The sequence below is a fragment of the Dermochelys coriacea genome, chromosome 21, assembly GCF_009764565.3.
Source record: "Dermochelys coriacea isolate rDerCor1 chromosome 21, rDerCor1.pri.v4, whole genome shotgun sequence".
Taxonomy (NCBI): domain Eukaryota; kingdom Metazoa; phylum Chordata; order Testudines; family Dermochelyidae; genus Dermochelys; species Dermochelys coriacea.
In genome coordinates this window covers 435,175-693,078 of record NC_050088.1, presented here as the reverse complement: position 1 = coordinate 693,078, position 257,904 = coordinate 435,175, and the positions used below count along the sequence as shown (strand labels likewise).

The 257,904-nt window shown below is 43.2% G+C and overlaps 6 protein-coding genes and 1 pseudogene across 23 annotated transcripts; 3 read left to right on the top strand and 4 right to left on the bottom strand.

Annotated features, from left to right (window-relative positions):
- Window positions 1–2,336: 2,336 nt before the first annotated feature.
- SIKE1 (suppressor of IKBKE 1) lies at window positions 2,337–11,554 on the bottom strand. 12 transcript variants are annotated; one of them, XM_043500299.1, is made up of 7 exons: window positions 11,548–11,554; window positions 6,800–6,966; window positions 6,609–6,714; window positions 5,683–5,825; window positions 5,158–5,271; window positions 4,970–5,031; window positions 2,337–4,479 (listed from the first exon to the last, which is right to left on the bottom strand). In XM_043500299.1, coding segments are annotated over exons 1-7 (672 nt in total). In that variant the 5' UTR covers window positions 11,549–11,554; the 3' UTR covers window positions 2,337–4,400. The 12 variants fall into 12 exon arrangements, with proteins under 12 accessions (XP_043356234.1, XP_043356237.1, XP_038236180.1 ...); XM_043500302.1 differs by having other exon boundaries at window positions 2,337–4,458; XM_038380252.2 differs by lacking the exon at window positions 11,548–11,554 and adding an exon at window positions 7,721–7,876.
- An 11,734-nt stretch (window positions 11,555–23,288) lies between these two features.
- On the top strand, window positions 23,289–50,661 carry LOC119846376 (bile acid receptor-like). 3 transcript variants are annotated; one of them, XM_043500379.1, is made up of 14 exons: window positions 23,289–23,353; window positions 23,888–25,966; window positions 27,277–27,480; window positions 34,547–34,673; window positions 39,433–39,795; window positions 43,619–43,759; window positions 44,430–44,569; window positions 44,685–44,789; window positions 44,915–45,014; window positions 46,342–46,470; window positions 47,130–47,249; window positions 47,402–47,515; window positions 47,867–47,923; window positions 50,018–50,661. In XM_043500379.1, exons 4-14 carry the CDS (start codon window positions 34,583–34,585, stop codon window positions 50,149–50,151), a joined length of 1,494 nt encoding a protein of 497 aa, XP_043356314.1. In that variant the 5' UTR covers window positions 23,289–23,353; window positions 23,888–25,966; window positions 27,277–27,480; window positions 34,547–34,582; the 3' UTR covers window positions 50,152–50,661. The 3 variants fall into 3 exon arrangements, with proteins under 3 accessions (XP_043356314.1, XP_043356312.1, XP_043356313.1); XM_043500377.1 differs by lacking the exon at window positions 50,018–50,661 and adding an exon at window positions 33,451–33,583 and having other exon boundaries at window positions 47,867–48,732; XM_043500378.1 differs by lacking the exons at window positions 23,289–23,353; window positions 23,888–25,966; window positions 27,277–27,480; window positions 50,018–50,661 and adding an exon at window positions 31,770–31,885 and having other exon boundaries at window positions 47,867–48,732.
- Window positions 50,662–52,055: 1,394 nt separating this feature from the next.
- On the top strand, window positions 52,056–115,526 carry SYCP1 (synaptonemal complex protein 1). Its single transcript, XM_043500380.1, has 32 exons — window positions 52,056–52,517; window positions 55,064–55,148; window positions 55,342–55,388; window positions 56,648–56,812; window positions 57,384–57,451; window positions 57,665–57,738; window positions 59,855–59,913; window positions 62,331–62,400; window positions 64,232–64,305; window positions 65,314–65,422; window positions 67,348–67,442; window positions 68,746–68,930; window positions 71,509–71,576; window positions 72,846–72,907; window positions 75,231–75,347; window positions 77,103–77,207; window positions 85,011–85,114; window positions 88,754–88,871; window positions 89,141–89,207; window positions 91,212–91,297; window positions 93,388–93,450; window positions 94,152–94,214; window positions 95,321–95,383; window positions 97,692–97,808; window positions 100,064–100,174; window positions 101,563–101,655; window positions 102,612–102,686; window positions 104,269–104,328; window positions 104,486–104,665; window positions 113,997–114,140; window positions 114,556–114,642; window positions 114,732–115,526. The coding sequence occupies exons 1-32, from the start codon at window positions 52,407–52,409 to the stop codon at window positions 114,873–114,875; spliced, it is 3,069 nt and encodes a 1,022-aa protein (XP_043356315.1). The 5' UTR covers window positions 52,056–52,406; the 3' UTR covers window positions 114,876–115,526.
- A 3,761-nt stretch (window positions 115,527–119,287) lies between these two features.
- On the bottom strand, window positions 119,288–128,989 carry LOC122457142. Of its 3 annotated transcripts, none has more exons than XM_043500594.1 (4): window positions 128,803–128,989; window positions 124,257–124,829; window positions 122,684–122,845; window positions 119,288–119,712 (listed from the first exon to the last, which is right to left on the bottom strand). In XM_043500594.1, exons 2-4 carry the CDS (start codon window positions 124,783–124,785, stop codon window positions 119,480–119,482), a joined length of 924 nt encoding a protein of 307 aa, XP_043356529.1. In that variant the 5' UTR covers window positions 124,786–124,829; window positions 128,803–128,989; the 3' UTR covers window positions 119,288–119,479. The 3 variants fall into 3 exon arrangements, with proteins under 3 accessions (XP_043356529.1, XP_043356528.1, XP_043356530.1); XM_043500593.1 differs by lacking the exon at window positions 128,803–128,989 and adding an exon at window positions 125,816–126,365; XM_043500595.1 differs by lacking the exons at window positions 122,684–122,845; window positions 128,803–128,989 and adding an exon at window positions 125,816–126,371.
- Window positions 128,990–145,102: 16,113 nt separating this feature from the next.
- TSHB (thyroid stimulating hormone subunit beta) lies at window positions 145,103–147,578 on the top strand. The gene is made up of 3 exons (XM_038379739.2): window positions 145,103–145,385; window positions 146,259–146,421; window positions 147,250–147,578. The coding sequence occupies exons 1-3, from the start codon at window positions 145,339–145,341 to the stop codon at window positions 147,490–147,492; spliced, it is 453 nt and encodes a 150-aa protein (XP_038235667.1). The 5' UTR covers window positions 145,103–145,338; the 3' UTR covers window positions 147,493–147,578.
- A 1,322-nt stretch (window positions 147,579–148,900) lies between these two features.
- LOC119846305 lies at window positions 148,901–173,465 on the bottom strand (annotated as a pseudogene).
- A 10,246-nt stretch (window positions 173,466–183,711) lies between these two features.
- On the bottom strand, window positions 183,712–231,386 carry TSPAN2 (tetraspanin 2). Of its 3 annotated transcripts, none has more exons than XM_043500253.1 (8): window positions 230,788–231,386; window positions 220,264–220,366; window positions 195,262–195,359; window positions 194,693–194,767; window positions 193,868–193,966; window positions 191,554–191,625; window positions 190,459–190,542; window positions 183,712–188,315 (listed from the first exon to the last, which is right to left on the bottom strand). In XM_043500253.1, exons 1-8 carry the CDS (start codon window positions 230,833–230,835, stop codon window positions 188,250–188,252), a joined length of 645 nt encoding a protein of 214 aa, XP_043356188.1. In that variant the 5' UTR covers window positions 230,836–231,386; the 3' UTR covers window positions 183,712–188,249. The 3 variants fall into 3 exon arrangements, with proteins under 3 accessions (XP_043356188.1, XP_043356187.1, XP_043356185.1); XM_043500252.1 differs by having other exon boundaries at window positions 231,152–231,385; XM_043500250.1 differs by having other exon boundaries at window positions 230,419–231,013.
- Between the last annotated feature and the right edge of the window lie 26,518 nt (window positions 231,387–257,904).

The window sequence follows — 257,904 nt, the reverse complement described above, 5'->3', positions numbered from 1 at the left end:
CGGGCCAGCCTGCATGGCGAGAAGCGGCGACGGGGGACTCGGGCACGGCAAAACAACCCGGGTTTCCACGTGCGGGGCGTGTCTCGGCCGAGGGCCAGGCGCACTGCCGGCATGGGCACGCCGGTCGTGCTGCGTCGGGGCGGCAAACCCCTCGCGCGCATCCCGCGCCGAGCGCCTGCTGCGCTGCGGCCCTTCAGCAACAACCCCCCCAGCACAAGCCCCCAGGCTCGCTGCACGCATGGGCAGACGGGGCTGGTGTGTTTTACACTAGCTCAAGACTCGCTCCAACAGGCTTAAACGACAGTGCTTAAAAGCATTAGCAAAAAGAAAAGGAGGACTTGTGGCACCTTAGAGACTAACATTTATTACATCATAAGCTTTCGTGAGCTACAGCTCACTTCATCGGATGCTGTAGCTCACGAAAGCTTATGCTCTAATAAATCTGTTAGTCTCTAAGGTGCCACAAGTACTCCTTTTCTTTTTTCTAAAAGCATTAGCTATCTTGATTCGGGCTTCCAATGAAGCAGTGAAGTTAATCAATCTAGCCAACAGTAAGAAATCCTTACGAAGTTTTGCTATTCTAGAAGAGGCAGCTGCAGTTGTGTAACATCTACATTTGAAAGCATTCAGTTCTAAGCATTTGAAAATTATTTACAATAACTTACAAAGCTACAGCGTGCTCTCCTATCCAGAATGACAGGTTTCAGAGTAGCAGCGTGTTAGTCTGTATTCGCAAAAAGAAAAGGAGTACTTGTTCTTTCATAGAATATCAGGGTTGGAAGGGACCTCAGGAGGCCATCTAGTCCAACCCCCTGCTCAAAGCAGAACCAATCCCCAATTTTTACCCCAGATCCCCAAATGGCCCTGTCAAAGATTGAACTCGCAACCCTGGGTTTAGCAGACCAATGCCCAAACCACTGAGCTATCCCTCCCAGAGACTAACAAGTTTATTTGAGCATAAGCTTTCATGAGCTACAGCTCACTTCATCGAAAGTACTATTTCAAAATAGCTTTTCAGTGTCAGTCACGTTTCAAAGTAGCAGCCGTCTTAGTCTGTATTCGCAAAAAGAAAAGGAGTACTTGTGACACCTTAGAGACTAACAAATTTATTAGAGCATAAACTTTCGTGAGTCATAGCTCACTTCTGAAGTGAGCTGTAACTCATGAAAGCTTATGCTCTAATAAATTTGTGTCAGTCATGAGACCCTAAAGTGCACATCGTGCCCCACGCAATAGATCTATTCCTGGAAATTTCCCTATTATGTTACAGACAGCTGTTCTACTTTTTTGGATTGTTAACAAGGACGTGAGAAGCAGCACTACAAGTAAAATGCAGAATTCCTTTGCTCGCAGAAAATAACTGTGAAATACTGAAATAACTAAGTGAGCTGTAGCTCACAAAAGCTTATGCTCAAATAAATTTTTTAGTCTCTAAGGTGCTACAAGTACTCCTTTTCTTTAAAGAAACCAAAGATACTTTTGCTGCATGGATTTGTCCTGTTACTCTCTTAAGGGTCAGAAATGTTCAGACTTGAGAGTGAAAAAAACCTAAACAAAATTATTAGGAATAGAAATAAAGATTTACGATCGCTGTTCTCTACAAGTTTTTTCTATTGGGCCCCACTTTGTCTAAAGAGACATTTCACAGTTTTGGGAGAAGGGGTTGTATCCTTTCTCTCCATGGATTAAAGTGCTAAGTAGAAAGCAACAGGAAGAACAAAGTGGTCTTTCAGATGTGGATAGCCCATTTAAACTTGTGTTGATAGGAAAGGGGAGCAGGGCTTTTCCATTGTTGGCCGCCAGTTACACAACTTCCAGAGTTAATGGCGATAAGAGCACTTCACTCTTACAGCAGAGCTACAGTAGGGGAGTATATGGTTTCACACAATATAAACATATGTAATTTTACCAATTCACAGCCCTGGTATTACAGTAAAACCTATCATATGCTAGAGGGTATGTGGACATATAAGAATACAATCCTGTACCCCAGAGAGCATGCAATGTAAAAGCATTGTATGAGCATGTTCCTCACTCAAAATTCCTCATGTCAGAGCATGTTCCTCAGTCAAATCTGACAGACGGCTGGAATTTCTCAGGAGACACTGCTGCAGAGATATGTCACCCTCTCATAGAAATCGAAGCCCACATTAGTAGAACTAACTTTTTCCTCTTTCAAGGCTGACTTTTCTTATGCAAACTGAATATCTGTGCACAGAGCACTCATTTTTGTTTTGCCTCTCTTGTAACGTCTAAAGAATTAGTCAAAGTAATTACATTGTATGGGGTTACAAGTGGTAGTAGATATCCATCTGTATGAAGTATTACCATGGGACTGTGCTTTAAGAGATTTATTTCAAGAAAAATAAGAAGCCAGTATACATAAATGATAAATCTGAGATGTAAAGAAAACTGTTTCAAGTTGGCTGGCTGATTAGAGCAGGCAAATGAGAGAAAGAATTATCGTAGCACACCACAGTAACGGTAATTTATTTATAGTATCTCCTCCCTTAGAATATTTACAGTGTAAATCAGAATCAAACAGACTGAGCACGTATCTGCTCGTTATAAGAACTCATTTGACACTGAAAGTGGCACCGATGGCATATTTAAAGGCATAAAGCTACAACTGGTGCTAAGGAACAGCTGAACCAGTTTCTACTAATTAGTCTATGTTCGTCTAGCACAGAGTAGCAGCAATTTTCCTGTCAATTCCAAGTTCTGCACTCAGGATCCCAGGTCCTGGTGGCTGCAGTATGGTCATATAGGAGGTGGAGTCTGAGAAAGTTGTCAACTTATTCCTCAGCACTTCCACTGAGGAAGATAAATTGTGGGAAATGAAACGACAGGGAGGTATTTTGCTCTTGGACCTAAGTTCAGGTGCTGTGATGAAAGGCTGGATTTTCAACAGCTAGGCACCTAACTCAGTGACTTCAATGAGAGTTAAGCACCCTTATGCTCTTCTGGAAATCCCTCCAATAGCATTAAGTCACAAACAACAATACATTTAGGGTCACAAATTCTACAGTGAACATTTACGTTTAGAAAGGTGGAATAGCAGAAGTACTCATTAAAACAGCACCCTCTTGACCCCTCTTCCTAGTAAGGATTTCAGTGATGATTGAAAAGGCAACTGCTGCTCAGCTTCCAATTTCTTAAACTCCACATCTTAATCAAGCTGCTGTACAACCCAGTGTAGTGTCATGAGGGTGGAATGCATTTACGTCAATCTCACATCACACGTTACCATAAGAGCAAAATCCATAATAAATAATAATTCTGTTTGCATCTCTATCCTGAAGTGCTATGGTAAAAATGACCTTGAAGTCTCCCAGATATGAGAGGAATACAGAAAAATTCTGTCTGGTCTCAAAGCACTGAGTTATTCAGAAAAATAGCGTACTAGGTTATTTCATTTATTCTTCAACTGAGATAGAAGAAAGGAGAAGAGAGAATTTTTCTCCCATTATTGTCCTTTCCAGAAATCCCTCGTCTCTACCCAACTCACACTTGCCAAAGATGTCCTTGGGTGAGGGAAGAAATTCTCTCCCAATCAAAAACATAAGGCCTACATCCCTGTCCAACAAAAACCTCACTCTCAGAAGAGGATGAAGTAAAAACTACACTCTTGCTAGAACTGAGACGTTTAGTATTAATTCATGAAAATAAATCTTCTTAATACTTGCTAACAGGGATAGAAAGCTTGCATTTAAAAAAATTATCGTTTCTGGATTAAGAGTGATGCTTTTAAACATTACCTAGTTTTTGGGGCTTTGGGTGTGTTCACTCCTTCCAACACAAGAGCTAGAAAACATGCAAAATTACAACTCTGCCATTCTCTGGGTCTGTTTACAATAAAACGCAGAGAGTCTGTAGCTAAGTGACATTGTTAATCCAGCCAAATGCTGCATGGAGAGTTATTTAAAGCAAAATTAGATGTGTGATGTTTAACATTTACAAGAAAACTTCTCCAATAAATGCTTTCACTCATATCTATAAGAAAAAAAAATCACAACTTGTAAAATGCTCAATAACCACTGATGAAGTGAGAATGGTAAAGTTAATTTGAATTGCTTTGCACAGAGTTAGATGTCTCCCATTGGGGCTGATCCAGAAACACTCTTCATGAGAGGAAACAAACAATTGCAAGGAGTATAGCTGCATAAATACCTCATTGTTAAGCTGCTGTATTCTGTTAAGACTGAGCAGCAATGCAAACCATTGCCATCAGAGGGTGACATGAGACAGGGATATCAGGAAACACATGAAGTAATAAAACAGAACTAAGAAAATGTTTTCCTATACGGTGGTTGGTTTCCATAGAGAGTTTTGAAAGTCAAGAGTTTGGAGAGAGAGTTATTGTGTGGCTTGAGATGCAATGTCAGGCAACTCCTCTCGCCTCACCTCGATAGTTTCTTTGCTGATGGATAACAGCTCCCGCAGCTCTTTATTTTCAAGCTGCAAAAATCGATATTTTGGCTAAAACAGAAATGAACTAATTCATAATTAAAATGACAGTACTAAAGAGCTCTACCATACTGAAATTGTACAGTGGGGAACATCTCTGCACTGGCAGAGAGGGGAACTAAATAACCCAAGATGTCTTTTCTCTCTCTTAATTCTACACATACAGACACCCCCCCACGCACCACAGAAGAACCTTGGGTGAATGGAGCGGCATAGGGGCTGTGCTCTTTATTTCACTTTTAAATGTTTTAATTTGGTGCCCAATACACAAAAATAGTGAGCACAGATGGGATATCCCTCCGTCTCTTATTTTCTGCTCTCCATAAATAGAGAAAGCATTTCAGAACAGGATTAGTGCATCTTATACAAAACAGCAGCCTCTATGAAGTAAAATCCTAGTTGCTGACTGCTACAGAAATATTAAATATAGAAAGATGCGTCTTTCTAAAGTTGTTTGCTATTTGGTGAGGTTTTTTTTTTTTTTTAAATAACATTTACTTACTGTATGCAAAATTTAAAGAGATAGTTAGGATTTCCCTTTAAAAAGCCAGTCTGGGTCACATCCTGTATGAAGCAGAAAGGATTTCTCTGAATCAGTCAATATCCCAAAACTTAGATTTACCCTTAGTGAGTATGAGTAGGCAACAGATTCATCCCACAATCAACTTCACCGCCAGACCAAGATCTTACCTCCAACTGGGCTAGTTTTTCCTGAATTTTACAGAATTGATCATCATCCATCTGAACAGCTTTTCTCATCACTTCCCCCATCTCACAGATTCTGTCTACGTGACTCTCAATTTCCTGCAAATACATTGAGCAGGACAATACTATGCTCAGTTGACAACGGTACTGTTTTACATCTTCCAAATACTTTTCCAAGAGCTACAAGTAGTCCTACTTGTCCCTTCTTGAATGAAGTTTACGTATTTTATTAGTTCCTTTTTAAAATGTAGATTTTAATTAAGCTGAAGTTGGCATGGAACTCTGGGTTACTGTTGCAGTGTTTATAGGAAGGAACGGAAGGTGCAGGAAGTCCCATGGCTTAGGGAATCAGGAAGGGTATTTCAGATCAGAGTTGTTTGTGGGAAAGGATACAAAGTAAGCATAAAGGTAAATGATAGTGGCAGAGCACAGGGTTTTTAAAGTACAGACTTTATTCCCAACACTTGGCAGGAATAGGTAAAATAACGATTACCGCCCTCCCCAACTTACCACAGAATGAGCAACATGCACTTTTAGGACAGGCTCAGCATCCACATCTTTTCTTCCCATTATTAAATGCAACATCTGCTTCCTGTACTTGCTCATGATAAGTTCCAAAGCATCTTGATGTTCCTCCAAGGAGATCCACAACTCTACAACATACAATACAATCATCATGAAACAACAATTTTGAAAGGCACCTTCCGCACTACAGTTATATGAGGTTACCTTCCATTATACACACAGACTTAATAAAGGCAAGTTCCTAGCAGGTGGACAAAATCTCCACACTTCCTGTTCAATTAAGTTACTTTAAAAAGAACATACTATAAAGTTTTCAAGCAACCCAATTTCCCTCCACCTAGAATTGCTCATTTAATTACAATCTAGAGAGAAATAAACCAATACATTGCACTACAATGGAAAAGTTACTGGCCTCAGGACCCTGAACTTTTATTTATACAGCAAACATTTTATTCAATATAATAGGCTCTAGAGAAGCAATAGCCTTTTCATAGGAGATGAATGCCTTTATTTTAATTGTTCCTCAAGTCATTACAGGTGCTTCCAAAATGCATGTTTCTAAGCTCCCACCTTTAACACACTTTCTTCACAATAAAACCCCATCAAGAAACTCCACTGAAGGGACTCTTTCTTCTGAGACCTTAGTCACAGGGTTAAGAAAGTTCCAAATCATAATGACTTTCCCTCAGTTATACCACTTAAGAATTGTAAGAAGCCACTAGGTAAAATGTAAAGTCATATTTGTTGGCAATGCCTTACCTTTGCACATACAGTTAAGCACAAGATGCTAGGTATTTTAGCGCATCTGCATTCCCTTTCAAGTTATGCTGTTTATAGGTATATAATTTACTATTCTAAAGATTCTAGACATTAAAGTGTGAAGAGCAATCATGTAGATCTAGACTACTAACCTCTGTTTTCCTGTTGCAAGTCTCTGATCTGTGTGTTTTCTTGTGATAGCAAGATGTGAGGTTTGTATTTAGATGTGTCCTTCAGATCAGTTGCATCTTCTTGGTACTTGAAAAACAAAGGGACACTTTTACCAAGGATAAAACATTTGTATAACTCTTTTGCATAGAAGAATGGTGTTTCCTGCACTAACCTTTTCTGACAGTGACGTTCCAATCTCCTTCATGGCTGCCACCCGTTTATGGAGAACAGTAGACTGATCAATGAGAGACTCTGCTGCATTATCATGGTCTTTCAGCCTTTCAAGCAAGGTCTTGGCATCTGTTAAGATCTTCTCTATTGTGCAGGTCATAGTGAGCACTGAGAACAAACAGCGGTAGTAGGTACATATCAGGCACCTGCTTCCCGTGTAGGAAATGGGCCCTCCTGAGTCAGGCGAATTAACAGGAGATTGGCCTGGGACATGTTTGGGGAGGCCCGGAATGCCGAGGACACTACGCTGGGGGTGTCTGCCCCCGGCCTGCTGGCTTGCCCCTCGCCCCTGCAGCACATGTGGGGAACTGCCATAGCGCTGCTACCCCGGGGGTTGCCAACTTCTACTGGATGAATTCCTAGAGGAATCATCACATGATATTATCTTTAATTAAAGGTTAATCTTTTAATTCCTGGAGACTCCAGGACAATCCCAGAGGATTAGGAACCTACCCACCTCTCCCGCTATCCCCAGCACAGCCACCCTCCCCCACATCCCCCAACATCCCCCCCCAGCACAGCCACCCCCCAACACCCCCCCCAGCACAGCCACCCCCCTCCCCACACACACACACCCCCCAACACACACCCCCCCTCAGCACAGCCACCCCCCAACACACACACACCCCCGCAGCGCGGCTACACCTGCCCCCAGGCCGAGCGGGACGAGATCCAATCCCGGCCGGAGGGTGCTGAGGCGGCGCCAGAGCCTGCGGCCGCGCCCTCACAGTCGCTTCCCCGCGAGGGACCGGGGAAGGGCTCGGGCGGCTGCCCGAGGCCGTGGTGACGGGCGCCGCTTAGGCCCCTCCCACAGCCGTAGGGCGGCCTGGCGATGGGGGCGGGGCAGCCCTTGGACACTCACCTCCTCAGCCGTCGCTTCCGCGTCCCCACCCGGTCCCGGGGGACAGCGCATGCGTGATATCTCCCCAGGACGGGTCTCGGCACCCCCGCGCTCCGGGCATCTGCGCATGCGTAGCATCCTCCCTGGCTTGAGCGCAAGAGCGCGCGGGCAGATCTCTCCCGAGCCTTCGCTCGGGGTCACGCCGCAGTCATTGGTGCAGCGGAGGGTCCGTGTGGGCGGGGACCCCCATGGTAACCCCCGACCTCTGACCCCGCTCCCCCCCGTGACCCCAGCCTGCGCGGGCCTGGGCCTCGGTCCCCAGCCCGTCAGTCCTGGGGCCAGGTGCTTTTATTAATGTAGCGTGTGCAGAGTTGTCTAGCCAAGCGATGGCATCAGCAGTGGCGTGATGCAGGTCTTCAGGCCCCCGCTGGACCCAGTCAGCAGGAATTCATCGACAACGTGCAGCATCGCCTGGGTCACGCCGCAGCCGCACAAAGGGCTGTCACGAGGGCCCAGCAACTCTGGTTGGCTGTACAGAGGCCCTACCTGGTCTGGAACCTGTTCAACAGGGACCATTGGCGACGGGGCAGGTCAAAACCCGGCGGGCAGATTGTGGGGTTGGCGATGAGGGACCGGTTGGAGATTATAATAGATATCCATTCCTCTCACCAGAATGCATCTGCCCTAACATCCTGACGTGGCGGATGAGACCATAATGGGTGATATGACACCAAACGTGCACTAGTGGCTTAAAATGGTCATTGTGCAGTGGCAGGCTTGAGCTGGCGTGTACTTTTCCCAGTAACTTGAACCTCTCGTCTGATATGAGGAGGAGCAATATTGCTCAGAACTGGAAGCCATGGGAGTGGGGTCGGACGCAGGGTGCCGGAGATGATGTGCACAGCAGCATGTAACTGCGTATCCACCAGTTGGGTGTGTGATGGTCAACTCCCAACTGGTGCGCAGTACTCCACCACCAAATACAAGGTGGCAAGAGCTGATGTTCGCAAAGTCAGAGCACGAGCACCCCGTGACGAACCTGCCAGTTTGCTAAGAATATTGTTGTGCATCTTAACTTTAGCTGCTGTGTTCTTCAGGTGGGCATGGTAACCCGGTGTGCGGTCTAAGGTCACACTTAGATAGACCGGTTCTACTTCATGCTTCACTTTCTGACCAGGCACTGAGCCTGGGCAGCTGGGAGCCGGCAGCTGCTGCTGCAGCAACTCATCGCAGGTGGCTCGTTGTTACAGGCCAAAGCGAGCAACACAAACGAATTGTCATTGCTGAGCGTGCTAGCGATCGCCAAGGCCATGTGTCTGGCAGGGCACGTCCAGGAGGCAGCCCTGTAATCTCCGTCTTTGCGGGGGTCGCTAGCCGGGTCAGCATGCAGACAGGCTAAACGTTTTCCTGTGGTTTTGTTTTATTTCCTTCATTCCGCTTCCTTGCATGTAGCATTTCCCAGGTGCGATAAGGCTGTTAACCAGATGCTGTGCCTTGATAGCCCATGAGATTACTGGTCCTTCTGGATGGGAGGGGGACCATTCCTGTGCCTGTGATCACAAGTTCAGAAGAAACATTTTCAAAGTTATAAAAGCCAAATGTACATATTTTCCTAAAGCATGGAATGCTGCCATTGCAAGTGAGATTAATGCATGCAGCAGCTTACAAGTGTTTCACAGAGTCTAAACACTAGATACGTTCTTATCAGACTAACAGCTGTTTTGAGGAAAACTAACATACAGATGATTGGGTCTGGACTCCAGCTATGAGTCTGTCAGTTCTTAACGAATGCCTGTAGCCTGGGCAAGAGTTGGCATCTGGCCTGCCAGCATCACAATATCATCGTGCCTTTGTGTGATGTCATCCCATCTCTAGGTGTAGCTCAATCACTCCAGATGTGCCCTAATCAGATGTGTTGCTAACGACTATATGTGGTGCGCTCCTGACACCCCCTTTGGCACTGCGGCCAGCTAGAAGATGTAGGCCACATACTTGCAAACTGGGCTCATCAGCAAGGGCTGCCTGGTTCACTTTTGGACTGGCACAGTGTCCTTGCCTCAGCTGTTGACTTGTTAAGACACTGAGACTGACACCTTGACTTGACCATCTATGTATAGTAGAACCTCAGAGTTATGAATACCTCAGCAATGGAGGTTGTTCATAACTCCAAAATGTTCGTAACTGAACAAAATGTTATGATCTTTCAAAAGTTTACTACTGAACATTGATTTAATACAGCTTTGAAACTACTATGCAGAAATAAAATATTGCTTTTAACCATTTTAATTTAAATGAAACAAGCACAGAAACAGTTTACTTACCATGGCAAATCTTTTTTAAACTTTCCCTTTACTTTTTTAGTAGTTTACGTGTAACACAGTACTGTACTGTATTTGCTTCTTTTTTTTTTTGTCCCTGCTGCTGCCTGATTGCGTACTTCTGATTCCACGTGAAGTGTGTGGGTTCACCTGTCAGTTTGTAACTGGTTTTCGTAACTCTGAGGTGCTATTGTAAATACAATTGCAAAACATGAGTGACAATATTGTATCACAATGATGTGCAATAAGTGTCATAACATGAAGAGTAGACCGCTCAAGTACTGGAGCCTGGGTGGATCTGGTGTGCATCTTCTGAGACATACAACTCAATGTGAGGCAGCTGTACCCCTACTTATATACATGATGGTACAGGCTTTCTGGATATTTCATCATCATGAGTTTGGGAGAGTTTGTCATTCACAAGTGACCTGGTCACACATTTAGTTATGCAGCACACCCCAAACCAGTGCTGATAAACTCTATGTAAGATGCATATATTTTTTATCGTATCAATATATAATTATATATGTGACCAATGTTTATCACGGTGCAGCTCTGAATCCTGATTGTGGCCTCTAGGTGCTTGTATATGAGCATGTTTGAAATGTAGGATCTTTTGCATGCTATGAAGTTACACTCCATTAGAATTTGTACAGAACTGACATCCTACTCAGTGCTGTTCAAAACGGGGACACAGTCTCTTTCCCCAGGAGTTTACCATTTTGAGGCCCAATTTTTAAAGTCTTTCATGATTTCAGTGGGAATTGCACGTGCAGATGGTTTGGATGATCAGGCCTGCCATGTACTTCTGTACCAGATATGGGCTGGTCACTGGAGCTTCCTTATACATACCAGATGCATTCATCATAAGATCCTTTAATGCTCTTCCAGGCATGGTTGAGGTTAAATAAGGTATTTCACACACTTCCACCTAGTGGCTGAACAATATAATACATTTCCCCCTTTAAGTTTCACATTCCTACCATTTATAATATTTACACTATCACATGGTTTTTGAAGTTCAGTACATATCACTCTGTTAAGTCTGAATCTTACTGGTTTTCTAATTACATGACCTGAACATGTAGCATCTTGGTCATCTGGCTGTCAATTAGTTGCAATGACGGGCTGTGGTCAATCTGGAATCCTCGAGTTTTCTTGTTCTCCCTCTACCGTCCACAGAGTTTACTTTGCTGATTGTTCTTTTTGAGGAATAAACTGTAGATGTGGATGGTTTCTACTGAACTCCATTGTTGGTCTCGGTTACATATGATCTGGGGGCTGACTTCTTTTTCATCACGACAGCTAGAGTTGTCCATCCTTTTTCTCCATCCAGTTCTCTGAGTGACATCAGTTGTAAAAGTGTTCATAAACTCTTTTAGCCTTTTTATCTGATTTGGCCACTCTTCATGTCTGGCCATGTTGAAGATGGATTCTTTTCCAAAGTTGGAAAAGCGGTTCTGATTTGTCTTCCCATCAGGAACTGTGCTGGACTATATCCAGTAGCTGCTATTGGGATTGATCTGTAACTCAGAAGAGCACAGAATGGATATTCCTGCTGTAGGGTTTTCTTAGCTATCTATACAGCTCTCTCAGCCTCTCCATTCACTTGGTGGTAAAGTGCTTCGCTGATAATATGATCAAAATCATTTTAGTTTGGAATGACTTAAATTCTGCTGCAGTGAATTGTGGTCCATTATCCACCACTAGTTGTTCCGGAAGACCAAAGTGAGAAAAAGTGCACTTCAGTTTCTCAGTAACACTGCAACATCTTATGTCTTTAATTACATTATTTCTATATACCTGGGGAAATAGTCCAGTACAACCAAATAATGATGTCCTCTGATTTTGCATAAATGTGCAGCTAGTCTCTCCCAAGGTCTGTTTGATAGGGGTGGTTGTAAACTGTATGGTTCAACATTGTCTCTTAAGTTGATTTATACTGGATCTCCTTTCAAAAGTCCAATGTCATCAAATCTTCCAAGTTCTTCCACCTGTTTCAATAGGCCCATCAGGGCGCCACACTGCATCTGAGAAGGTTGGTGGTCTTTGATCCTTTAATCACATGCACTCTGAATGCAAAGCTTTTGTACTTGTATATTATTTCTGTGGTGAACTGAACCCTGCAGTTCAGAATACCTCCAGGACTAAGTCAGAGCTCTTTCAGGTGACTTAAACTATGGGAGGGTTGAAAGTGATTGTAAAGCCCTTCTGAGATAAGAACATAAGAACAGCCATACTGGGTCAGACCAAAGTCCATCTAGCCCAATATCCTGTCTTCCGACAGTGGCCAATGCCAGGTGCCCCAGAGGGAATGAACAGAACAGGTAATCATCAAGTGATCCATTCCCTGACACCCATTTCCCGCTTCTGGCTAACAGAGGCTAGGGATACCATCGTGACTAATAGCCATTGATGGACCTGTCGTCCATGAATTTATCTAGTTCTTTTTTTGAACCCTGTTTGAACCACTGATGACTGTGAAGTCAGCTCCTGAGTAAATTTTAAAGTCAATAGTCTTGCCCTGAATATTCAGTTTCCTTCTCCAGGCAGGCTGAATGCCATCACACATCATAGATCCCAGAAACAATGGCTGTTAATTGTCTGTAATATAAGTCAACTTCTTAACTGCTTTGGTGTGGCAAACTGATGCAAAATGTTCATATTTCATGCATATGTCATACTGGCTAGACATGCATCATCTCTTGCATGTAGGCTGGAATTTGTCCCTCTTAGCCTGGGAGTTTTCTCTCTTTGCTTCAGGCTGTTTACGATCCTGACTTTTAACACTCAAATGTCTGTATACAGTCTAAGATAGTTTCAGGTTTTTCAAATTTGTCAGGTTGCTCTAGTTTTTGCTGTCTCATCAGCTCAGAATACATTGCTCTCAATATAGCTGTGGATAGACTTAAATCCCTCTTGAACTGTAGCTACTGTGAAAGATTTTTATCTGATAATCCAATAATCAACCTGTCTCTGATATTTTCATGTTTTGCATTCCCAAAATCACTGTTTTCAGCCAATGTATGCATAGCTCTTATAAAACATTCAACATTTTCCCCTCATTCTTGAATTTATTGGGGAAAACATGCTCTTTCATAAACCACATTTCTCTGGGGTATAAAGTATGCAACAAACATAGCCAGAAACCTTTCATAGTCACCTTTGTGACTGTCTTTAGTAAAGTCAAAGGATTGAAATATATGTTCTGCTTGCTTCCCACTACCATAAATTAGATATCTGTATATCTCCAAAAAGAAAAGGAGTACTTGTGGCACCTTAGAGACTAACAAATTTATTTGAGCATAAGCTTTCGTGAGCTACAGCTCACTTCATCGGATGCCTACGCTACCAGCACTCCCAGCTAGCTTCGAGACATCACTGACTTCCTGAGGAAACTACAATCCATCGGTGATCTTCCTGAAAACACCCTCCTGGCCATTATGGATGTAGAAGCCTCTACACCAACATTCCACACAAAGATGGACTACAAGCCGTCAGGAACAGTATCCCCGATAATGTCACAGCTAACCTGGTGGCTGAACTTTGTGACTTTGTCCTCACCCATAACTGTTTCACATTTGGGGACAATGTATACCTTCAAATCAGCGGCACTGCTATGGGTACCCGCATGGCCCCACAGTATGCCAACATTTTTATGGCTGACTTAGAACAACGCTTCCTCAGCTCTCGTCCCCTACTGCCCCTACTCTACTTGCGCTACATTGATGACATCTTCATCATCTTGGACCCAGGGAAAAGGAGCCCTTGAGGAATTCCACCATGATTTCAACAATTTCCATCCCACCATCAACCTCAGCCTGGACTAGTCCACACAAGAGATCCACGTCTTGAACACTAAGGTGCTAATAAGCAATGGTCACATAAACACCACCCTATACCGGAAACCTACTGACCATTATTCCTACCTACATGCCTCCAGCTTTCATCCAGACCACACCACGCGATCCATTGTCTACAGCCAAGCTCTACGATACAACCGCATTTGCTCCAACCCCTCAGACAGAGACAAGCACCTACAAGATGTCTATCATGCATTCTTACAACTACAGTACCCACCTGCTGAAGTGAAGAAACAGACTGACAGAGCCAGAAAAGTACCCAGAAGTCACCTACTACAGGACAGGCCCAACAAAGAAAATAACAGAACGCCACTAGCCATCACTTTCCCGCCCCCAACTAAAACCTCTCGAACGCATCATCAAGGAACTACAACCTATCCTGAAGGACGACCCATCACTCTCTCAGATCTTGGGAGACAGGCCAGTCCTTGCTTACAGACAGCCCCCCAACCTGAAGCAAATACTCACCAGCAACCACACACCACACAACAGAACCACTAACCCAGGAACCTATCCTTGCAACAAAGCCCGTTGCCAACTCTGTCCACATATCTATTCAGGGGACACCATCATAGGGCCTAATCACATGAGCCACACTATCAGAGGCTCGTTCACCTGCGCATCTACCAATGTGATATATGCCATCATGTGCCAGCAATGCCCCTCTGCCATGTACATTGGCCAAACTGGACAGTCTCTACGTAAAAGAATAAATGGACACAAATCAGACGTCAAGAATTATAATATTCAAAAACCAGTCGGAGAACACTTTAGTCTCTCTGGTCACTTGATTACAGATCTAAAAGTGACAATACTTCAACAAAAAAACTTCAGAAACAGACTCCAACGAGAGATTGCTGAATTGGAATTAATTTGCAAACTGCATACAGTTAATTTAGGCTTGTATAGAGACTAGGAGTGGATGGGTCATTACACAAAGTAAAACTATTTCCCCACATTTATCCCCCACCCCACCCTACCCCCCACTGATCCTCAGACGTTCTTGTCAACTGTTGGAAATGGCCCACCTTGATTATCACTACAAAAGGTTCTCCCCCCCTCCCCCTTCTTTCCTGCTGGTAATAGCTCACCTTAAGTGATCACTCTGATTACAGTGTGTGTGGTCACAGCCATTATTTCATGTTCTCTATGTATATAAATCTCCCCACTGTATTTTCCACTGAATGCATCCAATGAAGTGAGCTGTAGCTCACGAAAGCTTATGCTCAAATAAATTTGTTAGTCTCTAAGGTGCCACAAGTACTCCTTTTCTTTTTGCGAATACAGACTAACACGGCTGCTACTCTGAAACCTGTCAATATAATACAATTTAGCATTCCATTACAACAGGGGTGGGCAAACTACGGCCTGCCGGCCCTTGTAATCCAACCCTCGAGCTTCCGCTGGAGAGCAGAGTCTGGGCTTGCCCCACTCCGGCGCTCCAGCTGGGGAGCAGGGTCTGGGGCTTGCCCCGCGTGGCTCCTGGAAGCAGAGGCATGTCCCCCCTCTGGCTCCTACGTGTAGGGACAGCCCGAGGGCTCCACTTTGCCCTCACTGCCCCCTCCTTTACCCTGAACTCCTCATTTCTGTCCCTACCCCGAAGCCTGCACTCCCAGTCAGAGCCCTTTTCCCCTCCCACACCCCAACCCCAATTTTGTGAGCACTCATGGCCCACCATACAATTTTATACACAGATTTGGCTCTCGGGCCAAAAATTTTGCCCACCCCTGCATTACAAGGTCCAGGAAGCCATTATTGACAGAACAGAACTGACAGCCCACGAAGTCAGCCCCACACAAGGCTGTAAAAACTCCACAAGGCTCAGTTGGGAAAGTTCAGTGATTGTATACGAAGTCCTGTAGTCCTGCCCTACCTCACCCCCAATTTGTGCTTTGTTCAGCATTTTGTCTGTTTTAAATTATAACAAAAGTCCTTGCAATAAACTGGAGGGTGATGAATCACTGGAATGTATAATGGTTCGGGCAAGGGACTGGGAATCAGAACTCCTGGATTTCATTCCTAGCTATGGGAGAGGAGTGTGATCTAGTGGTTTGGAGCCGTGAATCACAAATACTGTGTTCTGTTGAAGATATGCCAGTCACTTGCTATGTGATGTTTGGCAAGTCACTTCACCTCTTTCCGTCTATGATTACGCATCTGTGAAATGGAGATGATTAAACCTTCTTATTTCACATGGTGTAGTGTGGGCTAATTAGTGAATTTTTGTCATGCTTTGAGCTCCTTGGTCAAGAAGAGGTAAGTAAGTGCAAAGTATTATTATATTATTATTTATTTAATATGTTCACATAATGACAATGTTTTCATCTCTGTGATCTGCCCATGGAAAGAAAGAACTCACTGAGGTATGGGATGATGCCTTTGAACCATTATCAAGACAGAAGTCTAGAATTTTAGTAAGTAAAAGCAATTGCTATACACACAGATTTACAAACTTATCCCATTCTTCAGAGTTGCATAGGTATAACTCCCAGTAGCACTGTGAAAATTATGTGGTGATGTCCTTGCATAAAGATAACCCTAAAATTTCTCTGGTTTAGTTCACTTAATACGTTGCGTATAAATACATATATGTTTGTGATTGAGTTCCTTGAACTAGAAAATGTATTTTCTAAACAAATTCAGACTTCTCAGAAAATAGTTCCTTAGGGTTGTTTCCCTCCCCCGCCCCATCCCCACATAGGCACGCACTGCAGACATAGCCTTGAAAAGAAGAATAAAAACAAATTAGACTATTAAGTCTTTTTAACAAGTTTTTGTCTAGAAAAAATAAAGCTTAGTGAAAATGACCACAATACACATTTTCCCTAATTAAGAACATTAGACTATAAGCATTTTTAAAAGACTGTGGGGTTTTTTAAACATAATAAATCAAATTAATCCCTAATGTAACACTCAATTAATGGAATTCTACTGGGATGATTTTGACTCAGTATTTACTACTTGTGTTGGTATATAATGAATGTCAGTGCCATGCAGCATTGTATATTTGCAGCAGGGCACGCATCCTTGACCCAAAGGGGTTCTGGTTACCTGTTTAAATACACCCTTAAACACTGTTTGATAAATTCTGGGCTGAGTTCTGTTGATTTATCATCTTATCTAATATTCTTGTTTGTTCCTTTTCACAGTAAACATCCTCCACTCAAGTTAAAATAACAGAATTTCTGTTATGCTGATTTGGTTCTTTGTTACTTATTTGCTAAGTGAAGTGACTGTTAGTGACATTTATTGTCCTTAATGCTTAATGTACCTTTTACTATGGGGCTTTTAGCTTTCTATTATTATTATTATTATTATTACCAAAAATATTAAATTTTTCAAAGCATAAGGCAGGGTTTTAGCCACAGGATTCCCATTGACTGTAGTGAGCTAAATCTTCAATACTTAAATCATTTACTCCTTAATGTTTCAAAACCTGTCAATAGAGAGACAGAATAATAATTTCAGAGGCTTTTTACTGGATAAAAGCTTCTTTATTATCACAGGTTTCAGAGTAGCAGCCGTGTTAGTCTGTATTCGCAAAAAGAAAAGGAGTACTAGTGGCACCTTAGAGACTAACAAATTTATTTGAGCATAAGCTTTCGTGAGCTACAGCTCACTTCATGCAAATGCATCCGATGAAGTGAGCTGTAGCTCACAAAAGCTTATGCTCAAATAAATAAATTTGTTAGTCTCTAAGGTGCCACAAGTACTCCTTTTCTTTTTATTATCACAGAGACAAATATTCCAAAGGGCCTAGTCAAGAATTGCTGAATGAGACAATTTCAGATCAACAAGTGAATTTTAAGATTTTATTACGAGTCAGTTAGGTATAGTTCAAGCAGCCATATTTGGAACACTTACACATCATTTAAATAATTAGTAACATATTAGAGTGACTCATTTGGCAATCCTGGAAAATGTAATGTCACTTTGACTATGGTAGGTCTTTTATGGAAGTAGAAACTGGCCTGAGTTTTGTAGCATAGTTTTCTGTTACTTTCTGGGCACTTTTCTTAGTTGTCTTCTCACTGCGGAATGTTAAGCTTGGAATATTTTTAGTATCTGTTTTCCTTTTTCATATTGGGTGAATAAAGTACATTCCTGAATGCTCACACATGCTACAGTGATACTGTAGGTGCTTTATAATTACAGAAAGAGGGAAGGTAAAAGACTGATGGCACTGGTCTGAGATGGGCATAGTGCCCGTCAGTCCTACTTAAAACACACCCCTACTGTTCCAGGCCTACAGCTCTATCAATGCATCTTAATCCTGACCTACTGTACACAGGGCTAGGCCAGAGCTAGGCTTCCAACTAACTCTCTCAATTAATTTCTGTCTTGTCCCACAGCACCTCCTGCTGTTCCAGTCCTAACGCAATCTCAACTCTGCTGCCGCTGAGGCATCTCAGATCTGACCTGTAGCAGGCTCTGCTATATTAGTGGGTGTCCTACAGCTCTGTCAATGCATCTAATTACAAATGGGCAGAGCTCCTGAACTGTTATACAGAGTACATCTGATATGGTTCTGTGGGGGCAATGGTACATGTGTACAAAAAACAGTACTCTGCCTATTTGCCCAGCATAAGGAAGAGTTCATCCTTGAACTCAAAGAATGTAGAATACATGGGGTTCATAGGAGTTCAGTCCCACAGTCAGGAGACAGTCTGCAATGAGCCAATCCTACATATAGTGCATACAACTTTAAGAACCATTCAGAACTTCAGTGCCAAGAACTCTAGTCTGACTGAGTCTGCTAAAGGAACAACTTCGCTAGAGCAGCTAGCAGACCATCAGCAGGTCCATTATATTGCAGCAAAGGGCATAGCACCTCTGCTGCAATATAATTACATAGTTCTATGTAATAGTCTTTGTCTCTGGCCTGTCCCATCCCAGGCATCAACAATACCTGGCTTCAAGCCATTTGTCTTTCTGTTGGGCTTTAATGATTATTTATTATTAATTTTTCTGACTTTAAAGAAGATTCAAGGCCTGTCACTCCTGGAGAAGGAGAAAACCAAGAAGAGGGGTAAAATGGAGCGTATCACTGTTTTAGGGTTCCATTTCAGGAAGTAAGGCCTCCCTGCTTAAGATTCTCACTGGCTGGGATAAAAGAGCCAAGCAAAGAGGAGGCAGAAGCAGCAAGTGCCTTACAGAGGCCAATCTGCATTCTCAAGGCAAGAATTGTCTCTTTGGGCCTAATTCTTTTCTCACTTCCATTGGTGTAAATGCAGAGTAACTCCACTTAATCTAATGGATTTTTCAGCTAGCGGGGATGTGAGGAGAAACACTTCCAGCCAGGGACAGAGCCCATTTCTGCTGGCAGTACTTTATGGGAGCTAAACCAGCAGGGAATTTGGCCCATAGTCTCTTGTACCATGCTGATCCCACCACTAATAGTGATTATTGGTGCCAGTCTAACGCTGTTTTTGACTAAATGCAAGAATCTCCTGAGGTGAGGAGGCCAGTTCCTTTAGTCATCCTCAGCTACTATCCACATCTCTGATATTGTCTCTTCCTTCTCCTGACACTCACTATACAAAGAAGGAACATTTGCTTTATTATTTATTCTCCCAGTTCCAGCATTTTGGCTGCCAGTGGGGCACCATGGATGAGGAGAAGCACAGATGGTGGCACTGTTTTAAGGCCCCTAGGACCAGTTCTTGAAGTTGCCCCTGGTTTTACGGACATTGTTTTGCACTCAGAACTCTCTAAAACCCCTCAGTTCTGCCCAGTGCTGAGGAATGCTGTCTTTGTCAGCACTGCACTCTCTCAAGTGCAAGTCTGACCAAAAAAAAAATCCCTTCCTTCCTGGTTTAGGCTGTGAGCTAAACCCCTGTAAAGCACTTTACGTTAATTTCCAGTGCAGAAATACTATTGTGCAACTTTTCAAGATGGCCTAGAAGCATTTTGCATTGTAGCACTTTTGTTCTTTTTGGAAGCATCATTTCCTATCTAGCACATGCTTTTCATGGTAGGACCCATGTTCTATTTGACAAAATACAGCCATGTGGTTAAGAGTTATTAAAAGCATTAAAGCATTAACCTCTTGTAACCTCATTTTTCACTTTGTACACATACATAAGTGTTTAATCGAACTGAAGTTAAACACTGAAAAGTTTGAGAGGCCAACTTTATACATTCTCTTCAGTTTATACAGAGTCAATGTGATAAGAAGCCAAAGGAATTAGAAAGAAGACTCCACAGTACAGACAATGCTCATCACTTGATTTGTAGTATAAGCTTTGCTGCTGCAGTTTTAAGAGGACTGCTCCATTTGTGGTGTTAGGAAAACCTCAACTGATGAGAATTTCCAGTGTTCAAATGAGTTCTGTATTTCTAGGACATGGATCCCTGCTCCTATGCTGCACTAGATCACTCAATTGTTCTTTTTTCATTTAACAAATTATTTTTGTCAAACTATTCTATTGGGGGAGTGGAGAGCTTACAGGCTGGATATCTCTGCTTACAATTTAGACATTGTACTTAAAATATAATTATATAATTATTATATAAATGTAATTTGCAATTTTTAGATGGCTCACTTAAAAAAGCTATTGATTATGGTATTAATGTGAAGGGCAGGTAACGTTGTGATTTAATTGCTACTCGCCTTGACAAAAACTGGAGCAATTAGCAGGATCCGTAGAATCCCCACAACTCCCCACTTTGTTGACTAAATCCTGTCTACCCATTTCCTATTCTTATATTCTAATGTGTAGCATTTCTGTGCAAAACAGAAATTTGGTGACAAAGGAGTACATATTGCAGGAAATGGATTTAAACATTACTAAGAAATGCAGCCCCATTGTTAATCTTAATTACCCAGTTTTGACAAATCTGGAAGAATCACCAATAACACTATGTAGTTTAAGTTGATGAGTCTAATATTCTTTATAGAATTAAAACAAAATTCCATAAGATGGAATCCAGGCTGGAAGAAAAGAAAAACATTATCATTGATAAATGGATGAAATATACATCCAGCTATTTTAGTCTCCCTGCAGCTACACTCCATTCCTGATAAAATGCTGATGGATGCATTCCATAATAATTATTTTACAGTGCTTAATACAGAGTGTCAAGATACTCTGCCTTATGGAAAGCAAGTCTGAAGTCTGGGATCTCATTGATATACTTACAAAAACATAGTTTGGTATTGTAAGGAGCTGAATATTTCAAATCTTACCCTATTAATTCATTTAAATTCACCAGCATCACAAGAATTTGTGATCTAGCATTGATTAGCAGCTGTAAATTGGCCACTTGCTTTAATATGTAGGTGCTTTAATATTTCATACGTAAATCCCCAAATATCTGTGCACTGTAATATTACAGGAACAAACCTGGGTTACTGTGCTAAGATCAAGTATATGAGTGTGGCACAGGATGTTCCATGGCATAAGGGGAAGCAAGCCTGCCATTTTGTTAGCATTACTATCCACAGCCACTACTGGAGCCTCAATGCTGAAGTAGGCTCTGGAGCTGTTGTCCCACCAGCCAGGTGGGATAGTGGGGAGGTTTGCCCAAAGGATCCGTATTATCATGGAAGCCAGCTCCCCATCCCATCCTATCACGGTGCTTCAAAATGACCCCCACGGAACAGCAACGTTCAGCATAGCTCTGTGAGGTGAAGGGGTGTAGACACCCTATGCAACCTCTCTGTTTCCTATCCTATCCATGCACGTTGGGATTGCGCCAGTTCTGCTGCCTACTCAATTTCTGAACAACCACATCTTTGTAGATGGAATAATGCCATTTCCAAAGCTGACTGAGACCTAGGATAGGATTTTCAAAAGAGCCTAAAGCAGTTAGGCACTCAAATCACATTGAAAGGTAGCAGGAGTTGGGTGCCTAACTATCTTAGATATCTATGAAACACCCAGTCCTAATTCCTGACAGTATAATGAATGAATAGTGAGAATAAGAACAAAACTTTGCTTTTCATGATTCCAAGAGAACATAATGCAGTGTTTAAAGAATAAATAATTCAAGCCCATCTTTCTCCCTGGACTGAGGTATTTTCCCACCACTTTATTCTAGGAAAGCATTCGAGAACTTAATGAGAATTTATATCTTCCATTGATATTATTTCTCTATTAATTTTACTAGGAAGATTTCTCTGATGTCTTTGACATTAAACAGAAGAGTCTTCATATTATCTAACACCAAGCCAACTGGACTAAGCTCCAGAGAAGAATGAAAACCCTCTAATGCTAAACAGGAGCTGTTCACTGGATCTCAGAGCTTTTTCTCCCTGGGTCATAGCTGAGTAATGGAATTTTTGAAATCTGTGTAAATCCTAGTTGAAAGGTGCTGCCTGTTGAAATGTCCATGGCTGGAGCTCAATCTCTGGTTTTCACCTGCTTGCTATAACATAGAATTCTGCCTTCTGAAGACTATTCTTCTTTTTGATTTAACTGCATTGTACAAAAAACTACATAAAGGGAAGGCTAAGACTGCACAAGTAAGTGCTCAAAAGTCAGGAAATGCCAAACAAATCTTGTTGCCAGAGCTACAGAAGTGAGCACAAGCCTGACAGTTGACAAAGAAGAAAACCACAGGATAAACTTGTATTGCAAACAAAACTATTCCCTCATCCAGATCTCAGGGCTTTAGATTATTATTATTTTTTTATATGTACAAGAGCAGGGTCTAGAAACCCCAATCAGGTTGCTAGGTAAAACCCATATTGCTAGGTAGCGTATTGTAGACCTATAGTGAAGATAGACCCTGGCCCACAGAGCAGGCATTCTTAGATTAAGACAAGATGCAACAGGTTAGTGAAATAAAAACAGGGTGATCAGGTGGCAGGGAGAAGGGATGGGGTAACAGAAACATTTCTCACAGACTAGCTGTATGCACCTAACCTTCCTAGATCCTTTAACAAGGAACAGGAACAAATGTGATAGACCCAGGTCAGTTGGGTACAACAGAGTAGTCTTATTGGGATCCGGGAAGTGGGCGGGCGAAGCCCGTCCACTGCTAAAGGATCCCCCCCAGCCTAAAAGGGGGATCCACAGGACCTAGATGCCCAAAAAATTCCGGGGGACAACTAATAAAATAACAGGGACAGGAGTGCAGTCAAAGGGTCAAAAGAAGAGAACCGGACGGGGACACCGAGCAGAGAACCCCGGACAGCGCCCACTGCTCCTCAAAGGCGTCAAGGGAGTCAGAGGACGCGGCCCAGAGGAACTACAACAGAGTAGTCGAAGGCAGATATACTGGCCCCTGGATTAGCAGTTTGCTGTTTCCTGACTGACCAGAGCAGGGGCTGCTCCAGGCTAATGAGCACCTCACTCCAATTAACCTGCAAAGAGTCAAGTGAGGCCATTAAGTTAATGTGAACACCTGACTCTAATTAAGGCCCTTCTGATACTATAAAAGGGCTCACTCCAGCCAGGCTGAGGGGAGCAAGCGTGGCTGAAGGGTGGAATAATGAAGACACTCTCAAGCCATTAGGGAGCCCTAAGGTAAGGGTGAAGGAGAGCGAGAGCGAGAGCGAGCGCGAGCGGTGGGGAAATAGCCCAGAGAAATGTAGCAACTCTGGCAGTGAAAGGTTGGCTGCCAACAGCTGCTGCTGTTACGGTCCCTGGGCTGGAACCCTGAGTAGAGGGTGAGCCTGGGTTCCCCGCAACCCATCGCTACAGAAACACTTCCTGGGAGGGGAAGATAGGCCCCTGTCAGGACAGGAGACTAAACTATTATAGAATAAGCCTGTAGGGGCAACAGAGACTAGGGAGTTCTCTCACCAACCTTCTTGCTGGCTTATGACAAAAACGGCTCAGTAGACTGTAACCGTGGCTGGAGAGAGGAGAGAAAGGCTATGTGGAGGATTGCAGTGAGCTTCTGAGGCTAGTATAAACTGCCTGGAAGCGTCGGACCCATGGGGGCAAGGTGGGAGCTCTGCTACAAAAGAATTAAGATTCCTTTGACTATTCCTCTCTTTTTTTTCATAACAATAAAGCATGTGGTTAGAATCCTTTTTCTGGTTCTTTCCTCCCCAGCCTCTTCATAATCGTTATCTTTATATGAGTAAGTGACATCATTACAAAAGCCACCTTCATCTATTCAACAATTCCTAGTGCATAAGCCTGCACCCACTGACATCAGTGGTGAAGGACTGGGCCTCTAGTCACCATCAGTGATTGTACTGCATCATGAAAGGTACCATAAAGTGAAGAGTAAGCAGTTGAGAGCTTGTATTTCTTCAGAGATCCTACTGTTCTGTTATCTCCCCATGCAGGCCATGAAACCCCTAATGTGTGGGGCAGGCAATTATTTTCCATTCATATGCACTGCCATTTACATTAGCAGCTGCAGAGAATTCCAGAATATGCTGAAGGACAATTTCCATTTTGGCAGATATTGGCTCTGATATTGTTATCTTGGTACATGTGAACCAATCATTACAACTGCAATGCCAGCAAAAATGGATCCAATGAGGATGAAACTGACTGTCATGCAGAGAGCCAGCAGAAGTGCTTGGCACCACTTACATCCAGAGATCTTAAGTGGAATGTAAATAGTGGATAGGCTTTTGGGCTGATCTGTACGGGGTGAATTTCACCTCTAGTTCATAGAATTTTGTACACTAGCTACTTTCTATGTATACTTTCTTTGTATACTTTCTACACGACTGGAAAAATATACCCATATCAGAAACACTGCAAAGACATCTGTATCTTTATCACCTTAATATATTAATGGGGAGAATTATTCATCCATGAAACGGGTGAGCAGAAAACTTGCAGATTTCACAGTTTCCCCAAGAAATGGTGCATTTACATAATTCTCAGAACACAGTATATTTGGCATTTATTATTTTTTCATTATACCTTTATTCCTGTAAAATTGAAAATGCATACAGCCAAAAGTAGACTATTTTTGAAGAACAAGTATTACGTTCATTTTTAACTACTCTCTTTTCCAGTTTTGAACATCTTGCTTCCATCAGTTAGGCTTCTTTTGCATGGCATATACGAAAAAAGCTTTAATAGTATAATCAATCATCTTAACATATTCTCTGTCCCACATACAACAACAGTTATTGTGGTGCAATTAACAATGAGTTTTCCAAGGATTCCTGATTGTTTTGGGTTTGACTTCTTTTATCATGTAGTGATTAACAGTAAAGAGCTGAAACATCAGTATTTTACACTGAAATGGCCAACATTACTATCCAGGCACTGTTGCCCCTATATGACAGATCTCAGATGGACTCTCAGAGAGTTAGCCAAAAGCAATAGATGACTCCATAATTTCTATCTTATTTTTAATGAAAAACAACAAAAAGCGACCACAGTGATTTGCAGTCAGTCTCAGTAGCTTTTAAAGGACTATTACTCCTCTGAGATTCTGCCCTTTGTTTAAATTTTGTTTGACAAGTGCTTTATAAATGAGCAGAAGAGGTGGTTTATGTTTCATTAATGAGGTTGATAGTGGTTAATTACTGACATGGCATAAACAATCCAATGCCAGATCAAGCAGGAAGGGTCAGTTATGCAGAAAAGATCCAGCTGGACAAGATATGATTTCCTTTAACTATCTGAATACCAAACCATTTATAGACAAGATCTCCTGAGAACTCAAACCCATAAGAGTTCTGAATTCTATGGTTCAGATTGATGCTGGGCTTGGAACATAAAACACGATTCAGGAACAGCAGCTTTCTGTATAAGCTGTCTGCGGAGCTCAGACTCCAGAAGACGCTCATCACATTTTTTAGACCATTGACTAGATGGAGACATCCTCACTCATAGGATGGCCTGTAGAGGGGCCCACAATGATGCTAATGAATACAATGAGGCCTCCAAAGTAGTGTGACATGACAAATATCAGAGGCTCTTTCAGGACAGACCCACAGCATTATCACAGCTGATTATTCTTGAATATGAACTTATATGTGCCTTCCATACACTGCACCATGTTATTTCCAGCCTCCAGCTCCTGGCATAACACAACCTGTTCTATCAATCTCTGGAGTCTGAATGTATGAGTCAAATAAAGTAAACCTTCCCAGTCAAGCAAAGCATGCTCACTGAATTGGGTGATTTCCTTTGCCATAATGCTGTTGACCAGATAGGGTAAGTAGTGTTTTCAAACCTGAGCTATGCCTTATTGCTAAACAATTTGTAAATCAGTTTATGCTGATTATTTGCCTCATGATTATTTTGACTTGTTTGTTTGAATTAATTTGCTGTGTTGGGAACTAAGATATGCTATCAAGATTGACTGGTTCTTGTGAACAATCTATAGCAAAAAATGAGAAGTTGTGCCTTTGTCTAGCAAAAAAACAAAAAAAGTATAGTAATGAGCAGCTATTCCTGCAGTAACAACGAAAACTTCTGTTTGTAAATATGAAATGTTACCTGAGTCCAAATTTAAACCATCTGATGCTTACTCAACATCATATCAGGCAGGGAGTAGGCGAATCATGGTGCTTAACGAGAGAAGGCCCTGACCCCAAAAATCTTAAATCGTACCCTAGGAAATCCTGAAAGCCCATTGCTGGAATAGCTAAATCAACAAAAATCTTTCATAATGGAGGAGCTTTGAGTTCTTTCACAAAAGTGAAATTGGTATAAAGAAATATAGCTAGACAGCTGTTCTCTAAGACAGCTCAACTACAATGCAGTATGTTAGAACACAATACAGAACAGCACCATACTACAAAAGTGTGCATATTATAATATAGCACAAATTATTCTGGTTAACTTAAATGAAAAAGTAGCACTAACTACTTCATGGGCAGTTAAGAATGCCAATGGCCAAATTATGCAATGCTTTTATAAATGAAAAGAAACAACAGAAAATCACTCCAAAAGACCCACATACAGAGATTTCCTAAACTTCTCTAGAGTCCATTCTGGAGGTGTGCACATCAGAATTATGTACTGTTGGGATCCTGAGTGATCCTGAGCTGTAGAATTCTAGGTATGTTCAAATTATAAAATACACAGCTATAACAGCTGCCTAAGTGCTGACAAACAAATGGCAAAACTATAGTCAATGTGTAATGGAGACATGGATTAATCTTCCTGTACAATAGAGCAGCACAGTATGTTAAAATTAAAATATGTAGAAAAAGTTTAATGTTTACATAGTTTAGAAATAGTGGCCTCACAAAGTTTCCAAATTCAATTTATTATGGCACATATATATGTTAAAATAATACTATTGCAATGTATGTTATCTATTAATGTGCAGAGATGCCAGTCTTAAGCAATCAAATTAGGAGAATGTCAAATTCTATCAAGAAAGCAAAATATTTAGTAAGCTGCCTAGAGAGAATTCTGGGAAAGTATGACGTGAGAGTCCCAATGGCCTCTGTCCCTGAAGATACAGTTATTATTTGATTTATGTGGACTTGCAGCTGCCCTTGCTTTGACCCTAGGAAAGGCTGTGTGGGAAGTTTGTGTCTCAGATAGGCTGAAGCGTTGGTCTGCAGAGTGTCTGGAGCCGAAGTGTATGCAAAGAAACTGATAAATAGGGAAAAGGCCCAGTTTGCTCCAGCTGGAAATCAGAAAGTTGAAGTAACTGCTGCATCCTCACAGACCCACTCTAGGAAGAGAGGGCATTCTCTCCAGAACTACTGTATGTAAGTATTTTATTTAGTTCTCTAATAGCTTGGAGATTTTACAATATCAGTCTACACACAAATTAACTGTGCGCTATTAAGATATTTGCAGTTTAGAACACTTTCGTCATCTAATTTTTGAAATGCTGATCAAGGAACAATAGAAAAATGTATACCTTTAAAATAAGGTGTTCATTACTGCCAATCATTTTGTTTTGGGAATATTATACATATGTAAATCGCTTTGGTGACCTACAATATACTGGCCATTCAAGAGATGCATTTTCCCCTCCTGACGATAACAAGGAAGTGCAAAATTCAATGCAATATAAATAGAAGTATTTTAGTCATGTAATTATGCAATGGCAGCTTCTGAGCCCCAAGAATTCAACATTCAGGATTAGATTTGGTGGTAAATCTGGTGTCTGAGGTACAAATGTGCCTGTGAACTATGTAAAAATAAATTAAATGTAATTCTTGATATCCTTTCAAACTAACTTTTTTTTTTTAATAGTGGATCCATTTCAGTGTTACCAATTCTCAACAAACCAGACACGCAGACATCAAAGCTGTACAGTGATAAAGGACCCGTCTCCCTTTATTTTTCCAATTTATTTAAATTAGTCCTTTTAAATAATTAGACACATGGCCATTATTTAAAAGATAAGTAGCAGAGATTACAAAATCATCACATACAAAACTGTCCATCAAAGGATAAAGCAATCCCGGTTGCAGAAAGTCCCCAAAAAGGCACCATACAGACCGATAAACAGAGCAAATACTATTTATGGGGTGGGGGTGAAGCTTTCCTCAGAGAGCAGTTTAATTTGGGATTCTTCACATATTAAAAAAACAAAAATCCCCACAAGAGCTCATATTATTAAAAGGCCTGATTTATGCAGCACTATGTTATCTGATTCTATTAGCTTTCTTTGCAAAATGAATCCACTTAGTTTAGTCACAGATGTGGTTAGAGGATCATCTTTTGAATGCAGCCAAATATACTACCTGGGATATCAGAATATAGAAGCCAGTGAGAGTGGCTGGTAACGTCCTGTCAATTCTTGGTTTAATTTTCATAAATTCAGAAAGTACGACTCCCTCTCTGGAGACCAAACAAAGCTGAGATTGAAATCCACTGCCTAATTCATGTGGTTGTTCATTCATGCTTTCTTTCCCAGGATAAGGGGGGCACTAAATAAATCTAAAAGACCTTCAGTCCAAGTTCCTGAAATTCCTTTGGAACAAGAAATTTCCGTTTTGACACAACTGTCAAAATATTTACGATAGATGTTAATGCACTGTCAATTCAGACATTTTGAAGAGCTCCCTGGAGGGTCTCCTTAAAGAAATATGTTCCACATGGTAATAAAATTATGAAAAACAACATAGCATCTTCTGCCATTAATAACATGAAAACAGATGCACGGTATGTCTTTAGTTTGTATACGTGACTTCTGGAAAGTGACTCAGATGGTTTTGTGTCATGAGTTCATACTTTACTTTTTATACATTGATGAGTTTACCATTAAAACATCACTTTCCCTTAACTTTTGATAAAATGAAGATGACTGACAAATCCTTTGATTAGGACTAATAACTGAATATTCCTGAACCTTTGTACGACACGCAAGATTTACAGTGGATGGCTAACCTTGTTTCAGTAGATGGTTTTTTACAGTTTACATTTTGTCACCCGCTGGAGATTTAATACTATCAAAAATAAGGTTAGAAAAGCCAAACAGTATGATTTTTCAGATGTGCCTATGTTACTTAGGCTCCTAAGTGCCATTGACCTTAATATTTGTCAATCAATTAGGCACTTCTGAAAAATTTACGCTAAGTCATTGTGAAAAGGACATTTTATTTTTTATATGCTTCCTAAAAACTAGGAAAAAAGACTTTCCATACAAAAGGCTTAGCAGGAATAACATCAGAAACAGTAAAAAAATGAGCAGGGCATAATGTGTATCCTTATCCAGGAAAAACTCATCTTAAGGCAACCTAACTGAGGGCTAAAGTGTTGGGCCCTAAGTGTGGCACTAATTGTGATCCTAGATAACTGATAGGAAATTTGTTAGTCTCTAAGGTGCCACAAGTACTCCTTTTCTTGATAGGATAGTAATTGCTCTAATTAAGGAGTGCATCACAGTTCCCAGTCTATCACCCTGTTTTCAGTTGCAACTTTCAGAAACTTTTACTTTTTAGGTTAAAATTCCCCAGCTTCATCTCTGTGCAAAGATTATTTTTTTTTTGTCTTTTCTTTTTAAAGTGCAAGTAATGGTCAAAAAAGAGAAGTGTGTGTGTAATCTTTTTCCATTATAAAAAAAAATGGTGGTAACTCTTCTGTTTGGGATAAAACAATAAAATTTGTCAGAAACAGCTGTCATTGAGAAGAAGAGCTTTTGAGTGTTCTGGTGAAATCTGGTTATGATTTGATCAAGTTATGATACTTTGAAAATTGCATGCTGAGCAACTGCATTTTTTTTGTTAAGTTCAGCATGGGCAACTAAGGAAGGCTGTGTTCTGTATGTATGCATGCCTAACTTAGAGTATGTGAAAGGAATACTGCACATAAACATGTGGGCTGAGGAAATACTTCCAAAGAGTTCTTGGTTCAGTTCCTGCAGACTTCGTAAAGTCTAAGAGATTAGAGACAGCTACCTGGCAAGGAGCTAATCACCTGTCTCTGCTGGGATTCTCTGCTGTGAATCCTCTCCTGGAGTTAGGCACCTAAATTGTTGTTTTTTACATGAAATGTTGGGGGGCAGGAGGCAGTAGCAACAGTGGTCCTCTTTTATAATCTTTAGCCCACAATGAGCCGGTGGGAAATCCAGGTTCAATTCCCCCATCTACCTGCTATGGAGAATTAATATGAACTTAGGTCTTCCACTTGTCAGGAGAGTGCCCGAACCACTAGCTGAGTGTCTCTCTCTTGGTTTCCCCTGTTAAAGTTATACCACTTTGTATACATAATTAAATATGTACTGGGTCAGAGAGCATGTCAGGCTGACTCTATAATCCAGTGATGGGGGCTCTCAGCTAACTAGAGGAACACCCCAAGTTTAAATCCCTTCTCCACATCAGGCAGAGGAGGGACATGAGGCTGGGTCTCCCACAGCCTGGGTGAGTTCCTTAATCATTTGGCTAAAGATTATAAGGGAGGCCACCATCTCCTCCCGCAGCCTGGCTGTTTTATGTGGGGTTAGGCATGCTGTGATTACGCATACTGCGTTGCATCCCGCAGGGCAGATAGACAGGAAATGCCTAATTTGAGTATCCCACTGGGGCTTAAGCGCGAGATAGGCATGGTGTGCTTACACTGAGGCAGCTGTGGGTGTGCTCACTGGCAAAAAATGCAGTGACTTGGGAATTTAACAGTGGAAATATAGATATGTAGGAACTTAAGGTGCCTCCAGCGTTAGATGGTAGCAGCTGAGCAAGAATTTTGAGGATCCCCATGGTGCCTAAATGTTGGCACATATCTCCTCTTGTGGAACTGGCCCCATACTGAAATGCATACAACACAAGATGATAGAATTAAAGTTGAATGTTCAATCTTAACTTTGGCATTTCCTAACTTTGGATAGCTTTGCTATGCAACCTTAATATTCTCATGTTATTTTTTGGACGAAATATAGAGCATAATTTAACTTCTGTTTCTCCATGACCTTGAAAGACCATCACAAAGAGCCCAATCCTGAAATCCTTTCTCAAGCAACACTCATTTAAGTCAGTGGAAGCTTCGCCTGAATAAAGACTGGTTCATTACATCAGGATCAATTTAGACATATTACAGATGTGAATGTGGATTTTGTACACTCAATTTACATTTTTTTATAGACTCAATCAGTGTAACTTTATTTTACTTTGGAATACTTTCACATAGAACAACCATCAAAAGGATGTTGGAAACACATACTTCCATCAGTTTAAAAAAAAGCGTATTTACCAAAGGAAAAAATTTAGACTTTGTCCATGCCAAATTGATCTGATTGATAAGGGGCCCCACCATGATTCACTGAGTCACTTCTCTTTCAAACAAATATTTACTAGCAGAGATAACAAAATGGCAGCATTCCAGCCTCACAGCACCTTTTCTCCTTGTGCTGGTGACATGAGGGGAAAGTTTTCTATTCCATGGATATGTCTCTGTTGGGGGAGGGTTTTAATGTATATTTTGGGAGGGGAGGTGTATATACCTTAAGATATGGCTTCAGTTCAGATTCCCTGATGTCATAAAATCATCTTCTCAGGTACATTAAACTATTCCATGTAGCCTGCTGTGACCATCTATCACGTGAGCCCTTAAGATCCAAGCTCTTATCTGCTCTGCAGGAGTCATTACAGATCCCATGACGCCATCATTTTCTTTCAGAGTATGGATATGTCTACATTGCAGAAGAAAGCGTGCCTACCAGTTTGGGTAGGCACATGCTAGCTTCACTCAAGCTAGAGCATTAAAAATAGCAGCATGGATGTTGCAGCATAGGCTACCCATCCGAGTACAAGCCTGCCTGACCCCGTGGATCCAAGCTTAGGTGGCTAGGCCATGCTGCTGCGTAGGCTGCAATGTCTACACTGATGGTTTTAATGTGCTAGTTAGAGCAAAGTTAGTCTCTGTCTCCCTAGGTTGGGAGGAGAGCTCTAAGCTGCAATGTAGACATACCGTAAGAGTTTAATCTAGTATCCTCCCCAAACCATTGTGGAGCATACTATGTGCTTGGTGGCTGCAGTTCAGTCATTTTTGTGTATCAACTGTGAATTTCTTTGGGATAAAGTTCTAGTTGAAATGTAAAATATTGGGTGCATCACCCTTAGGGTTCATCTACATTTCAGCTTGGGGATGTGACTGAGGTAAAGCGAGTTTGAGTACCTCAGTGTGAGCTGGGAATTACATCTCCCAGCTCAAATACAGATGTATCCACAGTGTGAGTATATACTATATTCTTTTTCTGTAGCACATTTCAGCATTTCATACAAGTTTTCAATTACAGCATATGTTTTGTACACACTACATATTTTACATAAAATCTATTTTAGAAATGTTTTAGACAATTTTAATTTTTTTTTTTTACCAGGTATTCCTTGTATCCCTCCTCCTGTGAAGTAAGGTGCCTTACTTATCATAAGAATGGCTAAACTGGGTCAGACCAAAGGTCCATCAAGTCCAGTATCCTGTCCTCTGCCAGTGGCCAATGGCAGGTGCTCCAAAGGGAATGAACAGACAGGTTATCATCAAGTGATCCATGCCCTGTCACCCAATCCCAGTTTCTGGCAAAGAGAGGCTAGGGACACCATTCTGGCCTATCCTGGCTAATAGCTATTGATGGACCTATCTTCCATGACTCTATCTAGCTCCCTTTTGAACCCCGTTATAGTACTGGCCTTCACAACACCCTCTGGCAAGGAGTTCCAGAGGTTGACCGTGCATTACGTGAAAAAACTTTCTGGTGTTTGTTTTAAACCTGCTACCTATTAATTTCATTTAGTGGCCCCTTGTTCTTGTATTATGAGAAGGAATAAATAACACTTCCTTATTTACTTTCTCTATACCACTCATGATTTTATAGACCTCTATCATATGCCCCGTAGTCGCCTCTTTTCCATGAGTCCAACTGTTCAGTACTTAGAGAAAATTATGATGAACTTTAAAAACTTCTAAATATTACCTAAAATAGCTTTACTGTGATGATTTCAATAGTCAGAAATGTGGTATAGTTACAGTATTTTCAGCCCAGTTCAGTAGGTGTTAATCTGAAGGTTCTCTAGCATCCAACATTTTCATAGGTATTAAAGCAACTTCACAGTTAACAGAATGAGCTTTCATTTGTGATATTCTGTGTTGTATAAAATGGCAAAATCAACATCACAATTAGTGCTAATTTGACACCCTCGTCTGCCTCACCCCTCTACTAGTCACAAAGCTCAACAGAGGGGCAAAGAACCGAGTGAGCCATGGAGAGTTAATGTCCCTTCTCATCTCTACAGATGGTTCCTCCAGAGCTGAATTGAAGCATATTGGTTGGGGACAGTGCTGGCCAGAAGTTTGTACTGCCACTGCCCATCTTGTACTTGCTCTGGGGATATGCACAGAACTTCTGAGTCCAAGGCTATCAGACTGGTACTTTTCATCTCTTTGACCCTCTGAACTCACTCCTATCATGCACTTTTTAATTTTTCCCATATGCTTATTTGCCTCCTTCATCCCTCCTCTTTGTTAAAGGAGAGACCATTAATATTTTAGTGGTGAGGCCCCCTGTGGAGCCTGATCTCTTCTGGAGAAGTCAAATCGACTGGTACCTTTAATCAATGCAGTTCCCCTAATCCTTCCCCACTGTGGAGGGAAGAAAAGGACACTAAGGATAGGTGTACACTACGAAATTAGGTCGAATTCATAGAAGTTGTTTTTTTAGAAATCATTTTTATATAGTCAATTGTGTGTGTCCCCACACAAAATGCTCTAAGTGCATTAAGTGCATTAATTCGGCGGAGTGCTTCCACAGTACCGAGGCTAGCATCGACTTCCGGAGCGTTGCACTATGGGTAGCTATCCCAAGTTCCCGCAGTCTCCGCCACCCATTGGAATTCTGGGTTGAGATCCCAATGCCTAATGGGGCAAAAATATCGTTGCGGGTGGTTCTGGGTACATGTCGTCAGGCCCTCCCTCCGTCCGTGAAAGCAATGGCAGACAATCATTTAGCGCCAGACTTTAGGCTGCAGTAGTGGCTTCAGAGCAACTCCACTGCTACTATGAGATTTGTGTTGGGGAATATTAATCCTCGTCTAATTATTTGGGATGGGAACATAGTTTAGAGTTAAATCAACAACATGAGAAGACTTATAAATGAATCCTCAACCCTGTTCATTAGCACCAACAGTCTGAAATGTAGACTCTCAGTGACTTTCTACTTATCTGAATTTCTCTCATAATTCGCAAATGGCCTCATTTTCTGGAGAGGTTTCTTTTTGTTCAGGGCTGTTTAACTTGCCTCCCACAATTCTTTCTGAAGTAATGTTTGTCTTCTTTCTAATGAAAGGCCGAGTCTTGCCTTTTGAAGTAACGGGCAATGTTCTACTTCCTCAGATTTTCTTCTTAAAAGCCCATGATACACCAAAGTGAATGAAACAGTTGGAGCTGGAGCAGAGTATGGCAAATACCTTTGTAACTGTATCTGATGGGTACTGTCTTGCTGAACCCATTCAATATTATGGTGAGTAAAGCAAAATGAAAGTATTATGAAAACTCGCTGTCTGCAGCAGTTACTCTTTTCTTTTGGTTTATTATTACAAAAGGTGCCTACCTTGAAGATCTTGGCACTTATACATTCAAATGGGGAATGATCATCAAGCAAGTATGTTTCTAGTGAGCTCCCACAGGGATAAGCTCTTGGCCCTATGCTATTTAACATTTTTATTAATGACTTCAAAGAAAAGGTAAAGTCATCACTGATACAGTATGAGATGATACAAAAATTGGTGGGAGTGGTAAATAACTAAGAGGACATGTCACAGACATAGAGCAATCTAGATTGCTTGGTAAACTGGGTGCAAGAAAACAATGTGTTGTAATATTGCTAAATGTAACATCTAGGAGCAAAGAATATAGGCCATACTTGCCAGATGTCATGTGGGACTCTATCCAGGGAAGCAGTGACTGAAAAAGATTTGGAGGTCGTAGTGGATAATCACTGAATATGAGCACCCAAAGTGATGCTCTGGCCAAAAGGGCTAATGTGATCTTTGAGTGCATAAAGAGGGGAATCTCAAATAGGAATAGAGAGCTTATTTTACTTTTGTGTTTGGCACTGATGTGACCGACTACTGGAATAGCGTGTCCAGTTCTGATGCCCACAATTCAAGAAGGATGTTGATAAACTGGAGAGGGCTCAGAGAAGAGCCATGAGAATGATTAAAGGATTAGAAAACATGCCTCATAGTGATAGACTCAAGGAGCTCAATCTGCTTATTTTAACAAAGAGAAGGTTAAGGGGTGTCTTGATTACAGTCTATAAGTACTGACATGGGGAACAAATATTGGATAATGGACTAGTCAATCTAGCAGAGACAGGTATAACATGTTCCAATGGCTGGAAGTAGAACTTAGACAAATTCAGGCTGGATACAAGGCATAATTTTTAACGGTGAGGGTAACTAACCACTGGAACAATTTACCAAGGATCTGGATTGTGGATTTTCCATCACTGTACATTTTTAAAATCAAGATTCAATGTTTTTCTAAAAGATATGGAATTTAGGAATTATTTTGGGGAAGCTCCAGGGCCTTTGTTGTACAGGTCAGACTAGATGACTACAGTGGTCCCTCCTGGCCTTGGAATCTATGAAATATCCAGTGAGAGAGATTCAAAATTCATTAAAATAATTCAGATACAAAAATCTGTGCATTCAGTGTGATATGCTGACCATCAGTTTTATCCCAGGGTTGCATGGAGCAGTTTTTTGTCGTCCTCTGGTACACACAGGTTAAAAGTCTAGGTGTCATTAAACTATTCCAGACATACTGTAAAGGCCCTATGACTATTGCTCCCGCTCCAATGTGATTATGTAATTGAAGTTAGTGTCTGGTTCAGGCTGAGTGAACACTGAAGTCCTGATCAAAAGCCCATTTAAGGCAAAAAGTCTTTCAAGATACTTCAGTGCTCTTTGGATCAGACCTGAAAAGTAGACTGAGACATGATACATAATGTACTGAAATATGCATACATTCTTAACAAAAGGAAAGAACAGGTTAAAGAATATTTAGATAAACTAGATGCATTCAAGTCAGCAGGGCCTGACGAAATTCATCCTAGGGTAGTTAAGGAACCAGCTGAAGCAATCTCAGAACCATTAACAGGTTTCAGAGTAGCAGCCGTGTTAGTCTGTATTCGCAAAAAGAAAAGGAGTACTTGTGGCACGTTAGAGAATAACAAATTTATTTGAGCATAAGCTTTCGTGAGCTACAGCTCACTTCATCGGATACATTCAGTGGAAAATACAGTGGGGAGATTTATATAGACAGAGAACATGAAACAATGGGTGTTACCATACACACTGTAAGGAGAGTGATCACTTAAGGTGAGCTATTACTAGCAGGAGAGCGGGGAGGGGGGGTGGGAAAAACCTTTTGTAGTGATAATCAAGGTGGGCCATTTCCAGCAGTTGACAAGAACGTCTGAGGAACAGTGGGGGGTGGGGGTGGGGAATAAACAAGGGGAAATAGTTTTACGTTGTGTAATGACCCATCCACTCCCAGTCTCTATTCAAGCCTAAGTTAATTGTATCCATTTTGCAAATTAATTCCAATTCAGCAGTTTCTTGTTGGAGTCTGTTTTTGAAGTTTTGTTGTTGAAGAATTGCCACTCTTAGGTCTGTAATCGAGTGACCAGAGAGACTGAAGTGTTCTCCAACTGGTTTTTGAAAAAAGAAAAGGAGTACTTGTGGCACCTTAGAGACTAACAAATTTATCTGAGCATAAGCTTTCGTGGCATCCAATGAAGTGAGCTGTAGCTCACGAAAGCTTATGCTTAAATAAATTTGTTAGTCTCTAAGGTACCACAAGTACTCCTTTTCTTTTTGCGAATACAGACTAACACGGCTGCTACTCTGAAACCTGGTTTTTGAAAGTTTTAATTCTTGACGTCTGATTTGTGTCCATTTATTCTTTTACGTAGAGACTGTCCAGTTTGACCAATGTACATGGCATCATAGGGCGTAATCACATCAACCACACTATCAGAGGCTCGTTCACCTGTACAACTACCAATGTGATATGTGCCAGCAGTGCCCCTCTGCCATGTACATTGGCCAAACTGGACAGTCTCTACGTAAAAGAATAAATGGACACAAATCAGATGTCAAGAATTATAACTTTCAAAAGCCAGTCGGAGAACACTTCAATCTCTGTGGTCACTCAATTACAGAGCTAAAAGTGGCAATTCTTCAACAAAAGAACTTCAAAAACAGACTCCAACGAGAGACTGCTGAATTGGAATTAATTTGCAAACTGGATACAATTAACTTAGGCTTGAATCGAGACTGGGAGTGGATGGGTCATTACACAAAGTAAAACTATTTCCCCTTGTTAATTCCCCCCCCCCGCCCCCAACCCACTGTTCCTCAGACATTCTTGTCAACTGCTGGAAATGGCCCACCTTGATTATCACTACAAAAGGTTCCCCCTCCCCCGCTCTCCTGCTGGTAATAGCTCACCTTAAATGATCACTCTCCTTTTCAGTGTGTATGGTAACACCCATTGTTTCATGTTCTCTGTCTATATAAATCTCCCCACTGTATTTTCCACTGAATGCATCCGATGAAGTGAGCTGTAGCTCAAGAAAGCTTATGCTCAAATAAATTTGTTATTCTCTAAGGTGACACAAGTACTCCTTTTCTTTTTGAGAACCATTAACAATTATGTTTGAGAACTCCTGGAGGGCAGGTGAAGTTCCAGAAGACTGGAGAAAGGCAAACATAGTATCTCTCTTTAAAATGGGGAACAAGGAGGACGTTAGGAATTATAAACTAATCAGCCTAACTTTCATACCTGGAAAATATTGGAACAAATTATTAAACAATCAATTTGTAAGCATCTGGAAGATAAGAGGATAAGGAATAGTCAGCATGGAGTTGTCAAGAACAAATCATGCCAAACCTTCTTTGATGGGGTTCCTAACCCAGTGGATAAGGGGGAAGCAATAGATGTGATATATCTTGATTTTAGTAAGACTTTTGACATGGTCCCATGTCACCATCATGAACAAATTAGGGAAATGTGGTCTACATGAAATTACTGTAAGATGGGTGCATAAATGTACGCCAGGAGTAGTTATCAATAGTTCGCTGTCAGACTGGGGTGGGGGGGGCATATCTAGTGGGATCCTGCAGGGGCAGTAATAGCTTCAGTACTATTCAATATTTTTGTTAATGACTTGGATATTGGAGTGGAGGGTATGCTTATAAAATTTGCAGGTGACCGTGCTGGGAAGGGTTAAAAAACTGGGAATGTTTAGTCTTGAGAAAAGACAGAGTGGGCACCTGATAAGCCTTCAAATATGTTAAGGGCTTTCTAATTATACAGGTAGTTAAACACTGAAATGAGCTTTCAAGGGAGGTTGTAGAATCCCCATCATTGGAGGTTTTAAAAACATGTTGGACAAACACCTGTCAGGGACGGTCCAGGCTTACTTTGACCTGCCACAGCACAGAGGGCTGGACTTCATAGCTTCTCAAGGTCCCTTCCAGCCTTACATTTCTGTGATTCTTGTACATTTTGTTTCATTTTTAAATTGACTGCAAACATGATAAATAACTAAAAACAACTCCTGTCACAACACTGTACAAACATATTACTGAAAATGCAAGAATGACTATATGAAATCTGGGTTACATAGAGAAATATTAAATAAAACATGTTCTGGCATTTGTGATCTATTGAATATCAGCTTTGAGATGTGTATGTGATGGTAAAATATGTCACCCTTTGGAATTTCTGAAATGTCCTTCTCTGCTTGTTAATCCTTTTTTCATTTTCATATAGTGTACCTGGAATGTGTTTTAATACAAAACAAAAATGTTTCCCTACTTAAAATGTTTGTTTATTTAGGGGTAAATTTTCTGCTGGACTGACACCCGGTCTCTTTTCTGGAGCTCAACCTTAGTCAGGCAGGCATAAGTCTGAGTACACCAAACTCTCACTACCTAAATTGCCTGCAATTTAACTATCTATGGAAAATTAAATTACTAATCTACAGGATTCCAGTAGCCCACAATATGACACTGACCAAACACATGAAAAGAATTTACTAAGAAAAATTGCAGGCACCAATTTTTAGGTGCAAAAGCGAAGCTACCCTTCTGAAAATTTCTCTTAATATTGACTCATGATAAAAATAATTTAATATTTTCAGGTAAATGAAGTCACAAATTCTTCCACAACCTTTTTGTTTCATTCTCATTTTTTTCATTATCTAGATGTTTTGCCAGAGCACATCAATTATCAGCTGCAAGACTCAGACTTTCAGGCTACTCCTTACTGCCAGTATTCAACTGTTCAGTTTCCTCCAGTGTTACAGTCACAACCTTCCCAGTCACAATACAACACATACAGCCTGGATTCTCAGTACAGTGATGGGCAGTACGTAATCAGTAATTGTGAATTAAACAAGCCCTCCTGCATGGTTGCCCATAATGATGATGATGGATATCATGGACTAAAAAGGCCAAGACTAAGTCATTCCTCCTTGCGAATGAAGGGTCAGGAAGAACTCTGTGTTGTATGCGGGGACAAAGCCTCGGGATACCATTACAACGCGCTCACTTGTGAAGGCTGTAAAGGTAAGGGAGAAATACTTTTATTTTGTGACTTGAAAGAAAACTGCCCCATATTAATCAGTGCAGCATGCTGAAATTCCACATGTGCAATTTTAAATTAACATATTTATGTTTCATAGTAGCAGCCGTGTTAGTCTGTATTCGCAAAAAGAAAAGGAGTACTTGTGGCACCTTAGAGACTAACAAATTTATTAGAGCATAAGCTTTCGTGAGCTACAGCTCATTTCATCGGATGCATTTCACTTCATCGGATGCATTTTTTTTCTTTTTCATTTTTTTTTTCATGAAGTTGACAGATTTCCACTCTATACGGCTAAATTCAGTGCCTTGCATAATGACAGGTTTCATAGTAGCAGCCGTGTTAGTCTGTGTTCGCAAAAAGAAAAGGAGTACTTGTGGCACCTTAGAGACTAACAAATTTATTAGAGCATAAGCTTTTGTGAGCTACAGCTTTATGTTAAATTTATGTTAAAAAAAATTTATGTTAATTTTCAATTGACATTTTGGAGGACAGCTGAAGTCTAGTTGAAGAGTGGAATAACTTATGGGATCCCCTCCTTTGAATCCCACTACTGACTGCTCCTTCTCTGCTACAACAGACTCCTCTTCTTGTCCTTGCTTTCAAGTATCTACATAACTCAACTCCTCTGTACTTTACATGCTACCCTATCCCCTCTGTTCCACCAATGATGCCAGACTCATCCACTCATTTGTCAGGTATGTCAAAAAAAACATCTCCACCCTTCTCCCTCCCTGCTGCTCCCACTGCATACTGAAGTCTTCCTGAGCGTATGTGTAAGACCACTACCCTCACCACATTAAAATCTCTCCTCGAGATCTATTGCTGCTGTGAGAACTATAGGTTCGGAAAATTCTGGAACTCTATCATACAACACACACGCAAAGCTAATATTATTCAAGCAATATATTGCAATGGATAACTACCCCCTTGACCACTTCATCCATATTACTCCTCTTCCTCTATCTTTTATCAGCCTGCCTGTCTTTTAGCTTCTAAGTTGTTCAGGGCAAGGACTGTGCACTCTTTTGCATTTGAAGAGTGCCTAGCACATTGTGGAAGCTATCAGAAACAGATAATACATTATAATACTGGTCCCAGTTTCACATTTTTGTGGAATTTAATTAATATCTATTTTCATAGTAAACATTATGTGAGGTGAAAACTGATTTCACACAGTGCTACACATCGCTCTCGGGCCTGGCTGACTTCAGTAAAGTTGTGTCTTCTTATGCTGGTGGTGACTGGCTCATAATGCCTATGTATTACTGTGTTGATTTTTTTTTTCTTTCTCTGCTGGGCTTGGATCCCTGAGGATCACTGTGATTTTGAATTTATCAAAGTTCCTTTTTCATGGAAACCAACTAATTTCTCAGGAACCAGATAATACAGCTCTGACTATGGCCAAAGCACTCCCTACAAAGTGGTGTGTGGCACTCATAAGAACATAGGGACGGTGATATTGGGTCTGACCAATGATCTGTCTAGCCTGGCATATTGTCCTCCGACAGTGGCCAGTCCAGATGCTTCAGAGGGAATGGACAGAACAGGGCATCTATCAAAGGATCCCTCCCCCATCATCCAGTTGCAGCTTCTGGCAGTCAGAGGTTTTGGGACACCCAGAGCATGGGGCTGCATCCCTGACCATCTTGGCTAATAGCCATTGATGGACCTATCCTCCATGAACTTAGCTAATTCTTTTTTTAAGCCAGTTATGCTTTTGGCTTTCGCAAAATTCCCTGGCAACAAGCTCTACAGGTTGCCTGTGAATTGTGTTAAGAAATACTTCCTTATTTTTGTTTTAAACTTGCTACCTATTATTTCATTGGGTGACCTCTTGTTCATGTGTTATGTGAAAGGATAAAAAACACTTTTTTCATTTTTCTCCACACCATTCATGATTTTATAGACCCCATCATATCTCACCTTAGTCACCTCTTTTCTAAACTAAACAGTCCCCACTTATTTTAATCTCTTCTCAGATGGCAGTTGTTTCATACCCCTAATCACTGCTGTTGCCCTTCTCTGTACTTTCTCCGATTCTAATGTATCTTTTTTGAGAGGGGGCAGTGTCACAGGGTGGTCTACTCATCACCGAGTGGCATCCCCTACTGGCAATTTTGGGAATCACTCCCTTTCTTCTATTCCACTGTTGCAGCTCTTCTCCTGTTGACTGAGTCACAGTATGGCTGCTTTGTGACTTGGCAGTGTGGCCAGGATACACTGTCATTTCCCCTTCCGGGGGTCTGTCAGAGTCCCCCTGCACAAGCAGTGTCAGGCAGTCCTTATGCCCGCTTCCCTGACTATATCATTGCTGCAGTGACTCAGACAGTTTTCCATTCACTGCCCCCTAGTAATACCACTCTGCAGTAGATGGTAGGGGAACCCAGGCTTGCCCTCTACTCTGGGTTCCAGTTCAGTGCCCTATAGTGAGCAGTTAAGGTCTGGGCTTCCCTGGACTACTTCCTACCATGCTTCTTTCAGTTTCTCTTTCATCAGCCTTCTCCTCTCTGTTAAGCCTACTAGATAAACTTTTTCTCAGGGGTTTCTATCTCCCCTTCCTTCTCCTTGCTTCCGGGAGAGAGACTGCATGCTTCCTCCCTGCTGCCTCCCACACTGTTGCTGGCCTCCTGCCTGTTCTCTCTCAGCTTCCTTCTCATTGGCAGCCTCCACACAGTTGCATCTTAATTGATTGGGCCTACCTGGCCTAATTCAACTCTTTCAAGGCTGGAGTGGAGAGTACAGCCCATCACAGGCCATCAGAACTGCACATAGCATTCAAGATGTGCGTGTACCACGGATTTATATAGTGGCATTATGATATTTTCTGTCTTATTATCTATACCTTTCCTACTGGTTCCTACTACCATTCTATTAGCTTATTTGACTGCTGCTGCACACAGAATGGATGTTTTCAGACAATTATCCACAATGACTCCAAGATCTCTTTTTTGAGTTATAATAGATAATTTAGACCCTATTTTGTATGTGTGGTTGGGATTATGATTTCCAGTGTTCATTACTCTGCACTTTTCAACACTGAACTTCATCTGCCATTTTGTTCCTCAGTCATCCAGTTTTGTGAGATCCCTTTTTTTAACTCTTTGAAGTCTGCTTTGGTGGTGAAGCCCTGGAATGGGTTACCTAGGGAGGTGGTAGAATCTCCTTCTTTAGAGGTTTTTAAGGTTTTTTGACAAAGCCCTGGCTCGAATGATTTAGTTGGGGATTGGTCCTGCTTTGAGCAGGGGGTTGGACTAGATGACAATCTGAGGTCCCTTCCAACCCTGATATTCTATAATTCTAAAAATCTTGAGTAATTTTGTATCATCTGCAAACTTTGCCACCTCAGTGTTCGCCCCTCTTCCAAGTCGCTAAACATGTTGCCTTTGCTGTGTTCTCAGCCTCTAACAGGCCTATATTATTTTGCTCATTGCAGTTTTCTTGGAACTACAGTGTCAAGCGTTAGTGTTGTTGGTTAGACCTCCTACTTGGAATACGGTTTGAGCCATTACTTAATGGGGGGGGGGAGAATTATGCTGGATTTCCTGCCTCTCTTAATAGATCCTCTTTTTATAGGTAAGGTGCCTGTCACTAGAAAGGGAGTTACCTTGGTCAAGCACTGGTTAATATTAGGCATAAAACAGCAACAAACGTAATAAATGAGAATTAAAATTTCATCAGTCTAATATCTAACAATCTGATCCTTTCATTGTAGAAACATCATACAGTAACTCTTTAACTTATTGAGAGTGGAATTACAAAGATTTCTTAGATTCCTTCCCATCATCCAAAATATCTTGTTTCTAGGATTCTTTCGACGTAGTATTACCAAAAATGCAATATACAGATGCAAGAATGGTGGCCACTGTGAAATGGACATGTACATGCGGAGGAAGTGTCAGGAGTGTCGCCTGAAGAAGTGTAAGGCTGTGGGAATGTTGGCAGAGTGTAAGTGCTTCACTGCTCCTTACAACTGCAACAAATTCTCTGGCATACTATTTTCCAAAGCCAGTTTCTTTATTTTGCTTTAGGAATAGGTTCAGAGAATATGTGGTATTCCTCTTTCCACCCATATTGGCCATCAGTATTTGGGAAATATCCTCTCTCAAGTGATGCAGACTTACTTATGATCTCGAATTGCTGTGTCGGGCACCTTAACTGAATCACAGAAGGGTCTATGAAATCACTATCTTTAGCTATCTCTTGATGGCAAACTGTGACTGATCTCCATAAGCGTGTTTAATGCTCTTTCATGTTACAAAAAGAGGAAAAAAGAAATTTTGCCCATGCTCATTCTTCATGAGAAACCCTTATGTTCATATGGTACAGAGCCTAGGTTAAGAGAATGTGACATCAGACTGTTTGACCCCTGCCCACATCTAGGCTATTGATAGGAACTGACTGACAAAACTCATTATGTTGCCACCATCATAGCCAGAACCTGGAACTACCTGTTAGCTGAGAACATTCATAGGTAGGAAGTTGCTTTCCATATAGGTGATAAGCTACCAAGATGCCAGACTTATAAAGTCTGCATAATAACATACGGACTTGTTTTGAACAGTACAGGTATTTGAACTTTAATAAGTACTTTGATTTAGAATCATATCTCTTACAGGTTTGCTGACTGAAGTCCAGTGTAAATCAAAACGACTCCGAAAAAATTTCAAGCAGAAGAGCAGTTTCCTTTGTAGCATCAAGGTGGAAGATGAGGGAGTAAACAGCAAGCATGTTTCATCCACAACTAGACCTGGAAAAGTGGGAGATTTTACCTATTTAAAATGTATCTTTTCATTGTTACACATTATTTTTACTTTAACACACATGTATTGTCACTTATCTGATTTTTTTTGATTTTTTTTTTTTTTTAAAGATCCAAGAGAGGATGGAACTTACTCCAGTGGAACATCAACTTATTGATCACATTGTTGCAGCCCATCAAAAACATACAATTCCCCTAGAGGAAGCAAAGAAGTTTGTACGTGTTCAGAATGCACAGGCCACAATACCAAGATATTAATTGCTAGAATATTAAAAAATTAATATAATATTAGTGTATTTTGGCAATACCAAATGTTTATAATCTTTCCTTCTTTTATTCAGCTGCAGGAAACTGCAAACCCTGAAGAGAGTTTTCTGAGGCTCTCAGAGACAGCAGTTGTACATGTGCAAGTACTAGTGGATTTTACAAAGAGACTCCCAGGTAACTTTATAAAATAATTAACAAACTCTTCACCACAAGCAGTATAATTTAGCCTTTCTCTAAAAGAAGGACATTTATTTATGTGGCATGCATACTCTGAGAAAAGATATACAGTTCAGAAACTATTCAATTGATTAATTTTACTTGCAAATGTTAATAATTAGGGACACTCTGGTTATCTTCCCTAGACCTGAGGAAGACCTCTGTGAAGCTCAAAAGCTTGTTCCTTGTTCCTTCCACCAACAGAAGTTAGTCTACTAAAAGATATTACCTCACCCATGTTGTCTCTCTCATATCCTGGGACCAACAAAGCTACAACAACCTTGCAAATGACAATTAGGAAGGCCATTAATTCGCTAGCAGTTCCCTGTTCTTTCTTTCAAGAAGCCAACTCAACATGTACGACACACATTTAGCTTCAATAACAGTACAATTCACAACCTTTTTTCCAAATCAAAAAAATCAGACAATATACAATATGTGAGAACAGAGCCATATTTTCTCAAAAATGTACAATTAGAAATGCTGTCTAATAGAGATAAAATAATGAATGGTGTAGAGAAGACAAATCAGGCACTCCCATTCATTATCTTGTATAATACAAAAACAAGGGAACATTTGATTTAGTTGAAAGGGGATACATTTAAAACCAATAAAAAGAAATACTTTTTTTACACAGTGTACAACTAATTTGTAGAACTCATTATCAAAAGATATTGGGTTTGTCTACAGCAGGAATTTTCACACTAATTATCTAGCACTGGTACAGCTTCACTGGTGGTAGCACTCGTGGAAAAACAGGAATGTTTACCACCACGTTAAGTAAACCTGTGCTGATCAGGATTAAGAAATTCTTGCAATTTAACTGAATGTCCCCTTGCTCTTCTAGGAGACCAAGAGGTGAGTACATATCTGTGGCTAAACAAACCAGCCACAATTACACCAGACAAGATAACAAATGTATAGGAATATAAGCCCTCAGCTGCAGGGCAGGTTATTCCAAAATTCTCTACTGGTTTCTTGCACCTTCCTCTGAAATTTTTAGTATTGGCCACTGTCAGAGACAGAATGGTGGAGTAGATGGATCACTGGTCTGATCCATGATGTCAATTCCTATATAAATGTAAAATATCTACAAAGACCACAAGACTCTGCTAGCTGTGATTGCTCCTTTACCGCTTGGTGCAAGTATCTTGCCTTTGATGCAACTACGGGTCCTACTGTCTCTTAAAGCCAGAGACTAATAATTTTTGGTAACTTGTATTGGTAGCCTGAGGCCAAACAGCAACCCCTAATTTTGAGTCTTATTGAATATTCTTCCCTACAGGATTTGAAAGTTTAGCCAGTGATGACCAGATTGCATTGTTAAAAGGTTCAACAGTGGAAGCAATGTTTTTGCGTTCAGCCCAGATATATAATCAAAGAGTTAATGAATGCCAATCATCAGTGAGTGAAAGTAAGTAAGTTTTTTTTAATGCTAACAGTTGTGTGAATTCAAATAACAGTTTTGTATTTGTTGACTTATTTTTTTCAGCGAGCCTGGCTCCTCTGGACACTGCACCTAAATGGGTTTGTCATTCAAGCATAGAAGGGTGTTTTTTATAATAGCTTTGATGATGTAGTCCACCTACCCTTCACTTTTTTAGAAGACCCCAACAAATAACAATAACATGGATCCTTTCTTGCCTCTCATTAGCTTCAAAGAAGTAGCAGAGCTTCTGGAATGTTTATACAACAGAGTATTGGATGGGTGGGGAGGTATGTGAACTTTAACTGTACTGTGTATCCCCTGTATTGGATTTACAAATAGTGCACCCTTGTCTAGGACTCATTTGCAAAACATTTGCAACCCAATGTTTAAATAGCGTAAAATTAAAAGCAGAAGCGGACTTTTAATATTGGCAAAAAGAAAAGGAGTACTTGTGGCACCTTAGAGACTAACAAATTTATTAGAGCATAAGCTTTCGTGAGCTAAGTGAGCTGTAGCTCACGAAAGCTTATGCTCTAATAAATTTGTTAGTCTCTAAGGTGCCACAAGTACTCCTTTTCTTTTTGCGAATACAGACTAACACGGCTGCTACTCTGAAACTTTTAATATTGTTTCCCTTGCTCTAGGTCATGTAAGATTTTCTGATCATGCTGTGTGTTGTCATGTTCAAGACCTTGATAAAAGTACTATTTATTCCATGGAAATATCTCGCAGTGAAGAGAGTCCAACTTCCACAACTACCACAGGTAGATGAGCCCTCAAATTTGCTAATAATTTTGAGATTAAATAGTTTGAGTATTTTAAAATTACAAGTTTTTTTTTGAGAAAATGAATTGACAATGGCAACACAAGTTTGCTCCTGGATTGATTTTTCAATAGCTTGATTTCATTTCTAAAGGTATCACCGAGGAGTTTATCACTGCACTATTTTACTTCTACAGAAGCATGGGAGAACTTAATGTGACTGAGACGGAATATGCCCTACTTGTAGCAACCACTATATTTTTTTCAGGTAAACTTTCAGATTAATGAAGAAATTGTTACATGTGCAAATTTAAAAAAAAAATTAACTGATCACTTTCAAATCAAATATGCTCAAGCCACTGTCATAAGAAGTGAAAAGTGTGTAATTATGTGGGGTTTTTTTTGTTGTTTGTTTGGTATAATTTTTCCTCAATGTATAATATTTCTTGAGTTCAATTTTGCTAATCATTGTATTTCATTTTATGCCTTTCATTTATGTCAAATCCTGTTTTCATCATTCAAATGAGTAGTTTCGCCAAAATTAATGGGAGTCTCATAGAAAATAAAGTGAGCAAGTTTGGTTCCCAAATTATATTAATATACTATTGTTGTTTTGCAGATCGCCCACTCCTAAAAAACAAACAACATGTGGAAAAACTCCAAGAACCCCTTTTAGGTATTTTGTACAAATATTCAAAAATTTATCATCCAGAAGATCCACAGCATTTTGCACGCCTCATAGGGAGACTTACCGAACTCAGGACCCTCAATCATAACCATTCAGAAGTGCTAGTAATGTGGAGGACAAAAGACCCCAAACTGACCTCTTTACTCTGTGAAATTTGGGATTTGCATTGAACACCTAACCTATATTACTGTTATTACACACATGGCTGATTTTCCTTAAACTTGCAGAAATGCACACTGTTCAGAAACATTTTACTTTTATAAAAACATACTAAAATTTTCTCTTATTTTATATGGCTGCAGCGTCTTAAATACAATATTTTTGTTGATATGTAGTAATCTATATTTTAAACAAAAATTGGATGCAGAAGTCGTGTTCTGTTGAACTGATCCAATATTAAACATATAAAATTTATCTTAAACTTTATTACCACAAATGGGGGGGGGTTAGGATTTAAATCAGTTTCACAGTTTGAACTGAGTCCCCAGAAAAAATACAGTAGCAGATCCTTCACTTAAAAACAAACAAAAAATCTAATCGTCCATTCAAAGTTGTATTCTGCTCTTACTTAGGTACTATGATTCTAATATTGTTGTGCCATTAGACTAAAAAGTTAATTTCCTGGGATCTGTTCAACTTGTGCAACATCTTCCTTGCAAGAATTATGTAACCATGTTGGGAAACTTGACAGATTTATAATCCAGTGGGTCCAAAAGGCCCCAGAAAAAGTAGGAAAAAGGATACTGTGGCTCAAGTGAATACTGCAAGTATGTTATTAAAACTTTTAAAATCTTGAAGGCTGAGTGCATAAATTATTTGTCACCTGAATGTGACCCTGGCAGGATTATTTTTACACATGAATTACTCTGGAATGGTTTCTCCAAAGTAGATAAGCATAATATACTTTTTCAATTTCAGCAATATAGGTCTTTTTTTCCCCTCCCTTCTTCTTACCTACTATGGGTGAAATCCTGTCCCCACTGAAGTCAATACCAAAATGCCAACTGATTCCAGTGGGACCAGGATTTAACTCTGTATTTTTGCCTACCAACCATAGTGCAAGTTTTATGGAGAATGTCATAAGGACTCCCCACTAATGCTTGAATTCTCTGTTACATTTATCATGACTATAATGGGTTAGAAGATTCCTATATGCATTTGAGGATTCTTTTTCAAGACATCAGTCCCAATTAGAGGCACTCAAATTCATTTGTTGTACAACTTCATAAAATAAAATGGAAATACAGTGGAAATTAATGTTACTTTTCTCCAACAATGGTCACATTCTGGACGGGTTGAGATCATTGTTCTACTGCTGGCATGTGCAGTTCCAGAGTCTGCTCCATCTTCTACCATAAGCTGTATAATCCCATTTCCTTAATGTGTGCAAGGACTCCAGGAGCACGGTTTTCCTGCATCAGACATGGCATCATGATAGATTATGTTGGAGGCAGAATACTATGAAGAGTGAAATCAACCATCTCTTACGCAGAAGAGCAGAATCAATAGAATTACTTATGTGAGGCTGTCATGGAGTAGATGTATCCCGTGCTAGGCCAGCAACCAAAGGGTTATTACAAGCATTGCTAGCCACTGCTTATTGGCAGTCTCACAGCAGCTGGGAGGATAAAAGTGTTGGGAAGCAGAAAGGTGAGGTGGCTGTGAGAGGAGTGAGCAGGTTAGAGAAAGCAGCTTCTGCCAGTAAGCTACTAAAGAGCTCCCCAAAGACAACAGCTCAGGAGGGGATGAACTGACCAACAGGTGAGAGAGTCTGCAGAGATCCAGGGAAAGACAGGAAGGAGCTCGGAGCACTGTCGGTTGAAGAATCCTGATCCTGCTTATCTAGCTTGAGGGCTCAGAGCTGGAACCCTGTGGAGTGGGTTCCCCTACTGACAAACTTGTGAGTGAAAAAAGGTTTGGGGGGGAGGGATAGCTCAGTGGTTTGAGCATAGGCCTGCTAAACGCAGGGTTGTGAGTTCAATTCTTGAGGGGGCCATTTAGGGATCTGGGGCAAAAATTGGGGATTGGTCCTGCTTTGAGCAGGGGGTTGGAATAGATGACCTCATGATTCTATGTTTTCAGACTCCTGGGCATCAGGACTGCTAAACTGTAAGCCCCAGTGCTGTGCCATGCTTGACCGGGGGGGAGGAGGGGGTGCAGTTGCACTGATGTACCGCCTCACAGGTGAACAGAATCTAGCCTATAAAGGGGAGTAACTTTTTGAGGCTTTTTTTTTAATAGTTTTAGAAAATTATATGTACCCATTTGAAATGTACATCCAGTCACATAGTGGGCATTGCCCACAACTGTGTGTGGGTAGAATCCCATTCAGTCCATTAGTACCCCCTATCTTTCTAAAAAGAGAGGAATAAAGTTATGATGGGTATATAAAGAAGACTATAATAAATCTTATGTATTTTAAACATTCTACACAGCCATTAAACATTTCTCACCATAGAATGAACTTTTAAATAGTTTTATCTCAGGATTATTAGTTTAAAAAAAACCCAAAACCACCACTAAGGGGTAGGGTGGCTTATTTTTTTTTTTTTTTAAACAATCAAAACATAATAAATGTTAAAGGTGAAAGAGGACCAAGCAGCTGGTGTGCATCTCCTCCCACACTGAGTTGTTATTGCACCTAATCATCTTCTTTACTCCGGTCACTTGTCTACCTTCATTTTGGAATGTCTTTTTTTCAATAAAGCTTCATGATACTTAAGGGACAGCTGACTCACTTTGCTAATGTTTTCAAGGTTATGCTAATATTTTGGCAATGTTAATGAGCACCTATTATATTTTGTCATTAAAATATTTTCATATGGCAGATTAAAAACCATGTATGAATACTTTCAGGTATTAGATACGGTTTGATTCAATCTGTCTCACACCTGTGGATCTTTCCTCACTTTTGAATTATAATGCAAATAGTGAACACAGACCAAAAGTATCTTGTCTTTAATACAAAACTTAAGTTTAAGATATCATCCTGTTTTTCCAGAAATTATACACATTTTTGCCCTATATGCATACTATTCATATTTTTTACTATAGTTTGAGACTTACATTTTGTATGGATTTAGGAAGAGTCAAATGACTACTTTAACCACGTACAGTTGTAAGCTATGTGCATCAAGTATGACTGTACCGTGGCCTACACTCTGTTATACTGACTAAAAGGAGAGGAGAATATATAAAGCTTTACAAGGCACCACAGCCTTAAACTAAAGGAATGAAGGGAACAGGTGAAACAGAACAGACCAAGTGCAGATTATTAGGACAAAAAAGGAAATGGAGATAAAAGAAAATGAGTGAAGGGAGCTGTTCCTTCTAATTTAAGCTTCTTTTCCTCCTTAGCCCAGTTTCCATTTCTTCTTCTCCCTCTCTTGTCTGATAAAATGAGATACCGTAAAGTGAGTACAGAAAAGCTATTTTTAAAGGCAATTTAAAGTGTAGTACTATCTTGAAAAATAGGTCTGTAACAAGCTGGGATGGAGACTTCTATGTTTATCACCTTCAGCGCTGTCCCACTCAAATTTGCTGTTTAGATAAAAGTAAATAGGGGAGATGTACACGTTAGATTTTTTTTTTTGTCATCATATCTCACCTTAAAAATCCACCTGGGCTCTTTCCTCCTTATGCACTATCACAGTAATAGCGCACTGATGAAATTACTCTCTCCATATCACCTGTGCAAAGGCAGTAGTCTTTAAGAAAATACAGAGACCAAGACACTATTTGGCATGGCATGGAAGGCATTAGGTTTACACAAGTACTACCAAGAGCAGAAGTTTGCCTGAAGAATTATTACTGATAATGACAAATGATATCTGAGCAGCACCAAGTAACCCTGAGATCCCCGGGAGAAGGTTTGAGGCTGGCAGGTATTCAAAGTAACCTTTTCCCTGGGGGGAGTTGCTGTGAGGCAGTGAATAGTGGAGCAGAGGAGGCTGATCTATCTCAACAGCTCCTGCCAGAGGAGACTACACCCTTCTCAGGGCAGGCCCCGGGGAAGCACCCAGGCCTCGGGGTCAGTCTGTTTCCAAACAAGGCTGAGCAGTGAAGGGGGCGTCCTTGTTTCTCCTGCCCCACCTGTGTGTCCACCTGAGCCGTCCCCCGCCGGCTGAGCTGCCAGCTCGCGCCACCCAGCACCTGGGCCAGCCACCGCGCGCAGCCACCGCGGCCCGTCCCGGCCCTCTCGGGTGCCCCGCGCAAACAGCGCGCGGCCTGATTTTTCTCCTTCCCCCGCCCGCAAGGCGGCTTTGGCCACCCGCCGCCGCCCGCTGTTAGGCAGGTGCCCTTCGAAACACCTCGCGGGCAGCGCGCGGCCCGCAGGTTTCAGGGCTGGCTCGCGCTTCCCGCCTTTTTCGTCTCCCTCTGGCTCGCGCGGCCGTTGACCGCTGCGCTCGGGGGTGGGGCGCGGTCCCTCTGCCTTTGAGACCCTGGTTCTTACGCTGCTGGGCCTGGGGAAATGGAAAAAGAAAAGCCCTTTACGCTGTTCGTGCCACCCAGGCTGAGCAGCAGCAGCCAAGTGTCTGCTGTTAAACCTCAGGCGAGCGCCAGGGACGCTGGATCCTGTCAGGTAAATATGGCACGAATGAAATGGCTGCTTTTTGGCGCAGCGATAGCAGCCGCATGTCGGTGCGGAGAACATTCAGATGTGAACGAAACGCGAGACCTTTCCATGCCCCCCTTCCTCCTCCTGCTGCGGACAGGGATTGCGTGTTGTGGGGACACAGGGGCGGGCGGGGGGTTGCGATTTAGAATCATAGAAGATCAGGGTTGGAAGGGACCCCAGAAGGTCATCTAGTCCAACCCCCTGCTCAAAGCAGGACCAAGTCCCAGTTAAATCATCCCAGCCAGGGCTTTGTCAAGCCTGACCTTAAAAACCTCTAAGGAAGGAGATTCTACCACCTCCCTAGGTAACGCATTCCAGTGTTTCACCACCCTCTTAGTGAAAAAGTTTTTCCTAATATCCAATCTAAACCTCCCCCATTGCAACTTGAGACCATTACTCCTCGTTCTGTCATCTGCTACCATTGAGAACAGTCTAGAGCCATCCTCTTTGAAACCCCCTTTCAGGTAGTTGAAAGCAGCTATCAAATCCCCCCTCATTCTTCTCTTCTGCAGACTAAACAATCCCAGCTCCCTCAGCCTCTCCTCATAAGTCATGTGCTCTAGACCCCTAATCATTTTTGTTGCCCTTCGTTGTACTCTTTCCAATTTATTTGTGGGGCCATCTCTCACCAGCTGTATTCCCCACACCAGGTTTGTGGGTTAAAGTCCGTGCAGTACGGTCAGAGATCATAGCAGCTTCCAACGGGGCTCTGCCTTTTCGTAGATCAATGTCGCAACGGCCCGCACAGCCCCTCCTGCTCTTGCTCGAAGTCATGTTCTTGGCGATCGGTTCAAGGACCTTGTCGAGAAATATTGTGTCTTACAGTGTAGTGTCATTGCTAAACGGAAGCTCTAGGCCTTCCTAATTGAAGCACTTTTATTACTGTGCTTCTCACCTGGGGTTGCCAGTTCTGGTTGGACATATTCCTGGAGGTTTCATCGCATGACATAATATTTAATTGAATATTAATCTTTACTTCCTGGAGACACCAGGACTATCCTGGAGGGTCGGCAACTCTATCTCAACCAGGAGTCCAGGGCCCCTCATGGGGCTGTGAGCAGGTTTCAGGGCCTCTGCGAAAATAAACCAGAGAGCGGGGCCAGTGTTAGACTCGCTGGAATGGAGGGGAGAAAGCTGAATCCTGAGCTCAGATGCTCCTGGCTGAAGCTGAAGCCCCAGCAACTTAGCTTCCGGGGTCCCCCTGTGGTGTGAAGTCCTGGGCGAGTGCTCTGCTAGCTATACCCTAACACTGGCCCTGGCTATTAAGCTACTGAAAAACCGCTGCAGTGTCACAAGTGGGCCATGGAACTTGCATAGCATGGGAGGAGGGAGAGGAGAGCCTCAGAAAGAAAAAGGTTGAAAACCCATGCATTATTTGGTGTATGTGTATCTGGAAGGTTACACCTGTTGCACTCTGAAAGCTGCAGGGAGAATTATGGTTGTAGCTAGCCTTGACAGAATTTGGTGTTTTGTTTTGTTTTGTTTTTTAATTTTGATGGATAATAATTAATTTTAAGCATTTTTTTTTCAATTTTTATAGATTTAAATTTTCAGAGTTGTGGGAAACTGAAGGGTTAGTAAATATTTAGTCACAGTAGATGTTGAAATTCAAGAAGTTAAAGATTTATAGCCATTAAAACATTATTATCTCATGTAGAAATATACAAAATCCTTAAATCAAACAAATAAGGATCATTTTTCTTACTTTGCCTATTTGTAAATGTTGATTATTATAGGTGGAAATATTTTGAGTTGGTTTGTGTGTGTATGCTGAAATTGATGCTTACTCATAATATCCTTCCAAGCCTAACTATTGCTCCAAAACAACTAAAAATGTTACCAGAATTTCCAAAAATGGTAATATTTGGCCTAAGAACAAGAATGAAAAATTTCATCCCCCCCAAATATTCTGTTTTACAGAAAGCTACAATAATATGCGAACAATGACCAAAAAAACATATAGATATTCAGCCAACGAGAAATAAAAATTGCAAAGCCTATTGCGGATAATTTAGAATACAGAAAATTATCCAGGGATTATAAAATTTTAGGGCATATTCAGATATCCTTATGCACCCTGAATAGTACCTTACTTAACAAATAGTCCCACTGAAAACAATTCGATTATGAACTATTTCATGTTCTGTCAGTCAGTAGTACTAGTTGAGGCCTGCGCACACTTAATTGTCTGTTGCATAAATATACATAGGTTCAACATATTCTTTTTTCTCATTGGGGTCTCTTATTCAAGTACTGATCAGTTCCAGATATGCTCAGTTTTTAAAAGCATATGACATCAAGTATACTCGTATCAGATTTCTATGGTATTTTCTAAAAATGAAAAAATTGATTTCTAAGGTAAGATTTTGGTTGTGAAATTTCATCGCGCATGTTTTCTGAGAATGTTACAGGGAATGGAAAACAAATTTTGAACAGAGCCTTAGCTATAGTATGGTTCTGGGATTGGCACAATCAGATACCTTAACAAACTAATTTTTAAAATTTTCTAGGTTTTTAACAAGTGCACAGAAGATTATTTTAGTTTGCCTTTTGTAATGACAAGTACACCAAGCCATGGTGAAGTCTCAGATCCAGGTAAGGCCAAAAAAGGTATTACATCAGCTTGAACAATGATCTCTTTAAATTTAAGTTTCTAGTTATATGCACTTTTTAATGTCTTCTAAGAAGATACTTCTAAATATTGTAACATTTTGCCTAGTTTTAAGCTATTGTACTATATGTTATACAAATTTATTTAGAAAAATATTTATCAAAATATCTTTTCCAGATCCTGTTTCACAGAAAATAAATTTTTTGCCTGGGGTAGAAGAAGAGGTCAGTTAAGTGTACAGACTGTGAATCTAGTATCTCAGCACTTCACAATCTTTAATGTATTTATCCTCTCAGTGCTCCTGTGAGGTAGGCAAGTAGCGTTTAACACATGAGGAAACAAAGGCACAGACACTGAATGGCAGAGAAGGTCTGTGGCAGAGGAGGGAATTGAACTCTAGTCTCCAAAGTCCTTGGCTAGTATCCTAACCATTAGACAGCCTTCCACTTATACATAGTACAATCTATGGCAACACCAAATAATTTACTAGCATGAACTACTGAAAAGCTGAATTACAGTACTGTACTTTCAGCCCATTTTCCGCAGTGCTGTTTTGCTGCGCTCTATTGCAACCCTCAGCAAAGTTTACAGCAGTTAGCATTCCTGACATGAGAAGCACCCTGACAACAGCCACACCTTTCCAGATCGAATGGGCTTCCTCTTGTGGGTCTCATGGTTTCCATCTCCACTTGGACTGCACTTCTTTAGCCTGAGCAGCTAATAAAGCACAATCGTGCTGTAATAATACCTGGTGAAGCCATAGAAGGAGGATAAAATTTGGTTACCCCTGCGGTTTTTTTTAAAGAGTAGAAAAAATATGACCTGTGTCTGAACCGATTCCCCTTTTCTATGAGCTGCTTAAGACCATTAATCTGCAATTTCTCGTGTGGTGCTCTGCAGTTCTTTTTAGAGCTCTTAATTGACTGATACCATTAACAGCACATAAAGTCCCTCTACTGCAGAAAAAATGTAGGAATTCTTGGTTATGCTCTCTGGAGTCTTACTGATTTCACTCCCAATGTCTGGACTTTTGGGCATTGGAATTTGGTATGGGACACCTAGTGGGTGAAATCCTGGCTCTAATAAAATTAGTAACAAAACTCCCATTTACTTTAGTTGGACCTGGATTTGACCCAGAATAATCATCCATGACTGCCAGGATTTGCCTTCAGCTATGTTAGAAGATCTGAAGATGTTAGGATAACTTTCCCTTATTTTTATTGTGTTGTAATTACGCCTTTTTTGTTGTTGTTCCATGAAACAAATTGGTACACAGTGGTTTTTAATGGCTGCTGTAAGCATTCAGAATAACACATCAATGGTGCTAACATATTTAATCAGTTTAAACTTTGATCCCTAGAGCAGCTTGCTTTGCAATTTATGAAAGAAATACAAATTCTTATGATATTTCCAAGAGACGCGTGTGTAGAATATTTTTAATTAAACAGCATTTCAGATTAAATTGTGAAACCTGTTTCAACAGAATATAGAGACAATGCATGAGCTTTATGCAAAACTCTACAAAGAGGCTGAAAAGATCAAGAGGTGGAAAGTGACAGTAGAATCTGAACTGAAGCAGAGGGAGAAAAAATTGCAAGAAAATAAAAAGATTATTGAAGCACAACGTAAAGCTATTCAAGAGTTACAGGCAAGTTTCTGTCTAGAATACTTCAAAATATATTTTTAAGAATAAAAACTTTCTGAGTAAACAAATATAATTTGGCTTTCTGATGTAATTTAATCAATAATGATTCACAGCTCACAAAAATATTTTAAGCAATTCATCTCATGTGAAAAAAATTTGACCGTCTAATTGATCCAACAGCTTCACATTTTTACAAGCAAAACTTCATTTTTTAAATTTAAAATGTAAAACCTTATCCTCTTAATAATGAATGTTTGTTTTGAAAGAAAAAAGTAAGTTAATATATACAAAAAAATAAGAATGTAATTAACAAATGGAAATGAAGCTTCTCTGTAACTTGTAAAAAGAGTACAGTGAAACTTGATGTTTGTTCCCCCTTCATACAAATTATATCACAAAACATGGTTCAGAGTTAAATATTGCAGTCACAGTGAAATAACAGCACAGAGAAAAATGAAGAGATATAATTAACAGCACATAAAAATGCGTATCGGGTGAGATTTGAAAAGAAATGAAACTAGATAATTGTATTTTGAATAACTAATTTCTTATTTGCATCTCTTATAAAAATTAGTTTGAAAATGAAAAATTAAGTTTGAAATTGGAAGATGAGATATGTGAAAATAAAGATCTTCTACAAGAGTGAGTAATACGAATAAAATATTATAGAATTTTTTTTCATACTGAACACTTCACGTTTTTATTTATAATTTAAAATAGTTAACTGCACTCAAGAAAGACAGTAGATTGCAGAGCTTCTCAAGGCAAGGACCTTGTCATTTTTATATCTGCAAAATACTATGCATCCCTGTAATATTATGTAAATAATAATAAAATAGGTTTTTCTTCTTTCAGAAACAGTGCAACAAGACATTTGTGTAATCTGCTCAAGGAAACCTGTGCTCGATCCACAGAGAAGTCCAACAAATGTAAATAGTATTTAGATATTGTTTTACATTTGTAAATGCACGCTGCTGCATGGGAGAAAAAGCTTTCTTTCTGTAGGCATGGATTCTAGTGTAGTTTGAATAAGTTGTGTGTGGCTCATCTCGCTAAGATGAAGTTTTCTGGAGAAAATAAGCCATAGACCTAATAGCTATTCATTTTGTGTTCTTAATTTCAGAGTTTTTTTTCCCCAAAGGCAACAAGGTTGTTAAAGGGTTATACATTTATGTCTCCCAACCTTTTCTTTGGCATATTCATCGGAAGCAACATTGACCTGTTTGAGGTAGCTTGATTCCTAAACAATGCAGAACAAAATAAGTGCATTGCTCTAGTACTTTTTGCATTACATTGGCTACCCATTTGGACACTGATCCAGGAAGGTATTTAAGCATATGTATAATAGTCCCGTTTAAATTCAATTTAAGTACTTAAAATTATGCATGTGCTTAAGTACTTTCCTGAATTAGGACTTTAGAACTATAATCTTGATTTTTATTTGGATTAATCTTCAGGACCCTCAGTGTTGCTGGACCCATGCTGCTGGAGAGTTGCTCTGTTTCTCTGGCCTCAATCTGGCACATATTTACACATTTAACTTTACTACTGTGAGTAGCCCCATTGTTGACCATTATCTTTCATGACCGCTGTATTCCTGAGGAGCAATGGCATTGTCAGCTACAAGGGTGAAAGTCTTAAGAGCAAGATGCAGATGTTTTTTAACAGTTGTCTCATGGCTTTTCACAAGAGAAGAGAATGACCTGCATCTTGCCTCGTGTAGGACAAAATGCAAGACTAAACCTTGCATCATACCGTTCCCACAATGATAAAAATGTAAAAATATTTTCATCCTTCTACAGTAATGGAAGACAGGGCAGAACCAAAAATCAGTATTTGATTACACTATATGGGGAACCCATGACATTTTTGTAAGGTGCTTAGCTACCACAGCAGTGTGGTTGGTCACACTGGCACATTAACTTTGACTCTCTTATCTCCCTTGTGCTTTCATCTAGGTCACGTACAAATCCTGCTGTATTTTCCTTCATAACATTTCTAAAATATGATATTTTCTTTTTGTTCACATAGCTAAAACATTGACATCATCCCTCTTTAGTCTGTACAAAACGAAGCTGCTAAGATAATCTTCTTTGCCTGTTGCACTATCTATATCACACAAATCTCTTTGCTGACCAAGTTTTATGTTGCATCAAATTCAAATGTTTTGCTCTCACCTTCGAGGCCTTTCACAACTTTACTTCATCTTAGTTATCTGTTCTCGTCGTTTATCACATCAGTCTCATGTTTCCTTGTCTTTACCAACGATGTCACGCTTCATGGTCCATTTGACTGCTTTTCTCACAAGTGTCTTCGCACTTTCTTCTATGCCATCTCTTACATATGGAACACCTTTCCTGAAGTTATCTTTAAAATAACTACCCTCTCAAATCTCTCAAGAGTCATTTCTGCCATGATAGTTATTGGAAATTGGCCAACTAATAATGGTTAGTGGGGGCAATCCATGAAGTAAATAAATATATGTAAATGTTCGATTCAGAAACATCTATTTGTATGTGGCACTAATACTATATGAAATTATGTGACCATATCACTTGACCTCCTTATTCCTCAAGTAGTCTCAATGAAACAGAGTGGATTTCAGTGGGGCTACTCAAGGAATTATCAACTCATCTTTGATACTCCTGCTGTCGCTGTGTATTGATGTGTCCAAATCTGTTATAATAATAAAAAATGATTATACTTTTTGATCCTGGATTTACATCTAGCCTGCCATTCTGTCTGGAAGAAGTGGAATTCAGAATGAAACCATGTAAACTGATCTGGAATGCTACTTAGATGGAGAATACACTATTTCTGCATTGCATAACATTTGCCAACAATATTTTTGCAGAAATTTTGGTAAAATGACGAGAAAAAGCAAGCTCACCGTATCTTGATGCACTGTGTATTGAAATGCTTGGGAAAAACTTTTTTTAAAATCATATTTAGAATCGAATATGCCCTTGTATATTACATTTATTGCTGTATTGTTGTGCATATTTTAAAAGTAAAATTTTGTTCAAAATATTTCTATATTGACAGATGAACACGAAAGAGAAGAAACCAGACATCTATATATGGTACTTAATAATAATATTGAGGTAACTGATTGATTATAAGAGATTTCAAAATACTCTAAATTTAAACAGCTGAATTGACTTGATGTGAATGCTGAGGTTTTCTTAAATACAAAACACATTTGTCATTGATCTACAGGAGGGTCAGTGCCTCTGCTAGGAGCTGGGATGTAGGTGGTCCGGCCTAATAGGAGAGGCTAGGATACATAATTGGGTGTCAGGTCAGAGTCCAGAGCCAGAAAACAAGCTGGGGATCAGAGACAGGATTGATAGGGCTGTTAGTCAGAACAAAGTATAGGGGCAGGAACCAGAGATGAAGCAAGGATCAGGAACAAGGCAGGAACTGAAGAGCGAGGGAAGGAGCAAGATAGGGATCAGGAACAGCACAAGAGCGGAGTAGAACTAGGAACAAGGTTGGATGCAGATTGCAGAAGCCAGATAAGAGTGGGGTCTGTTGCAGCAGCATCAAGGAGTCCGCGCAGCTGCTTGGACAGCCCTGCCTGGGACACTTCCTGGTGTAAGTAGTGGGTGTGAGACAATCGGATACCACTTTGTCTGTCTTCACTGGTGGTGACAAGGGACTGTGACACACCCGCACCCCCAAAACCTGGTTGTAGACCTGCCAAAACTGAGGACTCAAACCCCTGGATCCTCATAGCCCCAGCTTTTATGCAGTCTCTTTGGAGTATTCGTATTTTTTGCCAAGCCCTTTGCTTTTTACAAGGGTGAGACCCACAGTTGTATAACTCCAAGGCTAGGCCTTTAGGCGCCAGCACTCTTGATTTTTCTATGTGTCTCTACAGCAAGTCTGAACAAGTTCAGACTCCTTTTAGAAACTTCCACTACCGTAGGGAGTAATATAACCAGTATTTGCAGTGACAGAGGGTAGCCTTTTCAAAACAAGCCGGCATTTCTTAGTCAGTTGAAATACAGCATTTGAGGGTCCTTAGATCATCATGGAAAACTTAACAGAGTCAGAAAACGACTGTGCACTATTCCATGTCGTCCTTGAATCTATCCTGTTCTCACTCTCTCTGACCCTGTGTCTCTGCTCTGGGCAGCAGCAAGTCTTAAAAACCATTCCAGTTGCACCTTATAGACGCAACCTTCCTTATCTCCCAGACAGCTAAAAGTTTATTTTCAGTCATTGGGTCTCCCATTGTCTCTCAAGGGTGACGTCCACTTGTGTCTCGCTTCTCTGTTCCCTGGGGAGAAGTTAACCTCTTTGTACCTAGTGGGTAACAATGCAAAGTAAAACTGAGTCACATGGATTGTTCATAAAACAAGAAATCCCACAGCATTCCCTGCCATTGTCACATGGGCAGCTACTGGTGCTGAGTGCCCAAGTCTTTATGATGAGCATATAATTATAAGAGTTTGTTCTATCCAGTTGGTGGTGGTGTTTTTTTTAACATAAAGAACTTTTATTTGAAAAATATATACATGTATTAATACAAAACATGCTTACAAACTTAAAGACACATCAATACACAATTGTATCATGACATAAGAATTGAAAATATACACCAGTTTTAAGTACAGTACAGCATAGTAAGTAGAGTGAAAATTTAGTCTTAAGGCTGGTCTACACTACCGCACTATGCACTCCCCTGTCGTCGTAAGTACTCCACCTCAGCGAGAGGTGGAAGCTATGTTGGCAGAAGAGTGTCTCTCACCGATATAGTGCTGTGTAGATGCCACTTTAAGTCGATGTAACTTACGTCGCTCAGGGGGGTTGCTTTTTCATATCCCTGAACGACTAAGTTGCATCAACTTTTAAGTGGTAGTGTAGACAAACCCTTAATATATTTTGTGGAGGAACAGATGAGTAAGTAGGGATAAGAGGGAGGTATTAAGCTCTTTTACACCACTTTTTTGTCTGGACTTTTGTTATTTTAAACAAAGTAATTGTAAAACAATCAGTAGAGTCTTGCAAAGTATATTTGACCTTCAATTTTCTTTCTGAAGTTCAGTGGGGATATAGTGAGAATTTTGAATACTTCTCAATGAGAAGGGAGAGGCATTTTTATCTGGGGTAGAGAATTTGATATTAAAATAGTTAAGTTAAATGTTTGTCTTTTTAACCTTTGACTCTTATTTTTTATTTGTACTGTGATAGCACCTAGGCACCCCATGTTGTATACCAGGGCTCCATTAAGTTAAGCACTGTACAAATAGCTAGAAAAAGATGGTTCCTGCTCTAAAGAGCTTACCATCTAAGTATGGGATTACTTCAATTTCTAATTTTTTTAAATAATTACAGTGTTCTAATAATACTGATTTACATTAATAGTTGTCTGTTTTAACAAAGTACTTTTTAATCTGGAAACATTACCATTGGCTTATAATACTGCATATTTTTAAATGGTATGTACATTCCTTTTTCATTATAGGAAATCATTTGTTTGTGAACATTTATTGCTATGTCTTATTTTTTTTAGAGAATGATATTGGCTTTTGAGGAACTTCATGTGCAAGCAGAGAACTCCAGATTGGAGATGTGTTTTAAATGTAAGAATTCTGCCTAATGTTTACAATACTCATAATATACAGAGTACATGTAACAATCTCTTTGATCTTTGGAGATATCATATCATGCACTTTTGGCAGGAGTGATGGGACTTATTAGAACCAATGAATTATAGGCACACTGTTAAGAATGTTTATAGGACATGCTTATGTGGTAATAAGGGGAGCAGATGCCCTTATTATAGCATAACTTGGTTCCACAATATGGCAACAATTCCTGAGGAAGGTCAACTAGGTTCTAAAAAGGGGCATAAAAGAGATTCTCATCCATTCTTTGTACTCATTTGGTCTAATCTTACTCCCTTTAAAGTCAATGGCAAATCTCCTGTTAATTTAGTGGGAGTAGGTTTGGAACCTGTATATCTGTAATACTCTAGAACAGTGGTTCTCAACCTATTTACCATTGTGGGCCGCATCCAGTAGTACCTCTGTGGCCCTGAGGATGTCGCATGGACCATAGCTCTGTGCTGATTGGGCTGCAAGCGGGCCGCAGGTTGAGAAACACTGCTCTAAAAGCTTGAAAATAACATTTCTTCACCTGAGAGATAGAGTACGTGAGGTAATATCTTTTATTCTGTTGGTGAGAGAGACAAGCTTTCAAGCTGCACAGAGCTCCTCTTCAGGTCTGAGTAGTGTACTCAGAGTCACAGGTTCAGCTAATTACAAGCTGCGACAGATTCTTTAGCATAAGAAGTTAACATACATCTCAAGGGACCATTGAAAGTGAAGTGCCTGTTAATACCACCCCCAGTTATTGGGGGGTAAGTACTTTATAGATTGTTGTGATAAACCATAAATCCAGTGTCTCATCATCTTCAGTCCATGATTTTTAGAATCTAGCAAACTTATGAATTTAAGCTCTCAGGTTCGTTCTTTGAAGGTGTTATGCATGTTTCCAATGAGGATAAGGACTTAAAGGTCAGATGTAAAGTAATCGCTTTGTGAAAGTGTTCACGCACAAGTAACAGGCAAACACCTGTCTGGGATTGTCTAGATAATACTTAGTCCTGCTAGAGTGCAGGGTACTGGACTAGATGACCTCTCGAGATCCCTTCCAGTCCTATGATTCTATGATACCGTGTTTTTTGTCTTTTATCATTTTTCTGTGAGAATTCATTTGAGAGTATGGTGATTGTCTTGTTTCACCCACATAGTTGTTGTTGGGGTATTTAGTGCATTGTCCAAACCTGAAGAGTTCTGTGTAGCTCTAAAAATCTTCTCTCTCTCTCTCTCTCTCTCACCAACAGAAGTTGCTCCAATAAAAGATATTGCCTCACCCACCTTGTCTCTCTAATATCCTGGGACCAACATGGATACAACAACATTGCATACATTTATTTTCCAGTCAGCTTTGTTCTTGTTTTACTTCTGTTTTAGGTTTTTGTATTAGTACCTATCACCATAAGAATTTTGCAGACACTGTTTTTCTTCTTATGGAGCCCAGCCCACAGTGGCACTGCTTGTTTTCTGTAGTTGCCTTCTTGATATATGATGAAGCTGTACTGGTTTATACCAGCAAAAAATTTGGACTCATTATTTGCTTATTTACACTTAAGTGCCCAGCCTTGCATCATTTCTGTACATGAAATTCTCATTGACTTCCCATTTTACATAATATTGGAATAAATATGTGAAGAGACATTGCAAAAAATATTTTCTCTGAATAGTTCATAGCTTCAAACATATCTCGGCAGTAAATCTTTGATGAAAAAGCTATACAAATAAACATATATTTTAAAATGACAGTTATATTTGATTTCTTGAAGTATGTTTAGTTTAAGTACTAAGTATTTACGTTATTTTATTTCTGAAGTAAAAGAAGCAGCAGAAAAAGTAGAACAGCTTGAAAAAGAATACAAAATGGAAATAAATGTCAAGGAAAAGCAGGTTTGTTTAGTGTAAAGTCCAATTTGTATATTTTTATTTGGAAATATAATGTGCATTATATGGAGCAAAAATTTCAACTAATTTTGACTGATTTTATTGTTGTTGACTAATTTAGTTGGAGTGCAGAAAAAAACAAAATAGTTCTTAAAAAGGTGCTTTGTTGTCTGTAAAAGATTTTGTACTTTTGAAGGATGAAAATTATTATACGTGATATTTAAATTGTGTGCTTCTTTCTTTTGTTGTTTGAATTAAAATGTTAATGGGAGTTATATGCCATTATTTTTTTCCCCACAAAGCACCATAAAAGAAATACGGAGTTCTGACAGTCCTCGTATTTGAGCAAGGTTCATTCCACATCTGCTGGTGAAGAAGAGATGGGGGAAAGAGAATGATGTAGAAGCTGGGAGGAAGGATCAGGAAACAGATCAGACCAGCGACTGACTAGAGGAATACTGAGACTAGGAGAGGGAATAGGGTATTGTCATGGTATTGAGGGAGCCAAGAAAGGTGGGCAAGTTGTGGAACCATTTCGTGGTGGTATTAGGAGTGTAATCAATAGTGTGGAAAGAAGGTTTTATTTCTTTAATTTTTTTAATTTGAGAAGGGTGAGAAGATGGGCCTGTTGGTTCATGGGGAGAATGGATCTGAGGAGGTGGCAATCAGTCTGACCAGGCACTGGTGTAAGTGTAGGAAATGACAGCAGGAGACTACTTGAGAGTCTGAATGGATACTCCATTCTCCCTAAATAGAAGTTTCTACACCTCCATCCTGTTGGAACTTACAGTCTAGTTTTGATGGCAGATCTGCTGTCTCCAGACTGCAGCGCCTTTTTTTGTGGACATTTGGTTAATGCCTCCCTATTTTTTCTTGAGCTGTATTCATTTTTCTACAGTTATTCAATGAAATCCTAATCCTGCATATAATGTACAAATGTGAAAATAATATGAAGTTAGTAGTCTTTTCTAGACCTTGTTATTTATATATTGTAATTGCTCTTCACTTCATTAGCTATCAGTTCTGACTGTACAAAGTGGTGAAAAAGACAATAAAATGAGAGACATCACAGTTCAGTTGCAGGAGTCAAGGGATAAGATTATTGATTTAGAAGAAGCAACAAGTAAGAATTTTAATTGCTATAATCCAAATAGCATTATTTGTAATAGTGCAAGAGACAAAAAAGCTAGATATTGTTCATGGTGGTGGTATTCTTTTGCTGAGCACTGGCAGAATTTGGGGACTTGCAGATCACTTTCCTGTTTTGAAGCAGAAATTGGGTGAAATGAAATTGGGTATTTTGTTAGTGTGATTTGTTTATAAAATATACACAAGTGCTGTTTCCTTGAATGGAGTGGGTAACAAACTTCGGATAAGCAGATATCTTTTGTAGAAACCTCAGGTAAGGTGCCCCTGTCCCAGTCTTAAGAAGCAGTTATCTTGCTCTCCTCTCACCCCAGGGAGGGTCTCAAATTGCTAACAAACCCAGCTTCTTTTAAACGCATCCTGTGTCCCTTTTTTCCACCCTCAGGCCCTGCACATTACACCTGTGAAACCCTTAGTCCAAGGCTACTCACTGAGACTACAGGGCCTGGAAAAGTGAGCCTTGGCATTGTTCACCTGCTTCTCAGTACAAAGGAGTCTCAAAGCGGTAACTGCCAGACAGACCAGTGCTTTGATCCACACAATCTCTTTACCCAGTATCTGGGTGCTTATAGATCAGTGACACCCTAATGGACAAACCATTAGCACCTCATGCCAAAACAGTATGTTCAAACTTTTATTTCTAGGGTCTGGTCTACAATTATTTATTATTATTATTGTATTGCCTAAGAGCCCCAGTCATGGACCAGGACCCTATTGTGCCAAGTGCTGTACAAACAAAAGAAAAGATAGTCCCGGCTCCCAAAAGTTAATAATCTAAGTATAAAATGAGACAACAGATGGATGCAGACAGACTGGAGAGAGAGAGAGAGAGAGAGAGAACAAGAAAATTGAGACACTGCGTTGGTCAGCATGGTAGACTGTTTTTGTCTCGATACGCCAGCAGTTTTTTAGCGGTATAATGGACACACAATTTTTGTACCGATGTAAGGATTTGTTTTGGGGGTGTAATTTTTTTTTTTTTTTTTTTTTTTTTACTGCTGCTGTGGACACTGTTACACCAATATAGCTTATTCTCTTGTAAGAATAAGTTGTACTGGTATAACTATGTCCATACTGTGGGAGGAGTTCCATTTTAACTATCCCAATATAGCTAAAAGGGTACAATTTTTGTGTGTAGACCACCCTAGGTCACTGGTTATTGAAAGTTGTTAGTTTCCAGCAGTTGTTCAGCAGCCAATGAAATAAAAAGGGGTTTCACCCTTCTCTATTGGACATGTTTCCACATCTCCAAAAAATATCATTATAGATGGCATTAGAGTTGACATCCTTGTAGGCAGGCAAAAGGCAGAGGATTGAATGGAGTTGGAGTTTGAACTGCTTTTAGAAGGGGCCTTCCATTTCATGGTTGAGATATGTCAATGAGTTTTTTGAGTGAAACTTGCAAAGGGCAAAGAAAGGACTTAGTCTTCTTAACTGTTAATCTGCTGCTTTTAATTAAATTAAATACTTCTTAAAAATAGTGATATGTTTTCAGTGATTTTGAGACATAAAATTATATCATTTTATCTTCTGTTCCCTTTGCTTTGTAAAATTGTGGAGAGAGTCCTAATTCATTGGATAGATGAGGAATAATTATTTATTTTGGAGAGCTGTAAGTTTTTTATATAATATATATTTTATACCATGTTGTGCCTAGGATGGGTACATTTAATTAAATATTATAAATAATATCTATATATTAAGTACTCCCTGTATTTTATATTTACATAATGAAAAGTGATATGTATGCAGTGCTCTCTCATGTCTCTCTGCTAAACCATTGAGAGAGAGAAATTATTTAAGTGGCGTATATTGTACAAATTATTGTTCAAATTTGTTTGGTACATGACATAATGTTTAGAAACATTAGTGTACATCTTATCTGTAACAATTGTCATTTAGAACAACAAAAAGAAATGTTAAAAGAATCACAGAGCAAACAGGAACATTTGATGGGAGAACTGGAAGAAGCCAAAGTTTTACTGCAAAAAACAGAGGTATGACTTGTTCTAACATTTTTTTTTCAAATCAAAATGTAATATAAATGTGTAATTTTGTAGAAGCAATTATCCGTACTTTTCATCTGAACCATGAATTGTAATTGCTTGCTACTACATATTGTGACGAGTTGGACCCCCCTTCTGGGATGCCACCTAATGTACGGGGATTTCACTGAGCCTCTCCTTCTCTACCAGCCTGGCTTCCCACTCCGTTTTGCTGAATTAGGCTCCCTGGCCTCTTGCAGTACACACATACAGGTAGGGCCACACCCATCTGCAGCCAGACTGAAGTCAGCTCTGTGTGAGAGGACTCCCCCAGCACTCACGTCCACACCTCTTTTGGGAGATAAACCCAAAATAACACTGTCTTGCACTGTTTAGAAAAATCTGCACAGCGCAAGCTCATAAAAATCTGCCCTCTTCCTCAATGTGAAGAGAGATGTGCACAACTTCCCCCCCCCCCCCCGCTTAGAAATTACATAAACTGGGTTTAATAATAAACAAAATAAGTTTATTAACTACAAAAGGTAGGTTTTAAGTGGTTAAAGGGATAACAAACGGAACAAAGCAGATTACCTTAGTAAATAAACAAAAGACGCAAACTGAGCTTAACACACTAGATAGGCAGGATACAAATTAGCAAATTCTCACCCTGAGCGCTAAACAGGCTGTGGCAGATTCTTAAGGCACAAGTTGCCTTGGCTTTTCCAGGTTTTCTTACACAAGCTAAAAATCCTTCCAGCCTGGGACCAAAGTTCAGTCTTTGTTTCTCACTTTCCATAGTTCAGTCTTTGTTCCTCAGGTGTTTTCAGGTGTATTGTTGTAGGGAGAGTGAGGCCACTCATGTTGTCATAGAACTTCTTTTACATCTTTCCCCCCCCTCCCCGCCCCACTTACTGGAAAGCTTTTTTGTTGTGACCTGGGTCAAACAGTTCCCATTATGTAGAGCTACCTCTGAGAGGTTTCTGTTGCACACAGTTCCTGGGGTAATCCTTATGATTGTGTGCATTGTCTTCAATAAGCCACTAACGTCATTTGGCCTCATCCAATGTAGCACATTTGAAATACAGAGACATGGTCAATATTCCCACCTTCAGATACAAAAATAATACATGCATACAAATTGGATAAACACATTCAGTAAATCATAACCTTCCCAGTGACACCTTACATGAGCCATCTTGTAAAAAGTACATTTCAGCTATGTCACATCCATATTTCAATTAAGAATATGGGAGGGTAATGTCTTACACATATTTACAACAAATTTTATTTTTTTTTTACACTTCTTTCTATTTAGACTGCTCAGAAGAGTTTAGAAAACGAATTACGGACTGCAATGAAAACCTTAATTGAAGTCACTGTAGAAAAAGAAGCACAAATGGAAGAACTTAAAGAAACTAGGGCTTTGCATGCATCAGTAGTTGAAGAATTTGAAATTGCTGTTTCTAATTTGAAAGAGTTGCTGAAAAGAGAACAAAATAGGTTAAAAAAGTTTTTATATTTAGAGTGAAAGGATGATCTTGCGATTTAAGGCGCTAAACAGTGTTCGGTTCCCAGATCATCCGTAGAGCTTTCTGTGTGACCTTGAGTAAACTACCTAATCTGTAAAAAGAAAAGGAGTACTTGTGGCACCTTAGAGACTAACAAATTTATTAGAGCATAAGCTTTCGTGAGCTACAGCTCACTTCATCGGATGCATTTGGTGGAAAAAACAGAGGAGAGATTTATATACACACACACAGAGAACATGAAACAATGGGTTTATCATACACACTGTAAGGAGAGTGATCACTTAAGATAAGCCATCACCAACAGCAGGGGGTGGAAAGGAGGAAAATCTTTCATGGTGACAAGCAGGTAGGCTAATTCCAGCAGTTAACAAGAATATCAGAGAAACAGTGGGGGGTGGGGTGGGAGGGAGAAATACCATGGGGAAATAGTTTTACTTTGTGTAATGACTCATCCATTCCCAGTCTCTATTCAAGCCTAAATTAATTGTATCCAGTTTGCAAATTAATTCCAATTCAGCAGTCTCTCGTTGGAGTCTGTTTTTGAAGCTTTTTTGTTGAAGTATAGCCACTCTTAGGTCTGTGATCGAGTGACCAGAGAGATTGAAGTGTTCTCCAGCTGGTTTTTGAATGTTATAATTCTTGACGTCTGATTTGTGTCCATTCATTCTTTTACGTAGAGACTGTCCAGTTTGGCCAATGTACATGGCAGAGGGGCATTGCTGGCACATGATGGCATATATCACATTGGTAGATGCGCAGGTGAACGAGCCTCTGATAGTGTGGCTGATGTGATTAGGCCCTATGATGGTATCCCCTGAATAGATATGTGGACAGAGTTGGCAACGGGCTTTGTTGCAAGGATAGGTTCCTGGGTTAGTGGTTCTGTTGTGTGGTGTGTGGTTGCTGGTGAGTATTTGCTTCAGATTGGGGGGCTGTCTGTAAGCAAGGACTGGTCTGTCTCCCAAGATCTGAGAGAGCGATGGCTCGTCCTTCAGGATAGGTTGTAGATCCTTGATGATGCGTTGGAGAGGTTTTAGTTGGGGGCTGAAGGTGATGGCTAGTGGCATTCTGTTGTTTTCTTTGTTGGGCATGTCCTGTAGTAGGTGACTTCTGGATACTCTTCTGGCTCTGTCAATCTGTTTCTTCACTTCAGCAGGTGGGTATTGTAGTTGTAGGAATGCACGATAGAGATCTTGTAGGTGTTTGTCTCTGTCTGAGGGGTTGGAGCAAATGCGGTTATATCGTAGAGCTTGGCTGTAGACAATGGATCGAGTGGTATGATGTGGATGAAAGCTAGAGGCATGTAGGTAGGAATAGCGGTCAGTAGGTTTCCGATATAGGGTGGTGTTTATGTGACCATCGCTTATTAGCACCGTAGTGTCCAGGAAGTGGATCTCTTGTGTGGACTGGTCCAGGCTGAGGTTGATGGTGGGATGGAAATTGTTGAAATCATGGTGGAATTCCTCAAGAGCGTCTTTTCCATGGGTCCAGATGATGAAGATGTCATCAATGTAGCGCAAGTAGAGTAGGGGCATTAGGGGACGAGAGCTGAAGTGAGCTGTAGCTCACGAAAGCTTATGCTCTAATAAATTTGTTAGTCTCTAAGGTGCCACAAGTACTCCTTTTCTTTTTGCGAATACAGACTAACACGGCTGCTACTCTGATACCTAATCTGTGTGCCTCAATTTTCTACCTGTAAAGCATCATCCTTACTTTCTCACATCCTTTGGGTTTTTTTTTCTGAATTGTGAGCTTTTTTGGACCGTTTGTTTTTCTTTCTCTTACTGTGTGTGTGTTGTGTTTAGCACAGTGTGGCCCTAATCTCAGTTGGGACCTGTAGGCAGTACTGTAATAGAAGTATTCAATAATAATAAATGTAGTGATGTGGACATTCAGTGGGTATATAATAGTATTACTATTTAGTGCTACTTAATGTTCTTTCTTTTCATTTGTCATTAAAATGTTTGGGGTTTTTTGCAAGAAGTAATCGATGGTAATCAAAATCTCAGCAAAACTAGAATTTGATCTATAAAGTGGGTATTTTATTCAATTCTTGTAATGGAGTTTTTCAGGAGATAGACTGCATTGCGCTGTAATGTCATGTCACTAGTAGAAGTTATGAGAAATTCAGGGGATGTGAAGCTAAAACTGGCTCTCACATAAATTGGTGTAAATCTGGAGTAACTGCACTGACTTTTTTCTGTGATTACTCCAGATTCATAGTGGTCTAATTAAGGGTAAAATCTGGACATGATGTTTTTGAAAAAATGTAACATTTATTTTAAAAAAAAAATCTAAATTTTGGGAATGTATCTCTTTATCAATTTATTTTTAACTAATTTTATTATGCCTGCTATTCAAGCAACATGTTGATAGAATGTTTGGTACTTAAATTTCTCACAGCTTATTTGCCTATATGCGTAATATATTTACCTATCTGCTTGTTAGCAGGCAGATAGACATATTGTATTTTCAACAGAAATATGACAGACTTTTCTTGTTTAAATCCTACATGGAAAAATATTGTTTTTTATTATGCTTTTAAATAGGTTGAAGAAACTTGAAGAAGAGTCAGAAATACTTGCCTCAGAGCTCCAAAATAAATCTGTTGAACTGGGTAAGATTTGCTGAAAAAGGAATGGAGTACTTGTGGCACCTTAGAGACTAACAAATTTATTAGAGCATAAGCTTTTGTGAGCTAAAAAGGAATAAGTTTTTTTTTTTTGCAAGAGCTGGTTACAGGTAGAAATATCAGTATTAGTTCTTTGAGAAGGTTGTTGTTATCTGTATAATACCCACTCCAGTGTCTTGTATTTTGATTCATAGTGTAGTATGTATATGATCAATGTGGGGAGATCCTCTGGTCATGTAATGTAGATGAGTGCCTGTCTTTTTTTAGACTGCTCTAAATTATACTGAAGATCAGTTCCAGGATTGAGGAAGTAGAAAGATGACAACATAAACTACCTTTTCTCCCTTTTCCCAGATCCCTTGTGAAGCAGAGTTTGAATTGATCAGGAATGCTGGCCCTAAGATGTTCACTACTTTCAGATTCTTATAAATAAATAAATTAAATTAAATATAATTTTTTTCATAATTGCCTTATGCAAAAATACTTCAGCCAAAAGGTATTTTGTGAACTGTTTGTCTTGAATATTAGCAATCATTATTTGTGGTATGTGATTGGTGTCTAAAAAACTGTACTATGGAATTTACTTCCTGATTGCATAGCTGCAACTTTTATTAAACAGGAGGAGGAAAATCAGTGAGATTTCAGGATAGCCATGTAAACACTTGCGGTCCAAATGTTCGTGCAAGCAGACATTTGCATAAGTATTCTAAAACTAGCTTTCTCTATACATTCTTGCAAACAACAATTCACTTACGGATGTGTTTGTGGAAAAGAGAAGAAGGGTTGTGAACACCATTGAAGTGAATGATTTAATTTTTATTGAAATATATGTTCACAAATATTTTTTGAAGGATTTGTCCAGCTCAGCTTTCAATTAAGTCATGTTACCAAGATATAATTTAGAGCAGAATATAGCCTTGAGTCAAGATTTCTGGATTTGGGCCAACATCCTTTTTAACTCCATAGAAAAATATATTCAGTGGAGAAATTTAAATTAATTTTCATTCATGACTTGAAATTAAAAATAAAAAGGCAATATGTTTGGCCCTGATTCAGCAAGATATTTCAGTATATTTTGTAATTTTGAGCACATGCAGTGCCAATGAAGTCAATAAAGCTACTAATTAGTACAAAATTAAGTACTTTACTGAATTGGGCCTAAAAAGCTTTTAAGGGGCAAACAATGTTGATAATATATTAATATATAGAATTGTATCCATTTTGTATTATATCTTTACATTGTATTTGCTGTAGAAGAGATGTCCAAACTAAAAAGTGACAAAGAAACACAACTTGAAGATCTGACAGAATCCTTGGTAAATATAAATTGTCCTAGATGTTAATAGTCTAAAGACATTTATTTTTCATTTGGGGCCAGCGTCCCTTCTAGAGGCTTCCTGGGGATCCATATCAGCCAATCCAATCTATTCAAAAGCTGCCACTAAACTTAACTTTCTAACTGACTTTTTAGTCCAGTGATTCTCAAACTAGGGGCGCTGCTTGTTCAGGGAAAGCCCCTGGCAGGCCGGGCCGGTTTGTTTACCTGCCGCGTCCGCAGATTTCGCTGATCATGGCTCCCACTGGTCGCGGTTTGCCGCCCCATGCCAATGGGGGCTGCAGGAAGGGGGACCAGCACATCCCTTGGCCCGCGCCATTTTCCTCAGCCCCCATTGGCCTGGAGCGGCAAACCGCGGCCAGTGGGAGCCGTGATCGGCCAAATCTGCGGACGGCGGCAGGTAAACAAACCAGCCCGGCCCGCTAGGGGCTTTCCCTGAACAAGCGGCACCCCTAGTTTGAGAACCACTGATTTTGACTATTTCACTCATCTCTTTTGAAGTCTCTGAATACTATTACTGGTTCCCCTTTGCCCAGGCCTTCCTCAGCTCCACCACAGTCTACGTCTTGGACTTCATCTCTTATGTTTGCTTCCTGTGTATGGCTATGAAATGAGCCTTGATGCCCTATTCATTTTCTTTTGCACTTCCATCCTTTTGCATGCCATCTCCTATGGATGGGATGACCTAGTCTTGGTATGCCAAACATTCACCTTGTCTTCATTCAGATACCTTTCTAAATACTAATTTCTTCCATGATGTCTGCAAACTCCTACCCCTGTTGAACTCCTCTGACATTACATTTGAGGCTGAAGTGTGAAATGAGTTCCAATAATAATTAAAAAAATATATTTAATGCCACCTTCTGGGATTCCCACTGTGGTCTGTTTTTTCTGTAACTTTTAGTTTGTAAAACTAGAATGTAAGCTCTTTTAGAGCGACTGTCTATTTTGGTGTTCAGTATGGATTGTTAAACTTCTAACTTTTTTGAGAATGTTATGTTTAACAAAGAGCATGTCTACACTTTGAGCTGGAAGGTATAAATTTCAACTCGAGATATACTCGTGCTTTTTCTGATCAAACTAATGTGATACAAATATAGAATGTAGCTGCAGTGGCATGAGCAGCAGGCGGGGCTAGCCACTCCAACTACTTGACTTTCCAAGAGGCCAGCTATATAGAGGCAACTAGCTGCTTGCACCGCCATGGCTGCCTTCTATTTTTAGCATGTTAGTGTGATCATAGCTAACATGTGTATGTCTCCTCAAGCTGTAATTTACACCTTCCAGCTTGAAGCATAGACCGTCTTTCATCAAAGCGCTCACACTAGGATATCCTATATACTTTTCACATTTTTACAGACATGTTGTGGAGTTGCAGGAAGTGTGTGAGCCTTTTGTGGGTGTTTACAGACACTTTTTAATTTTCCATTGGAAATACTTCAATGGAATTGCATTTTCTCCCTACGAGGCATTATTTTTTCCTGTATGTCAGGCATAACAAGGAATTGCAGTTCTATCAATCTTTTCCCCAGTGAATCATCATGGAATGACATGTACTAGGTATTTCCCTTTAGGGAAGTACTTTCAGGATTAGTGCTGACCTTCTAACAGTATGTCTGTTCTGCAGCACCCCTTGCTTTCCTGGGGTAGCTCTGTAGTACTTTGCCTCTGTTTCCCTCTTCTTCAGAGCCTCTTTAAACTCTACATACACAAGTTGGTGCTGGAGATGTGGCTTGGCCCTCTGGTCAAGTCACAAACAACACCTTCTGGGGTAGTAAAAGTCCTACTAAAAGTCCTACTTGGCCTCTTGCCTTGCCAGCCAGCCCTCGGCTCTTTTGTAAGGCCCATGTGTCCATTAAAGTGTCAGCCAATTCTCTATTACCATCCCCTCAGGCTGGGAAGGAGCTAATTAATTAGGGCATTGGTGGACCTGGCCCCATTCCCTCTTACAAGGGGCCAGTCACCCTGTGACACTGCCAGTATGAATTCCTTAAATCCAGTAGAGTCTTATACTCGTGCCTATCACTGTATTATCTGAGTACTCTTCACTTTTATTAGATTGGCATAGTATGGTTCATAGTGGATTTCATGGTCCCCTTTGCGTTCAGTCATCGGTGGGGTTTACCCAGGCATGGGATGGGAGGCACTTCTAGCATTGACATTGAGTGGGGCAGGATGGTGGAGAGGGAGTAGTATGTATTCTTTGTTGTGTAAAAAATATGACTGAAAATAACCCATGTATTTAATAAATCTTCTCAGCTTACTGTAAGATACATTTTAAAACATTTTCCTTTACTGTTTAGGAGAGGTCAGTAAAACTTCAAAAAGATTTGGAGCAGCAGTTAGTGTGTGAACAATCAGAAAAAATGATATTATTAAAAGAGAGAGAAATTAGGGACTCTGACCACTTAGAGTTTAAGGTTAGACCATGTGGATTTTCTTGTTAATTGTACTTCAAATTTCATTTTATTTGTTACCTCTTGAACTAGCTATTTCAAAAGTTATCGATATTTTTGTGTGTGTGCGTCTCCCCTCCCCCGCACCCCCGGAAGATGTTTTTCTTTGAGAATCTCCGGTACATAAGATTCCCATTTATAGTGATGTGCACGTCCAGCTCGCAGAGGTTGGCAAACTATAGATAGCGGTGCCTGTTGGGGCAGTGCAAGTGCCCCTTTATAGACAAAACCTTCAAGGGTCTGAAGCTATAAAAAGGATTCAGGGCCCCAGTTGCCACAATTCCCTCACTGAAATTGTATCCACATCATTCGATCAGGTGGGGAGCGTTCTTCCCCTTAGAACAGGCCGAGGGGCCAACTAGAGTGACGAGGCTGCCCAATATTATCAGGACCGTCCCAATATTAGGAGTTTTGTCTTGTATATGCTACCCCCCCCCCCACACACACACACCAAGCCCTCCCAAAGTGCCCTGATTTGTCACACTTGCTACCTGGTCACCCTAGGGCCAACTCCAGGCCCTGTGAATCCTAGATTCGGCCAGCACTGACTCCCTCTTTCAGATCTGGTTAAGCTCCCCATGCTAGGCACTTGACACACTGCAGTGAGGGGATGCAAATGCTGAACCCCACATGCCCTTAGCTTGCTGGGGCTGGGTGGTGGTTAGCATTGTCCCTGGCTTTGGGCCTTTAGGCATACACTCCAAGTGCAGATCTTGTGTCTGACAACTCTTGGCAGTGGGGATGCTGTGGTCCAAATGCATATCTCCTGAAACTAGTGCTATCTCCTGCAAGCCTCCCCAGCAGCTCTTGCTTGTTTCCTAGTATTCTATTGAATGTGTTAGCCTTCTGTGTTTAACCCTTCAGGGGCATGTGATAATGAAAGCCATCAAACAGATTTTTTACAGGATTCTACAACGCTTACTCTTTACATAACAGCATATGAGAGAGAGGCAGATTTAGATGAAATAATAAACGCACATATTTGTGTTTTCCTTGCCTCAATTTTGTTACCACTTTGAAGAGTTTTTGGGCTTGGGCAGAGTCCTCTGGGGTGTCTGGGATCCTTCTGTCACTACAGAGCCTTTCTAGGTCCGCTAACTTTCTCTGATCTTGGCTGGTCCCACAGTTAAACTGGACCCTCCCAGCTCCTCCCTCCCCTCCCCCAGTGAAGGCATTTCCATTTCTTCCTCATTGCTGTCAAAGTTTCCTGTTTGTCTCAGTGAGCCTGTCACTCATGTTATACGGGCCACCAACAATATCTGGTTCCTTTGCTACTGGGGATTTTTCACTCCCCCTCTCTCGAGAGATGTAGGGACTAGCTTTCCCCAGCCTCTGCCAACCTGTTGGCCCAAGGTGTTTCCACCTTAATAGGCAACAGTTTTAGGTTTTAATGAATGACTGTTGCTCCTGGTCTGGCAGAAAATGGTGGATGCCACATCCACATTCATGATACAACAGTTTCATAAGAACAACTTTATAATATCAACTAGAATTAATAAATGTACATCGACCGATTCCCCAAATCATTAATGCAGTCTAACTTGGTTGCAATGTATTTATTACACAATGTTACTTATGGTCCTACATTTGGTTGTGTAATTAGAAATTATATTTAAAAATATGCCCACGTATGCCAGGGCTGAATTTAGCCATTTAAGCTTATTCTTTATATGTCCAAGCCCTAATTTTGTAAATTTTGAGCTCAATATTCTTAAACAGGAACAAGTTCAAGTACTTTTATCTGAAAAGAAACATCTTGAGATCACCATTGCAAAATTACAAAAGAGAGAAAAAGAGATGAAGGATAGTCTTCAAATCAGAGAGGTCTGTAGAAAGGGTGACTTTTTTCTTGGAAATATCTTATTGATATAATGCGCTTGAATATCCTGATTAGTGACTTGCGGAAATTACTGTGCATGCAATTAAATTAATAACAGGTTTAAAATAAAAATAAGTAAGTTATTTCTTCACACAATGCACAGTCAACCTGTGGAACTCATTGCTAATGGATTTTGTGAAGGTCAAAAGTATAATCAGGTTCAAAAAAGAATTAGGTAAGTTCATGGAGGATAGGTCCATCAATGGCTATCGGCCAAAATGGTCAGAGATGCAATGCCATGTTCCAGGTGTTGCTAAATCTCTCTCTGACTGCTAGAAGCTGGGACTGGATGACAGGGAATGAATTATTCCATAATTATCCTGCTTTGTTAATTTCTTCTGAAGCATCTGGCACTGGGCAGTGCAAGAAGACAGGATACTGGGCTAGATAGACCATTGGTCTGACCCAGTATCACCATTTTAATGTTCTTATGAGTTTTTACATTGAAAAATCCAGGAGAAGATATGTCCTGTAGGAACTAAGGAGGCTCTCTTCTGCAAGTGCCCTGGCAACCCGGCACATTTCTGATTCCAGCAGGGAGAAGAATTGGAAGAAAGTTGACACTGGCACCGATGGGTACTCCAGTACTGCAAAAGAACAGTTACTCACCTTCTCATAACTGTTGTTCTTTGAGATGTGTTGTTCATGTCAGAGTCTTAATTAGCAGTAAGGCGATAGGGGAAGGGCCTGAAGGGGGCAGGATGTCTGCCATAGAGTCTGCATCATCTGTAACTTCTTCCACCTTAATGCCCAGACCCTGTGCGACCCGGCAGAGTAATTGCTGCAACACCCTGGAGTCTTCCAGGGCTGAGGCAATGGTAGCGCCTGTGAGCGCTTCTTCTGGGGAAGATGAGGAGGAGGTCACTAAGGGAGGTGGTTATTCCCTTCCATCCCTGCCTGAAGGATCATATAAGCCAGTGGGGACATTGATGGTCTGGTCTAGTCTGGTCTTGGTGCTGAGAAGAGCACCAGTGTTGACATTGCCCTCCCACCCCACCCTGGTCAGTGCAGGAGGCACTGTCAAGTAGCGTGTCTGCACCATGGTGGTCATCAACATCGGTGCAGGCAGTGTCGATGACAGCATTGGCGCTTTAGTAGGGCTGGTGCCGTAGCCGGTGCCGCAGTCAGTGCCGAGGACGCTGTTGGCATCATGACCTGAACCACTGGCACATCTGGAAGCGAAGGGGCTGCAGACATCGGCAATGTGATTCAGATGCCGGCATCGATGCCACAGGTAGCTGCTCAGCCGCTGGACATGGTGGGACAAAGGTAGCAGACATGACTGAAGTGGCACGTGAGCGAGAGCCTTGGCTCCAACCCTGGGCTTGTTGGAAAGCCCATGGAGTCCAGAAGGGCAGCTGAGCTGGGTTTTGCCATTGAGAGGCCCACTGCCTCGGTCGGGACCTCCTATGGTGCCTGGAGGATGACTTTCTGCTCCCGCTATAGTCGGAGCGGTACGAGTCCGACTCCAACTTGGAAGCCTCGGAATACAAGGACCGAGGCAGCGCTGCACCTCGAAGCGTCGGGGGTCTGGGGACTGACTTTGCTTCCTGGCATGCATTTCGCTCAGTCCTTGCAGGTCTTGAAACCCGGAAATCACGGCATGTCCTGGGCTGGCAAGGAATGTGGGGAAGCCTGAGGGGAAAAAAACCCATAACGGAACTTGCGACTAATTAACTAGGTAACAAACTAAACAAGAAGAATACAACGAGAGTCGAGCTATTAAGCCAGTTGCCGGAGCAAGAGCCAGGGAAGTTCCAGCTACCATCGCTGGCGGTGAGAAGGAGGGGGTGGCAGGTCAACAGTGCTCTATATTGGGCGCCATGAAGGTGCAACTCTGGGGGCGCCCAGACCGACCCTACAGCAGTTGCTAAGGGAAAAATCTTCTAGCTACTGTGCACGTGCATGCACACACACCTGATTGGAATCGACATGAACAAGCACTCAAAGAAGAACATCAGCACTGACGCTGGAAGAGAGAGACCCAGGACACTTTGAATCCAGCACAGAGCGCTTGAAGCTGCATTTGCAGCAGTGAACATCATGGGCTCCCTGGAAGGAGGACTCTAAGTTCAAAGACATATTACTGAGGCATTCCAGTTCCAGAGACAGTGGCAGGACACCAATATCAAAGAAAGCCAGAGAGTCTTTGGCCCCTATATCTACTTTGGCACCAAGATACCTTCAAGCACCGACCATGACACTGACTAAGAAATCATTTCAGGCAGCAAGATTTGATGAAAAGAAAAGCAGTACTTGTGGCACCTTAGAGACTAACAAATTTATTAGAGCATAAGCTTTCGTGAGCTACAGCTCACATGGTTTCACTTTCACTGTGCCTCCCAACATTGACTCAAGCACCAATCTTGGCACCAGTACTGACACTGGTATTTGTACCATCACCATCCTTGCTGGACCCACGCCTGATGGCACCACCATTCCTGAAGAAGGTTTTCTCCTTTTTCTCTCCTGGCTTCTACAGCAAGTCCTCCTCAGAGAAGGTGGAATGATACCCTAGGAGATACCCAAAGGGCAATCGGTATCTGGCCCTCTGCAAGATGGTAATGAATGAACCACCCACAACTTAGACAGTAGCAATATGAGATGCCACCATGGCTGTATTGCCCATGTTCGGGCCTGCTGTCCCATCAGCCCTGGAGTCACTCCCTGTGGTAAAAGCCTCCACGAGGAGGAGATCCTGCTCTCCGTTTGTCAATGATAGTGAGGGCTTCCTCACTGGAACTGAAAGAGCAGAAGGGAGAGCCAACAGGGCAGGCTAGGGAGATGCTCCAGTTTCCCTCAATGCCCCTCTTCCTTACCTGATGAGGCTATCGATTTGGCCCTGGTGCCAACAGTGGATGACTTTTGGGTATTCCAGGAATTCTTGTCTGAAGTTGCAGATATCTGGGCTGTCAAAATAAACGTAATCCAAAAGCATATCCATAAACTATTTGACATCTTAAGTTATGTACTGTCCACAATAATTGCCTTACCTATTAATGACAGTTTATACTCTGCAAAACACCTTGGAATACCTGAGCCTCACTCCCTCTTACTTCGTAGTAGGTTGAGTACCACTGAAGGGGCTGAAGCAGTTCTGTGCACCCACTATCCGAAGGTCACTCTTACTGGTGTTTACAAGAGAAAATAAGGTCTGCCAAAGGACAAGAATCCAAAGAAACTTTTCAGTTGGAAGGCATACTCTTTGGCTTTCTTGCAGTTCCTCATGGCAAATTACCTACCAGGTGGTGGTCATGAAATACAGCATCTTGGTGTGGGAAAGTGTGACCCCAATTCCTTTCCAAGTTACTGCAGGACTACAGTGGGGAACTGAAGGATGAAGTGAGAGAAGGGCAGATGATAGGCAAAGTGGCATTCCAGGCAGCCATGGATGAGTTGGACACGGCCATCCAGTCCACAGCCATGGCTATTGCAATGTGCTGAGAGTCTTGGGTGCAGGCGTTGTGCATCCCCAAAGAGGTCCAAGCAACCATTGAGGATCTGCCATTTGAGGGGATGGTCCTATTCAGTGCCAGGACAAATTACATAGACCATGGTTGCTAGACATAAGGCCCCTGGACTGGAACCTGGAGTAGTGGGTTGACCCATGTTTCCCTACCAGCTACTGGGGCGGTAGCTCCACTGCCCAGAATATGCTGAAGACTGATTCAGACAGTTAGTCCAGAGGGGCTTTGATACCCTGGAAGAGGAAAACTATAGCTGGAGGGCCAGGTCATAAAGAGGGTGCACCCTGAGCCGTGAAGAAGGAGCAATTGAGTCCAGCGAGAGAGAGCGAGACTGACCATGGTGCAAGCAACTGAGGGAGGTGGTGTCAGACTAGTTGATAGCTAATCCTCAGATAAGCCACAAGGAGGTGCCCCAGCGGTGAGTAGCAAACTCCATGTCAGGACTTCAATATATTAACAGGGTTGATGGGGGGGACCTCTCTGTCTTCCCTTAGCAACCTGTTCCCTATACCACCTACCCGTGAAGATTGCCTTTTTAGTAGCCATTACATTACATCACATCAAAAGATAGGGAAGATTCAGGCCCTCAGGGCACATCCCCTTCTACAGTATTTCATACAGACATGGGTACTCTCAGGTCTTGTCCAAAGTTCCTGCCTAGAGTTGATTCAGAATTCCAGAGGAACCAATTTATCTGACTTTCATTTTTCTTCCACAAGTCTCACTCAGTGCAGATGAAGTTAAACTTTGCACACTTGATGCGGTAACAGCGCTGTCTTTTTACATTGGCAGAATCATTCAGAGAAACACAGATTATTTGTGGCCTTTGCTGATAGAGTAAAGGGGCAAACTCTCTAATCTCTCAGATTGTCTAAAGTGGGTCTCCAGCTGCATAGGGACATGTTACGATTCAACCAGATTAAATGCACCTAGTCTCATTAGAACTCACTCCACTACAGCTCAGACAGTGTCTGCTGTCCCAGTCAGGCAGCCTAGTACAGGCCAGCTGTGCTTGTTAGGTTGACCAAAGACTGTCTCTGCTGCAGACCCAGATTCCTGAGAGTGACCCTTCCTCAAGTCACCTACTTGGGGCCTGTTTTTTTCTGGGTATTTCCGATGAAACTCTCATAAGTCTGGGGTTTGGATGTTCTCTGCCAATTACCAAGACTGCTTGTCCAGCCCTGTAGCCTTTCCAGTCCACCAGGTACTGGAGCCTTTCCTTAACTTGCTGAGAGTTGAGGATTCAATGGTCAAAATACTCCTCTTGTCTGCAGACTGTTATGGGTGGCAGATTAGAGTGGTTTGGGTATGGGTTCCTGGTATAAGGCTTTAAAGGTGAGATGTCAAGGATGAGTCGATCTTCAAGGACTTGGGCAGCTGTCACCTGAAGGTCACTGGGTTCATCGGTTCTGTAATCTTGAAAGACTCCAGATATAGATCAGCTCAATTTAAGTTTCTGGGCAGAGCGCCCAACCTTCTCCCCCTACGTCCAGATTGGCAGCAGCTTGACCGTCTTGGTCTGGGGCGGCTTTAGGAGATTGCAGGTGTTCTTTGAGCTGCAAGTTAGGTGGAGGCCGAATCTGCAGCAGCTGCCATACTGGGAAACTCACAAGTAAATTTGGATGGAAGCAGGGGTGAAAGCCCTAATTTGCGAAGTATGGACTATTTTGCATCAAGAAATATAATGCTTTGTTATGCAAATTTGGCGTAGCACAGCAAGGGAAGCCAGTAACATTAGTGGTAACTCAGGAAGCAGTGAAGATGCTGCTCCAAGATTTGATTGACCCTTTCCATTTGCCCATTAGTCTGGGTGATAGGTAGACCAGGTGAGAGAGTTGATGCCAAGGAGTCTGAGAAATTCCTGATAAAATCAGGAGCTGTACTGGGGACTCTGGTCTGATATTATGCCCATTGGTGACCTGTGATTGCAGAAGATGTTTTCCATGAAGAGCCAAGACATCTCTCATGCAGTTGGAACAGTATAGAACGGGATGAAGAGGTCTATTCTTGCTAGAAGGTCAGTGACAACCGGGATTATTGGGTGTCCCTGGGGAGTGTGGCACTTTTCAGTGAAGTCCATTGATACAATAGACCAAGCCTGCAGAGATGTGGGCAGAGGTTGGAGGAGACCTAAGGATCTTGATCATGGGTTTTTGATATGGGTGCAGAGGTCGCAGGACCTTATATAATTCTTGATGAAAGCTTGTTGTCTTGGCTAGCAGAAGCTTCTTGAAACTGGATCCCAGGTCTTTGAATTGGCTAAAATGACCTGCAGGCAGCAAATTGTGGCATAGTTTCAATACCTGAAGCTTAACTTATCCCTCCAGAACAGAAATACAAGTCTTGTGGTAGAGGAGGCCATTTTGTAGTCAGAACGCTGAGTCAGGTTGGGTACCCACATCGTTCAGATTCTGTTGGATCTGGATTGTGAACATGTTGTTGGAGAACCTCAGACTGCTGTCAGTCATCTTGTTGACAAAGCTGGACATCTTGAGCACGGTGGCAGAGAACTCATCGCCTGCTTTGAGATATTTGTCTTTGTGGGAGAGGGCATCTATCTTTCCGTTTCTTGTCACCAGGTGATAACTTGCAACAGAGGCAAAGTGAGAAAAGAAGAGAGACCAGTGGATCTGGTGATGGTTAAAAAGTCTAGCTATCCATAGGTATTCCAAGTTCTTGTGGTCTGTCAGGACTTTGAGCAGGAACCGGGCTGCTTCTAAAGGTGTCATCATTCCTTGAAAGCTGACTTAATAACCAATAGTCCCTTATCTCAAATATCATAATTTTTTCCCCACCAGGGTTAGCTTCTGAGAATAAAAGGTACAGGGGTGTGGAGTTAGTTGCGGCTGCCCACGTATTGAGACGGTATTGCATCTATGGCAAAATTTGAGGCATCAGCCTCAATCATAAATGGTTTGTAAGATCTGCATGAATCAGTGCTGAGGTGAATGCCAATTTCAGTTGATCAAAAGCCAACTGAGTTTCTATGGACGAGGCAAACCAGGCCACTGTTCGTAGGATCACCGTTATGGGTGCAACCAATGTTAGAGAATCCTTTAATAAATTGCCTGAAGAGATTGGTGAACCCCAGGAGTCATTGCATACGTCCTTGGAAGAGGCCCAGTCAGATATTGCTCCCACCTTATGGGGATCCAATGCGAGTCCCCTGGGTGAGACAATAAATCTCAACAATTCCATTGTATCCTTATCAAACTCACGTCGCTCTTGATTTGCGTAGAGGTCTGGCAGAGTCTCTCCAAGACAATGCACACGTGATGAAAATGAATATACTGACTTTCAGAGAAAATGAGGATGTCATCTAGAAAAATGACAACAAATTGTCCAGCATGTCCCTGAAGATGTCCTTAAAGAAATGCTGGAAGGTTGCTGGGAGTGATGCACAATGCAAAACAGCATGATCAGATGCTTGACATTGCCAGCCCTGGAATGGAATGTAGTCTCCTTCCCAGATCCTTAACAGCATGTAAGCTCTGCAGAGGTCCAACTTTGCAACGACCTTGGCAGAGCAGTCTTTCAAACAGCTCATTTATGAAAGGGGTACCAATTTTCAGTGTGTGATGTTGTTCTGAGCTTGTTAGTCCACACAGTTGGAAGATTCCTGGCGTTATCTAAGTAGGACTCCCATTAGCCTCAACCAAGCAAATGGGTAACTGTTTGAGTGTCACCCAAGAGCAGAATCCATGTGGCCAGTCTCTCAGAGAAGAAAGAATGGTTACTTACCCTATAGTAACTGCATTTCTTTGACATGTATTGTATTGTCCACAAGGATTCCATGACCTGCCCTCCTTTCCAACTATTATGGATTCCTGTTTCTCTGGGATTCTGTATTGGTGATGGAATGGAGGGATGTGTGGGCGTGCTCTGCCCTCCTCCTTTTTGTAGCACATCCTTGCATATACATCCTCTTAACATCTTATGGATTCCTCACTGAAGGCTCTATCCTGAATTCCTTGTATTCCCAAACTTCCACTGGATTTGTGAGGAGTGCATGTGCCCATCTATGCACCCAAACAAAACACTTACAGCCTGGTTACTCTGGCTATGCACTAAGGAGAGGATGTGTCTCGTGTAACTATATGAAATATTTTAATGCAAACATTTAATATCTCATAGTAGTCCATATAATGCTATATAAGTGTAATATGACTAACAGCTATCCATAGGTTGGTTTATGAAGTTTTGGGTTCTCTGTTTCTTTGCAGCAGTATTCAGAAACTATGTATTATAAATGCATAAGCACTTGTGACTTTTTTTCTGCAGAAAGAAGTATGTGATTTGGAAGTACGGTTAACTGGTGCAGTTGAAAATGAACAAAATTGTTTAAAACAGATTGCAGCACTGAATGCAGAGCTTGAAAAAGAGATGTATGACTTTATTTTTAATTACATTACCTTTCAAGTTGTTGCTCCTTTAATGTATATTTAAAATCTGTGATTTGTTTTCTAATGAAAAATGTAAGGTTTATTTTGTTGCATTGTACCCCTTTGCAATTACTGTGTATCTCTCACTTCACACTTGTCTCTGCTGTCTCTCCCTCTTATTGGTACCAGAGCACAAAGGGGGGAAGCTTTACTTATGGAAAGGGGTTGTCTTCAGGAAGAACCATGGAAAACTGCTTAAGCTGTAACAAATGTCAAAAGTTTGTTAAAAAAATAAATAAATAAATAAAAGCAAGGTGCAACTGTTGCTGATACTTCAATTTCCTCCCCTTCTGCTCAGAGTATTTTTCAGTAATGTAAAAGCTGAATGGACTACCACCCTCCTCTTCCCCTCCCCCACAACAGTGTTACTGTATTTATCTGTGCCTTTTAAAATTAGATTAATACTAGTATTAGTATTTACAGCTGGAGACCCACTTTAGATAATCTGAGAGATTATTAGTATAATCACTAAACTGGGAGGAGAGATGCACTGGAAGGTAGGGATAGGATACAGAGGGACTTAGACAAATTAGAGGATTGGGCCAAAATAAATCTGATGAGGTTCAACAAGGACAAATGCGGAGTCCTGCACTTAGGACGCAAGAATCCCATACACCGCTACAGACTAGGGACCGAATGGCTAGACAGCAGTTCTGCAGAAAAGGACCTAGAGGTTACAGTGGATGAGACGCTGGATATGAGTCAATGGTGTGCTCTTGTTGCCAAGAAGGCCAGTGGCATTTTGGGATGTATAAGTATGGGCATTGCCAGCAGATCAAGGGACGTGATCGTTCCCCTCTGTTCGACATTGGTGAGGCCTCATCTGGAGTACTGTGTCCAGTTTTGGGCCCCACACTACAAGAAGGATGTGAAAAAATTGGAAAGCATCCAGCGGAGGGCAACAAATATGATTAGGGGACTGGAACACATGACTTATGAGGAGAGGCTGAGGGAACTGGGATTGTTTAGTCTGCAGAAGAGAAGAATGAGGGGGAATTTGCTAGCTGCTTTCAACTACCTGAAAAGGGGTTCCAAAGAGGATGGATCCAGACTGTTCTCAGTGGTACCAGATGACAGAAGGAGGAGAAATGGTCTCAAGTTGCAGTGGGGTAGGTTTAGGTTGGATATTAGGAAAACCTTTTTCACTAGGAGGGTGGTGAAGCACTGGAATGCGTTACCTAGGGAGGTGGTGGAATCTCCTTCCTTTCAGGTTTTTAAGATCAGGCTTGACAAAGCCCTGTCTGGGATGGTTTAGTTGGGAATTGGTCCCGTTTTGAGCAGGGGGTTGGACTAGATGACCTCCTGAGGTCCCTTCCAACCCTGATATTCTATGATTTGTATTATGGTTGAGGCCCCAGTCAGGATCAGGGCTCCACAAGCTGTGCAGTGTAGAAACATGTAGAAGAATCCATTGCCTGTCACAATGATTTTATATCCTTTTTTCGAATCATAGAAATGGACGATTTGGAAGGGACCTTCATAGATAATCTAGTCCAGTCCACTACATTGAGGCAGGATTAAGTATTTTCTAGACCATCCCTGACAGGTGTTTGTCTAATCTGTTCTTAAAAAACCACCAATGACTGAGATTCCATAACATCCCTACATAATTTGTTCCAATGCTTAACTACCCTTACTATCAGGAAATTTTTCCTAATGTCTAACCTATCAAGCAACCATTTATTTAAATATTTTTGGATGTTTTCTACATTTTCAAATATATTGATTTCACTTACAACACAGAATACAAAGTGTATAGTGCTCACTTTATATTTTTGATTACAAATATTTGCACTGTAAAAATAATAAATAGTATTTTTCAATTCATCTCACACAAGCACTGTAGTACAATCTCTTTATTATGAAAGTGAAACTTACAAATGTAGATATTTTTGTTACATAACTGAACTCAAAAACAATGTAAAACTTAGGAGCCTACAAGTCCACTCAGTCCTACTTTTTGTTCAGCCAGTTGCTAAGACAGACAAGTTTGTTTACATTTACAGGAGATAATGGTGCCCCCTTCTTATTTACAATGTCACCAGAAAGTGAGAATGGGCGTTCACATGGCATTTTGTAGTTGGCATTGCAAGGTATTTACGTGCCAGATATGCTAAGCATTTGGGTATCCTTTCATGCTTTGCCACCATTCCAGAGGACGTGCTGCTGATGCTTGTTAAAAAAATAATGCATTAATTAAATTTGTGACTGAACTCCTTGTGGGATTATTGTATGTCTTCTGCTCTGTTTAACCCACATTCTGCCATATATTTCATGTTATAACAGTCTGGTATGATGACTCAGCACATGTAAGTTTTAAGAAAACTTTCACTGCCGATTTGACAAAAATGCAAAGGAGGTACCAATGTGAGATTACTAAAGATAGCTACAGCACTCGACCCAAGGTTTATGAATCTGAAGTACCTTCCAAAATCTGAGAGGATGAAGTGTGGAGCATGCTTTCAGAAGTCTTAGAAGAGCAACGCTCCAATGTGGAAACTACAGAACCTGAACCACCAAAAAAGAAAATCACCCTTCTGCTGGTGGTATCTGACTCAGATGATGAAAATGAACATGCAGTGGTTTGCACTGCTTTAGATCATTATCGAGCAGAACCTATTATCAGCATGGATGCATGTTCTCTGGAATGGTGATTGAAGTGTGATGGGACATATGAATGGGACATCTGGCACATAAATATCTTGCAATGGTGGCTACAACAGTGCCATGCGAACATCTGTTCTCACTTTCAGGTGATATTTTAAACAAGAAGCAGGCAGGATTATCTCCTGTAAAGGTAAACAAACTTCTTTGTCTGAGCAATTGGCTGAACAAGAAGTTGGGCTGAGTGGAAGTGTGGGTTCTAAAGTTTTACTGTTTTATTTTCAAATGCAATTTTTTTTTGTACATAATTCTGCATTTGTAAGTTCAACTTTCATGATAGAGATTTCACTACAGTACTTGTATCAGGTGAATTGAAAAATAGTATTTTTCTACAGTGTAAATACTTGTAATAAAAAATGTAAAGTGAGCACTGTACACTTTGTATTCTGTGTTACAATTGAAACCAGCATATTTGAAAATGTAGAAAACCTCCAAAAATATTTAAATAAACGGTTGCTTGATATCCCTACTACAAATACATCCCTGAATGATGTTCGCTTTTAAAGATAAGATGTATTAAGTGTATGTAACACATGGTGGGAGGAGGACAAAGATAACAGCAATAAAAACATATGGTTACATAGTCTAGCTGTGTACATAATTTGGTAGTTCAAAGTCGTTGTAAATGTATAGATTACGTAGCAATATCAGCATGCTAAGCAGATAGTAGAAGCAGGGCCTGAGGACATAGAGATTTGCATTCTGTACAGTCACTGAAAAATAATTGTACTCTTAGGCAAATCTGCCACCTCTTAATCCAGCCAGCGTGCAGGGATTTACCTAACCAAAACTAACCGTACAGGGTGAGTCAGCGGTGTTTGTTACCCTGTGTTCAAGAAGCTTTGTCATGATCTGATTTGAAAGGGAATTTGAGAATACAAATAAATTATTCCTCTTATCTCCCAATTATTTTAATAGGATACAGAATGAGGAACTAAATATGAATTGCAGTAAACTTTTATTAGAAAAAGAACAAATATCACAAAAGAAAAGTGATACTGTCACTGAGCTCAAGAAACTACAAGAAGTTCATAAGGCAAGTTGAGAAGTAAACTTACCTTCTTTTGGAAGACACTCAAAATAAAATGTGATTAAAGCATATGGTATATCGAAATATGACACAGAACCATTTTCATGATGTTAGTTAATTTTGAAACACAATTTTTGCATTTTAAAATACGAATGGTGAAATTCACCCTTTGCAGAGGACTAGATGAAAGCATATGTACTTCTTTGTGCTGTCTGTCACTGCACAGATTGAATTTCACTCAAAATAAATAATTGATTGCATGCATCTTTGTTTAGGATAACAGAAAGAAAGAAGAAAAGACTAAGAAGCTAATAGAAAACCTTGAAGAAACAAACGGCCAGCTAAGGGAAGAAAAAACAAAAATATAAGTAGCATATTCTTAGAAAAAGTCTTGATTCATTTATTTACCATTAGTTTTTGGAGTTATCCTTTTTCATTCGTATATGTGTGTGTGTGTGTGTGTTTATCCATTGGCTTCTATGACTTCAGATTAATATATTTGTTTTCAGGCTGTATGTTAATGTAATGGGTTTTGGTGACTCTCAGGTGACTTTTGGGGCACCCAGGACTGAGAGTCACCTTGTTACCCTCCTTCCTGATGAGGAGGAGGTAACAAAGGAGAGTCTTGCCTGTGATGACTGGGTGGCCTGTCAGCCATGCAAGCACCCTTTCTGCAGGCTCTGCCAGGTCCTTTCAGCTGTGTATGAATTCCTCTGGAGCATTTCGCTGTGATAGCCATTCCCTGACTCTGGTTACTCACAGAAATTCCAGATCCTCTGTCCCCAAAGGCAGAGCATACTCCAGTTTACCAGTTTTACCTTAAACCCTCCTCCTCTAGAAGATACAGCTTTGTAATAAAATTAAATAAGGTCTATTTAAGAAAGGATAGCAATTCTACTAGAAATAAGAGTATTGGAATCAGATGGTCACAACTAAATCATAAAACACTAACCTAGGTCTACACTTGTTCATATTTACTTTTCCCATCTAATAAAGTAGGTTTTCCCCGCCAAAGTTCAGTGTGTTGCAGAGCTGGCTGGCTTCAAAGGAACACTGCTCCAATTTTTTTGTGAGATCAAGCACCCTCCTCAAGATGTGTCCTCAGTGAAAGAATACCAAGTGCCTTTCCCCTTCTGTGATATACTGAAACAGTCTTTTGTCTTCATTCGTAGACAGGGTGATTCTCTGTCTGTTAAAAGAAAAGGAGTACTTGTGGCACCTTAGAGACTAACAAATTTATTAGAGCATAAGCTTTCTCTGTCTGTTGTAACGTTCCTTTTTTTACCTCCAAGTGGTTTTGATTGTTTGCGATTGTGTCTGATGGTTTTCCATTGAAAATCTTGGGATGAAGCAAGGCTAGACTATTGAGCCTTGCGTTACGTCGCTGGCTAACCAAGACAGGTTCACAACTCCGACCACCTCAAATGAGCCATTGTGGAGACTTATCCTCTGGTGATGAACTTCTGCTTCAAGTCCATAAAGCATACTTTCCATATAGTTCCTTAACTATTACCCACACATTCATCTTGTAATGCTTATGAGTCTTGAGAGGTCAGGAGCTTTCTATAGATACCTTATGTGTTACTTTTTGGTAAATATCCTGCAAGATGTGCGTTTAGTGTAGTGAGCTTGTCAGGTTTGAGGTGAGAATTGTTTGCAAAGAACAGGGGACCCTTTGCTTCTGGGTCACATTCTCATTTACATTAAGACTATTCTGCACTATTCTGGCAGTGTACAGAGCCATAAAATTGCTGTGACAATAATTTACACCCACTTTATATTTGTTAGTTATGTTCTTTTTTTGTAATTGTTGCACAGTTTATATCAAGAGCTATACTGCATCATTCATTTTCATCTAAGACGTTAGAAGTTTGGGTTTTCAATTTTCTCAGAAAAACCCTTTAATTATAAAGGAAATTTAAAGAAAATAGCATATACAAAGTTATTAGTTAAATGTGGAAAAAATGAGACATAACTATTATGGAGAAAAGGATTCTTATTAAATTTTACCATTTGAAGTGTTGTATATTTTGACAAGTCTCATTGTTAATCTGCCTTCCATAATATGGATTTAGATATTATGGAGATAGATAAACTTATTGTATGCATAGGACTTTCTAGGTCTGTGAAAAATACGTACAGCTCAGAAGTGAAAGTCTGGGCCAGTGCCCTGTACCTTTTAGGGACATCTTCAAAGACTGGCATAAAGCACCCTTAATATTAGCTATAAAGGAAGCTGCCTTTCTAGCTTTGAGCTAAGCTGTGATTTTTAAATTTTTTTTAGCTGCAGTGAAAGAAATCTTCATTTTTAAATTAATTATTTACTAATACTTATTAATTTGGCATTTAGAAATGATTTGGAGTCTCTGAAGGAGAAGATGAAAAGGAAAGATGAAGAGGCTAAAACTAAACTGGATGAAAGTGAAGAAAATGTATGGGATATATACAATGCTACATCTTATTATGAAAAAGCTATAGCAGTAAATGTCTGAGCCAAAAAAGGTATCCTTGGGAAAAAGATGATGGCGAGTAGGAAATAAGAGTTGTTTAGGAACAGGCTGGTTGTGATGCTTTCCATAGTACCCAGGGTTGTGAGGCATCTACCTATCCCTTAGAGTGAGAAAGTACCTGCTGTGGATTAGCTCCCTGACTGCACTGGCCTCTGACAATGCAAACACTACCTTCCAGGACTCCTCAGGCCTTGCACACCCTGTGCAGGTTAGTGATAGGAACACACCAACCCCCAAGTCCTCCGAATGTCTCTCTGGACTGCCCAGCCCTTGTTCCACGTTCACAGAACTCAGCTTTGCTACTCAAAAAGGAATAATACACACCAACTGATAGTTTTAATTCAGGATCACCAGTCCACTTAATATACAGCACTTAGATATATTTATAGTGAAAACAAGAATAAGTTTACTATCAAGCAACAGAGATTTAAATGATACAAAATCAGAATATTGGAAACATGTTTGCAGATAAAACAAAATCATAAAATGCATTCTAGAGCGTACACTTTGTCAGATGTTTGGCTGCATGCATGTGTTCCTGCACGCTGCACTGGCTTTGTCCAGATAGCCAATACAGCAGGCTCTGATCGAACTGACCAATAAACACAAGACTTAGTTTAGTAGCGAAGGCACCCGGCCAGGTTTATTGCCAACAAAGCACGGCGCTAATGCCCTGGCTAAGTGGCTAAGTGGTACACTAACACCTGTATGCCTGTGACAATGGATTTTTCACTGTCCCCTAGGCCAGACAAAGGGTAAAAGCGAGGTATCCCAACATTTATAGACTGAGACAAACAGCCTGGGGTAGACAACTTATCTATCACCTGACGTGTTTCATGACATGTTTGTTATCTCCCCTTGTACTTTTTCCTGATGTTTCAGACAGAACATCACTATTCATTACTTTTGTCAGACCATTTTATCATGTGCTGGATTGGAGTGTTCTTGTACTGGTCTGCTGGAATGTGTTTACATATTCAGTGTGTTTTAGCAATGGTAGCAATATTGGTGCCGAGATTGTGTACCGGACACCGACTTGCAGGCAAGCATATGCTTTTGACAGGGCCTTCCTGTTGCTCATAGCATAACTTTTGCTGACGTTGGTTGAGACCTCAGGCCTTCCACTAGGCCCATGCTTCAGGTTCTCTCTTTCTTAACATTCCTCTGTCTCCTATAGGATAACTTACCTAGAGTCTTTCCCTAGCATTTTCAACCAGGACCTTTCAGAAGATCAAGCCTGCTGGTGCCTTGTCTTCTCAGATTGAAGAATGCCAGAATTTCTCTTTTTTCAGAGTAGCAGCCGTGTTAGTCTGTATTTGCAAAAAGAAAAGGAGTACTTGTGGCACCTAGAGACTAACAAATTTATTAGAGCATAAGCTTTCGTGAGCTGCATCACTAGCTGTACCGGACTATCCCTTTGATCCTCACCTCAAAACAGGGGTGTCCCCTAGCTATTTGTCTTACTGTTCATTTCATTCTGAAGCTCTTTGTTAGCATTTGACTCAGTATACCAATAGACTTGTATTGTAAGACCTGCAATACACAGTGATCCATCAGGGAAAAATGCCTTCCACTTCCTGTCTGTAGAAGTTTGTCTCAAGGCCCTGTACCTTTGAATGACCTGCCTTTAACTACAAGATCTAGAGAATGTAATTTTCATCATGCATAACACCTCCCATGTTTTCCATATGTATTTCTTTGAATGATTATAGTGACCCATGGTTGTCTGCAGGTTAGATGAGATTTTAATACTAGTATGTCTGGTATGGAGGATTTTTATTTTCTTGTGTTTTCTGGTGCATAGAAATATATCTTGGAGCATGCCAAACAGTCTCTTACGAAGTTTTATTGTGAAATTAAATTAGATAAAGACACCCAGAACAAGGGATGGTTGCTTGCTGCTTCTGCAAGTATAAATAAATAGCAGAAGAAAACTAGCTGCATATTTTGTGGCAATTTGTGGTAAAATTTCTAATAATACTTTAGCCAGATTTAAAAATAATGTATTTCAGACTAGAAACATTGGAAGTGAAATTTCAAGAAAGGAAAAGCAACTGAAGATGCTAGAAAATAAGGTATGAGAGTATACTATTATACTATGAACTAGAGAGAACTTCAAAAATTCTTTTCCATTATAAGCATTAGCTGCAGTATTTCATATACAATTTGTGAACAGAAAAGAGGTGATTATGGTTCCCTACTACACATTTTTGCTCTGCTCTAATTACAGCTTTTGATGTAGGATGACCAGACAACAAATGTGAAAAATCGGGACGGGTGGGGGGTAATAGGAGCCTATATAAGAAAAAGACCCCAAAATGGGTACTTTCCCTATAAAATAGGGACATCTGGTCACCCTGTTTTGATGGGCTGTCCTACTACAGTTTTACTTGCTAGCAGTAGACTATCAAAACCATTACAGCTTTAGTGCTCTAAATCCTGATTCAGCAAAACACTTAAGCTTGTAATTTACGTCCCACTGAAATCGGTGGGATTTATGCATGTGATTATAGTTAAACACATGCTTAAATGTTATACTAAATAGATACTTGAGCATGTGCTTAAGTGTTTTTACTGAGTTGGGGCCAAGAATAGTTCCAATGAGCATCAGTGAGGTTAATCACATTACTGAAGTTGAGTATGCTTAAGTGCCTTACTGAATTGGGACCTATGCAAAGACAATTGCAATTGTTCTTAAAATATCAGTCAAATAAATGAACAAATTCTAAAAATAATAATTTTGCAACGATTCATTGTTTGAAATCTCTGTTTTTAGTTTAACAATTTAAAGAAACAGGTTGAAAATAAAACCAAATACAACGAAGAACTGCAGCAAGAGGTATGTAGAATTTTTTAAAGTTATAGGAACATGGAAAACACAGAAATCCAACTGCATTTGTATAGAGCAAAATTGTTGTTCAGTTTCTGGTAGGATTTTAAATAGATGTGGAGTCTTTGCAAATGTCTATGAGATTACATAAGTGGTTCTCTTTTCTATGATAGTCTTAAATCAGGTCAAATCTAAAGAAAGTTTTGTCTTTAAAATGGTTCTTTTTTAATTGTAAAACTTGGCCTACTTTAGTGAACAGTAATTGTAAAAAGTATATATTTATAATGAATTCTGATTATTTTGTATTTGATACACAGTGTCATCAGTATACTTTAAATAAACACTTGAGTTAGTCAATTATCCATCAGGAAAAGCAGAAAAATAAAAATCTGAGCTCAGATTGTCCTCTCTTGTTAAAAGCCATGGTAGTGGACATTTTGTGAGGAAATCTCATTGAAGGCTTTTTCACAGAGTTTCCCCCCATTTCACCCTACAAGGGGGCAGAGTTGTCTCCTTGTAGAAAAGCCATCCAGAAACTTGTGCCGTCTGCTTGGAGCCTCTGTATCACTGCATCAGGACTGGCCCTCTGGAGATTCCTTTGTAGTGCAGCCTGGGCCTGTGTTAATTTTTTCATGGAAGTTCAACAAGCAGGAGGCAGAGATGTTCTGCATCCTGCTTTTTCCTCCTCTCTTCCACCCACGTTGCTCACATGAACCTTGAACCATGTGCAGAGTTTTCCACAGTGTCCACAAAGGGTAAAAAAGAGTTATTGAGGTACTTGAGCTTTCCTTCCACAGGGAGGATTTTTCCATGCACAAATCTTAGGGAGCCTGATATGGGACATGGATTGTTTAAAAATATATATAATTTTTAAGGAGAGAGTACTGGGATCAATCTTTGGTCCCAATTCTGACTGTTGTGTGCTGGTGAGGCAGTACACAGTATGCAGAAAATTGCTGTAAATGGGCAGCTGAAGATAACCTCGCCTCCATTTGCCCTGTGTGTTTTACTAATTTTAGCTACCAATTTTAGCAGCAAAGCAATACTCCAGTATGTTAATAAAATAATGTAAATGTTTAAATGCATACCTTTAGTCTTCATTTTGGTTTTAACAGAATAAAGTGTTGAAAAAAAAAATTGCAGCAGAAAGCAAGCAATCCAGTATTTATGAAGGGAAGGTAAGTGTATACTAAATAAGAAAAGTGGCACCTTAGAGACTAACAAATTTATTAGAGCATAAGCTTTCGTGAGCTACAGCTCACTTCATCGGATGCATGCAAATGAAGTGAGCTGTAGCTCACGAAAGCTTATGCTCTAATAAATTTGTTAGTCTCTAAGGTGCCACAAGTACTCCTTTTCTTTTTGCGAATACAGACTAACACGGCTGCTACTATGAAACCTGTATACTAAATGTTTGTTGTAAAAGTGAAAGACAAGTAGTTGAAGAGCATGAGTCTGTCCTTAAGTCCCACTGAAGTCAATGAGATTACGTCTGTGTTTAAAAATTAAGCAAGTTTAATTGTTTTGCTGGATTGGGGCCAAAAGGTTCATTATCTTCTTGTATCAAGCTATGATATGTTGGAGACTGTCGGCTCCCCATTGAAATCAGTAGGAATTGAAGTTTCTCAGACTCTTACAGGAGATGCTCTGCACCTCACTGAATCAAACATTTAATAAGAAATTTGTGAAATTGTATCCACTGTTTCTAGGACAAGATTTCAAGGGTAGTTAGACTTTCAGTGCTGCAAGCACCCGAGCACGTATTATCTTTTTTGGATCAGTTAATATTTTTAATTAGAAGTTGGCCCAGGTTGCAATATTCAGATGTAGCATTCCAATGCTACAATGTCTGTGACCACATAAGAACCTTTATAGATAGATAAGCACATTTTTATTTAGATTTTAGTTTGGCTCGTTGCAGAGATGCAGGTCAGCAACAAAATTCAAATCCAAATATGAGTTTGGGAGTTCAGAATCTCTCTTTACTTTTAATTCTGTCAGTTTCAGTTTTCCTGGAAAATAAAAAGTTATTCAGGGCTTGCTTCTGTATCATTCAGATCAAGGAAGTTGTCCCATTGACTTGACTCAAGCAGGGTTAAACCACAAATGATTTGTTCATAAATGAGCATTTTATGTGCGCATTGTAGCTGGTCAGGTCAGCCAGACCTGTAGAGGAGCTCTATGTAGCTCAAAAGCTTGTCTCTTTCACCAGCAGAAGTTGGTCCAATAAAAAATGTTACCTCACCCACCTTATCTCTCCAATATCTGGGACCAATATGGCTACAATAACAATTTTAAAAATACATTTACATACTTTGACAGCAATATAACATTCTTTAAATTACTAATATCCTTGTGCTTTACTAAAATGACAAAATAATATAAATGTTTTTTCTCCTTCTGAACTTCTTTTCTCTAGCATCTACTGAAAGTAGCACAAGAAATTTCTCTAGCCTAATTATTCAAATGCATATTAACATATGGTTATATGTAATTTGTGTGATAAGTTGTTTCTGCCATAATATATGAGCTTTTGTTTAAATAGTACTTAATTTTGAATAAACTAATTTTACTAGGGTGTACCCTTTTAATTCATGTCATGGTTTCACTGAAGTCAGTTCTCAGTCAAACATGCAAATTGTTGGCCTCTTCCAGGCATTTTGCTAGCGAAATCAGCAATTTAAAAGAATGTTTTAACAAATACAGTTCCTTTCATAGAGATTACTATTAATAATAATAAAAACCTACTAAGACTAATGGGCCAGGAAAATTCCCAGTTCTTCAATCAATGCTATTCTAAATGGAAATTATAAAATACCACAGGACTAGATCATTGACTGTGGCTGAAGAGTATGCAGTACTGCTCAGGAAGGGGATTGCAAAGGTGGCATGGGAGTCAATGGAGACTCTTTCTTACTCCTTGCAGAGCCCTGCTTTCCATACCTAATCTTCCCCACAAGAACAGGAAGAGTACAGGAATGGAAGACTATTCTGTGGCTGCACAGCTCTGGGAGGAAGTCATACTGCTAGTGGATGAGTTTCCTGGGAATAGCAAGCATGGTCTTATTTTCTTGTGAATTTTAGGACATCATGTACACTTTGGGGGGGACGCTCTCCTTTCAAGTAATCAGAAACCTCCCCCTCTTTAGGTGGTGATGTCTTGGAGACAGTATTAGTTGAAACTCGTTACGTTTCACTTTTCCTTTTTCATATGTTTTTCCATTGGAGGGGGTGATTTAATTGAAATTATTATTGCTATTTTCCCAGTAATTAGGAAAAATTTGAAAGGCCATAGCTCAGATCCTTGTTTAAAAAAAAATTGACTTGAAGGTAAACTGTCCCAGTACAGAAGTTGGTCCAATAAAAGATATTACCTCACTCATCTTGTATCTCCAGTATAGGATAGGTAATAACCGCTTAAATGAATCAACATATATTAAAATTTACTCCTGAATGGTTAATTGAAATGATTTTGTCCTTTAAAAGGTGAATAAATTACAACTGGAGCTCGAAAATGTAAATAGGCAACATAAGGAAACAGTTGACAGCTACCAAAAAGAAATTGAGGCAAAAAACATAACAGAAGAAAAACTTCTTGAAAAGGTAAGAATTACTAAAATGTACTGTTTCTTTGGATTCGTTTGAGTAATTTGATATTTATCCAATGTTTAATGTGTTTTGTAAAGTTATTTAGAGCTGATCCTGAGCTCCATTCACATGTTACAGTCCTGTGGACACCTGTGGCCATATGGGGAAGCTGTCTATATACAATTTATTACTTCTATGTGAAATCATGAATTGTATGTGTAACTCCAACACTCAATTTGAAGTCAGTCAGTAAGTCAAGGGCTGGGAGAAGTTACAGATCAAACAAATTAAGTCATTAATGTGAATGGATCCAATTCAGATGGGACCGTTTTTTGGACAATGTGATGGCTGAAGCCTTGGAGAAACAGTTTTCTCTAACTTCTCTGCAAGTGGGTTTGAAAAATGGAAAATCCCCAAAGAGCAAAACAAAGTACCAAGATGTTCGTGCTAGTTTTTAAAAACACAAAATCTTGGAGGGGAGGGTCACACAGATGAAAAAAGCATGGTGCAGGAGAGAGGAACAAAGACGCATGGTTTTGGAAGGAGAGAGGACTTTTTTGACTTTGGGGGACCAGTCAAGATCAAAGGAAACAGGCATTAGGAAAGAGAGAGAGACTCCATGATTTGGAGGAGAAACTATGGGCAGCGAGGGGCGGGGGGGAAGGGGAGTCGTGTCCTGGACACTCTAGAGGACTCTAACCAAATCCCAGAAAACACTGAGGAGGAAACTGAAACAGGTGAGGAAATTGAGACAGGGAATAGCATATAGATGTTTTATTTTTCATGATCTGAATTTCTTTTGCGCTAATATAAAAAGTAATTACTTTAGCAATCCCTGTTGCAAAGCCTGTGTGTGTTTTGCTTCAACTATCATGAGTCCCTGAAGAGAAATAAAACCAGTGTGCCCACAAGGTTGGAGCTCTGAGAAGGTGTGTGAGTAAGATATTGGGGAATCTAGGGGAGCCAGTGCTAGTTTTCAGGGCCTAGGAAGTTGGACCATGGAGTCTCAGCTTGCCAGATGGGTTGTTTGCAGAGTATTTGTAGCCTGAAAGTGTGCCTAGAGACCCAGAAAGAAAAGGAGTACTTTTCGCTGTAGCTCACGAAAGCTTATGCTCTAATAAATTTGTTAGTCTCTAAGGTGCCACAAGTACTCCTTTTCTTTTTGCGAATACAGACTAACATGGCTGCTACTCTGAAACCTGTCATTATAGAGACCCAGAGTAAGAGACAGGGCATGCATGGGCTTTGTTCAGATTCAGGAAGCATAAGAGCCCATGGATCCAGTGTGGTGAGACCCAAACACAGCACCTGGTGCACGTCTAGTGGGGGGAGTTTGACCAGGGCCATGACAAAGTCAGTGGAACTGCTTGTGTGTGAACTACGAATACTGGTGATTTATAGGCTTTCAGCATTGAGTCCTTAAGTGAAAACGTTCATATTTGGGTCTCTAAAGTTAGGCACCTAAATAAAAGCTAGGATTTAGTGCGTCAATTTAGGTATCCAGGTTTGAAAATGTAGGCCTTGGTTTGTTAAGTTGCCTTTCAACTAATGTGCATTGTAGTACAGGAATTTTTAAAATTTAAAAATACGGTATTTTAAAAACTAATTGCACAGGAATTTTTTGTGCTAGAAAGTACCAGAGAAATACTTTCTCTGAAATAAAATGAGAGTGAAAAAACTAAGATTTTAAAATATCTGTTTTACAGATTTTTGCAAGGCAGCCAGGCATTTTTTAGTCTTCAGTACTGTAGATTATAATATCACAAAGAAGAAAATACTTCAAATCAAGTGGTTCATTCCATCCATATTACTGTAATTGTTAGAATAACTTCAAAATGTACCTTGTGTATTTCATTAAATGAATAGCTGTGATTTCATATTTGAGAAAAATACAAAAATGGTCAGACAAGTCCATTGTGAAAAAAGCATTTCTTTTCGTGTGTGTGTGTGTGTGTGTGTATATATATATATATATAATATACATATAGTATTTTAACTTTTTAAATATATTTTTAGCTTCATTTATTTTATTTTTTTAACTTGATGCCACAAAATTTTGCCTGTCCTACAGTTAAAGATAAACTGTGCAACAATGCAGGCACTGCAAGTGAGCCATATAAAGAACAAAGTGGCTTTTGAGCTAATGGAAACCCAACTAAGTGTTGGACTGTCATAACAAAAACTAAACTATATGTAGTTTTGGGGGTTTCATAAAAATATTGCATTCAATGTTGCTCACAAATTAGAAGAAAATACTGTGTTGTTAACAGGGAGAAAAGATGAGGTTAATAGCTGATGAAGCAGTAATATTGCAGAAAGAAATTGATATTCGATGTCAGCACAAGATAGCCGAAATGGTAGCACTTATGGAAAAACACAAGGTAAAATAATTTTGCTAGTTTTATATGTACAATACATGACATTATGTCTGGAATCAGTAAAATTGCAGAAACCACAAGTATTAGGAACTAGGAAATGGAACTTTATTATAAGGACACTGATCTAGGAAAATTAAGCTGGAGATATGCTCAGTTTCTTCACATCTAACAAGAAATGCATCAATGACAGGAAGCATTTCTTCACTATCTTAACTCCTAAATATGTAGATAAGCAGAAATTATAATACTACTTGTAACTGAAGCATTTGGCAATCCCTAATACTGTAATACTAGTTGTCGCAGAGATGCAGCTCTCCTAGAGCTGCTTTGGGGGTTGCAAATACTGAGATATTACATTTGCATACATTTTTATGGAAGAAGGGAAATACGGACCTTAATGATCATTTAGAATTCTGAATGTTCCTATGCTTGTTCTGTGGGAAGGATTTTCTGGCATTTCAGATTCCTTGTGGTCCCATTCTCCCACCCCAGGTTTTCTTTCGGTGTTAATTTTCGGACCGCATCTTGTAACATATTTTAGTGACTATACTTCAACAAAAAAGCTTCAAAAACAGACTCCAACGAGAGACTGCTGAATTGGAATTAATTTGCAAACTGGATACAATTAACTTAGGCTTGAATAGAGACTGGGAATGGATGAGTCATTACACAAAGTAAAACTATTTCCCCATGGTATTTCTCCCTCCCACTGTTCCTCTGATATTCTTGTTAACTGCTGGAATTAGCCTACCTTGCTTGTCACCATGAAAGGTTTTCCTCCTTTCCCCCCCTGCTGCTGGTGATGGCTTATCTTAAGTGATCACTCTCCTTACAGTGTGTATGATAAACCCATTGTTTCATGTTCTCTGTGTGTGTGTGTGTGTGTATATAAATCTCTCCTCTGCTTTTTCCACCAAATGCATCCGATGAAGTGAGCTGTAGCTCACGAAAGCTTATGCTCTAATAAATTTGTTAGTCTCTAAGGTGCCACGGGTACTCCTTTTCTTTTTGCGAATACAGACTAACACGGCTGCTACTCTGAAACCTGTCATATTTTAGTGAAGCACTCTGTACCACTCTTTTTTTAAATGGATATGTCCATAAATGTTACTTGCTTCAGTATAACCAGCCTTTCCACACAGGTACATTTGATTCCCCACTGAGGTCATAAAATGCTTTTAAATGGCCCCACAGAGTATTATTGTATAGAGAAAAGGTGTGAGTAGCATCTGTAGAAAGAGTTGAGATATGTATCGTTGAAACTTCAAACTAGTTTTATGTCCAACAAAGTTAGTAATCTTTTGTAACTTCTGAATAAAGAATGAATACTAGCTGTTTTTACGTGATGATTTTTATTTATCACACTTATGCACATGACTCTTTTTATGCAGCATCAATATGATAAAATGGTTGAAGAAAAAGATACAGAATTAGAACTCTGTAAGATGAAAGAACAAGAACAAATGGCAGTAAAACAATCCTTGGTAAGAGCTAAACCTTAATAGTGAATAACTACAAGAAAATTAAAAGAAACAGCTGCAGACGAGTGACATAACTAGATAACAATTTTTCCTTTTTTACTGTTTGTTTTTTCTCTATTTTAGATGTGTACTTTATATTCTGGAACTGTACAATGAAGGCTAGCCCCCCAATTTCTGTGTGCCATACTTGCTTATTACTATTTTTGTATGTGTTACAGTATAAAGTATTTTAAATGAAATGTAAGCAAGTGTACTTCCCTGTCTACTTTTCTCCTGATGGCCTCTGAATGTTTTCACCACTCGATCTGATTAAGGAACTTTTGTATCAAACAGTGTGCCATTTTTTCCTGGTAATAATATGCCACAAATAAGAGAAAAACTGCTCGACTTGAATAGTCCTGTCCAAATATTAATAGATACATTTCTCAATAGTACTTGATCTGTTGAAAAAAAATAATAACAACCTCCTAGCCTATGACCGCATTAACTTTTCTGTGCCCCTCCTTTCCCTTGCAAAACCTCACTTTGGCGAAGGTTCTGAGAGTAGTCACCAAGTCATTGAGCAGTCTCTGACAGTGTAGCCTCAGATCCTCATCCCCCTCAAATCCAGTGAAGGGATTCTCATGGAGATTTCCTTCTTACAGGAATTTTTCACACGTATTTCCATGGGAAGGGGTTGATCCAAGTCTACAAATTAACTCATTCATGCTGAACATACCTGTTCCTCAGATAGGAAACTCCCTTATTTCAAAACATCCAACTTAACCATAGGCCTGTAAATGGCTAAGTGTTTGAAGGTACCCACAGTTAACTTTTAGAATTATTTCTGTCATTAAAATAATGTAAAGTTGAACAGTATAGTAGTATATGACAGATACATTTATGTGAGGTTTTTAAAAACTATTTTCTTTTTCAATGTAACAGAAAATTATTAACTCTTATCTGATTGTAATTTTTAGGAAACTGAGCTATCTCATGTAAAAAGTGAACTGTTATCCCTTAAGGAGCAGGTTAAAATAGAGGTTAAAGAGAAGGTATGTCTTGTGGCATTATGTTTAAATTTTTTTGGCTTAGCCCTGTGGCTATATCATTTAGTGCTAGGAAGGAAATTTGGGTTGATTCCTCTCTCTCTCAGGACTTGTGTACACTTAAGAGCCTTTGTGAGTATAGATATTCTGGCAGAGGTATGCCAGCAAAGCCCCCTCTTGGAGACAGGATATGCAGGCAAAAGGAGTCCTGCTGGCATAGCAACACCACCTCCCACAAATAGCATTAACTATGCTGACAAAACCAAGAAGAGTCCAGTGGCACCTTAAAGACTAACAGATTTATTTGGGCATAAGCTTTCATGGGTAAAAAATCACTTCTTCAGATGGTTCTTCATTTACCCACAAAAGCTTATTTCCAAATAAATGTCAGTCTTTAAGATGCCACCGGACTCCTCATTGGTTTTGTGGTAATATGGCTACCTGTCTGATACTATGCTGACAAAGCACTCTTCTGTCAGTATAGTTGTGTCTACACTGGGGCTTTTGCCAGCATAGCTATGTCAGGTAGAGGGGTTCACTTTTTCACACTCCTAGCCCACATAGCATTGCTGGCAAAACTTTGTAGTGAGCCTCACTCTGCTCTCAAGAGCTTGATGTGCTCTGAAGTCAGCATGCCTGGCTGAATTTAAGTCAAATTCCCATTGACCTATATGGGTCCAGGATTTCACCTTTGGCCTCTGAAGTAATCCAGTTGCAACGCTACAGAAGTTTTCTACAAAAGAGTACAGGCATATAAAAAATGAATTTATGTTTTGGACGCAGACATTTTAGCCTTTCCTTATCCAGATACAAACTGTCGGAGGAATGTTTGATGGTCTGAATCTTAGCATACAGATTGCTGAGCTTGTACACTACCTTTTATTGTACACAACCTCAAGCACTCTCATGGAATTTGTTGCTAAATGACTCGTACTAGCACAAGACCAGAACTGGCCAAACAATATGCAACAAATAATCTCATGAATTTAGCCTCATTTTTTAGTTCATGAATTATCTACAAACAGATTGCGATTTTTATTTATTTGCAGTTGTTCAGTAGATTACTTGTGCAAATAAATTCTCTATTCATGTTGTGTAATTGTGAATGGACTGTCTAATGGGTCTGTTCATGAGCCTAAGTGCTTGCAGATTCAAGCCCTTAGTGAATAAAAGGGATCACAAATATTTGACAGAATATTTACCTGACTCTGTAGAGGACCAAACTCCCTATGTGGCAGAACTCCATAAAAGTAAATGAATGAAAGATGGTCTGAAATAAAAAAAGTCTTACTGCATAAATAAAAAACAAACACTAATGAAAACTGGGTATGTAGGGACAGTAAGAGATGTATCCTTTCCCATATATAATTAAGATAAGTGTGTTAATTCTTGTTTCCACTTTTTAAATATCTACTGAAGTCTGAAATTTAATTAAATGCTGCTCGTATATTGTTGTTTGTGTTTATAACTGAATGCTGAACATGTGTACTACTCCATTATCGTACAGAAGATATATTCAGCTAAAATATATTTGCAAATAGAGCATTTGTTACATATTACACTACTCCTTTTTTTTTTTAAAAAACAGGAAACGCTTACAAGAGAAGCAAAAGAAAATGCAGTTTCTGCAAAAGAAAAAAAGCATAAGGTGGCTTTTTACTTTGATTTTTATAAAATGTTATGATTTGTGTTAGCAGGCATGTATAATGAAACTAAGGTTTCATACTAACTGAAAATTTTGGCAAGGTGGCATTTATTAATAAGTTGTTGATTTTTAATATATTTTCATTTATTATTATTTTTAGACAATACAAACATCCTTTACGGAGACTCCTAAAACCAATTTAAAGCTTGCCTCTGCATCAGTTAATTCAAAAAAAAAATTATCCCAGAATTTCACAACTTTTAGAGAGAACAAGTTGGAAAACAAAGAAATGTCTTCTTGGACACCTACTAAAAGTGTCTTGGTCACTCCATCATTAAAGGTCTGTTGCTTATGGGGTAGTATATTATTTCCATGTTTTTATTTTTATTTATTTTTGAAAATACACATTTCACTTTGTTTTAAGGGCCCATGCTGATCTAATTGTCTCCAGAGATACTTTTTCACTTTTGATTAAAGAAAGCATAGGTTAAAAAAATTTAGAGTATTTTTCATGTGCATGTATTGGGGGATATTTAGGGAAAAATAAGTTTTTGAAAAAGGAACAGGGCTCCAAGATTCTATTCCTGACTCTTGCTAGTTGTGTGATCGTGGACAGCTCACTTTCGTGAGCTACAGCTAGCTTATGCTCAAATAAATTTGTTAGTCTCTAAGGTGCCACAAGTACCCCTTTTCTTTTTACGAATACAGACTAACACGGCTGCTACTCTGAAACCTGTTTTTATGCTGAATACATTTATAAGAATTTAAAATCAACAATAAAATCTACTATTTAGAAAAGAAATCTAAAACCCTTTTCTCCTCTTCTGACAAATTTAGAATATATTTAATTTTACCATAATAATAATTAATAAATAATAAACATGAAGGAGAACAAAGTGGTTAAGTGTTAGCGTACTGGTCTTCTGAATAATTATTTGTTAAGTGTTAACTATGTATTCATATTGTATACATTGAGGTAAATCCAGACCCTTCTTCTGTGGTCATGGTATAGTTCTGCAGTACAAAGTGAGGAGCCCGGAGCCCTGCCCACCCCTGGCCTCCCCATCCCAGCCCCAGGTCTCCTGAGCACCCCATCTGCTTGATGCTCTGGGGTTGGGGAACTGTGGTCTCCAGCATCTCCAGTGCCGGATGGCTGGTGGCACGACCTGGAGCACTGGGCAGGTGGCACAGCTCCCAGCTCTCCTACCCCCAGACCACTGGGGGCAAGTGGGCGGCACGGCCCCCAGTCCCAGAGCACCAGTCGAGCGGGCAGGTAGCATGGCCCCCAGCCCCAGAATGCCGGGCGGCCGGTGGCGCGGCCCCCAGCCCTGGAATATACGGGTGGGTGAGGGCCGACGAGGGTAGGACTGTGAGGGCAAAGGTGGGCAGTATGGCACCATAGTAAAAACTGAAAAATGTTTCACGACCATTTTATTAGCTTTAACTCGTGTTTTAAAATCACCACAGAAATTAAAGTTGGCTACTCAAGCCTACTATGGAGCTCTACATCTACATCCTTCTTGATTTCTTGTTGTAATTTTGCACAACTCTTTGGTGTCGTCTTGTGTGTCCATTACTTCCATGATATGCTCATGATCAGGCAGAAGGCGACTTCTTTCAGAATACAAAATTCTATTCAACGAGGAAAAAGAATGCTCAACTGTAGCTGTTGTGACTGGCAGTAGCAAGAGATGAATTCCTACTTCTTTCATCCCAGGAAACAAAGCACAAAGATTGGGTCGAACCACTAGTGATGATAAAGAAGAAGTTGAAGTTAAATCTTCCTTCGTTCGTCATATGATATTCCACTCTTAGTTCAAAATTCACTATTCTGTCCTGATCACGTAGCAGCCCCATTGCTGGTTGCGTAGAGTGAGGCGCTACTGTAGTTGTGGAGAAAAAGAATAAGGAAGAGTTATTTACCCCTTCACTTAACACAAAAACCAGGGGTCACCCAATTAAATTAATAGGCAGCAAATTTAAAATGAACAAAAGGAAGTACTTCTTCACACGATGCACAGTCTCCTGTGGAACTTTTTGCCAAGGATGTTGTGAAGGCCAAAATGATAACAGGATTAAAAAAAAAACTAGATAAGTTCATAGAGGTTAGGTCCATCAATAACTATTAGCCAGGATGGACGGGGATGCAGCACCATTCTCTGAGTGTACCTACCCTCTGTTTGCCAGAAGGTGGGAGTGGATTACAGGGGATGGATCACTTGATGATTCCCTGTTCTATTCGTTCCATCTGAGGCACCTGGCATTGGCTACTGTCAGAAGACAGGTTCTTCTTCGAGGAGTGTCCCTATGGGTGCTCCATTTTAGGTGATTGTGCACCGCTGCGCTTCTAGTCGGAGATTTGCAGTAGCAGTGCCCCAGTTGGCCATGCATGCGCGGTAGCCGTCTCTCACTGCTCCGAGCAGCTACCCATCGTGTGCAGCTAACCACCGCCCAGTTCCTTCTCTACTGCCGTTGGCTTTGGTCGGAACAACAAAAGCACCTTCAAAAACCTTGCTATTCCTTTAGTTCAACCCTTGTAGTTTTATTCTTTATTTATTTACTTCTTCCTTCATTTTTTTTCTCTATTGAATCCCCCCCCCCCCCGGCGGAAATCCGCCTCACAGCCCAGAGGCACTTGGAAAGGACTATTCCCATTCCTTCTTTGTGAACAGCCTCTTTGATATGCCTGATTCTCCAGGTTTTAAACGCTGTTTGACCTGCAGACTGGCAATACCAGTCTCAGATGGTCACTTGCAGTGTGTTTGTTGTCTGGGAGAGAGACACCTCGCACAGATTTCAGAGTAGCAGCCGTGTTAGTCTGTATTCGCAAAAAGAAAAGGAGTACTTGTGGCACCTTAGAGACTAACAAATTTATTAGAGCATAAGCTTTCGTGAGCTACAGCTCACTTCATCGGATGCATTCCTCGCACAGAAGTGCCACCACTGCAAAAAGCTGACAGTGAAGACTAGAAAAGCTAGGGATCTCAAGTTAAAACTTATGATGATGGAGAAATCCCTTCGACCTGCTTCTGATCCTGAGCACAGGACCCCTGCCTGCCAGCACTCATCCGCAGTGGCATCGGACATGGGATTCTCTTCAAAAAACAGCTGCAAAGGACCCGGTCCCACTCCTCCCCTCAGCGAGAATCACCTCAGTAAAGGCGATCTCCTACCGCCAAATCTGCTCCGGTACTGTCAGCACTCAGAGCTCTGGACCGAGAGGCACTGGGATGGCCCAAGGAGCACAAGACCCCACACGGTCTAGCACTAAGGCAGGCACATTTAACGAAGCTAAGCCTGCTACCTCAGCACCAAACAGCGCAATAGCACCACCTGCTGCACCAATACATTGCAGCAAGTCTACAGCACCGGCAGCAATGTGAGCTGTAGCTCACGAAAGCTTATGCTCAAATAAATTTGTTAGTCTCTAACGTGCCACAAGTACTCCTTTTCTTTTTTGTGAATACAGACTAATACGGCTGCTACTCTGAAACCAGCAATCACAGTGATCTTGAACCAAAGCGTGCCTCCTTTGTCGGCACCGAGCCTACCCGTGCCGCAGCAGTTCGTTAGCCAGGCAGACCTCTTCATCATGTCTACTCCAGGAATAGCTCTCTTCAGTACTGATGGTACCCCAGCCAGACCAGGGCCAAGCCTGACTAATACCCATGCTGGCTCACCCCTCCTCTCTCCAGCAATGAGGAGGAGGAAGTGGGGACAGGAATGTACACTCCTCACTATTCCTCAGCCAAACCTGGACCCTCACGACAGCAGTCCATAGCATGGCAACCTCTGCAATGGGTGCACCCCTCATGGTCCTCCTACCAAACTGGCCATATTGGGACTCTTGGGCGTTATACAGAATCCCGAACATACAGCCCTACAACCCATCCAGGTCCAGAACACCAAGACCACAGAGATCACCTTCACCTTCTGCCCCAGCCTCCCCAGAAACTCTTGAGGAGGAAGCAGAAGAAATTAAAAAGCCACCAGATGGTGACACCATCCCACTCACCCACATCTCCTCTTTGTCTCCTGACGAAACAGTAATGCCGCCTTCTCCCACATCAGGCGATGACTTTAAATCCTCCCAGGAATCATTTAAATGAGTGGCTGACTCCCTTGACATTTCTTTGGCAGAGCTGCTGGAGACACAGCATAAGCTGACAGATATTCTCCATACATCTCCTACTGCCAAGATTGTACTACTCATCAATGCTGCCATCATGGACCCAGCAAAACTGTCTGACAGACATCAACTACAGCTCCACCTTCTTGTAAAAAATCAGACAAGAAGTACTATGTCCCAGCCTAGGAGCCGAGATTTTGTTCACCCACCCTAACCCTGATTCATTGGTGGTGGAGGCAGTTATTCAAAGCGGAAAGCAACATCTGGCTAGGACCACCCCTTATGATAAAGCTTGGAAACGCCTAGACCTCTTTGGCAGGAAGGCCTGTTCCTCAGCGACCCTTCAGTTTCACATAGCAAGCTATTCTGCCTTACTAGCCAAGTACACATGCAACATTTTTGCACAAATGACAACTTTTATTGAACATCTTCCAACAGATTAAAAAATAACAATATAAAGCTAACATAACAGAAGGCTCCCTCATTGCCAGAACAGCCTTATAGGCTTCCTTGGACTCCGCTGACACTGCAGCCCACTCCATTGCCACATCCATAGTCATGTGGAGGACATCCTGGCTCCACCTTGAAGGCTTCCGCCAAGGAAGTTCAGGCAACAGTAGAGGATTTATCTTTCGTAGGTCAAAAACTATTGGTGGAAGGCACAGGTGCAACCTTACAAACTCTCAAGGATTCCCATGCCACATAAAAAAACCCTAGGAATATATGGCCCTGGGAACAAAAAGAAACAGGGCAGATTTTATACCCAACGCTTCCGCACTGGCCCATATGCCCAGCCTCACAGAGATTATGACCAGCACCGCAAACAATGTCAGATGAGATGCTGACAACCCCCAGAGCAATCATCGACGTCTCAACCATCCACTTCCAGACAAGCATTTAGAAGTGTTGGTCGAGGACACAAGAGCCCCACATACTCCGCTGCTGAAGTTACTCATAACCTCCAGCCCATTTGGGGACCCCCTAACACTTTTCTACCTGGTCTGGTCAGCCATTACATCAGACAAGTGCATTCTGGAAATTATACACAAGGGCTATTATATCTCTTTTGCCTCTATCCTGCTACCCACCCCCCTTTCCCATCTCTCTTCAGGGACCCATCTCATGAGGACCTGTTACAGCAGGAAGTAAAGCACCTCCTGCAACTAGGTACTGTAGAACCTGTATCTGCCAAGCACAGGGGGAGCAGATTTTATTCACACTACTTTCTCACCCAGAAGAAAACAGGAAGATAGAGGCCCATCTTGGACTTGTGCAAGCTAAACAAGTTTGTCAGAACACAGAGCTTCAAGATAACTCTAGCAACCATAATTCCGGCATTGGAGAAAGGAGGTTGGCTCTCGGCCCTGGACCTACAAGATGTACTCCATCCACAGATGACTGACAATGTCCAGCATGGTAAAAGACTCACTCACCTGGTGGACAAAACAAACGAATGTTTGCACAGGTGTTCCGTTCCAATGACACACCCCATTGGTAACAATCATCAACCTTGTAGGATGTGGAGCACACTTGTCCAAGAATACCATCCAGGGCTGGTAGTCCCTTGCAGAATCCACCCTCCTCATAAATCTATTAGAACTCAGGGCGGTTCGAAATGCATGCCACCACTTTCTGCCCCTGATATGCAACAAGACTGTCCAGATCCTCACGGACAACTTGGCCACTATGTTTTACATAAATCACCAAGGGAGAGGCCTGACCTTACCTGCTCTGTGCGGAAGCAGTTCAACTCTGGGAATGGTGCTTCTTCAACAACATAGATCTCATTGCAGCCTACTTTCCAGGAAGCCAGAATGTCACAGCAGACCACTTAAGCAGAAACTTCTCGCAAATGCATGAATGGGAGCTGGACCCAGGAATCCTGAAAACTGTATTCCAACAATGGGGTTTTCCCTCAATATACCTTTTTGCAACATCCCACAATGCCAAATGCCCACAATACTGCTCCTGGGCAGGACTTGGACAAAATTCCCTGGGGGATGCCTTCTTCATAAAATCGGAAGCCCTCTTGAAGTATGCCTTCCCCCCAACTCCACTATTGAGCCCCATACTTCTCAAGATCAAGAAGGACAAATCCAGAGTAATCCTAATTGCACCAACATGGCCCAGACAAATGTGGTTCCCATACTTGAATCAGATGGCCACAAGACCACCCTTGTGCCTCACCTACTGACATGGGACGCCTCCACCACCCCAACATTCCAATTCTCCATCTCAAGGCGTGGCTAATCCATGGATGACGAACCTAGAGGCATGCTGTTCCAGGAAGGTACAGGATATCTTATTGAATAGCTGACGACTCACTAAGCGAAAATCATATGTGCACAAGTGGAAACGCTTTTCCATATGTGTGCAGAGACCTACAAGTTACCCCACAATCGGCATCACTACCCACAATACTTGAATACATGCTGATGCTCAAAAAATTGGGCCTTTCCATTAGTTCACTCAGAGTGCACTTATCTGCCATTATCACTTACCACTCTAAAGTAGATGGACTCACTGTCTTCGCTCCCCCCCCCCCCCCGAAGGCATACAGAATTCTTATCTCAAAGGCATACAGAATTCTTATCCCACACTGAGGGACCCAACCCCTGTGTGGGACCTCAACCTTGTTCCCCGTACTCTCATGGGCAAACCCTTTGAGCCACTAGCTACTTGCTCACTGTTAAACTTATCCATGAAAGCCACCTTCCTAGTGGCGATCGTGTCGGCAAGGAGGATGGAAGAGCTGGGTGCCCTAACGGTAAACCCACCCTGTACCATATTCCTCAAGGACAAGGTAATCCTACGTCCACATCCCAGATTTATAGCCAAGGTTGCCTCCTTCTTCCAGTTCAACCAACGCATCTACTTACCTGTTTTCTTCCCTAAGCTGCATGCCGACATCAGGGAAGTGTCCCTTCACATGCTGGATGTTCGTAGAGCACTTGCGTTCCATATAGAAAGAACAAAGACATTCAGAAAATCATCCCAATTATTCGTATCCACAACAGAACATTCCCAAGACCAAACCATTTCCAAACAGCAACTCTCAAAATGGATCTCTAACTGTATCAGATTATCTTATCAAAACCACGATCTGGAACCTCCTTTCGGACTTCACATGCACTTTACCAGAGCTATGTCCACATCAATGGCTTTTCTCAAAGACGTACCTATCGCTGAAATTTGTAAAGCAGCTACCTGGGCATCGGTCCATGCGTTTACCAAACATTATACCTTAGAGCAACATTCAGCTACTGATGCTCACTTCAGATGATCGGTGCTATCTACTGTGCATTAACTCCAAAGTCCCTCCCCTCCAAAGAGGGGCACTGCTCTATACCCTGGAGCACTCACAGGGACGCTCCTCGAAGAAGAAGAGAAGATTACTCACCTTGAGGTTCTTTGAGATGGTTGTCCCTGTGGATGCTCCATTACCCTCCATCCTCCTCTCTGTTTCGGAGTTTCTCTTCGATCCTCTGGGGTAGAGAAGGAACTGGGGGGTGTTGGTTGTGTGCGCTGGGTAGCCGCTTGGCGTGGCCAGCCAGGCACTGCTACTGCAAAGCTCTGACTCGGAAGTGCTGGAGCGCACAAACTCCTAAAGTGGAGCACCCACAGGGACAACCATCTCGAAGAACCTCAGTTACTGCACAAGGTGAGTAACCTCATACTGGGGTAGATGGACCACTGGTCTGACCCAATATGGCCATTCTTACATAAAAATTAATTATAATAATAAAGTTTAGTACAGAAACTCCCCAGGATAATGACCTCTTGAGATAGTGATGATATGAGATAACGACCTTGGCAAAAATGCATTTTAAAAATCTTGGCCTACTATGAAACATGTATTTATATAAGTTTCCCAGTCACAAATCTAGCGTTCGTGAGCGAAGTCACTAAAACATAGTCCAACAAACAAATGTTCTGCCACTGTTGTTTGTCATGCCACTGTTTAATCCGCCACCTGTCCCCAATGTTCCTGCACCATCACCTTCTGCTGCCCACCTGCCACTGTGACCTCTGCAAGTCGGTCTCTCGAGGTTCCACCCAGCTCTCAGTGATTTCAGCTCTCAGTGGGGGAACCTGGCTGCTAATGCAGGCTGGGCTGTCTCTTCCACAGAAACACTATCCCACTGCAGGTCTAAGCACTTAGACCTGATTATCAGTGATTTCAGCTCTAGTGGTCACTTAACAAACCACAAGATTCTCTATAGAGCTGTAACAAGGTCGACACCCCCTTTTATTTGGCCAATAGTGCCTGCAAACACAGTTCTTTCCTTGGAGGGGCACCCATCTCTCCTGGATGGCCCTCTTGCTCTTGGTTAGGTGTGAGCCTGCTTTTCTTTTTTGGTCTTACATCAGGCTGGTGCCTGCCCTCACAAGCACTCCCTGGCTGCTGGTTCTCTCAGATGGTCTTTGGCACCTCAGCCCTCCAGCCGAGCCGCATGCGCTGTCGCCCCTTCCGGGGGCCCTAGAGTGCTGGGAAGCTGGTGGCACGGGCCCCCAGCCCCAGAGTACCAGATGGGCAGGCAGCGTGGCCCCCAGCACTGGAGCGCTGGGGGTGGGTGGACAGTGCGGCCTCAGAGTCCCGGGCCGCAGCCTGCTCCCCCTCTTCACCCCAGCCCAGCCATGGGGGAAGAGTGCCAGCAGGAGGGGCACTGGGGGCAGAGCATGGGTGGGACCACCATGCAGGGCTGTTTCGGGAGGCTCAGCCTCCCCTGACCTGCGATAACCGCCACCCATGATGCAGGTTAAGAAGTTGAACAAGTGGAACTTTATTAAACCCTAAGCACTGATTTGTCCATATGACCTCATTGCTTCCAGCCCAACTCCTCTCATTCCCTGTTTTCCTGGTATCCCCTCCATGACAATCCCTGCAAGGAACATGGGCCCTCTGACTCCAGTTCCACTTATTATGATTAATTGTCCCTATTTTGCACAACATTTTAATATAATCATTAAAAAACAAATAATTGATACCCAGATTCCTATCCTGTATCCCCTGAACCAGAGGTTGCTAGCACATAGTTGAGCTGAAGTCTTGTCTTTACCACAGAATCTGCTGGTTGCATAGTCTTTGAGATAGTTTGGCCTCCTTAAGAGGCAACCACAGCAGAAGTGACCTATCTCTGTCTCCCTGTTATCAAGTCTAGCAGGCTTGCTCTCTTTTTCGAATCTCTGTCCTCTTGGTGTGGCCTCCGGATGGTTCTCTGTCATTATGTGATAATTTATGTATTTCTGTATGCTTGCTCTGGATGTTGTCTCCTGGTTCATAGATGGCTCTTGTTCTTCAGATCACTTTGTGCCACCTGGCCCTCATGACTTCTTGAGTCCACTCTGTCTCGCTAATGTCTGTGTCCTTACAGGAGTACCTGTTATGGAGGAGAGACCATGAAAACATGGGCCCTCTGACTCCAGTTCCACAGATCACAATACAACTCAGACTCTGTACTCTGCTCTGGATTTGGTCCTCTATTTATGAAATTAGTGTAACAATGTAATCTTAAATATTTTGGGTTTTTCCCCCCCCCAGACATATACTGTGAAGACTCCTCCAAAATATAAATTGCAAAGAGAAAGCATGAATCCACTTTCAGAGGAAGACATGAAGAAAAAAAGAAAAGTACTTTTAGAGCTGGATACTCACTCAGATAGCTCAGAACACAATGACCTCCTGGTAAAAATTTCAAAATGAATAGCGCCTATCACTGTTTATTCTGTGTACGTTCTTTGACGTATCTCAGAATGTGTGTCTACCTTTCAGGGATATCGTATACTGTACAAAATAAAAATATGTATGCATGTGTATATTTAAGAAGTAACTCAGATTGTTCGTTTATGTGTACATAATCAATAATTCTAGAACATGATCAGGGCACATGTACAGAAACATTATTATATATTCAGTTAATCGTTTCAATTGCACTAAATTCTAATATCTCTGGAATTTGACTGAATGCTGTTGAATTCATCAGGATAGTAGTAATTTTTTAACATTATTTTTTCATGATGGAATGTTAATAAATATGGTAGCATAGAAAACCTATAGTTTATGATGTCTTTTGATTATGTAATGTTCTTTTTCATTTAAGAGCATAGTCTCAGAGGAAGAAATGTTTAAAAAGCTGTACAAAAATTGTCCTCAAGCTTCTCGCTTATGTGTTATGACACCAAAAAAGGTATCTTCTTAACTTTACTTCAGATCAAACCTACATCCTTGAAAGATTTTGTTACAAAAATAAATGGATAGTTTTACTTTTGTTCTTAGATACCAACTCTATCAACCATAAAATCTCCTGGTGCTGCACTGAAACTTACAGCTATGAGAAAGATGCGAGAGACTGGATGGACTGCAGTTTCTAAAATGGACAGGAAAAAAAAAATGAAAGAAGCTGAAAAACTCTTTGCCTAAAATTAAACCTGAGCAATCAGTTATGAATTTTCTGTTCATGTAAAATCTTTTACAGTAGAATGTATTAATCTTACACAGTTAACACTTGCAGCATATTGCTGGTTTAGGGCTAAATCCTGGAAGTGCTATGTTTGTGGAACTCCTATTGATTTCATTGTGGTTACTTTGTTCCACCACAGCCTCCTCCTCTGGAGGACTTTTCACATTGAGTTTACACCATCATAAAACATAAACCTGGGAATAAATTTGGCCCATTTATGTTTTGAAAATTGATAGGAAAAAATAATGTATGGTGTGTTAAAATGGAAAAATATGTTGCAAAATTGTTTGAAGTCATTTAAATAACATCAGTTTTTGCTTTTAAAATTTACTTTCACTTTTGCAGTATCTTATCCATAAGAGTATTGTTTTATTATTACTGAGATTGTTGAACTACATTCATTTGAGTACTTACATTTGAATTTACTTCTTTTTTCTTCTTTTGATGTGTTCTTTACAAATATTCTTTTAAAGTAGTTTGGTTGAGGCAGTAGCCTGTTTTTCAGTTTGTAACAGTATTGAAACATTTAAGTGTTGAACTTCTAACGATATTGATTCAAATCTTATTTCTTTTGCTTTTCAGGAATCTAGTTTTATAATAAATGCTATATGTAGACTTGTTCTTTCAGATTACTGTGAACACACTTTCCAAATATCATTAAACGGTTAATCTGAAAAAAGTTCAAGAAAGTGTTACGCTGAATGCCTATCCATAAAATGATGAGCTCATCAGTAGTCAAGTTAGCACCAAACAGGTCTTAAAGCAAAAATGTTATTCATAGTCAGATAGCAGAGAATTATCCAAATTATTCTTGTCAGGACTAACACCTTCTTCATTTAATGAGAACTTCCTTTTTTACAAAACTTGCACAGAGTAACTTAAAACAATATATGTTTTTTGGTATTTGATTAATCTCAGTCGCTCCAAAAATAGTACAGAGGCTTCAAAGCTTAAAAATAAAACTTCAGGAAAAAAAGGCAAATAATTTGATCTCTGAACGTAAATAGATCCACAAATATCAAGGAAAATAAAAATCTTTGGATGAAACCTTGGCCCCATAGAAGTTAATTGCAAAACTCCCATTGACTTCACTGGGACCAGGATTTAACTCGTATCTAGAAATTATTACTATTAGTTTTCATTTGTTTGTATTATCATAGCACCTAGGATCATTAGTCATGAACTAGGACTCCATTATGCCAGGCAGTGTGCAAACACAGAACAAAAATTTGATCCCTGCCTACAAATAGTTTATAATCTAAGTATAAGACAAGAAATAGATGGAGAAAAGCAAACAAACGGGTGAGTACATGGTCAGCATGATAGGCAGTGGTCTCAGCACATCAGCAGCCTAATTGTTGTCAGGGTTTTTTTGTATTGCTTTTTTTTTGGGGGGGGGGGGGGTTGTATTGCCTAAAAGAGGAGTTTAAGGAAGGCTTGAAAAGGTAATTCAGTAGTTTTGTGGATGTTTATGGGGAGCTCCCCCCCAGCTGAGGAGAAGAATGGGAGAAAGCATAGAGGTGCTTGTTTGAAAATTTAACAAGTGGATTATGGAGGCTGGTATCATAGGCTGATCCGGAGGCAGGAACCAATATCTCAACAGTGAATGAGAGATAAGTACGTAAAAATCGCCATACTGGGTCACACCAATGGTCCTTTTTGGCTCAGTATTCTGTCTTCTGACAGTAGCCAGTGCCAGATGCTTCAGAGAGAGTGAACAAGGCAGAGCAGTTGATTGAGTGATCCATCCCCTGTTGTCCGGTCCTAGCTTCTAGCAATTAAAGGTTTATGGACACCCAGAGCATGGGGTGGGTTCCTGAACATCTTGGTTAATAACCACTGATGAACCTGTCCTCCATGAATTTATCTAATTCTTTTTTGAACCCAGCTTTCGGCCTTCACAGCATCCCTTGGTAACAAGTTCCACAGATTGACTGTGCATTGTGTGAAGAAGTACTTCCTTATGTTTTTTTAAAACCTGTTGCCTGGTTCTTGTGTTATGTGAAGGGGTAAATAACACTTTCTCCACACCATCCATGATTTTTATAGACTTCTATCATATCCTCCTTTAGTCATCTCTTTTACAAGCTGAACAGTCCCAGTCTTTTGAATCTCTTCTCAGATGGAAGATCCATACCCCTAATAATTTTTTTTGCCCTTTTTTGTACTTTTCCCAATTCTAATATATCTCTTTTGAGATGGGATGACCAGAACTGCATGCAGTATTTTAAGGTATGGGTGGCATTATGATATTGTGGCATTGATATTTTCTGTCTTACTATCTATCCCTTTCCTAATGATTCCTAACAGTGTTAGCTTTTTTGACTGCTGCACATCAAGCAAATGGCTTCAGGAAACTATTCACAATGACTCCAAGATGTTTTTCTTGAGTGGTAACAGCTAGTTTAGAACCCATCATTTTGTATGTATAGTTGGGATTATGAAAAGGAGTACTTGTGGCACCTTAGAGACTAACAAATGTATTTGAGCATAAGCTTTCGTGAGGATTATGTTTTCCAATGTGCATTTTTTTGCATTTATCAACGCTGAATTTCATCTGCCATTTTGTTGTCCAGGCACCCACGCGTATAATATCCCTTTTTAATTCCTTGCAGTCAGCTTCGGACTTCGCTATCTTGAGTAATTTTGTATCATCTGTAGACTTTGCCACCTCCCTTGTAGGGTGGTGATAGGCTGTGAAGTGTAGACAAGTAGCCTTTCTTTGATGCTTTAGAGGAGGAGGAGCCAATGGAGGGATGCAAAGAGAGAGTGGACAAGGTGAAAGTGAAGGGCTAGGAAAATGATATTTGTAGAAGCATTCTGAATGCATATGAGCAGGGCAAGGCCAGAGAGGAGGCTCTTGCAGTTATTGTGATGGAAGATGAGAGCCGAGACAAGAGTTTTAGCTGTGAGGGTGAATAGGAAAGTCTGTGTCTTATGGCTTTTCTACACAGGCAATTTACAGCGTTGCAACTTTCTCGCTCAGGTCTCGTGGAGGTGATTTTTTTAACTGAGGGGGATTTAAAAGATGTACAAAATATCTTCAGAATATTGTGACTGGAATATAGAGGGTGTCGCAGCTTCTGATTAGTCAGGATCATTTGTAGACAGGTTATTTTTTTTTACAGGAAAGTAATGACTTGACACAAACACAGAACATTGTCTTCTATTCTAGTTTTTTTCAGTATGTATGTTTTTTAACAGATATACTAGAAGGCATTGCACAGACCCTCTTATAACACAGACAACAGCTGTTTACCAGAGACTATTCTCTCTGTATACTGTAAAACTCTCTTTTTAACCTTTGCCAAATACATTAATTACTTTTTTAGAACCATGTGTGTGGGCCATGACTCAAAATCAACTATTCCCCTGCAATCACTTAGTTTGTTGACAGTCAAAACCACCTAAGGATATGGATATTAGTATTGATACATCTGTAGCTACTTTGCAACAAAAAATTAATTCCTCCCCCTTAAATATAAGATGTGAAATCCTGGCCCTGTTAGTTTTGCCATTGACTTTAATGGGGCCCAGATTTCACCCAGGGCTCCAAGTATCTGCTATTAATTTCCATTTCATTTCAAAACAGCCAATTTCTAGTTTTGAGTGCTTCCATTTTTGATCTGTTCAACAACAGAGGTACCTAAATTCAGAGACCATTTTAAAATGTGAACCTTAATTATTCACTGATCTTGCTAGGGAACTAAGAATAGTGGCTGGCCCGTCTCTTTTATGACCCAGTTATAAATCCATGCATTTCAAAATTTTGCAGCAGTAAGATTAAGATTTAAAATCCATGTTTAACCTTTACTAATCATTTTCATGTTTTTGTTATATCTCTGCATACCAGGAATTTGAATGCTTGCCTGCCTAGGTGAAAGGCTTAATACAGTGTTGCAATGAGACTTCATATGAGAAATAAATTATATCTTCAGTATAACTGAGCATGTATAACCGAACATATACAAGTAGCATTATATTAATCAGTATATTGGGCATGAAAATGAAGCTGTGGGGAAGAGTGGCATACATAGAGTATGGAGCAGTAGACTGGGACTCAGGAGACCTGGGAATTATTCCTGGCTCTGCCAAAGTCCTGCTAGGTGACCTTGGATGAGTCACTTAGAATCATAGAATATCAGGGTTGGAAGGGACCCCAGAAGGTCATCTAGTCCAACCCCCTGCTCAAAGCAGGACCAAGTCCCAGTTAAATCATCCTAGCCAGGGCTTTGTCAAGCCTGACCTTAAAAACCTCTAAGGAAGGAGATTCTACCACCTCCCTAGGTAACGCATTCCAGTGTTTCACCACCCTCTTAGTGAAAAAGTTTTTCCTAATATCCAATCTAAACCTCCCCCATTGCAACTTGAACTTCACCTCTCTATGATTCAGTTTCCCCATCATTAAAATGGGGATAACAATACTTGCCTCTTTTGTGAAGTGGACTGAGGTCTATTGATTAAGAGCTAGTATAATTATTAATATTGTAATAAAATGCTACTTAAAAACAAATGTTACAACTAATTAAAGAGATTGCTCTATACTACTGGCATTATTACTGCATTATGAGTGTTGTGGTGGTGGCTGAAATCTGTCAAAGGTTGGGGAAAGTCCTTTTTCATTTTCACCAGATAAAATTTCCAGTCTGAACTTCCCAGGTCTGGAGCCAAATGGTAAGTTTTCAGCTTGAAGCTCATCATCGTCCAATACAGTCATATTGGGGTTATAAACCCTTGGTGCATCATATAGTCCTCCTGATATCATCAGTGTGTCATCTGGAGTAGTGTATATGTCAGCTGTAAAATATTGAAAGCATTATTAAAGTACTATGGGGAGAAATGTAGCATATTCAAGCAAATCACAAGGCGTAAAATCTTCACTGTGAAAAGATGTATTCACGTTGTACTACTATTTTGTGTATATGTGGATTGACTGTATATGTTAAAGTAAAAATGGAAATATAACAAAGTGTCATTGTTCCAGGCACTTAACTAGATAGCATAGGAGGCAAATGAAAAACTGGCGAATCTACTTCTTTATAATCTGTGTTTTGGTTTGTACATTCTTCAGGTAGTAAAGTGGTAGAAATTATCTGTTTCTAACAAATTGTGAAGCTGATCAGAATATTAATAAAATAACCTTTAATAAAAGAAGTAATAGAAGTACCAGAAAACACTGAAAGAATGCCAGGTTGTTTTGGGTGAGTGATATTAAAAAAGAGGGGGTATGATAAATGAAGAAGTACTTTGACAAATCTTCACATGTTTTAACAGGGAATATTTTCTCAGTCAAGACCTGAGTGAGAGACCATCCTGATGTGTCATTTTAACACAGGATTTTATTAAATCCTTAATTGCCATCCAGTTGCCCTTTCAGTAGTCCATGAAAGATGTTATAGTAAGTACAAAAATATTACTATTATTACATGGAAATGTGGGTTTATTTGTATCCATTTAGTCAGGAAAACAGAATATTTTAAAGGTTATAATTTATAATACTGAAGCATTTAACTACTTAAGCATTGATGCATTTACCTGTATATTTTTATTTAAGTTTTTAGACTAAATTCTGCTTGGTTATCCCAGATCCGTGTTATCTGACCAGTCCCATTCAATTCAAGAAAATTGTATTATTCTACCATTATCTGCAAGAAGTATAAGCAGCACAAGCATATCTCTAGCTGTCGTTTTCTCAATGCTTGTATGTATTAGCCATACAAAGAAATATTTGGATGATTCTCTCTCAATGGCTTTTTAATTCAAATTTATATTAGTGATTCTGTTGACACCAATTTATTAGGCATATTTGTGATTCACCTCCTTTAACTCAGCTAATTTATACCTGAAGTACATACACATTAAACATTTGTTATACTACATTTTATTTTGTGAAGTTAATCCACCTAACCCGTTCTTGGGAGGATATAGCCTTTCAGAACCTGATCTCAAAAGCATCTCGCCTATTAGAGATAGGCACAGTTTGAAAATGATAACCCCAGTGTACCTCCAGATACTAAATAATTACTTGTTTTCAGTAAGTGATCCCTAATTACCAATGCAAAATTCTGATGAAATGAATTACCAAAAATTATTTATTATCCAAAAATAAGTTGCTGGTGTTGTACATTTGCATTTGTCACCACTGCTATAGTCAGTAGAAGACAAAACGATACAAAACAAGGACTAGAGATAAAAAGAGTTTGTTCTGGGGACTGTCTCATTAATGGGTCCCTATTGTAAGCTAAACAAATAAATATCTTGGAAGATTTCCAGATTTATTTGTAGGATAGTGTTCCAGTATAAAGGATTCTTTGGCTTGTTACAATGTCATCAGCAGCTGTGAAGATTCTCTCTAATTATACACTGTGGCAAGATTAACAACCAGATTTTTGCCAAAACTGTCACGGGCTGTCGTTTCAGTTCCCACTTCATTTAAAGTTACGAAACTGTAAGCCTTCCATTAATGAAATATGCTCCAAGGGATGTAAGCCAAGATTCTGTAACAAAAGGCCCATGGTACCCATATGCTTTCTTGCTTTCATAAATGACAAATATTATTTATTGCTGTGGAAGCACTGGTGCTAAAGTTGACATTGGGTGGGTGTGCGTGCGTGCGTATCGTGCATTCTTTGGACTTGTCTTTACAGCTAAAAAAGTTGTTTTAGCTTGGGGTAACTAAAGCGATCTTGATATAAACACACAGTAAAAATGGGGCACTTTGGTTTTACTGCAAGGTAAACTAGGTGAGGTCAATGCCAGATGGGGGTATAATGCTAACCTCTCTAGTTTAGTTTATCTTGCAGTAAAACTGTGCCCTGTTTTTATTGTGTTTCCAGTCTGAATTTGGCTAGTTGTTTTAAGCATCTAAAGATGAAGATACGTGCCTAATGGGTTTTTTTAAAGCCCCTAGGCAGGTTAGGTGTCTAAATACCTTTGGAAATCTGGTCCTCCGTGTTTAAGGATTTTTCATTGTTGCTATTTCATTTAACATAATTAATTTCATTTAAACAAAACAAACACATAAATAAATATTAAGTATAATAATATATGTTCTCGGTCAAATTCCAGTTTCAAAACCTGCCTGCCTAATTGTTGACAACAGTTCATAGAATCATAGACTATCAGGGTTGGAAGGGACCTCAGGAGGTCGTCTAGTCCAACCCCCTGCTCAAAGCAGGGCCAATCCCCAATTTTTGCCCCAGATCCCTAAATGGCCCCCTCAAGGATTGAACTCACAACCCTGGATTTAGCAGGCCAATGCTCAAACCACTGAGCTATCCCTCCCTGCACTTGTATTTGGAAAAGGTGGGAAGTTCTCAGTTTCTGCCCAAAAGTTGCATCTTCAAAAGGTGTATTTCTACTGAAATAATTGGAACGATACTGCTTTACAACCAACTGAAGATCTGGCAGTTAGACCATTGTGTAGCATTACTTTACACCAGTGGTTCTCAATCCGTGGCCTACGGGCTGCTTGCAGCCCAATCAGCACATATCTGTGGCCCATGTGACATCCTCAGGGCCATACAGGTAGTATATATATTGTGTGGATGCAGTCCGCATAACACAGAGAGAGCTGCATATGTGGCTCACAGTGGTAAATAGGTTGAGAACCACTGCTTTACAGTGTTAAAAAGTTACCACCTTCTTCCTCAGGGGTTGCTGCCTTTCATTACTGTGGGAAGTGGTTGCCTTGAATAAACAATTTGTAATGTGCACATATAGAATGCACGTTTGTTTATATGATACATCTTATTAAAAATATGCCAACCTGTTTCAGAAGAGGTGTCATACAGTGGGTGATGGGAATACTGAGCTCTTCTCTTCCTGTACTTATCAAGACTGCATATGACAATTGCTAGAACAGCAAATGTGAGGATGCTGCTGAAAATAATGATCAGAATGGCCTCTGAATTCCTTAGATGAATTCCTCCTGTTTCAATAAAATAATTTAGAAAGTTGTTCTTATTTCATAGCTACAAAAACAACAAATCTCAATCTTTAGGTTTCAGTATGGCAATACAGAAGGTTTTCATGTGCTAAGTATTAAAGAGACGGATTCAAATTCTAACCTCTCTGTTAAAAAAAACCTCCCTAAAATAGATTTGAACTGCCTTAACCTCCAAGCTGCCATGGGGCAACCCAACCCAAGATGCTGTGTTTGTTCAAATGAGTCTTGTAGTAATGTGTGGTTATTTTTTTATTATTGTGGTGAATTTTCAAAGTAAATGTTTGTTTGGTTTTGACCCTCCCAGGTTTACTGTAAATATATGACAGCGGATCAAAGATGTAGCATATGGTCAAAATTTATAAAATCAGGGTACATAAAGTTAGTCAAATAAATCCATACTTGGGTGCCTAAATTAAAATGACATGATTCTCACAGGTTTCAGAGTAGCAGCCGTGTTAGTCTGTATTCGCAAAAAGAAAAGGAGTACTTGTGGCACCTTAGAGACTAACAAATTTATTAGAGCATAAGCTTTCGTGAGCTACAGCTCACTTTGCATCCGATGAAGTGAGCTGTAGCTCACGAAATCTTATGCTCTAATAAATTTGTTAGTCTCTAAGGTGCCACAAGTACTCCTTTTCTTTTTATGATCCTCACAGGGGCCGAGGACCTGCAGCTTGCATTGAAAGCAATAGGAATTGAGTGGTGAGCCCTCTGAAAATCAGGTCATTTTGATGTAAGCGCCTAAAAAAGGCTATAGTTATCTTACGTTAAGACACCACACTTTAAAATGTTGGCTTACGTGATGATTTGTCTTTGTTATGTTGCTAGCATAGATCCCCAATACCTGTTCCATCAACCTGTGCCTACTTTTCAGGAGGCATGGGTGCCCCTCTTTCTCAGACTCCTTGACACCTTGGCTCAGCATGTCTCTTTGTTTCTGTCCTTTCCTGTCTCTGCTTTCCACATTCGCATATTGAATTTTTTCTTTTCTGTGTAATTTTCAATCTTTGCTTTTCTATTAAAAATTTTTTTCCTTCCCCTCCCAGAAAGACTCCTTCTCCTCAAGTCCTCCACTCAACAGAAGTTACATACTTTTGGGCATCAAATGACAGCTCTTGCAGCTGAACCGAGTTCACGGGAACAGAGAAGAGAAACTTTAGCTGATGATCTGTTTCCAGGGCCTAGGGCCCTGAACACGTAAGTTGGGGGGGGGGGGGAATGTTGGTGCCCTGAAAGCAGCCAATACTTGATACTTGTTGACACATTTGTTGTGTGTACATGATGAACCCCAATGCCTGATGCCATTGCTTCTTTCCAACAGCTGGGTGCACACAGTGAACTAGTCTGACACCGCAGGTTAGGAAATGCTGCCACAGAATCTAATGACACTTACCTGAAGCCTGTGTTATAGGAACTGAATCCAAAGCTTTGCTAGTATTTAGTTGTGTGGCTGTAGAAGACTGAGCTGTTGGTTTCAATGTACCTGAGGACATTCTGGGATTAGAATCTGTATCAGTTGCTTGATTAAAGGTTGAAACTGTAGGTGATGTCACAACAGTGTTGAATCTAATAGTAATATCTGAAGGGCTGCTAGTGTCTGTGTTGGGGAGATGTAGAGTTCTTCGTGCAAAATGTGACAAAGTTGTTAAAGCCAATGAACTAGTTATCTTTGCTGGCACGGTAATTGTATTCCAACTGGCACTTATATTCTGCACTGTGGTTGTATTAACTGCTTCTTTATCTGAAATGGTGGACATTACAATGCTTCTAGATATGGTTGTATTTCCAGATTCATTGGATGCTGCTTCTGTTTGCATGTCTTCATTCACGGGGGGAGGTTGATTTGCAGCCTGAACAGAACACTTCACTACGATATGACAAATCAAAAGGAGCTTGACACACACAAGTTGTGTTCCATCCATTATGGCTTCTTACCCTTTCTGCTCAGCTGAAGATTTACTCTTCTCTGTGCAAATATACAAACAAAGCCATGAAAATAAGCAAAACAGATTAGCTTAGTACCTGTGGGCTAGTTCCTGCAGGAGTTTTGGGTGATGGCTGTGACAGTAGCTAGGCTTTATTACTTGGGATTTGAGGGCTTGCTTATCTACACAGGGACACTCAGGAAAGTAAATATGAATTAAGGTAGTAAAGTTAAAATTAATTAAGGTGTGAAGTTAAAGCAAATTTTCTGCAATATTCACTTAAAATTAATGGTTTCTGCAAATGTTCTTGTCGATAATATTCACTGTTACCAGTGAACTTATTTTCTAGATTTGCAGAAAACAAGCTGGGGAGGGTGGGGGTGGGGGTGGGGGGAGGAAGTTTGAAGGAAAACACAGTTGAAGCCAATTTTGTTACAAGCGTGAATGAATATTAATGGAAAATTGTTTGCAGTACTCAGCTAGTTTCTGTGTTTACCATGAGTTCCTGTTAAAATATTTAAATGTCAATCACTGTAGTTTCTATTATTATCATCTACATGCCTTTTTTTAAGCATGGAAAATGGGAATATTACCTATTATTGCAAAATTATTAGCTTGTTTTTATTGCTTTAGCCCAGAATACCAGTATTTTGGGATTTAGATATCAGTTGTTTGACAAAACCAAAAACAAACAATAGAATAAAGTAGAGTTGATACAGTGCCTGACACAACACTACTCATTGTAAGTCAAACCAACAAGTTGTCTTGATAACTGCAAAGAAACCCCAAATTTACAAACTCCAAGTGAAATATCAAACACTTTTGGAACTTAAAACTACAGTGCAAACCAAGCGTATCCAAGTACTTCCGGGTGAGTCGTAGCTGTGAGCTGACATTAATGACGCAATTACATTCCACACACTTTGTATTCTCTGCTTTAGTATTCAAAATAGGTGGACTTTTTAAATGCCATATGGAAATATCAAATCAGAAGAAATTTTATCAAAATAATACTTTCAGAACTCACCTAACCTGTGAAACACGGTGGCACTTGTACCTGCAGGTAGTGCTGAGTAACAGATACACTGTCTTAGCATGTTCCTGCTTATTCAGACGCTGGAATACACTCCGTTGAGGGCAGGGTGAAACACTGAGATGTCTGTATGGTAACCAGTGGAGTTGCAGTGGAGTTTTGAGATTAGTCAGGGATAACTGCACTAGGGTTGCGTTCACCTGTCTATGAATCTAGCAAGGTCACATTACAGGGAGGTGTGTGTGTCATGCTAGCAGTTACCAATAACTTAATTTCACAATAGTTTTAAAAAGCAGCTTTTGCAGACCTGGAGACAATTTTAGACTCTTGTAAAGAATATATGTAGCAATCCCTTCAAATGTTTTCCCTCGGAAGTGTAGGTGTAGGTGTTTAAATCTTCTTGCTAATAGCAATACCATTCTCTGATCAGAAATAGTGAGTTTTAGAAAACCTGTCAGACATGCTCTATAGTTACAAAAAGAAAAGGAGTATTTGTGGCACCTTAGAGACTAACAGATTTATTTGAGCATAAGTTTTCGTGAGCTACAGCTCACTTCATCGATGCATTGAGCTGTAGCTCACGAAAGCTTATGCTCAAATAAATTTGTTAGTCTCTAAGGTGCCACGGGTACTCCTTTTCTTTTTGCGAATACAGACTAAGACGGCTGCTACTCTGAAAACTATAGTTACAGTAAAGGACAAGTTAAACCTCAGTCCCTGGAAAAATCATGGAGCAGGTCCTCAAAGAATCAATCCTGAAGCACTTAGAGGAGAGGAAAGTGATCAGGAACAGTCAGCATGGATTCACCAAGGGAAGGTCATGCCTGACTAATCTAATCGCCTTTTATGATGAGATTACTGGTTATGTGGATGAAGGGAAAGCAGTGGATGTATTGTTTCTTGACTTTAGCAAAGCTTTTGACACGGTCTCCCACAGCATTCTTGTCAGCAAGTTAAGGAAGTATGGGCCGGATGAATGCACTATAAGGTGGGTAGAAAGCTGGCTAGATTGTCGGGCTCAACGGGTAGTGATCAATGGCTCCATGTCTAGTTGGCAGCCGGTGTCAAGTGGAGTGCCCCAGGGGTCGGTCCTGGGGCCCGTTTTGTTCAATATCTTCATAAATGATCTGGAGGATGGTGTGGATTGCACTCTCAGCAAATTTGCGGATGATACTAAACTGGGAGGAGTGGTAGATACGCTGGAGGGGAGGGATAGGATACAGAAGGACCTAGACAAATTGGAGGATTGGGCCAAAAGAAATCTAATGAGGTTCAATAAGGATAAGTGCAGGGTCCTGCACTTAGGATGGAAGAATCCAATGCACCGCTACAGACTAGGGACCGAATGGCTCGGCAGCAGTTCTGCGGAAAAGGACCTAGGGGTGACAGTGGACGAGAAGCTGGATATGAGTCAGCAGTGTGCCCTTGTTGCCAAGAAGGCCAATGGCATTTTGGGATGTATAAGTAGGGGCATAGCGAGCAGATCGAGGGACGTGATCGTTCCCCTCTATTCGACACTGGTGAGGCCTCATCTGGAGTACTGTGTCCAGTTTTGGGCCCCACACTACAAGAAGGATGTGGATAAATTGGAAAGAGTACAGCGAAGGGCAACAAAAATGATTAGGGGTCTAGAGCACATGACTTATGAGGAGAGGCTGAGGGAGCTGGGATTGTTTAGTCTGCAGAAGAGAAGAATGAGGGGGGATTTGATAGCTGCTTTCAACTACCTGAAAGGGGGTTTCAAAGAGGATGGCTCTAGACTGTTCTCAATGGTAGCAGATGACAGAACGAGGAGTAATGGTCTCAAGTTGCAATGGGGGAGGTTTAGATTGGATATTAGGAAAAACTTTTTCACTAAGAGGGTGGTGAAACACTGGAATGCGTTACCTAGGGAGGTGGTAGAATCTCCTTCCTTAGAGGTTTTTAAGGTCAGGCTTGACAAAGCCCTGGCTAGGATGATTTAACTGGGACTTGGTCCTGCTTTGAGCAGGGGGTTGGACTAGATGACCTTCTGGGGTCCCTTCCAACCCTGATATTCTATGATTCTATGAAACCCAGAACAAGGATAATACTCAATGCAACTTCTAAATACAAAAGGACTTAAAAAAAATTAAGGTACGGGAATTAAATGAAAGTAATAAAAACAAGACTTGGGAAAAGTGAAGCTCCATTATCACTGTACTCCAGGGGCTCTTTCCTTCCTGTGGGTGTCAGTATTCTACCCAATTCTTGACTGCCCATTTCTTCAGCTGAAGCAGATTTCTCGGCTTTCTCTTTGTCTCTAATCGCCTGTGTCTTTGGATTTGCATTTCTTGGAGATCAACAGTAAAAATTCAGAATTGGGGAAGGATGTGAATTTGATGATCTGCAGTGTCTTTTCCATCTTTCACTCCTATGTTACTCTGAAGAAGATGCAGAGATGAAAATCCTGATTCTCATTTACACTAAGATCACTTTACACCATTGATAGCATGAAGGGGCTTTAAGATGGGAATAAATTACATTTAGTATAAAAGAAAATCAGTCTCAGAATCTTTAGGTGAGCTGGTGCTTGTAGGTTGGAAGTAAACAGATTTGACTGCATGTTCTCTTATTTAATATGACACATTGTGGTACATGGAAAGATAATGGGCTAAGTTCTGCTGTCTCTGATCCTGAAGCCAAAGGAACAACTCTGGGTTTAGGACCGTGTCAGTAGTGGTAGGTTTTTCCCCAGAGTGAGTGTCCTGTTTTCAAGGCCTGTTTTCTTCTCTTTATCCATCTCGTATGCTAGCTCTCTGGGAGAAACACAAGTTTATCACAGACCGGGAAGCCTTTTTGGGGGCAGGTTTCATCCATATATCTACCTTGGATTCGGGAACTAAATCAGCCCTTTTCATTCTGAAAAACTTTCCTGCAAAAAGGCCATTGCTCTTGGCTCACTCTCTCATAGTAGCACTATTAATATCTTGGATGCAATAGAAAAGGAAAAATGAACTTACCAGTAGAATCCCCTTCCTGATTTAAGATAACATCCTTTACCTGTGCTAGAATAAAGTACTAAATCTCCTCAAGCCTATTAACTGACTGAACGTAATAATTGTTTTGGTAACACTCACAGGTAGGTAAATCATTAACGTGCCATTTTGCATTCACAGTACAAGTGGAAAAGAGGATCTTTTGTTTTCCCAGGTAGTTTAGGTCAAACTGTGGCACCTGAAAAGCAGTGGCAAAAAATCTTATCTGGATAGATTTGGATAGATAAAGGGCTGACACGCTACAAAATGACTGGCACATTTTGACTGTCACAATGTCCCTTGAAAACTCACATAACAGATTGTAATTAAAACAACTTGTGAACAGCAGTCCAGTTGAAACAAACACATGAAACCCAGAATGGCCAAAGCAAAACATATTTTGCTATGTTTGTTAACAATTGCATTTAGCAAAGCAGGTTGAAGACAAGTTTGGAAAGTTACTTATTTTATAATAAAACCCAATTTGAATAAAAGTTGGTGTTTTTATTTTACAGAGACAGTAATGTAAGTTTCCTACCATTATATTATTTTGTAGACAAAGTTTTTCAAATAAATGTTGGTATTTGCATTTCAGTTCAGAATAGTTCATGGAGCATAGGTAACCTAAAAATGGAGCATGCCTAAATTGTCACAGAGGGAAATGCATAGAGTGCTTCCAAAGCTCAAAGATACCCACTTTCCATTGTTCAACAGCTTGTTTTTTAGTTTGTTAAAAGGCAACAAAATTAAAGAGAAATTTGTTTACACATTGTACAAATAATTTGTAGTACTTAATGCCACAAGATGTCATTGAAACCAAGATCTTAGCAGGATAAAAAGGGATTAGACATTTTTCTGGATACAGAATACATCCACAGTTGCATTACACAGGTTAAGAACAGCCATACTGGGTCATACCAATGGTCCATCTAGCCCAGCATCTTGTCTTCTAACAGTGGCCAGTGCCAGGTGTTTCAAAGGGAATGAGCAGAACAGATAATCATCAAGTGATCCATCCTGTGTTGCACATTCCCAGCTTCTGGCAAACAGAGGCTAGGGACACTTCAGAGCATGGTTTTGCATCCTCGCCCATCCTGGCTAATGGCCATTTATGGATCTAACCCCCCATGAATTTATCTAGTTCTTTTTTGAACCCTGTTATATTCTTGGCCTTCACAACATCCTCTGGCAAAGAGTTCCACAGTTTGACTTCTGCATTAGATATACTTCATTTTGATTTACTAATGTGGGTTAGGAAGAAGCTTCACCTATGGGCAGATTTCTCCCTAATTACCCACTAAGTGGTTTCTTGCACATTCCTCTGTAACATTTGATGTTGGTCATTGTCAGAGATGGGACTGGACTACATGGACCCCAGTCTGATCCAGTCTGGGAATTCTTGTGTTTCCAATCCATTGAAACATGTAATTGCCCTTTTTAATAGATATAATTATATTCCCATTGTAAGGAATCAGCATAAATAATAAGGCTGAGTAGTGTAAGTAGGAGATACTGACTAGACAGAGTGGGTGCAGACAAGGAGTTGGAAATTAATGGAAGTATCACTCAGGGACATCACAGATTAACAATTCTACAATAAAGAAATGTTGTAATCTTAGGAGCCAAGAAACCTCTCTCAGGGGAATTTTGCTCTTTTTTATATTGTGATGGGGTATATGCCCCCCAGAGTTAGTGAAATGGTTAATGTGGGTCTGCCAGGCTAATTAACCCATGTTGTTGCAACTGAAGCATGGGCCAGACCCAATTACAGATGAGTCCCAACTTTAGAATGAGTTAGGTGGTTAATATAAAGAGAGGAAGCACAGACTACTAGATGGAGGCTTCAGGGATAAATTCTGCAGTCATTCTTTGCAAGATTCCCAGTTGTATCTGAATGCAAGACAGCAGATAGAAGGGTAAGGGGAAATCCTGGCCTCCAATACCTGTATCTGCCTCTGATTTCTAGTTCTGAAAGAGAGATGAACATTCATTGGTACTTCCAGCTTGCCCTTCAGAAAGGGGTGTAGTGTCCTCTCCTCCCCAAACACATGTGCACACAAAATACTCAAAGATAGGACACATTCCACTGAAGTTCAATAGCTTTTATGAAGAGAGGGGGTCAAACTGCAAGTACCTTGAGATTAGTGCATAAGAGCAATAGAACTTCACAGACTCAGCCTTCTCTCTGGACAGATTCATGTGCAGCAAGAATGGTTTATTGATAGCAGATCTAAATACATACTAAAATTACAGTTGTGATCAGTGATGAAAAGTTGGGCAGACAAGGCTAAAACCTCAGTTCCAGTCATTCTGGCTGCACACAATGCTCTCTTCTGTATAAACAACAATAATTAAGCGGATTATGTTGTATTTTCAATATCTAAATGGAGATAGTTATCATATGCTATGCAACGAAGAGAGAGTATTAGTGTTGAAATCCTAGTTTGGTAAGGAAATACTGCAGCTAATCCTGGAAGCGGAGGAGCAGAACTGTGATCTGTGAATCTTTGATTACAAAAGATTAGAGCTAGAAGGAAACATTAGAAGAGATTACTCTGAGAGCCTGCGATGGACAAATGGACTTTGAAAATTCATCAGCCACAAACATTTTAAATGTGAAAGCTAATGTGTCTGTCTCTTTGCTAGGATCTTATTTCCCTTTGTCCCTTTATTTCCCAGCTTTCCCTGGAACTCTGCATTGGGATGATACTGGCAATGATTCCCCCACCATAACTGTGGTCCTGTTCCTGACATTTTTCTTCAGCTCAATCACCTAAACTATCCCAGTACTTTGGGATCTAGCTGCCTTGTTCCTAAATGTTGGCTTTGTCTCCAATTCCAGTATTAACTGCAAACATGGAGATTTTTTAAATTCCAAAACCCAGAATCTTACATGTAGTAGTAGGAACAGATTTACTCACACAGATGTATGGGCTAGCCCACTAACACCTACAAAGTTTTCCGTCATTGCCTCCTCTTATTAAGCTAGCTTTCCATCTGCCTCCTTCCTCCCACTTGATATTCTCTTTCCTGACTCTATCTTGACATTAGGCATTGATCTCTATTGTAGATCCTAGTCAAATGATTCACTGAATGCCAATGTATGTATAGAATGTCTCTGGCCTACCAGAATCTTTCTGACAATCCTGCATACCAAACCACATATTTTTACCCCTTATGTGGTTCCTTCGATTGTGATCACCCATAACATTTCTTGTGTAGCAGCAGCACAGACGGCTTTCACTTCATGAAAGTGTAGATTACTGATGTCAGAGAACTAATTGTTTGGTTAGCAGAAAGGCTAGAGATAAATAATTCACTGTGTGACTGACTGTCACTGAATGCAGCTGAGAGCTCGAGGGCTGCAGTGGCATATTGAGAATCTGTATAACTGAGTAGGCACCAGGTCAACAGTGGGTCAGGAGGAGAAATGGATCAATAGGCGTCTTAAGAGTAAACTCTGGATTCTACTGGACTATTCAGGGAGAAGCTTGCAAAAGCAGCCTTGTGAACTTAAGGAAATACTCTTAGACCATAGTGGCAGGAATCAGAGAGGCAGTCAGACAGGGACCTAGCTGCAGTGAAAGGAGCCCCAAGTTTAGACAGAGGCCCAGGGTGAAAGGGAACTACACAGTCCAGTGCACAAGGGAAGGCTGCACATCATCAGTTTAATGGCTTACGTAAGTCACTGGAGAAAACAGCAGACTTGTATCCTGTCTGATGAGGCCTCGGGTACCTCAAGGGTACAGACAGAGAATTGAGCCCAATGGTAGCAAGGTTGAAAAAGTCACTAGTCAGGACATTGAGTTGCAATGAACAAATGTATCGCAGAAATACCACCAGGCATAGTGATGAATTATGCTCCACTGCCTTCATACGCCATGCCAGATTCTGTGCAATGGCTCCCTGTAGCACTAAATTTATTCACGGAGTTCAAGCCCAAAAGGCCATTAAATTATCTAGTCTGTCTGTATAACACAGGGCAAAGAATTTCACCAAATTATCCCTCTATGGAGACCAATAACGTGTTTGGCATCCATTCTTGATACAAAGACATCAAGAGATGACGAATCCACCACTTTCCTTGGTAGTTTGTTCCAATGGTTAATCATTCTCCCAATTAAAAATATATGCCTTGTTTTTAATTTGAATTGTTCTGGCTTTAGCTTTGAGCCATCAAATCACCTCCGTACTCCTACTCACGGCTCCCTGTTTCTACTTCCAAGGGTCACATTAGATTTTTTTTTTTTTTTGCCACAGTGTCAAACTGAGAACTTAAGATGCATTGTTTGTCCACTGTGTCTCCTTTTCAGAGTCACTGCTTTCCAGAAACAGTCCTCCATTCTGTAGGAGACATTTGTTCCTAGATTTCTGACCTTGCATCTGGCTATATTAAAACACATTTGTTTGAAAGGGACCAACTTTCCAAGTGATCCAGATCACGCTGTGTGACTGCCCTGTCTTCATCATTATTTGCCATTCCACCAATTTTTGTGTTATCTGTAAATTTTATCAGTAATGATTCTTTTTACTTTGACTTCCAGATCATTGATGAAACTGTAGAAAGCAGTAGGCTTAGAACAAATCCATTTGGAACCTCTCTAGAAATGCCCTCCATTTTATGGCGATACCCAACTGACAACTACTGTTAGTGTTGCTAATGCTGCTGCTCTTTGAGCATCTGTGCATTCTGCACCAGCATAGATTGTTGATTCAGCACACCTCAGGTTACTGCTAAAGAAGGACTGTAGGCTCAGTTCAATGGCAAAGGCTCAGCAAAGGTCCATTGTCAACAAGGCACGGTATCAGAGCCCCACATACCAAGCTGCAGGTTCACTAATGAATGGATGCCAGTGACCAGGTATCTGCTTAATCAATATAATATTGTCCCCTAGGACAATACAAAACTGCCCCTCCTGTGACTTCTCCTTTTATACGTTGATACAAAGAAGTTACGTATTACATTCCAGATGTTATTAGTTACCATCCTTGCACTTGCACCTTTATAGTTCAAACAAAACATCCTCATCCATTATTCTGTCATTACCTCCTTATTTTATGTGGGGTCTGTGTATTCCTGTACCATTCTCTTAAGAATGTGTTTATGTAGTTACTTGAAAGGTATGTGTGTTCCTGTATCATCCTCTCAAAAATGTGTTTACATTGCTAGCTAATACCTAGTGTTACTATTCTCGCAAGGTTTACTTTGGTTCACACTTTTAGGTACACCAAGGGCTCCTGAAAGGCCTACAACTACTACTATTTGGGGTTGTTCAATTAGTTCTTAATTCAGTTAACATTTGCTTTACTGATAACTGTATAGTGCTAATTTGTTAATCAGAATGTAGAAGGGATTTTATGCTACCCTTAGCTGTATGTTTATGACAACCTCAGAGTTACAAACTGACCGGTCAACCACACATCTCATTTGGAACCAGAAATATGCAATCAGGCAGCAGCAGAGACCAAAGAAAGAAAGAAAGAAAGAAAGCAAACACTGTGTTGAGCAGTACTGTGTGAAATGTAAACTATTACAAAAATAAAGGGGAAGTTAAAAAAAAAAAAAAAAAGATTTGACAAGGTAAGGAAACTGTTTCTGTGCTTGTTTCATTTAAATTAAGATGGTTAAAAGCAGCATTTTTCCTTGAGAGTAGAGTTTCAAAGCTATATTTAGTCAATGTTCAGTTGCAAATTTTTGAAAGAACAACCATAATGTTTTGTTCAGAGTTATGAACAACCTGTATTCCCGAGGTGTTTGTAACTCTGAAGTTCTACTGTACCTTTGTCTACCAAATGCATAATCTCATAAAAAAATGAGGTCAAACAAACCTGATTTGACCTGTTTTCCCTAAAATCATATTGACTGCGATTAACTAGGTTCCCATCCTTTAATTCTTTATTGATCAAATATTGAATCAGCTTTTCCATTATTTTTCCCACGATTTCTGTGAAGCCAACCAGGTTACTGCTTACCTGGGTCCTCTTGTTTGACCTTTATAGTACTGTTACAATATTAGCATTCTTCCAGTTTTTTGGAATTTCCCCAGTATTCCAAGATTTATTTAAAAGCATTAGCGGGCCAGAGATCTCCTCAGCCAACACTTTTGGGACTCTTGGGTACAAGTTATCGAGGCCTGCTGATTTTAAAATATTTATCCCTAATACATGCTATTTAACCATCTCCTCAGTTACTAATGGACTGGAAAGTACTCGATACCAGTACATCATCCTTCTTTCCAAATACAGAACAGAAATATTTACTGACTACTTCTGCCTTTTCTGCATTGCTATTAACAAATGTACTGTCTCCATCTAGGAATGGGTTTATGCCATTGTTAGGATTTCTTTTGTTCCATACTAAAAAAACTCCTCCGTGTTGTCCTTGGCCCTGTCAGCAAGGGATTTTTCTCTGATTTAATTAGTTTTCTTTATCTATTTTCTGCATTTTATTACTTCCAATTTAAATTGATTGCTACTTGATTTCCCTTTTTTCCATTTGTTTATGTATTTTTAATTGATGTCTTTATTTCCCCTCTAAACCAGGACGGGCTTTTAACCCAAGCTTTCCTCTTTGGTGATTGTAGAATTGTGGCTCTTTTGGACATGTAATGAACTCTTCTTAAGAACTACCAATTTTCATTCATTTTTTTTGTGTCTAAAGGTTTTCTCCAGTAAGTTTCACTCATAATATTCTTCAGCTTTGTAATATTATCCCTTTTGAAGTACTTAGTGTATACCTTTCTGATTGGGTGTGTCCTCTGTTTGCTCATACTAAATATAAACAGCATGTAATATGGTGAGGGCACATTAATTCCTTATCCACTGGGTTCCTCATGTCAGGACCAACAGATACAAGCACAACCCCAACAGCCTGGGGTCCTATATGTAAATGACTTTGAGATCTGTGGGTGAAAGGCACTAGTTGTTCCCCAACGGCACCCTTTGCAGGTATGCTGGGAAGGTGATGTGTCAGATGCCAGTGCTTTGACTTATGCAGGACTAGAAGAGGGACTCTGGATAGGACAGGTGTCTATGCAGTTTTTGCATCTCACTGGATTTTATCTCCCCCTTACCACATTTTGGAGGAAGTATGTTTTCTCTTGCATTGACCTTTTCTATCCTTTCTGGATCTCAGTAGAAACACCAATCTCTTTGTGCATGCTTGTAAATATTAGATTTTCTCAGGCAGGAACTTATTCCCTGAGACTAGTTTTATGCACATACACTCACCTGTTTAAAATATATGTACACACACAAACAGTATATCTAGTTACATTTTAATTATATCAGGACAAGAAAGAGTTAAATAGTAATAGTAGCAAAATATCAGTATTATAATTTTACTGCTGAGACAGCATGGACAGATGTTATCGAGAGTACAATTAATACTATGCTCATACCCTTAAGCCAGAAAGAGTCGTACCTAATTCCTGGCAGGTTATATAAAGAAACCCATTATTAGAGACCCCTGGGAAATGAGGTGGGATGAGTAAAATGTGTTTTTTCTGACATTATGGTATCACTGAAGGACCATCCCAGGACAAAGAGACACGTTCTGCAGTCTGAAGTCATGGCAGTGAAGCAGTCCTACTAATGTGCCAGCGAGTGGAGTAGCTTGGCACAAGTCTGGGCTAACTGGATCCCTCCTGCCCAACTCACTGTGTGTTCACCAAAGTCAAGTTAATCTTAATTGTATTGTATTTCTCATGTCCATGTAAATGGAGAACTGGGCTGTTGTTATGTGACATGTTTTGGATCAGATTCATGAAAACTTAACAGCAGCTAGTGGTTACTGAGGATGTGTCTGGGATGCTAACAGTAGAGTAAGAACCAGAAAAGCTCAAAGGACAAAATAAATGAGATGGGAAGGCAAGTTGGCTCCTGATGAAGCAGGAGAGGGCAACAGCCCTACTATCAATGAGAATGCACACGTCTCATCGAGGCCAACTCACATGCAGCCGTGCAACCCCCTTAGCCACCCAGAGTGCTTCCCCAGTATCTGTCCAGTCTCCACTGGGACTTGAGCACTCCCATTTCTAAACGTTCTCCAGACATAGATATTCAATATGGTGCTTCTAGCCATGCTGCATATAGCTGTTTCTAGAGACTTGATTCCCATTGGATATGACTAATTTTGAGTCACTGGTTGCCATCACTCTTTTGCAAAATAGGTTCAATGCCCAAATCATTTCTATATCTGCTTGTGCGGGTAGATTAAAACTCCTGTTCCCATGTAAAATGGTGGAGTGACGGAGGGAATTTTTTCAAATTAGCTACAGTTTGAATCTTATTAATTTTGGACTAGATTCAAAAAAGGACTTAGGCCTCTAACTGCCATTTTAGGCATCTGTATTCCAGAATGAAGCCCTACTGGGATTCACAACCCCATGATCTGCCACTGAAGCCAGTAGGTGTCACAATTTGCTTGGTACCTAAATTTTTGCAGTAAGCATTCTCTATGTGCCTACATTTCTGCATGTGCACTGCAGCCCTACCCCAGACCTCTGGATACCTAAGCCCCAGAACGATACATAAACTGGGGGGAATATAAGCATTCCTCTGCCAAAGTTGCCTGTGGGGATTGATCCACCAAGTGTGGTCATAGCTCATCTACTAAACTGGATCTCTATAGGGGAGCTTATGCAAAAAGGCCGGGTGGCAGAGAGGACCTCCCTCATAACTTTCAGCTCGCTGGTTAGAGTACTCAACTGGGATATTGTGAGATACGTCGTCCCACCCCAACCTCCCCAATTCAAGTCCCCCCTCTACTGGAGAGAGAGAGAAGAGATTTGAACAGGGTTGTAGTACATTTCAGGTGAGTGCCTACACACTGAGCAAGGGGATATTCTGATGTGGGTCTCCATCAGTCTCTGCTGTTGAAGCTGTTCCATTGTAAAGAAATAATTTTAAAAAGTAATTGGAGCAGGGAGACTGGATCCTGGGTCTCCCAAGTAGTGCTCTAACCATCAGGATAGAAATAAAGGAGTACTTGTGGCACCTTAGAGACTAACAAATTTATTAGAGCATAAGCTTTCGTGAGCTACAGCTCACTTCATCGGATGCATTTGGTGGAAAAAACAGAGGAGAGATTTATATACACACACACACAGAGAACATGAAACAATGGGTTTATCATACACACTGTAAGGAGAGTGATCACTTAAGATAAGCCATCACCAGCAGCAGGGGGGAGAAAGGAGGAAAACCTTTCATGGTGACAAGCAAGGTAGGCTAATTCCAGCAGTTAACAAGAATATCAGAGGAACAGTGGGGGGTGCGGTGGGAGGGAGAAATACCATGGGGAAATAGTTTTACTTTGTGTAACGACTCATCCATTCCCAGTCTCTATTCAAGCCTAAGTTAATTGTATCCAGTTTGCAAATTAATTCCAATTCAGCAGTCTCTCGTTGGAGTCTGTTTTTGAAGCTTTTTTGTTGAAGTATAGCCACTCTTAGGTCTGTGATCGAGTGACCAGAGAAATTGAAGTGTTCTCCAACTGGTTTTTGAATGTTATAATTCTTGACGTCTGATTTGTGTCCATTCATTCTTTTACGTAGAGACTGTCCAGTTTGGCCAATGTACATGGCAGAGGGGCATTGCTGGCACATGATGGCATATATCACATTGGTAGATGCGCAGGTGAACGAGCCTCTGATAGTGTGGCTGATGTGATTAGGCCCTATGATGGTATCCCCTGAATAGATATGTGGACAGAGTTGGCAACGGGCTTTGTTGCAAGGATAGGTTCCTGGGTTAGTGGTTCTGTTGTGTGGTGTGTGGTTGCTGGTGAGTATTTGCTTCAGATTGGGGGGCTGTCTGTAAGCAAGGACTGGTCTGTCTCCCAAGATCTGTGAGAGCGATGGGTCGTCCTTCGGGATAGGTTGTAGATCCTTGATGATGCGTTGGAGAGGTTTTAGTTGGGGGCTGAAGGTGATGGCTAGTGGCATTCTGTTGTTTTCTTTGTTGGGCCTGTCCTGTAGTAGGTGACTTCTGGGTACTCTTCTGGCTCTGTCAATCTGTTTCTTCACTTCAGCAGGTGGGTATTGTAGTTGTAGGAATGCACGATAGAGATCTTGTAGGTGTTTGCCTCTGTCTGAGGGGTTGGAGCAAATGGGGTTATATCGTAGCGCTTGGCTGTAGACAATGGATCGAGTGGTATGATCTGGATGAAAGCTAGAGGCATGTAGGTAGGAATAGCGGTCAGTAGGTTTCCGATATAGGGTGGTGTTTATGTGACCATCGCTTATTAGCACCGTAGTGTCCAGGAAGTGGATCTCTTGTGTGGACTGGTCCAGGCTGAGGTTGATGGTGGGATGGAAATGGTTGAAATCATGGTGGAATTCCTCAAGAGCTTCCTTTCCATGGGTCCAGATGATGAAGATGTCATCAATGTAGCGCAAGTAGAGTAGGGGCATTAGGGGACGAGAGCTGAGGAAGCGTTGTTCTAAGTCAGCCATAAAAATGTTGGCATACTGTGGGGCCATGCGGGTACCCATCGCAGTGCCGCTGATTTGAAGGTATACATTGTCCCCAAATGTGAAATAGTTATGGGTGAGGACAAAGTCACAAAGTTCAGCCACCAGGTTAGCCGTGACAGTATCGGGGATACTGTTCCTGATGGCTTGTAGTCCATCTTTGTGTGAAATGTTGGTGTAGAGGCTTCTACATCCATAGTGGCTAGGATGGTGTTTTTAGGAAGATCACCAATGGACTGTAGCTTCCTCAGGAAGTCATAGAATCATAGAATATCAGGGTTGGAAGGGACCCCAGAAGGTCATCTAGTCCAACCCCCTGCTCAAAGCAGGACCAAGTCCCAGTTAAATCATCCTAGCCAGGGCTTTGTCAAGCCTGACCTTAAAAACCTCTAAGGAAGGAGATTCTACCACCTCCCTAGGTAACGCATTCCAGTGTTTCACCACCCTCTTAGTGAAAAAGTTTTTCCTAATATCCAATCTAAACCTCCCCCATTGCAACTTGAGACCATTACTCCTCGTTCTGTCATCTGCTACCATTGAGAACAGTCTAGAGCCATCCTCTTTGAAACCCCCTTTCAGGTAGTTGAAAGCAGCTATCAAATCCCCCCTCATTCTTCTCTTCTGCAGACTAAACAATCCCAGCTCCCTCAGCCTCTCCTCATAAGTCATGTGCTCTAGACCCCTAATCATTTTTGTTGCCCTTCGCTGTACTCTTTCCAATTTATCCACATCCTTCTTGTAGTGTGGGGCCCAAAACTGGACACAGTACTCCAGATGAGGCCTCACCAGTGTCGAATAGAGGGGAACGATCACGTCCCTCGATCTGCTCGCTATGCCCCTACTTATACATCCCAAAATGCCATTGGCCTTCTTGGCAACAAGGGCACACTGCTGACTCATATCCAGCTTCTCGTCCACTGTCACCCCTAGGTCCTTTTCCGCAGAACTGCTGCCGAGCCAATCGGTCCCTAGTCTGTAGCGGTGCATTGGATTCTTCCATCCTAAGTGCAGGACCCTGCACTTATCCTTATTGAACCTCATTAGATTTCTTTTGGCCCAATCCTCCAATTTGTCTAGGTCCTTCTGTATCCTATCCCTCCCCTCCAGCGTATCTACCACTCCTCCCAGTTTAGTATCATCCGCAAATTTGCTGAGAGTGCAATCCACACCATCCTCCAGATCATTTATGAAGATATTGAACAAAACGGGCCCCAGGACCGACCCCTGGGGCACTCCACTTGACACCGGCTGCCAACTAGACATGGAGCCATTGATCACTACCCGTTGAGCCGACAATCTAGCCAGCTTTCTACCCACCTTATAGTGCATTCATCCGGCCCATACTTCCTTAACTTGCTGACAAGAATGCTGTGGGAGACCGTGTCAAAAGCTTTGCTAAAGTCAAGAAACAATACATCCACTGCTTTCCCTTCATCCACATAACCAGTAATCTCATCATAAAAGGCGATTAGATTAGTCAGGCATGACCTTCCCTTGGTGAATCCATGCTGACTGTTCCTGATCACTTTCCTCTCCTCTAAGTGCTTCAGGATTGATTCTTTGAGGACCTGCTCCATGATTTTTCCAGGGACTGAGGTGAGGCTGACTGGCCTGTAGTTCCCAGGATCCTCCTTCTTCCCTTTTTTAAAGATGGGCACTACATTAGCCTTTTTCCAGTCATCCGGGACTTCCCCCGTTCGCCACGAGTTTTCAAAGATAATGGCCAAGGGCTCTGCAATCACAGCCGCCAATTCCTTCAGCACTCTCGGATGCAATTCGTCCGGCCCCATGGACTTGTGCACGTCCAGCTTTTCTAAATAGTCCCTAACCACCTCTATCTCTACAGAGGGCTGGCCATCTCTTCCCCGTTTTGTGTTGCCCAGCACAGCAGTCTGGGAGCTGACCTTGTTAGTGAAAACAGAGGCAAAAAAAGCATTGAGTACATTAGCTTTTTCCACATCCTCTGTCACTAGCTTGCCTCCCTCATTCAGTAAGGGGCCCACACTTTCCTTGGCTTTCTTCTTGTTGCCAACATACCTGAAGAAACCCTTCTTGTTACTCTTGACATCTCTTGCTAGCTGCAGCTCCAGGTGCGATTTGGCCCTCCTGATATCTTTCCTACATGCCCGAGCAATATTTTTATACTCTTCCCTGGTCATATGTCCAACCTTCCACTTCTTGTAAGCTTCTTTTTTATGTTTAAGATCCGCTAGGATTTCACCATTAAGCCAAGCTGGTCGCCTGCCATATTTACTATTCTTTCGACTCATCGGGATGGTTTGTCCCTGTAACCTCAACAGGGATTCCTTGAAATACAGCCAGCTCTCCTGGACTCCCTTCCCTTTCATGTTAGTCCCCCAGGGGATCCTGGCCATCTGTTCCCTGAGGGAGTCAAAGTCTGCTTTCCTGAAGTCCAGGGTCCGTATCCTGCTGCTTACCTTTCTTCCCTGCGTCAGGATCCTGAACTCAACCAACTCATGGTCACTGCCTCCCAGATTCCCATCCACTTTTGCTTCCCCCACTAATTCTACCCGGTTTGTGAGCAGCAGGTCAAGAAAAGCGCTCCCCCTAGTTGGCTCCCCTAGCACTTGCACCAGGAAATTGTCCCCTACGCTTTCCAAAAACTTCCTGGATTGTCTATGCACCGCTGTATTGCTCTCCCAGCAGATATCAGGAAAATTAAAGTCACCCATGAGAATCAGGGCATGCGATCTAGTAGCTTCCGTGAGTTGCCGGAAGAAAGCCTCATCCACCTCATCCCCCTGGTCCGGTGGTCTATAGCAGACTCCCACCATGACATCACTCTTGTTGCACACACTTCTAAACTTAATCCAGAGACACTCAGGTTTTTCCACAGTTTCGTACCGGAGCTCTGAGCAGTCATACTGCTCCCTTACATACAGTGCTACTCCCCCACCTTTTCTGCCCTGCCTGTCCTTCCTGAACAGTTTATAACCATCCATGACTGTACTCCAGTCATGTGAGTTATCCCACCAAGTCTCTGTTATTCCAATCACGTCATAATTCCTTGACATCACCAGGACCTCCAGTTCTCCCTGCTTGTTTCCAAGGCTTTGTGCATTTGTATATAAGCACTTGAGATAACCTGTTGATCGCCCCTCATTCCCAGTATGAGGCAGGAGCCCTCCCCTCACAGACCTTCCTGCCTGTGCTTCCTCCCGGTATCCCGCTTTCCCACTTACCTCAGGGCTTTGGTCTCCTTCCCCCGGTGAACCTAGTTTAAAGCCCTAGTTTAAAGTCAGTGGTGTCTCGAAGATAGCTGGGAGTGCTGGTAACGAAGGGCCTGAGGAGGGAGTCTACATAGCCAGACAATCCTGCTGTCAGGGTGCCAATGCCTGAGATGATGGGGTGTCCAGGATTTCCAGGTTTATGGATCTTGGGTAGCAGATAGAATACCCCAGGTCGGGGTTCTAGGGGTGTGTCTGTGCGGATTTGTTCTTGTGCTTTTTCAGGGAGTTTCTTGAGCAAATGCTGTAGTTTCTTTTGCTAACTCTCAGTGGGATCAGAGGGTAATGGCTTGTAGAAAGTGGTGTTGGAGAGCTGCCTAGTAGCCTCTTGTTCATACTCCGACCTATTCATGATGACGACAGCACCTCCTTTGTCAGCCTTTTTGATTATGATGTCAGAGTTGTTTCTGAGGCTGTGGATGGCGCTGTGTTCTGCATGGCTGAGGTTATGGGGTAAGCGATGCTGCTTTTCCACAATTTCAGCTCGTGCACGTCGGCGGAAGCACTCTATGTAGAAATCCAGGCTGCTGTTTCGACCTTCAGGAGGAGTCCACCCAGAATCCTTCTTTTTGTAGTGTTGGCAGGAAGGTCTCTGTGGGTTAATATGTTGGTCAGAGGTGTGTTGGAAATATTCCTTGAGTCTGAGACGTCGAAAATAGGATTCTAGGTCACCACAGAACTGTATCATGTTCGTGGGGATGGAGGGGCAAAAGGAGAGGCCCCGAGATAGGACAGATTCTTCTGCTGGGCTAAGAGTATAGTTGGATAGATTAACAATATTGCTGCGTGGGTTACGGGAACCATTGTTGTGGCCCCTTGTGGCATATAGTAGTTTAGATAGCTTAGTGTCCTTTTTCTTTTGTAGAGAAGTTTGTAAATGGCTTGTCTAGTTTTTGTAAAGTCCAGCCACGAGGAAGTTTGTGTGGAAGGTTGGTTCTTTATGAGAGTATCCATTTTTGAGAGCTCATTCTTAATCTTTCCCTGTTTGCTGTAGAGGATGTTGATCAGGTGGTTCCGCAGTTTCCTTGAGAGTGTGTGGCACAAGCTGTCAGCATAGTCTGTGTGGTATGTAGATTGTAATGGATTTTTTACCTTCAGTCCTTTCGGTATGATGTCCATCTGTTTGCATTTGGAGAGGAAGATGATGTCTGTCTGTATCTGTGCGAGTTTTTTCATGAAGTTGACAGATTTCCACTCTATACGGCTAAATTCAGTGCCTTGCATAATGACAGGTTTCAGAGTAGCAGCCGTGTTAGTCTGTATTCGCAAAAAGAAAAGGAGTACTTGTGGCACCTTAGAGACTAACAAATTTATTAGAGCATAAGCTTTCATGAGCTACAGCTCACTTCATCGGATGCATTGTTCCTCTGATATTCTTGTTAACTGCTGGAATTAGCCTACCTTGCTTGTCACCATGAAAGGTTTTCCTCCTTTCCCCCCCCCTGCTGCTGGTGATGGCTTATCTTAAGTGATCACTCTCCTTACAGTGTGTATGATAAACCCATTGTTTCATGTTCTCTGTGTGTGTGTATATAAATCTCTCCTCTGTTTTTTCCACCAAATGCATCCGATGAAGTGAGCTGTAGCTCACGAAAGCTTATGCTCTAATAAATTTGTTAGTCTCTAAGGTGCCACAAGTACTCCTTTTCTTTTTGCGAATACAGACTAACACGGCTGCTACTCTGAAACCTGTCATCAGGATAGAGTCATTCTCATGCTTGAGATCTCTCTTGCTCTGGTTGAGTGATTGATTTATTTACAGTGAAACAGCTTCAACAGGACAGACTGAGGTAGTCACATATCAGAATGTCCATATATATCCCAGTGAGTGGGGCACTCATCTGACAGATGGCAGATCCTTTCTCACCTCAGGTGGAGATGGGGCTTGAGCTGGAAGTCTTCCACATCCCAGGTGAATACCCTAACCACTTGCTAAAAATTATGAGGGAGTATCTACTTGCAAAAATGGTGTAGTCACCTAACCACAAGAGAGAGTTTGCAGCTGAAAATCCCTAGCAAAGCAAGGTGCTGAACTTCCTGAGTGGAGCAGAGCTTAGGACACCCCCCTCTTCTTAGAATCTCCCATTGGCTAGTTGAGATGGGGAACTGCCTAGCATGCTGGCTTTTGCGAATCCCATTCTGGGATGCCTGTCTCTCCCCATTCATTGTACAGGGAGCCCCAGTGCCTGACTTAGACTTCATTAATCCCAGTGATTTTCTAGGCACCTGAAAGTTAAGCATGGTGCCACTCAGCATCTCCACATCTAAGTTTCTTTGTGAATCTAGCCCTTTCTATGCATGCTACTGCCTCTGTTATATCTATCTGGTTTCTGGTCACATTGCATCCAGTGGGAGCCAGAGTTAAGTCCTTCCCCAAAATAAACAATATGGGGAAAATAACCATCTGTAATTCCTATAGCAGCTCTCAGTTCTAAGCACCCAAGTTGGCTATATGTCCATGGTAGCCTTTTTGTCATGCTGTTACTGTCCTGCGTAGTCACTAAACTCATCGATAAGATCTTTTTTAAAGCAACATTTAGTTTAAAAGGCTGAGAGGAAAATGAGTGTTAAAGTAATTAGATTTCCAGTCCCAGTTTCCATGTGAGGATATAATTGGAACATTTGTTCCAATTACATTTGCTTTATAGTTCAGTATGAATTTTCAGTAGATAGGTTTGAGATAAGAAAGCAGCAATTCAAATGCAATTATATAAACAGTACGCTCAGCCTGGTATTAGCTTGGAGAGTATAAAGCACAGTGAGAGCTTGTGCTGGGTCGCAGCCTCTCCAACTCCACAATGCAGACTCAGGCTACTATATTGAGGAAAGATTCAGCTGCCAACAGGTTGGTCATTGCAGGTTCAGCATTGTTGCAGCTACTGGGTGTTGTAAACTGGACAACATAATGGCTTTGGCTGGGGAAACTAGAGGCTGAAAGAGTTCAGAGGATGATGTCCATAAATTTGTAGACACTGTCAGTTTAACTTTGTACTTTGGAGGCTGTTGAGCAGACCCTGGAGCTAACCAGAGCTTCATTCTAGGGATCCCTCAGCATGTATGCGAAAAGTCAGCAGAGCTGGTAGATGGTTGATTGATTTGAACTCTTTACTGATCTTCTGTCATTTGCTGTCATTTACAAGAATGTTACTTAATTACTGGCAGTGTACATATTTCACCAGCTCCAGTCAATGGGCCTCTAATTAAAACAGCCAATTGGAATGTCAGAAGTGTGATTATGTAGTCTGTCTACACAGCCATTTCTTTTCATTTTTTCACCATTTTATAGGACTTGCTTTCTTTAAAGCCAATGGAATTATTTTGGGTTTTGGGTTTCAACTCTAGCGCTCATTGTTTCTTTCGTTTGTCACATTTCTTAGATCCTTTAGTAGGGAGGGTTGGGGAAACTTCCTGCTATTTTATTGTGTCAGCATTTTATGACTCATTAACAGAAAGTTCCATGTAATGGGATTTAATACGAGGAAGCGAACATGAGATTTGTCTCATTGTTCCACGTTTTGGCACCCTGCCTCCGGCGGCAGTCAGTACTATTTCAAATAAAGGACTGAGGGTAGTGGAACTTCGTCAAGTTCTTGTTGGATATAATTTCATTCTTTTTCCCTTTTGGGAATAATATAACTGGTTCCCCAGTGGCTTTTCAGAACATGGCAGAAGGCCACATCTAATGCTTTTTCCTTTGATATTTTGTCTTTTCATCTAGCATGAGTCCCATCTTTCTGATGTCCCTTCTCTTTGGCCTGACTTTTGGGCAGGCAATGTCTTTTTGTGCTCCCATTGAGTACATCATCCACGTGGAGAAGAGAGAATGTGCATACTGCCTGGCCATCAACACAACCATCTGTGCTGGATTCTGCATGACACGGGTACCAGGCACTATTCTGTTCTAGGCGGGTGCTTCTATTGTGTCCACTGCTGTGGTATGAACATCTGAGCTCACTCATTACTTCCTCTAGAAAATCAGCAGGACAAACTATTAATCTCTTACATTATTTACAATAGATAGAAAATCACACACTTGCCACATTTGGCAAATCATTCAGACACGGAGGGGAGGTGGGAGAAGCCATCTGATGGATCTGGTGCCTATATCAAAAATGTCGTAGTAGAAGATTGGCAGCTGCTGCTCACATTGCAATGGCTTCTTCTCCTATGAATTTGGGGGTTAGGATGGAAAAGAGGTTCTTCTCCCATTTAATGAGGGACAGAATTTTTTTTAAATTACTAAGTGAATTGTTTCAGTAACTTCTGCCTCATCATGTGTGCAGCTGGTAAGTCAATGCACTGATCACAGTGATGGCAGTACAGTGTGGGGAGAGAGGTGTCTCTCACACATAGGCAGGTCCCATGCTACCCTTAGAGCCAGCACCTAAAATTCCACCCTTAAACCAATAGGCAGTCAGTGCAGGTCACGGAGCTCTGGTGTTACGTGTGGGTTTACCTCAGCCAGGCAGCAGGTGCAGCATAATGTGGAAATCTTTATAGAGATGTGGAGACTATTCACATGCAGATTTTCAGTGAGAGATCTCAGTAGAACTACACTAGAAATGCAGCCATTACAGTCTGCAGGGAAAGATGCCTGCCTTCTGAACACAATCAGAATGACTCAGGGGGGTCTTGAGTCACTGGGTCACTTGTGTATCCTTCAGTAAAACAGAATAACATCTCTCTCTTTTTTTTTTTTTTTTTTATAGGACAGCAATGGTAAGAAGCTACTCCTCAAAAGTGCCCTGTCCCAGGATGTGTGCACATATAAAGACATGGTGTACAGAACAGTGGTACTCCCTGGCTGCCCACGACACACTGTCCCCTATTACTCTTACCCAGTGGCGACGAACTGCAAGTGTGGTAAATGTAACACTGATTACAGTGACTGCATTCATGAGACAGTCAGGACAGACTATTGCACTAAACCACAGAAGCCCTATAATGTGTGAGCTTATTACTGAATGAGGTTGAAATGTACCTTATGCCCCACACTTAGCTAGTTGCTATCTATAACTGAGTCATAAATAAAATTGTATTACACAACAGATCTGCAAGTTGGTCTGTAGAATTTTTTAATCTAAAGGAATCCTAGCAAATTTACTGTTGTATCGCCCTGATAGGACAAAGCAACTACAACATTGGAGGGCACTGGTGGAAGTGAAGGGAGGCAAAAAGGATAAAAATAATTGGTGTGCAGGGAGGATTTAGGCATTGCTAGGGGGATGCGCCCTGGCCTATTGGACGATGATCTAAGATGTGGTGATCTGCTGCTTTGTCATCTCCAGGCTCAATACCTGATTGTGATTATTTATTTTAGATCTGTTCCTTGACCCTTGGTACTTTCTAGATTGGGTCACTGCAGTGTGCTCATTTCCTCTTTGCTCTCAGGTGCTGACATCCATGTATACATCTTAATACTGTCTGTCTGAGAGATGCCTCTCCCCATGAGTAGAGTCCTTGGGTGCACAAACTATATGTCCGTGGCTTTAAACATCTGGTTGGGAATTCCAGAATCAAGGACTTTGCACTGAGAAGCCTCCTTCCCCACTTGACTGAAGGAGCCTGCGTTTGTTGAACTTTATGGCTTATCTGTAATTTATGTTGAAGGGTAAAGGGAGTGGGGGCAAGCTGAACCTTCTGTTTGAATTTTGTTTGTAAAGATTATATGAAATGTGGTTCGGACATATTGGGCACATTTGGTCACTTTAAAAAAATAAAATAAAATAGGTGGCACATGGGTCCTCTCCCAACGTACACTAAGTGACATTTACACATGCCCTGCTCCTCAGTTTGGGGGCTACACCCACTCTGTGCACAGTAAGTGGCAGCTTTCTCTTAGGTGCTAAGCAGGCATGGGTGAAGAGTCTGTGATCACTCGTAGGGAAATAAGAGTAGGTGAATGAATGAATTTTTACCTCACTATGAACCCCTGCAGATGTGAAACAGTAACAAGTGGCTCGATGGTAAGCTATAAATAAAACAGACCAAACGTGCAGTGGCAGGGCTAGGTAGTTTCTAGCAGGTGGTTCACAGCAGGGGAAAAAAAGCTGAAGAACCCACTTAAGGAATTTTACAACCCTAGCATTCACATCTATTTTATTAACAGAATTGCAGAAGTCAGAGATGGAAGCGGGCCATTCAGTCCCTTCTCTTCTGTGCCCAAGTCAGTCTCACTCCATGGCTGCAGCAAAGAAAAAATATGCCTCATTAATACTGAAGGATCACTAGCTTTTACTGCAAGGTGGTATGGCAGGCACAGGGTCTGGATGGTTTCTACAAAGTTGCCATTAATGTCATAAAGGGCTTCAAAGTTTCCTTACACCATATTCATTTAAATCGCAGACTGCACACAGTGGATTTGGGGAAGGGGCCAAAGATACTGACCAGTTTATTCTTCCGCAAACAACAACAAAGAAAAAACCGGGAGCAGCTATTACATGAGCTCACTGCCAAGGAAAAGAAATGGCTAAATGTAACCACAGGTAATATTTTAACATGGTTCAAAACTCTTAATCCAGCTTTACCCTCAGATGCAGCTCCTAGCAAGTTCAGTGGTTGCACTATATGTTTGAGGGAAGAACTGGTCCCTAATTGCTGAGAACTTCAAGTATGGAATGAGTTATGCTAACAAGTTCAAGTAGCACCTATGTCTCTATTGAACACTCATGGGTTTATGAGCATACAGAATCCTCTGAGGGCTCTCTCTAGAACCCCTATTGTAAGTGATACATAGGCCTTGTACAGGATGAATTTCATCCACGTGCCTATCTAAGATAGTTTGCCTACTGTGCATGTATGGTCTGAAATGGCTTCTGTTTTTTAGCTGTCACCAAAGCAACCACCTTCTTTACAAGGAAATGCTCCAGGTTGTAAACTATGACTTTTTATAAGCCATAGCCTTCTGTTCCCAATTAATTGTGAAGAGTGAATTAATGAAACAGCATTGATGGAATAGAGAACAAAGAGAAATACCAAGACAGACCTTTCTAGTCTGGTAGCTGGATAATCGAGTGCAGCTAATAGAGAAAGACTTGGCCCCAAATCCGTTAAAATATGTCATTCGTGTTCCCTTCATTAAATAATGAAATCCCTTCAACAGCATGTCCTTAACCTCCATGTAAGACTGAAGTCCTTATCTGTCCCATTAAATGCCACCACCTACTGAAGTTCCAAATCCACTACCCCTAATGTCTGATCACGCTATCCTCTGAAAAGTACACAAAATTCAGTAAAGCAGCAATGGTTATTTCACATATAGAGATTTATATCTCTTACAACCCTCAGCACTGGGAGACATTCCCATACACTAACAATATGCAGACTCCTATACTGCACTGGTTGTTGGTGTCACAAGTCTGACTCTTGGTGCAAAAGGATAATAGGAAATGCCATGAAAAGGAGACATACGGCATCTGCAAGCTGGGGTGCAACACTGAGCAGCAGCCCAGGGATATGTTGTCCCAACTTTCCATTAACTTTAGTGGATTAGTAACAGTTTATTCAGGGAACCCCAGATTCACTAAGAATGTAAGTAAATCAGTCTGAGTTGCCATATGTTTCTTGGGTCCTCTCTATATCCATGATTCTTGCAAGTTCTGTTCCAACACGTCCATGGTATGAGGAGTTAGGATGAAAATCTGCCATATTGGGAAAGCTCAACAAGGAACTCCCCTACTCCCGTAAAGTAAATGACTTGGGCTACACCAAAGAGAGGAGCAATGACTAATGCTCTGCAGCCAGCCCCACTCAGGAAGGCAATGGGACCCTCCTTCCACCAAATTTTTCTGAAAATAGAAGACAATATATATTGTTTTTGTTACCAGGCTCTCAAATAGGTCATTTAATGTTCACACTACCACTGCACCCAGAGTGTTTTTCCTTATACGCGTTCAGCTTTCATGAAAGAGAGGGAAAAAACACAAATGTAAACCTGTGACAGCAGCATCTCTGTCTAATTCAGCACTAATGCTTCACAATCTATTAAAAGCTAAGAATATATTCTAATGATAGAATTCTTAGATCACTGGCAAGACAGACTTCCAGCCCCATGCCACTGCACTGAAATCAATGCAAATTTGGAGCCTAAATGCCTTTGATCTAGGTGAAAGTGTATTGACATTTACATCATGGTAGTCAGCTAAGAGTGGCTCCCACTTGTACAGCTCACCAATGCCATTTCCCTCATGGGTGCACACAGCTGTTCATACCTAAGTGGAAACAATACAATGGTGAAGGATATCACCACGTTTTTGTTGGTGATATGATGTTTGAGCTGAGGCAGTTCATATCCAGGCAGTGGCTGATTCTCAGTACTTCTGCACTGAGGAACAAGACTATTATTACTTGTGTTTTAGCAAATAAGAAAATGAATTCACATTCAGCAAAAAATATCCCATTTATAAACAAATTGGAATATTAACTCCCTGGCTGTTTGCCTAGTGCTACAAAACTAGTTCACCATTAAGAATTCACTGATCTCCACAATTACACAAAATGACTCAAAGCTACAAAGAGTACAATTTTCAAGGCTGTCCAAGTCCATACACACCCTTAATTAGTCACTTTTGAAAAATATTGCCCATCATCATTCTTCATGTTACCTTGCACAGTCAACAAGTCCGCTGTAGCTGTCCTCATTTCATAGAATCATAGAATCATAGAATATCAGGGTTGGAAGGGACCCCAGAAGGTCATCTAGTCCAACCCCCTGCTCAAAGCAGGACCAAGTCCCAGTTAAATCATCCCAGCCAGGGCTTTGTCAAGCCTGACCTTAAAAACCTCTAAGGAAGGAGATTCTACCACCTCCCTAGGTAACGCATTCCAGTGTTTCACCACCCTCTTAGTGAAAAAGTTTTTCCTAATATCCAATCTAAACCTCCCCCATTGCAACTTGAGACCATTACTCCTCGTTCTGTCATCTGCTACCATTGAGAACAGTCTAGAGCCATCCTCTTTGAAACCCCCTTTCAGGTAGTTGAAAGCAGCTATCAAATCCCCCCTCATTCTTCTCTTCTGCAGACTAAACAATCCCAGCTCCCTCAGCCTCTCCTCATAAGTCATGTGCTCTAGACCCCTAATCATTTTTGTTGCCCTTCGCTGTACTCTTTCCAATTTATCCACATCCTTCTTGTAGTGTGGGGCCCAAAACTGGACACAGTACTCCAGATGAGGCCTCACCAGTGTCGAATAGAGGGGAACGATCACGTCCCTCGATCTGCTCGCTATGCCCCTACTTATACATCCCAAAATGCCATTGGCCTTCTTGGCAACAAGGGCACACTGCTGACTCATATCCAGCTTCTCGTCCACTGTCACCCCTAGGTCCTTTTCCGCAGAACTGCTGCCGAGCCATTCGGTCCCTAGTCTGTAGCGGTGCATTGGATTCTTCCATCCTAAGTGCAGGACCCTGCATTTATCCTTATTGAACCTCATTAGATTTCTTTTGGCCCAATCCTCCAATTTGTCTAGGTCCTTCTGTATCCTATCCCTCCCCTCCAGCGTATCTACCACTCCTCCCAGTTTAGTATCATCCGCAAATTTGCTGAGAGTGCAATCCACACCATCCTCCAGATCATTTATGAAGATATTGAACAAAACGGGCCCCAGGACCGACCCCTGGGGCACTCCACTTGACACCGGCTGCCAACTAGACATGGAGCCATTGATCACTACCCGTTGAGCCCGACAATCTAGCCAGCTTTCTACCCACCTTATAGTGCATTCATCCAGCCCATACTTCCTTAACTTGCTGACAAGAATGCTGTGGGAGACCGTGTCAAAAGCTTTGCTAAAGTCAAGAAACAATACATCCACTGCTTTCCCTTCATCCACAGAACCAGTAATCTCATCATAAAAGGCGATTAGATTAGTCAGGCATGACCTTCCCTTGGTGAATCCATGCTGACTGTTCCTGATCACTTTCCTCTCCTCTAAGTGCTTCAGGATTGATTCTTTGAGGACCTGCTCCACGATTTTTCCAGGGACTGAGGTGAGGCTGACCGGCCTGTAGTTCCCAGGATCCTCCTTCTTCCCTTTTTTAAAGATGGGCACTACATTAGCCTTTTTCCAGTCATCCGGGACTTCCCCCGTTCGCCACGAGTTTTCAAAGATAATGGCCAAGGGCTCTGCAATCACAGCCGCCAATTCCTTCAGCACTCTCGGATGCAATTCGTCCGGCCCCATGGACTTGTGCACGTCCAGCTTTTCTAAATAGTCCCTAACCACCTCTATCTCTACAGAGGGCTGGCCATCTCTTCCCCGTTTTGTGTTGCCCAGCACAGCAGTCTGGGAGCTGACCTTGTTAGTGAAAACAGAGGCAAAAAAAGCATTGAGTACATTAGCTTTTTCCACATCCTCTGTCACTAGCTTGCCTCCCTCATTCAGTAAGGGGCCCACACTTTCCTTGGCTTTCTTCTTGTTGCCAACATACCTGAAGAAACCCTTCTTGTTACTCTTGACATCTCTTGCTAGCTGCAGCTCCAGGTGCGATTTGGCCCTCCTGATATCTTTCCTACATGCCCGAGCAATATTTTTATACTCTTCCCTGGTCATATGTCCAACCTTCCACTTCTTGTAAGCTTCTTTTTTATGTTTAAGATCCGCTAGGATTTCACCATTAAGCCAAGCTGGTCGCCTGCCATATTTACTATTCTTTCGACTCATCGGGATGGTTTGTCCCTGTAACCTCAACAGGGATTCCTTGAAATACAGCCAGCTCTCCTGGACTCCCTTCCCTTTCATGTTAGTCCCCCAGGGGATCCTGGCCATCTGTTCCCTGAGGGAGTCAAAGTCTGCTTTCCTGAAGTCCAGGGTCCGTATCCTGCTGCTTACCTTTCTTCCCTGCGTCAGGATCCTGAACTCAACCAACTCATGGTCACTGCCTCCCAGATTCCCATCCACTTTTGCTTCCCCCACTAATTCTACCCGGTTTGTGAGCAGCAGGTCAAGAAAAGCGCTCCCCCTAGTTGGCTCCCCTAGCACTTGCACCAGGAAATTGTCCCCTACGCTTTCCAAAAACTTCCTGGATTGTCTATGCACCGCTGTATTGCTCTCCCAGCAGATATCAGGAAAATTAAAGTCACCCATGAGAATCAGGGCATGCGATCTAGTAGCTTCCGTGAGTTGCCGGAAGAAAGCCTCATCCACCTCATCCCCCTGGTCCGGTGGTCTATAGCAGACTCCCACCATGACTTCACTCTTGTTGCACACACTTCTAAACTTAATCCAGAGACACTCAGGTTTTTCCACAGTTTCGTACCGGAGCTCTGAGCAGTCATACTGCTCCCTTACATACAGTGCTACTCCCCCACCTTTTCTGCCCTGCCTGTCCTTCCTGAACAGTTTATAACCATCCATGACTGTACTCCAGTCATGTGAGTTATCCCACCAAGTCTCTGTTATTCCAATCACGTCATAATTCCTTGACATCACCAGGACCTCCAGTTCTCCCTGCTTGTTTCCAAGGCTTTGTGCATTTGTATATAAGCACTTGAGATAACCTGTTGATCGCCCCTCATTCCCAGTATGAGGCAGGAGCCCTCCCCTCACAGACCTTCCTGCCTGTGCTTCCTCCCGGTATCCCGCTTTCCCACTTACCTCAGGGCTTTGGTCTCCTTCCCCCGGTGAACCTAGTTTAAAGCCCTCCTCACTAGGTTAGCCAGCCTGCTGGCAAAGATGTTCTTCCCTCTCTTCGTAAGATGGAGCCCGTCTCTGCCCAGCACTCCTCCTTCATGGAACACCATCCCATGGTCAAAGAATCCAAAGCCTTCTCTCCGACACCACCTGCGTAGCCATTCGTTGACCTCCACGATTCGACGGTCCCTACCCAGGCCTTTTCCTTCCACGGGGAGGATGGACGAGAACACCACTTGCGCCTCCAACTCCTTTATCCTTCTTCCCAGAGCCACGTAGTCCGCAGTGATCCGCTCAAGGTCATTCTTGGCAGTATCATTGGTGCCCACGTGGAGAAGCAGGAAGGGGTAGCGATCCGAGGGCTTGATGAGTCTCGGCAGTCTCTCCGTCACATCACGAATCTTAGCCCCTGGCAAGCAGCAGACTTCTCGGTTTTCCCGGTCAGGGCGGCAGATAGATGACTCAGTCCCCCGGAGGAGAGAGTCCCCGACCACCACCACCCGCCTTCTCCTCTTGGGAGTGGTGGTCGTGGAACCCCCAACCTCAGGACATCGCATCTCATGCCTCCCAACCAGCGGAGTCTCCTTCCGCTTTCTCCCCCCAGACATATCATCTGGTCCACTCTCCGCATTGGTACCTGTGGAGAGAACATGAAAGCGGTTAGTTACCTGTGTCTGTGTTACTGGAACCCGGACATTCCGCTTACCTCTTCTGGAGGTCACATGTTGCCAAGCTTCTTCACTGGCCTCTTGGCTCCTCTGTGCAACCTGCTCTACATCTTTAGAGCTTTGTGCCCCTAGAAGGCTATCCTGAGTTTGGTCCAGAAAATCCTCAGTCTCTCGTATACAACGCAGGGTCGTTACCTGTTGCTCCAGACCTTCAATCTTCTCTTCCAATATGGAGACCAGCTTGCACTTTGTACAGACAAAGTCGCTTCTGTCCTGTGGAAGAAAGACAAACATGGCACATCCAGTGCAGGTCACAACAGCTGAATCCCCCCCTTCCATATCACCTACCTACTACGGAGCTTCCTCAGAGACGTTGGCAAGATGTAAGCCTCACTGGGCTCACTCCAGGCGAACTCCCAGGCAAACTCCTGCTGTGAGCTGCTCTGCTGTCCCCGCTGCTCCGCTGCTCCGCTGCCGCTCAGCTGGTTCGCGAGGCTCTGGCTATTTTTAAACAGCCAGGCTTCCCTGACGCAAACACACAGACACCCTAATGCCCGCCCCCTGCAGGCTAGCAGCCAATCAGACACTCACTCAGGCTCCCTCCCAGCAAACACACGCTCGGATACTTCCTCAGCAAGCAAACACACACACTCGGATACTTACCAGTCCCAGGCAAACTCCTGCTGTGAGCTGCTCTGCTGTCCCCGCTGGTTCGCTGCCGCTCAGCTGGTTCGCGAGGCTCTGGCTTTGTTCATTTGGTTAGTGACTGGAGCCGTGTCTTTATTACTGGAAAATCAAAATGTTCCATGGTAAAGCCTAGTATTGGCTTGAATAGATTTATACAGGCAGGGCCACGAAAGGACCCCTGAATGCTGTTTGAAGACACACATCTTGTCAGTTATCCATACTAAGACTTTTCTTGCTTTATTTTAGTAGACAGCAGAGACCAGAACGATCTCCTCTGCCCCATATCCAGAAAGATGAAGGCAAGTGTGTTAAATGCTGTTTGACTTCCCTTCTAGCTTAAAAAAAGTGCCATGTGTTTCCACTGACATGGTTGAACACTGAACAGTTACCTGCCCAAAGTTCCACAGAGCTGCTGGTGTCGGTGTCTCATGTTATTTGTAGTGTATAAGAACATACGGACAGCAACGCTGAAGACCATTGGTCTGCCAGTCTTGCCTTCTGTAATAGCCAACACTTAATGCTTCAATAATGGTGTATAATACACCTACCAATATATTCCCCCTCCTTTCCAAATCAATAGAAAGTTTCATTCATGTCTATGTGAACTAGCTTATATTGACCTTTTATTTCCATTGAGTGTTCCTGGAGCCATCAGCATTCTTTTTTGGGACATCCTAACAGCACTCAAGGGCTGTTTTTAAGGTCCCATTGATACAGCTGCTCTCCTCAAAAACAACTCTTCACTAATCCATGGTACAGCTGTTGAGGTTCCTATCTCAAAGCACAGACAGGAAGGGAATTGTTCTTCAAGTGATGGTCCCTATGTAGATTCCAAACGTGTAATAAAAAGCCTCTTACCATCACACGGATTGACAGACACTGCTGCCACAGAGCCAGCCAGACAACTAGCTAGAAATAACTGATAAAATGGGGCCTCTCCTCCAGAGATTCCTGTCCTCCTCTGTTCAAACGTGCATATAATGGAAAGTAGATGATGGAGAAGGGAACTTCCCTGAGAAAAGAAGACACCATGTTTACATAACACCCCTTGATCAGCAGTTCTCACCAATGAAAGGAGAAAATGAGAAATGTACCATTACCACCTCAGTAAAGTGGCTCCAAGACCCCGTAGAGTCCCTTAATACCTTCTGTGTATGCAGAAGTGCAACTGCTATCTGTGTAGCAGATATTCTGTTTCTAAGTGCAGCAGGTCCAATGTTATGTGCTCTAGTCAGGGGAGAGCTGACAGCTACAAGTTTGCAGCCAGAACTTGAACAGTGGATTCCACTCACAAGCTGTTGAGATGCTGAAATGAAGCCAGAAATGACAAGCTTACTTATTTCCTGGCACTCTTCCTGAAGTTTCAGATCTAGTTCTTCATCCTCCGTACAATGAGGCTGGAGAATCTGGTCATGGCCAACACCCAAAGCACCTTCTTACAAGAACTGGCCTGCACTCAAGAAGTCTCATACCAAAGCTGTTACTTCTCACTGATCTTTCCCAACCACTGAACGGTACTCCTACCTGACAAGACATTGCCAATTCTACGTTACGACACCCAATCAGCCACAACAGACTGACAGAAGATCAGGACAAGATTCCGCTTTGTCCTCCATTCCTCTGGGGCCAAAGTGTTGTACAGTACAAAGATTGAGCTACACTGATTGTTGCTCTCAGCCAGTGAGAGCTAAAACCTAAAACAATATTAACAGCTCCATCATTCATGATGTCAGAGATCTGTGTGTTAATGAAAATGTGGCTCTTTAGCAGAGACACATTAATGCCCAGAAATTGACACTCAAAGCCAAGCACATTGTAAATGAAGGGGATAAGTGCTCAATTACCTACTCTCCCTGCATCCTGTAGTTGGATTTTCAGCATCTCCATGGGAGTGGTGATGATGACCTGGCATGTTCCAGCACCACAGCCTGCCACCATCTCTCTGGATATGGTCAGGCCCATTCTAAAATGGGGACAAAAAAGATTATGGTATAGCAATCTCTGTTTAGACCACAAATCATACAGGAGCAACAGAATACCTCACTGACAATCTCATAGTCTGTAACCTTATTCCAATGTGCTGAGGCAGATTCTAAAAGGTACTAACTTCTTCCAATCAACAAGTTAATTACCTGGCACTGTACCCAACATTGTGCTGCATCTGCTACTTACATCTTTGGCAGCATAAGGTGCTGTATAAAACTAGCAGTTTTGTTAAACAGCGGAGTTACTTTCAGTTCTGTTCAAAGCAAGGGGGAAAAGTTAAGGTTAATAAAACTGGCAGAAAAAGCCATGTCTACCCTATGAGAAGAAGTTTTTCTTCTTTTTCCTCCACCATACATGTTTTATGCTCCTAGCCGCTGTGTAATGATGGCCAAACATTACAAGTGTCCTTGCAACCTAACAGACTATTGTAATATTACATTGTTATGAACATATTAGTTCAGTTTTTAAAACTTTTTACTAACTTTGTGCCCTTCTGTACACATGTTCAGAGTTCCAGAGAAGCTGTCCTCCATTTATTTCAGCGGGGCTACCTGTCTAAGTAAAGGATGCGGGACTGGACCCTCAAAAACTAAGCTACATATTTATCTAATGTATATAACTATCATCACTACAGTACTTGAACAAAGACCTAATACAAACTAAGACACTCCCTCTCTAGGCTACTTGCCTGTGGTCCTACAAATTCACATGACTTTGATGGAGCTGCAGCTTTGTTTTATTAAAATTAAACCTTATATTGAGAATGTATTCCACAGAAAGACTAATAGGGCAAGTCCGAGTATATACATCAAACTCTAACATATACAAAGTATCATGTTCTAGATATCTTGACTATCCAAAGAGGAACGTACCCATCCCTGGCCAAGAAGTGCCTGAAATAGTCATTTGCAGTGAGCTTGATTGCCTTCTCAGGTGTTACTAAGGTCAGATTTACTGCGGCACCTAAAAATAAACACACTTCTACTGAATGGAAACAGAGATTTTCTTCTATTTAATTTTTAGAGAACTAACTATATACAGATCCTTGTAGCGTACACCCATCTTGTACTGACAAAAGAATGCTTTTGCCAATGTAGCTTATTACAGTTCCCCAAACGAAAGAAGCTATGTGACACTGGCAAACCAAGTGCCGGCTCTTGCCAAGGCTTTAGGCCTCAGCCAAGCACTGACAAATTGCTTGTTGGACAGTCTGTTTCACCTGTGGATTAGCACAGGTAAGGTGGGTATTGGACTTATAACTGTGTGTAGACTTCATGAAATGCTTGTAAGTGTCTGTATGCATTAATTTCCCCTAAATATCTTTATCACATGCTGTAAGGTAATATTTAAGTTTTTGCTTTATAACTGTAAAAAAATGTTTGCTCTGAAACTGTGAACCTGTCAGGAGGGACCACTTCCTGCTCATCAAGAAGGCTACCAAAACCGAATGGGCCATGGCGAGACCAGGAGCATCATGCTACAGTGCAGTGGTTGGGGTACTCAGTTAGGTTGTGGGCCAGTCTGGTTCAGTCCCTCTTCTGTTTGATGAGAAGGGATTTGAGCAGTGATCGCCTACCTCTCAAGTGGGTGTCCTAACTACGGGGCTATGAATTATTCTGATGTGGGGCTGCCTTGGTCTTGCCTCTGGAAGCCGTTCCACTTTAATTAACTAGTAACAGCCAAAGCAGAAGTCAAGTGGAAGAAGCCCTCAACGATAGAGGGGTTTGGGTACTAACCTGGGAGTACTGTTGGAGGCTGTGGGTCAGTTCCTCCTGCTCTGAGGCAGGGAGTTGAGTGATCTTTTTCTCTTGAATTAGTTTTAATTAACTATTAACTGGGCTAAGCCTAGTCTGAGAAGCCCTGTATGGTACAGGGACTAGAGTACTCTACTGGGGGGTGGGAGATCCTGGTTCAATTCCTCCCTCTGCCTTGTGAGGAAATACCCTTTTCTCTTGAAGCTGTTCCACTTTAATTAAACTATGAATTGGGCCAAAGGACATCTCCCAAAAGAGCTGCCTTCTGTGGTGTAGTGGTTGGGGCTCTTGCATGAAATGTTAGAGACCCTGGTTCAATCCTTGCTGTGAGCAAGGGGTTTACAACACGTATCAGCTGCCTCGGGGGCTGTTTTATTTAAATATTCCTTGAGTTACATTAAAAAAGCAAATCACTCTTTTGTCCCCTGTGGCTAGACTACCCACCCAGGCGGTGGGAGACCCCGGGTCCAACCCCTCCTCTGCAAGGGGTTGGACCAAGTCTCTCCCACCTTCCAAGGACCTTCCCAGCCCCACCCCCTACACCTCACAGCCCCACCTGGCCCCCAGTCACCGCCCCTTTCTCCCTCCACCTACCTCACCTATGAAGTGAGTGATCTCTGTTCAGACCCCCTTCTGTTTCCAGAAAGACAAGGGCCTCCTGCAAGCGCAAGGGGACATAAACAGGAACCTGGGAGGCAGGACAGCCTTCTCCAAATCCTTTTGAAACAGCTAGAGGAAAGATTTGAATCAGCATCTCCAACTGCCAAGGCAAACAACCAAACAATTGGACTATAGAATGACCCTAGTTCAGGAAGTGGCCTGATTCCTAGTTAATTAAAGTGGACCAGCTTCAAGAGGCAAGAGCTGAAATCCCTTCTCCTCAGAAAATAGGAAGAGGATTTGAACCGGGATCTCCAACACCTTACCTGGGGCCCAAACCATTAGGCTATCAGGGATTTATAGTAAGCAGATTTGATTTGACCATTTAATAATTAATTAAAGTGGATAAGCATCAAGAGGAGAGGCAATTACTGCTTAACTCTCTTCTTAATCTAAGGGGATTGGGGGAAAATTGAACCAGCAGCTCCAGCTGGTACCTGCACCACCTGGCTGTGAAAGCAGCGTTATAAAGGAGGCTTGTTTTGGCCCAATGTATAGTTAATTAAAGTGGGCCAGCTTCAAGAGCTGAAATCCCTTCTCCTTAGAAAGCTCTCTTCTAAATCCAAGTGGGGGAAGGAAGAATTGAACCAGCATTTCCAGCACCCTAGACTAGTACCTGCACCTCTAGGCTATCCAGGGAATGAGGCTTGTTTTGGCCCAGTTAATAGTTAATTAAAGTGAACCAGAGTCCAGAGGAAAGCTGCTAGCTGTTCAAATCTTTTCTGCTCATCAAGCACAGCGAGAATTGAGCTGCTGCAGCCACCACCAACCCACGTAGGCAGCCTGACTAACAGGCTACATAGGGCTGCTTTGATGTGGACCATTTAATAGTTCATTAAACAATTACACAGCTTCAAGAGAAAACACAATGCAGTACCTATTCAACTCCCTTTTCAAGCCAAGAGAAGAATTGACCCCACTGTTTCAGCACCCCAGGCCAGGACCCAAACCACCAGGCTAAGCACAGAGTGGTATGGATGAGATTTGCTTTGCCTCCATTAATAGTCAATTAAAGTGAAACAGCATGAGGAAGAAAAGAGCTCAGAGCTCAAATCCCTTCTCCTCAGCAAGCAAGAGGGGAATTAAACCAACATCTGTAGCATCCCATGTGAGTACACTAATCACAGGGCTCTAAAAGGGCTTCTTACACAGCATCACTGCGTTGGCCTAATTAAGAATTAATTAAAGTGGAACAGCTTCGAGAGGAAAGAAGCTTGCTATGCACATTCCTTCCCCACAGCAAGAGGATTGAACCAGCCCCACCGAGTACCCTAACCACCAGGCTATGTAGGGTTTCCTACAAATATCTTGGCCCAATTAAGAGTTAATTAAAGTGGAACTGCTTCAAGAGAAGAGAAGCTCCCTCCTCACACCCATCCTTAACAGGCTGAGAGAGGTGTTGAAGCAGATGCTTGCACTTTTGAGATCAGCAGCCAATCAAGCAATTCTGAGCCTTTTACTGACCCAATTCATTCAAGTGGAACAGCTTCAAGAAGCTGGGTATGCCCTGTTGAAAGCCCTTCTCCTCGGCAAACAGAGGTGGCACTCGAACCAAGGTGCCCAACCCCCCAGTGCAATATTCAAACCACCATGCTCAGCTTCTTGTGCTTTGTTATTGCTTTGGCCCAATTCATAGTTCAGTAAAGTGGAACAGCTTCAAGAGAAAAGACTGAGGGAGTTCCCACAGCAGAATAATTGATACCCCAGCAGTTAGGCCATTCACTGGGGAGGCAGGTGCTCACTGCTCAAACCCCTTTTCATCAAGCAGAAGGGGGATTGAACCAGATGCTCCAAAAGTCTGGGAGAGTCCCCAAACCAATGGACTACAGGCTGAGTTTTACAGCTTCTGTGTCCCAATTAATGTTTAAATATTTAATTAAAATGGAACAGCTGCAATAAGAGCAGCCCACACCAGACTACCCTTTATCTCAGCAATTAAGGCACTCACTTGAGAGATGCCAGACCCCTTTTACATACCTTCTGCTCATCAAGCAAATGGGGGAAGTGACCCATGGTCTCCCACATCCCAGCTGAGGAGCATAATCACTGGGATAAGGGGCAGACAGGAGGCTTCTATCTCCTTCTCCCCACTGGTTTTGTATGGCTTTGGGCAGGAACTTGACAATCTCACAAAACAGGGATTAGGCACTTAAGTCACCTGATGCTGGAAGACAGGTTCCTGGCTGTGGAGTGCATGCAGAGATAGGGATCAAACTGTGTGAATGGCCAGGCTTAACATCCCCCACCTTCCTGCCCTTTGGTAGCCTCTCCCAGTGGCTACCTGAGGTGGCTCCCTGCCTACCATGCTGGCTTTTCTGGTTCCCATTCTTAGGTGCCTGTCTCTTCCCCATTTATTGAAGAGGGAGCCTAAGCACCTACCTCAGGCTTAGGGGATCCCATTGGTCTTCCAATCAGTGAGGGCTGGTAATACTGAGTATTGCCACATCTAAGTCCCTTTGTGCTGAGCCAGAAGAGAAATGAGACCGGGTCTGGGCCCATATTACAGCCAAACATCACTAAGACTGTACAGGAGCTGGGAACGGACATAACTCAGGTGAATAGCCCTGAGACCAAAGAAGAGGGGTCGTTCAGTTCACACCACAGACACATCGCTAAGTCCCCGAGAGCTGAGAGTGGGCATGCTTTGTTACTGCCACAAGCACGGAGATCAGGATGGGCAGTGCAGAATAGACACCATCAGTGCATCCCCCAGCCTCACCCCCAAAACCCCAGGTGGGGAATTGAGAACCAGTGGTCTCGATGTATGCCCCAGACACAGAGGCCTGAGACTGGGTGTTGGGGTGTCTAAATGGGTGTGTGAGAGGCATCTGCACACCTGCAGAGAGTGGAGAGAGAAGAGCTCTAAACTTCTCTGTTCACTTCTCTAAGTGCTCAGCTGCTGTGTTCAGCCATCTTTTCCCCATGCCACTGAAAGCTGAAGTGGTTTCACATCCACTGGCAGCATAAGGTCCAATGTCCATTCCCAGCTCCATAGCCATGCGAGGAATGGGAATGCATCTCTTCTTTTGGCCAACACCAGTTTTGAAATCGAATTCATCTACCCCAAGAATAGAGCAATATTTTGGGCGCATCAGTGCAACCTGAGTCCAAGCTCCACATTAGCATCCTCTTTGCTTTGCATGAGCAACATGCAAGAACGTGAGTGAATCTGCTTGCTTGTGATCTGCTTTGAATTCTGGTATTGCAGTAGGGGTGCCAGGCCTTACTCTTACTGCTCGTGCGATGTTGTGAAACTCACCGGCAAGATGACAAGTTCTGCTTACACATCACGGTCCAGTCATCGAGGAGACTGTTTGCAATGTTAGATTTATTCTTTGGCTGTGAATTCTTTGGATTAATTCCCATCCTTATGCAGACATCCCCTATCATTTCAGTTACATCCGCTGGCTCCAGTACCAACACACCGTATCAAAGGCAAAGCCACTAGGTCAAAGTATTGTGTCTTCGTGCCAGGCTCTGCCCAGTCCCTTCCCACACTCTTGCCTGGAGCTTATTGGCAAAGGCTTAGGTCTGTGCCGCACTAGAGACGGTATCTTGGGCTAACTGTCAGTTGGGCTATAATTATTTTACCCCTGGAGTTATACTGGGTTGAGCCCTAGTGTGGATGCAAGTCTATCAGGCCCAAGGTGTTGGCTAGCCACACAGCTTGTTTTGCTTCCCAAACCAGACTAAACGTTCATATCGGTATCGCTGCAGCCACACTGGGCTTGGGGGAAGAGCTTACGGAGCCGAGCGTTGCCTCGTTAACTGCACTGGCCTAGTTAAAGTGGCCCCACTTTCAAGTATAGACAAGCGCTTAACTGAGCTGGTTTTCACCATGGTGCCCATCACATTAGGAAGCAGAAGTCTTGTGATTTGTTTTCGGCGGGTGATGGTTTGCAGCGGGGCAATAACCCAAACAATGGAATTTTTTACAGCCCTTTTCCCCCCTGTGAAGAAGGGAAATTTGGTGCAGTCTTATCTGTGGTGTTGCTGCTCCCCACCATGACAGTGCTGTGCCACACCAGAGTTGGGGGATGAGCTAGCAGTGTGTGTTGTGGTCAAGGGTTCCTCACCTAGGGCCCTCCGATAAGTAGATGTTAATAAGCAACGTACGCTAAAATCCACCCATATAGGGAGTTTGGCTTGAAACCTGCGATAGTATAACAAGGAAACGGGTAGACTGTAGAGGCCACGGAGCTGGGGGGTGGCCACCCACGACCAGCCACTTTTAACCATGTGTTGGGGTTGCCACCTAGACCTGGCTGGGCTGGTTTTTCTGCTGCCTTGCTGGTTGCACTATACCCCTTGTTAAACACTGGCACATTACAACTGGAAGCTGTGGGTGTGCACAGCAGCACTGGGGAGTCGTACAGCAATCTCCCTACTCTGGCACACAGGCCACGTGGCCAGGAGCATTGGCAGCATGGCACCCGGGGCCCACTTTAAGTGCTGGACCCTCAAGGTGCCAAAACTGCAGCAGCTGCGGTTCCTGCTCCTCTTGGCACTGGGATCTTGGCATCAGGTTGACCGGGCCCAAGACTCAGCAGCAGGGGGGTAGGGAGTGGGATGGGGTGGGAGGCAGGGGCGGTGGGGGGCTGAGGCTCCTGGGAGTGCATGGGTCATTGTGGGGAAGGCAGGGGCTCCTGCAGGGGGCTTCTCCTCTCTCAAGTGCTGAGGGAGGCTCCTGGGAGCAGGTGGTTATAGGGTCTCATGGGAAGGCAAAGAGGCCTTGAACCCTGTGAGAGCGGGAGTCAGGCTGCTAAGAAGGGAAGAGGTGGGTCTTAACTAGCATCTTTAGCGAATCCACTGTGAAGCCAGTGCGTGTATTCTATGGAGCAGAGCCATGCCCTCCCCAAACCCTGTCCCCCACCCTTTACTTTGCACTTTGCAGCCTTTGCCCCTTATGGTGGAAATTCCAAGGCGTTTGGTTCTGGGGCTCCATGAATTCAGACCGCCCCAAAATCAGCTCCTTACTGTAAGCGGGGGAATAGTCCCGCTCTTGTGGGGAACTTTCCTGGTTTCTGCACTACCTCAGTGAAGTGGGCTAGCGAAAAGATCCGAGTCCTCGCTCCCACTTCCTTTACCCAGTGGCCTCCCTGCCCTTGAAGACTCCCCTTCCACTCTCCTGTCTGCCAGAGTCCTCGTAACCCCAACAAGGCTGGGCCCAGGATTCCTGGGGGGCTCGACCCCCAACCCTGCTGCCGTCACCTAGGACAGGGAGTCCCCACTCCGGGGTACTCTCTCTGCACTGGGCACTTCTCTGACCCACTGACCATTACATATAGGTTAAAGCAAATGCAAGTTATTTAATCAACAATTAATTTCAAAAAGAATAAGGAAAAATGGGAAAGGTTAAAGGAAACACATCAGCCCGCTCTGAGGCAGGGAACATCACAAACAGTGTCTCTGGAACATCAGGGCAGTTCACAGTCTGTTCCTTGTAAATCCCAGGCCCCCTGCTCAGGCCCTGGCTGTGCTGCAGGGATGCTGTGGGTTGGAAACTTGCTCTGGTGGTGGCCACACGCTCTCAGGCTCTAAGTGGTAGGACCCTTATTCCCAGTGTCGCCCCCGCCCTGTCGGGGTTATGATCCAAGCCTGGCCTGCAGAGCCTCTTGGCTGAGGTATCTCCCTGTGCTGAGTCCGCTGCCCAGGGTCCCCCTCGGTCTCTCCAGCTGCTCACCGCACCTAGCTCGGGACTGCTCCAGCCCCAGCTGCACCACTCGGTCTCTGCACTGCTGCTGCTGCTCTGCCTCCAGCTCCCTGGGCTGCTTCTCTGGCCCCTCTGGCTCTGGTTGCTACAGCTGTGCTCCCAGGACAGGTCTGCTCTGCAGGCTGCTTCTGTGACTCTGCTCCCAGCACTGACCTGCTTCCTGGGCTGCTTTTCTGGCCCCTCCAGCTCTGGTTGCTGCAGCTCTGCTCCCAGGGCAAGTCTGCTCTCTCTGGGCTGTGCCTCTGGCTTTAGGACTGCAGCTCTGCTCCCAGGACAGGGTCTGACCCCTCTGGATCCAGAACAGCTCTGATCCCCAGCTTAGCTTGGGCCCCTGCTTTCTCCTTAGCTCGGCCCCACTCTGTCTGACCCAGGCAATTCCAGTTCACACAGAGGACGGGACCTCCCTGGCCTCCTGACTCCCTCATTAGCCTGCTCGCCCTGTCATTCAGGCTGACCTGGAGCATTGGCCTCTCCCCATTGTTCCTGGGGACTATCAGTCTCAGGGTCCATGTTTCCCATAGACCCTTACCCTTATAGTACTGGGAGATAGCCAACCAAAATGCCCCCACTGAACGTTATTAAGGGGGCAACAGTCCCCTTACATTACCATTGGCCAAGTGCACTAAAATCCACGGGTCTGCAAACCGCTTTAAAACCTGGTATGCTGCCATGGTGTAGAGCGTAGAGCTTGTGGTGCAAAACTGTCACTTGAGCAAGGCGATCCTCAGGCATTCCTCAGGCCTACTTATTATGTCCCCGCATTGACACATTCCTAGTGGTTCCGGCCAGAGCCAGGGGTTAAGGTTGCTTTGCATGTCCCTTGACTCTCTAGTTCCTAGTTTACAGAGGTTTAAGTCTAGTGGCTCTCCACATTCTGAAAGGACACAAAGCAGCACAGGGCAACCTTAACTCTGCCTTAATGAAGGCTGGCGCAGTTGCTAACATTCAGGTCAGAGCCTGGGCAGGGCCTAGGAGGTGCTAGTCTTTTGATTAAGGGGGTTTGAGATTCAGGAAATACCAACTGGCATCTTGATTCTTTGTCACTAACAAAATCACACTGTGACGTACTGCCGCAGGCTGTCTTTGTGTCCTGCGAAGCAGAATGGGGGGGGGGGGGGATGTGTCTATGGTCCACGTTTCTTCACTTGTGCAGCCAGTACCAGAGTAAGATTTTATGGTGCATGCTATATCTAGGACCAGAGCCAACTCCTACTGAAGTCCATGGGAGTCTCACTATTGATTTCAATGGGCTCTGGCTTGGGCCCTTAACGAGGTGAGTTCGTGTTCCTTGAAAGATGGACCCATGGAAACCCATCTTTCTGCTGCTTCCTGCTCTGCTCCCATGCAATTCTGAACCTCCTCCGTGTCCATAGTGAAGGACACAATGCCCCAGCCTCACATGAGCAGCCAGGAGGCTATGTGAAAAGGAAGCGACTCCACTTTATCTCCTGCAGAGTGTTTTGCACCCCCCCTTCACTGGCAATAATGACTGGAAACCACAGACTGGGTCACAAATGGCACCTTGTGCCCCATGCCCGTCACCAACAGAGGCGGTTCGTGACATGAAAATATTCTCCTCATCAGCTTGTCAGCTGTCCGCAGGGGCCTGGACTTTCTAGTTAAGGACCAGTAGGATCACTGTGCAGCAAGATTTGTCCCAAACTAGTCACTTGTCACTGCAGGACTGTACATGCTGTGGCTGGCACCTGGTCTATTGTAAAGTGAAACTAGATAAGAATCAGGTTTTGAACACTGTGGAAACTTCCCCAGAGAAATCCCCAGGCCTGACTGAGCCAGTCACAGATGCACCCAACACTTTATCAAACAGAGAACCTTAGACAGTCGGTGTTTTATAGGAGGCTCTAAATGCTCCTCTTTAGTCATAACTATGAAGGTGACTACGAAATGCCTTTAACTGCCTCTAGTATTATTTGCTCAGTGCAGATTTGAAAGTGGAGGCTCAGATGCAAGAAATGACATAAAGGGGAGAATTTCTGCTTTAAGTTAGCTCAACTTGATTGTGAACCTATGACAAGTTGTACAGGAAATTATGTAAACTCCCTGAATCAGTGTTATCTGCAAAGGTGAGGAGTGGGATTCTTCCAGTTACACAAATTTTGTATCCACAATAGAAGAAACAGAATCTGTGTTGCAGCAACATTCAACAATGATACACCAAGTGGATAGTGTAGCTGGAGCTGAAGTGTTTTCAGCCCTCTACTGTGAAAAGTGGTGGTAAAAATGCTCTATCTACACCAGTGTCTCTGTTGTATCCCCAGCAGAGGTGCATCCTATGTGCTTTCCTTCACTGGTTCAGCTCCAGTGTACTATGGCAGAGTGAGGACATTTTTAACACCACTGTGACGTACCCAGGGTACAGTCCAGATTAATAAGTAGCTGCATCACACCTGCCCTCGAACCCGGGGTGCCGTTTACACCATCTTGCTGCTGTAGCCTCCAGTCTGGCGTGCTCACAAAGAGCCTCCAGCCTGCAAGTCACTCCCAACCATGTCTGTGTGCTGCAGCCAGCCAGGCACACCTTGCCTCTCACCAGCCTGGGTTATACTGAACAATAACCCCAACTCACTCCCAGGCTTAGCTGTTCCCCCAGAAGTGAACACCCTGTACTGCCCAGCCCTCTCCTGGACAGTATCTCTAGAAATGTGGCTGCAGTCCTCCAACGAAACAGGTGAATTTAAATTACAATTCACTGGATTACTGTACAAGAAATCTTAAAAATCCATGGCATATGTATTGTATAAACTTGAAACTAACAGTGCTTGTAACATATAGCTTTGCATTTGGCAAATGACAGGAAAGAGGCTTTAGGTCCTCGCACTCAAATCCAAATGTCTTCATTTTGTTTTATTTTAATTGCAGCAAAGCTTCTGCCAGACTAATAGAATCAGATTAGGCAGAATTATAATAAAAGCCTTTGTCTAGAGCAATTGTCATGGGCAGTTAGTGATATGTCTGCAACATTTATATTCTAGTCACATTTCTAGGTAATACGTACACAGAAGTTTGATTCTCCATCATAAAGTGATACTCAAATTTCTAACTCTGCACACGAGCTCTTATTTTTTTATCAATGGAGAACCACAAAGACTTGGAAGACATCTTGTTTATTGATGTGGTATCAATCACTAGCTAACATTATATATGTCATCAGTGTTCTCTACTTAGTTGGGAGTGTCACAGCTGTCAGGTGTGAGTTTTCATACTGCACTACAGCAAGGGATCCATAGAAGCTATTACCTCTAATACCACTACAGCAAGAGATGCACCTGTAACTCAAATGCCTGAAGACTGTGTTTTGGGGTCAGGAAGTTTTACATCCCCAATTTCAACTGTTAAATCCATGCAGTCATGATGTACAGAATAGCTTATGATTCTAAAGTCTATACGACTATAAAATTGTTACAGTGTCCCTAGTCTCTGTTTGCCAGAGGCTGGGAATGGGCAACAAGGGATCCATCACTTGATGATTATCTGTTCTGTTCATTCCCCCTGGGGCACATGGCACTGGCCACTGTCGTAAAACAGGATATTGGACGAGATAGACCTTTGGTCTGATCCAGCATGGCCGTTCTTATGTTCTTCTTATTATCCCATTTGTGAAAACAAAGCATACAGTATAACACAAAGACATGCAGAAAGTGTGAGGAACACAACTGAAAGCCAAAGCAAATGGGGAAGAGAAGAAAAGGCAAAGTCCTTTATTGTTATAATCAGATCAAGTTTTTGAAAGGCCTTGTCCCCAACTCCAGCGTGACGTGGTAAATTTTGCAGACTATTTTTTGGCAATAATAAGTCGGGAAAGCACCCACAATGGTTAATACACTTAAGCAGTATGGGTCACATACGTGTGAGAAAGAACTCTGAATTTGCCCAACACTGAAACAAATGAGATTAATGGCTTGTAAAATGGTTGCGATAAAAACCAGTACATTTACTCAATAATTTTTCATTTGCCACACTAAAGATCTGTAGAATTCACTTACTTTGCCAAATACCAGCAATACATAGCACAAATTAGATTATCTAACAAACTCCTTTATTTTGTCTGCTCACCGCTATCCGGCCTTAGTGGGTGGGAGAAATTATTTTAAATGTTAGATTAAAAGCTATAACAACCCATTAAACTTTTAGAATCCATCCCAAATTAAAGGCAACCTTCCATTGCTGGAAAGATGAGACTGAATGTTTTTGTTAAACATCCATAGTGTCAAGCTTCCTTGTCGGTAATCCAATATTCAGTGGGAACTCTCCCAATATCGATGAGCCTTTAAAACAGATGTTTGGCAGAGAAAGAATTTATACTGAAGTTAAGGGAAAAAATCTTTACTGAGAGAGTATAACACCTAAAACTAGGCAGTGTCTACAGACAGGAAAAAAAGGGAACTACACCTGTTTGCAATGGTAAGCAGCACTGCAAAACCATTAAACATTCCATTGTGGCTTGGCCAGATTGACTAGCCTTCAAAATTCTCAGGAGCCAAGGTCTGTATTATGAAAAACACAGATGCCACAAAAAAAACATTCTACTCTGCCTAGATATTAGCAGTAAAAGTCACTGAGGGAAAATAATTAGGATGTCTGCCTTTATATTTTTCTTAAATTCCACATTGAAATGCTGGCTTTTGTGTTAAGGGATCATTTCTTGCTTAGTCTCCATTCACATGCTCTGAAAGCTTCTTTTCCTTGGCAAAGATTTCTGCACTATGCGGTTTTGGCTCCTAAAAACTAAATTAACTCACTTGAAGCAAATTTATCAGAGGGGAACATTCTTTAGATATAGTGAACCTATGAACAAAAACTAGCTATCTTAGGAACTAACTTTCCGATTTGATAAAAGTGGATTTATGGAGGATCCTGGCATACCCATCTCCCTTTCTAACACATCCCAATCCTGGATGTGAATCCTTCCCTGGACATGAACTGATAGAAAGACATGGTATATGCAGTACATAAAGGAGCCTCATATACTACTTGGCAGAGTCAAAACCCTTGCTGTAGTGAGTGTGTCCTTAAATTTTAATTGGCCTCCTCTTAGGTATGGATATCATGATTCCATTCGATATATTAGGCCTCTCACTAATCCAGAAAAGACCTGAAAACTGGATCGCTCACACAGCTGCTTTTAACTAACTGCTTTGTGCCCATAGTTGAGTTCCTTGCTTTCCATCTAGCTACCGGCACTTGAATATCAGAACATGGAAACAATAGAAAGTTTGGATAAAATGTATAATAATAAATAATAACAATTTAAAAAAATTCTAAAAGCATCCAGTCTTACTTATGAGATTTTTTTCTAGTGCTTTGTAATGTTCCACTCTTAGGTCCTGAAGGGCCAACTTTTCAAAAGTGGCCTCTAACGTCGGGTACCCAGCTTTAGACACGTTGGGTCTGATTTTCATAGCTTCTCAGTACCTGCAGCTCCGATTGATATTAATACTGCTGAAATTTTGGTCCATGGTGTATGATGTTGGGAACCCAAAACACTTTGAAAATGTTGGCGAAAAGGAATGAGAATCACTGTGATTATGTGTTACAGAGTTCCCTATAATTAGCTACAAAACAGGAAAAAGTCTTACATCTTTCTGTACATCCCGAAATAGCCCTCCGAGTGCAGTGTCTTAACTAGACAATCCAGACTGACCAAGACAAAACACAGTAATTTGAATTCATCTGTCAAAGATCTAAACATAGCCTATAAACTTTTGTAGAGTATCTATATATTTAATTATTCCAGTTATTAATATTAAAAGTGGAAATTCCAAAGGAAAAACTAAATCATCATTAGAGGAAACTGCATCCTAATGAAAAAGTTTACAGCCAAGCCTGTGTCATCTGAGCACAGAATTGCCTATTTCAAGAGACGCTTAACTTGCTGACACCAGGACTTTGGCAGCAACAGAAAATGAGAGTCTCAGCACAAAAAGATTCAAAAGACTGAAGGCTCATACCAAACTACTGCAGTGCAGCCACGTTTAATGCAGAAGCACCTGCAACTGGTCAATATGGGAGGCAACACAATAGGAAGGCAACAAAGTCTAATGAATACCCAGCATGACAGTACCACAGTGGTGTGTCCCTCTTTGCTTAACTAAATTACAACTTTCAAAAAAGAGGCTAAATGTTAACACAATTTCTAACATTTCTTGAAAGGGCTTTTATTCCACAAATTTCTTGTTGGTGACAGTGTCTCCGGCATACACATACCAACTCTTCTGTCTTCAGAATTCATTTCCAATGTTTACTTACATGCTTTTGTATACTTGCTGTCCACTCCTCTGGTTCTGTAACCTGGTTTTAGACAGATCAATTGGAAAAACACAGGTAGCGCCAATGATCCCTGCAACTCCCCCACTGATGAGTTTAGCAGGCAGACTGAACATGAGAAAGTGCATGTTAAGTGGAAGCGAATGAAGCAAGTATCTTTATTTCTCAAAGCTCACCTCTGCTATGTAAAACCAACAAGTCTCCTTAATACCTTTTCATGCTGAACTGGAAAAGCTCAGCATCTACTTAGAGTTACTTAATGTAGTCTCAGACTCCCTTCCAACTTGAATTAGAGTTTGGAATTGTTTTAGTTTTGCATTGCATATACAGCCCTCGTTCAATCATCACTACTATCCCAAGCAGCCTGCTCTGAAGCTCTCTCTATTCCTTATTTAAATTTAGTGCTACACCTCTTCTGCAGATAGCTTATATAACCATATACAAAAAACAAAGCAGTTCTGAACACTTTATGTGGAACCTCCAGACAAAGCTGAATTCTCTGAACAGGTGCAGGAAAACTGTCAATTTTAAATAGTACTATTGTCAGACCTTTGCACGTTGTAGAAACATTATTTTGCAGACTATATCCACAACATCCGCTAGTATATTACAGAAAACTTTAGTAAAAAATGAAAATTTGTCAAAATAAATGAATAAAATACATTTTTCAATCTATTTGATTTTGATGTATCTTGATCATTTAAAGTATGCTTGTTGGCTTACTCGCTAATTTCCAAACTCTAGCAAAGGATCTCAGTTTTTAGTGTGAATTAGTGACTTTCTATTGTACTCACATAGGAACACAGATAATGCTTTCAGCAGTCCTGCTTTTTAACATTCCAGAACTATGAGACCTACCCAATATGTTTCTCAGTCATTTTCTTTGAAATTCACCAAATGAAACATGTTTCCACTTCTTAGTCACTCATTACAGATGCTGCTGGAGAGGAGTTGGTTGTTAAGCAGAAAATTCCAAGCAGTCTCAGTGAAGTAAAATGAAGCTTAAAAACCTTTTGGTTGTTATATATATAACCCAGCGTTACCTCGCTGGCTGTATGAGAATAAAGCTATTTCAAGCAGCTCCATGCCACTCAAATTCCATTTGCAGGGAACGTGTGACAAATCAGCACCCGCCCCCAGCTGTAGTAACAGCTTATCAGTGGTGCAAGTACAAGTAATTTCTTGCCAGTATTGCGCTCATGGGAGGGACACAAGGGGGGGCACGTGACTCTCCATATGACTCCTCCCCACCCCCAGCCCGGGGCCCCCACGCTCTCCCCATCCCCTCCAACACCTCCCTTACCTGTCTAAAATTTTACAACTGCATCTGTTAAACAGATGCAGTTGCAAAATGATGCTTTGGGCCTCTAGTGCCATCTGTACTTCGAAGTGTCATTGAGGATCCAGCAGCACCCCAAATTGTCCTCCCTATCCTTATTTAAGAAGTTTTCAGTCACCCCACTTTCCCTTAACACACTATCAGTGCCTCCCTTATGTCCATACTAAGCTTCTGCCAGCTTACCTTTATCTAAGGGCATGTCTTCACTACCAACGTTAAAGCGCTGCCATGGCAGCGCTTTAATGTGGATGTGTAGTCGCGACACCAGTGCTGGGAGAGAGCCCTCCCAGCGCTGTAAAAAAAAACCACCACCATGAGGGGAGCAGCTTCCAGCGCTGGTGCACTGTCTACACTGCCACTTTATAGCACTGAAACTTGCATCACTCAGGGGTTTATTTTTTCATACCCCTGAGCGAGAAAGTTTTTGCGCTGTAAACTGGCGGTGTAGACAAGGCCTAAGTATTGCTCTCTGCTAGGCACTAGGAAAGCAAAGATGCTGCGCCATCTGGGTTTTATGGAAAAGAAGCATAGAACTGTGTGTGCCATGTGCATCTTGATAGAACTACAGCCCAGATTGTTTTATTATTTTCCTCAGCATGACATACAGGAGGGGTAATCAAAATCAGCCTGGCAGAACGTGCATAAGAACTGTCTCTGCACAAATAAGCAACTGATCAAAATCACATTCTTTGATCTCTTGGGGCCAAATCCTGTTCCCATTCAAATCAAAAGACATTTTGCCATGGAGTTCAATGGGAACAGGACTTTGACATTTGGAGAGGAAAGAACAAAGCCACTCAAGCAAGGGCTATGTTGCTTATAGCACAGGTATCAAAGGCTGCTGACTCATATGAGAAAGTCAGCAGACATCTGATCTTTGTCCATTGCAAAGGAGAAATCAGCAATCAATGAGGCTAGAACAGTCTTTGTACCATACCCAACACATAAGTCTATCTGCAAAGGATCAAGGAAATATGAAGGCTCCAGATTACCTTAAAGTCCTCAGTCCCTTTGTTAGAATGCTCCCATTAGTAGATGTTCATAGTCCAGAGGCTGGAGCAGGAAAAAGACAAAAAAAAGAGATGTTTCTAGGCCAGGGCCTTTTAGCTTCTGCCAAGTAAAGAGAAATCTGATCTCACTGTGAAAGATGGTATTTCGAGTCACATGGGCAAGTTACATGTCCATCACCCCCAACCATATTCTAGTTAGAATGTTCACAAAAAGTCCGTTATGTGTAGACAGACGTTTTCCAGGGTCCATTGTTAGCTAAGTGTTCCTTAATGGGCCATTCAACTTGACTTGTCCCTTCACGTGTGGCTAAATACCTTGTGGGTGTTACCATGGAGCAAACATGTAGTAACCATAGCTAACATTCATAACTTCAGATACTAAGAGAAATACACATGCATAGAAATAGCATAATCATAAGTACCAGTTATTTCACATACATGACTATTCCCAAAAGAGATTCTGAAAAATCATACCACATACCTGAGACCCTATGTGCCAGCACGATGCCGCACTGGAGTTTTGTCATCTGATTTGTAACAACAGAGATGGAGCCAGTGACATGACTCTGTTTAGCCTAAAAGGACAAGATTAATTTTTAGCTGTTCGGGTGTGACTGCACCTTTAGTGAGTGAGGGCATACTGACTGGCACACATTCAGGTTAATGGGCTTCAGTGTTCCTTTGCAGTAAACTTTTTAATGTTCATAAATCTGGTATGTGCTGAGGTGGTTTAAAGCATAACACAGGTTTTAGGTTTGCAAATCTGTGAACCTCTGCCTCTGAGATTTTATTATATTATTATTATTATTATTATTTTTTGCTGGTCATAATGTGGAAGGGTATCCATCCTCTCTGCCCTCTGCTCATGAGATTATGTATGTGCCTTGTAGCATTGTTCTGAACACCAGTTAGAAGGAATTTTTTTTTAAGTGTGGACTGATTCTTTTCTTTTAGAAGACATGTAATTTTTTTCAGGTACACACTGATTAACACAGAAAACAATTGGAGCTGTTAAACTTTCTTCAAATTCCATAGAAAATTAAGTTCAGCATATTTTCCAATACAGTGATGAAATGGGTGTTAGTATAGATAAACATCAACATGCTTAACTACTCGCTTTCCTCACAAATATGTACTATTTCAGTCTGTTTATATGGAATATGGGAGTTAGGTGAGGAGCCATTTCAGCATATGCATGACTTATTGAAAGACAAATTTTAAGTAGAACTGTATCCTAGACTGCATTATGGTATTGTACCCAAACACTGTATTTCAATGGGAGATTCAACTTCCTTTATAGGAACAGAACAGACTTCTGAAACTCTTACCACAAAAGTGGTCCACAGTCATGCAGACAGTCCCGTTTGTCTTCAATGGGACTGATCAAATGATTAAGGGTTTACAGGATTAGATTCCAAGTTTGTAAATTGTTCTGGATGAAACTGACAGTGCCTGAACTCTCAGATCAGGAGCTTTATTCGAATAAAGGTGGGCAGATGTGTGGTAAGTCAGTTCCGTTGCTAAGATGAGGACATATTTTCAGCAAAATTCTTCGCAGATTCCTGAAGCAGCTGGTTGAAGATTGTCAGTGTCCAGCATTCTAATCTTCACTTATATTTCTCTCACCCACAAAGCTGGAAAATGAGGCATTTGTTTTCTTTGTTTTGTCGCTTTAATTCCAGTTAACAAAATACACGTTAGACTAGTTTGGCTGCAAAGAAGAATTCTATGTACACTGGGGACAACACCTGATTCCTGTCAGGCTGCAGAACTGTCCAAACATCCTCTGGTCAGGGCAAGCAGAGGCATTCCTTTAATGATCTGGACTTGATGTGATGCCATATGGATGTCATGGATAATTGAGACTAATGGGAAGAAACAGAACTAAAACCATTGTTTAAAACACCTTCTGTCCCCCCCTCCCCCTGAGAACTCCTGACCAACTTAATAACACAATGCATATGCTAACAAATTTTAAAAAAGCCTTTGTTTAAGTTTGTTAGCACCTGTATGGTGCTGTTAAAGCCATACAAAGAATGAATGCCCTCCCTAACCCGTTCTGCTCCTTTAAGGAGCAGCGTGCAGTCCTCCCACAGAGGCGGGGGGGAGGGAGGCTAGCCCCAAGTCTTTCCGGTACCCCAAACCCGCTAAAAAACTCTTGCCAGTACTGCATACTGGAGGGTACCGTGCAACTTGCACTCCTGCAGCTTGTCCCCAGTTAACGCCAGCGAAGCCTCCAAGTGGCGCCCCATGAAGCTGTAGGAAGTTTGGCGTGGACGCAGGAGCGGCAGCTGACACTCTCTGGCCTGAGTAATGCAGATCACACCAGCCGGGGCTGCACCCACCCATCCCCCGCGACCTCCCCCCGCTTTCCCAGCCAGCCCTGTAGGCCCAGGCGGCTGATTCCCAACCTCGCCTGTGCGGCACGTGCAGCCGGACGCGAGGAGGGGGCGGGGCAAGAACAGCCCCGCGGCCCTCTGGGATTCGGTCACGCACCCAACACAAACTCCCCTCCCTCCCCGTCACTGCCGGCCCCACCCGGCTGCTGTGCACATGCGCAGTGCAGCCGATGAATGGCGCCGCTCGAGGTGGACTAGACTAGGGTTGAGTCGCCCTTAGCGGAGGGAAGCGGCTTGAGTGACAGGCGCAAGAGCCAATAACGGGCGGGACAGTAGGCGCCATCTCCTCCGGTCCTAACGGGAGACGGCGTCCCGCTCTCGAGCTCACTCCCTCGGTTCGGCGCCGCCGGTTGGGCGCATCCCGCCCCGCCGCAGGGCTGCACAGGGATTGGCAACAGCCAGCGCGGAGCGGGCGCCACTCTTTGCCCCACCCTTGGCCCGTGCTAGCGGCTGGGGCTGGGTCTCCCCCGTCATGGCGGCGGTCACTGGCGCGTCCTTCCTCCGGTCCGTATCCGTGACTCTGCCTGGCGCCAAGCGCTAAACGGGGATCGAACGGAGAGAGCCCGGAGCGACGCCCCCAGTCAGCGAGACCCCGCCCGTGACGCCCCCGTCCCCTCCGCGCGGAGCAGAGAGCTCCCGCCCCGCCCCGCCCCTCGAGAGCGAGCCCGTAAAGCCCCTCCGTGCGCGGCACAGAGACCCCGTAAGCAGCTGCCCGGCCCCTCAGCCGCGCAAAGGGACCCCGTAACGCCCCGCCCCCTCCGCGCGGAGCAGAGAGCTCCCGCCCCGCCCCGCCCCTCGAGAGCGAGCCCGTAAAGCCCCTCCGTGCGCGGCACAGAGACCCCGTAAGCAGCTGCCCGGCCCCTCAGCCGCGCAAAGGGACCCCGTAACGCCCCGCCCCTCCGCGCGGAGCAGAGAGCTCCCGCCCCGCCCCTCGAGAGCGAGCCCGTAAAGCCCCTCCGTGCGCGGCACAGAGACCCCGTAAGCAGCTGCCCGGCCCCTCAGCCGCGCAAAGGGACCCCGTAACGCCCCGCCCCCTCCGCGCGGAGCAGAGAGCTCCCGCCCCGCCCCTCGAGAGCGAGCCCGTAAAGCCCCTCCGTGCGCGGCACAGAGACCCCGTAAGCAGCTGCCCGGCCCCTCAGCCGCGCAAAGGGACCCCGTAACGCCCCGCCCCCTCCGCGCGGAGCAGAGAGCTCCCGCCCCGCCCCGCCCCTCGAGAGCGAGCCCGTAAAGCCCCTCCGTGCGCGGCACAGAGACCCCGTAAGCAGCTGCCCGGCCCCTCAGCCGCGCAAAGGGACCCCGTAACGCCCCGCCCCGCCGTACCACCACCCGCCGTCCCCTCCGCGCAGAGTAGAGAGACCCCGCCCCGCCCCTCGGCGCCGGAGAGAGACAGAGCCCCCCCGTGCCGGGCCCAGAGACTCTGTAAACAACGGTCCGGCCCCCCAGCGCCGCGTGAAGAGACCCTGAGCCCCCCGCCGCTGCGCAGAGACAGCCCGTAACGCCCCGCCCCCTCCCCTCTCCCCTGCCCGCCCGGCAGAGAGACCCCGTAGCGGCCGATCGCTCACCGTGCCCAGCCCCTTGAGCTCGTAGGCCGCTCGCGGGCCCGGGGCCGCGCCAGGCTCGCTCCGTCTCACCTTCCCGCAACCTGTCCCCGGCCTGCTCGCTCAGGCGCTCTCGCAGGGAAAGGCTGGGCTTGTTACCTCCGACTGGGGATGGGCATGAAGAGGGGACACGATAAATACACACAGAAATGCGTGACCCCACTTCACGGGGGGCGGGGGCCTGGGTCCAAAGCTGAAGCCTGAGGCCAACCACGTCAGGTGACAGGCTCTCTGCCTGGGGATGAAGCCCCTGGGCTCTGGCCCCCCCTGCCTGGAACAGAGGGGCGGGCTCAGGCTTCAGTCCCCCTCTCCCGGGCTTATGTCGTAATTTGTGTTGTCAGAAGGGGGTTGTGGTGCACTGAAGTCTAGAGAAAGCCGCTCAGGAACTTGTTCTCTGCCTCCTAATTCAAGAACAAGGGGACAGTCAATTAAACAGAAAGGAGACAAATCAAAATGGATGAAATAACTTTTCACCCAGCACGTACTTTAACGGTGGAACTCATTGCCAAAGGAAGTTATCAAGGCCAGAAACCAACCAAGATTCAAAGAGATTGGAGATTTGTATGGAAAACATACATCCAGAGTTACAGTTGTTGATGCTAACCAATTTTGGAAGGTGTGTTCACCCTCATGCTTCAAGTTTTAAGCCAAACTCTAACTATTAGAGACCGTGAGGACACCTAACGTAGGGGACAGAATATCCAAAATTTGTAGAATGCAGAGTATCTAACATACCTTCCTCTGAAGCTAGTGTACTTTAGTGTCAAAGAGACAAAATACTGCACTAGATGGCCCATAGGTCTGAGCCAGTATGATAATTCCTGTGTTCCCATCACTCATTCACACACTCAAGAAAGAGATCTTGGAGTCATTGTGGATAGTTTTTCTGAAAACATCCACTCAGTCTAAAAAGGGAACTTAATGTTGGGAGTCATTAAGAAAGGGATAGAAAATAAGACACAAGATATATTGCCACTATATAAATCCACGGTATACCCACATCTTGAATACTGCGTACCAGGGATATGGAACAGCTGCCATACGAGGAGAGATTAATACGACTGGGATTTTTTAACTTGGAAAAGAGACGACTAAGGGGGGATATGATCGAGGTCTATACAATCATGACTGGTGTGGAGAAAGTAAATAAGGAAGTGTTCTTTACTCATAACACAAGAACTAGGGGTCACCAAATGAAATTAATAGGCAGCAAGTTTAAAAGGAAGTATTTTTTCACACAGCGTAGAGTCAACCTGTGGAACTCTTTGCCAGGGGATGTTGTGAAGGCCATGTCTATAGCAGGGTTCAAAAAAGAACTAGATAAGTTCACGGAGGATAGGTCCATCAATGGCCATTAGCCAGGATGGTCGGGGATGGTGTCCCTAACCTCTGTTTGCCAGAAGCTGGGAATGGGCAACAGGGGATGGATCACTTGATGATCACCTGTTCTGTTCATTCCCTTTGGGGCACCTGACATTGGCCACTGTCGGAAGACAGGATACTGGGCTAGATGGACCTTTGGTCTGATCCAGTATGGCCATTCTTATGTTCATTCTCTCCCCCTCTAATTTGCACACTTGTTTCTGATTCACTCATTCAGCTGAATACTCAGCTCATTCACTGATTCTCTGATTCACCCAGGTATTTGTTTAGACATTCATTCTCTCCAGTTTGCACCCATTTCTGCTTTTTGCACGGCCACCTGGCAGCAGCTCATTGTGAAGCCAGCAGCTGCTGAGGCTGTGCTCTGCCATGCTGTCTTGGCTGAGGATTCACTGAATGCACTCCATGTCCTGCATGGCACTGACTGCAGCTGCTCCTGTGGCAAGGATGCTACCCTGTGCAGGCTCTGGGCTAGTGTCATATGCACACTCACTACATGGATCACATAAGGCACAGAGGCTCAGTTTAGCTCTTTGGGGCAGGGAATGTCTTCTACTATATAAAAGACCTCTGCTCATCCCTGTATGAAGAGCTCAGTCCTTATCCAAGCACCAGTTCCCACCTTCTTTTCAGATCCTTCTGAAAACACAGCTCTTTCCCAAGGCTCCCAAATGCCACAATCTCATGCCATTGCTACATCACCCCACCGCAAGTCTTGAGGTTATCTCTAAGCTTAGAGTCCTAGTATCTGTGTGCTCTTGGCAGCTCAGGCAGGGGAACCAGGTCTCTGTATATTGTACATGGCAAGCATATTCTCAACAACTAACAAATAGTAAAGGTGCTATATACAGCATTAATAGTAATCTGGAACCAAAGGGGCTGCTTGGAAAAGCTGTTATTTTTACAATGATTTATTACTTATAACAAATACATTTGCCATTAACCAGGTCAAATCTACCAAAATGTCCTAAAACTCACTCTTTTATTCCATACCCGATTCACTCTGCCAATTAACAGTATTTTGTATGTGTGTGTTTTGTTCTTTTGAAGCTTGTTTGTGTTTAAGGCAGAACAAGTTGTGTTAAGAAGAAGTGGGCATTTTACAGCAGAAGTGTTATTGGGAAGTACGTGTGAGAGTGTGTTACATGTTTGGATCTGTGAACTCTGAGAAACCTCTTTCGGAAAATGGGGGTGGGGAGGAATAATAGCATCGTGGCCTATGATTGCTTGGCTTTCCAGCAGAATCATTTTCAGAAATGGTCACACAACAGAGCAGTTCAGAAAAAAGGAAAAAGTGTTGGGAACAAGGCAGATGGGGAGTGGGAGGAGGATAGGCCCAGTGCACTTCCAACAGCGTTTTCATATGCGTGCATGTGTCACAGGTGAATATTCTTTGTGTTACTCGAATGTTTTTAGATTAGGATTTCAGAAAAGCAAATTGTGGGTAGTTTAAGACATCAAATCTAGCATGTAAAGTGCAGCAGTAGGCAAGATTAAAAACCACCATGATGGGATAAGGCTTAGGACACCATAATTAAAGTTTAACAGACTATGGTACAAATCCTCTGAAAAAGAAACATTCAAGGAACAAGAAGTGGCCAGTTTGGCTTCATGAAGGATTGACTCTAAGAACCAAATTTTTTAAATAGTGAGTCAAAGCTGCAGGGAAAAGATAAGCACCGCAAAAAATGGTACCTTTTTAATTATAAGCGGAATAAGAACAGCTTCTACAAATATTAAAGAGAATGAAGCTCAATTAGTAAAGGGGGAGGATGAAATTATAATGGCTGATACTGAAATGCAACTTAAAAAGGAGCAGTTAACAAAACACAAAATATAAATAAGTTTGAAAAATTAGTGAGGCAGGTCCAGTAAAAATAACAATTTATAAAGAGCAGAAAAGGGAATACTGGGTAAAATCACAGTTATTAAAATCTGCCTGTCCAGATTATACATGTCCTAGGATAGCAAGGGAAATAGCCAGTGAACTTATTGCACCCTTGGCTGCTTTTGAAAAAATCATGAACAACTGATGACACACTGGAAGACTTAGAGCAAACACTCTAAAGTAAGGCTAAATGGATATGGAGGTTAGAGGAAAGGGGAACAACTTGTAAGGAGACCAGGTTACGATTGTCCATGTCCTGATAAATTTTAATGAGACTAGTTAGTTTCTATAATGATTTATACACATATATGCACACATACTGAAACTACTCTATATAGCCAAGCCATTGTAGCACTTGAAATCACCAAGGAGAGCGGGGGCCTCAGGAGGAATTTCAATGAGGGGAGAATGGAGGTCTTGCAGACTAGCTGAGGAAAGGTGTTCCATATGTAGGGGTGACATGGAATACAGTACAGAGAGTTGTTTGGTGGGGAAGCAGCCATATGACATGTTAAGCAATAAGTAGCAGGGTGTGTGTTCTAAAAATTAAACCTTAGCATAAAATTTGAATAGTAAAGCATTTGATACTATCTCTCAAAATATCATTTCAAATGAATTCAGACTGGTTTGGCTAAAAACGCTAAGGGGAATGAAAACCTATTTAAAAGGAAAAAAAGTAATGTGAAATGACAAAGGCCAGTATTGAACAGTGTGTTGGGGTACCACAAAGACTAACGTTAGGCCTATTCCTATATAATATCTTCAGTAAGGATTTGGAAGAGGAATTAAACAGCATGCTAATGAAATTCACAGATAATCCCAAACTGGGATGAGTTACAAATATTAATGAGGACAGTAAAAATATAAGTGGGGCATGAGGGCAGAACATTTTAGGAGGTTCTGTCACGTTGGGGTGCAATCCAGACCAGTGAGGGGCTAGGTGCCGTCAATGCTCTCCTGCTGTGGCTCACAGCCTGTACACCGATAGCCATTAGACAAGCATGTACTAAGAGTCTGTGTGCTAACAGCTATGATTCTAGCAGCCTGCTTGTTACATCCCAGCCATACTGGTATCCAATAGCCTTGGTTATCCAAGTGACTTCAAACACAATTCCAGTCCTGAATTTTCCCCAAGCCATGTGTCCTGAAATGTCCAGTCCTTTCCTGGACCATTCAGAAGCATAATATGGTTTGTTTGCACCTTTAAAAAGTCAGTACCCAACAGCTTTCCACATTAACTGGAGTAAACAATCACCTCAATTCATATACAGCACTGGGTTGGCTTAGATTAAAATAAAACAAGTTTATTAACAACAGGACAAAGGGTAAGTCATGTCAAGTAAAAGAAATAAAGATAGAGATGATTACAAGCAAATAAAAGAAAAAAACATGCTTCTAAAAGTCTAAAACAATTTAGCAAAGTACAGCCTTTGTTTAAGATGGTTTCGTTCACCAATCACTCTTTGTCCAGCATGGCTGACTGTCTCTCAGTCAGGATCTTCCACAGATGCACACGGTGCTGGTTCCCCTTATTTTCATAGGTGAAAGATAACTTGGGGTTCTTTGCCCATTTCTTGTATAGTTCCGTGATCTTAATGAAATGGATTCTTCTGAAAGTTGCCCCCCCCCCCCCAATGATGTTTATTCAAGTTCAATATGGAGTTTTGTGGTGAGTTTTGTGAAACCATGCTAGTTTCTTCCCCTGCTGGTATTTGCTAAAATGCAAATTGATCTGTTCCTGCCCTCTCCGATGCAAATAAATGGCCACTTGACATGTGATTGCTAATCAACTGTGATGACATCTGCTGGAGGTGTCAGTCTGTCCTTTGTCTAGGAGGAACCTGTTTACCCTGCCTGACTTGTCTGCTAAACATATTTTAGTTTCACATTTCCTGCATATTTGTATGTCCTTTGGGCATTTACCATACACATACCACACAAGACTATTAATGATCAGTATGCTATTAGTTTTCCAGTGATACCTTACATGACATGTATCAGATTCAGTTTATGACAATCAATTGGAATAACTGAAACAGAAGGGGAAAGGATTTGACGGTGAGCTGTGTTTATAATGTACATTTAATAAGAATAGGTTTCAGAGTTGAATACAGACAAACACCCCATGTTTGTCTGTATTCACAAAGAGAAAAGGAGTACTTGTCGCACCTGAGAGACTAACAAATTTATTTGAGCATAAGCTTTTGTGAGTTACAGCTCACTTCATCGGATGCATTTAGTGGAAAATACAGTGGGGAGATTTATATACATAGAGAACATGAAACAATAAAATTTAAAGGAGTTAGTCTCCCAAAGGCCACAAAAAGTGGGTTTAAAAGGTTTCAGATAACAGCTCTGTTTCTTTTTCAGTAGGGATGGAATATATTTTGCCATGAAACAATCCCTAATTGTTTCCAGTGGGACAACTGGAAATGAAACACAACTCTTTATTGCATGAATATTCCAGGGATCTACTTCACTCAGGTCCTGCTTGGCCCTGGAAGGCTACCAAAACTAGTCAAATTCTGCCCTCAAATAGGCACATATGGCTCCTACAGAGGTCAATGAGAATTTCAGGAGCTCAGTACAATTAAAAAGAGGTTAGACAATTATATGAATAATGAGAATAATAAACCAATTGATGGGAATAGGAAGGAATTTCCCCTACAGGCTGCTGCTTGCTACAGATGTTTCTGGCACCTTCCTTGGAAGCAGCTGGTACTAGCCACTGTCAGAGACAGGATACTGGTCTAGAGGGAGCCCTGAGCTGATCGGTGCATTGGATGTTCTCGTGCATGTACGTATCTGAGGACAGAATTGGGTTGAGTGAATTCAATCCTGATGTGCTGATTTTCTAGCACAGACTATATTTTTAATTATATTTTTAATTAGTTTTGATTCAGATGCCATAGAAAGTTTCCTTATTGCAGCCAGATGGAGCATGTTGGGAAGAGTGCCGTGCCATCTGGCAGAAGTGCAGAGTTTGGAAATAAAATAAGAGTGCCAGATTTAAACCGAAGGGGAAGCACCACAACGAATGGGGCATATTTCCACAGAAACTGAGAGTATTTTTCTTCCCAGATGTCAGGGTAGGATTTATAGCTCAACCACAACTGAACTATAAACAGGATTGCTCAGTCTAGCCACAGAAATGCCAATGAAGGGTCTAATTAATTATTGCTTGTAAAGCACTACAGAAGAATCCTAATAATAATTATAAGGGCCGGCAAGAATAGTAATTTCACCTTCTATTGCTAGTAACCACTGGATAAGAGTAAAATGTCCTTCAAATGCTCATACAGGATAGAGGAAACTGTTACTAATGCAGTAATATACTGTCTACAAAACAACAGCATGAAATAGCGAGATGGGAAGGCCAAGCTTTGTTAAAGGCCCTGATAGACATTTTAAATATGCTGCTTCCTGGCCTGATGCACAACAATAATCCAGAGAATTAAACCAATAACTGGTACCATTATGTTCCTGATCTTCAGTACAAAGTGCATCCAATATTCCTGGATAGCATTAGAACCCAGAGTACACATAACTGTTATGTATATAAATATTAAAGCACTGTATAGAAAAAAAACTATTTCATTAGAAAGCAAGATGATTCAAGTCTGAATTTATTGAAATATTTTTTCTTACTGGCACTCTTCTCTGTTTCTAAAAGGCACTTAGAGGTAAACAAACAAGAAAGTTTTCTGCAAGCACCAGTCCGTGTACTGGTGCATCTCAAAAGCAGAAGTGGGCATCTCCAGACTGACTCCATGTTGCTGTAAGTGAAAAAGGAAGCAAACTCTGGCTATTTATTCCTGTTTTAGTGCCAAACAAGATTCTGTAATTTTTAAAAAAATGGCAAGGGTGTTTGTGTGTGTTTAAAAAAATATTGATTCCAGAGTGTGCATGAGAGAGAGGGATCTGTGTGTACAGTAAATGCCCGACCACATGGGATGCAGTGAGCATTACAGTTATCTCTACTATCCAGACCAGGAGAACTGGCGAGGCCAGCAATGTACAGACTCGTCTTTCACAAAGGTTAGGTCTTAGTTAATAAAAGATCACTGATGCCATCATATCTGTCTAGTGTGTTATTTACAGCCTGCTGGTCTGCAAAGACCCTTTCATTTGACTGGCAAAGGCTAAGACAACTGCTTCTGTGTAGCTATGTGTATTTTTTGCCAGCCTTCTCTTTATGGGGTATTCCCCAGCTCCACAGAACTGCCACAGGGCTCTATGCCTTGTTGAGAGTCGCGTACTCTCTCCTAAAAGTGAACTACTTTGTCAGGTCCTGAAGTTCTGGCCTTAAGCTAGTGCAGTAACCGCCTCAGTTCCTACCTTTACACAAGGTGCGTCCACAAGACTCTCCTCCAGTGAGGTCACTGCAGAAGGGTGCAAACCTAACTCTCTTCCTTGGAGCCAGCCACACCGTCTCCATATTGGCTTGGAGAGCCTGAAGCTAAGCCCAGAAATTCCTGGCATGGCAGTGTGTTGCATACCCAGCTACTTTACTTTTAGTGGAACACAGCTGCCTTAGGATATCAATGCCCATTCAAATGCTGCTCGTGAGAAATTACAAATGGCAAATGTAAAGGACAGGCAGGTCTGACACTCAAATATTATTAAACGAATTGTAGAAAAGTATAACAGTAGAATGATTAAGTATGAGGTTCCTTGGGACCGTGAGGGCTACACACTCTGGGGTATTTGTATTACATATGAGGGCTGCACACTCTGCGGTATTTGTATTACATACAAACCCATGCACTTGGGTTCACGCAGTGCTTGAATTAATGCCCTGATATAGGAAATATTTCCTGAAGTCCTATATCCTTCCAGTATGTTTAAATGGAGCAAAGACTCTATTATAGTGACTGCACCAGATTTTTGGAGAGCAGGGATCATTTTATTAAGATATCAGTAGAGACGAGCCCTTCTCCATTACACTTACTCTATAATTTGGAACCCTGGAAAACCAAAACACAATTGCATTAGAAAGCTGGACAGGCTAGGCAGAGAGGCAGGGTTGCTACATGAGTTCATGCACATCTCTAGCACAGCCCCCTTTCTGAAACATTTAGGGGGCGGGGGGGGAGGGGAGAAAGACTGCTTTCCTAAATGAAATGAGCCAAAAATATAAAACTCTTCGTCTCTCGTGTACTTTATTTTCCCTTTGTGGGGAGAATACTTCCAGGCTGTCAAATGTTTTAAAAGGAACATTCTATTGTGAATAAATAAGAAAAATAAAAATATGGAAGCAAGCTGTGTAAACTCAAGCCCTGAGGTATTTCAAGGATACAGTGTAATTCTTACATCTCTCACCCGCAAAGCATAACTGCCAATAAGAAAATGACTCTTTATGACTCTGTAAAAATGTCCTGCCTTTACTTCTTGCCCTTATACCCAAAGGAGAGGGCGAGAGATTTGAGATAAAAGCCCTGCTGAAATGGCGATAGTCGCAGTAGTTCAGAGCAGAGGCAGAAATGAAGGTATTAAAGTGCCACTTTTGTTTCTCCCTAACAGTCTTCACAATTTATTTGTCCCCTACAGCACGGCTAGCCAAAGTCTTTGGGTACAAGATCTCCCACAACTCTGCTGCTTTTCTGGATAAAGGCTTCAATCCTGCATGAGCCTCTGTGCTGTGTGGGGTTCTGCTGGGATCATTTGGCCTTTGTACAAGTATAAGCCCATGCTAGCTGCTCCCATTGTGGGACTCTCAGCTTCAGCTCTCTTCGTCCCTTTCTTTTGAAATCTCCGCTTTAAAAATTAATAGGATTTTAGAGACTTTCAAATGCATAACCATGATTTTGTCATACAGACTGGGTTGGGAAGCCAAGGCACACTTTATCCTGGTATAACTGATTCTGCATTGCCCATCAGCCTCCCATCTCTCTCTTAACCCTCCCCCTTTTGCCTGGTCCTAGGACTCCCCAAGAATCCTTCTTTGTTCAGATGTAGGGCCCAATCCTACCAACACTTCTGCATGTGACACTGAAGTCAACAGGACTACTCACATGGAGTGCATACTTCCAGGAACAGGCCCTTAGATATCAACCCATTTGAATAAATCCTATTTATTAATTGTATTTCCTTTTAATTTTGGGATTAGTGGATAAAAACTACATTAAAGGTTTTATTTTAAAAATGGCAGTTGCTCCTACACTGATTATTAGCCAACGGGTTTACCGTGAAAGGGTTTCAACCTAGATATATGCCAGGGCTTTAGGCATACTCTCACATAGTGGGGACGCTGCAGGAATGTGCATGCAAACACGTGCCCACACAACATATGTCATATGCATGCATTCACCCACACAATGTACTATATATACAGATATCTGTACTTGTGCACTCTTGCAGATCCGTATTTGGAGACAGGCAGGTGCTTACCCAGTGTATACAGATGCGCAAGCACTCAACCATATATATGCAAAGATATTTAAAAACAAATCAATTTTAGGTACCACCTTTGCCTTTGCCTTTTCATTTTAAAAAGTACATTTTAAACCCTCATTTTACTCATTTCAGTTTTCTGACTTAAAAGTTTGAACACAATTAATGCAATTCACACTCACCAAATGGGGCCTTTCCCTCTCAGTTGGTTAAAACACTAATCAGAAACGTATTACAATTATTAAACTCGGAGAATGCATCTTGTAAAGTTTAGTCTGGAAGTCCCGGAGCATAGAAATTGTGCAGTGAGTTTTAGAGCATGTCCCTTGTATTGCGGATAGCACAGCAGAGAACCATGCTGAATATCATGCCAAAGATCTAAAAGAGAAGGAATGTGATTTAGAGATTTCCATGAGATGCCTCCTCTTACAAAAGTAGATATAGTTATAAAACTGTCATTTCAGAACAATCTAATGATCTTCACAGAGGGGTAGTGGGCACAGATGACAAGTCTCTCTCTACAAGTCTCAGGAAAGAAGACAGTTAACATGGAAGAAACATCACCATTACTCAGAGCTAAGATGATATGACCATAGCAGTGTCATGGATGTTTTCAGTGCTCTGCAAACATAATGCCCTTCCCAAATATCACTGGGGAGATCATTAATACTATTAATGATACTGTCTGCACTGACACAAGATCAGCACTATCACTGGTATCAAATCCAGCACTGAAACAGAGGACTTGAATTTCAGTCTAGCATAGAAACGTGGTTATAAGAGGTCTCTGTTCATGGAATATCATGTGTACTTCTGAATAAGAGCAGAGCTCAGCTCTGGGTGTAAGACAGGCTAACGTATGGGATTGCTGCAGGATACTGTGGGTTTAGAGAGAAACTTAAACTCTTAATAATTACTGTACATGAGGCAAGTTTATACACTGCATGTAAATAGAATCCATAGTCTTAAAGCACAGGAAATTGCAGGGGAAGGTTAAAATTAAATGCAATGGAGGGTGCTAGAGTCTCTAGTAATTCCTCCCTAGTCACAGTTTTTAGCTCCAGAACAGAGTTTACAATCTACAATTGGCAATAAGCAAAGACGTCATCCATGGTCATGAGAAACAGGCAAACTATACCATTGAATCCCTCCCCCAGGAGCAGAGGACGACAGCTGGCCAGCCTTACCACACGGGAGCCATGGACTAGTACTTGCTTCTCCTTCCAGCCAGAAGCCTGAGAGTTGTCAAGTTAATGCAGGACCACGAGGACCCCAGTGCGTGGAATGCAGGCATTCCATGCATGCCATTATATTTTAGAAAAGTCACATTTCAGGTTGCCTGTGGCTAACTGGTTGTTATGACCTCCCCATATTTCTGAGAATGTTTAACACCCCCTGCCTCTCTCCATCCCCACAGGTCAGGAGTAGCGACCATATTACTACGCTCTTTAGTTTGAAATATATGAACCCTCCTTCCACATCTGAACTCAGTGAGCTTTTGAAAGTACAGGTAACTCCATTAACTTTCTCCTCCAGAGAACAGGTGGGAGTGTTATTCCTCAGAAATCTGGTTTCACCCTGTGTCTTCAGACTGTCATTGGCTGCTGAATCTGGAACAGATTGCAGCAGACGCAGGCTGGAAAATGCTTTAATCTCCAAGCCTCTGTCAGTTTGATGTGTCTTCCTGCTGGATTCATGCACTAGTGTGACATCTAGTGGCCACACAGCTCAGTTATGAACGCACAGATTTTTGGAAATGGCAAAGCACACTTTTTGCGGGAGAAGATGAAGTTTAAAACAAGTGAAGTGAGAAGCTTTGGAGATACGATTAGATGGATCAGTCACTGACAACATGGTGTTGTTTAATCTGGATACCTAACAGTTAGAAGAGGGATATATCCTGAAGCCACCTGCCTAGTTAAAATTCAGTTCTGTTAAAGCAATGGGCATAGGAATGAGGATGTGCTGATTTCTAGCTTCCAGGTAAGCCATGAACATCTATCACAATATCATAGGTTTTCCTTCACCAGATTGTTTATGTGCGTGACCTGGGAAAATCAGTTCCTTACAAGCAACTGCTTAAATCACACATCATCCTTCATGTTCAAATCCATTATGAGTGTACAGCTTGGATCCAAATATTTAGGGACGAACAACACTAGTGCCAACAATGGGTTGGAATGGGTGAAATCTCAGGATAGCTGGTTGGTTTTCAGTACATTCAGCCTTTTTGGCTGAAATTATTAATTTATATTTATTTACAACAGTAACAAAGTGGAATTTCTCCCAGATAGCTTGTATTCACTCTATGGGGATGAAAAATAAACTGGCAAAACTGGGACTTGCCAAAATTTATGTGGAGAGTAGAGTGACTCTCAGAGAAAAGCGCCAGGGACAGTTGATATTACATGGAAATCTCCCCAGCAGCTACAGCAGAGCATCTCCCAGAAAATATGGACTTGGGGAGGGTGTGGGGATTTCATATAGACAGAAAAGACAATGATATGATCTGTTTACTCACTGTGATGCCAGCAATTCCAATTCCAACGATTCCAACTAAATGCAGATTAGAGTTAATTAAATTCTGGATTTCATCCAGGCAGTTCTATTAAAAACAGAATGAAAGTTCCACTTAACTCCTAGATAAATATTTCTATATCATTTCCCTAAACTCCTGCCTTCATGTACATGGAGAAAGGCTAACATAGTGACCTGTCTGCTAACGTGCCTTCTATGCCTTGAGCCCTGCTGGACATTTCTTGCTACTAGGTAGCTTACTCTCCCCTCATCTGAGCCATCAATAGGCTTTAAACTGCCAGGAATCATCTCCTTTGTTGTCCTCACCATACTCCTTTGTATACCCAGGTACCATCTCAATAGCACTCACATGTGGGTTTTCATTAATAACTTCCCCACAAGTTAAAGCCAGCTATGTGTCCGGATACACTAAATGAGGGGAATATGGCCTTTTGGGATAATGGTGCAACGGCAGGCAGGTGCCACAAAAACTAGAAATGAGAGTGTTTCCCTCATTTTAATTGGCCACGTTCCTAGCCTTTGAGCATGGTGAAGACAGGCACATGCCATAATTCAACCTTCAGCAGGCCTTTCATTCAGACTCCTAGACACCAATATCTAAGTGCCCCTGATCTTCAGACTGTGTGACATTACTGCCACAGCTACCTGGGGAGGTGGTAGGGAGGCTGCAGACAACAAGAGCAGGGGGTGTTCACATTTCTGAGTCTGACCCCTCGCTCTCCTCTGCCTCTATGCTGTTCAGCTGCACAGAACTGCCCATGGCTGAGAGGGTGCTGGAGCTTATTCAGGGCAGATAGCTGCTCTGACTTTCCTGAATATGATTCTACTTGCATATTTCTCCAATTTCATCTTAAGTAACTCTGATATGGACAAAGGATATCTGAATCATCTGAAGCCGGCTGATCTGACGGTAGACATAGTTTCTCCTCAGCTAGCTCCTCTGGGCTATAAACCTCAGTCCGTCTCAGTGTCATCACTAGTGCTATTTTTGCTCCTTGTGCGTCAGAGAAACTTCTGTTTCAAACTGACATATCTGTGGGGAACGGTACTTAAAACAATCAGCACAGAAGACACTTACCTTGGGCAACTGGATGCCCTCTGGACAGGTGGGCTTCACCTGAACCTCACTTTCTTTACCACAGCATTGAAGCTACATAGTTGAGAGAGAGAGAGAGAGAGAGAAAAAGTCAAAAAAGGAAGAAACTACAGGCTAGTTTCCTACTGAGACTCTACATTCAATGGCAGCAGATAGGCCAGTAACGAAGAGGAAAGAATAGAGACAGAGGCACAAATTCACACCCCCGCGATAACTCCACTCCCTTTAGTAGATTTTCATGTACACTGAATGTGGCCCAAATTCTCAAAATTCCTTTAATTTCAAATTTCTGAATTCTCAATGGACAAGTAAATACCAACATCCAGAAACAATTACATAAAAAAAGCTCCCGGAAGGGAATTTATGGCCCAGTTCAGATAGTATGACAAACAGACCTGACTGTTCAAGGCAATACAAATCCCTGCTACGGACGGCCCAGCAGTTTCTAAATCCCTTTACCCAGGAAAACAGAAATAGTTCAAGCAGCATGTGTAGAAATGTGGGCACCATGTTGAAGCTGCAGCAGAGTATGCTAGAATCTTTATTACAGACAGAATATGCGATTGGGTTTGTGGCTAGTGATAAATCAACAGAATGTTTCATTGGGTTTGTTTTTCCCATTTACACGTCTCTGAGAAAATGCTTGGAATTCCTCTGTGGGTCATAATTAACAGGCATGGGAGAAGGACAAGAGGTTCAGAGGTTGTGAAATGTTAGTTATGAAGAATGTTGGAACGATATAAGCAGTGACAAAAGAAAGGGTTTGATCTCTATGGGAGGCAGCATGGCTTGACAAAATGAACACAGACTTGGGCACAAGTAGGGCTCTAAGTTTTAATCTTGGCTTGGTCGCTGACTTGCTGTGTGGCCTGGGACAAGTCTCTCATTCTGTGCTTCAGGTTTGCTGGCTGTACAATGGGAATGATGACAGGACCTACCTTTAATACTGTTTACATCACAGTAGGGCCTGGGGGCCCTGGGCAGGATCAATGTTCCTGGGCACTATACACTATCAATGCTAGGCACTATACAGACATAGAGGTGAACTCAGTCCCCACTGTGAAGGTTTACGACCTCTCACAAAGGTGTAATTAGTTACTGTCTGTACAGCTACTGTTCAGCTAAGTTTCAGGGATGCTCACAAACTCATCCAGTTCTTGAGCAAGGGACATGAGGGCTTACTGTCCCATGTGTCTGACAGAGAGAGGTGCTGATGCATTGCATGGGAAAAAGGCCTCTTTGTTGAGCTGGAGTGGACCCGCTGGAGAAGCCAAAGCTGGTTGTTGTAGATTCTTTTGGGGATTGTTTTCTAGTTGGGCAAATGACACCTCTAGTGCACTGGAGACCAGATCTGCCCAGGACTCAGGTGAACAGAGTCCATTGTCCTTGGATTATTCTTAAGCCTGTGCCCTGTTGTCAGTTACTGGAGTTACTCAGCACTATGGCTATAAGGAACAGGATGGATGGGGAAGGGCATGTGTAATGTTGTGCTGGAGGAAACACATTGATAAACTGAAGTACAAGAGAAATCGCTGGCACTGCACACCTGGCTGTGGCGTCTTCATTTCTATGGTAACAAATGTCATTGTCCAGATCCCTGGTGGTGACAGTATTAATTCACCATTAGTTTTTCTAGGGAGAACTTGGCCCAAACACCAGCTTCAGAAACCGATGGGGAACATTCCTTGCTTTGGGGAGCAGGAAGCCACAGTATTGTCACTGCAGGGTATTCTTTCCTCAAGTACATGAATGAGGCATGGGGCCAGTTTGGCCTTAAGGCTTGTCCACACATGACAGATAGCAACAGTTAATCGGAAATGGCTATCTCAATTAACTTCCCATGTAGAAAATCCCTTCAATAGCTGGTGCTGTAGAGAGCCCTTTGGGGCTGATGCAGCCCTTTAAATGCTGTTTGATTCAGAAATTTCCTACCTATTCTGATTTTTTCACAGTTATATTTGCATATTAATAGATTTTGAAGCCAGAAGGGATCATTATGGTCATCTAGTCTGACCTCCTGTATAAAGCAGCCCACAGAATTTCACTCAGAAATTGAAGGTCTAGCCGTTTGCACTTCCTGTGTTAGTACTTACCTGCAATTTGAGCCCAGGACTTCTGGCACCTAAAGCAAGCTGCGTACACTTGAGCCACCAGGTCACCTTTAAACCAACTCCTCAATTCCACTCCCTCAGGGCCCAGAGAGTGGGAAGCAGTCACCCTTCTGCAAACCCTGGCATTCGATTTTTGAAGGGTGCCACCACTGTGAGCACTGTTTAAGCTCACATGAGTTACTTACAGCTGTGTGGAACTGAATGAGAGTTTTGTTACTCTTCCCCATGTCCATCACATAGTCTTTATAAGCTTCTTCATAGATGGTCTGGACCTCCTGTACTGCCTGCAGAAATCAGACAAGTCCAGTGAGATAATGAACTGGAGACAACAGGGGACCTATCAGATCCTACTCCAAATCCAATATATATCCCTGGCTTTCCTCTCCGGCCCCTAGAGTCATGAGCGACTCCTCTACATTATTTTATCCCTAGTGATCTGGTGGACTGAATCAGTAATAGAGATGCTCTAGGAGAGCAGGGCTCTTGGGGACTTATGAGAACTTGGGCAGAACCCTACAGCACTTGTTTACTATATTTCTGCCAGGCACTCAGAACCCAGGAGAGATTCACTAACAAGAGATGTTCATTGTTTTGATTATGTACAGTTCCCCAGAGCGTCACCCACTCCCCTACAGCTCTCCAGGCAGTTCTGAAGTTGATATTACTCTCACAGACAGGGATTATTTATACTTTTGGATTTTCTGTTCATACGTGGGAGTGGAGACTATGTCCCATTTTGAAGCCCAGCTTCTCAGGCTCATGACAACATGAGTTCTCCATGTCTAGAGGATCACAGAGTATGCTCTAATAAATTTGTTAGTCTCTAAGGTGCCACAAGTACTCCTTTTCTTTTTGCAAATACAGACTAACACGGCTGCTACTCTGAAACCTGTCCTCCTGCTTCTGTGGAATCCTTCCCTAAAATGTGACCTTTACCTGACCTCTTCAAATCAGTCAGCAGCAGGAATCTTAAACCCAGCCCATAACATCAGAATCACCTTGCTACTCACCGCTTTTTTGCCTATAAATGCAAACACTCCAGCGGTGACTTCAGCAGCAAATATCACCAGCAAGCAGGCAAAAAACTAGAGAGGAGAAACAGAGTCTGTACTAGTTTATTTTACATAAGACCCTTTATACAAACTTTGCATCCCAGATCCTTCCACAAGGCTCAATATACACAACAGCTGAGGGAGGGAGGAAGGTGTTAGCAGGCAGAGGCAAAGGAGAAGGAGGGGTGTTTTCAGATTAGATTTTCAATGAGATAAAGGGCAGATGAGGGGGAAATAGACCCTGGGAGGTCGCTACAGATGGTGGAAGTGACAGAGGAGGCAGTCCCAGGAGGCAGCAGCTGAGTCAAGCTAGCAAGGGGATAAATTCACACACGGAAGCTCTTGAATGGGACCTGTTGGAGATGTTGGGTTAATAAAGTAGCTGCTCATTATGAGGAGTAAAATCAAGTTATTGATCTCTGACCCAGGAGCTGTTCCCACCAGGTGATGCAATAGTACACCCCTGAAGGAGATTTCTATCAGAATAACGTCCAGCAGAGAGATGGTCCATCAAGCCTGTTACTTACTGCTCCAAGCAGGCACTGAGACTCCCGCACTGCTCCACAGCACCCAAAAAATCCAACTGTCATCATCAACGCCCCTGCTCCCACCAGCACATACAGCCCTGTGGGGAAACCAGAACCAATCAGTCTCAGAAGAGTTCAACCAGAACAGTCTTTCAGACATTACTTCACTTTTCCTGGCAGGGAGGAGCCTGTCATCCATTCTCAGTCCTGTGTTTGTGCCCCAGGGGACAGTCCCCTCCATCTCTGCAGCTCCTCAGCAAGGCTGCTGTGTCCCCCAAAGGGAACCAGTCACCTCCTTAGATCTCCTAAGGAAGCTCCACAAAGGCCAGCATGAAGAGGGTTCCACCTTCCAGGTCTCCTGTATGGAAACCTGCAAATTCCAGCAAGTCTACTGCCCACCAATAGGGACTGTGTTTTATACATCACGTCATATATAATCATCATATAGCTAGTCACCGCAGAACAAGGAGCAGGAAATACAATCCTCTAAAGTCAGCACTGTTCAGGATCACATCTCCCTGGAGTGTACCTTCTCTGTGGAAGAGAGAGCCTTTGCCACACGGAATTCCTGTGACACTGAAGCACCTGACCTGGCTGTGACGGGTTGGGTCACAGAGACCCCCTTGGGACTGCCACCTGATGTGCTGAGACTACTTCTGAGCCCATTTTCCCTGGCAGCTTGGGATTTCAGTATCCTGTCTTGTTGAGCCAGACACGCTAGCCTGCTGCAAACACAGACCCAGGTCTGAACTGCATTCCCCAAAAGCTGCAGACTCAACTGAAAACGGCTTAGAGAGTGTTCCTATCTCTAGCACCCAGACACCCAGCTCCCAATGGGATCCAAACCCCAAAATAAATCTGTTTTACTCTATATAAAGCTTATACAGGTTAAACGCATAACTTGTTCGCCCTCTAGAACACTGATAGAGAGATATGCACAGCTGTTTGCTCCTCCAGGTATTAATATTTGCTCTGGGTTAATTAATTAGCAAAAAGTGATTTTATTAAATATAAAAAGTAGGATTTAAGTGGTTCAAAGTAATAACAGACAGAACAGGGTAAATTACCAAGCAAAATAAAACAAAAACACACAAGTCTAAGCCTAATACAGTAAGAAACTGATTACAGATGAAACCTCACCCTCAGAGATGGTCCAATAAGCTTCTTTCACAGACTAGACTCTTTTCTAGTCTGGGCACAATCCTTTCCCCTGGTATAGTCCTTGTTCCAGCTCAGGTGGTAGCTAGGGGCTTTCTCATGACTGCAGCCTCCTTTGTTCTGTTCCACCCCCTTATATATCTTTTGAACAAGGTGGGAATCCTTTGTCCCTCTCTGGGTTCCCACCCTTCCTTCTAAATGGAAAAGCACCAGGCTAAAGATGGATTCCAGTTCAGGTAACATGATCACATGTCACTGTAAGACTTCATTACCCACTTGCCAGCACACACGTACACAGGAAGACTTACAAGTAAACAGAGCCATTTATAACCAATTGTCCTGGTTAATGGGAGCCATCAAGATTCCAAGCCACCATTAATGGCCCACACTTTGCATAATTACAATAGGACCTCAGAGTTATATTTCATATTTCTAGTTTCAGATATAAGAATGATACATTTATATAAACTGGATGATCACACAATCAGTAGATTATAAACTTTGTATTGATACCTTACTAGAGACCTTTTGCATGAAGCATATTCCAGTTACATTATATTCACACCCATTAGCATATTTTCATAAAATCATAGAGTGCAAAGTCACACTGGCCTCTAATGGGACCCATCTCATAGAACCCTCCCTAGCTTTTCTAAAGCGTATGGGCTTGGTTTTGCCAGCTAGTCCAATGGGTGGTTGGGAAGCACACTGCACTGCTGTGCAGGGGGTGTGTTTTGGGCCACGGTGCTCGAAGCACCACAGGTCCGGCAGGAGTACTCTGAGAAAAACGAGGCTTACACACAGCTGTGAGTAATTGGCTTTACTGAAGGTTAGTGACCCACCCGCAATGGGGACTCCAAGCGTTGCAGTCACGGAGGCAGGGAATCCAGCACACCGGAGCTTTGCCTGGGACAGAGTCCGACGGAGGGGCAGACAGTTAGCATTAATAAGCATTACACAAAAACAGCTCATGAATATAAAGTTAGGTGCTTCTGAAAGGGGGGGCTTTCTACTACCTGGCGAAGGGCCATGCAAAGCAGCTGTGTCCTTTAAGAACTATCTCCTACAACAACAAAGCAGCTGTGTCCTTCAAAAAGTATCTCTATCCCACAATAACGAAGCAGCTAGCTATGTCCCACAGTAACATCCATGCTCGAGAAAGCGGAAGTTCCCTGGGTAGGCCGTAACAAAGTCTTCCGCAGTCCCTTACAGGGTGAGTGTGGGAAGCCCCATGGAACCAGGCTGCTGGGATGTCTGGGCACAGGGCTAACATGACACACTCACTCTCCTCCAGAAGGGAAGGCACAGGATCTATTGCAAGATGCTGTCTGTTCACGGCAGCAGTATTTCAGCTTTGGAGGATACTGCTGGCTACTGGAAACGAGAAGGTGTGGGGCCTATTGGAAAACTGATGTCCCAGGAGAAATGGAATGAGACTATCACATTACAACTCCTGTGGACAAAACTGGCAATAAAAAGTCAGCGTTCTCTAAGAAGCTGCTGAGGGTCAGCCACTGTGAATCCCAGTGCGGAGCTCTACTTTCACAGAGATGGGGCATCTCTCAATAGGTCAGTGGATACATGAGATGCTTCTCTATTTGGAGTGTGGCTTCTTTCCTGCAGAACAAATGGCAGGGACACTAGTGCTTCGTATGATAGCCACACTCCAGATCCATTAACACACACATGCCCTTAGAGCATACTGATGCAGATGCCAAAATGTCAGACAACATGAGCTGAGAGGGGCTCATGTTATCAGCATGTTAAGGCCAGGGACTTTCTTCCACAGAAACTGCCAGCACAAGCAGCATGTGTTATAGTAGGCAGCATCATAAAGAAAGAGAGACAAACCATGGTCAGATGGTGTGGTAAAGTGGTTATGTTTGAAAGGGGCAAGCAGCCTAAAACTCACAGTCCTTCTCATATGAACTGCAGGCAACACCTCGTGCAGGGCCTGTTGCCTCCAGCCATATTTCATATTGCCCTCAATTTCATCGGACAGGGTCCGAGAGACCCTGCAATAGCTGATGGGAACACTGTGAACTGCCTCCATATTCTGGCTGGCTGTTCCTGGCTAAGTGCTTCAGAGATAACTTGGGAGTGGTGGGTACTGTCCAGAAACTCTGGCTAACCTCTCTCTTGGACTTGTTGCCAGAAGACCTTGGGCCCATCTCGCCAAAGGAGATTGGCCTGTATGGAATTTGCGTGGCATGAAGACTGGTCAGAAACAGTGACAATCATAACATGGAATGTATTAGTGGGTACCGCAAGATGTCTCAAGAGCAGGCTGCGGTGAGCCTGCCAGTGCAGATCAGCTGGGAGAGGAGAGGGGAGACCACAGAAAGGCCCCTAGCACTGAGGGACACAGGCTTGGCACCACATACATTTAAAACTAGTACTGGCCAAAGTACAGTACTATAGAAAATATTGTAATGATCATTTCTGTCCCACCCTGAGAGCTATTCAGCTTTTGCCATCTCCAGCATCTCTGTGCACCTCTAAGTGGCATGAGGTCACTTGCATGGTTTTGTGTTCTAGACTTTATCTGGGGGAGAGGGAGACAGATCGGGGCTGCCTCTTCTGAGCAGAGATCACATCTTATTCAGATTTGTAAATTGTTTAATGATGAATGGATAATAATTCAGCCTGGCTGCAGGCTTTCAGTCAGAACGCCAGGAGGGTGCTCGTTACTCGATGGAGTCTATGATTCTTTGGCCTCGGGTGCAGCACTGACCACAAACAGGCCTGCTGTCCAGCACAGCACCCTGCTACTTCAGCCTTTGCCATCTTTACATGGGGGCTGGGACCTCAGACATATTTAATGCATATCAAATGCTAAAATGAGCCTGCAGCACTTTCCATCCCACGCAGCATGTGTGGAATGCTAAGGTCGGTTGTCCCACTAGAGGGCACAGTCAGCCCTGCTTTCAGAGTCAACTGTACACTGTGCATTTTCATACTTTCACTATTTTCTAATGTTTAACATTTTATTTTTAAAATTGATCTGAATCTTTATCATTCACATAGCTGCCAGCATTGAATACGCACTAGGCCCTGCCACATCCAGACCCGCACAGAGATCCCACAGAAGGGTGTAGGAATCATTGAAAGGGAAATAATTAAAATCTCTGCATTCCCCAGTGCATCGTGGCATCTCTCTTTTGGAGGATAAGTTCTTTGGGGTTCTCTCTGCATTTGTGCACAATATGTTCAGCACACAGGGATGCTAGGCAAAATAGCAGAGCTAGTTGAGAAATGGAAAATATTTCAGCAAAAATTCTACAGAAAATAGTTAAATGTTAACAAAAATTTTCATCATAATCTTATTACAATACTGACAGCCTCAGAACTGCAGTTTACTCAAACCATGTTAGAGTTCCTGCCCGCTTGTCCAGGAGCAACAGAAGATCTCACTGCCAAGCCACTGCTGTCATTAAAGTGCCACGCCTGAGGGTCCCAAATCCCAATGGCTTTTCTGTCTCTCTCCCTCTGTAATATGTAATTATCAAGAATTGGTGCAATGTAAATCCTGCTAAAAGCTCGTAACCAGATTATTTTTGTGGTAACATCCGATGAAGTGAGCTGTAGCTCACGAAAGCTTATGATCAAATAAATTTGTTAGTCTCTAAGGTGCCACAAGTCCTCCTGTTCTTTTTGTGAAATGTTAATGGAGAAGCAGCTGCACCAGCTGTTACACCAGAGAAGCTGGATTTCCTGAACGTGCTTGGAGTTCAAAGAGTCTGAATTTACCAGCATCTTAGTATCATGCAGCTTATTATTTACCTAGAGTCTTAGCATAATTCATGCCATTGTAAATGCACGTTGCAACAGGCTTTTGACTATTTTTGACTGGGTTTAAGGTGGGGATATGTACATGGGTCGGAATCAGAGTTCATCTCCATGTGTAGCATGAGGAGGGTAAATCATATTATCTGTGACATGCCTCAAGAACGTCTTTCATCACGTTGCCCAATGTCACGTCTTCTCATTTTCTGAGTGGGCACTCAGCTCCCATGGTGATGAGTCCAGTGTAATAGCGATACAAATTTCCTGGACCCTGCTCTGTATGTTACACTCTGCCTCCTCCTTTATCAGTTATTGAACATCTTGGCTCTGGTCTTTCCTATTTCCCTTCATGTTGCCTCTAGCTAGATCAGACGAGGTTCTTTGGGGCCTGGGGCTCTGACCACTTTGAAGAGCCCTAGTTGCATTTGGATTTGCTCTCACTTCAATGGCAAAGGCTTTTAGCATTTTACTCACATGACTCATAGCTGAACTTCTACCTCTCATCGGTGCTTCCCTTTTAAGGCGTGTTATAGGAAGTGCCTCTCAGTGCACTCACTAAATAAATCTGTCAGCTCCCGGAGTGGGCTGCCTGGTCCGCTGGCTGCAAGGGGCTGTGCCCACCCAGAAAAGCCATCTTCGTATATCTCCCATTCAAGAGATCTCATCCCAGAATGCATCCCTGCTCTTTCAGGGACTGCCGATGCCTGACGCACACTGCTGCCTCTAGCTGGAAAATATCAATAAGAGAGATTTTTACAAAGCCCCAAAACTGAAGTAGGTTTTAAATGTCTTCTTCAAACACACATGCGCACAGACACCAAATCTTTCGTCACAGGATGGAGGAGTGGGTGGGCGAGGTTCTGTGGCCTGCGATGTGCAGGCAGTCCGACTAGATGATCACAATGGTCCTTTCGGGCCTTAAAGCTTATGCGTCTATAAACTGCCTGAAAACAAACTCAGAGTGAGCAAGTTTCCCTCCCAATGTGCAAGTACTGGGACTTGTGTACCAGCGTTCCAGGAGAGAGCTAGGCCTGGGCTTTCTCAGCTGGAAGGTGACTTACTGGGAAGATACGTGAGAGACGAGAAACAGTAGCAGATTCATGTGAGATGGCGTTACCTGGTCCTTTCCTCTGAACAGGACGCACCTTCCTATGACTGAGTGATGGAAGTGGAGACAGAAATATGTCCCTGCACCAAACACAAAGAAGTACAAGGGTGAGGCCTTCTCAAGCTCAGAAATAGTAACAGATTCCCACTAAAGAGCCAGGCAGAATAATTCTGTGTGAAGTGGAAGGGCAGCGGGAGGGTGTGGGAATGTGATAGCTGCTGCCACTGAATCAACTGGCAGTATGGGAAATAGCATCGTACAGACCCCATCCCCCTCATGACCCTGCGTAGAGACACAGGTCCTGACTCAGATCTTCTTTGAAAAAACAAGGAGTATCCCCTCTGAACTCAATGGAGTTAGACCATACAAGATCAATGAGGGGTCAGTTCCAGTCATCCTAATACAATCACTGACATGGAGCACTGGGTATTCAGTAACCTAAGCTGCAGAGTTAGAGGCCTGTGTTAGGCTCATTCCGTTCAATGAGACTGAGAGGCATGGGGGAAACACCTCCATCTCCAGCTCTTACTGCCAGGGCCGGATTAAGGTTATGAGGGGCCTAAGGCTAATGGGAGGGAAGGGCCTAAGCATGAATTACATATCGCAAACAAAATGATAAAGTCATCAAACATTTATCTACATACATATTTACACATTATTTATTTATGTAAATTAACAAATTTATTCTACTGTCACTACACTCATTTCTTAAAACAAACAATTTTTTTTTCTAGCTTTAGCTGTGGCAAAGTAATGAATGATGTCATTGTAATTCAAAGACCTGACGATTGCATTCTCAATGCTCAAGAGGGACAAAGCACTGAGATGCTCTTGAGTCATGGTGGATCAGAGGTCATTTTTGACCCTTGTTAGAAGAGAGAAGGAACATTCTCCAATACAGTTAGTGATCATTAGTGACAAATACAGCCGTAAAGCAGTTTCAACATTTGGGAAACACTCTATCACATTGGATTCAGTGATAACTCGGTACATCCAAATAGATTTGCTTTCGCCATCTTTTCTCTCTATTTCTGAGCGTGATGTGAATTCAACAAATTGAAGAAATTCTTTAGTAAAATCTACTGGGAGATCATCTGGGTACTTCTGACACAGATGTTTGATTCCTCCACTGACTTCGGAACTTGAAATGTTAGGCGAAAAATTTGTCAATTTGTCACTAAAGGTTTTGTCAATATTTTTCTAAGCCTCGATCTGATGTTCTAATGAACTTTTCAGTTAGTTGATGATTGTGATGAAGGTATTAACTCTGAAGGCCTCCTTGTCACTGAATGAGTGGGCAATTGCATCGTCACATGTCTTGTCTTTTGTGGTGTTTGGCTGACTTATACTCGTGGTAAGGAGTCCTTGCAGGCCCCTGAATTTCATACTCATCAAAACTATCCCGCATTTGTTGAAGAACAGTTCCAAGACGCCTCATTAGGTTTACAGCAGTGGAAAGGTCAATTTGAGCACTTTGCAAGTTTAGACTGCACCTGCTGAATGGCTGAAGTATATCATTCCAGAGCTCACACAAAATAAATTTGTTAGTCTCTAAGGTGCCACAAGTCCTCCTTTTCTTTTTGCAGATACAGACTAACACGGCTGCTACTCTGAAACCACAAAATATCAGTTTCCAAAGTGTGCATTGCATCACTCAGGATCTTTGCATCTTTTCTTGTTGCTGATTTTTGAGGATCATCAACATTGATGCTTTGTAGTGCTTCAAGGATGTTGGGTTATCCCAGAACAACTGCATTCACAGCTTCAGTGCTGGCACTCCACTGTATCCCTGAGAGCAATCTGGGCACTGGGTAGAGAAAAAACTCTACAATTCTTGGACAAATCCAAAAAAAGAAAAACTGTTTCAACACAACAATCCATGGCAGACTGGCCAGCAAGGTTGAGAGAGTGTGCAGCACATGGTGTGGTATGTAATCAATCAAAGCATTGCACGCTTTTATCTTTGCCTGCACCCCTGAATATTTGCCACTCATATTCCTTGCACTGTCAGATCTTTGGTCACGATAAAGGCTGATGTCAATCCCATTTTTGGTGAGGAAATTGAGTATGTATGAGGCAAGTTTCTCTCCTGTGTGGCTGGTGATGTTTATGAAGGTCATGACATGCTCAACTGGTCCACTGGGTAGCACATAACGCAAGATGACAGTCAACTGATCTACGCGACACATCCGGTGTTGAATCAACAGGCGCTGAAAAATATCCCACATCTTTGATCTCCCCTAAATGGCTGATAGCGTCTTCTTTGCCATCAGTGCAATGAATTCATCACAAATAGTCTTTGATAAATATGATGTATGGCCTTTTCCACGATTTGTGTATTCACTGATGTGCTGAGCTAAGAGAGGGCCGAACTTAGCGATTAGCTCTAGAATGCCAAGGTAATTGCCATTGTGTTTCGATCGAATAGTCTCATCTGAGCCATGGAATGGCAGACCACGCTCAGCAAGAAAAACTATGGTTTCAACTACACGTCTGAGATCGTTCTTCCAATAAGCATGAGCTTCCAAAAACTGATTTTCCATTTGGGTATCAATTCTGCCACTAACTTTCTTTTGGGCATGGTAGCTGCTAACTGACAATGTATGCTGCTCACTCATTGCATGATTGGTAACGTATACAGTATTCTTCCAATCACTGAAACCTTCGCAGAACATTCCTCACTTTTTGGTATCAGAGAACAGGCAGCAATAAAAACAACGCTTTCTTCTGAGAAGGCGAATAGATGAGCCATTCTCGCTTGCCAATCTGTTTGTTAGGCTTCACATATTCAAACATTGATTTGTCAGATAACGATTCTGATTGGTGTACTCTCGCTTTGTCAGTAAAAAATCAGTATCTATATTCTGGCATTTCTGTGGGCCCTTCTCAGTCCAATATGCCATGAGATCTTGAGAAGTCGTGTCCCACTCACCGGGATCATTGGAGAAGGATGTTTTTGTACATCACTGGGAAAGTCTTCAGAGGACGGGGTGCGGCTGCAGCTAGAGAAGTCACAGGAGGCTGCTCCTTTTCATCAGGTGCAGGCACAGCAAGTTCACTGTTCGCCTTGACTTCCTCACCACCAGACTTAGCAGGAGGAAAAAACATGAGGAGAGAAGGAGTACTTTTCAGCACTATGTCTTGTCTTTGCCATCTTTCTCTGGCCTCCTCCAATTTCTGCCATCCTCCTTTCTTCGAGATGGTTTCTATTGTCCAGTGTAGGCCTACTGTGTACAAAGTTCAATATTGCTTGGACCCACAAACACTTACTTAGCCCACAAAGACAAAATCACAATCACCATCAATTGAATTCACAATCTTGATGGATTCATTTGTAAAAAGCAATATTTAATGAGACAAAAAAAATATGAATGCCCCGCTACCGTCGCTCAACTGTTATTTCAATATGGAATGGAGGGCCTACAGTAGTGCCTAAAAATAGGAGGGCCTAAGGCTATAGCCTTTTTAGCCTATGGGTTAATCTGGCTCTGCTTTCTGCCTCTGAGCTGCTTCCCTCGTGAACCACAAAGCCCTGGAGGTCACTAATCTGGCACCCACATCAGAGCAGGAGGAGGAAGAGCAAAAACTACGAGCGTGTGTGCATAGGGTGGGTGTTTGATTACCACAGACACTGAGGCAAAGAGCCTCTTAATAATAATCTGGTGCAAGTGAAAAGAGAGCGAGTGGCAGATCAAGGCAAAAGGGGCCAGTTTCAGTCTGACAAGTCTTAGCCACTTCTCTTACCACAAATACCTTTTGGTTGCAGCTGAGTATGATCTCTACAGGTTAGGGTGACCATACATCCTGTTTTGGCCTGGACAGTCCCTTTTTTAAGCCCTGCCCAGTGGCAGCCTCGCATGGGGGATGGGGGAGGGCTTGGACTAACCCACATGGTATCCTATTTTTCCTTTGGAAAATATGGTCACTCTACTACAGGTGAAAGGAAGCCATCATTGTTTGGGTTCTGTAAGCAAGTTTTTTTTGTCTGGACTCCAAGGACAGGTTGGTCACACCACCTCCTCTCGCAACTGCACATATCCTGGTTCCCTGGTCTCTCTCAGTGCTTTGGGGACAGCAAGGTCAGATCTGTGCTGGTTTGAATCCCTTGCTCTTTGTTCGGTGCCATGGTACACTTCAGTGCTTTACCTTGGATGCTGGGGGCAGATGCCTGCATGACAGAACAAGGAGTAATGGTCTCAAGTTGCATTGGGGAGGATTAGGTTGGATATTAGGAAAAACTTTTTCACTAGGAGGGTGGTGAAGCACTGGAATGGGTAACCTAGGGAGGTGGTGGAATCTCCTTCCCTAGAGGTTTTTAAGGTCAGGCTTGACAAAGCTTGGCAGGGATGATTAAGTTGGGGATTGGTCCTGCTTTGCGCAGGGGGTTGGACTAGATGACCTCCTGAGGTCCCTTCCAACCCTGATACTCTATGATTCTAAGATCACCATAATTTTCTATAGTTTCAGAGTTATCTGCCAATGATAGTGTTTCAATCACATCATGTATGTCACACAGCCACAGTACATCACCTATAGCAAAATGGAAAAAAAAAATCTCCATCATCCAGAAACAACCATAGATAAGTTTGTGATAAGAACCAGCAGATTACAAAAAGAGGTAACTGATGAAAAAAATTGCCTGGTTTGTTTATGCAATAAATGCTACTTTCCGTATGATTGAGAACCCACCCTTCATTAACATGGTTCAGTCATTAAGACAAGGATACGGTCCATCCAACAGAGCCGCAGGCAAACAGATGTCGCACTCAACAGATTTCACAGGCAAATTGCTGGATAAAGTGTATGAAAGAGAAATTGAGCAGTGTGCAAAAGGTCTAGAGGTAAAATTGTTAACCTGAGTCTTGATGGGTGGAGCAATATCCACAATGATCCTGTTGTATGTGCTTGTGTGACAACGGAAGAAGGGAATGTCTTCCTTACAGAAACAATTGATACATCAGTAAATGCGCACACAGCAGAATACTTACAAGAAGTAGCAGGAAAAATTATAACAAACTGTGAAAGAAAACTGAAATGTCTAGTATGCAGCTTGGTCACAGACAATGCTGAAAATATGTCCAAGATGAGAAGCAATTATTTTGAAGAGAGTGAAGAGAGTCCCAAGCTAATAACATACGGTTGCAGTGTTCATTTGATGCACCTCCTAGCCAAAGAGTTCAGTGTTCCAGAAATAAAGGCTAATGTTGTTGAAATTGCAAAATACTTCCATAACAACTAACTCTGTAGCAGCTGCTCTGAAAAAAGTGGGAGAAACTAAGCTAAAAAGTGGGAGAAACTCTCCCACAAGACGTGTGATGGAACTCAGCAGTGGACTGTTTGGAGCACTGAATCAAAAACTGACCTAATCTGATGACAGTTTGTGAACAAAATAATGAAAAAATAGATGGCACTGTCACAGCCAAAGTTCTCAACATTGGGCTTAAGAGAAATGTTGAATACCTGCAGAGTACCCTGAAGCCTATTTCTGTAGCCTAGAACAGAATGCAGGGAAATAGCTGTTTTATTGCTGATGCTGTTGAAATTTGGAAGGAACCGAGTGAGATCTTAAAAAAAGAGAAAAATATGCAATGAGAGAGTTAAATTACAAGCATTAAAAAATGAATGGGACAAGCACTATCTCCAGCTCATTTTCTTGCAAATATTCTCAATACTCGATACCAGGGTCAAACCTTAACTGCTGAAGAAGAGGAGTTGGCTGTGACATGGACATCCAGCAACCATCCCTCCATAATGCCAACTATAATAAACTTCAGAGCTAAGGGTGAACCATTCAAGAAATAGATGTTTGCTGATGATGTTTTAAAGAAAGTCACACCAGTGAACCGGTAGAAGTCACTTAAGCACTTGGATTCAGAGACTGTTGAGGTGATAATCTTACTTTTAACAGCAGTAGGTTCTTCTACCAGTGTAGAAAGAATATTTTCTTCCTTTGGACTAATTAATTCCAAATTGAGAAATTGTTTGGGACCTGAAAAAGCAGGAAAGCTTGGTTTTCTTTTCCAGATTATGAACAAACAGGAAAATGAAGGTGAAGACGACTGAGTTAGTTGCAGAGTAGCAGCCGTGTTAGTCTGTATTCGCAAAAAGAAAAGGAGTACTTGTGGCACCTTAGAGACTAACAAATTTATTAGAGCATAAGCTTTTGTGTGAGCTGTAGCTCACGAAAGCTTATGCTCTAATAAATTTGTTAGTCTCTAAGGTGCCACAAGTACTCCTTTTCTTTTTGAGTTAGTTGCAAAAGCCAATATTTTAAGTTTCTCATGTTGACCTGGCTGACATAGTTGATTTAATTTTTGGGGTTTTTTTTAAATATTTAACTATTTTAGTTAAAAAAAATTAACAGAAACAAACCTGATTTAAAAAACCTGAATGTTTAACTATATGCTTAACTATATTCATATGCTTCTTTTGTTAAAATATTATGTTTGCCGTTGAAGAAAAAAATCCAGAATACATAATGTTGTTGTTTTACTTAAATAAAGCAATTTAAATGTCTGTCTGCTAAGATCTCCTCCTAATAGAGCATGGCAAGAAAATCCTCCAAATATTAAGGACTAACCTGTTGAATTGGAGATAGTTCACCTCTCAGTAACTTCATAAATATCTGCTTTAATTTCTTTGGTAAATGAAATAACCAAACAATCATTCATTTTCTGATACAGCTGTAAAACTAATCTGAAAAGTTTTCAAAATAAATCTCTTTAAAAATGTATAGTGTGTACCTTTTAAAAATGAAAGCTACATCTATCTCTGAGTTGTGAAGAATATGTATTAAGGTTATAACAACCAACAAGAATGCACTTTTATGTAGAAATCCATGATTAAATTGAGTCTTCCTGACCAGTGATTTAAATCAATTTAATTTAAATCAAATCCACCCTACCCTTTATCTTCTCTTTGTTAAGCCAGACAGAGTGAGCTCCTTGAGTCTATCACTATAAGGCAGAGAGCTGACTGTGAAAGGCCTGGGGAGAAGTGTCACTTTGCAATAGAGCTGGTAATAAAAAGGGGTCTCATCTAAGATTATTATTTTTGTGAAAAAATCTAATTTTTGACTACATTTTTTGTTTTCTTAAACACATTTTTTTGGTGGGAAACCCTTCAAGTTTTTCAGTATTTTTGGAGATTTTTCATTTTGAAATTGCGTGGAAATGCTCACCTCACTGTTCTGTGTTCTCTCCCTTAAAAAAAAGTGGGTAAAAATGTTAAAGTTAAAAACAGGAAGTAACACTTTCATTTTTAGCAATAACATTCTTCCTCTTTAAGTGAGAAAACAACACATAACAACACTTCAACTTCTTTGTCAGTCAGAAAAGAGAAAATGGGAGAAAATGAAAAAGAAGCCACCTTTTAGACTTTTCCAACTGGCAAAAGTTGCAAAGGCAAAAGGAAGTGGGGAGAAGTAGTTTGGATCACACTTCCTTAATTTTTCAAATTTTCCTATAGGAAAACCATTATTTCCCAATGGGAAGATTTCATTGGGGGATTTTTCCAATGACAATTCCCACGGGAAAGGTTTCCATTTTCCAGCCAGCTCTGCTTGTGATAATGATGGCAACTGACAATGAGCCAATGGCAATCTCAGACTGAGAGGCCTATGGCCACCCTCAGGGAAGGAGGGCAAATGCAGATGTAAGGTTGAGATCCCCACATGTTCACAGTATGGAGCTCCATAATATTGTGTGGCTTGAGGAAAAACCCCACACACGACAGACTCAAACACTTCAATTTGCACTTTCTAGCCTTCCTTGCTAGTGCCCGTGTCCTGCTCAGGCATGGGAATGGGCAAATCGGTCTTCCCTGGCTACTGATATAAAGCTCCGGGTACAGGATGCTATTTCTTTTTCTTTCCCTTGGCTATAAGGACACATACTCTATTTTGGAATGGGTACGAGGCGACAGCTACCCAGCCAGAAACAGCATCTAGTAACAAGGATAAAGGGCATTTTGTGCAGCACGCACAGCTGAATGGAACATTTGTCCTAAGCACTGACTGTGGAATTCCATCACTCTGAATTGTTTAGGAAAAGGAAGGGATAGAACTTTACAGCTGCAAACTGGGGCACGTTTGTGCATGTGTTGGGAGCAAGAGATGGCCCCATTTCCGAGACAGAATGAAAGGCTCTGTGAGAGATCTGTTCCTTTGCTGTCTCCGAGCCCTTATACACACATGCAAATCTACAAACAACACAACTTCACATTAATTAACCTCAATGGAAGATTGCTTGTTTGGGTGACCAGTTCGTAATCTGTCAGAAATCCCACAACACCAGAAACATCCCAGCTGTTGACGAAATAACAAATGTATCCTCAGAACCAGTCTCAATCTTTGCTTGCATTGTGAAGGATCACACAATGGATAGGGATAGGAATTAAAATGCTGTTCTAAGTAGAGGAGAAACATGAAAACACAAGCCAGTGATCCAGGAACCTATCAGTCTGTGTGACAAAGCAAAGCCTCTTCCCAGACAATGCACGCCAATGGCCTTCCTCAGCTACTTATTTTCCCATGACACAGTTTTACTGAGGATTTGAGTACACACGAGTTCTGTGCAGCATCTCCTGCCAGGAGAAGTTAAACTCAGTCATAGGGTCTGTTTTCTTCAAAATCTGCTCACAACTTTGAGACATGGACCCATGTCCGAGGTCCGTCACTGTGGAGCAGTGGGAGATAAAGGCACAGTGTCTCTGCGTGGCCTTATTTCACATGGGTTTCTTATTTACCTGGCTCTCTGTATTTTCATGGGTATTTTTTCCATTTTAAATGAGTCTCCTCTCTCTCTTGGGCTGAGAAGCTAACACTGCACACGCAACCAAGTGTTCAGCCTCCACTAACTGAGAAAACAAGTAGCCCCATTCTTGGCATGAGGGAGCCAGAGGCAGCGATGGCAGAAGATCCCAGCATCCAGACTTGACCAGAAGAGATTTCCACTGAACTTCTCAGTAAACTCCAGGGAATGGCTATTGGCTTACTATGGGACTGAAAGTAACCACAGTCCCATCGGCAATTGCGTATTCTCCCTGACAAGGGCTGACACAACCGTGACAGGGGCTATCATATCCCAAGGCTGCATTTGGTGACATCGAGAAACCAAAGGTGCACATGCTTTGTGGTGGAAAAATTAGAAACAAACTTGAGTTGTTGGAAATCATGGGCCATATCCTCAGCTGGTGTAAACTGGCAAAGTGCCATTGTCTCCAAAAGAGCTTCACCGATTTACAACAGCTGAGGATCTGGCCCCATTATTCTGTGTGCACAGATTTTTATTATAAATATTCCTATCCAACAGGTTTACAAAACAGGAGAGCAACCAACTGCTGTTTGCAACTGTAGAGAAATGAATTACATGGATTTACAAAGAGAGGGAGATGGAACTCTCAGCTTCCTATGAGCACAGCACATAAACACAAGAACACCCTGTAACTACTGTGAAATTTAATAGTTATTTTGTGGTTAGGAGGTCTGCTTTTAACTGACAAAGTGATAAAACAGGTCTGACCACTTCTCTGTAATATTTGCCTAATTTACCTTTTTTCCTTCCTGCAACTTTTTCAGATGTAACTGTCAAACATGCTATATTTAGACAGCTATTTCAAGCAAGTGAAGCTTTTATGTGATATTGTTGAGATTAATTAACAAGAGATTATCATACTCCAAATTACAAATTGCATTGTAGGGCTGCTGATTTCAGAATCACTTGAGTGTTCCAAATAGCAACCAGTACATGTACTTCTGTTGATACATTATAATTTCTGAATTTAATCCTAAAATAAGCACCACTACAATGTAACTGCCCATCCTGCACTTCCACCCCCTTCGTTAGGATATTTCCATGAAAACAGAATCTTTGTTTCTTTTATTTGCCTTAGAGTCTAGAGGCCCATTGGGTAGACATTGTACAACACACTCTCAGAGTAGAGTCAGCCTACTACTGTTGTTTTTTCCCCCATCTTAAATCACATTCACCACCCTAAATAATTATGTTGCAAGAATGTACAAACTAACATAGTGCAGCCATTGTCTATGCCAGAACATGGAGGTAGTATGCAGGGAGCTGACTCCACTCCATGTTTAGTTCAGCATGCGCTATAAAACACTGAGCTAATATCTGAATAAGGTACCAGTGTATGCTAGTCTATTAGACCTGATAGACAATTTTTAATGGAACTTCAACAGTCCCAGTGGACTTTAAGATTACTACAGCTTGATTAGTGACAGAAAAGTTATATTCCCTAGCGCTGTGTAAATCTCTGCAAAGGTGTTGCAGGCTGACTTCGTTATCTTCCAGCACCTGTGGTTATGTCAACACTACAAAATGTACTGCCCTTGTGATGTTTAAATGTAAGCATGGAGAATTTCTGGGTGAAAGTGCAGGAAAATAATGAGGACCATCCCTAACATGTCTCTGCTCCAAATCTGCCTTACCATCTGTGCTCAGAGTCACTTGAGATGGGGCAGAAGCTAGAGAGGATCCTGGCTTCTTTATAGCATCCATGAAAATCTGCTCTTGATACTCCCAGTGGATATTCCCATTGTGAGTGTTTCCAGTTCTGTTAGAGTGTAACACAGGGTAGGACGCTTTCCGCATGATACAATCAGGTTGTTTGTGCTGTTCCTTTTTCTATAACCCATTTTCTATCCCTTTTTAAAGATTTGATTCTAAAACTGGGATATTATAAAAAGGAGAGGGTGTGTGATGTATAAGGGATCTAATTTAAGAACCCTGTATGTGCCTGGGCTTTAGGTATTGTCATGCAATGTCACAGCAAAACGTTCTTCATTTGTTAATAGATAACCAGGAATTTACCCCCAGTCACCTGAATCACCTGCTTTAGGGTGTCTGCTTCTCGAATTAAGGCAAGTGTTGTCTTGATGACCGGGTCTGGACTAGGAACAGCTAGGAGTCTTACTACTGGTAGTCTGACTAGACCAGGAGTCGGCAACCTTTCAGAAGTGGTGTGCCAAGTCTCCATTTATTCACTCTAATTTAAGGTTTCGCGTGCCAGTAATACATTTTAACATTTTTAGAAGGTCTCTTTCTATAAGTCTATAATATATAACTAAACTATTATTGTATGTAAAGTAAATAAGGGTTTTTAAATGTTTAAGAAGCTTCATTTAAAATTAAATTAAAATGCAGAGCCCCCCTGGACCTGTGGTCAGGACCCGGGCAGTGTGAGTGCCACTGAAAATCAGCTCGCGTGCCACCTTTGGCACACGTGCCATAGGTTGCCTACCCCTGGACTAGACTCTGACCCCAGAATCAGTTTTCATCAGCCCAGTGAATCACAGGGGGGTAGGACAGTGGGGACCCAGACAGCCTGTTGCTAAATGGTGTTGTCATAGGGGAGAGCAACACACAAAATGTCAGGTGCCAACGTGATCTGTAAGTGCTTTATATAGAGAATCATAGGCCTGGGGAGGGGAATGTGTCATTCATAGTTACAGAGTTAAAGAGCAAGTGCATTAATGAAACTAAGTTAAACAGCTGCTGCTGCTGTAGGGTGGAGATCTACAAGAAATGGCAGCTCCACACAAGGAAAGAGAAGAAGAAAAGTGAAGGCAGATTCATCACCCAGCATCTCTTCAAGAGACAAAGAAATCATTTTTAAAACGTATTTTCTTGGTTAAAGGGCTCATTATACTCATTAAATGCCTCCTGATTTTAAGTATACAGAAAATGTAAAACCCAAGAAGAAAGAGCACTGTCAAGCTTGGGGGTATACCTATGTGGGGTCACACATGGGCAGTCCTGGGTCTGGTACTTTTCAATATTTTCCTTAATGACTTGGATAATGGAGTGGAGAATATGCTTATAAAATTGGCAGATGACACCGAGCTGGAAGTGGTTGCAAGCACTTTGGAGAACAGGATTAGAATTCAAAATGACCTTGACAAATTGGAGAATTGGTCTGAAATCAACAAGACAAAATTAAATAAAGTAAGTGCAAAGTACAACACTTAGAAGGAAAAATCAAATGCACAAATACAAAATAGGGAATAACTGCCTAGTATTGGTGAAAAGGACCTGGGGGTTAGAGTGGATCACAAATTGAATGAGTCAAGAAGGTGAAGCAGTTGCAAAAAAAGGGCTAATATTCTGGGGTGTATTAACTGGAATATCATGTGTAAGACAAAGGAGGTAGATGTCCCACTCCTCTAGGCACTGGGGAAGCCTCAGCTGAAGTACTGCATAAAAGTCTTGGCAAAAAGGTGGATAAACTGATACAGTCCAGAGGAGAGCAACAAAAATGATAAAAGGTTTAGAAAACCTGACCTCTGAAGAAAGGTTAAAAAGATTGGGCATGCTTAGCCTTGAGAACAGAAGACTGAGGGGGACCTGATAGCAGTCTTCAAATATGTTAAGGGCTGTTATAAAAAGGATGGGTATCAATTGTTCTCCATGTCTACTGAAGGTAGGATAAAAAGTGATGGGGCTTAATCTGCTACAAGGGAGATTTAAATTAGAGATTCGGAAGAACTTTCTAATTACAAAGGTATTAAACTCTAGAACAGTCTTCCATCACAGGAGGTTTTTAAGAATACATTAGACAAACGTTGGTCAGCGACGGTCTAGGTTTACTTGGTCCTGTCCCATCACAGTGGGATGGGCTTGATGATCTTCCAGCGCTACATTTCCACCTATGATCAGTGTATTTAAATGGCTTTTTGTTATCTGAACTCTAATTTCATGATTACCTGACCTCCCCATGCCAGCACAGGAAAGGTCCTGGCTCTCAGGAGCTCTCGGCAGGTGATAAAAGCCAGTGTAAGGTGAGGAGCTTCTAACAGTTTCAGTTTTGAATCGATCAGTTTTTCCTTTAGTGGCTTTCAGCACAGTAGTTTCATTTTCCACTCAGGGCCCTTTCTGTACAAACCTTCCTCTGACTGCAGCATGAGGTACCTGCACATTGGGAGTGCAGGAGAAGAGATAGTCGAGTTTACCACCCGAATCTAAGGTGGAGATTAAAAGTATCTGCAGGCTAAGGGTTGATGTGCAATGGCATGGATTGCCAGCAGCAATTCCCAGTCCCTGGGCAGAAGGTGTCAGGTGTGGAATTGTGCCTTTCTGTGCAGATGCTGCTTTTGCCTCCAGTTCTAATTTTAAAGGCCTGCTGGAATTTGATGGGCTTGTGGATTCAGAAAAGACTGAACAGGACTTTTTAAAGTGCTGACTCAGGATATAGTGCGTGACCCAAAAGACACATCTAGGTGGCACTGAAAATGGTCTCAGCAAAGGAGTAGACAGCTGCAGTTCATATGGTGTCACGCTGCTGGGCTGCTCCTGTTTGCGTGGGCACCCACCCACTATGGAGAAAAGCTGCTAATATCCTTCTGCTGCAGACATGACTTCATATCCTAAAGCATGCACTGTCTCATTATAGCCGCTCAAAGCTAGCAGGATCATTCAGTCTCCTCAATGATTTGAAAGGAGAGCCCCAGCCTTCATTGTATTTCCAACCGCAGCCACTCTAGCCCCCACAAATGATCAGATTATATAACTGGGGTGGAGAAAGTACAATGTAATAAAGTGGTGAAGAACCTGTAATGTGAAGGGAGTGCTGCGCTTCTGAGCTGAGTGTGCTGCAGGGAGCTATCATCCAGGCTGATTCATTCACACAGATCAGTTTTCCTAGTACATTTCAAGGCCACATGGACTGGCTATATTCAGTTTATACTTTACTGTAACTGACAACGCTATGGTTTAATATTTTACTTGCTAGCAGATATACAGTGAGTGTCCTTCAGCCTGCTCTGGGGGGCCAGAACACAGACCTTCCCCTTCTGCCCAGCCAATCTGGAGGAAAGGGCTGGGTCTCGAACTGTCCCATAAACATCAACAGACTCATGTTCTAACAGACAAGTGGAGAAGTGACCTCCAGAGCCTAGGAGAAGGCTCTGTTCCCAGCCCCCACCTGGGGAAGTCTAGGACCCGTGAGGCTGAACACCCCAACTGCCACCGGGAAGAGAGATTCCTCAGAGCGCCACACAGGGAATCCTAACTTGACGCTGTGGGCGGCTGAGAGGGCTGGTCTGGGAGCCCTTGTGCTGGAGTGTCACGTATTGTTGCTTTAACTCCCTGCTATAGAAGCTTCCCCATGTCAGCTCTCACGTCACAAACTTAACGGCCTGTTTGACAGGATCATATTGTCTTCATTTTGGGTTTTAACATTTTAAATTTAAAAGCAGCAGCCCCACAGGAAACATCCCTACCAGCATGAGAAGTTCACTTAGGAATGGGAAATTACCAAACAGAGTCACTTTGAAATGCACTCAACTAAAAACTTGGGTTCAGCCAGCTGTCACTATCCCCTTTAGAGGGTGGCACACGAACCAGGCTCATTTTTCTTCCCAAAGAAAGCAAGCCCTTTAATTTCAGATTTCTTGGCATGATGGTCTCAGGAAATAAACAATCAAAAGGAGTTCCCTCTTCCTGCAGATCTTTGTTCCTTCCGACCAGTGCAGACAACACAAACGAGATGCGTCTGCATAGTAGCAGGCCGGCACTATAACCATATCCCAGAAAGAAGATAATTAAAGGAAAGAGACTTTGAAGATTCATCATGAAATCTAATGGAAAAAAAATCACTGTTTGGGAGCATAATCACAGCTGGAGCAAAATGCTGCCATTATACCTCACTGCTTACAGCAGAGACATAAAACATGCTGTGAAATGGTGTAAAACAGAGGCACTGGCATGTCTGCTGTCAGGTGTGAAAAACCTCAAGCAGTCTAGGCAGTGTGTGCAGTTCGCTAAGGCCTAGGATGGCTGCCTCCTCTTGCTCTGCTGTATTCATTTATAAACAGACAGTTGGAACTTTGACCTCAATTTCAGCACATGTCATGCCCACTGATATGGGGTGAGAGACTGCAGGAGTCAAAAGATTTAATTACTATAGTGCTAAAATATACCCTTCCTGCCAATCCTGCTTTTGTGAACTGTGAACCTGAAGGAACCTGAAGCACCAACAAAAAGCCAAACCAGAGACGGCCCTGAGCCTCTGACACAGAAATCTACCTATGTTAAAATTGCCAGTCGGTCTCCAACCAAGAGGAGTATTTCAGTGGCACAAAAAGTTGGCTGGATTGCTTGGCAAGTGTGGCCAGAACTAAATCCAGGGGGCAAAGAAGATGTCTGATTGCTGGTGAGGGGCAAGGCTACTGGGGTGGTTCATGCCAGCCAAATGGAAAATACAGGGGTATAATTATCAATCATGTTAAAGTATTTCAGATGCAGGAAAATGCCCTCCCCCCCCCATAAATAAGTGTGAAAGGGAAACTGGTTCAAACCAGGTACCATATGAGCAGAATGTGTCTCCCCTGGGAATGGCCTAAGAACCCACCACAGGCATAGTCCATTCGGCCTGTTAACTACATTCCATCTGCCTGGTTTTAACTACGTCCTTCAATCCACGGTCCTCCAGAAGGAGATTACAGCCAGTGCCCTAAAACTAAGCGTAACACTCCCCCTGCACAACCCTTCTCTTCTGCAGCAGTTATCTCCTCAGAGAACAAGCCTCACGCAGCCAAGTTCAGCATGAATCCCAGCATGAATGACCGAGTTTATGAGCTGGTCTACACCCCATTTTTGTACTTCTATAAACTGGTTTGGAAATGGTTTAAAGCAGTGTAGCTCCCTAGTGTGGATGCAGTTATACAAGTGTAAAGGTCCTTATATCAGTATAGTTCATGTTGAAGCACCTTTATGCCAGTATGACTGTCCACACTAGAGAGTTGCACCGCTTTAGCCATCTCTCTTTCTAAACTGATATAGTTCTAGTGGTACAAAAATGGAGTGTAGAACAGTCCTATGCTGATCAGACTGGGTTCCCCAGGAGCTCTCTCAGGATGTCCCACAGCAGATGTTATACTCACTGATCTAATGCTTTCCTCTTGGTCTTCTTATCCTTTTCAGTAGAGTAGAATTTTTCTCTTCCTGGTTCTCTAGAGTCTCCCCTATGTCAAGTGTGCATATTGCTAAGCTGTTCCTTACTGCTCACCTTTCCCTGCCATGTGGCGCATGCCAAAAGGACAGAATGGTGCAAAAGCTATCTCGAACATAGCTACAAAGCAGACTCTGAAAGCAGCTCTAATGCAGGCCCCAGTACTGCCTCTGAGCTGATATGATTACAGGTGAGGATCTGGATCCTCAGGCTTGGAGAAAGTGGCTGCAGAGCTGCCATTATAAATAGGCTGGAGGAAAGATTTTTAATATAACCAGACATATTTGTATCTCCCTGTCACATTGATGACAGCAGTGCCCTTGAGCAGCAGCCCCTTCCATAGCACAAACACACTCTGCACTAGGACTCAGTGCTGCAAAATCCTGGCTGTCAGCACGAAGGAGCCAGTTTGTCTGGAACAGAAGATACATACACAGCTCCTGTGCACCCCCTGGAAAAATGAGACTCCTGGAATCTCTCTGAGTAGGCCCCAGTGGACAAAATGGGAGGGGTGACTCATACCTGAAAGTTACAATGAGAGTCAAGTGCTTGGGGCACCTCTGCAATGGGTGAGGTTCAAGCACCTAAACAGAACAACCTGCTGCACAGAGAAACACTGACTCTCTTCCTAGCTCTTCATGATGTAGAGGGTGCTAACATCTTTGCTAATAGCGCAGCCCTGCAAGATTGCCCAAAGGCTACAGTACTATTCAGTTGGGATTTGAATGGACACGAAGCAGTCAACAGTGTAGTTTCAAAGGACTTCCCAGTACATTTCTGTCCTGTTCCTCAACTTCCCCTCTTAGCAGATAGGTATTGCAGTGTAGGGGTTCTACAAATACCCAGCCAAAGAAAATTAACGTGGCAGAAATTAAATCCAGTTTTGGATCAGGAGATACAGCTGAACTTTTACAAGGACATTCTCAAAGCCTCTGCTCAAATGATCAAAATCTAAATAACACTTGGAATTTCCATTTAAGGCTACAGCAGCAGCTTAAACTTTTCAGAAATGTCACTATGCATTCGCCAGAGGAAACTACTTTTTGCATAGCAAGGATCATGGAATCTACATTAAGAGGTTTATTTTGGCACATGAAGAGAAGGGAGTTACCTTACAAGTGGAGAACCAATGCTGAAGGCCAATTCAATCAGGGTGGATGTGGTCCACTCCCAATAATTGATGAGGAGCTGTCAATATCCAGAGAGGGAAAATTGATGGTGTTAAGTTCGCAAATGAATTGTAGCTCTGTGGTTCCTCTTTGAAGTCTGTTTTTGAAGTTATTTTTGTTGAAGAATGGCTACTTTTAAATCTGTTATTGAGTGCCAGGGAGATTGAAGTGTCTCCTACTGGCTTTTGTATGTTACCGTTCCTGATGTCTGATTTGCGTCCATGTATCCTTTTACATAGAAACCGTCCAGTTTGGCTGGAGAGGTTTTAGCTGGGGGCTGTACATGATGGCCAGACTTCAAAGAGAAACTGCAGAGCTACAATTCATTTGCAAACTTAACACCATCAATTTGCGCTTGAATAGGGACTGGGTGTGGCTGGCTCACTACAAAAGCAATTTTCCCTCTCTTAGTATTGACACCTCCTCATCAATTATTGGGAGTGGACCACATCCACCCTGACTAAATTGGCCTTCAACATTGGTTCTGCACTTGTAAGGTAACTCCCTTCTCTTCATGTGTCAATATATATTTATGCCTGTATCTGTAATTTTCACTCCATGCATCTGAAGAAGTGTGTTTGACCTACCAAGAGACTGGGGTTTGGGTCAATTCTTAGGTGTACAATGGTCATTTAAAGATAACTGGAGAGAAGGTTAAACTTGGACTAAGACTCCAGGGTAGAAATAACTGGTGCCGTGCACTGCTGCTGGGTCAGCTTTCACTTCTGGCAGGCATTCAACTCCTCCAGTGATTCATATTTAATACTCTTACACTAGCAGCAAGGATTTTCTCTCTCTCTCTGGAGATCCCCAGCTGCTGCTCTGCACTTGGCATTGGAGAAGGATGAAATGAGTGTGATAATCAGATTGCATTGAGTGAACCTGCTTAAAGCTTAAAATAGACTGAATCTGACTTCTCCTAATGTGATCAGAGAGGAAAGGGGAAACAAATCAAGGGCATGGGAGGCGTCTCACAATTGGCAATGGATGGATGAAGAAATGGGAAGTATGAAACCACGGGCAACCAATGCACAATAACCAGTTAGGCACATAATATACATGTAACATCTGGAGCCCCCAGAACACCCCAACAGTGCTTGAAAAGCACATCTGGAGCTCTGGAAAAATTACATCTTTAAATTTACATAAGACCAAGTAAAGTGCCCCAGGGCTGAGAAGGTGGGCTAGTCACTGCTCAAGTTGGGGAAACAATTCTGGAGATGATGACAGTGCAATTCTACTTTTCAACCATGGCAGGATTTGTTCCAATTCCACTGAGACAACACTGAGGGCCTATGTGTGCAGGGGCAAGAAGAAGTGATGAGCAGTAAGTCCTGCCATTGTGTTTGGAGCTGTACCTGAAATATGCAGAAATTATCCTGTTGCAATCTCATGGAAACATGTTCTTGCCACTGCTTCTAATGTGGCAGGATATGTATCACTCCAATTTCACCATGCTGCTGGCTAGCATGGGAAAGGTAAGGCCTCAAAGGGTGCTGTGGTAGGCAGACCTGAATGAGTGCACAATCCTTCCCAGTTTCTGTTTCATAAGCATCAGCATTACGGAAAAATTCAACTATGAACTCATATTTAGGAATTAATTCAGGTCTGCAAAAGTTGTTGCCAAGGAGAGAATTGAGAGAGGCTGTCACTTAATGTGGCATGGGAAGGGCAGGAGACAAGGTTAGTGCCATTCACCTGTCAGACCTTTTAAGCATCATTTTTGTATGTGTAGTGTAGAGTAGTGTTTGGTATCGTACCTGCTGGTGAAACTGAAGTTGGAGATACAGCCAAAGTCTAAGTGCCTTAACTTACCCATGTAGAAGTATTCTGGGGATTTTTCCTCTGAAGTTAAGTCTCCTAGGACCCCACCAAATCGCAGCCATAGTCCAAAGGCAATGACAGCCAACCCTGCCAGCTGGAAAGCAAACAGACCAGTTAATAACAACTGCAAAGGGCTGGAAAGAGCTGGAGCATCCGAAGAGCTACAACGGGTGACTCCTTGTGCTTCCCAAAAACTCCAAAACCACAGGATTACAAAGTCACAGAACTCAGCAGGCCCCTCCCAGTATTGGATACCAATGAATTTCTGCTACAGAACAACTTGCCTTATCCTCTCTTCTGGCTCTTTAACACCACGGTGCTTTTTAACCCATTAATGACTTTCAAACATTACAAAGAACCAACCTCATACATTCATCAAAATGGCCCCAAACAGCCTTGTAGGTTCTGAGTGCCACAGAAAATGATAGGGCCCAAACAGAGGCATAGGGGAAGAGAGCCAGTGCTCAGGCTGCCACAGCTAGTTCCCACAAGTCAAACAGGCAGAATTTGGAGAATTCGCTCAATGTGCTGTTACTGACTTGGGTGTATCCTGGTGGTATACAAACACCGAATGGAAAGTTCCCTGATGAGAAAAGCTCTTTTTCCTCTTCTCTCTTCATTCCCACAGCCACTCCCCATTCCGCTCCTTACCACCACAGATACCCAACTGGGGTAATTTGAAGGCAGGCCAACCAAGCCTACTCTAAAGCCCAGAACATAAGTCTGAGGTCTATGGAATTGGTGCATGCCCAGGAGCTGAGATGGTGGTGCCGGCCCACGCTGGCTTGGCACAGACAGAGCTACTGGGAGAGGAATAACTTCACTGACTGTTTTTCAACCAAAATCTTGTGGCTGTTGTGAAGCTGAATAAACAGACATTAGAGCCGGGCGAGTCCCCTGCCAGTGTGTCACTGGCCCTGCTGCATGGTCAGGAGGAGCACAGATGCAATGGGCCCGGCCTGTGGCTGCTCTGAAACTCTGAGGAAGATGAGGCCAGGGCACACACTCCTCCCCCACCTCGGTTATAAACGACAGTCTCTCTGTTTCAGGATCTCCAAGTGCCAAATTTCAGAGTAGCAGCCTTGTTAGTCTGTATTCGCAAAAAGAAAAGGAGTACTTGTGGCACCTTAATGCTCTAATAAATTTGTTAGTCTCTAAGGTGCCACAAGTACTCCTTTTCTTTTTGCAAGTGCCAAATGGCACTGTCCACACAAGACAAGCCAGATTCTGATTAGGGGCACGTTCAAACCAGGCAAAAAAGATTCTGAAAAAGGATCCTACTTCACTGGGGGGAATGTGCTGAAGTTAAGTAGGGCTAGGCCTGATCAGCCCTTGGAGGGGACGCCACCAAGGATAACCCTAGTGCTGCAGGGAGTAATAATGGCATTTTACTACAGGACAATCTTCACTACTGAACCCAGAGCCCCAGCAGGGAGTTAGGGGCAGTGTCCCAATGAGGGACACTCTGACCATACGCGTGTCTAGCAAAGAAGGTATCAGTTTTTTCAAACATCAAGAAGAATCCCATTTGATACAAATACAAACCCAGTGCAATGGGATGTCAGCTCAGGAGAAATGTTTAGATGATGGGCCCAGTTCTGCAAAGTGCTAAGCCTCTTCTGGGAGCTGAGGAGTCCCCCAGCTCCCACTAATGTTATTGGGTTGAAGCGTTCAGCACTTTCCAGGATCAGACCCAATGCTCCCCAATAGGAATTGAGTGCAGAGCATTTAGGTGCACTCTCAAAGCAGAAATGGCCGATTTCCTGGTGCTCCGCAAAGGACACTCCTATGGTAGATAAGGGAAAAAATACCTTCTCTGTTATCTGGCTGAACCTGTCACATCAGCGTGGATCAAATCCAGATGCTTCAAAGAGGACCATTAAAACATTAGACATCAGCCTGGCTGTTAAGTGCAATTCTGCCAGGGCTCCACCAATGTGAGGACATTAGGCTTCAGAATGACCCTGCAAACCAGAGCTCAGGGCCAATACCAACAGATTTCAGCTCACAAAGCTAATTTAGATAAAGATGACGCCAACACAGAACAGAACAAACACTGTTGACCCAGTCCAGAGCCAAAATCTGCAGCCGCTGCCCAATCTGGAGGAGAGTGGGGGAGCCCACTGCTTCATCACATCTTTGGCATCTGACTGACAGTAGATGCCAAAGATGGGTCTCTCTCACCCTACTGTGCATCTATTCAATACTGGTGCAAGTGAATTCAGCATAGACTGGAAGCAGCACTTGAGAGGATGGTCTGAAAGTGAGCAACAGGACAAGAAGGCAAACTGTTGGACTGACTCTGAGGCCTGGCTTAACTCTACCTACACAGAGACATAGCCTTCCCTAGGTAAATGGACTGGAGTGAACTTCATCATTGTACACAAGCCAAGCGTCCCCAAGTGCCCTGATCATACTGCTAGAGACTCCTGAGCCCGACTCATGGGCTAGCCTTAGGATTATTAGGGTCACCAGTAGGAGTTATTGGGAAAATCAGGTTTACTTGGGCTACATGTGCCCTTCTAGGTTCAGCCAAGTTTTCTGACTGATAGTGTCAGAATTGTGTACATGTAAAGCAACTTCCCAGCCAATCTGCTTTCTCAATATATTAAACAAGACACAATAGCCATTATTTCATGAAATCACATAAGACAAAGCTTTGTACTGGTTCCATTGGATTCACAGCTGCAGCTGAGTAACAGAACTCCCAGTGCACTGTGCACATTGGCACTGTATACATTGGAACTGTGACACTTAAACAAAAAAGGAGCTGTGTTCAATTTTACCTTATTTAAAACCTACAAGGTAAAAGGGAAAATACCCCACCTATATTTGCCTAAAAGAAAAGGCTGAAACTGTAAGGTAGAAGGTCTATTTTGCAGCTTCTGACAGGGTATGGAAAAGAAAGGGGAAAGAGTGAAAAGCTATTTAAAAAGTATTTGTGTCTTTTTTAATAATTCTATTAAGATGCTAATGTACTGCCCTGGAAACGTGTGTTTTCTGTGTCATTTATGCCATGAATTGGGCCCGCTAGACTTTCAGTAGTTAATCACACTTCAGGAAAACTGCAGAGTATGAAACTGCAAATGGCATACATGGTAGAAATGTCTCTGTGGAATCAACTTTTCCTAAATTACCCACAGCGGGCTGAAGGGACGCCAGACTTGCCTAGGAAACATGCATCCAGTCAGACTGGGTTGCATGTCTTTCACTGAGTGCGACTGTAAAGGCTCTTAACTGATAAGCAATTTCAATAGGAGAGCTACTATAGGCAAAAACAAATATTCCCTTTAAGTGTGCCTGCTACCCAAAGCTGTATCATTTAGTTGCCAGTGCGGCTCCATCAGTCACAACAGATTTCTTCTTTCCTTCCTTTATGGGAAACCTTACAGAAGGGGGACTGTTAGGTGAGAGACATAAATAAAGTGATAGCAAGACTGCCCCCAAAAGTGATACCATGAAAGAAGATGCCTTTAGTATCCTTTAGTTGTTTAACAAGCTTGGGTTCCGTAGTCTGCACCATATTTAGTCTGAATCTCCCTGCTCAGGATACAAAGCAGCGATCAGAGCAAGTCTGTGTTTCCAGAAGGCTTTTAAGCAGTACCAGAGGAGAAGGTACAAGGATACATACCAATCAGCTGACTAACAGGTTATAGCCCTTCTGTCAGAATAACCTAGGAGGGGTTATTTGCAACATTAGTTCATGGGGAAAATTACAAGTATATAAAATACTTTGGATTCAGAATACATTTTCTACTAGATACTGATGGAGGTAGCTCTGGGCAAGCCCCACGGAACTGCTAAACAGGCAGAAGGCTGTTTGAATGAGATCAAATATTTTCTGTACTGACAATGTGATGTTTCATACTGGATAGAACTTCAGTCACAAGAAAGCTCTGCAGACTTGGAGAGTTAGCAGTAGGAGAGAAGGTAGAGAATTGTGTCCTATTTAACATCCTCTCTCCCAGTGTACAGAGACAGGGAGCTGTGAATGGGTTTTATATAGGGTCAGTGTTACAGTATCACATACTTTCTCCTGAGAATGTAACTTTGGTTAAATTATTTAAAGTGCAATTGAAGTGTCCTGTGTCTGAAGTTCCCAAACTTGGGTCCACAAAGAGCTGCCTGGTGACCTGGTGCTGGTTTTCCTCCTTGTTTCCAGCTAAGAAACAGCGTGGATGTGAGGGGAGATGAAATGCAAAGCTGGAGCAGCCTCTGTGAGTAACTTTTTTTTTTACAGTGTACTTCTTACACTAAAAGCTACAAATATACAAAGGCTTCCTAAAATCACTTTTCTAGGTACTCAATGGCTGTATCTGCCAGAGAATGGTACTTGAACCTGAATGGGAAGAGAAGTGTCTGAAAGACAACCTATTACGATGGGGCCCATACTATGGAAAAAGTGAGAGCCCTGCCCTGTAGTACTGAACACTTTTACAACATGCAGGTCATGCTAATGGTATAATTCTAGGAAATCACCTGCCTACAACAGACAGAAATTGCTGATGGCAAAGAAATCCTTTTATATTATCACAAATCAAACTGGAAGATAAATATTACCCCAGGCAATTTTATCCAGAGCAGCTCTCCCTGAGAGTTTGGATATCTGGCAAAGAGCTGTAACTACACTGTTGATAACAACTAGGGATATAAAATGTTAACATTAGTCTTACTGGTTAACATGCCTTAATCGTTAAACTCTGAGCCGGCTGGCTGGCCCCAGCAGCCCCGCGCCAGCCCAAGCAGCACCACCTGGAGCTGCCCCAGCAGTGCCGCCTGGAGCTGCCCCAGACATGCCAGCCGGATCAGCCCCAGCCGCTGGCGCGTTGATTGGTTAACCGTTTAAACAAAATATTTTTAATCATTTAAACGATTAACTTCTTAAACGGTATTTATATCCCTAATAACAATACCATTAAACCTTGCTGTATTGTTCTGCAATTATGGGAGCTGAGGACCTGTGTGTATAGCAAACATCTCCGGAGGCTGTCAGGAGTTGTCAAGACATGGTGTTGGTTAGCAGACTTTGAGTCCTCTCCCTGCTTTCCAGCGGTAGAAAATCTAAGCCAGCTTGTGTTTGTAAATATCAAAGCAATCATAGCGCTAACCAACATTATAACCTCCTTCTGCTCAAGTAGCAACTCCAACGAGAAAGCACAGAGAAAGAAAATGGGCTACTGGCTCCCTGCACAGCCTACAGGTCAGGATGTGTCTGGGATAGGTGAGAGGTGCAGCCCCCAAGCTGGGTAGGACCTGGGGAGTGAGTGAGAGGTGTGCCCCTGGACTATTGGACACTGGGGCAATGAGCAACAGGTGTGATTCCAGCTGAGAGATCAAAGAGAATAAAAATGTGAAGGAGTGGCCTGGGAAAGGGCCTTTTAGCCTAAGACTATCCCTATATTATTACAGAATTTCCTTTCGCTCATATTCAACTAGACATCATGAGAACTGGCTCTGTTGTTAAAACTACGATAGATACTTCACCGTGTCTTAAATTGTGCACTGGCACCCTGCACAAACTCCTGCTAAGAAAATTATATTAAAAGCAAAAACTAGGCTGGTGCAATAAGGATAAGACATTAAACACACTAAAGGCAGGGATTCAAAGTGACGGTTCCCACAGCAACAATAACTAAGCCCCCTTGCGGCTAAAGTACCTTGTATTTCCTGACTTCTGTGCAATTAAAACCTCAGCCTTGGAAGCTGCACTAACAGCAAGCCCTAACATGCATTGTTACACTGCATATTTGCTTCGAAGTCCCACTCCACTCCACTCTAGAGCAATGACATCCACAAAGACTCCAAACATAACCATGCTCCTTACACTGCCAACTTAAAGACAGGGGGACTCTTGCCACATTTGGTGTACGCAAAGACTCTCGAGAACCCTGCACGTACCCAGTCTGAAAAGACCACTCCAGTGACTGACAACAATCTGTTCCTAAACAGCAGGTCTTATTAATACAGGGGGAGCAGAATTTTATTAGTAAGATTGGCAGTACTTTGGGGTACTTTAAGTGTCTTGCAGTGTTTGACTGAAAGCGGAAAACTACCCTGCCTTTTCTGGTAGGCAGATGACATACCACACACTCGTATGTGAGGGATGCAGTTTTCACCTGTTTGTAACTTCTTCATCTTGGAAACTATTTTTGTTTTTTTGCAGACATAGCAAACCCACACCTCTATCTAATCTATGTATCTATTGCATCTCTAGAACATCTGCATCTGCGCCATGTGGGTGCACAGGATGACAGATGGCAACTTTTATCCAAACTGGCTTTGAGTTATTCAGGCAGAGAAAGTCATGAGTAAGATTTATTTTTAAAGAGCAGAAATCCCCCTCACTCCAATCCAAAATACTTGCATAATAATTTTTAAAGCACCACTGAAAAGAAAAATGGGAAAATTCAGCCCAAAAGATAATTTTGCTAGAAACTTACAAGCCACTGAATAAAGGGCTTAAAAAGCCAGTGACGTTTAAAGTACACGCTAAGGAAACATGTTTATCTTCTATAACTTTAGATGAGCCATCTGATGTTTTGATTACTATCAGAAAGATCTTGGAGTCATCGTGGATAGTTCTCTGAAGACGTCCACGCAGTGTGCAGCGGCAGTCAAAAAAACAAACGGGATGTTAGGAATCATTAAAAAAGGGATAGAGAATAAGATGGAGAACATCTTATTGCCCTTATATAAATCCATGGTACGCCCACATCTTGAATACTGCATACAGATTGGTCCCCTCATCTCAAAAAAGATATATTGGCATTAGAAAAGGTTCAGAAAAGGGCAACTAAAATGATTAGGGGTTTGGAACGGGTCCCATATGAAGAGAGATTAAAGAGGGTAGGACTTTTCAGCTTGGAAAAGAGGAGACTAAGGGGGGATATGATAGAGGTATATAGAGTGGTGTGGAGAAAGTGAATAAGGAAAAGTTATTTACTTGTTCCCATAATATAAGAACTAGGGGCCACCAAATGAAATTAATGGGCAGCAGGTTTAAAACAAATAAAAGGAAGTTCTTCACTCAGCGCACAGTCAACCTGTGGAATTCTTTGCCTGAGGAGGTTGTGAAGGCTAGGACTAAAACAGGGTTTAAAAGAGAACTGGATAAATTCATGGAGGTTAAGTCCATTAATGGCTATTAGCCAGGATCGGTAAGGAATGGTGTCCCTAGCCTCTGTTTGTCAGAGGGTGGAGATGGATGGCAGGAGAGAGGTCACTAGATCATTACCTGTTAGGTTCACTCCCTCTGGGGCACCTGGCATTGGCTACTGTTGGTAGACAGGATACTGGGCTGCATGGACCTTTGGTCTGACCCAGTATGGCCACTGTTATGTTCTTATGACCAAAACTCAACTGGCAACATATGGTGTGAACTGGGTGTGCATCTGAAGAGCATCAGGTCGCTCTTGTGCAGATGTGCTGAGACCACTGCCTGTCACACTGATCAATACTGTCGCATTGTTTCCTTTTATTCGCATCTGTCTGTATCCACCTGTTGTCTCTTGTCTTTTACTTAGACAGTAAGCTCCTTGGGGCAGGGACCTTTTTTTTGTTCTGTGTTTGTACAGCGCCTAGGTCAATGGGGTCCAGGTCTACGCCAGGGGCTCCTGGGCGCTGCCCTGACACACATTATTATTATTTATTCTTTGTGCTGTGTGATGGGGAGATGAAATGGAGCGCAGATGACAAATACTAGTCTCACCATCTAATGCATTACTGGAAGGCACTCATATACTATGGTAATGAGGGCACTAAAAATTACCTATATGAAATGGAATGTATATGTGGGAAACCCAGTTACTCTCATTGATAATACACGGAACGTGTTTGTGTGTGTGCATGTAGATAGCTCCCTGAATGTCTAGTCACCCCTAGTGATCAAAAATGGTCGGTGTGTACACATATCTGTATACTGAAGGAGCCTGCTCATAGCTGGGCCTCCTAATTTTGAGCAGGCCCTTAGAACAGAGACTGTGCTTCGCTTTCCTTCCAGTGGCCATTAGGGGCCCTCAAGTTTTGAGGGTTGGTGCAACATCATCCCATATCAGTATGGTGCGGCAACGTAATGATGTTTCATCACCATATCAGGATGCTGTTCAATGAACTGACCACACTGTGATGGAAAGCATTTGTCTCATACGGTGAACTTGTAAAAGCAGCAGATGACAGGTTCATAGGCTCAGGTCACAAGAGCTTGGTGCTGGAATGTGTGCGATGTCTTGGCTTGTAGATTTACTGTTTGATTGGTGGGGAACTGGGCACCTCTGAAAGTTAAGGAGTACTTGTGGCACCTTAGAGACTAACAAATTTATTTGAGCATAAGCTTTCGTGAGCTACAGCTCACTTCATCGGATGCATCCGATGAAGTGAGCTGTAGCTCACGAAAGCTTATGCTCAAATAAATTTGTTAGTCTCCAAGGTGCCACAAGTACTCCTTTTCTTTTTGCGAATACAGACTAACACGGCTGCTACTCTGAAATCTGAAAGTTAACTATGTCAATTTTATATTTTTAAAGAAAGATGCTATCTCAGCTGAGTTTTGCCTCTCTTTGTATCAAGAATTTTTTGTTCCGTGATGAGGCATTTCCTAAGATTTATAAAAAACAAAACAACAACAACAACAAAAAAGAAGAAGCCCAGAGCACTGGATAGGCATGTTTTAAAAGTTAAATCTGAAGTAATACATAAATAATATAGCTTTCTTTTGATGTATATGTGCACTGCCCAGAAGTTTGCTTCCCACAATGTTAGAGCAACGTCACAGTGCTGAAACAAACATATCCTGTGACTGTTGCAACTGGGTGAGATACTTATCCTTCTTTCCTGGGTTGGTTAAGTGTAAAACAAGAGCATCTCCTATTACCACATCACCAAGACAAGACGTGTCCGCTGGAAGACCGAAGGTCCACGCTCTCACATTCTAACATGGAGGCTTAATAAAGCTCCACATGAGAACTACACTGGACAAAACATCCAAATAAGCAATTTTACATAATTGTTGAAATATTTCCATATTTAGAGCCATGGTTTCCAACAATGGATGGTTTTGCTTCCCTTTTGATTCATGATTATCAGCACTGCCCAAGCCAAGATACCAGCACAGTACTGGGAAAATACCAATTTCCAGAACAATGCCAAGGAATAAACAGCTATGATTTTTGTTAAACCAATATGTATAGATGAAGTTCTTTATTTCTATTGCTGTATGGTTGGGCAAAACCCCACATATACTCTTTCACTACAGATCACTAGCTATTTTGTTCTAGCTGCTAGTAACACTGGTAGGTATGTAGAACTGGGGGAGAAGAGTGTGTGTGTTTTATGTCAAAAGCGAAGAGTATCAGAAATTAATTTGGCATTTTTTTGGAGTTCAGCGATTAACATCACTCCTGAAGCAAATATTCTTGCTAATGAGCATCACAGAACAGAATGTTTACAAGATCAAGAGCAGAGTTTGAGAAGCTTAAGCCAAACTGCCAAAGACACTATGCAAGCCTATTAGTCAACCTGTGCACCCAAAACTGCACCTAGGGCTTGGTGACTATTCCCTCAGCACTGTGATTGTGGGGATGCTGAAATTAAGGGTTGTTTCTATGAAGGACGACTGCATTCTAAAATACAATATTTTTAGCACCCCCAATGAACATACCTACAAATATTATTACTTTGCAGCTACATGCTTTAAATAGAATGGGCAAGATTTCCTCCTGATCAGTAGATGCCTAAATACCTGGTTGTGTCTAAGTGATGTAAACAGCACCCATAATTATTTGTGCCTGCAAAATTCATAGATATTATTAAGGTTCATAGATATTAAGGTCAGAAGGGATCTTTATGATCATCTAGTCTGATCTCCTTTGCAAGCACCAAACCAAAATCCAGGGTAAGGCAAGGCCAGGCTGAAATGTGTCTCAGGGGGCGCTGAGCTGCGGCGTCTCTCCGGGGGACTGGGGCGGTGTGCACACTTACTTATTATTTGCATCGCACTGACATGCCGCACTGACAGAAACAGCTGTTGGCCTGAAGACCTCACAAGCCCCAAAGAGAAAAACATGTGAAGGGTGCAGGAAAGGGATCCCCCAAACCAAGTAGAAAATATCACAGTCAAATGTACATTTCCTTTTCATTCTGATTAACTACCTGGAGGTCAGCGATCCAGCAGGCTCCAGAGAGCGCCCCCCAATGCTCCCCTCCCCGCCTGGCTGATGGCTTGTAGGTGTCCCTGGAGAAGTGGGTGTTGGGGGGTGGGGAGCAGCTCGGAAAGGGGTTCCGCGGGTCAGGGGGATTGTGAGAAGCAGATGTGGGTGCCAGTCCTGCCCGCAGGGTGAGGGTGGCACAGCAGCATGACAAGCGAGCCCTGCAGAATCCTCCCAGCTCCCGCCCCAGAGACCCCGGTCCCCCAGCTCCCCCGTCCCAACCTTCTGTGGCCATCAGGGGGGCGCGCAGCAGCCCCTTGCCCGCAGCGCGGCTCCTGGGCGCCCCGCCCCGGCCGGCCCCGGCCCCACTGACCCAGAAGACGAAGTTGAAGGCGAAGAGCAGGAACTTGATGCAGCGCATCCCGCCCCGCAGGCGGCCCGTGGCGGGCTCCGGCTCCGCGCCCCGACTCGCCCGCAGCTCCCGGGGCGCGGGGGAAGGCAGGTGCAGGGAGAGGATGGGGCATGGCCCGGCGGGGGCGGGCAGGAGCAGACCCCGCCCCTGGTGCCGTGCTGCCGGCAGCGGCGCTGGGGCTGTTTAGGGCTTTGCAGCGACTCCCCCCTGCCGGTGCGCGGTCGCAGCCGGGGCCAAGCACGGGACAGGCGCCCTGGGCTGCCCGGGGCAGGGCTCCTCGGCAGCCGTTGGGATGGATTGCAAAGAAAAGGCACCAGGTTCCCACCTGCCTCCTCTCAGCCGCTGGCCTGCCCTGGGCGGGCAGCTGGGGAACGCTCCCGGGGACTCCCTGAGCAGCCCCCTTACTTCTCTCCTGTTCTCTCTGGGCTTCTGCCCCTCCCTCCTTCACTGGAGGATTCCAGCACCTCCCTGGCATACGTTTCTTGGAGCTTGCTGGAGTTTGTTCATGTCCTTAATGCCGTCTGACATCCGGGGGAGCAGCGTGTGGCGCCCCAGATTGTGATTAGGGAGGGAGGGTGTTTTGCTTTTGATACATACGCTGCTCTGTTTATAGCAGAGAGGGCACGCAGAGAAGTGTGTCCCGCACTTGGAGCGGGGATGGTGGTAGTGCTTTGTTGCTGGGGGAGTTCACTCCATGAAACTCAAGAACAGAACATTTCTAAAGGGGAAAATGTTAAAGATACTTTCCTAATCCTAGCTGCTCAGATTTGTGCTTTCTGGGATTTGCATGAAAATGCACAGCGATAACTGAGGACCTGATACCTCCAGAGGAATCCACTTTGCTACTCATTGCTGTGGATAAAAGGAGAGAATAAGGTTTTTTCCCCTAAAGCGTCTTATGCCTTCCCAGAATACCTTCTGGATCACCCCTAGTTTGAGAACCTCTGATCTAGACTATCCTTGACAGGTGTTTGTCTAACCTATTCTTAAAAACCTCCAGTGATGGAGATTCCACAATCTTCTTAAATAATTTGTTCCAGTGTTTAACTACCCTGACAGGAAATTTTTCCTAATGTCTATCCTCAGTCTCCCTTGCTGCAATTTAAACCCATTACTTCTTGCCTTGTCCTCACTGGGTAAGAAGAACAATTTATCACCCTTCCCTTTATATACATGAAGCCTGTTATCGTGCCCCCCCTCCTTCTCCAGACTAAACCAATTTTTTTCAATCTTTCCTTGTGAGTCACATTTTCTAGAACATTAATAATTTTTGTTGCTCTCTTCTGGACTTTCTCCAGTTTGTCCACATCTTTCCCAAAGTGTGGTGCACAGACTGGACACAGGACTCTAGTTGAGGCCTTATCAGTGAGTAGAGTAGAAAAATTACTTCTTCTTGGCTTACTACACGCCTGCTAATACATCCCAGAATGACATGTGCTTTTCTTGAGCAGTATTACATTCTTGACGCTGTTTGTAATGATTCACTGTAACTCCCAGATCCTTTTCTGCAGTATTCCTTCCGAGGCAATCATTTCCCATTTTTGTAGTTTTGTGCAATTGCTTATTCCTTTCTAAATGTAGTACATGTGTGATTTTCCTCTGATTACAGTGTGTGTACGTTCATATTGTTCAAGTCTCTTCCATGTGGCTCTGACAGAGGCTTTTCAGCAGCCCTTCCCTCACCCACAGGAGCTTTGAGAAGGAATATGTCAGAGATTGAGACTGCTTTGTGGGCCTCTGCCAGAGGTCACAAGGTGAGGCAGACGTTTTTGAGAAAAGGACCCTTAATATTAAACATTTTGTCCAAATATTGAATGTGTCAAATGTTTATTTTCCATTTCGTGTTGTAATAAACTAGATTTATAGGGAGACTTCACCTATCTAGTTTGCTTTTGCATTTAGTGCCTCCATTTCTGAGATGCCTCCCTGCTGAGATCCCTCGAAAGGTTAATGTAGTGTAGATTCTCAAGGCAGAGAGATATGGAACTTACGTACAAATGAGAGATAAAGGGGGAAACAAGGGCCTGTTTACTTGTGTGTGTACTGAATGCAATAAACCTATTTTGTGACATGACAACATAGGGATGGATTCTGGGGTTTGGTTTTTGTTTTTACTATTTTTCAGGGTTTATTTTTGGCTACTTTAGAGCCTGGCAACTTTCTAGGGAAACCCTCTCTCTGATTTGAATTGTGACTGCAGACATTTGATCAGGGATCTGCTGTTTCATTAGCAATGAAGCAGACACAGAATTAAAACAAAATCTCATAAAAACATCCAATATAGTTTGTGACACAAAACAAAAAAGCCACATAATCTCCCGCTGTTGCTATAAGTGACCAAGAAGTGATTCATGGTGGGGCTGGTCCAGGAGTGTTTCTGTCACTATTAAAAACAAGGCAATTAAGGAGGAAGCTTCAGTCTTACTCACAACTTTCCTTCTTTTTGATTGAGTCTGACCCTAAACATTTCTTATGACCGATCCAACAAAGCACTCCAGCTTGGGCTTAATGTTGAGCACGTGAATAGCCCCATTGAAGGCTATGGGACTACTTGTGCTCAAAATTAAGCATGTGCTTAAGTGATTTGCTGAATCAATGCTGCCTTAATTCAGCTCTTCATCATTAATTTCCTTTAAGGTTCTGATGTAGAGAAGCAGAAGACTTTCAGATAATAAAAAAGACTCCGTTATACAAGATGATTCTGTCTGCTCAAGCGATGCATAAATTAAAACAAATATAAAATCATTCTGGTGATAAATGCTGCATGTTTCAGCTTCATGAAAGAATTAAGTTGTGCACAGCAGAAAGACTAATACTTGTTTCTCTAAAAAAATATTGTGAAAGAGGGTTGTGCTGAAAACTTTCCATGAACTAAGTCAGTTACAGTTTACCTTAATAGGCATCAAGTGTAAAGCTATCAAGGCAGCTGCCAGCTAATAACACAGTTCTCCCTGTGTGCTGCATATGGTCTTGTGTGGTGATTGTAATGTTGATGCTTAGAACTCAGCGTCCACTTTCCTACCCAGAAGTTTCCCACTGGGGCTTGGATTCTCTCCTTGAAGCACGGGTTGGGTGAGAGGATTAATAAAATAGCATCTGAAGTATGAATAAAAGCTTCATTTATTTTGTGTAATATCTGCAAAATTAATGGAACAATACTGAAAAATTGCAAGCATGGTACATTAAAGACGAGCTCTGTGATGTAGGAGAAGGACCTGGATTAAAGAATCAATGCCTTTAAATCAAAGCCTCTGTAGTTTACACTTTACTACAGCTATCAGGCAAGCATTGCTGGTGTTACTGTCTGTGTGGGAGGCAGGGTCCTGCAGCTCAGCCTGCAGCTGTCATATGACTTCGGAAGGATAATGCTCCTTTTGGAGTTTTTCTTGAATTTTTCTTTGGAACAAATATTGCATTTTTATCTCCTCTCCTTCTGCAAAAAGAAAAGATACGTGTCCCATTCCATATAAATCCTTTACGCCAATCCTTGTATCCCCCCACAGCTTTGCCATCACATGTAGATGCTGGCCTGCAGTCCCCTTTTGTTATTTCAATTCTGGAACCCAATCTACCCTGCACCACTTTTCCAGTGCCTCAGCCCTCCAGCTGTTTCTGTCCTGGCCTTCTGCCATATGCACCGCATTGTTTGATGGTTTTGTGATGTGCACAGTGTGACGGGGCAAGGCCAGATGGCTATGGAAGAGCAGTCTTATTGGGATCCGGGAAGTGGGCGGGCGAAGCCCGTCCACTGCTAAAGGATCCCCCCCAGCCTAAAAGGGGGATCCACAGGACCTAGATACCCAAAAAATTCCGGGGGACAACTAATAAAATAACAGGGACAGGAGTGCAGTCGGGGTCTTTGCAGCCCAACGGGAGAGGGCTGATGACAGAGATGGGCTTCCCCAAGGTAGAAAGGGCGGGTAACAGGGCGGCATTGGGGAGAAAGGGAGGGACGGAGGTCAGGACCAGGCGGATGCCCAGGTCCTCTAGCGGCTCTAAGGGGACGAACACGCCCCCCACCGCCAGGCCCTTCTCCACCGCCTCCTGGGCAGCGGCCTCCGATGCTAAGAAGAAGACGACCTTGCCATACATTTTGGAGGCCGCCACAATGGCCGTGGGCCCCACCACCCTCGCCAATGCCCGCACATAGGTCTCCACGTGGGGTGAGGTGGGCACCAGGAGGCAACGGACGCCGTGCTTCCTGGTCATGGTGGGAAAGGGGCCCCGGCCGCTATAGATGGTAGTGGAGGCGGTGGGCTGGAGAAATGATGTAGCGGTAGGCGGGGGGGCTGTCGCCACCTGGGCGTATGCTCTGGGGGCCGGGGGAGGGACACCTGCAGAGCTGGTGGAGGGAACAGCGGGGAGGGGCGCCCCAGCTGGAGATGGGGCCGGGGCATCGGGGGCAGCCCCTGCCATGGAGGACCTGGTCTTTTTAGCAGGGCCCTTCCCCTTCTTCTTCCCCTGGCCCTTCCCGCCCGCTGGGGAGCTCCCCCCAAATCTGAGGGGGTGATAGACGTGGCAGCAGTGGAGGTCACCCCGGTGCCCGTCGCTGCTGGTGCCCCAGCGGGGGCAATGGCAGATGGTTTGGCAGCGGAGCTAGAAGCTTGGGGGGGTGACAGAGGGGCAGGCGGGGGAGGGGGAGTTCGGGCTACTGGAGAGGTCTCACCCGTCTCATCCCCCGCCATCATGAGCAAGGAGGAAAGGGGGGATACCAAAAGGAGGAGGGGAGAGGGGAAGCAGGTCGACCACTCCTCCCCGCTAGGCTGCAGGCAGGGGAGGAGGGCGCCAAAAGGGGTGGGCTGGACGGGGGGCAATCAGGGGTTAGGGGTCAGTCACCGACACAAGGTGGAAATTCCGGCTCCTCTTGGTGCACTACGGGGGGGGGGATTCAACAACATTGAGGGTGCAGTGAAGAGGGTTGCAACTAAAATGGGGAATTGCACAAGCGCATAGGAGGGGGCATGGGCACTCGGAGCGAGGGGCTAAGCGGTCTGGGGGTAGAACAGGGAAACCAAGGGGCGAGCTTCAGAGGCTGGGGCGGGGCAAACAAACAAAGGCTGTAGAAGGAAATGGGCGGGGCAGGCAAACAAACTGAAGCTAGTAAGGGGAGCTGGAGCAAAAGAGCAGGCAAAGCAAGTGGCAAATGGGGCAGGTAATAAAGGGCAAAGCTGGGGGGTAGGCAGTCCGGGGGGGCACATGTGCCCATGTGCACTTGCACAAGTCTTTTTTAGCTTGCTGCTGCTTCTGGCCCAAAGGGTGGAAATAGGGCATGGCAAGCCAAGCAAGCAGCTGAGTCCAGAGGCAGGAGCTGAGGCAGCTGGTATACAGCCAGTGTGGGTAGTGGAAGGGGCAGCGGTGGTGGTAGTAGTGGTGGGGGTTGGGGGGACACACAGATTGATTGGGGGGCAGCTCCACACCACACCCCATGTCCCTGGTAACACAGTCAAGACCCCCCACCACAAGAGCACAGTTTGAAAATTACTCAGTCTTAGGCCCCCTCCATGGTGGTCTGCAAAGTCTCTAGGTGCTGCCCCACTGGCAGATGGTCCTCTTCTTCTCCTCCTCGGGCTTCAGCAGCTCCAGGTAGCAGACTCCACAGCAGCAGCAGCTCCAGGAATTCCAGGTGGTGATCCAGGCAGGCAGAAAGGACCCCTCTCAGGTGGTGGTGGTGGTGTCCACAACAGCAGTGGCTGGGGTCCCTCACTCCTCCTCTCTGGGGAGTGGGCTAGCAGCCCCCCAGAGCTGCAGTTGAAGCAGTAGCAGCACCCAAGAGTGGGGGGTCCAGCAAGCGGGTAGCAGAGAACGGGGTGGGGGTGTCTGGCCCAGCCGTGGGAGCAGCTGGAGCAGCAGGGAGAGCTTAGGGCCTAGCAGCAGCAGGAGTAGCAGCTTCCCACCTCCCTCCAAGCTAGAAGGCTATGGGAGACCGGCAGCCCGGAGAGGTCTCGCGGAAGACCTCTCGGATGGAGATAAAGCTGTCGGTCGTATCGGAGCCCTCGGAAGCGGCGCAGGAAGGCGTGCGCCAGTATGCTCCACGCCAGACTACCTGCACCATAAAGGAGCCTCTGCAGGGTCTGGAGGCGGAAGACATGGACCTGAGTAAGCAGACATTTTAGGCCCTGCCCTCCCTCCTCCACAGGTAGATGGAGAACCCCTGCAGGGACCCAGTGCAGTCCTGACCAAAAGAACTCCAGAATCGATGTCCGCAGGTTGGTCAGGAAAGCCGGGGCCGGGACCAGGGTGTTGAGCCGGTACCAAAGCATGGACAGGACTAGTTGATTAAGCACTAACGCTCTCCCTCGAAGGGAGAGGCACCGGAGTAGTCCTGTCCATTTCCGGAGCCGCTCTATCACCCCGCCCTCTAAATTCTGCCAGTTCTCCGGCGGAGAGGGATGTGTGGCAGAAAGGTAAACGCCCAGATAGAGCAGCGGACCCGTGCTCCACCGGATGGCTTGAAGCGCGGGTGGGCGGGGGCTCGCCTGCCGCCAGTCCCCTACCACCAAGCCAGAGCTCTTGACCCAGTTGACCCGCGCAGAGGAGGCTGCTGAATAGATGGCCTGGCAAGCCTCCACTCGCACCAAGTCGCCCGGGTCCTGGACCATGAGGAGCACGTCATCAGCGTACGCCGACAGGACCAGCCGCAGCTCCGGCTCCCTCAGCACCAAACCTGTCAACCTCCTTCGGAGGAGACAGAGGAAGGGCTCGATCGCCAGAGCGTACAGCTGGCCTGAGAGGGGGCACCCCTGCCGTACTCCTCGCCCGAAGTTGACCGGTTTGGTCAGGGTCCAGTTGAGCCTTACCAGACACTCTGCGGAAGCGTACAGCACCCGGAGAAAGTTCACAAACCTGGGTCCGAAGCCAAATGCCTGCAGAGTGCTCAGGAGATACCCGTGATCCATCCTGTCGAATGCCTTCTCCTGATCTAAGGACAGGAGGGCGAACGACAGACCATCCCTACACCCAAGTTCCAATAGGTCCCGGACCAGATAGAGGTTGTCGAAGATGCTGCGGCCCGGGACGGTGTAGCTCTGGTCTGGATGGACCACGTCCGCCAGCACGGACCCTAGCCTCAGGGAGATGGCTTTTGCCACGATTTTGTAGTCCGTGCTGAGGAGCGAGACGGGACGCCAATTTCGTAAATCGCGGAGGTCCCCCTTCTTCGGCAATAAGGCGAGCACGGCTCGCCTGCACGAAAGAGGGAGGACCCCGCACTGCAAAGACTCGGCCCAGACGGTGACTAGGTCTGGGCCCAGGACGTCCCAGAACACGCGGTAGAACTCCACGGTCAGCCCGTCCATGCCCGGAGATTTATTGGTGGGCATGCGACGGAGGGCTTCCGAGAACTCGGCCAGAGTGAGAGGCAGCTCTAGCCGGTCTCGGTTGCCCACGCTGACCGTCGGGAGCTCCTCCCACAGCACTCTGCAAGCGTTAGGATCGGTCGGCTCCGGGGAGAAAAGGCTTGCGTAGAAGGCTCTCGCCCTCTCGCACATCTCCACCGGATCCGTGAGGGGGGTGCCATCTTCTGCCAGTAGGCAGATGATATGTTTCTTAGCCCCCCTCTTTTTTTCCAGGGCGTAGAAGAAGCGGGAGCCGCAATCCATCTCCCGAAGGAGACGGATGCGGGATCGAACAAAGGCACCCCGGGCCCGATGGTCCTCGAGGCTCCGGAGCTCCTCCCGCTTTTCCCGGCACGCTCCGCAGAGGGGTGGATCCTCGGGGCTGGCGGCCAGACGCCTCTCCAGCTCTAAGACCTCCCGTTCCAACTGCTCTATCGCTGCATCCCTCCGTCGGCTGGTGCCCCGGGTGTAGTCACGGCAGAAGAGCCGAGCGCGCACCTTCCCTACGTCCCACCATCGCCGTGCCGAGGGAAAGGCACGCCGCTGCCCTCGCCAGGCCAGCCAGAACTCCCGGAAGGACGCCACGAAGCCCGCATCCTCCAGCAAGCTGTTGTTAAAATGCCAATAGGCCGGCCCCGGCCTCTCCGCGCAGAGGGAGGCTGTCACGGTGGCTATGTGATGGTCCGAAAATGGGGCCGGCCGGATGCTGGAGGAGTGGGCTCGTGTAAGATGAAAGCGTGATAAATAAATGCGGTCCAACCGGGAGTGGCGCGACCGATGGGCCTCCACCCGGACAAAGGTGAACGTGGAAGCGTCATCCGGGTGGTGGTCGCGCCAGACGTCCACCAGGGAGTGGTGTTCGACTATCTCCTGGAGGACGGCCACGGCGGCCTGGCTCTTCTCGGTTCCCGAGCGGTCCCGTTCCTCAAGGGTGATGTTAAAGTCCCCTCCCAGGACCAGGCACTCCTGAGGATCCAAGGTGCCGAGGAAGGCGGATGCCTGCTGATAGAATTGCAGCCGCTCCGGGCTCGCTGCTGGGGCATAGATGTTGACGAGGTTGACTACGAGCCCCTCCATTTGGACCCGGAGGTGCAGCAGGCGACCCGGCACAGCCTCGGCGACCCCCAGCACCTCGGGCCGTAGGTCGGGGGAGAACAGGGTCGCCACTCCACCCGTATGAACTGTGAGGTGGCTAAAGTAGACCCTGTCCCCCCAATCCAGCCGCCAGCTGTCTTCGGCGGTCGGATCCGTATGGGTCTCCTGCAGGAAAACCACAGAGTACCTCCCCTCTCGAAGGAAGGAGAGCACCTGGGACCTGCGGAGACCCATCTTACAGCCACGGGTGTTCAATGTTGCGATGGTAAAGGGTGCCATGAGGAGGGCTGGGGGGGATCCTCGCCGGCAGGGATGCTCGTGGCTCCCGGCGGGCCGCGTAGCAGTCCGTGACCCACCCCGTAGGTGAGTAAGGAGTCACGGAAGTGGCGGACCCGCTGGTAGGCCGCGGCGCCCTGTCTCCCGGTCCTTTTCCCCTCCCCCATGAGGGCCCTTGCGGCCCGGAGGATTTGATTAAAGTCCCCCCATCGCTGGAGGGCGAGCTGGACTTTGTTGCGGGAGCCACGGACGTCTTCTAGGAACTCCCGCAACTCCTCTCGCAGCGCATGGGGGGCTGGGGTTATGGTCTGGTTGCTTCCCGATGGGGCCCTTGGTACAGCCCCCTGGCCCAGCGGGACGGGCAGACAGGGTGCGGACCCCCGACGGGGCTCTTGATGGGTTGACCTGAATGCTGGGGCGATAGGGGGCGGCGGAGGGAGGATAGCAGCCCCTGGTGGGTCGGGACGGGCAAACACAAAGGCCATTCCCTGGGAGTCATCTGTTGGAAAGGGGAAGGAGACTGTCCCAGGGGTGGCAATAATATCTCGGGAGGTGGGCGGGAGAAGGGCAGGGGCAGCGGTAGAGGTGAGAGTCTGGGTCGAGAGAGGGCTCTCACCGATGCCGGGCGCAAGCTGTCTGGTGGATTTGGCAGCCACGGCATCAGGAGGTGGACTTTCTTCTGTAGGGTCCTCTCCCGGAAAGGAGGTCGAATGCTCCTCACCAGCGAGGGATGCCCCTGGTGACTCAGGTTCCAGCCGCGTGGCACTGGCCGTCGCCTCAACTGGCTCGGTGGCTCTCAGCAGGGTGCCTTCTGCAGCCGGGTTGATGGAGGAGTCCAGGGGCTCCTCGGAGGTGGGAGCAGAAGCAACGGTTAGGGGGAGGGAGTATGGGGAAAGGGGGGCTGGAAAGAAGTCTCCCAGATCGAGGCCCGCTGGCATAGGATCGTCCTCCCCCTGGGTGACCGGGGTCAGACCCAGGGCCTCGATCTCCTCATATATAGAGGGGAAATTATTTTCCGCTACCCCAGGATTCTCCCCGCCGGCACCTGACGCGATGGTTACTTTGGGGCACACTGGGGTTTCAGATGGTGCCTCGGGGGTCTTGGAGGGGAGGGACTCCCGTGGAGGGGAGATACCGCCTTCCAGTGCTGCCACGTCTTCCCCAGCCGGCTCTGGTGGGTGGAACACACCCGTGGGTAGAGCGGAAGGCTCGGCATCGGTGCCCCCCTTCCTGGTCTTCCGGGGGGCCTCCGCGTCACATGGGAGGAGCGGAGCTCGAGCCTTCCGCTTGCCCCGCTTCCCCTGGACTAGGGCCCAGCCCTCCATGGCATCATCCGGGGGCTGGCTAGCAGGGGTTGTGTCAGGGGGCAGAGGCCATGGCTCAGGGACTCGAGGGGGTAACGGTGGGGCAGCACAAGGGAGGGAAGATTCCCCTTGGGGCGGGCCCTCTCCCATGCTTGGCGCTGTCCCTGCCGCACCCTCCTCCACAGGCCCCGCCAGATTGCAAGCAGCGGGGGCGGGGTTCTCCCGCTCGTCTGGGCATAGTGGGGGAGGTGCCCTTTGGGCCTGAGCGGGAGCAATGGTGGATTGTGAAGGAGGAGGGGCGGTTTCAGGTGCCGGGCAGCCAGGGGCGTCGGCGATGACGGGGCCGGTGCCCTGCCGGGGCTCGGGGGTCCTGGATGGCCCTTCTTCCCGGGCCAGGGGGCAGTCCCTCCGGACGTGCCCCATCGCCCGGCAGAGGTAGCACCGGGCCTCCCCGGTGGAATAATGCACCCTGTAACGGGCCCCCTGGTAGGGGACTAGGAAGGACCCCTCCAGTGCCTCTCCGTCGCGCGCCGCCGGCAGCAGTTGAAGCTGCACTTGCCGGCGGAAGGAGAGGACGTGACGGAGGGCGGGGTCTTTGCAGCCCAACGGGAGAGGGCTGATGACAGAGATGGGCTTTCCCAAGGTAGAAAGGGTGGGTAACAGGGCTGCATTGGGGAGAAAGGGAGGGACGGAGGTCAGGACCAGGCGGACGCCCAGATCCTCTAGCGGCTCTAAGGGGACGAACACGCCCCCCACCGCCAGGCCCTTCTCCACCGCCTCCTGGGCGGCGGCCTCCGATGCTAGGAAGAAGACGACCTTGCCATACATTTTGGAGGCCGCCACAATGGCCGTGGGCCCCACCACCCTCGCCAACGCCCGCACATAGGTCTCCACGTGGGGTGAGGCGGGCACCAGGAGGCAACGGACGCCGTGCTTCCTGGTCATGGTGGGAAAGGGGCCCCGGCCGCTATAGATCGTATCGGAGGTGGTGGGCTGGAGAAATGATGTAGCCGCAGGCGGGGGGGCTGCCGCCACCTGGGCGTATGCTCTCGGGGCCGGGGGAGGGACACCTGCAGAGCTGGTGGAGGGAACAGCGGGGAGGGGCGCCCCAGCTGGAGATGGGGCCGGGGCATCGGGGACAGCCCCTGCCATGGAGGGCCTGGTCTTTTTAGCAGGGCCCTTCCCCTTCTTCTTCCCCTGGCCCTTCCCGCCGGCTGGGAGGACTCCCCGCAAATCTGAGGGGGTGAGAGACGTGGCAGCAGTGGAGGTCACCCCGGTGCCTGTCGCTGCTGGTGCCCCAGCGGGGGTGATGGCAGATGGTTTGGCAGCATAGGTAGAAGCTTGGGGGGGTGACAGAGGGGCAGGCAGGGGAGGGGGAGCTTGGGCTACTGGAGAGGTCTCACCCGTCTCATCCCCCGCCATCATGAGCAAGGAGGAAAGGGGGGACATCAAAAGGAGGAGGGGAGAGGGGAAGCAGGTCGACCACTCCTCCCCGCTAGGCTGCAGGCAGGGGAGGAGGGCGCCAAAAGGGGTGGGCTGGACGGGGGGCAATCAGGGGTTAGGGGTCAGTCACCGACACAAGGTGGAAATTCCGGCTCCTCTTGGTGCACTATGGGGGGCAGGATTCAACAACATTGAAGGTGCAGTGAAGAGGGTTGCAACTGAAATGGGGAGTTCACAAGCGCATGGGAGGGGGCATGGGCACACGGAGCGAGGGGCTAAGCGGTCTGGGGGTAGAACAGGGAAACCAAGGGGCTAGCTTCAGAGGCTGGGGCGGGGCAAACAAACAAAGGCTGCAGAAGGAAATGGGCGGGGCAGGCAAACAAACTGAAGCTAGTAAGGGGGGCTGGAGCAAAAGAGGAGGCAAAGCAAGTGGCAAATGGGGCAGGTAGTAAAGGGCAAAGCTGGGGGTTAGGCAGTCCGGGGGGGGGCACATGTGCCCATGTGCACTTGCACAAGTCTTTTTTAGCTTGCTGCTGCTTCTGGCCCAAATGGTGGAAATAGGGCGTGGCAAGCCAAGCAAGCAGCTGAGTCCAGAGGCAGGAGCTGAGGCAGATGGTATACAGCCAGTGGGGGTGGTGGAGGGGGCAGCGGTGGTGGTAATAGTGGTGGGGGTTGGGGGGGACACACAGATGGATCGGGGGGCAGCTCCACACCACACCCCCTGTGTCCCTACAAACACAGTCAAAACCCCCACCACAAGAGCACAGTTTGGAAATTACTCAGTCTTAGGGCCCCCTCCACGGTGGTCTGCAAAGTCTCTAGGTGCTGCCCCACTGGCAGATGATCCTCTTCTTCTCGTCCTCGGGCTTCAGCAGCTCCAGGCAGCGGCCTCTGCAGCAGCAGCAGCTCCAGGAACTCCAGGTGGTCATCCAGGCAGGCAGAATGGACCCCTCTCAAGTGGTGGTGGTGCTGGTGGTGGTATCCACAACAACAGTGGCTGGGGTTCCCACTCTTCCTCTCTGGGGAGTGGGCTAGCAGCCCCCCCCAGGGCTGCAGTTGCAGCAGTAGCAGCACCCAAGAGTGGGGGGGTCTAGCAACCAGGTAGCAGAGAACCGGGGGGGTGGTGTCTGGCGCAGCCAGGAGAGTAGCTGGAGCAGCAGGGAGAGCTTAGGGCCTAGCAGCAGCAGGAGTAGCAGCTTCCCACCTCCCTCCAAGCTAGAAGGCTATGGGAGAGCAGTGGAAGGGGGGAAGAGAGTCACTCCTAGCTACACAAATCCCTGGTACCAGGATAAGTGAAATGGCAGCTGCTCCAGGTCAATTAAGACACCTGGGGCCAATTAAGAACTTTCCAGAAGGCAGGGAGAAGGCTAGGTTGATTGGGACACCTGAAGCCAATCAGGGGCTGGCTGAAACTAGTTAAAAGCCTCCCAGCCACTCAGGTGGGAGTGCATGTCAGGAGCTGTGGGAAAAAGTTGTGTGGTTGGAGAGTACACACCATATCAGGCACAAGGAAGGAGGCCCTGAGGTAAGGGTGAAGTGGTGCTTGAGGAAGCGAGGGCTGCCTTGGGGGGAAGTAGCCCAGGGAATTGTACATGCCATGTTTCTAAAAGGTCAGCTACCATAGCTGATACTATTAGGGTCCCTGGGCTGGAGCCTGGAGTAGAGGGTGGGCCTGGGCTCCCCACCTTTGTCCTGTGATTAATCACTGAGACTGGGAGACAACAGAGACTGTGCAAGGGAGGGTAACTTCTTCTCATCTCTCTTGCTGGTTTATGATGAAAATGGCTCAGTAGACTATGACCCTTGTCCCTAGAGAAAGAAGGGTTACGTGGAGGGTCACAGTAAACCTTGGAGGTTAGCAAAATCTGCCAGGAAATGCGGGACCCATGGAAGCAAGGATAGAGCTTTGTCACAACAGGTAGAGACAGGATGAGGAAACTCATTAATGTGGTGAAAGGCTTATGTGGTAAATATTACAAAAAGGCAGGTCTCATGCCAGCCAGCCAACTCTTTAGCACAGTTCTGAAACAGTAACATAAGAGCTACTGCCTGTGCTAGCATCTCTGCGTCGTGCTACGCAATACAAGTAGTAAAGTGTTCCTAGCTCCATAGACCCCAGAATCCCTCAGTTATCAGCTCACCCACGCTAGAGGAACATACCTTTTGGCACTGACATTGGGCTGGGAGAAGTAATGGCTAAAATAAAATTCTCTCTTCAGGTTAAAGCTTGGGGCCGAGGGCTACATCCCCAAATGTGCCTCTGGGGCCAGAGGTGTCTTTACGATGCATGCTGGGGAGGGGGCCATAGGTGGCTCGGTGGTGCATGCTTTGTGGGGGAGACACAAGTGCCTTCACACCATCTTTTGGACTTCCCAATCCTGGAGGCTTTACCAGCCCTTGGCACAAGTTCAAGTAGCTTCATAACTTGTGCCAGCAAATAGCAGCTAACAAGAGGCTATTGTGCTGTCAAGGGTCACTGGAGCACATTACATTGCAGCCTGCCCCCCCTCACTTCTGACAAGACCAGAAGGAAGGGGACAGAAGGGGCTACACCAGCCCCCCCCCAACTCAGGGTTCTAACTCTGGAAGAATACTTGCTGCTGCCTCAAGGAGTGGCACAAACTGCACATATGAGTAGGGCCCTACCAAATTCAGGTCCATTTTGGTCAATTTCATGGTCATAAGATTTTAAAAATTCTGAAATTTCACAGTGTTGAAATTGTAGGGGTCCTGACCCAGAAAGGAGGTGTGTGTGTGTGTGTGGGGGGGGGAGGTTGCAACTCACAAGGTTATTGTGTGTCGGGGGGGTGCAGTACTGCTACCCTTACTTCTGTGCTGCTGCTGGCAGCGGCACTACCTTTGGAGCTGGGCAGCTGGAGAGTGGCGGCTAATATATAGCAGCCGAAAATAAGTTTGTGACCCCCCCCCTGCAACTCCCTTTTGGGTCAGGACCCCCAACTTGAGATTCGCTGGTCTCCCCTGTGAAATCTGTATAGTATAGGGTAAAAGCACACACAAGACCAGATTTCACAGGGGGAGACCCGATTTCATGGTCCATGACACATTTGTCATGACCATGAATTTGGTAGGGCCCTATATATGAGGCAGCAAGGACCTGAGCAGACTGCAGCTTCTGCTGGGTAAAACCAGCATCTCCTTTGTGCTACCGATCCTGATGGGAATTAATGGAAATGTCAGGTCTTTCTTGTTTAGACTTAAGCCTTGCCTACATTATAGGGAAAAGTTGATCTAAGCTACGCAATTTGAGTTATGTGACTAGCGTGACTCAAATCAATGTAGGTTAGATCTACTTACCGCAGGGTCCACACTATGTGACATTGACAGGAGATGCTCTCCCATTGACTCCACTTACTCTTCTCAATCAGATGGAGTACAGGAGTCGATGGGAGAGCGATTGGCAGTCAATTTAGCGGGTCTTCACTAGACCCACTAAATTGATTGCCGATGCATCGATCGCCACAGCGTCGATCCTCCAGTAAGTGTAGACAAACCCAAAGGTTCAGCACCTAGTAACACTGCTGCACGCTATACAAGATGGAAAGGTGGGGCCACATTCAGTTTTGGTTTTGTGGGCCCAATTCCATTGTCCTGGAGAACTTTAATCCTGTGCAGCCAGTTTTTGTTGCTGCAGGATGAGTGCTAATTCTGGTCTGATGCAGGGCTCATACCCATCTCACTAATGAACAGGACACTACCAACAACTGGCTCTGTTTTTATTTTCTTCATTGTTCCATTGTTTGCCAAAGGTTTGCTTGAGCTAGTTTCCTGTATTCTGAGAGACAGAGATCATACTCATCCCACTTAAACACAGGCTGAGAAAGAGAAACATCCAGATGAAATGATAAGGTTCAGGGTTTGCTCGAGGAGGAAAGCCTCATTTTCCTCTAGCTGTAGATTGTTTACAGTTAACACATGCATTTGACAAGTTCCTTTATCTGATATTTATAGAACAGATTCCATTGCAGTCTGACCCACAGCAGTAAATTTAAACATACCCAGCCTGCTTTGTGTCTTTATTCATTGTTACAAGTCAGGGATGAACTTTGAGTGACAATAGGAAACTCCTTTTCAGTGACTATAACTAAGGGCATGTCTACACTACAAAATTAGGTCGAATTTATAGAAGTTGGTCTTGTAGAAAGCGTTTTTATACAGTCATACAGTCCCCACACAAATGCTCTAAGTGCATGTAGTTGGCAGACTGTGTCCACAGTACCAAGGCAACCATTGACTTCCGGAGCTTTGCACTGTGGGTAGCTATCCCACAGTTCCCGCAGTCTCCACCACCCATTTGAATTCTGGGTAGAAATAGCCTGATGGGGGGGCTAAAACATTGTCGCGGGTGGTTCTGGGTACATATCATCAGGCCCCCATTCCCTCCCTCCATAAAAGCAAGGGCAGACAATCATTTTGCACCTTTTTTCTTGAGTTACCTGTGCAGATGCCATACCATGGCAAGCATGGAGCCAGCTCAGCTAACCATCACCGTATGTCTCATGGGTGCGGGCAGACATGGTGCTGCATTGCTACACAGCAGCAATTTATTGCCTTTTGGCAGCAGACAGTGCAGTGTGACTGGTAGCTGTCGTCGACGTAGTCCTGGGTGCTTTTAACCGGGCGCCCGGGCAAACATGGAAGTGACTCAGCCAGGTCATTTCCCTTGTTTCGTCTCATGGTGATTGAGTCCTATTGGCAGTGCACTGTCTTTTAATCTGCAGCCAGCAGAAGATGATGGCCAGCAGTCATAGTGCACCATCTTCTGCCGAGCACCCAGGAGGTGACTATGGCTAGCGGTCGTACTGCACAGTCTGCTGCCAGCAAGATCTATAAAGATAGATGAAGTAGATCAAAACAAGAAATAGACCATATTTGTTTTGTATTCATTTTTCTCTTCCCTCTGTGAAAAACCCAGTTTTGAGTTCTATCCCTGAGGCGGCCATTCAGTTTCTTGCAAAGCCACCCCCTTTGTTGATTTTAATTCCCTGTAAGCCATGTCGTCAGTCACCCCTCCCTCCGTCAGGGCAACAGCAGACAATTGTTCCGTGCCTTTTTTCTGTGCAGATGCCATACCACGGCAAGCATGGAGCCTGCTCAGATCACTTTGGCAATTAGGAGCACATTGAACACCACATGCATTATCCAGCAGTATATGCAGCACCAGAACCTGGCAAAGCAAAACCGGGCGAGTAGGCAACGTCAGCGCGGTTACGAGAGTGATGAGGACATGGACACGGACTTCTCTCAAAGCACGTGCCCTGGCAATGTGGGCATCATGGTGCTAATGGGGCAGGCTCATGCGGTGGAATGCCGATTCTGGGCCCGGGAAACAAGCACAGACTGGTGGGACCGCATAGTGTTGCAGGTCTGGGACGATTCCCAGTGGCTGCAAAACTTTTGCATGTGTAAGGGAACTTTCATGGAACTTTGACTTGCTTTCCCTTGCCCTGAGGCGCAAGAATACCAAGATGAGAGCAGTCCTCACAGTTGAGAAGCGAGTGGCAATAGCCCTGTGGAAGCTTGCAACGCCAGACAGCTACCGGTCAGTCGGGAATCAATTTGGAGTGGGCAAATCTACTGTGGGGGCTGCTGTGATGCAAGAAGCCAACGCAATCAAAGATCTGCTGATATCAAGGGTAGTGACCCTGGGAAATGTGCAGGTCATAGTGGATGGCTTTGCTGCAATGGGATTCCCTAACTGTGGTGGGGCCGTAGATGGAACCCATACCCCTATCTTGGCACCGGAGCACCAAGCCGGCGAGTACATAAACCGCAAGGGGTACTTTTCAGTAGTGCTGCAAGCACTGGTGGATCACAAGGGGCGTTTCACCAACATCAACGTGGGATGGCCGGGAAAGGTACATGACGCTCGCATCTTCAGGAACTCTGGTCTGTTTCAAAAGCTGCAGGAAGGGACTTTCTTCCCAGACCAGACAATAACCGTTGGGGATGTTGAAATGCCTATAGTTATCCTTGGGGACCCAGCCTACCCCTTCATGCCATGGCTCATGAAGCCATACACAGGCAGCCTGGAGAGTAGTCAGGCGCTGTTCAACTACAGGCTGAGCAAGTGCAGAATAGTGGTAGAATATGCATTTGGACATTTAAAAGCGCGCTGGCGCAGTTTACTGACTCGGTTAGACCTCAGCGAAACCAATATTCCCACTGTTATTACTGCTAGCTGTGCGCTCCACAATATCTGTGAGAGTAAGGGGGAGATGTTTATGGTGGTTTGGGAGGTTGAGGCAAATCGCCTGGCTACTGGTTACGCACAGCCAGACACCAGGGCGGTTAGAGCACAGGAGGGTGCAGTGCACATCAGAGAAGCTTTGAAAACCAGTTTCATGACTGGCCAGGCTACGGTGTGAAAGTTCTGTTTGTTTCTCCTTGATGAAACCCCCGGCCCCTTGGTTCACTCTACTTCCCTGTAAGCTAACCACCCTTCCCTCCTCCCTTCGATCACCGCTTGCAGAGGCAATAAAGTCATTGTGCATTCTTTATTAAATCATCACACAAATGGGGGATAACTACCAAGATAGCACCAGGAGGGGTGGTGGAGGAGAGAAGCACCAGGAGGGGTGGTGGAGGAGGGAAGGACAAGGCCACACAGCACTTTAAAAGTTTAAAACTCTAAAACTTATTGAATGCCAGCCTTCTGTTGCTTGGGCAATCCTCTGGAGTGGAGTAGCTGGGTTGGCGTCTGGGTGAGGAGGCTATGGAACTTGGGGAGAAGGGCGGTTGGTTACACAGGGGCTGTAGTGGCGGTCTGTGCTCCTGCTGCCTTTCCTGCAGCTCAACCATATGCTGGAGCATATTACTTTTATCCTCCAGCAGCCTCAGCATTGAATCCTGTCTCCTTTCATCACGCTGCCACCACCTTTCAGCTTCAGCCCTCTCTTCAGCCCGCCAGCTCTCCTCCCGGTCCTTTTGTACTTTCCTGCACTCTGGCATTGTCTGCCTCCATGCATTTGTCTGTGCTCTGTCAGTGTAGGAGGACTGCATGAGCTCAGAACATTTCATCGCGAGTGCATGTTTTGGTTTTTTTTTTTTTTTTTCACCTTCTAATCTTCACTAGCCTCTGGGAAGGAGAAGATCCTGTGATCCTTGAAACGCATGCAGCTGGTGGAGGGGGGGAAGGGACAGTGGTATTTAAAAAGACCCATTTTATAGAACAATGGGTACACTCTTTCATGGTAAACCTTGCTGTTAACATTACAGACATAGCACATGTGCTTTCGTTACAAGGTTGCATTTTGCCTCCCCCCACCACGTGGCTAACAGTGGGGAACATTTCTGTTCAGACATAGGCAAACAGCCCAGCAGGAACGGGCACCTCTGAATGTCCCCTTAAGAAAAGCACCCAATTTCAACCAGGTGACCATGAATGATATCGCTCTCCTGAGGATAACAGAGAGATAAAGAAGTTTGAATGCCAGCAAACATACACGGCAATGCTTTGTTCTACAATGATTCCTGAGTACGTGCTACTGGCCTGAAGTAGTAAAGTATCCTACCATAGTGGATGGAATAAGGCTGCCCTCCCCAGAAACCTTTTGCAAAGGCTTTGGGAGTATATCCAGGAGAGCCACGAATGCCAGGGCAAATTAATCATTAAACATGCTGGCTTTTAAACCTTTTTGACCTGGAGCGGCCGTTCGCCTCTCTGGTTTTCTGGTAGGCTTGCCTCAGCTCCTTAAGTTTCACGCAGCACTGCTTCAGGTCCCTGTTATGGCCTCTGTCCTTCATGCCCTGGGAGATTTTGACAAATGTTCTGGCATTTTGAAAACTGGAACGTAGTTCTGATAGCACGTATTCCTCTCCCCATACAGCGATCAGATCCCGTACCTCCTGTTCGGTCTATGCTGGAGCTCTTTGCGATTCTGGGACTCCATCGTGGTCACCTCTGCTGATGAGCTCTGCATGGTCACCTGCAGCTTACCACACTGGCCAAACAGGAAACTGAAATTCAAAAGTTCGTGGGCCTTTTCCTGTCTACCTGGCCAGTGCATCTGAGTTGAGAGCGCTGTTCAGAGCGGTCACAATGGAGCACTCTGGGATAGCTTCCTGGAGGCCAATACTGTCTAATTGCATCCACAGTACCCCAAATTCGACCCGGCAAAACAGATTTCAGCACTAATCCCCTTGTCGGGGGTGGAGTAAGGAAATCTATTTTAAAGAGCCCTTTAAGTCAGGGGGGAAAAAAGGACTTCATGTGGACAGGTGCAGGGTTAAATCGATTTAACGCTGCTAAATTCGATCTCCAATGCCTAGTGTAGACCAGGGCTAAGTCTTTGGCTTTGATACTTTGGATGTTAGCAATTGCGCCACACTTCTCATCTGAGTAGTATTTACTTGTCTTGAGTAGAGAGCTGCCTCTAAGCTATGAATATGCTGAGAAGAAGCTAATGTTGGAAAACAGTCCTAGGGCCCAGTGTTTCATAGCAACATACCTGGTGGATTGCTCAGGCGAGCAATGAAAAAAAGCTAATGTCTCTATCTTACAGTCTGAACTCACAGCAGCTCTGTTCTTTATTGCATTTGCTGCAACAACAGCTGCCTTTCTTTATCTAATTTTCCCAAGTCGTCTTCCTTGAAGGAAGACTAGACACCTATCTCTTGAAAGGTCTAATAGAGCAAGGGGGAGCATGTCCTGCCACTAGAAACACATAGTCCATACAAAAGACATTATTGTTTGTACTTATTTATTCGTTAAGCTCTAATACTGGGCATCCTAGAGAGGCACCTCCCAGCACTGCAGTATGTCTGCCTTCTATAAGAGCTTCTTTTGAAGGTCACATTTTGCCAACTTGATAAGTGGATGTACAAAGGTTGAGCTTAGAGGCATGTTTTTAGATCAAGTTTGTGTTATAATTTAGGATATATATATAAAAAACTTAGGATGCCCCAATCGGGACAAACAGGAAGACACAGCCCCAGCCCCCAAGAACTTGTAGTCTAATGTCCCAATCCAGTGGCCACTGAAGTCAAGAGAGACTCTCATTGACCACAGCGAGCTTTGGATCAGGATCTAATTTAAGACAAGCCGTGACAAGTGAATGATACAACCAACAGTAGAGAAGGAGGAGGGAGGATGAGAGTAACAGTAATAAGTTCCCACAGCTACACAGGCTAGCTCTGTGCACAACTTGGTGGCTCTGAATCATAACAAAGATAAGTTATCATGGATTGCCTCTCACCCTAGCTATTAGTTGGCAGAGTTCCCATAAACATCATGGCAGAAATGGGTCTTGAGGAAAGATTTGAGGAGTGGCCACGTCCATTAATTCAGGAAAGGCATTCCATACATAATGGTTGGCATGGAAAGAAACAATGAAGACACTTTTGGGAAAAGCAGACAATGGGCCAGTGAGGCTGATACCGCTGATAGAGAGGAAAGTGTGTGGGGTTAATGTCACAAGACAAGAATGGATAACTAAGGAGAGGCAAAGTTATGAAGGACTTTGAGAACAAGAAGTTTGAATGTGATGCAGTGGAAGAAGGGGTCAATGAATGCAGGTGACACAATCACTCTGACTGATCTTCACAGGATTAGGGATATTTATTGCATACTGCCTCATTTCATCTGCAGATCAGGCACTTCTGAAAATGTGTGTGACTGAGTTCAAAACTGTTATTAAAGAACTCCTCATCACAGCTTTGCATCATGAAGAGCAGTGTTTTGGTGTTTGTATGCTTTCAGTATCACTGAAGTACGCGTTCAGTATTACTGTAGAGAACAGCATTGCCTTCTTCTTTGCTAAATTATTTTGGCCTACCATGTCCATTGTGTTATGTGGCCACAGAAATGGCCTTTACCCCAATAGTGTATCATCTTAAAATTTTTTTAAGAAAGCCTCAATGTATGCTTATCATGATTCTGCCAAATAGGCATTTAATTTATAAAAGGTAAATTAGTTTGAATATTAAGAACCTTCCTGACAGTTAGATGGATTAGGCAGTAGAATAAGCCACTTAAAAAATGCCACTTTGGACACCTAAACCAGTAGCAAATTTTGGAACAATCTTGTATTGGCTGAAAGATGACAGAATGGATATTCCTAAATGGAAATTGTACACCTCTAGCTTCTGTCACATTGTGCGAACTCTTGTCCTTTCCCTCTAATGCTTTAGGACCTGGGCTTTCAGTCCTAAAAAAGTAAGCCGCCTTGTTACATAATTCTAACAGTGGCTGAAATCTGGCTGAAGAGATTTTAAATATAGCATGAAAGTTGTGCTCTGTTGTTAACATTCAAATTAACTACTCCAAATAAGTATCGCCAACATGCTGCTCCAGTTTAATATCTTCTGTGTGGCAGCTTCTCAATCATTTACAGCAAAAAGTATTTTATGCCAATACTCTTATTGCTTCCAGAAGGATCAGTAACATACTTGGCCACAAGAGCTACAATATCTTTGATATTTGGCCTTTAGAAAATATTAGTAAAGTTTGTTAGAGATGATTTGATGTGGATTTAGTGCAATCCTCTTACAATTATTTTTCTTCCAAGTCATTTCATGAAATGTGGTGATTAAGCCATTTTTTTTGCAGCATTCTCTGTCTAAACTATATTCAAAGTAACCCAGCAGGAAGTAACTGAACATCCTACTTCATCAACGATTAACCTACAAACTTCAACATGAAACACATTAATGCAGTCCCATTACTCTACTCCTTATAGCTGCAATTGTACTGTGTCTTGGAACAGAGGCTCTGAACTGAGGTAGTGATACTAGCCATGAACAGAACAAAGCTCAGGGAATACTAAAGTAGAATATTTACTGAATTTCCAGAATTAACTATTTGAAACAATAACATCAAAGCATCACCTCGCCCATGAACAGACACAAATATGCTGGAATTTACTGTCATGGTACAAATACAAATATTGCATTCTGCTTCCACAATGGAGTTCACAATTTTTTAGGTTTTATTTAAGCAGCTATTTGCACAAGAATGTTTGATAGTTGCCAATGTTTACAGTCCTGGAGTTTCCATATGCAGTGCATTAGCATGGCCAGGAGCAAACCCTGCAGCATCCTGGGCTCCAAACAAATAGAAATCCAGCTTGGAGATTCATAAGTCACATTCTTGGCATCAGCTCTGGTTGCCTTTGTTCATTGCAGCACAGTTCTGATAAAAGGAAACACCGGTCCAGAAGCAGACTCTGTGGTGCAGGTGTGACATTCCCATTGGAAAGCAGAGGAGTGAGGTAACTGCCCCACATATCTGATCCCTGATGATTGCATCCTGCAGTGAAGATCTTGCTGTGGGAGATGTTAGTGTGCATGCTGTATAAAGCTAAACAAAACTGCAACCCCCAGCGACCAATGCATCCATCACATGAGAGATCCTGCAGCACCTTTAGTGCATCCTTAGCTGAAATCTGCCTTGGGCTTTAGGAGGAGCAGCAGTCTTTTATGGTTGCTGCTGTTTTCTAATCTTGTGAGTGCTGGGATGCAGGAAGCAGTGAACTCTGGGGTATTTCTGGCCGCATATGCAGTTGATCAAAGCTAAGCAGAGAAAATCCTAGACTTGTGATCTACAGTTTCAGTTTGAATAAATTTTATTGGTCTGACAAGATACGTGGCTGTTGCCAAAGAGAAATGTAGTAATTATGGGGCTTGTGTTATGGGGGGGGGAAGAGGGGTGGAAATAAATGGTCAGGGAGTTGAGTCCTGCTGAGGGTCTAGGGATGAGAAAGGAGTCCAGAAAAGGCTTTGAAGGGCAAGTCTACTCTTAAAACGCTGCATCAGTGCAGCTGCCCCTCTGTAGCACTTTAAAGAAGATGCTGTAAACTAATGGGAGAGAGTTTTCCCATTGATATAGATAATCCACCTCCCTGAGAGGAATAGCTGCGTTGGCGGGAGAAGCTCTTCCGTCAACATAGTGCTGTCTACACAGGGGGTTGGGTCCTATAACTATGTTACTCAGAGGTGTGGATTTTTCACCCCCCTGAGCAATGTTGTTACATTGACATAGGTCTGTAGTGTAGACCTGGCCTAGGAATCAGACTTTTTGGATTAATCTAACCAAATCTCAGAAGCTGCTGGGCTTGTGCAGCTCTCCTGCCTGGTGTTCTATCATGCAAATCTGGATCTGCACCAGCCAGTGTGAGTCGCAGGAAACAGGCCAGCCCAGTGCCCTTCACTGGCCAGTGCCTGAGGAAGGGAGCCTCTGGTCCAGAGCACAATGAATCACACTCCCCATCTGGTCAGCATGGAGGGTGGGACGGAAACTGGCACTGAAATGAAACAAAAAAAGGGAAATGTGAGGGAGTGGGGCTGTTTTCTCTTCTCTTGCTGCCGTCTCCCATTTGGGGCTGATGTTAATGACCAAGCAGAAATCATTGCTAAGGATACCAGGGAACAATCCACTACTTTCAATCAGCCTTCAGTTTGGATGAGTTATGTTTTATTTATGAGTTATGAGAATTTATATAAATAGCGACATAATCTGATTGGCATCTAAACTGATTCTCTCAAACTCTGGCCTTTATGTCACATACATTTAATGTGTCATTGGCGCCCTCTGGTGCCAGCAACCATCAATCTCATGACAAAGTTTAAAAACCAAGCAATATTACACAATTTTATCTTGTGTTGACATAACTGCATCATCCCAAACACTTTGCAGAACAGAGAATAAACAAGGGTAGAGGCAGAGAGAAATTAAGATGCTTAGATGAGAGAGAAGAAGCATTTTTTTTGCTGTGACTGAAAATACTTTTGCTAAGGAGTTCTGTGTGGCAACTTTGTAAATAGAAGGAATAACATTATAACACGATAGTGATGATGTATGTGTAAACACAGCCACCTCACATCAGTTATTCAGATTTCTGCCCAGCTGTCTGGCCAAAACACAGCCTATGTACTTGCTGTAAAAATACCAGCAAGAATCATACTTTCTTGTGCCCTTTTACCCTATCCATGATGTAATTTGTTAGGCAATGTTGATCATTCCACATGAGGAGAGCTTTCTAACTTCCCCTGCTTTAACTGTCACTTTAATTTGTGATTTCCAGGATTTCTATCCTTGCAAGAGGTGTGTGTGTGTGGGGGGGGGAGATTGTGAAAACATTACAATGGTGATTAATGTTTTTTCTTCATACAAATGAGGTAGTTACGGTATTTACTGTCTTAAAATAGATTAACAGAATTTAAGGCCAGAAGGGACCATTCTGATCCATCTAGGCTGACCTTCATATCACAGGAAGTAGAATATAATCAAGTCTTAATTTTAATACTTTGGTTGGTAAAGAATCCACCAGATCCTTTAGTAAACTGTACCAATGGTTAGTTACCCCCACTGTAAAAACTGGCACTTTATGTCCAGTCTGAATTTGTCTGGCTTCAGTTTCCAGTCATTGGAACTTGTTCTGCCTTTGTCTGCTAAAAAGCTCTCTGCTTTGATGTCTTCTCCCCACACAGGTACTTACACACCGTGATCAAGTCATGCCTTGCCTTTCTCTTGGATAAAGTAAACAGAGTGGTCTTGTAATATCGCGCTTCCAATTTGAAAATCTCTTTACAGGTAGAGTTACAAATGTCAGGTTCTTGAAGCAATGACTGCATCTTTTTTCATCTGCCTATCACAACACATGCCAATAGACTGCATATACAGCAATTACACATTTATACTGAAATATTATATTGTATGCTATAGTATTGCAATATATACAGATTATTGATGTGCTTGGTACCAAGAAGATAAGATGCAGTTCTTGCTCCTAGACTCTTACAAACTACATATACATACCATGTGCTGCCAATAAATTTTAGTTTAACTCTGCCTACAAAATAAAGAAGGGGAAAATCTGAACTCTTATCATTAAATTAATGTTCCTAAGCTGGCTCCAAAATAAGTCTTTAAATTTATCCCTATTATTTCCTAGGCCTGGAGAACAGGATTTTCTGACTTCTTGTCCAGTACTGAAATATTGTTTTGTTTTTGGTTGTCCTCAAAATTGTTGAATTCTCTGATAATCCACTGACCCAGGAGAGAGAGGCCACAATATCCTTGTTTCATCCTAGTGACGAACTCGTTGCTAAGTGTTTTGCAGGCGCATACCTACAATTGTTCTGGTTTTTGTTCCTTTATGAACAACAGAACTTTTGTGTGCTCTGTTCTCAGCTATGCACAAAATTGTGCAGGTTTCCTGTTTTTTTTGCTTTTGCTATGCACACTAAGCTCCAATTCCCTTTTCTTAGGTCCAAAAGAGCCCCTCAGAGAAGCTCAAGCCAAAAAGTGAGAAGGCGCTATGTGAGGGGGGGGAAAAAGTCCTATTTCCTGACTTAAGTGAGTGATTTACATAGGATTACAATTTACTTTAAATTCTAACAGAATAGTTCAGGAACCTTCAAGGGCTCCCATTTTGAAAGGGATATTTTCACTTGGATCACCTAATTGGCACCTATATTTCTGTTTCCATTTCCATTAAGTAAAGTGCCAGAGTGTAGGGCCTAGCAATGTGACCAAATCTGTCACGGACTGTTGTGCAGGGATTGCTCACTGGATTATAAAGAAGATTAGAAATGCGCTTCTTTTACTGTGTCCAAGGGAACAGCCTGGCTCCTCTCCTGCTCTCAACCTACCTTTAACCGATCCCTTCATGCTCTCTTGGCTCTGCCCTTTCCTCCCCAGCTCAGTAGTGGGACCACGTCCCATGAAATCTGAATCTGTGAAGCTTGTTCCAGGCTGAAGAGAACAACAGATGGATACCATGAGGACTGCACAGGCCCGGATTCCTGCTTGCCTTTCAAGCACAAGGCAGCTGTGAGAATGCTAATACATTTTGCTGATTTCTCTGTCGAACAAAGCCAATCACATGCACAGTCTTTAGGCACAGTGATGGTGACTTTGGGATCAACTATGAGCCTCTGGCCTATCGGACAGACCCTCTTCTCATTCAGATTACCCCTTCCCTGAGACAGGGAAGAGTACACATGGGCATGGCCTGTGCTATCCCAATGTTTAAGAGGAACTGTATTAGTGATATGTAAGAGTTGCAGTCAGATTGGCCACACTGTTCTCTCTCCTAAAAGGCGTGTGTGTGCATGCGCATTGAGGGGACACCAGGGTTTAACTACCCATTGTGCCCTTGCACAGCCATGTTTAAAGCCCTGTCACCCATCCCCCTCCTTTTTGTTTATATTAGCATACTACATAGTATCCAGCCATTCCAAGAACTTTTGGCCCATCTAGTGTTAAGCAAACACTGGATTGATGAGATCTCCTGCCTGTGGCTGGGTGGTTCTAGTAGTGGCTCCTCTATAAATGGTGCTTGTTCAGAAGCAAGTGCAAGTTTGTACAATCACAGAAATCTGCAAAATGTCTCAGATCTGCAGGAAATGATTCTGCAAAGCAAAACCCAGAGGCTTCTTCCAACACCTCTGGGAACTGGTGATAGGGGGGAGGAAGGAGCGTCACTCAAAGACACTCCATAGGCCTGGAAATTCCCTGTTGGGCCCAACTTTGGTCAAAACCAGACTTGTCTTGAGTGAGTGTAATCCTGATGTCAGTGTGAAGCTACAGCAAACCCTGCTGGAACCTCCTCCTCCCTTGTCAGCATGAGCAGGTGACAGACAAAGTGTCAGAGTCAGAAATGCAC

Bases quoted from the DNA above. Each gene is read 5' to 3' on its own strand.
- SIKE1 (XM_043500299.1), bottom strand. The intron at 5,826-6,608 runs GTTAGTAGTCTA...TGTATGTTGTAG, and splicing joins CTTGCAACAGGAAAACAGAG to AGTTGTGGATCTCCTTGGAG. The intron at 5,272-5,682 runs GTAAGTTGGGGA...ATGTATTTGCAG, and splicing joins TGCATGTTGCTCATTCTGTG to GAAATTGAGAGTCACGTAGA.
- LOC119846376 (XM_043500377.1), top strand. From the start codon at position 34,583: ATGAAACAGTTGGAGCTGGAGCAGAGTATGGCAAATACCTTTGTAACT. The intron at 34,674-39,432 runs GTGAGTAAAGCA...TTCATTATCTAG, and splicing joins TGAACCCATTCAATATTATG to ATGTTTTGCCAGAGCACATC. The intron at 44,790-44,914 runs GTACGTGTTCAG...TCTTTTATTCAG, and splicing joins TAGAGGAAGCAAAGAAGTTT to CTGCAGGAAACTGCAAACCC.
- SYCP1 (XM_043500380.1), top strand. From the start codon at position 52,407: ATGGAAAAAGAAAAGCCCTTTACGCTGTTCGTGCCACCCAGGCTGAGC. The intron at 77,208-85,010 runs GTCTGTAGAAAG...TTTTTTCTGCAG, and splicing joins ATAGTCTTCAAATCAGAGAG to AAAGAAGTATGTGATTTGGA. The intron at 91,298-93,387 runs GTATGGGATATA...AATGTATTTCAG, and splicing joins TGGATGAAAGTGAAGAAAAT to ACTAGAAACATTGGAAGTGA.
- LOC122457142 (XM_043500594.1), bottom strand. From the start codon at position 124,785: ATGGATGGAACACAACTTGTGTGTGTCAAGCTCCTTTTGATTTGTCAT. The intron at 122,846-124,256 runs GTAAGTGTCATT...TTATTGAAACAG, and splicing joins TCCTATAACACAGGCTTCAG to GAGGAATTCATCTAAGGAAT. The intron at 119,713-122,683 runs GTTGGCATATTT...AATATTTTACAG, and splicing joins TGACACCTCTTCTGAAACAG to CTGACATATACACTACTCCA.
- TSHB (XM_038379739.2), top strand. From the start codon at position 145,339: ATGCAGACTCAGGCTACTATATTGAGGAAAGATTCAGCTGCCAACAG. The intron at 145,386-146,258 runs GTTGGTCATTGC...CTTTTCATCTAG, and splicing joins AAAGATTCAGCTGCCAACAG to CATGAGTCCCATCTTTCTGA. The intron at 146,422-147,249 runs GTACCAGGCACT...TTTTTTTTATAG, and splicing joins CTGGATTCTGCATGACACGG to GACAGCAATGGTAAGAAGCT.
- TSPAN2 (XM_043500250.1), bottom strand. From the start codon at position 230,835: ATGCGCTGCATCAAGTTCCTGCTCTTCGCCTTCAACTTCGTCTTCTGG. The intron at 194,768-195,261 runs GTAAGTAACAGG...TCTCCTCTCTAG, and splicing joins CTCAGTGCCTGCTTGGAGCA to TTTTTTGCCTGCTTGCTGGT. The intron at 191,626-193,867 runs GTAAGTAACTCA...TCAACTATGTAG, and splicing joins TCATTCAGTTCCACACAGCT to CTTCAATGCTGTGGTAAAGA.